Source organism: Amblyraja radiata, chromosome 10 (genome assembly GCF_010909765.2).
Source record: "Amblyraja radiata isolate CabotCenter1 chromosome 10, sAmbRad1.1.pri, whole genome shotgun sequence".
Classification (NCBI taxonomy): Eukaryota; Metazoa; Chordata; class Chondrichthyes; order Rajiformes; family Rajidae; genus Amblyraja; species Amblyraja radiata.
The window spans coordinates 42,721,668-43,007,496 of NC_045965.1; the positions used below are offsets into that span (position 1 = coordinate 42,721,668).

Genomic DNA, 285,829 nt, shown 5'->3' on the forward strand with positions numbered 1-285,829 from the left:
AGTGAGTGCAACAGTGCAATATTTTGTCATATTATTAAATTAAGTATTATATGTTTTATTGTACTAATCATACAATGGGATGTAATGATCGGCTATAATCTTGTTTGAGCTGCTCAGGAGACTAGCTTGTGTCCCCCCCCCCCTCAAGCAAAACCTGAAATGACGCCCCTGTTTGACAGCTCCGGCACCTAAAAAATTAGCACTGCAACACTGTTCACCCCCTCCCAATGTTGTTCTTCCCACCGAGTCCCTTGCCCCCGAGTTCCTTGTTTCTCCTTTCACCCATCGTTAAGTTCATTTGTGTGTAGGATCTGCAGATGCTGGTTTACACAAAGTGATGGAGTAACCCAGTGGTACAAGCAGCATCTCTGGAGAGAAAGAATGGGTGCCACCCTTCTTCAGTCGGGGGGCGGGGAGACACAGAGATAAGAAAGGGTAAGGTGTGAAAATGAGACATCAAAGGTGATTGAGTTCAAGGAAAATGTAGAACAGGTCATTGTTAACTTGGAAAAGGTGACAACAAAGTAGGTATGTTGCAAAACCTACCTTAAGCGTTGCTGCAGATCTGTCCAAGCCCGTGTGCGTGATTTTGGCGCCGTTGAGAGGGGGGCGGGTTTAAAACGCGATTTTCCCTAGGCTATTCAAATCGAGCTTGTTCAGCCTACTTAGTTGCTGACGAAAAATCGCTGGGAGATTCTTTCGCTGGAGCTATTTTTAAATTTAAATGGTTAATTTAATTGTTATAGTAGGTTAAAAATTATCCTCTATACCCGCGACCGCCGACAACGGGACGGATCTCATACAGGGGACAACGGAAGGTAGGTTGTTTATTTTTATATTAAAAAGGGCTTCTTAAGATCCCTTTATACAAAGTTTTATGTTGCGAGTGGCCCCATTAAAATCCCACAGTATTTTTCTGGGCATTTGGGGTACAAATTCACTGCAATGGGAACGTTCTAAACCAGCGCATTCCACAGGATCCCACTCGAAAGCTGATTTAAATGGCCATTAATTTACAGCAATTGAACACTAAATTCCTTCCATTTGGCCTATAAATTAATGTAAATGAGATTTAATAATCATGTTTTATTGTGAATTCTTTGTGAATGTTATTTGGACACTTAGGCTATTTAAAAATATTAATCTTTTCTTAAGAAATGGATAGATGTTTAGATCTAGTAATTGAAGTTTGGAATTAGCTACAATTGGGTAACTAACTAATTATATGCTTTAATTTCAGGTCATCCAAGTAAGATTGTTTCATATTTGTTTCAGAATGCTTCAATCTATAATAACTGAACATTTCTTTCAGTTCGCTTAATTTTTAATGAAGTTATGGCCATTTCAATGTCCTCGATCACAGCTTTTGTGTTAAGTCAATGGAAAATCAATAGGGAACAAGATGCTAATTTCCGAGTATGAAAATGGTCATAACTTTTTTATACTGAAGATATGAAAGTGAATTAGGTGTCAAATTAAACTTATTTTTGTGCTTTATCTGATGGGATAAATTGCAGACTTGATTTTTAAAATCTCAAAATTTTGTAACATTGCTAAACAAAGCATGCAGAGATGACATTTAATCAGGGGGACAGTCAGAGATCACTTTATTTCGCAGGGGCCGCGGAATGTTTTTGAAAGTGGGGGGGTTGAGGGATCACTGATCACCGGCCTCGGGAGCTGATTACACTGCGGGTTACTGAAATGGACGAAGAAATGCCCCACGTTCCGCCCCGTTGCGTTACGTTGCGTTACGTTGCGTACTACACGTCAGCCCATTGCATTTAGCAGGAGTGGACTATTTTGCTCCTTATAGGATCTCTGGTGTTTATCAGCCGCAGCGCCCCCTGCTGTGCCGGAGGACTCAGCGATCGCTCGGTTGCTCGGCCTGCAGGGAAGGCGAGTTGATGGTTGGCAGGCAACGAGACTGACCGGCGTCCGTGGAAGAAGAAGCAGCAGCAGCGGGCCCAGGGGTGGCGGGCATCATGGCTCACTGCGTGTACCCGAGGCCGGGCTCAGGGTCGGGGTCGATCCCGGTGTTGGAGCAGGTTGGCTGGGCCAGCGACAGACACGCACGGATCCTGCTGGCCCAGATCAACCGCATGAGGGCCCGCGACGACTTCTGCGACGTGCGGCTGCAGGTGGAGAGCCAGGTCTTCAGCGTCCACAGGCTGGTGCTGGCCGCCAGCAGCCCCTACTTCGCCGTGCTCTTCGCAGGGGGCTTGCAGGAAACCGGCCAGAGCCTCGTCCACATCCACGGCATGGAGGCAGAAATCTTCACGCTGCTGCTTGACTTTATTTACACCGGTGAGAGGATGGATCAATGTTCTCCTGTCGCGTTAGATAAACACAAAATGCTGGAGTAATTCAGCGGGACAGGCAGGCAGCGTCTCTGAAGAAGGAATGGGTGATGTTTCGGGTCGAGACCCTTCTTCGGACTGTGTGAGGAAGGGTGTCGACCCAAAACATCACCCATCTCTTCTCGCTAGAGATGTTGCCTATCCCGCTGAGTTACTCCAGCATTTTGTGTCTATCATCGGTGTGAACCAGCCTCTGCAGTTTCTTCCTATATATTTATTTTGTCGCTTCACAGACCCAGTTGAAAATCATCGAGAATAAAGTCATTGCGCTGGGGGAGAAAAAAATGGATCACAGATCAAAGGAAGAATTCCACTTTAAAACTTAAAACCATTCTCTTTGATCAAACTATTGGCCACTCTCGTGTGGCTTCACCTCTTTTTATTTGGTTAATGTGTGTGAAGGCCCCTGTCATTTTATTCTGCACTTAAAGGTGTTATGCAGATTGTTGTGACAGGAAGCCCTTCGACATCATTGCACACAGTGAGGTGCCCACCTAATAAAGTCACAACACGGGACTATTTGAATGTTAAACATTAGCCAACATGATCAAAATAAAGCTTTCTGTGTTGTATACTATTGAATGATGCTGGTACGCAACCAGGTGACTGAAAGGCTGAAGGGAATTATCGTGGATTGCAGTATATAAATTGAAAAGATACGTATGAATTAGTTACAAGATTCTTCAGCTTTAAGAGTGAGTGTCAATCAACTTTAGTAAGCAAACTGGGACATTTCAGCGAGATCAGGTAGTTCTCGGGGCCTGTGCTGGTATTATCAGTACACAGTGGCGCAGTGGTAGAGTTGCTGACTTACAGCTCCAGAGATCCGGGTTTGATCCTGACTGTGGGTGCTGTCAGTACGAAGTTTGTATGTTCTCCCTGTGACCGCATGGGTTTTCTTCCTGTGCTCTGGCTTTCTCCCACACAGCATGGCGTACAGGTTTGTAGGTTAATTGTTTCGGTAAAAATTGTAAATTGTCCCTGGTATGTAGGATAGTGCATATGTACGGGGTGATCGCTGGTCGGCGTGGAGTACGTGGGCCGAAGGGCCTGTTTCCGCACTGTAGCTCTAAAGTTTAAAGTCTAAAGCCAGTGTGCTGCTTCACTTTCCTGTAATCTTACCAAGAGCAGAAGTATCAGCAGTGCTATCTCCAGGTCACCATGCAAATTGGATGTTTTGAATTAATTGTCATTGGGTTTTAATCCAAGAATTCCCACTCTTTATATCATGTCGGAATCCACCATCACTACTTCAGTTAGATAAAGAATAATTGGACATTTGCCCAACAATGCATACAATAAAAATTTAGACAGTTCTACTGAACAGAAAGAAAGCTAATAGTTTTGGACCATTTATTGTGAGGGTTGAATCAACTAGATAAGCAAATGAATGTGGGTAAAATTAGTATATACTGATGACTGTGCATTCAAAATATTTGAAGTATTCAATATTGACATCAGAACTCTTCTCACAATTGAATATAGTGAGTTTCAAATGTAGGATTTTAATTGGCACTTTCTTCTATTTTGTCCACAGGTGTCATCAGTGTCAGCATAAAAAATGTACAAGAGGTGATCCTTGCTGCAGACATGTTGCAGTTAACTGAGATTGTGAACATGTGCAGTGGATTTTTGAAAGGGCAAATTGACCCCTCAAACTGTGTTGGAATTTATCAATTTGCTGAGCAAATTGCCTGCCATGATCTTGCCGAATTCAGTGAAAGTTATATTTATGTCCACTTTCTGGAGGTCTGTAAAACTGAGGAGTTCATGGGATTAGCCAAAGATCAATTGGTTAAAATTTTAAAAAGTGAAGAACTCCAGATTGAAGACGAATATCAAGTTTTCACAGCTGCTATGGAATGGGTTCTTCACGACATGGTCAAAAGGAAAAAATATGTGATTGAAATTCTGGATCCTGTTCGGTTCCCTTTGCTCTCTTCACGGAGATTATTCAAGTATATCGAAGGTATTGTACAGTTTTTAGTATTCTATACTCCCTAGGTGATGTTGCTGCTCCTTAGGAAATAGCACTGAAAACATTTGTATACAAATGAACTTGCAGTACAAAATTGTCTGCTGTCGTCCTCTACAACATTATTAACCCATGTGAATTACATGTTACCTGTGGATTCCTCCAATATAAATAGACACAAGCTCATAATGAGATGGGGCCTCGTTATTTAAGGGGCTCTTCATAGTCAGCTCCTTTGAAACTTACTATAAATTTACTTTACGTTGCTGTCTAAGAGCTGTCAATTACATGACATAGCTGTCTAGATTAGAAGGATTCAGCTAAATGGAGAGGTTGGATACACTAGGATTGTTTTCTCTAGAATGTTGGAAATCGAGGGAGACTTGATAGAAGCATACAAAATCATGAGAGGCTTAGATAGGGTAGTCAGCCAGAAAGATCTTCAGTCTGAAGAAAGGTCTCGACCTGAGATATTACTCATTTCTTCTCTCCAGAGATGCTGCCTGTCCCACTGAATTACTCCAGTATTTTGTGTCCATAGACAGAACACTTTTTTAGGGTGGAAATGGTCAACACTGGAGGGTATAGCTATCAAGTGAGAGAGGATGGTTTGATGGAGATGTGCGGGGCACGTTTTTTACACATAGGGTGTTGGGGTCCTGGAACGCATTGCCAGGGATTGTGGGAGGGGCAAATACGATAGTGACGTTTAAGAGGCTTTTGGATAGGCACATGGAAGTGCAGGGAATAAAGGGATATGGATCATGTACAGATAAAATCAGTTTAGCTAGGCATCATGTTCGGCACTGCATTGTAGGACGAAGGGCCTGTTCCTGCCTTGTTTTATGTTCTATAACAATTGTAAAATAAGTAATTGTTGTAAAGCAACCATTATTGTTATAGTCAATAGTACATTTTACTTCTGATTTTGTTCTGATAAATGTTACATATTTTATTGGCCACCAGTTCACTTAATTTCTGTGATCTTCTCACTGGTGTAGTGTCACTTACACTGAGCTTACAAGTTCCCCAGATGTTGTCGGAATGTTGTTCAACTCCCGATTCGTGATGTTGCCTCATCGCAGCTGTTGTCTCATCACCGCTGTTGTCAACAATATGTCAGGTTGCATTCTTTTAATGCATCAATTGTCTTTGCAATACCTCTGGGAAAAGGCCACTGTGCACCAAGCAGAATCTATTATCAATTTGTACTAAGTAATTCTCAGTCCCAGATACTTTTCACCAGAGCCGCAAAATCCCACATCTGGATCCCTTCCTTGTTGGGAGGTACTTGTAATCCTGAAGAAGGGTCTCAACCCGAAACGTCACCCATTCCTTCTCTGCAGAGATGCTGCCTGTCATGCTGTTACTCCAACTTTTTGTGTCTATCTTCGGTTTAAAGCTGCATCTGCAGTTCCTTCTTACACATGTATGCAAATTCAGTTCTTCCTGTGGTTGAGTTATGACTCCTGTTTCTATTTTCTCTTCACATTTTCCCTCAAATTTATATTGGACAGAACTACATCTCATCCTGACTCTACCATTCATTAACAATTCAGAAGAAATATATCCAGTTGTAGATTGTATGATTTGAATGCTCCAAGATGTTTCATGTTCAGGATCAACAAATTCTCCATCACCTGTTTCTTCAATTCCACATTTACCATCAGCAAAGTCTCTTTTCCCATTGGGAGCTGGATGGTCAGGGGAAATGAATCTGAATTTTGGACTATTGTCAAACATACGTTTCTCAGGCAAATCATGATTATCAAAGAGAGATCTTAATTCTTCAATTGTACAGTCTACTGCAATGCATGAGCCTACATATTTGACATCAAGCTATTTCAAATGCCTATCAATTAGCCCCAAAGTTCTATCTGGCTTTCTTACAATAGTTAATATGAATTTGTTGAAAAAGTTGTAATTGTTATTCACATTGCCTTTGATGCAATGGTTTTTTGCCTTCATGCAAATTTATATTTATACATTGTTACTTCTTCCTACGGTCATCTCGACAAGACATCTAATATAGCATTTTGTCTGGTGCTCGATACAAGCTATCAGAATGGCATTGATGGAGTAGTACAGTCCAGACACAAAATGCTGGAGTAACTCAGCAGAACAGGCAGCACCTCTGGAAAGAAGGAATGGGTGACGCTTCTTCAGACTCATTCCTTCTCTCCATAGATGCTGCCAGTCCCGCTGAGTTATTGCAGCATTTTGTGTCTATCTTCGGTTTAAAACAGCACCTGTAGCTCCTTCCTTCACGAGTAGTACACTTTATCTTTACATCACGAAGGGCCGAATGGCCTCATCCCGCACCTATATTCTATGTTTCTATCACAATAGAAATGACAGACTTTAGACCCAGTTAGGTTTGCAGAGTTTTATGGTCAGTAACTCATATTCACATATTTCCCTGCAAGAAATTGTGAAATCTTGTCGTTTTTACGCTTCTTTCTTGATTTATGCATGTCATTTCACTTAGAGCCATGAAACACGAAAACAGACTCTTTGGTCATCTCATCCATGCTGACCAAGATGCCCAATCTAAGCTAGTCCCACTTACCTGTGTGTTTTAATGTATATTGTCATGTGTACCAAGGTAAAGTGAAAAACCTTTTATTTGCAAGCCATCCAAACAAATCAGATATACCATGCATAAATACAATCAAATCAAACGCAAGTACAATAGATAGAGCAAAGGGAAAGATACAGAGTGCAGAATATAGTTCGCAGCATTGTAGAGCACCAGCTCCAAATACCATAAATAATAGAAGGACCATTCAGAAGCCTGATAACAGGGGAAGAAACTGTTCCTGAGTCTGGAGATACAGCTTTCAAGCTTGTACATCTCCTACCAGATAAGACCAGAGAAGAAGGAATGACTGGGAAGGAACAAGTTTTTGACTATGTTGGCTGCTTCTCTGAGGTAGAGTGAAGTGTAGATGGAGTCAATGTACAAGTCTGGTCACTGTGATAGACTGTGATATATCTATAACTCTTGGGCAGAGCTCTTCCAAAACCAAGCTGTGATGCAACCCGACGGTAGACTTTCTATAGTGCATCTGTAGAAGTTTGTAAGAGTCAATGGAGACATACCAATCTTCATCAGTCTCCTCAGGAAGTAGAGGTGTTCGTGTTCCTTCTTGGCTATCACATCAATAGTGGTTGGTTCACAACATATCACTGGCATTATTAATGCCAAGGAACCTGAAGCTCTCAACCATTTCCACTTCCTCACAAATGATGCTGATTAGGGCATGAACTCCATCATGCTTCTTGAGGTCTATAACTAGCTCCTTTGTCTTGCTGATGTTAAGGGAGAGGTTATTGTCCTGACTCCGTGCAACTAACTTCTTAATCATCTTCTTGTACTCCATCTCGTCAATAAAAAGAAGAGAAAAATTATCTGAAGTGTGAGAATTAATATTGAGTCATTTTATGTCTGGGCATGTTGCAGCCAGCCCAGATGAAAAATTAGTGTTGTGTTGTTCCTTGAGCTTACAGTGAACCTCATTTAACAGTGGAAGGGCAACTGAGACCGTGGGAGAGGGATGGTGAATTAAAAGGGCAGACAACCTGAAGCCATTCACCAGAAGGGTAAAAAATAAGGGATCATTAATTAAAGATTGACAAAAATATCTTTACCAATAATATGGTGGAATCCAAAACTGCCTGCAAGAGTGGTGGAGGCGAAACTGCCTGTGTTCTTTAACCATTATTGAGTTATTTAACTCATTATTGATCTGCAACGGTGCAATGGTCGAAATGTCCTTGCATCATAGAGTCTATTGTAAGAATTATTTTATTCCAATCAGGATTGTTGGAATGCACAATGATTCTGTCTAGCATTGATATAAAAGCTATGTGTCATTGCTTCTGAGGATTAAAGCATTTTGCAATTCTAAACCGAGAAACATGGCAGTGGATGCAGACTCTCCTGCGGTAACCATTTCTGGCACTACTTGTACACGCATGACTCAAAGTCAGTGTTAGAGCTCCTGCCACTTCCTGTGCCATTTTTCTACATACTGCATTAATGCTTGCATGTTGCGCTAGTCAAAACACTTCTATATTTTTGTAGGACAGAGGTGTATTTTGCATGGTTGTTTGAATATTAGATTTTGCATGTTTTCATCTTGGATTGGAAACATCCATAAGTCCACGTGTGAATCCTTTCGCCATCAAGTGATACAAGAGAGTTAGAGCTCTTAGGAGTGGCGGAATCAAGGGTTATGGGGAGAAGACAGGATCAGGGTACTGATTGTTGAACAGGATACTGATGGTGGATCAGCCATGATCACATTGAATGGCGGTGCTGGCTCGAAGGGCCAAATGGCCTACTTCTGCACCTAGTGTCAAAAAGAAATTGTGGTATGTTTTGTAATTAGTCATCTCCGCTGACCTTTGATCTTTGTTCCTAAACTTGCAATGCTTCACAATTTATGATGGATTGAGATGGTGATTTTGTAGCTTATCTATTTTATTCAATGAAACACCAAATGACCTAGCAGGTGCGGTTGGTTGATGTGCGTTGGTAAAGTATTTTGTTCTCTTTCTCAAACATAATTCACATTGTGTTCACCAATGGGCTTTGCCTTCAAATTCAGTAATGTTATTGGCCCAGAAAAAAGTCTCCATTATTTTAATATCTGAACTACAGAGCTCTTATGCTTTGTTGTAGGCTCAGAGACATTTAATTTTGCTGTTAGTGGTTGGTATGCTATTTTTTACTGTCAACTCCTTCAACAGTGAACAGGCAGGTTTTTTATGAGGGATCAATTTTGTGAGTGCTATCTTGTTTACGTCATGTACGCTTCAGCACCTCAACACATCACTTAGGAATTTGTAGACTCATTTAGACTGATCTTGTCATTAGGGATGGTTGTTCTCCTTCGTCATAAGATTCTCGTTACCAATGCACAACATTGTGGCTTCCTAACATCAAATTGTCAATTTTCAGAATTTACAGACAAATAAATAAAAGAGCTGATGGGGTCAAAACAAAGCATATGGTCTTCTTGAGCACCTCACCAACTTCCTTTCTGAAATATCCTATGATACATTGTCGCACTACGGAGTAGAATTCTTTATATAACCATATAACCATATAACAATTACAGCACGGAAACAGGCCATCTCGGCCCTACAAGTCCGTGCCGAACAACTTTTTTCCCTTAGTCCCACCTGCCTGCACTCATACCATAACCCTCCATTCCCTTCTCATCCATATGCCTATCCAATTTATTTTTAAATGATACCAACGAACCTGCCGCCACCACTTCCACTGGAAGCTCATTCCACACCGCTACCACTCTCTGAGTAAAGAAGTTCCCCCTCATGTTACCCCTAAACTTCTGTCCCTTAATTCTGAAGTCATGTCCTCTTGTTTGAATCTTCCCTATTCTCAAAGTGAAAAGCTTGATCACGTCAACTCTGTCTATCCCTCTCATCATTTTAAAGACCTCTATCAAGTCCCCCCTTAACCTTCTGCGCTCCAGAGAATAAAGACCTAACTTATTCAACCTATCTCTGTAACTTAGTTATTGAAACCCAGGCAACATTCTAGTAAATCTCCTCTGTACTCTCTCTATTTAGACACATTGTTTAAAAAAAACCCCCATCTCAAAGCAACAAGGCACAAGAGACTGCAGACGCTGGAGTCTGCCTCCTGCTTCCTGCAAATGAAAGATGTAGCCATGAACACTCGCATAGGCCCGAGCTATGCCTGCCTCTTTAATGGCTGCATGGAGCAGTCTTTGTTCCAATTTTTTTACAGCACCATTTCCCAACTCTCAATTTGCATTCCAGATGAAAGGCCTCTACTCAAAACTGTCCATTTCCCTGACTCACTCAGTTGCTCCAGCTGTGCTCCTTTTGTCACTCAAATCAACAATTATTGATCATAACATTACAGGTTCTAGAGACATTTGTGATTTGCTTAAGTTGTAAAAAATTGCCCTGAACATGAAAATTATCAACTTCAAGAAGCATGGTGGAGTACATGCCCTAATCAGTACCAATGGTGCCGAAGTGGAAATGTGTGAGAGATTCAAGTTCCTTGGTGTGAATTTTACCAATCACATGTCATGGACTAACCACATTGATGCAACAACAAAGAAGGCATATCAATGCCTTTAATTATTGAAGAGACTGATGAAATTCAGCTTATCTCCAATGAGATCTACAGATGCATCATAGAAAGCATGCTCTTAGATTGCATCTCAGTTTGAGAAAAGTTGTATGCAAGACCACAAGAAATTCAGAGGGTTGATGTAGCCCATTCCATCACACGGATCAGACTTCCCACTGTTGACTTCATCTGCTCTCCATACTGCCTCTGAAAAGCAGCCAACATAATCACAGACAAAGTGCTGGAGTAACTCAGAGAGTCAGGCACAACTGAAGAACATGGATAGGTGACGTTTCAGGTCGGGACCTATATGTGACAATAATAAACCTAAACCCAAACTATTTCTTCATTGTGCACAGGCAGCAGTGCTAAAACTCTCCGATCTCATCTCAAATGGAAGTACTAACTAACTTTTATGATAAATAAAATGATCGCAGTTCTATTAGATATTTTAATCGGGTACAATTATTAATGCATTTAGGTTGCTTTTGTTTCACATTGCTCTGCTGGTGAGCTGGCAGTGAGCAATGATGGAGTTTTAGATCCAAGGTTTCTCGCAGCGCACCTTTCCCACTCACCCACCTCCTCCCCTTCATTCTCAGCCTTGCTAACGTTAAACTGGAAATTGTTTGTCAAGAAGCTCTTTAGCTGTTGACAACATTACTAATTATTCTATGATCTTTGCACAATAGACCTCACCTTGTATTGTAATGTCCATGGAAAGGGATTCTGCCTAGCCAAGGAATGGCGAGTCCAATTTAAAAAATATTCCTGCCATACCAGAATCATCTCAGAATTTTCTCACAGGTGGGATGGGGATGGGATGAGCTATATTGTAAATAGGGCGACATAGTGGTGCAGTGGTAGAGCTGCTGCCTCACGTGCTAGAGACCCGGGTTCTGTCAGTGCTAAGTTTGTATGTTCTCCACATCATCACATGGATTTTTTTCCAGATGCTCTGGTTTCCTCCCACATTCCAAAGACGTGCAGGTTTGTAGGTTAATTGGCTTCTGTAAATGTCTCTAGTATGTAGGTAATTAGAACTACTGTATGGGGATCAATGGTTGATGTGGTGTCGATGGGCCGAAGAGCACGTTTGCACACTGTATCTTTCAGCTGAGCTAGCTTAACCAAATTGAAATTTAATGTAGTTCAATTTCAATTCCATATTTTAATTCTGCCTTCCTGTATACACAGCCACCTATTAGGAAGGCCAGAAACTTTTTTTTCCATTAAAGATTGCATGAGAAAGTAACGATCCACGTATAATTTGTATCGTCTTGGAATTGTGGTAACGCAACTTAATTTTAATCTATTCATTACTCCTACCTAATTTAATTTCTCAAGGTGAGTAATAACTTAAAAACCAAGAACCAAATGCCTTAAAGATCTGCATAAATGAATTAATTGAACTCATTGGCACTCATTTACCAGCTGGTTTTATCTATCTGAATTTACAAGTTGCAACATGCATGCCTACAGCAGTTTATTTTAAAATATTGAACATGTATTGTTGAATGCTTTGGTGTTGTATTTAATGCCATTTTTTTTACACACAGCTGCTTCTGATCTTATCTCCAGGTATTTCTGATTTTAGTTTACGAGTTGCCCTGCAGAAGTTGCTGGAGGAATACAGGGAAGTCAATAAACCTCAAAAAGAAATCAAGTTTAGTAAAATGCCACCTGCATCAAAGATTCGTCCTCGAAGGAAAGCCCGGAAGTACCTCTATGCCATAGGTTACTAGTTTTACTGTCATTTCTGTAATCAGATGTAATTATTTTTAAATGGACGGTGAGACGTGCTGCATCATGTTCGGGCTCAATTGATAGATTTTCACTGTCTATTTCTCAGAGTAATAGTGATGGCCATCAGGGATCAGGCCAGAAAGTATTAGTGCATAATACTTATGTCAGAAAGTGAAAAAGCCAGTCGCCCCATCATATCCATAGTGGCCCATTGATTGTAAAATATGATAACTGAAATCGTAATAGCACAAAGCTGAATAAAGTAACCCTTCACCTGAACTTTATTGAACAAGCCAGGCTGCATCTGCTGGAAGGAAAACAGAGTCAACATTTCAGGTCAAAGAATCATACAGCATGGAAACAGGCCCAATGCTACAACTTGTTCATGCCAACCAAAATGCCCCATTCAAGCTTGTCCCATATGTCAGTGTTTGTCCCATATCCCTCTCAACCTTTCCTTTCTTTCCAGATACCTGTCCAAGTGATTTTTAAATGCTCTTTTCGTATCTGCTTCACCTACCTCCTCTGGCAGCTCGTTCCTTTACCCACCACACTGAGTGAAAAAGTTGTCTCTCAGGTTGGTATTAAACCATGCCCCTCGCACCTCAAACGGGGTTTTTGATACCCTTACCCTGAATAAAAGACTGTGTATTTATCTTATCTATTCTCCTCATAATTTTATACTCCTCAATAAAATCACCCTCAGCCTCCTGCGCTCCAGGTAATAAAGTCCTAGCCTGCCCAAGCTCTTCCTATAGCCTAGTCCCTCAAGTCCTGGCAACATCCTTGCATATCTTCTAGTCCTGGACCATTGACTCTGTTCCTCGACCCAGAGATATGGCCTGATCTGCTGGGTATTTCCGGCATTTTTTTGTTTTTGTTTTAGATTAAATGCAGTTATTTCTTTGTTTTAGAACATAGGTCGCAGAATATCATAGGAAAGGAACAGTCCCTTTGCCCACAATTACTGTGCTGAATATGATGCTAACACGTCGCAGCGGCCTCTGCAGTCCGTTTGTCTTTTTGTTATTTTTGTCCCGTTTTAATGTAGTTTTTATTATTTTTTTGATGGGGTATGTGTGTGTGTGTGGGGGGGGGGGGGGGGCAGGGGGTGGGGGGGGAAACTTTAAAAAAATTTCCCCTGCACGGAGAACCCGACCTTTTCCCTGTCGGGTCTCCGTTGTCGTTGGGGCTGCAACGTGGAGCGGCCTCCAGCATGAAAGCATGAACGACCTGGGGCTCCAGTCACGGAGCTGCAGAGCTACTCACCATCATGGAGCTGGCCGAGTCCGGAGCGGGTGGAGCGGTGGTGGCGCGCTGCTGTGACCCGACCACCGGAGATTCGGAGGCTTACCGCAGGTCTGGCAGACAGTAATATCGGGAGCCCGCGGGTCCCTGGTGGGAGACCGCTTTTCGAGGCTTCTGCAACGGCGACTTCTCCCGCCCGAGTAGCGGGGTCGAGGATGACCTGGAGCGGGGCCTTACATCACCGCCCGGCGTGGCTTCAACGGCTGCGGGACTTTGCTAGCGCCCGCCGGGGGCTCCAACAACAAGACCCGGAGCGTGGCCTTGCATCGCCCGGCATGGCTTTAATGGCCGCGGGACAATTGCCATCGCCCACCGGGGGCTTTGACTCTGACATCGGGAGGGGAATGGGGGGTGCAGGGGAGAGATAAGTTTTTTTGCCTTCCATCACAGCGAGGAGGAGATGCGCTGTGATGGATGTCTGTGTAAATTGTGTTGTGTCTTGGGTCTTTTTTTTCATGTGTGTATGACTGCAGAAACAACATTTCATTTGAGCCTCTATGAGGTTCAAGTGACAAATAAATTGTATTGTGTATTGTGTTATCTGCCTACACATAATCCATATCCCTCCATTCCCCGCAAATCCATGTGCCCATCCAAAAGTCTCTTAAATGCCACTATCATAACTGCGTCAATCAGCACCCTCAGCAGCAAGTTGCAGACAAACATGTCCTTTAAACTTTGCCCCTGTCACCTTAAAGCTATGTTGTATTTGATAGTTATATCCTGGAAAAAAGCTTCCAACTGTGTATTCTGTCTATGTCTCTTCTAATTTTACATACTAGTAGCAGGTCTTCCCTCAATGTGGATGTAGTGTACCTGGACTTTCAGAAAGCATTTGATAAGGTCCCACATAGGAGATTAGTTGGCAAAATTAGGGCACATGGTATTGGGGGTAGAGTGCTGACATGGATAGGGAAGTGGTTGGCAGACAGGAAACAAAGAGTAGGGATTAACGGGTTCCTTTCAGAATGGCAGGCAGTGACTAGTGGGGTACTGCAAGGCTCAGTGCTGGGACCGTAGCTATTTACAATATACATCAATGATTTGGATGAAGGGATTCAAAGTAACATTAGCAAATTTGCATATGACACAAAGCTGGGTGGCAGTGTGAACTGAGGAGGATGCTATGAGAATGCAGAGTGACTTGGACAGGTTGGGGGAGTGGGCAGATGCATGGCAGATGAAGTTGAATGTGGATAAATGTGAAAACAGGAAGACAGATTACTATCTAAATGGCGTCAAGTTGGGAAAAGCGGAAGTACAACGGGATCTGGGGGTCCTTGTACATCAGTCTATGAAAGTACATCCAAGTACAGCAGGCAGAGAAGAAAGTGAATGGCATGTTGGCCGTTATAACAAGAGGAATCGAATATAGGGGCAAAGAGGTCCTTCTGCAGTTGTACAGAGCCCTAGTGAGACCACACCTGGAGTATTGTGTGCAGTTTTGGTCCCCTAATTTGAGGAAGGACATTCTTGCTGTTGAGGGAGTGCAGCGTAGGTTTACAAGGTTAATTCCCGGGTTGGCGGGACTCATGTGCTGAGCGAATGGAGCGGCTGGGCTTGTACACTCTGGAGTTTAGAAGGATGAGATGGGATCTCATTGAAACATATAAGATTGTAAAGGGTTTGGACACGCTAGAGGCAGGAAACATGTTCCCGATGTTGGGGGAGTCCAGAACCAGGGGCCACAGTTTAAGAATAAGGAGTAAGACATTTAGAACGGAGCTGAGGAAACACTTTTTCTCACAGAGAGTTGTGAGTCTGTGGAATTCTCTGCCTCAGAGGGCGGTGGAGGCAGGTTCTCTGGATGCTTTCAAGAGTGAGCTAGATAGGGCTCTTAAAAATAGCGGAGTCGGGATATGGTGAGAAGGCAGGGATGGGGTACTGATTGGGGAGATCAGCTATGATCACATTGAATGGCGGTGCTCGCTCGAAGGGCAGAATGGCCTGCTCCTGCACCTATTGTCTATTGTCAACTGGCATTCCAGTTAAAACAATCCAAGTTTTTCCAAACTCTCCTTGTAGCTAATCAAGACATGGTTCTGGTAAAACTCGTCTGTACCCTTTCCAAAGCTTCCACATCCTTCCTGTATCGGGGTGACCAGAACTGAAATTGGATTTCTAAGTTGTGGTGCATTCATCATTAAACACAACCAAATATTATTTCCTGGAACTTATATTGTGTGAATTTTTTTTCCAAATTCTGGAAGCAACATTTCCCACAACAGTTACTTTTTTATGAATATTTAGAAGATCGAAAAGGGAAATAGCTTCATAGTTGAAAAAAATCAGGTATACAAATGATTTCTCACTCCCAGCTAACTGTTCCTGCTTATCTTGCTTGAGTGACCAACCTCTGCTTCTTTCCCCCCCCCCCACAGTGCTAACAGAATATTTGCTTGTAAGTCGCCATGTAGAGGACTTCATCATCATATGACATTCACATCATACTATCATAATTGGAGAGCAATCGTGCAAAAATTCCCATGGACTTAAAAAATACATTTTCTTTTTTGTTTCCTTCAAGGGCTGATTTTAACATATCAATTATCATCTCGGTTTTGCAAATCACTTGGTACAAACCAGACATCAAACTGGGCACTTTCAAATTTGCATCTAATTGAGCTTAAGGTAGAGAGAAATATGAATTAATTGTCAGTAGATCCATATTGTTTGGTCTTTATTTTTTGGGGAAAAGCAAAAGTACAGTAACTTTTTGTTTGGAATATTATTTGTCCTGCCATTTCATTCTTAATTTTTTTTCGTAATGTTTGAAGAATGTAAATGATAATCAAGAACATTTTCTTTTGCCCAGAGTCGGGAAATCGAGAACCAGAGGACATAGGTTTATGGTGTGGGGGAGAAAGATTGAATAGGAATCTAACTTTTTCACACAGGTGTATGGAACGAGCTCCTGGAGGAAGTAGTTGAGGCAGCTACTATTCCAACGTTTAAGAAACATTTAGAAAGGTACATGGATAGGATGTGTTTACAGAGATGTGGGCCAAACGCAAACAGGTGGGATTATTGTAGATGAGGCATGTTGGTCAGCATGGACAAGTTGCGCCGAGGGGCTTTTTTCTACGCTGTCTGACTCTAAATCATGTAAAATATGAAAACAAAATCAGTTTTTGCTTCTCTTTTAATTCATTGCATGAGTGTTTTAGTTTTTCATTTATTTTTGGAAAATGGTCCTGTCATGAAACCTAATTGAATACAGGAATGTTTCATTTCAAAATCCTTCCGAAAATTAATCAATCCCAGGCTCAGTCTAAATTTCTAAGACATTGCCTTTGGCAATTTCTAAACGAGCCATGATCAACACACCTTGTCATATCCCAATCATTGGTTTTCATTCCAGACATTCTAAACCTGTCCATGCATAATTGATGGTAACATTTTCAAAGATTTATTTAATTAAAATCATTTAAAAAGTATTAAATGTATTGTATCTGGTTCCTGAAAATGTCAAAGTCCTATTGTCTCAAGGTATAATTTTCACTGTTTCTGTACTATTGACAAGGTGGTTACACACGTCTTCAAGGAGGTCGATGGAGTGATAGCAGAACTCTTAGTTGTGTGGAACGTTTTGATTCATTCAGTCAATACTGGACAACTGTATCCTCTCTCCACCAGGCTAGAAGTGGGTTGGGTGTTGCAGTGCTCGAGGGGATGATCTATGTAATTGGTGGTAAGTACCATATTGTCTATGTAGTCGGTGGTATGTACCATTGAGTTTGCCTTTGATTTTAGTTCCTACTACTATGCAGACATTTATTTTGTCTGAAACAGCATAAAATGGTTTCATATCTCGGACATGGCATCAATATCGCTTCTTTCTGAAGTTCCCCAAGACCTGAGGAATGTATTTCTCCTTTTCTCAGTTTTGTTTTATTTTGACTGATGTGTTGTAAGGAAACCAAATAATGTTTATCGGTTTAATAAGGAATAGAATTCAATTAGGAACAGGACTTCAGAGTAAACACTTTGAGACAATGGGAATATTTTAATTATAGTTAAGCTGTTCATTTTTACATTTCAAGGTTTCAAGGTCAGTTTATTGTCACATGTACCAATTAAGGCACAGTGAAATTTGAGTTACCATACAGCCATACTAAGTGAAAAGCAACAAGACACACAACCACATAAAAGTTAACATAAACATCCATCACAGTGGATTCCACATTCCTCACTATGATGGAAGGCGATAAAGTACAATCCTCTTCCTCTTTGTTCGTCCGCGGTCAGAGCAGTCAAACCAACCGCAGTTGGGGCCATCAAAGCCCCCACAGCCGATGATCAAAGCCCCTGTCGGGGGGGTTGAAATTCTCTCCGCAGCATGGAGCTCCCGAGTCGGCCTCTTCTTACCAGAGACCGCGGGCTTCACGATGTATAAGTCCACAGGCCCCGCGGTTGGAGCTACGATCCCCAGCAAACGGATCACAAGCTCCCCGATGTTAAAGTCCCGCAGACTCCTGCGGCTTGGAGCACCCATCAGTATCCAGGAAAGGCCGCCAACTCCACGATGTTAGGCCACAGTGGGGACGGAGATACGATACGGGAAAAAATTGCATATCCGTCTATGCAAGAGATTGGAAAAAAAAGTTACCTCCATCCCCCCACATAAAACAAACCAAGGAACACTAAAAGAGAGGACTGAAGAAGGGTCTCGACCCGAAACGTTGCCAATTTCCTTTGCTCCATAGTTGCTGCCTCACCCGCTGAGTTTCTCCAGCATTTTTGTCTACCAAGGAACACGAAAAGATACTTTTTAACATACTGAAAATAACAAAAAAGAAAAAAGGACAGACTGACTGTTGGCGAGGCAGCCACTGCTGGTGGCGCCACCAGGTGGAAAAACTAACCTCGTAACTCAAATCTGATGATAAAATATATTAAATATAGAAACTGCAGAAGTACTCAGCAGGACTTCATTATTCTTGTAAACAATTTATTTTTGTCACTGATTCCAAGTCTCACAACTTTCCAGTTCAGTTCTTCCTACATTATTTTGTTTCCATGTTATAGTTATCAGGATTCACGGCTCATGGTTACGTGGCATGAGTACAACATTTGTATTTCATTATTCATCAGCTTTTAACGCAAGACTGATTACTTCACCTGGCTCCAGAGATGCTGCCTGTCCCACTGAATTACTCCAGCTTTTTGTATCTATCTTCAACTATCTGAAGTTTTGCCATACCTTGTTCATCCTTAATCTCATTATGCTTGTGTTTGCCAAGGCTGATGTTTTAATAAATTTGAACAGACAGTACCTCAGAATTTTGTAATCCTTCACAAACATTGACCTCAGTTTTTGTATAGGGTCAGTTATTTTTCAGCTAGGATGATTTTTTGTTTCTGATAAGTAACACACGCTGATGAAGTAACTTGGTCTTTTAGAACATTTCCCATAAGCTACCAGATCCTTAGAAAACCTTTAACTCAGTAAATGAGCCAGCAATTGGATAGTTGGGAAAATTTAAGGTGCTGTGGGCAAGAAAACAGTTAAATTGGTATTTTTATAGCTTCCATTAAAAATGAATAACAATTTAGTATATTTGATTTTGAGTGATTGTGGAGGGGGGGGGGGGGGGGGGGGGGTGGGGGTGTTAAGTTCTTTCACAAAAATCACAAATTTTAAGATTTATTAAATTTACCAAGATAATAAAGTCAAAAGAAATGGGTTACATTTTAAATTGTTTTGAAGATGATAGGTTATAAAAAAAACAATAGAATTGGCTGTACAAGTAGGTATGTTCATAATGCCTTAATTTTTTGCAAGGTGAAAGTGATTCCATGATTTTTGACTGTGCTGAGCGATATGATCCAGTTACTAAGCAATGGGCAGCCGTGGCCTCCATGAATTCTCCTCGATGTGGACTTGCTGTATGTGCCTGTCATGCTGCTATATATGCTCTAGGTGAGAGTGTAAAATATGATTACTCTTGGTTTTATAACCAGCTCCTTAAAACTGCAAGGGAGGCAGTTTTAATAATGCAATACTAGAGCTAATATGTATCATTTTATTGTGGTAACAATAATCTCATTCAATTTTGTATACTGACATAATTTACAGCATAGCATAACAATGTTAACCGTATAAATTGCACAGATTAGCAGGTAATTGGGTTGGCAATTATTATCTTGTATATAGGTAATAGCAGTCTTGTTGTACGTGCCCCCTTGGGCAAGAGTGACCATAATATGGTTGAGTTCTTCATTAGGATGGAGAGTGACATTGTTAATTCAGAAACAATGGTTCTGAACTTAAAGAAAGGTAACTTTGAGGGTATGAGACGTGAATTGGCCAAGATTGACTGGCAATTAATTCTAAAAGGGTTGACGGTGGATATGCAATGGAAGACATTTAAAGACTGCATGGATGAACTACAAAAATTGTTCATCCCAGTTTGGCAAAATAATAAATCAGGGAAGGTAGTACATCGTGGATAACAAGGGAAATCAGGGATAGTATCAAAGCGAAGGATGATGCGTACAAATTAGCCAGAAAAAGCAGCATACCAGAGGACTGGGAGAAATTCAGAGACCAGCAGAGGAGGACAAAGGGCTTAATTAGGAAAGGGAAAATAGATTATGAAAGAAAACTGGCAGGGAACATAAAAACTGACTGCAAAAGTTTTTATAGATATGTGAAAAGAAAGAGATTAGTTAAAACAAATGTAGGTCCCTTGCAGTCAGAAACAGGTGAGTTGATCATGGGGAACAAGGATATGGCGGACCAATTGAATAACTACTTTGGTTCCGTCTTCACTAAGGAAGACATAAATAATCTGCCGGAAATAGCAGGGGACCGCGGGTCAAAGGAGTTGGAGGAATTGAGTGAAATCCAGGTTAGCTGGGAAGTGGTGTTGGGTAAATTGAATGGATTAAAGGCCGATAAATCCCCAGGGCCAGATAGGCTGCATCCCAGAGTACTTAAGGAAGTAGCTCCAGAAATAGTGGATGCATTAGTAATAATCTTTCAAAACTCTTTAGATTCTGGAGTAGTTCCTGAGGATTGGCGGGTAGCAAACGTAACCCCACTTTTTAAGAAGGGAGGGAGAGAGAAAATGGGGAATTATAGACCAGTTAGTCTAACATCGGTAGTGGGGAAACTACTAGAGTCAGTTATTAAAGATGGGATAGCAGCACATTTGGAAAGTGGTGAAATCATTGGACAAAGTCAGCATGGATTTACAAAAGGTAAATCATGTCTGACGAATCTTATAGAATTTTTCGAGGATGTAACTAGTAGCGTGGATAGGGGAGAACCAGTGGATGTGGTGTATCTGGACTTCCAGAAGGCTTTCGACAAGGTCCCACATAAGAGATTAGTATACAAACTTAAAGCACACGGCATTGGGGGTTCAGTATTGATGTGGATAGAGAACTGGCTGGCAAACAGGAAGCAAAGAGTAGGAGTAAACGGGTCCTTTTCACAATGGCAGGCAGTGACTAGTGGGGTACCGCAAGGCTCAGTGCTGGGACCCCAGCTATTTACAATATATATTAATGATCTGGATGAGGGAATTGAAGGCAATATCTCCAAGTTTGCGGATGACACTAAGCTGGGGGGCAGTGTTAGCTGTGAGGAGGATGCTAGGAGACTGCAAGGTGACTTGGATAGGCTGGGTGAGTGGGCAAATGTTTGGCAGATGCAGTATAATGTGGATAAATGTGAGGTTATCCATTTTGGTGGCAAAAACAGGAAAGCAGACTATTATCTAAATGGTGGCCGACTAGGAAAAGGGGAGATGCAGCGAGACCTGGGTGTCATGGTACACCAGTCATTGAAAGTAGGCATGCAGGTGCAGCAGGCAGTGAAGAAAGTGAATGGTATGTTAGCTTTCATAGCAAAAGGATTTGAGTATAGGAGCAGGGAGGTTCTACTGCAGTTGTACAGGGTCTTGGTGAGACCACACCTGGAGTATTGCGTACAGTTTTGGTCTCCAAATCTGAGGAAGGACATTATTGCCCTAGAGGGAGTGCAGAGAAGGTTCACCAGACTGATTCCTGGGATGTCAGGACTGTCTTATGAAGAAAGACTGGATAGACTTGGTTTATACTCTCTAGAATTTAGGAGATTGAGAGGGGATCTTATAGAAACTTATAAAATTCTTAAGGGGTTGGACAGGCTAGATGCAGGAAGATTGCTCCCGATGTTGGGGAAGTCCAGGACAAGGGGTCACAGCTTAAGGATAAGGGGGAAATCCTTTAAAACCGAGATGAGAAGAACTTTTTTCACACAGAGAGTGGTGAATCTCTGGAACTCTCTGCCACAGAGGGTAGTCGAGGCCAGTTCATTGGCTATATTTAAGAGGGAGTTAGATGTGGCCCTTGTGGTTAAGGGGATCAGAGGGTATGGAGAGAAGGCAGGTACGGGATACTGAGTTGGATGATCAGCCATGATCATATTGAATGGCGGTGCAGGCTCGAAGGGCCGAATGGCTTACTCCTGCACCTAATTTCTATGTTTCTATGTAATTGTCAACTTTTGAATAACAAAACATGGGATCTTCACTGGTAACTCCCTTCATATTTTCAACTACTCAACCACAACCACAGATGGCCCCAAGGCAAATGTTCCAATAAACTAAATGACATGATTTTTTTTCCATTATAAATATTTGCTGTTTTAACTGTTTTAATGTGTAATTTGACACTGTTTGATATTGTGAGCCAAACTTAATTAAAAAAATAGTAGAGATGTCAGATGAACAGTTACGTACAAGACCATTTGGACCTCAAGGATGATATTGTCAGGAGAGGTGCAGGTTCCTTACAGGAAACAATGAAGATTGCAAGTAGAAAACATTAAAAATTAACGTGGGAACGTTATTTTTTTTAAATCAAGCAAATGTAAACTTTCCTGCGAAATAAAGTGAGAAAGATAGGTAAAGTTATTTAATTTTTTTTTAAAGTAAAGTCTCCAACTCTCTTCACACAGTGTGCATCTTTTGAATATTTCCAGGAGGCTGGGTTGGAGCAGATATTGGGAAGACGATGGAAAGATTTGACCCTTCGGACAATAAATGGGAAGTTGTTGGTGACATGATAGTCCCTCGATACTTCTTTGGTTGCTGTGAAATGCAAGGTAGGGATTGCCAACCAAAATATAGTTCCTTGTTGAAGATAAGCAAGCGAGTGTTAATGGCACTTTCTGCTTTTGTATCATTTCTCGTGCCAACTCAATTTTATCGTGCTTTATGGTTATTATGGTTGAGTAAGTTTCATTATTGTAGATGGATATGTAAATACGCATACCTGGACATTGACTTTATTATACTGTTTACAAAATGTTGCATTGAGCAATAACTAAGGCATATAAATCCTTGCTGGTCTTTCTCTATTTTCTCCTTTCTGCCCTGATGTAAAATAATTGCTGCAATCTAAACCTAAACATGCAAACAGCAGGGCACCAGTAGCCCCCTATCATATTTTGCTCGAGTGGCCAGGTTTCAGGCATGTACCCTGATAAGGATTTTGGGAGTTTAAGGACAGTAGTGTTTAAAAATTTAGATTTACAGTTAGCATGGGAGGCAGGGACTCTTATTTTGGATTATTGTATATCCCAAGTGATTTTGGCAACAAGACGATGCCCTGCATTCACGAGCTGGGAAATCATGTACTGGGATCTGGCAGCACATCAGCAGGTAGATTGAATCTTGACGGTTATATCAGCAGCACTAGGCGGGCAGCTAAACGTTGTTCTCTCCAGGTTTTCTGGAATGTTTGGAGAATCATTGTGGTCGGTGCACTTGCTGCCGTTAGGAAGGGTGATTGGTAATCAGGAGCAGCCCTGATTTTTAAAAAAAAAGCAAATGGTGGTGTTCATAAGAATACTTCGCTCTGGAAGAGAGCAAGCCACCATCAGTTGGTGAGGTTGGATTGGTATTGGAGAGACCAGGGTGTTGGAGTGATCAGAATGAGGATTGGTCAGGGCAATGAAGTAATCGAGAGGCAAAGCAATATGGAAGTATGTAAAGGGGAAAGGCACAATTGAAGGGAGATGACTGATGGGAACCAAGAAAATAAAGAAACTAAGGCAAGCAATTGGGAGGGGAGGGGAAACAGAGGTAAGGAGATGGGAGAAAGTGGTAGGTCTGAAGGGGGGAGATGACATGGGTATGAGACCTGAGATAGGAACCAAGATTATGTCAATCAGATGATCAGAATGCAACTGTTCATGTGGGAAAAATGGATCTCCAATCGGCCTGGACCTCTTGTCATAGGACAAAGACCTTTCTGAGTCCAGTTTGTGTGGTAATGTCAGCCTCCCCATGTTAAAGGAATTCATGCTCAATAATCGTTTGTCATGAACTGGCAAAAAGGCAGGTCCTTGTTGACTCTGAAGGATTGCCTTGCAAGAAAGGTTAAAGCTCATTCAAATGTAAATGTAATTTCGGCAATCCAAGCCTAATCTAATGTTTGCATTTTGACAAATTTTCTAACTTTCATTCAGGATGCCCACATTTTATGAATACAAAGCTTATGTAAAGTAATGAGGATTGATGATTAATTTCATAAAAAGAAGTCAACATGCAAGAAATCTGTAATTGTTCCACAGGCTTAATTTATATTGTTGGAGGTTTAAGTGACTCGGGGTCTGAGCTCTGTTCAGCTGAAATGTTCGATCCCATTGCAAAACGTTGGATGACATTGGAGAGTATGAAAACAAAACGAGCATATGTTGGAGTAGCAGCTCTGAATGACTGTGTTTATGCCGTCGGAGGATGGAATGAGACCCAAAATGCTCTACGGACAGTAGAGAAGTACTCCCTTCAGGAGGTAGGTGTGGTTTGCCTATTGTTCATTATGATTATATCGTGTTCCCAGAAAAACAGAAAGATAAAATTAAGCTTCATATTGTTTGGTAAGTGTGCAGTGCGTAAATATAATAGGTTACTATTAAAATTCATTAAGATTGCCTTTTGTCTCTACCCGCATTCTTGGAGTTTAGTTGTGGAGTAACAGGCCTAAATACGAGAAGTAAGAATCCCCAATCCAAAATATCCGTTGGGGTTAGTGGGTACTTTCAAATTGTGCTTCATATATTTTTATACTAAGTTTTATAACTTCCCTCAAGACGACTAAAAACTGCAATGTCCTTCGAGGACTTGTGTCAAGTAAAGCAGGGAACCATGAAAACTCCCTTTTGTATCCATGGTATATCTACTCGAAGGTTAAACCACTTTCCTTTCATTACAAAGATCTGCAGAGAACCCTTTGCTGGTCCAGAATCTCTGCTTTGGCTTTGGTAGTTTTTTCCCCATATGATGGATGGGGTTAGATGTTCCATGGCCTTGTAAATGAGGGTACTCGAATACCCAAACAAACCTAATCTGGGGCTCCATCATACTGAATGCAATGGACTTGGAATGTTGAACAGTCTGGCTCTCTCTGCAGTAAGCACACTGTGCCACTGTTTATCGTCCATCCCTTTTGCCATCCAGTTGGCATCAGGATGTCTGGGAAAGATGTGCACCTTGATTTGGTCAGAATATTCCATAATTAAAATCTAATTTCAAAAATAGAAAAAAAAAAAATCAATATAATTGAAAAGAAGTAAAATAAACCATTCAAAATGTTGATGTATGGCATTACTGAGGTAAGTTTCTAAAGTAACACTGAGGTGATCTGATGAATTACAGATGTATAGGAAACTTGCATTATAAATTCAGATTTTTCTTTTTTGTTCTCTTTTCCCATTCTGTTTCAGGAGAAGTGGTTTGAGGTTTCATCAATGAATGTGGCAAGGGCAGGTGTTTCCGTCATTGCTGTAAATGGGCTCCTTTATGCAGCAGGAGGTCGAACCTCAGGTCGAGATTCTTCAGCTCCTGTTACTCTAGACTCTGTGGAAGCCTATGATCCTCACACCGATACATGGATGGAAATCGGGAACATGATAACGAGCCGCTGTGATGGAGGTGTAGCCGTACTTTGATTGTTGATGACTGTATCTCAGATATTAACTAAGAGATAATCTCCCATCATGTATTTCCGTTGTAATGAAGGAAATTTTCATGATTTAAACAGCTGTTTTTGGGTTCCAACTTGGCTCAGCATAGATTCACTGTCACAAAACGTAAATAGAAAGTACAGGCCATTTGCACTTCAAGCAAGCTCCTCTATTTGATGATTTGTGGTAGATCTCAATTCTTTCCTCACTAGCCCTCTATTCCCAATGACTTCAGTTTAAGAATATTTTCTGTTTTCAATATTGTCAATCAATGAGCATCCACAGCTCACTAGAGGTAGAGAATGGCAAATATTTAAAACTATGTGGAAAAAAATTATCTTCTTCATATTTAAATATGTAAAATAAAACGATGTACCACCCAATTTGTGCACAACACACTTGCACAAATGATCGTGAGACACTGACGTACTAATCTGTTGTAGTGAAATTGAATGAGAGATGAATATTAGCCAGGAATCTTTTTTGAAACAATGTCATTAAACATGGAACATCAGCCAAGATTTACGTACTACGGTGTATGGAGTGAGATTTCAATACCTCTCTTCTGAATTAGTAGCAGATTCGTACCAACTAACTCATAGGTGACACTAATCAAACTGACTGAGCATACAAATATTTCAATACTGTACATTGAAGTTCAGGAAAAAAACTTGAAGCATTATCCAGCATTTTGTATAAGCCTTTAATTTATTGCATATTGGTGTGTGGATGTTTTGAATGACATTTTCAGGAAGTCATAAAGTGATGGAACACGGACAGGCCCTTCAGCCCATGAAGTTCGTGCCGACTACCAACCACCCACTAACATTAATCGTATATTAATCCCCATTTTCCATGAATGCAGCCAGTGAAAGTTTACAATGGGAGTGTTCAATAATACCAGTGCCTTTTTTTAGTGCTCTCCAGTGTCCCTATTGTCTTTGGAGACAATTTTAATCATTATTACAACATCTAACAGCACACAATATTGTGAATTTAATGGGTATTGGTATTAATTGTAATTACTTTTTGTAACTATTTTCTTAATAAATATGTTGAACTATGTTGAATTGATTTTGCATATGTCAAAAAATACAAACTAGTGCATTTTGATTTTATTTAGAACTATAGAATTTCGATCATTTAAATAATTGGAACAGTATTTCATCTTTGATTTTAATTCTCCTATAAGGTTAACTCTTCTTGTATCCTTGAACTCCTGTACTTTTGCAAACACTCAAAGTACTTAACATTTGAATTTACCGTCATCGATCACCCTAATAAATATGCATTCCTCACAAACAGACCCTTCAGCCCACCTTGTCTGCACCGATCTTGATGCCAATCTAAATCAATGCCATTTGTCTTCAGAAGGTCCATATATCTGCCTACCATGTGCCTGTCGAAATGCTTCTTCAAGATTGCTATAATTTCAGATTCTACCAGTTTCCCTGGCTGTGCATTTCACACACTCTGCTTGTAAATATTAACTTGCCTTGTATTAAAAATATTTAAAACCTCCTTTAAATATATTCCCTCACCTTAAATCTATTCACCCTAGCATTTGGTATTTCCATCCAGGGAAAAATACTGACCATCTATCTAGCTGTATCCTCAAAACCTGGACCAACTGGCTATAATATTCATGGACATCTTCAACCTTTATTACAGTCTGAGATCGCCACCTGCTTTAAAAGGATGCCCATAATACTAGTGCCCAGGAAGAGCAAGGTGACATGCCTCGGCGACTGCCAACTGGTGGCACTTAAGTCCATAATGATGGAAGTGCTCCAAGAGATTTTAATGCAAATCAATTCCTGCCTCGGTAATGACTTGAATCCACTGCCACAACAAATCACTAGAGGGTGCAATCTTCCTGGCTTTCCACTCTGCGGTGGACCACTTGAACAAATGAACACCAATAACAGCTCGGCGCTCATTACCATCATCCTTCCCAAACTCATTGTCAAACTCAGGGAATTGAGTCTCTGCTTCTCCCTATGCAACTGGTCCTCAACTTCTTCATCGGCAGATCTGTCAGCATGGATTAGCAATATCTTCTTTTCATTGACCATTAGCTGAGGGGTACCTTAGCACTGCCAGCACAGTCTCCTGCTCTGCTCTCTCTATATCCAGGGCAGTATAACCAGTAACAGTTCCACACCATCTTTAAATTAGTTGACAATTCCGTCGAATAATGGATAATGATAAGTCAGAAAACAGGAGGGAGATAAATCATCTGGTTTAATATACCAGAATAACAATCATGCTCTCAATGTAAACAAACAAAGACCCTCACCACTGTGGCCATGCTCTCATCTGCCTGCTACCATCAGGAAGAAGGTACAGGTGCCGGAGAACTATTGCCTCTAGGTTTGAGAACAGCTTCCTCCAACCGTCAGGTTCTTGAACCATTCCGCAAAACCCTAAATATAATCTTATCTCAGCACCAAACCATTACACACTTTTGGGCAAAGTGCTGGGGTAACTCAGCAGGTCAGGCAGTATCTCTGTATGTTTTGATGTTTTGAGTCGTGACCCTCTTCTACGTTACATACTTTTCTCTGCATGCTTTGTTTTTTGCTGTATCATAGTCTAGTTTACTTAGAATAACTGATCATTTATTGTATATTTATTTTTGTTATTGCTACATCTAATGTGGCTGTAAAGCTGCAGCAAGTAAGGATGTCATTGTTCTAGTTCATATCCAGTACATTTACCATATAAACACTCCTGAATCTTAAATGTGATATTATTCCACCACTCTCCATCTTCAATCGGTGGATTTTAATAAAATTACTAGACTAAGGCTCAGACTAAATCAAAACACAAATCTGGATAGCAATAAACTATTAACAAATAGGTTTGTGAACAAAATTATTTGGAATAATTACAAGTTTTGAAATGCTAAACTTTTTTTTTATCCACCATACTCTGCTAAAACTTTCAGATTCATCCTTAGAGTACCCACTCATCTAATGGATTGTCAAAGTTTTAGCTCAGTATTTAGACTAACTTCAGTCTCTGAGTTGATATGGAAAAATAGCTCCATGAATATAGAATTGTCTAATAAATAAACTTGAACAAATCATACCACCGTCCCCACACGGGAAGTCCCAAATAAGGTTGACCATTGTCAATCACTGATGAAATCCAGAATTAAGTGAAACTCTTCAGTTTATTGATCTCTACTAGTGACACAGCTTCTGGTCCAGATCTCCAGATCCTTTCTTGTTCCTTCACCTCTTTGAACGCCTGGGTTAAGAATGAATTGCTGCTGCACTATTTGTGGCGTGAGAGATGCTGGTGCATTACTTTTTTAAATGGGGTGGCATATCAGCTACCACGCAGACTTAACAAACCAAGGGCTTAGTCCAATACCCAGGACGATTGGAGACCAAGTTCTCTGGCACAGATTTGGCACATTTATGTTTTCATGTCCACATGTGATCTTGCCTGCACCCATCATTTTTCCTCTTCCACTGCTTCAGTCCCATCATCTCTGACCACCTCCACTCTTCCCCATCGCGCCCTCAGCAGCTGTACAGGCCTACCTCAGTCTATCAAACCTCTCCCAGAAAATGTCTGGGGAATGCTGCAACAACAGAATGGCACTACATGATATCAGCAGATTGCAGTCTCTGTGTGTTTTGCCGGTGGGATGGTGGTTCCTTATGCATGATTTCCCAGCTGATAGCCAGATTTATTTTGCAGAAGCAGGAACATCTTAAAACTCAAAAAGGATTACAAATGCTGATAAAACCAACTTTAGATTTCAGATTTTCATCCTGCCCTAAACATTATATAGGCATGAATTATTTGTTAATCCTCTCATCTGGATTTATTTTGTACATGATCGTTTATTTGAATTAAGAAGACAAATTCTCTACAGTTACCCAATTTGAAGAAACAATAATATTGACTTCACTTTAAATTTATTTTTCATTTGAAACTAACTTTTTCTCAGGATATGTATTTTTTACTATTATTAAAGCAACCAAAGAGAATGTTGCTACCACAGTCAGCACTGTTCGAAGTGCTCTAAACCAATTTGGATAACCTGGGAGTAAGTTTAAGTCATAATGTAACGCTATACCAAGACCCATGATAACCAAAATAGCTGCCTCTGTGAGATTGTCATGAAAGAGTAGGGCTATCCAGGCAAGTAAAGAAGGAACCAAACTGTTTCCCAGATTCAGCCAGTCAGGTTTTGCAGGGCTGTTTTCTGGAATTGAAAATCCCCACCGTACCCCTCCAAGAAAAGAGAGTATTGATGCTCCATATGCTATTTGGGCAAAAGCTACTTCAGGGAAATATGTTTCCGTAATGGCCATGATCAGAGGAGCCGAGACAAAAGGAATTAATCCACCACAACCAAGATAGAGGGCAGCTTTGGGACTGTTCTTCAGTTCTTTAAAGTCATATCTTATCAAGTCTAATTCACGTTTCTCTGGTTCCTGTACTTTCTTCATCTTGGATGCTTGAGAGGACACATGAAAAGAGCTCATCTGAATTCGGGAAGTTGCTGATCTTTCGAGGCACTTAATGTTTTGGTGCAAGGGAATTCTTTGCATATAAGGCATTAATAAATGATGGGTAGTGATTTTTCTCGATTCATTTGGAAACCATGATGTCAATTTCTCAATCTGGAATACACAGCAAAAATAATTATTAAAATTAATACATGTTATTCTGTTTGGCTGCAAAACATGAATCCAAAATTCATGATGAACTTTAAAAACAAATCTCAATCGTCCTCAAACTAGGTTTGCAGAAAAAAACATTGTTTTCTGAATTAAATATAGAACACATTTTTCAGAATTAAAAACTATAAATAATCAGTTTCACACATGGAATTGTTCAATACTGTTTCTGCGGACGACTGAAAGTTCAACGGACTGAATTAACAAATTTATCGACTTTTGGTTCGGTTTGCTGGGTAATTATTAAATAACAAAAATCATTAATCAAATATACAAGCACTAGAAGTGTTTCCATACACATCAAAACTGTACCATTGGAAGCTAAAGGAAGAACTAAAATAGACTGTTTCATGTTTCCCCACAATTGGTCACGTACAGCTTGAACTCATGCAAGTTCCCAAGGTTACACCTTTCATCTGGGGGGGGGGGGGGGGGGGGGGGGGGAGCGAGTGGCGCCATGGTAGAGTTGCTGCCCTACAGCGCCAAATGTGCAGGTTTGTAGAATAATTGGCTTCTGTAAATTGCCCCTAATGTGTAGGATGCAAAACTGGAATAGCATAGAACTAGTGTAAGGGTGGTTGTTGGTTGGTGCGGACTCGGTGGGCTGCAGTGCCTGTTTCCATGCTGTATCTCCAAATGAAAGTGAATGGAATTGAAGGCACAGTGGCGCAGTGGTAGAGTTGCTGCCTTACACCACTAGAGACCCGTGTTCGACCCTGACTACAGGTGCTGTCCAAACAGAGTTTGTATATTCTCCCTGTATATGTTTCCACGCTCCAAAGATGTAAAGATTTGCAGGTTAATTGGCTTTGGTAAAAAATTGTAAATTGTCCCTAGTGTGTAGGATAGCGCTAGTGTACTGGGTGATCACTGTTAGCACGGACTTGGTGGGACGAAGGGCCTGTTTTTATGCTGTATCTCATTGTGACCATAAGTTGCTCATTGTGAAAACATGTTCAGCAAGGTGAATGAATGTGTTAATGGAGAGGAACTGGTCGTCCTCTGTTCAAGGAAGAAGCTGATTTCCATTATATATTTCTTGTATGTGATGGAGGTTTTGAGGAATAAAACATCCAGGGCAAAGATGAAGCAGATGGACTAGCAAAAGGATGGAGCTCAAATAGGTATCATGGGTGTAAGTGGGAAGGGACACGACTCGGGGAAAAAAATTATTTGAGTCCAGGTCGGAAGAAATAGGTTTCATTACAGGGTGCGTGCAAGCTGAAACAATATATTTGTCTGCACAGCTCTGGCTAAGCATCTGCAATATTTCCACGAATAGTAGTTCTACTCAATGATCAAAAATCTGTAGCCTCCTTTTTGCTCTGGTATTTTATTTAAATCAATAATGTTTAATGTTTTATGTATCATTCCTAACTGTCACTGTATGTCGTTGTCACTTGCAGGCAGAGCACCAAGGCAAATTCCTTGTATGTGAATACTTGGCCAATAAACTTATTCATTCATTCATTCATTCATTTTCTCTCTTAACTAACCACCTCATCATTTGGCTATTTCCCCACCGCTCTGACCCACTTTTCATAGCTTTTACAATTTTTTTAGTTCTCGCAGACGAACTGAGCCTATCAACCAGGTGGTTTCAACAAGTTTATCTTCATGGCACCCCTGACTCTCAACCCCATCAGTGGTCTGAAGAAGGGTTTCGGCCCGAAACGTCGCCTATTTCCTTCGCTCCATAGATGCTGCTGCACCCGCTAAGTTTCCCCAGCAATTTTGTGTCCCATCAGTGATAGTCTGTTTGCCTAATCTATGCCTCCACAATTCTCTCTGCAACTTAAAGCTAATTGGCTTTCTCACTTTCCCGTTCTGACAAAGGGTTTATGACCTGTAACTGTTTCTTTCTCCACAGATGTTGCCCGAGTATTTTCCCTTAGGAAGAAACCTATGCCATATGTTTTCATTTCCTAGTCCAGGGGGAAGATGCTACTTCAATTGCTAAATTAATCCTGAACAACAATCACAGGTCCTAATCTTCAAATATTTTATTCCTTAATCAGCCAAATGCTGTGCACACTCTGAAGATGATAGTGAATTTCATCATTGATGCCTGCTTTCATTGAGAGATGACCCACAAGATATGGGAAGCGATTCTGATTTTGCAGCCCTTCGCTGGTCAGAGAGCAGTTTGTGTTTACCAACCGGGAGCAGGTTGGTAAAGATCCTTACAGATGTCAAATCCATCTTCGCCTGCCTCAGTGAAGAGGTTGACAATAACATGGTGCTTGGCCTCTGAGCATGCGCAAATGGAAGATTGTCCACATGCTGCACTTAGTCAAATAGCTTCCTGTTAGCTCTGCAGTTAACTTCATTCAGGTGGCGACGAGGTACAGTACTGCAGCAAGTAAGATTTTTAAAATGGACACTATTTTAAAAATGGCTGGGTGATAACACAACCTTGTTTGACACTGGTCTACGTTGAGATTCCCTCCGCTGTAGACCCACTGGTAACAACCATGTCATACATACCATCATGAAGCAAAATTAAGATTTAAATTAATTTCTGTGGGCAGCCAAAACGAAGCCATTCCAAATGATGGAGTAAAAGGCTTTATTAAGATCTAAATAATCAATATATAGTAATTTGTGTCATTCCCTCTATATCTCTTGTATTTCTAATGCAGTGAGGATCATATTCATGTGCCTCTGGATGGACAGAATCCATAACTATTTATGGAGCACATCTCATAATGCATGGAAATTTACTATTGATCATGAGATGATAATCATATAGAAACTTGTTCTAACTGTCTTCCTTCCCTAGCCCAGGGGTCAGTCATCCCCAATTACTGAAGCAGTTCTGATCAGCAATCTTCATCAGACCAGACATAGAACCAGAGTACCCCATGGGCTTTCTGACTGTTCCACACTAGGCTGTTCATTTGCAACTGAACAAATGAATCAGCATTGATTACATAGTTCTCTGCTGCTCCAGACAATCTAAATCTTGGAATCAGCTTCCATAATTAAATTACTGGTGGTCTGCACTTAATCACACCTAAAGCCGTAGAATTTCTTCCAATCTATGGACATAAACTTCTGTTAAGCAAGATTTTCATTGTCCTATCTGGGACACATGACAATAAATTCTCTTGACTTGACTTGTCTGTGATAGAACTAACATTACAATGGTGAAGTATGCTCTTCAGCTACCATTTAAAAACTTTGCATCCTGATTATTTCAACTGGACCTACACTTAGATACATAGACAATAGGTGCAGGAGTAGGCCATTCGGCCCTTCGAGCCAGCACCGCCATTCAATGTGATCATGGCTGATCATCCACAATCAGTGTCTCGTTCCTGCCTTCTCCCCATACCCCTTGATTCCACTAGCCCTAAGAGCTCTATCCAACTCTTTTGAATGCATCCAGTGTATCGGCCTCCACTGCCTTCTGAGGCAGAGAATTCCACAAATTCACAACTCCCTTATTCTTAAACTGTGGCCCCTGGTTCTGGACTCCCCCAACATCGGGAACATGGTTCCTTCATCTAACGTGTCCAATCCCTTAATAATTTTATATTTTTATAAGAACCCCTCTCATCCTTCTAAATTCCAGTGAATACAAGCCCAATCATTCCATTGTTTCATCATATGACAGTCCTGCCATCCCAGGAATTAACCTTGTGAACCTACGCTGCACTCCCTGAATAGAAAACATGTCCTTCCTCAAATTAGGAGATCAAAACTGTAAAGGAGTTAAGTCTGACACACTGTAACTTTACTGAGTCTTTAATAAAGGCACATGTCAAACACGTCCCAGTACTGACTGCATCTAGTCTTCAGGCGTACTGGAACCAAGGGAGGAGCAAGGGGAAGATATCACAGTTATACTGAGATGACTGGGCGTGGTTAGTGGTATTGAGGTAGCTACATTATAGGTTGCATGCATAAACCATCTACAAAAACTGCACGCAATATTCTAGGTGTGGTCTCACCAGGGTCATGTGGAACTTCAGAAGGACTTCTTTGCTCCTATACTCTACTCCTCTCATTATTGGCTTTCTTTACTGCCTGTTCTAAAATGCTTGCAATACTTTTTTTCTGTTTTTATTTCAACATAACTCTGTAATCAGTTTCATACCTATTGCTAAAATATTATATAAAGAATTGCATCCATTGTAGATGGGAACTCTGCAGCTCTTTCTCTAAATGCCTGTTAAACCAAAGGTTCCCATCACCTTTAGTTTTGAAACTCCCTTCTACCTTTTACCAATCTAGATTAAGTAGTTTGTTACATTAAAAAATATCGTGTTGATTTCTTTGTTGTCTAGAGACAAGAAATACTTTTCTTCAGGAAGCAAGAGAGCAAATCATAATCTAAAACTCTGACAAATCATACTTATATGCTGTGTTACTGCTAAGTTTTATCCCATCTGCTTTATTTTGAAATTGACTATTTCCCAGTATATGTTTATTCTGCAACTTAAAGGTTCTGCAGTTTCAGTTTGGTTGATTTGTTAATATCTTTTTAATTCAATTTTTCGCACATTTATGAGAATATTATACCTGTATTCTGCTGCATTGTCATTGAAAAAGTTGCATATTTTAACATAACTCTGAAATCCAATCTGTGTTGTGCTGACAGTTCTGCTCTTGAAACTTTTTAACACTTACTTTCTTGGTTGTTTGGAAACATCTCTGCATCAAAGAAACAAACATGTTGAGTCCTGGACACCTGCAGAAATGAAATGAAATCTTAATGTGTCTCTCCAATTAGACAATAGACAATGGGTGCAGTAGGCCTTTTGGCCATTCAATATAATCATGGCTGATCATCCACAATCAGTACCCCGTTCCTACCTTCTCGCCGACTCCGCTATCTTTAAGAGCTCACTATAACTCTCTCTTGAAATCATCCAGAGAATTGGCCTCCACTGCCTTCTGAGGCAGAGAATTCCCACAGATTCTGGATCTGGTTCTGGATTCCTCTAACATCAGGAACATGTTTCCTGTCCCTAGTTTAAAGATTATTATTCTATAGATGAAAGAATTAAGATTTTTATAAATTGATATTGACAATTTCATAATCATTGATAATAAGCTTCAACTTACTTAACTTTTATCGTTCTAAACGCTTTGATTTTGGATACATATTCCCATTACTGATTATCAAAGAGGAAGCAGATCCTCTATTGCTGTTTAATTATAATATTTAATTAGTTTCCTTTGGTCAAATGGCCCAATCCTGTTCATGTTTTTTTTTTTGTTCTTACATTGGAATCAGTAACTTTTTGTTTCTATTTCACATTTTGTGCTCATGACTGTATTTTGGGTGCAGGGATGGAATTTCTCTTGTATTGAATTCATCATGTGGGAAAAATCACAACCAATGATTACAAATATAGCTGCAAGCCATAACTCAACAAAATTATTATATTTAAAAGTAAACAGTCATAGAATTACAGAGCATAAATATAGGCTCTTCATCCCTACTCATCCATGCCGACCAAGTTGTCTCAGTGACCTAGTGCCAATTGCCTGCATTTGGCCCATATCCCTCTTAACTGAGATGCAGTCGAGAATGCATCTCAGTGCTGGGCACTTCTTTACTATCTGCTTCGGCTGCCTGGACCTTATCAAATCACGATCTGGCCAGAAAATCAGGGGTTTCAGTTGGATGGCTAGGAATTTAATCCAAGTATTAAATATTTTAGAACATGTACTCCCACTGAGTTCAAACAGAGTCGCAAGAAACAACATCGACAGCCCAAGGCGCAGCTTCATCATTTCATTCTTTTTGCTGAGTTTTGGTCTGGGTCCAAACTTCTTTGGCGTTCATTTAAATTATCTTGGTACTTTAGTACTGATTACTTTTTCTTCCCTTCCCAATATCGCATTTTCTTTGCTTTATGCTTCACATGCTCGCATAGGTTGGCTGTCTTCCTTTGAAGAAAGCCCTGTCAATCTTTTCACATTTTTGTCGGTCTTGATATTGCTACAAAAAAAGCTTTTTAACTGAAGCATTCTTCAGTTTTAGTTTCAATTCTTCTACCTTTCCTTCCAACTTTGTCTGTCAGTTTGTTTTTGTCATTCTGTTTTTGGATGCATCCCGTGCAATAAGAGTTCTCTTGACAGCTGCATTTGTACACATAAGCATGATCTACAGCAGGGGTGGGGAACCTTTTCATGTTGGAATGCCGCATTAAGTTAGCTGTAATCTAACAAGGCCGCATCCAAGAAGCTTCAATTAGATATTCTTCAAAATGTACAATATTTTGTAAAAATCTAACTACTATGCAGCAACTGTGGAGGGAATTGGACAGTGGACATTTTGGATCAGGATCTTTATTCGGATTCATGGAGTAGAGTAGTGAGAGCTGGTAGGAGAGGTGAGGAGAAGGGGCAGATCAAGAACTAGCAAATGATAAGTGGATCCAGATTACAATTGGTTGATTTGCAGCAGTAGCCATTCCACCCCTTGTGCCTACATGGACTGTGTCAAGCCACTTTAGAATGCTATACACTCAGCAGGTCAGGAAGCCTTTGTGGAAGATGAAACACAGTTAACATTTCAGACCAAAAAACTGAATATTAAGATGAAGCAAGGTTTTGGCTTTCTGCTTCATGGGAGGTTTGTAACCTTCCCGAGCTCACCTTACAACATCTGTATTATGGCCCAGCTGTTAATAGGTAACTGAATCATCCTATCACAACCAGAGAGCAGTGCTGAACTACTATGTACCTCATTGGTGACCCTTGGACTATCCTTGATCGAACTTTGCTGGCTATACATTGCACAAAACGTTATTCCCTTATCTATCTTAACTGTAAATGGCTCAACTGTAATCATGTTTTGTCTTTCTGCTGACTGATTAGCATACAAAAGCTTTTTACTGTATCTCGGTACACAAGACAATAAACTAAACTAAATGTGTACCACACCAGTCAAACTCCCCATCTATCACTCTCTCAGTATTTTGTCTTTTTTTTCAGCTAATAAAATACAGCGATACAATCAAGCCAAACACAAATATAATAGGTAGAGTAAAAGAACAAAGGAAAAGTTTGCCTGATCATGTTCTATATCCCTCCATTCCCTGACTGTTCACTGTCTGTCAAAGCACCATGAATCGTCTCATCTGGTGAGTGCAACTGATCTCATCAGTGTGGCCGAGATTGATCTTTCCCAGGGCATAATGCATTATTTCAATGGGTGTTACAAATCGCTCTCTGGGCATACTCTATGGATGTGTTAGATCATAAGTGATAGAAATAGAATTAGGCCAATTGGCCCATCAAGTCTACTCTGCCATTCAATCATGGCTGATCTATCTTTCCCTGCTAACCCCATTCTCCTGCCTTCTTCCTATAACCTCTGACAACTGTACTAATCAAGAATCTATCTCCGCCTTAAATATATCCACTGACTTGGCCTCCACCGCCTTCTGTAGCAAATAATTCCACAGATTCACCACCCCGTGAGTAAATAAATTCCTCATCTCCTTCCTAAAATAACGTCCTTTAATTCTGAGGTTTTGACCTCTAGTCCTAGACTCCCACTAGTGGAATCGTCCATTCTATCCAAGTTTTCCAGAGCTATCCCAAACCAGGGACTGTGCTCACCCAGTGAGGATGACTGTTTTTCCTGTGGCCACAAATGCGCTCGCCCAGTGAGCGTAACTGATCTCCCGGGTCACCCAGTGCCTGTAATGGTTCCCTCCTTGGTCATGAGTATCACTGGCCCTTCATTGGGCGTGAACCTTTATCACCGGGTTGGTGTCAGGGATCATTCCATGATCGTGAACGAGACGAACGTAAAACACAAATCCTTACCTCCGCCGATAAAAAAGCCACTTTCAATTTGCCAAAGAACAAAAGAATATTGCATACACTATTAAAACTCCATCCCCCCCCACACACACACACATGTGGAACTCAGAGCAACCTTGGAAGCAACACATTCACCGATGCATACTGCCGCCCGGGTAAACGCACCGGCCGGGAACATCAGAATCAGAGATCGGTTCCGGGCATGGCATTGAGCTGTTGAATTTGCAAGAAATTGTTCAGAAATTGAATTATTGGTAATTTGAATTCTCTTCCCTCGTGATAAATTTAGTTGTGAGCCACAAAGGAAAAACAAAGATTCCTGGGCAGTGATTAGGTTGAGCAGCAGGAGCATTGATAATTTGGGAGATTTGCGTCTTCTGTTTTACTTTGAGCTTTTTTGTTCTCTCATAAATGGACTCAAGATTCTCAATGCCACCTTGAATGTTACTTCTATATTTTAAACTGTCGAGCAAGCCATCCTTGATGCCTAAGAAAACGTTATTTTTCTGGACATTGCTGTAAGATGTTTTTTTCATTTTGTTATGTCCTGTTTTAGATTGTCTGTGAAGCAGATACTTAACCAAGAAGCCTCCAAAGAAGTGTCTTTGATTATTGTTGATGAGTGCATGAAGCTGTTTGAATAGTACTCGAATGGAACCGAACTTCCTTCAACTAATCAACTTGGAAAAAAAAATTGAAAACAAGAAAAGCATATGAACAATTTGCTTCATTATACTTTATAAAAATATGGATTTTGTTTTCCCACACCAATTTCCACAAAATTTGAGATGGTTCATTCACTCTTTCCACATGTTGTAAGTAGCAGTAAACAGGGATCTCCAAAGTGATTGCATTGGAACCAGGTTACATTTCAGATCAAACCAGGGAAAATATTTCCTATTAACTTGACTGCATGTTAATATGAAAAGCCCATCTTATAAGAGGCACCGCACTTTCATAACCTTAACATAATAATCGTAACTTATAACCGTTTCCCGACAACAAATAAACAGAGGGAGCACGACAACATCGAGAAATGCCGATCCCTAATGCATTGGTAGTTTAAAAAAAATATTATTTTGTTTTGCCTTCTCCTTTCAGGTGAGAAAGGCAAGTCACAACTGGGGGGGAGTGGGGCAATTGCACTCAAAGATGATTGCAATCAAAGATCTTATAGCGGAGCTTCGCTATAAGATCTTTGATTACAATACTCTTGCACGGGAGGCCACCTCCCTTCCTTCAGAGTTCCAATCGCTTGTGACGCCGGAGGGCCAAACGGAGCACGTGACCCTGCTGCGAATGCTCCCTTCCTTCCTTCCGCCCCCCCCCCCCCCCCCCCGTACGCGTGCACGAAGAGCGTCTGAGGGGAGAACGAGCGCAGGCACGAGCACGCGGAGCGTCTGTGGGGAGAACGAGCGCAGGCACGAGCACGCGGAGCGTCTGTGGGGAGAACGAGCGCAGGCACGAGCACGCGGAGCGTCTGAGGGGAGAACGAGCGCAGGCACGAGCACGCGGAGCGTCTGTGGGGAGAACGAGCGCAGGCACGAGCACGCAGAGCGTCTGTGGGGAGAACGAGCGCAAGCACGAGCACGCAGAGCGTCTGTGGGGAGAACGAGTGCGAGCAGCGAAGGGGGGCGGGGGAGAGAGGAAAAAAAACTGCAGCGCAGAGCTGTGGGCAGCAGCAGCAGCGAGAGAGAGAGAGAGAGAGAGAGTGGATAGCAGTAGGAGTCGATGATTATAAACCAAAAAAAAACAAACACCTCGAAAATACCTTGGTTAGGGAGACGGAGAAAAGACAAAAGCTCCAGGCCCTGAAGTAAGGGACCGACGCTGACCCATTGCCTCCTTCCCCGTGTAGGTAGGCAGCCAATGTTATTACCCTGCAGCTGCTTTGTCGCCATTTTGGCCCAGTGTTTGTTGTTATTATCATCGTGGGCTTCACCAGCCGCCTTACGCCGTCCTCTGCCTTTTATTGTCGTTGCATTTTATAACCAAATGTGCACTTAATGTTATATGTTTCTCCATTGTGCCGTGCAACCTGTGCTAAATGTAACGGAAGGTTTCTCCAGCGTCAGTTTATTCGTGTTTGTGACATTTGTTTTGTGGCCTAAACTTCCACCTTATATTTGTTAGTCCACAGTTCCTATTTGTGCACCGCAAAGTGGATTGTTGGAAATCTACTTTTGAATAATGTTTTCTTTTGACGTGGGGTATGGTAGCAGCTTGTCTATTAGGACTGAGCTAGAATTATTACTGTGGAAGTTGGAACCTTTTGATTTGGGTTTCTTTTGCTCATAAACATGACCCCCTCCCCCTCCCCCCCCGCAAATTATATGTTCAATACGGTCCTGTTTATTCCCGTCTGTGGACTTTGCCAGAAATGGCAGCCGTAGATGGCTATGTGGGATATTATCTCTCCCCTCGCGTGAAGGATCCTAAACCATTTACATTTTTAGGTCATATATTTAATTTAATATTTATATGATGGTATGATAATTCATTTCCATTGCAGTCCCTTGCATTTGTTTACATCGACTTCTAATTATATTCACAACTCTTAAATTCTTTATGGAAGTTTTATTCTACTTTTATCTACTTTTATCATTGACATGTTAATTTCAGTGGAACCCCAAAACTGTAATAATTTCAAAATGTAATTTGTGTTTTTTACCTATTTGGATTAATGAGAGTTGTAGATAGCAAGCTTACAAAATTGTACACTTTAAATGTGACTAGAATAGTCTTTTGGAATGTTGACCTATTTATTACCTCAGCATCACAATAAAATTGTGGAGAAAGCTCCCAATATTTATTTATGCATAGGCAACACATTATACTTAAAACTATCTTGGTAGTTTGTTTCATTAAGATGCATTTTAACCTTGCATAATAATTAATGGACCAAAACATTAATGGAGTATTTTTTTCCGTTTTAGCCACATTGTCAGGAGTGAAGATTTTATTAATTCCCTTGTTAGTATGCAGTACTATTATTAATCATCTGTTTCTAACTGTTCTATCTTCTACCTGTTGCCATGAATTTGGATCAAGTATTGTGAGAGAATCCCAATGTATTCTTTGTCTAGTAGCGATCGGGATATAGCAATATTATCTTGAAGCAGATTAGTTGCTGTTTTTTTTTGTCAGATCCTTCTCGGGTGTATATGGCTATATACTGTGATTATATACCTTTGGCGAGGTTTCTAATTACCAGAGAACCACCAACCCTGGAGAGTGAAAGCAAAAGGGAATGGCTGAGAGATAATTCCAGAATGCAAGGTTCATATTTTGATCAAAAGCTTGTTCCATCCATGTTGAAATTGACATGATAGAAAAATACTGATTCTCAATCGGGTGGATGATTATATATTACCATATGAACATAAATACTGTCATTTGGCCCTTGAAATTTATGGCAAATTAGATCAAAGTCATTTCCACAATTCCTAGTTATCTATTCTTTCCCATGTCCATTAACTGCCCCTGTTTCTCTCATCGGGCACATGTGTAAGGATAACTTGCAGTCACCAATTACCCAAACAATCAGCAAATCGGGGGGCTATGGAGGAAACGGGAGTATTTGGGCAAAATTTATCTGATCCAAAGAGAATGCGCCAGACAGTACCCACGGTCAGAATCACGCCATGTTGTTGGAGATGCAAGAGGTGACCAATTTTGCATGGGATAGATCCATACAGTAATTTGTAAATGACCATTTTGATTTGCTAGCCAAGACACCATTGGAAGATTGCAGCAGTTAAAATGACAGAGAATGAAAGTGGGGTCTAGTGTGAGAATGGCAGTTTGGAATAAGTTATCATATTTACTACAATGTTGAAGGTTGGTTTATGTTTTGAAAATAAATCATAGGTAGGTGGATTTTAGTACATTGTGGTTATTTTTGAAGTAGGTGGCATTTGCAATTTAATGCAAAGTTTGCTAGAGTGTTTAAATTATTTATAATATATACACACACATGTATATACATATATGTGTATACACACACACACACACACACACACACACACACACGTGTGTAATGTGTGTGAGATTTATATATATATTTGAAATTCTTAAGGGATTGGATCGGTTAGATGCAAGAAAGATTTTCCCGATGTTGGGGGAGTCCAGAACCAGGGGTCACAGTTTAAGAATAAGGGGTAGGCTGTTTAGGACAGATGAGGAAAAACTTTTTCACCCAGAGAGTTGGAAATCTGTGGAATTCTCTGCCACAGAAGGCAGTGGAGGACAATTCACTGGCTGTTTTCAAGAGAGAGTTAGATATAGCTCTTGGGGCTAACGTAATCTAGGGATATGGGGAGAAAGCAGGGACGGGATACTGTTTTTGCAATGTCAGCCATGATATATTGAATGGATCGAGGGGCCGAATGGCCCACTTATGCATCTATTTTCTATGTTTCTATTATAGGTTGATGTAACGTTAAGAAATATTTGGACAGGTACATGGATAGGAAAGGTTTGGAGGGATGTGGGTCAAACACAGATAGGTCGGACTAGTGTAGATGGTGCAGTTTGGTCGACATGGGAAAGTTGGTCCGAAGAGCCTGTTTCCCTGCTGTATTACTATTTAATTACAGTCACTTTGAGCAGAGGAAATTTTGGTGACAATAAAAATGGTGACTTTGGTGAGCTCAGACGCATGTCACTTGATTTGCATCCCATCTATTATTGTAGAAATAAGGAACTGCAGGTGCTGGTTGATAAAAAATATATATACAAAGTGCTGGAGTAACTCATCAGATCAGACAGCATCTCTGAAGAACATGGCTGGGTGAAAGATCCTGACCCAAAACTTAACCTATCCATATTCTCCAGAGATGCCGCCTGACTCGCTGAGTTACTCCAGCACTTTTTGTCTTTTTTTTTCTCCTATCATTTACCTCCACCTTGAGCATACTCAACTGCTGATCATCCACAGTCCTTTGTTGTAGAGAATTTCAGTCAAAAAATTTCTCATCAGGATTTAAATAGTATATGATCTTGACCGTACCCCTGATCTCTTGAATCTTTTCCGTGTTTTCAAACCAGATATTTTCTTTATATGTTATTGGTATTAACATCAGTTTATTATTGTCATGTGTATTAATATACAGTGAAAAACACTGTTTTGCATGTAATCCAGGCAAATAATGCCATATATGAGTACATCAATTAATGCAGAATAGTGTTCCAGGTAAAGTTCAAATTAAAAAAATTCAAATGCCGCAATGAGGCAGAGTGAAAGACAGTAGACAATAGGTGCAGGAGCAGGCCATTTGGCCCTTCGAGCCAGCACCGCCATTCAATGTGATCATGGCTGATCATCCCCAATCAATACCCCGTTCCTGCCTTCTCCCCATATCCTCTGACTCCGCTATTTTTAAGAGCCCTATCTAGCTCTCTCTTGAAAGCATCCAGAGAACCTGCCTCCACCGCCCTCTGAGGCAGAGAATTCCACAGACTCGCCACTCTCTGTGGTGTAAGATCAGAAATTCATCACTGGCATGAGGTCTGTCCAAGATTCTTAACAGTGGGGAAGAAGTTTTTTGCTCATTTCACAGATACAGAATAACCGACGAACTCAATGCCGATTAAAGATCACCTGTACACTAGTTCTATGTTTCCCAGTTACGCATCCAGCACACAAGGGGCAATTTACAAAAGCCAATTAACCTACAAACCCGCACATCTTTGGAATGTGTGAGGAAACCGGTGCATCCTGAGAAAATCCACGGAGAATGTGCAAACTCCACACAGACAGCACCCGTAGTCAGGATCGAACCTGGGCCTCTAACACTGTAAGATAGGAACTCTACCGCTACCCCACTGTACCTGTTCCTGCCACTGTTCCTGAATCTTGTGGTACATGCCTTCAAATATTGTATCTGGAAAGGCCATGCAGTATGGAGATGTGTTCTCTCATATCATTGTATGTAGCCACAAGACTTTTTTAAATCTTGCACTCCAAACCCTTGCAGTGAAGGACAGCATACCACTTTGCCTAACTAATTGTATTCTGTGCTTGCGTGATACCTTTTTGAATCATGCGAATCTACGTATTGTGTTCATTTTGCCAATATTTTTGGTTTTTCATTCTTAAAATGTTTTCTAATATTTATCTACTTTGGTGAATAATTGTACATTTTCTATATTATTCTGACTATGTTACTGCCCACTTATTTCAAATGTCCATAGACTTTGCGAAATCCGTGTTCCTCTTAACTTACTTTCTTTTCTTCTTTTCGAGATAAGAAAAGATGGGTACATTGTTGATTTTAGACAAAAAGGCAACTTATAGTATCTTGTGTATATGTGGGAGGGGTGGAGGGAAGTGATGGGGGGGGGCATATGTGGGGTGGGAGGGGCATATGTGGGGTGGGAGGGGTGTGTATGTGTGGACGGGGAGGTGTAGGAGGGGGGGAAAGAGGGATGGGGGAGAGAGGTGTGTATGTGGGAGGTGGGGCGGAGGAATGTGGGTGAGGGTGTATGTGTGGGAGGGGGGCTGGGGGTGTGTGCGGGCGGAGGTGTTGTGGGGAAAGGGGTGGGGGTTGTGCGGGGAGGGGTGTGAGCTCTGAGAAAAGACAGTGGAAGAGCCATGGGGGAGTGGGGGGCATCACGGGGGAGGGGGGAGGAGCCAGCGAGGGGGACCAGAGGGGTAGTGGCTGGAATTGGCGGTGCGATAGAGACTCACAGCGGGTGCTGGTCGCTGGTTGTTCTCCGCCGGGATCAATGTCTGTACTGTCTGTTTGGCCACGTCGGCAACTCCGGGCAGGGCTGGGTCTCCGACGCTGGGCTGCTTCGGGGCCTCCGAAAGTCCGGTTGGAAACCTCCGCCAGCCACCCACAGCTCCAGTAAAGACATGATGGCGCAGGAAGGGGCGGGCCGTCCCAGGGAGTGACAGGGGAAGAGACTAATCCGTGTGGCACTGACTGGCAGGGGAAGAGATCGATCTGCGCATGAGCGTTTTTAAGGTTTTTAAACCTTGCTAACTTCTAACTAACGTTCAACCGATTGGAACGAAATGGTGCACTCGCAGCACAGGAGAACGGTGAGTGAACTGGCGTAAAATCGTAGCGCTATCGCAAACCGTTTTTGCGCAAATAGAAAACCGCTGAAACGGAAGATAGCAAGATCAGAGTTTTAGTTATGTATAGACAGACAGACAGACAGACAGACAGACAGACAGACAGATACAAACAAACATATTTTGTACTCTTTCTCATTGATTCCGCTGTTACGAACTAAAGTGATGCTCAACAGACCTCACCAGTGGTTGATCTGAAATTGGTTACTGCATTTTAGTAAATGGGATTTGATCAGGTTCAGAATTTCCAGTCATAATTCTGTCGCTGAAATATGATTTCAATTTTATCAAAATTAATCAAGAACAAAGGAAATTGTAAAATATCTTACAAATTGGACAAGGCTGTCAGCATGAACAAAACATAAGAGGTTCACTTTCAGTTATGAGCAGGTTCAAACTGAAAAGTCTAAGTCTTGTGGGTGTCACAGTAATCTGTTTCGAGCAATTTTATGTAAACAGTTATAAAAAACATTCCTACAATAAAAACAGATCAGTGGTAATTGCAGTTACATCATATCTGTAATGTTTCCAGTTAAAACAGTAACATGTTTATTTCACATAACAGCTTGAAGATGCTTTCAATATTGGATGTCTGATTGTATGCTTAGGAGTGGGTTGGACCTTTACTATTCTAATAACAAGGTTGGCTACTGTTAAAAAATAACATGTATTTTCATTTTGTCAGAGCAAAAGAAATCAAAAACTGCCGATGCTGGAAATTTGAAACCCAAACGAAACGCGAGAAACACCCAGCAGGTCAGGCAGCATCGACAGAAAGAAAATTAAAATCTCAGCTGCTTTTTTCTCTCCTAGTTCTACCTGCCTTGCTGCATCTATCCAACATTTTCTGTTTTTGTTTCATTTTGTCACATATGGTTGGAAAAAAATTGTGATTTCCTAATTTCAATATTTTTCAGTAAGACTTAAAACCACAATTAACTGGTTTATTTAATTATGGCAATAATTTCTTACCACATTAACTACGAGGTCTTTATAATCTTTCATAAGTGATAGGAGCAGAATTAGGCCATTCGGCCCATCGTCTACTCCACCATTCAATCATGTCTGATATATCTCTCTTAATCCCATTCTCCTTCCTTCTCCCCATAACCCCTGATACCCGTACTAATTAAGAATCTATCTCAGCCGTAAAGATATCCATTGACTTGGCCTCCACAGCCTTCTGTGGCAAAGAATTCCACAGATTCACGACCCTCTGACTAAAGAAATTCCTCCTCATCTCCTTCCTAAAGGACCATCCTTTAATTCTGATGCTATGACCTCCAGTCGTAGACTCTCCCACTAGTGGAAACATCCTCTCCACACCCACTTTGTCCTCATTCCCACTTTGTCCTTTGCTCCCTTATTCTTCTATACTCCAGCGAGTACTTTCCACAGAGTGAATTTTAATGCTATCGATTTTCGTTAGTGTGTTGTGAATTCTGAGGACAACGTTTTGTAACTAAATGGCCATGACAAGGGGCTCATCTGCATGCTATTAACAGGTGTATTTGCATTAGATTTTATTCTTTTTGTAATATTACTGCAGCTTGTCTGCAATGGGGTGACTTTCTTGGGATTAATGTTTTCTGGTTGCATAAATCTTAACTTAATTGTGTCTTGGTAGGTTACATTAGAAAATTAAACTTTGCTTGTATCGCAACACAGAAGGAAGCTGTTTGATCCATAGAGCCATTGTTGGTCCAGCAAAGTAATCCCACCCATTTCAGTCCCTTCTCTTATTTCCTTATAACCTACACATCTGCAGACTCCACACAGACAAAGTGGAGTTCAGGATTGAGCCCAGGTTCCTGGAGGTGTAAAACAAGTTGTCATCTACTGAACAAAAAGCTTCCATGTTTCTGTATCTGGGTGCAATCAACACAGATTTAAAAAGAACAAAACAGAAAATAATTGAAATAGTTGTCCGAAAAGTTATAGCCACAGCTGACAAAGAGTTATGTAATGGAACTAATGAATGATAATTTCTTAGATTATATAGCTATTACTTGCCAAAATTTATTAGCTGACAAAGCTGGAAAATATTTAAAAGAAAGTTGCCTTATTGTGAGAGCCATAGCTATTGAAACTAAGGGGATTGAGTTGATTGCTCCAAGTCTCTTGTCAAAGTTAGTTTCTTAAGAAGCAGATAGCAACACACGTTAAAGACAGACCATGGCAATCTTTAATTGATTCGTCAGGTGGGAGTGGCAAAGATCTACAATGAGCACAAACGTTGCTCAGTGCTTCTCGGGCTCCACTCACAGAACAAAGGAGAGTTAGCACAATTATACATTTTTCTTATGTAAAACACTCCTACCAAGTCTGAATATGGCATGACTGAAAGATTATGTGGGCTTTCACAATATAGGAAAGCTGGATCCAAATCAAGCTCATCCAATAACAAGTTATTACTTATCTCTGGAGCATCAGCTATTTTTTTTTCAATGTTGGCTTTTTTATGGCCTTGAATGAAGCACACGTTATTACTGCAGGTTGCCATCTTAATGTCTTTATGGAAATGACAACCTGTCCTCCATATTGTGTTCCATATAATTTACAAAGTCATTCAGACGTGGCACCGAACCATTCCATTGTTCTACTAGTCCATGCTTTTGTAGAAGAACGACTCCTTTTTAGATTTGACTATTAGCTCTTTCACTCTTCATGATGTACTGTTGTAATCACTATTATTACAAATTTGGTCATCAGTAAACTTGAATGCGGTGATTCAAAGGTCTTTTATTGTCACATGTACAAATTAAGGTACAGTGATATGCAAATTACCATGCAGCCATACAAGAAAAAAGCACCAAGACACACACATACATTAAAGTTATCATAAACATCCACCACAGCGGATTCCTCACTGTGATGGAAGGCAAAAAAGTCCAATCTTTTTCCTCTTTAATTCTCCCGCGGTCGGGGCAGTCGAGCCATCTGTCGGGGCGGTTGAAACTCCAGCGGCTTGGAGCTCCCAGTCGGTCTCTAACCAACGACCGCAGGCTCCTGCAATTGGAGCACCAAGGTCGATCACTGACAAAGGGATCGTAAGCTCCATGATGGTAAGTCTGCAGACTCCCACAGTGGAGCTCTCAAAAGTTGGTCTCCAGCAAAGGCCGTCAATTGCTCAATGTTAGACCGCAGTGTGGACTGAGATACAATATGGGAAAAAAATTGCATCTCCGTCAAGGTAAGAGATTAGAAAAAGGTTTCCCCAAACCCCCCACCCCCCACATAAAACAAGCTAAAGAACACAAAACTATACCCTTAATACTTATTATTTAAACACAAAGATGGAAACAGTGTTGACGAGGCAGCCATTGCTGGCACCACCCGGTGGTTAATGTGTTCATTGGATTTAATAGACAATAGGTGCAGGAGTAGGCCATTTGGCCCTTCGAGCCAGCACTGTCATTCGATGTGATCATGGCTGATCATCCCCAATCAGTACCCCGTTCCTGCCTTCTCCCCATATCCCCTGACTCCGCTATTTTCAAGAGCCCTATCTAATGCCCCTGTCCCACTTAGGAAACCTGAACGGAAACCCCTGGAGACTTTGCGCCCCACCCAAGGTTTCCGTGCGGTTCCCGGAGGTTTTTGTCAGTCTCCCTACCTGCAACCTCCGGGAACCGCACTGAAACCTTGGGAGGGGCGCAAAGTCTCCAGAGGTTTCCGTTCGGGTTTCCTAAGTGGGATGGGCATTATTCTCTCTTGAAAGCATCCAGAGAACCTGCCTCCACCACCTTCTGAGGCAGAGAATTCCACAGACTCACCACTCTCCATGAGACAAAGTGTTTCCTCGTCTCCGTTCTAAATGGCTTACTCATTCTTAAACTGTGACCCCTGGTTCTGGACTCCCCCAACATCGGAAGCATGTTTCCTGCCTCTAGCGTGTCCAAGCCCTTAACAATCTCCTTTAAGTAGTGTCCCCATTTTGAATAAACTTGGGAGCCGTATGTACCTTAAGAATATAGATACAGGGGAACATAAAGTATAGGTGATGACATGCTAAGTAGTTGTTTAATGTTGGTCTACCCAGAAGTACCATAGTTTGACCAGCTATAAGTAAAAGTCAGCTATTTTCTTTTTCTTAAAAGTAGAGAGCCCGTCCAAAGTAAAGACGGTCAAACTGGTTCTTGACTTGGACAGCGATTACATTATATAATTGTAGCACGAAGAAGCAGTCTAGTCCATCAGGCCTATCCGGCCACTTTAAAACAGTGAACCATTTAGGCCCATTGTCCTACCTTTATTCATGACGCTTCAGCTTTATTTCTTTTTATGTACACTTTTTGTTTTGTTTTGAGAATGTAGCATTAAATCTGTTTCTATTATCTTATTAAGTAGTATCGGCTAGACGGATAATTTATTGTAAAGGAAAATCCCACAACTATCCTCTGGATTTTCGAGTGAACTAATATCTAGCTTTTGGTTTTTACCCTTCCTGGCAGTAAAAAGTATAATTCCATTATAACTTTATAATAATAAATACTCTTGATAGAGTTGAATATCTCTAAATCTCTTCAGAAGCTTAACTGCAACCTCTTCAGTCTCTACAAAAATAAAAAAAATTATGGAAAATATAATTTATGGTAAATATCTGTTGCCACCATGACGGGTTTAAATATCCTTTTTTTTAATCAATTCCCAGATTTGAACCCATATCCTAACTGGAGTAACAACCAATTTATAAATTGTTAGCATAACTGCTGTTTTTTTGTAAATTAATGCCGTAAGCCAAAAATAACACTTTGCTTTTATTTTTAGCAGCTGCTTATCTTGTTTAGCCACTTCATCAAATCTGAATATATAAATAAGTGTTCTTGTCACCCTTGAATATATTGCTTTTATTTAAACATTTCGTCCAAATTCTTTCCTCAAACCATTTCGCATTAAGTTGTTTGCTTATATAAAGCAAATCTTTGTTATGTACTACTGTACTCACTGACCATTGTTACAAACTTTATCATCTATGAACTTGATTGCAGTGACTCTAATGTGACCACTGGTTTTGACCGCTGAGTATCATCCACCAGTTTGAATGATAACCGTACATCACAATACTCTGATTTGCATCTTAGCCAATCATATATGCACACAGCTTCTGCTACTTAAATTCTATAAAATTCAAGACTGTGACAAATTTACTCTGCAAAATCCAAACAGTAACCATAGGCAATCCCACATTTTTTCCAAAGGAATCTCACAAGGTACTGGCAGTGATTCATTGTCTTGACTATTTAGAAGTATTTCCCATTGGTTTTGAGGGAAATCAATTTAATCAAAGTGAACATTGAGATATTCGCAATGTTATCTTGTAACTACTCCTGAAAATGTTAGGCTTTGATCCATGAAATCAAAATGAGCTTGTACGTGGTGTGCTTAGCAAAATATCTGGTCTGGAAAAATGTATGCAGCATAGTTCCCTCTGATATACACAATCTAATTAAGTATAAATAATCAAATGGGTATGTCCCAGTATTTTACTGCCAGGTAAAAACTGAAAAGCATTTGATTTTGTTGAGAATGTTTCAGTTTGTTTGAGTGTTCAACCTCTGTGGTGACAGCAGAGATGCTGGGTGCCAGCTATCGTCTTGTATTGAAAACTGACAGGAACTAATTGCAGAAGTGAGTAAATCCACACCACCAATGACTAGAGCTTTGTGGGCAGCTTTCTTTGAGATTATTTGCAAGTTGTTCTTTTCTCACCAATCACAAAGTCAAAATTGTCAATGTCTTCAACCCCATCTGTTATGAAGTGCATTGGTTAAGATTGTCAGATATGTTTTCTTTCATAAAATGCATGTTAATTGTCATATTTGCTCAAATAACAATTAATTGTCTCCTTTTCACAGACGAGTTTGAATTAGCTGGAATTTTATCGATTTTTATTTCGTCTGCAGTCCTGTTTTCTTGGGGATTTCTGTGTAGCAGAAGATGTATAAAAGGGAGTTTAGGGACATTTTTGTCATGATGCCTTGATTGGTGAATATGTTTAGTTTGTGATTTTATTTGAAGCAGAAATAATATGTGAATGCTTCAATGAGCATAATTCCGACTGGTAACTACGCACTTCGTCCGAGCACATTATCGCACGCGTCATGCAAGCCGTCTTAAATGACCACCTAAACTGTAATTTGGCAACCTAAAAAGCTGCCTACATTGCCTGGCTGGAAACAGAGAAAAAAAGTTAAGTGAGAGCCCTGTATATAGATGCCATCTTTTCCTTGCCCCCTTCATTCCATTTCCTTATTCTTTCTGTATAATCTCATTGAATCTTTTCCTTCTTTCAAGCTCCCCATCTCTACCCTTTATCCTCAGTCCCCTTAATAGTTTTGCCTGTCCTCTGCTTTCACCACTCCTCTTTATTTGCCTTTAATATCTTCATTCACTCTCACTGATACTGTTCTCCAGGTGCTTGCTCAGATCAGGGAGCCCCTACATACACGTTATTGTTGCATCTTGATTGCTGACGGTCTGCCCGCTACATTCCAGGTCCCTGTATCTGTACTGCTCTAAGTTTGCACCCAGGCTAGAACTCTCAAACTTCCACAGAATACCTCGGGAGGGATTAGGGCAACTGTGCGCCCTGCACCTCTCCCCCCCCACCCCCCCCCCCCTGTTTTCCTGTACTGTTTTTAAATACGCCAGACTTTGGCCCTGTCCTTCTGAAGCAGAGCATGATTTTGTGGGTCTGCAGATGTCTGCCGAGGCCCATCCTGCAAACCACACACCTTGGTGCAACGTGGGCATTGGAGACTGGCAGTGTTTGGTAGTCGTAGGGCATGATTTGGCAAAAATTAAATCAACATGATTCCTGTAAATTAATTTATGGTGTTTAACTTCACTGAGTGATCAAAATAAATGTTTTTGACTTTTAAGAGTGGCAAGATGAAAAGAAAGCAGCTAATTGTGCTTGGTGATTTAAATGCCCAATTACATGCCCAATTACAGTGCACACACCTTGTATATTCCAAAAAAGTGGGAAGACTAAACCAAATGGAATATCGTCTTGCATCAGTAAGTGAGATAACATCAAGAACAGTTTGAAGAAATTCCGCATCACATCAAGCAACTGGGAGCAAATTTCGCTGGATAGGCGTTCCTGGAGGAAATCCATGCAGGAAGGAGCTGCACATCATGAAACGGAGCTACGCCGTGTCGCAGAGACAAAGCGACAGCACCGTAAGGAGAGAGAGAAGGGGACCCGACGACTGCGAACTACCGCCAGTCTCCTCTGCCCACGCGCTAAGGTTGGTGGATCGCGGATCGGCCTCGATAGACATCTGCAGACCCACAAGTAGACTATCCTATGGAGAGGAGAGGACAGTCATACTCGTTTCGAGTGACCGCCGATGATGATGATGTAAGGAAGGGACTTGAAGGAAGATTAATTGTGTTTTTGTCACGTACATGAAGTACAATGAAATTCCTTCACATGAAGCTCTGAGTAAACATTCACACAGTAATAATAAAAACAAGTACAAAACAGCAGAATGATGCAAGATTATTGGGGGAAATCCTAGTAGTGCAAAAGAATAGTAAAGTACAATAATGATATAACCAAATGAGGTAGAGTTAAGAAAACCTGCAGGAGGCACCTCCAGGAATGGGGTATGACATGTGGTTAGTTCAGGAATGCAATAGCATTGGGGGGGAGGGGGGGGGGGGGGGGAAGCTGTCCTTAAATCTCAATTCCATCATGGGTTTCCTAAGTCCATCACAGTTCCAGATCTCTCCACCATCTAAAGCGCTGTCTCAAAAAAGCAGCCAGCATCATCAAGAACCCACACCCCCATAGCCGTGACTCTGATTTCACTCCCAGCTATCAGGAAGAAGGTATAGGAGTCCAAAAACGGTAGCATCTGGGTTCAGGAACAGCATCTTCCCAACAACAATCAAGCTATTGAACAATACAAACTCGAGCTATACTATGAACGGTCTTACTTGTGCTAAAGACTTTGGGCCATGTTTCGTTTTTTACATTATATTGTTTTTATTCATTTAACTTTTTTTTGTTTGTTATATTATGTATTGAATAGTGTGTTTACAACCTGTTGTGCTGCTGCAAGTAAGAATTTCATTGTTCTGCATCAGTACACAGCAATAAAACATTTGTGACACTTTTAGATGTGAGCTTTCATGCTCTTCTATCTTTGCCCAGAAGGGAAAAGGAAACGGCCAGCGTGGCCGGCATCCTTGACAATGCTTCCAGCCTTTCTATTGCAATGCACTGTGAAGATGGATGGAAGGAAGTGCCAATCTTGTGGTGGATTTGGCAGTGTTCACCGCTGTCAAGAGCAGAACAGTTGCTACACAAATTGAGATGCTTCCTGAATCTTTGTGGACATGCCAAATGTTCTCAAATGCTTCAGAAAGTAAATATGCAAATGCACTTCCTTGATCATTGCATCAGGTTGGTTGGCTGTTGATACCTTAGAACATGAAGTTGAGTATTTCTACAGCAGCTCCATTGACAAGGGCACAGTTGTGTTCAACGCCCCAGTTCCCTAGATCACAGCCAACTTCTTTCATCTTACTAAGGGCTATTATTATTATTATTTTATTAAGAGCTAGGTTATTGTCCTGACATAATGACATGAGATTCTTGATCTCTTTCCTATACATATTGCTGGAATATATCAATGGTTTGGGTCGGGTTAAAAGGAATGTAATTTGAAATTTAGGACCAATGGTATTTTGGGGGAGTGCTGAAGGGAAATGTTCAACTTTTGAGGATGCTGGTCAGCTGGTAGAATGAACAGATGGCTGTTGGATTTCGCAAGATGTAATTGATCTTGAGAGAGAAACCAGGAATGGGAATATGCTGTCAGTGGAAAGACAGAAGTGTATGAAGGAACAGTATGCAAATCAAATATATAATCATGGAAGCCTGGAAATATTGCAACATGGATTACACTGGACCCAGGCCAGTGTCTGCACTAAACACCAGTACTGTTGCCTACAATTTTTTGCCGTTAATGCATTCCTCACTCCCACTCCCCACCTGCCGCCAAATAAACTGGGCTCAATTGGTGATGTGGAGAATGCTTCCATGGAACACAGGAGGCCCTGAACGTAGGAGGTCCCTGCAAGCTTTGACAGGTTACTGCCTGCAAAGGATTTAAAACAGTTTCCAATATTTGAAATATCTCCAATGGACATTATAGAGATGATGGTCATTATCTCTACAACTGCATTTAAAAACATGAGATATATTAAAGTTAAACAGTCAAAACAATTACTTTAATTACTTTATTTTAAACTAATATTAGTAATAGTTAGAAACAGCAGTTAACTGCACTCAGCTATTTCTTCACGGGCAAATTAATGGAAATATCATCCATGGACTAGCTTCTGCAGGATAAAGCTGAGGACTGGAAGTGAGGTAATTCTGGGCCACCTTCAACAAGTCACTGCTTTCATTGTTGGTTCAAGGAGAGTCCTGGTTCACTGGAATGATTAAAGAGGTGCAGAAGTCTGAGGTATCATGAGATGTGGTTAGCTGATAGTGGTTTAACTAGTTCATTGGGTATCATTATTTGGGCAAATAGCTATACAATTATAAAATAGGAACTATAAACAATATGCCTTGCACGAGAAACATCACAACGGCCAAATTTACCTATTGCCAGTTTGAATGTGTACTTAATTAACAAAGGAAGAGCTCCATATTCTAACATAAGCTTAAGGAAAAGATGTAAATGAATAGCAAAGAAGAGACCAGTTTACACTATGTATAGTATGATAGAGCACAGAACAGTACAGCACAGGAATGGGCCCTTCAGCCCACAATGTTTGTACCAAATATGATGCCTATCTGAACTGATCTCATCTGCCTGCAAGTGATCCATATCCCACCATTCCCTGCAAATCCGTGTGCCTTTCTAAAAGCTTCTTAAACACCATCATATCTGCCTCCACCGCCGCTGCCACCCTAGCAATACTTTCCAAGCCCCCACCACCTTCTGTGTAAAAAGAAAACTTGCCACGCATATCTGCATTATACATTTCCCATCTCACCTTACAGCTATGCCCTCTAGCTTACATTAATTTAGAAATACAGTGTGGAAACCAGCCCTTCGTCCCAACGAGTCCACAACGACCAATGATCCTAGCACATTAACACTACCCTGCACACACTAGGGACAATTTACAATTATACCAAGCCTATTAACCTACAAATCTGTACCTCCTTGGAATGTGGGAGGAAACCAAAGATCTCGGAGAAAACCCACGCAGGTCACGGGGAGAATGTACAAACTCCATGCAGACAAGCACCCGTAGTCAGGATCGAACCAGGGTCTCTTGTGCTGCAAAGCAGCAACTCTACTGCTGCGCCCCCGTGCCGTCTAGTGTTGGACATTTCCACCCTGGGGAAAAAATACTGACTATTTAACATAGAAACATAGAAAATCGGTGCAGAAGTAGGCAATTCGGCCCTTCGAGCCTGCAACGCCATTCAATATGATCATGGCTAATCATCCAACTCAGTATCCTGTACCTGCCTTCGCTCTATACCTCCTGATCCCTTTAGCCACAAGGGCAACATCTAACTCCATCTTAAATATAGCCAATGAACTGGCCTCAACTACTTTCTGTAGCAGAGAAAAAATGTGAGGCTAGAGAAAGGAATGTGGGTGGAAGGAGAGAAATGGGTACACATCCAGATGGGGGACAGTGGTGGGGGGGATAAGGGGTGGTGGGGGGGGGGGGGGGGTTGTTTACAGGTTTGTTACCTAAAATGTGAGAATTCAATGTCCATACCATTAGGTTGTAAGGTACCCAAGTGTTCCATTTGCAATTGGGCTCACTCTGGCAATGGAGGAGGCCTAGGACAAAAGGTTCAATGTAAAGAATTGTGCAATATTTACAGTCCATAAAATTTGTAGCAGTTACTTGTTTGGGCTACTTTCACATAGTACATATGTGTGCTTCATGCCATGGGATCCGCAAGTGCTAATCTTAGAAAATAATTGTTCATTTTTAGCACAGCTTCAAGAAATTGAATTTAATCTTTGGCGAGGTAACTCGGCAGATTAGAATAGAATGTACCAGTTAAACTATTGCCACAGCTGAGAGGAAGTCCAGTACTTTGATACAAGCCCTCTCTGGGCTACAAATGTCTGTAACGTATGAATACGCGTACATACAAATGAGCTGCAGCAATCAGGGTAGGGTTGAGCCAAACAAAGTTGAGAACACTGAGCAGACTTGCTTGTTCACTCACATAGTGTGCCCAGCTTGTGTCCACTTTCCTTGCGTTTGCTAACTATCCCGTCACAGCTGTTAGTATGATCCTGTCCAATACATTGTTTTTGTTCATTTCTGACTGACAAAATTCAGGCACTGAATAGTTCAGTGAAATGGAATGCTTTTGTAATCTGGTTATTGTCTGTATTCTACATACTAAACCATTTGTGACGACTGGATGCAATGGTTTAATCATGAATAACTGAAGAATTTTCATTCAGTTAAATAAAATATGTAATTAAAAATCTGATATCACTTAAGGTTCCCATGCTTCTTGATCATCTGGTTCACAATTTTTCCTTTATAATGAAATCAGCCAACCTCATTGTGTGGTAACTAAAGGGCCTGTCCCAATTGGCCGTCATTTACGCGTCATATGTAAAATAGGTCGATGCGTTGGGTGTGCGTGGTTGACGCACACATTGCGCATGGTGAGGCGTGGAATCGCATGCAGTGGCGCGCGGTATCGCACTGCGCTCCAGGATTTCGTAGTGTAACAAAATCCTCGCGCGCCACCTGTGTGACGTATCGCGTACGCACGCTGACGCATTGGCGTTGCACGCTGTATCGCGTGGTGACGCATGGTTACGTCACAGTGTATCAACGTCCGTAAACGCCACCCATACGCAGTTGGCCCGCCTTTTACACGTCATATAACCTCTAACCACGTCCACACAGACCTCTTTCTGGGTTTCTTGCTAGCCTTTCTTGTTGTACTCCTGCCTGGCTGATCTGTAAGTATGAGGGCTGCTCCTAACAGACGCCTCTGTTGTTGCTGTAGCAATAAAATCTGTAGTTCTTCCATGATGGTCATGATGCAGAATAGGGAAACGGTATTCTAATGACGTCACACGCACCAGACGGCTGTGCTGACGCGTGATTTGAGCTCGACATTGCACGTCACGACTCGTCAACCTGTTTTACATGTGACGCATAAATGAGGTGCAAATGACGGCCAAGTGGGACGCCCATAGATTCACGGTAGATTTACTACCCTCTCCAATGGCCTATCATAACTGTCAGCATGAGGGCAATGAAGTTGAAAAATAAACACTGGCCTCTTTCTGATGAATTGCTGTTAATTCTAACGTTGAATGAACTTGTAACATGCTCAGATGGCATCGTGGTTGTGTGTCAAAAACTGCAATTCTTTTGAATTGTTATGATATTTCAGTTGAAAATGAAGCTTTTTGAAGTAAAAGGTTCCAACAAAATCTGATGGGGTATTTAACGTCAGAAAGATTTAGCCTTGCTTCTCTTGATGCTTCACGCAAATGTTTTTGTCAGAATTTAATTGAAGCGTATGATCTGAAAAAATCCAACATTCAACAAATCCGTCATTCTGTTACTGCTTGCCATTGGATCATTTGCCCTCTGTTTAATGAACAAATACTGGGAGTTCTGCCTGTAACTTGGTTGTTACCCTCCTAAACTCCAGCAGGTTCAGGATTCCAATGTGAGATCTGAATCTGTTGATAAGTGTTTGCTAGGAAACCATTGAGACTAATAGCAGTATGTAAAATAGCAGCATATATCCACCATTTAGAGCAAAGAAAATCCACTTGAACAGCTTAAGCCGGGTTAAATCTGGTGTAAGAACAATTTAATTGAATGGATGCCATCCATCGACCGAGGGGTTATCTTAGTTTTGGTTAATAAAAAGGAAGACTTAAATGTTTTAAAGCAGTTTTGAAGACTATGTTGTTTTAAAATGAATATATTTTGGAGTCTTTTATATTTGTAAGTTTTGAACATGTGAAAGTTTGCCTGCATCAAAAATTATTATTTTTTGACAAACCTCTTCGTCATATCGAATATACAGTCTGCTAGATGAACACTGTGGGGTGTGTGCTGATGCAAGGTTTGGCACAAAATCAACAATTTATTTTGTTCCCACAGATGCTGTTTTACCCACTGATTTCCTCCAGTAGGTTATTTGTTGTCCGGATTCCAGTCCCTGTGTTTGTTTTAGTCATATGGCCTGGCTTAACTGTCTGTCAGGTTCTTCAGAAGATAGATACAAAAAGCTGGAGTAACTGAGCGGGTCAGACAGCATCTCTGGAGAAAAGGAATCGGTGACGTTTCGGGTCGACACCCTTCTCGAACGAGAGATATAGATGGTGATATAGAGAGATATAGAACAAATTAGTGGTTCTTCCGCTGACCCATGTGAACAAGAATTAAACACTATGACAGTGTATTTCGTGTATGTCCTCACTGCTGAGATAAGAGGTGGTGTCTTTCTGTAAAGGGCCTGTCCCACTTGGCCGTCATTTACGTGACAGGCCGGTAGTGACTGACGCGCGACAGTCGCGCGCGTCATCATGCGTCCGCACAGCCGTCTGGAGTGCGTGACGTCATTTTAATACACAGTTTATGACATTTACCCAGTTTATGATATTAATGGTGGTTTTCCAAAAGGTTCCAGTTTCATGAGTGGTGCTAGCAATTGGAAAAACTGCAGATGCCCCTATTCAAAAAAAGAGGTGAATGAAAAGTAGCAAGCTGCAGACCAAATTAATCTGTGGGAAGGAACTGCATATGCTGGTTTAAATTGAAGATAGACACAAAATGCAGGAGTAACTCAGCATCTCTGGAGAGAAGGAATGGATGATGTTTCAGTCTGAAGAAGGGTATCGACCCGAAACGTCACCCTTTCGAATCGAAACGTCATCCTGTCCCACTTGGCCGTCATTTAGGCGACAGGCCGGTGGCGCGTGAAGATTTCGACACCGCGCGCAACTCCACACTCCTCCATGCGCCCGTCCCGCGCTATCCACACGCTACCAGGTCGCGTAAATGGCGCGCAAATGACGGCCAAGTGGGACAGGCCCTTAAGTTGTCCTTTGATGAGCCACTCGGGGAAAGTACAGTTGGGGACGAGATTGGCAAGTTAACACTGTCAGCAAATCCAAAGCAATTATGGTGGCAGTTTTCTATCTGAAAAGTGGATATTCCATGATGCAACACTGAGCACGTTTGGATATAAATTGAGTGGTAACATAAATTATGTTTTAGGTTTTGTGTAAGGTTTGTTTTTCTCCAACATGTGTGGAAGGGATATTCAATTTTCTGTTGTAATGAAGGTGATAATTGAGAACCTATCTCTAGGTAATTATGTGCTGAAAGACAAGATCAAGCTTCATCTTGTGTACCTTATTAAACCAATTATAGGTGTAATATGTGTAGAAATAGACATTGGTGTAGTACATGCAAATATTTAAATCCTTTAGTGATGAAACCTCATTGTTTCAAAAATTCTTTATCTTTACATCAGACGGGTACTAATGTCAGATAAAGTGTTCAAATACAAATAACGTAAATGACCTTGAGCAAATTTGTATGCAGTACTATATGTCTGTTCTACAGCTGTATGGATTTCAAACATCTCCTTTGAATAATGTTTAAATGTGAAAGAAGATTTTTTTTCTATTGCAGAAGATTCCAGCTAATTTTAAGGGATGGGGGGGGGGGGTGAAAATTCTATCTTCATGTAATTGGTTTTGCTGACGGTTCACATCTTTTGGGAGGAGTTTCAAAAATTATGTTGTTGATTTGTCTTGCGGTTTTCTAAAGACAATTCTTTACCATAGTTATTTTCTTGTTTTCTTTGTTATAGGTATTACTGGAATTGCAAGTGCTTCACTGAAAGTGCCAAGGAAAGCATTTTTATTTATTTTTGCTGCAGAGGATGAAAAGAAACAGGAATATCAACTCGGCTTATATGTTTTACTATGGTCAGCTCTGATAAATGAATAGAGAAAGCTAATCTGGACAAGTGGGAAAAATAAATTGACCTACAATTTAAAAAATCTTTTGAAGTATTTTAAAATTTAGTTTTGTTTATCATTATCTTTGGATGTACTTGGGTAGATGTTAGATTTAGAATTATTGTTGAATGACATCCTTTAGGATACGCTTTTCAAATCAGAATAGGGACTTTCTAAACTGCCATGTTTTCAACAGCTATGTATAAAAAATGATGGAACTGCGAAGAGACGAAAGAATGATGAGACTAAATTTGTAAATGTGAGCATCTGGTGCATTCATAAAATAAAATCTGGACACACTGTGTTTTTTTAATTATGCTGTAATCAAATCATAAGCCGACAACCAGTTTATTTGTCCTTTTTTGTAATGTAAACTTTTTTTTTCTCTGTGGGACATTTCATTCAGAACATTAATGAGGTGAGCAAAGTTCTTCCTCTTCTCAGTTGAAAAAATAATAGCTGGGTAGGCCCTGGGGCTATTTTTATACTTGGAGAAAAGGGAAAATAAAATGAATAGCTGAGGTGGGATTGAGGTGCAGGCGAGCACGAAGTGCTGCTTCTGGTCCTAAGTGACCAAATCGCTCTACAAGCTCTTACCATCATTTGCAAACCTGCCTCGGCGAAAACGAGAAGCTTCAGTGCTGGAAACATCAAAGCCGAGGGCCCAAAGAGCGCTGCTTGGAGGTAATGTGTTGTTTCATGATCTTGTATTACTCTAAAATGGTCACTTCTGAGAGCAAACTCATTTTGCAGTTTTCAAATAATGTGCATGTTCTTTGATTCACAATAAATCTGTACATTTCTAGTTTTTGTTTTGCAGAATATAACATCTTAATGAAGTTTGTGCCTCCACAAATATATCTTTACTCATATACGCTTCATTAAAATTGTAATATCACTAATTATTTCTGTACCAAATCAGGTTATCTTTTTGACTGTTATAAATGTAACCTTTTAATTAGCTGAATGAAGGAGCATGCCTGTAAAATGGTAAGATATTTTAAAGTACCTTGTATTTCACAGTGAAATGACTGTCTCCAATAATTTGCCATTATACAAGATTCTAATAATGGAAACTAGTAGTTTGCAAGTTGGATCACTTAAATAAATTATCTCACTAATCTAATGTTCTTATAAAAATAATAGATACTGTTAATGAATAGATAACTCAGGAGGGCTGCAGTGAAAGATGGGAAATATTTTATTTATTGTTTTATTGAGGTTTGTCAACTGCAAAGAAAATGGGGAATCTAGAACTGGAGGGTACAGGTTTAAGGTGAAAGGGGAACAATTTAAAGGAGTTCTGATGGTAAGGTTTCAAAACATCGGGTGGTGAATATCTGGAAGGAGCTACCAAAGAACATAGTGAAAGCGGATACAATGACAATGTTTTAAAAACTTTCAGATAGGTACTTCAACACTAAATGAATTGAAGGAACCAGGTAATGCAAGCAGATGAGTTAAAAGCTCCTGTTTCTGTGTTGTACGTTTCTATGATTCTAATACCTGTATAGAGAATTTCAGGTAGACCTGGTTACTACTTCCAAAAAAATGTTCTTGCGTGGAAATGAAAAGCAGACAATTTCTAATATATAATAATGAATCTCATGGAACAATTGCAAGTAGATCCATTGTATCATAAAACATTTTCAATGCTATTAGTTCTTCCTTTCAGCTTAGGGCTCTTTATGCATGTCAAATAGTGAAGTTTTTGTTGAGGCAGTTTATTAATTGTTGAACTCAAGCTCTACAGGAAGGGTAACAAATGTAACTTTTTTCCAAATGTAGTGAACATTTGCAGAATTACCTTTGTGTTATTGGCTGTAGCAACGTGACTTTTTTTGTCAAAGATTTATGATGTGCGATGGCTTACACGCCGAGTTAACTGTAATGGCAAATAAATAACTTGATGAATCGATTTTTGACAATTAAATGTGTCTGTTATTTGACATATTCAGTTGTTTCATTCCTCTCTTAATCCATTTCATTTCTGCAGGATCTTGGCCATGAGGTTTCATACCTCACTTCGTTGACTGGAAGACACTGGACCTAAATGGCGCAGCATGACTTTGTACCTGCTTGGCTTAATTTTTCAACATCTCAGTCTTCAGCTAAGGTTTGATACAAAACATGAGCTATGACATTATAAATTTGTTTTCTTTCAAATGCATGATTGGTCAAAAGGTTGTTTCATTGCATTGAGAAAGCCTTAGTATAGTTTCAGTTGAAACCCGAGAACAAATAGTTATCGTATTATAATGCTCTAGGAATTGGTCCCAGTTGTAACTTCATTCCCTCACGGTAGTTTCTATTTATGGTATTAGACTGTTAATCCAGATAGCAACTTTTGGACAGAGCTATTCTCCTCATCAACACGATCTGATTCAACCTCTTATGCCTCCAATCCTGCCTTAGTTATCAGCTATTGAAAGCATTGCGCATGTGTTTGCAATCACACAGTCATACAGCTTGGAAACAGGCCACTCAGCCCACCATGTCCGTGCCAATCAGTGGGATCCATCAATATTAATCCCAACTTCCAGCACTTGGTCCATGGCCTGCTATGTTAACTAATTCTTCAAGACATTTCTTAAATGCTGTCAGCAGCTCTGGTTTCAACATTCTCCCAGGTAATGTGTTTAAGGTACCTGCAACTTTCAGGAAGAGAAAGATCCCCCTTGGATCCCCTCTTAATCTCTTCCCCATACCCTGAATCTGTCCTCTCATTCTATCTATCTCAGATTTGGAGGAAAAATTTACTGCCATCAAATTTAATTTTATCAAACTCAATCCTTTCCCCACTTAGTCTCAACCCCTCTCGGTAAAACAAACCTAGCCTCTCCAGTTTCTCCTCATAATGTAAACTCTCCAACCCAGGCAATACCTGTGCATTTTCTCGACACCTCTGCAGTAGTATCACATCCTCTACAGCGTGGTGACCAGAACTGCATGCTAATCAATATGTACTGCTGGCTTCTGTTCCTCAGTATATTCTTAACCCCATCGTTGTGTATATCCTAGTCTTGTTTGATCTGCCAAAATGCATCACCACACATTTTTGGGGATTACATTTCATATACCATTTCTCTGCTAACTCACCAGTATCATTCTGCAGCCAATAATTACTCCCCTCATTATCAACATCACCCATCATACCTTTTCCAAAATTACTAATCATAACACCTAAATTTACATCCAGATTGTAAATGTTTATAAAACTAGTATGCTGTAGTATTCTATAGGTTATAGGTTCCAACTGTAAAAATGAGCCTTAAGCCCCTGTCTCACTGAGGCGATTTTTCTGGTCGCCGCTGGATTTTGGAGTTCAAAACTGTGGACGTAGCTTGTCTTTTCCTGTCCTGGGTGCTGTCGTATGTTGTCGCCAGGTGACGTTGGTTGTCGCCGGGTGCTAACTTTGGTGAATTCCATTGGCGACTACTTATGTCAACCTACGTCAACCGGCGACAGGTACCGGCGATTGAGTTGTCGCCGACAGGGTCGTTGCTTGTCGTAGCTTGTCGCGGGTGGACGTAGGTTGACTTTGGTTGTCATAGGTTGTCGCCTGTGTGGTCATAGGTTGTTGTAGGTGTGGTCGTAGATGGACATCCTAATGGATCACCGGTTGTCGGTAGCTTGGCGTCGACTAGGTGGTAGATTGTCGTAGACTTTGTCGTAGGAGGGGGTCCAGTCACCTCTTTTTCAGCGACCTGCTACATCTGTGACAGTCGACGGCAGGCACCGAAAAAAATTGCCTAATGGGCATGTCCCGTTTAGGCGACTTTTTGGACAACTACAGACTATGCGGTCGCCATATGTTTGCGGGTGGTTGCCGGGGAGTCGCCTTCATGGTCGTGAACAGTGCCCTCAAACTTGCAGCAAGTCGTAATGGTATTCTGGTCGTCGCTAATTTTTCGACATTTTGAGAAATTAGTGACGCCCAGAATTTTGACACCATTGAGAGTAGTGAGAATTCTCGTGACGTAAGTGCGGTTATAGTGGGTTGCCAGGAGATCGTAGGTTGTTGCCGTTGGTGACTGGTGAATTTCATTGGCTCATTGGGGGGAAAAAACGTAAATAGTAGTTTTCAGAACCAAGGATAACCGACTGGTAATGGTGATGTCCGCCGAGCTTCACAGCCATGTATCTCTGGCTTCGTAAAAGTTGTCCCCACTCCTTCTACCCACCCCGTCCCCCCCTCTTTTAAAGGACTTAAGTGACCCTTCCCGTGCACTGTACTTTCACCGTCTTAATTACAGCACCAACCTTCCTGTTCATCGTGGTGTGTGTCTATATGACATAGGCTTTGCAACGTGTGAATTTCACTCAGACAGCGCTCCCCCTGCTTGCCCTGTCCCCCGCCTGCATAACTGGCTGGAGAAGGAAGTGATGTATGTGTGTGTGTTCCATTCTGACAGTCGCCGGTTTTTCAGCGACCTGCTACGACTTGACAGTCGCCGGCAGTTGCCTGAAAAATCGCCTAAGTGGGACAGGCCCTTTTGCCTGTATTCAACAAGGGCAGCAGGAGATTACAGCCCATTGTTCAGACGTTAATGAGGTTGTGACTGGAAAACATTCTGACAGACACTGCGCACTTATTTATTCCAATTTACCCTGGCCAACCATGTGTCTTCATTCCAGATTGAAGTTGTACCCATCCAAAACTCTGCTACCCATCTTTTGATGTGTTTTGATGAAGTTATTCACCTCAAATGTTAGTCTTGCCTTGCTGAGGGTTACCAGTAATTCCTGTTTTAATTTCACAGTCCTTGCATTATTTTATGTGGGGTGAATTTGCACTGTCTCATTTACTTGCGGTCTACAGTGGTTCCACCTCAATGTTAAAATAGGTTTTATATCAAATTGTTCTGTTGCATTAAAATTCTTTACATGTGATTTTGTCCTACTCTGCGGTTGACAAAAATGCTGGAGAAACTCAGCGGGTGAGGCAACATCTATGGAGCGAAGGAAATAGGTGGCGTTTTGGGTCGTGACCCTTCTCTGTGATCTTTTGCGATCATTGCATTCAGGCATCTGGAGAATACCTGATGTTAATAGCTCTAGATAGAGGCCAGAATTTCAGCCATCAGGATCCTAAATCCTGAAATTGCATCCCTAAAACTTTCCATCGCTTAATCCTTCATTCAAGACTATCCTTGAAACATAACATTTTTTTCTTGCTGGTTTGTGTTGTGATGTTCCGTTAACTGCCTGCACTTTGCTCACTTATTCAGTGCCGATTGGCTGTTTATTGCTAAATGCTTTTGTACCTTGTGACTTGAGGTAATATATACATCAGAACCTATAATGTGCCACATAATATAGTTTTTAGTACATTTTGTATCCATGCAGATTCACAATAGTAACCAAGTGGAGGACATTTGGTCTGACAAGTTTCAGAGGAGGTCCAGTTATTCTTTCTCCCCATTGCCTTGCAAATTCTTCTCTTTGAATGCAACAGCTGAATCTGCCATTACTGCTTTTTTGCCGTGCATGCATTCCAAGTCCTTCATTGTCAACATTAGTTTTGTATTATTCCAGGTACATTTAATTCCATGAATTTAGATTTAATTTAGGTTTTAACTCCAAATCAATCATCCAAGCAACTCCAAATTAATCAATCATGTCCAGTAACTTAATCGTTATGCTATCATCATAACACCTTTCAAATGAGCTTCTTTTATTCTCAAACTGGAGCAACCGTACCTCATATTCTGCTTGGGCAACATACAACCTAAAATGGTCCAGTGTCCTCTAGTTGTGGTCTTGACAACATACAATTATAACAAAGCTTCAATCCCTTTGCAAGGAAGACCAATGCCCACCTAACAACTTGCTTTACCTGCTAACTTTTTGTGATTTATAAATATTTACTGCTTTGTTTTGCTACATGTGATATTTGAAGTGCTATTAGAATTGTAATATGTTTTTATCAAAGGTGATGCACAGCAGTAATTATTATCATGCATATGGAAGCTAAATAAGGGAAGTAGTGGGGTTACCTTGTGAAGCATTTTTCAGTTGTGATTACACCTTTTTAAATTAAGACTTGTGAAAACATCTGTAATTAAACAATCACAATTATTTCATAATCTTACACTGCCACTAAGTATCTTATACCCAGTGGAGTATTTATTGTACTTGATCTCATCAGGAATTTACTGCTGCTGGTTGACATTGGCTGAGCAGGATACAGCTTGAGTTTTGCAGCAAACTAGTGAATTTACTGACCTTAGTTTTCCTTTTCGCAGCATTTACAATTGATAGAAGCAGTAATTGGTGAATATACACATGTAACAGACATCATCGATTTCACTTTTTGTATCTTTTTCCTAGTCTACCAGTGAGAAATATGGTGATCATTTTGCCCGGGGTGATGGTCGATTTGGTGTGAGTCGTAGAAGGCATAACTCTTCAGATGGTTTTTTTAGTAGTGGTGTACTCCGAGCTGCTGGAGGTAGGAAAGGTACAATTTAATTATTACACAATTCCAACTGCCAGATGAAAAATTTTAAATGTTGTTACAGTCGGTATTGCAAAACACCTTCAATTGACCTTTTTTTCTTCAGTCTTATCAGTACCCGAGTATAAAGCTTTGGTTTATTTTGAAATGTGATAATATTTATTAAAATAACTTGTTTCCTGGAGAAAAAAAATTCCGATATTCAGTTATAATGGATGAATACATCAAGCCCTGCAAAATCCACTGTTGTTGCATTGATCTCTCTAATTTCCCTGGCACCCACAACCCTGGGAGTTGCCTCCAGTGTGGGGACACTTTGGCATGTCCCAATACCAGTTTATGTTGGAATGACCCTTGATAAGTCGCCTGCCTCTCACAACCGTTTGTGGAATGTTGCAGGCAGAACCTCAACCATATACCTGCCGATAGCATTTGACATAGATGTATTATGGCCCTCCATTCCTTGCACTAGAGTTTGATCAAAGAGCTTCCAAAACTCAGTGATACAGAGTGGAACTTGGCAACACTGGCACTATTAGAACTGTAAAGCTAAGACCAAAGGATTGTTGTGTTGTTCTATCTAAGATTTTGCTCTTTGAACACAGCTTCCCGCCATGCAGGATGATAAAATTGTATTTTGCAAAGATGACTAAAACACACTAAAACTTAGTTTTTACATACTCTTTCACATTGTTCATGATGAGCTTCATTCTGTCAGTTGACCAAATAATTTTATTTTTTAAATGTATTGAATCCATATATTTTAATGAAAAGGAACTTTGGACTTAACAAAAACACAACCTAGTTAATTAACAAAATAGGTCATCAAAATCAGTAATAGAGGAGGTAAAGATTATGTTTTCATGTCCTTTAGTACCCACATAAAAGGTAATTCTGTCATCCTGTATTATACCAAGCTATGCTCGTGGAGCAATAACACCACTATGATCCTTGAATCTGCATTTGCTTCCAGCAGTTTAGAGTTTTCTAAGCTGTTGTTTAGTCTCTTTTGTTTCAAGTTCACAGAAATATAAGGCAACAATCTGCTGTTTGCCTGAAGATAGACTAAGTTTCAGAGCACTGTTGCATAAGGAAATCTAGTGGGTGAATTGTACTAAGGTAGAGTAAAATCTTTTGTTGCACGCTAACTAGTCACTGGAAAGACTATACACGCTTAGAATCGAGCCATCTGCAGTGTACAGATACATAATATGGGGAATAACATTTAGTGCAAGATAAAGTCCAGGAAAATCTGATTAAAGATAGTCTGAGGGTCTCCCAATGAGGTAGATCATAGCTTAGGACTGCTCTGTAGTTGTTGTTAGGATGATTCAAATGCCTGATAACCGCTGGAAAATAAACTCTCCCTGAATCTGGACGTGTGCGTTTTCACACCTCTGTACCTCTTGCCAAAGGGGAGAAGAGGAAGTGAACGAGGTGAGACTCGCCCTTGATTATGCAGGTGGACTTGCCGAGGCAGCATGAAGTGTAAATGGAGTCACTGGAAGGGAGGTTGGTTTGTGTGATGGACTGGGCCGTGTCCATGATTCTTTGCAATCTGCTATTGTGCTATAAACTCTTCAATTGTTGCATTTTTTCACATAAATGATGAGCACTACCCCTGTGGTTAGCTTTTTTTCTGGTGGTCTTGGATTCCAAGCAGGATTTCCTGATGCAACAGTGCTCTGAAACTTACTGAGTTAGTTCTGCCTTCAGGCAGATCCTTGTCTTATAGTTAATTGAGATTCCTGTTATCACCACAGGCAAGGACTACACTAAACAAATCAATTGCTGAAGCAAAATAACATTATTATAAAGGATACAGCATAGCAGAAATTTAACAATGTAGAGTTCTATGAAAACGAAACTTAATACTTCCTCTGCAGTGCCACCTATTTGAAGTAAAATCAAAACAAATTGCTTTTATTTTGGAATTTCACAAACATAGAGGTTTTTGTATTTATATTATGTGCTCTTCAGACATCCATTTTTGGTACAAGAGAAGTTAACTGAATTTGTATAACTGAAGCATATGTCGCCTATTGTTGGTGCGACTTGAAATGTTTTTTGATTCTTGATGTTGATAGAATTTGCTTTCATATGTGACAGCACAGATTTATTAAATCCATGTATATGTTAAATACGTTTACATGTTCACTGTTGTTTGGGAAATTCACAGAATACGATCTGTTATTTTAAGAAATTACAGTGCAAAATTAGATACGAATGTAAGACAATGCATTTTTCAGTCTTCTTTAATGAAGAGACTAATGACCTGCAATTTGTTTAATTTCTAGATGGTTGCTATCAGCCTTCATTGCTTCGTCATGATTCTGTCGATTCTGGGGTTTCTAAGAATGTTCACGTCAGCCTTTCAGGAAGTCAAGGTTGGAAAGAGAGTGCTGGTTGGCACAACGTAACTAGAGGTCATGATGCTATCAATCAGCGTGGGGGTGGTGGTGGCCATCGACACTGGAATGGCAACTTCCATAACCGGAAGAGCTCAGGATTCCAGGACAAACCACCTGTTGAGGTTAAGGAAGAGAAAAAGGAGGAAAAGGATAAAAATCTTCAATTTGAAGAGGAGGACTTTGTAAGTATTTTTGTTACTTACAAACAAACAACCATTTTGAAGTGAAATGTGTACTTGAAAGATGAATTTGATCAGAACTAGTAAGTTGACTAAAATCCTTGGATGAACTTTCTTTCAACAGCCATCTCTGAATCCTGATGCTGAAAAGCAGCTGAGCCAGAGCAGACCTCTGAGCACACCTGCAGGAGTATGGGGTAAGAAGGCAGTAGAAAATTGCATTCATCTGTTGAACGTTGTAATGAGTTCCATAATATCATTGGAATTCATGTAATTAAAAAAAATATTAGTGTGTTCAGTTGCTCTTCTTGGAAATCTCTCATATGCACTGAATTTCTATGTGAGGTACAGAATTGTTTGTGCAAAAAATACTTGACAGTTGGTTTGCCTGACAATTGAGGGCCACATATGGGGACAAAAAATGTCAAACTTTCATGAATTATTTTTTCCTACACCACCAGTATCCATAATCCATTACCCCACCTCACATTTCACCTGTTCGCTTTTATCAGATCCTATCCACAGTTAAAAGATCGTACTCATGTCATTGTAATAATTTCAGAAAATAAGAGATGGCGGGGTTGGGAGGCACACAGATGGTGCCATGATATTGTACTTTTCTTTTGTTGCCTCTGCTCTGCGCCAATTTCTTTGGCAAACTCTTTACCACCCCGTTGATGACCCTTTCTCCTACTTCACTCCTGAACATTCCCTTCCGGCCTTTTAAGCTCCCAACCTTACTTAGGAGTATAGGAGCAGGGAGGTTATATTGCAGTTGTACAGGGTCTTGGTGAGACCACACCTAGAGTATTGCGTACAGTTTTGGTCTCCAAATCTGAGGAAGGACATTATTGCCATAGAGGGAGTGCAGAGAAGGTTCACCAGACTGATTCCTGGGATGTCAGGACTTTCATATGAAGAAAGACTGGATAGACTCGGCTTATACTCGCTAGAATTTAGGAGATTGAGGGGGGATCTTATAGAAACTTACAAAATTCTTAAGGGGTTGGACAGGCTAGATGCAGGAAGATTGTTCCCGATGTTGGGGAAGTCCAGGACAAGGGGTCACAGCTTAGGGATAAGGGGGAAATCCTTTAAGACCGAGATGAGAAAAACATTTTTCACACAGTGGTGAATCTCTGGAACTCTCTGCCACAGAGGGTAGTTGAGGCCAGTTCATTGGCTATATTTAAGAGGGAGTTAGATGTGGCCCTTGTGGCTAAAGGGATCAGAGGGTATGGAGAAGAGGCAGGTACGAGATACTGAGTTGGATGATCAGCCATGATCATATTGAATGGCGGTGCAGGCTCGAAGGGCCGAATGGCCTACTCCTGCACCTATTTTCTATGTATCTACTTCTCTACTCCCCTCAACCACCATTGGCGTGTGGTAAAAGTTGGTAATATATCAGAGTTTCATTTTATTCACTTTTTGGATCTGAGCACACCTGCCAAGGCCACTGTTGATTGCCCACTTCTAATTGCCCAGGAATTGGATGCTTGCTTGGCTGTTTGTCAACCATACCGGATGGGTTTTGGGCATATTAGGATAATATTATTTCCTTCTCTGAAACATATAAATTAATCAGGTGAGTTTAAGCTGAATGGAAAAGTGAGCTGTGCTAGAATCTCGAAAAAGATGTAGGTAATTTAAGTGAACTTGTTAAAAGATGGCAGATGAAGATTGTGGGCAAATACACATTTATAGGAAGAATAGAAAAACAGATTATGTTAAACGGTGAGGAGTGAATAAAAGGTGTACCAAGTTATTTTACAAGCTGGCACATGGATATGCTCAAATAAACATACAGATAAAGCACATGGATGTGAATACAAGAATAAAAAAGCCCAGTGAGATTGCACAGGGGTTGGGAGGACATCTGGTCCTGTGCACAGTTCTGGAATTATCGGTGTCAAAACATCATGGGTTTTCAAGATGGATCCTGGGTTGTCTTGAGAAGATTTTGAGCAGAATTATTCTATTCACTGACTTTAGAATTAGAGGTAATCTCCTGTAACCACAAAAGCCTTCTCGATACTAAACACTGGTAAGCAGAGACACAACAAATTGCTGATGCTGGAATCTTGAGCAAAACACAGTGCTGGAGGAACTCAGTGGGTCAGCCAGCAACTGTGGGGGGAATGGACAAAAAATGTTTTGCGTCAGGACCCTTCTTATTTAGTGTTTTGAACACTAAATATTTATTTAGGGTTCCAGTCCCTAATGAATAATGTTTGGGAATACATCTGTCTCCACCTTCAGAATTGCTGCCAGTTGCTCATCCTGTTGTGACCAGCGTTAGTATGCTGGTCTTGTATTTGTATTTGTAAAACTTTGATTTGAGCTAGACTGATTATTGAATTTATCCGCCCTCCGACAATTCCCACGCAACGTTTAAGTACTTCTATAATATCAGAGCAAAATGACAGATGATTAGATTGGAAAAGGTCTCATGTGGTGAATTATGACAATGCCATTGCCCTCCAACTTTTGACTCCACATTTGCCCTCCCCTCTCCCTCTACATCCCCACACCTTCTCATTTATTGCTTTTACCTCTTGCCCACTTGCCTTTCTCCAAATCCAACCTTCCTCCTCTCCCACCTGATTCCATCTGCCCTTCACTCCTCACCACTATCCATCTATCAGTTTCTGACCCTTGTCTTGACTCTCCACTCATTCTTGATGAAGCGTCTTGACCAGAAACATCGACAATTCCTTTCCCTACACCTGATTCACTAATTCCTTCAGCATGTTATGACAACTGGAGAGGAAACAATGATGGCCGATTACACTGCTCAAAACAAAATTACAACTAAGGTTTGATTACTAATGAAGACTGCATTGTTTTCAATGGATGTCTCAGTGGTATATTGAACTTTATAGATTTAACCTGCCATGTTTTTTCAAAGCAATATACCAATGAAAATATTTTAATCTATTAGTTAATCAGGTGGATTTAAATGTTCACTGATCCTAATGTAATGATTTTTGCTGTGGGTGCTTGTGAGAGAATTATCCCAAATATTTGAAAAAACAAGAAAAATATCTGAACTTTTCTATTAATCGCAAACTTGATTTGAATCTGATTTGTTGATTAATGAGGTTGGTTGAAGGAATGATTGTTTCCTTTGGATTTTTTGCCGTTACCTTAAAATTGTGCACGGGTTTCTGAGATGTGCATGAATCTTGCTTCCTGCATTTAATGTTTGCTTAAACAGTGGAAAGTACTTTCTGAAATTAATCAATCTCCTGCTTTGAGGAAGCAGCAGATTTTGCATGAATGTTTGTTTCAATGAAATGTTTGTTTTAATGTTTGCAGTTAAGGAAAATTTAACAAGATTAACTAACTTATCAAAACTTTTTATCCTTTTTCAACCCAGAAAATCCTCCAAGTGCCAAGCAGCCGTTTTCTAAGATGCTGGTCATCAAAAAAGTTTTGAAAGAGGAACCAATATTCTCAACAAGCTTTTCTTCCTCAGGAAATCATCTTTCGAGCAGCAACAAAAACACTGCAAGTCCAAGTGTTTACAAAAATCTGATACCCAAACCTACAGCTCCACCCACAAAGGTAGAGCAACTCACTTTTTTATCTCAAATTTTTGATGTAATGTTTCAAAAGCATGTTGAAATGATTGGTAATTATGAAATTGAACAACGCAATTCAAAAATTAATAGAATAAGGAATTGGTAATTTATTGTGAATTCTGAATTTGAATTTGCTTCTTCCTGATATCTGAGTAACTTTGATTAAGATTGTCTCTAAAAATTGTACTCCGCGTAATAACGTTGTAAATAAAGTTGTACACGTAATAATAATATTGAACCCTGTGCCATAAAGTTTTTTAACGCATTGCAAGTAATTGTTTATGGTTTAATCTGCATAGCACAATTTATATCTGGCACGTACTTGGGATCAAATGTCCGATGTAAATAAATCTAATTCTGTTAATAACTAGAATCAGGTAACGTGATGTGATGGCTCATCGCCCATGTATGTATGATATGTATGTATGTGTGTTTATTTGTGTATATCCAATTTACAGGATGCTCTGATGGCTCATTTTATATACTCATCAGTCTGAAGAAGGGTCTCGACACGAAACGTCACCCATTCCTTCTCTCCAGGCTGCCTGTCCGCTGAGTTACAGTAGCATTTTGTGTCTATCTTATATACCCACCATCCTGTTTGTGAAAAAAATTGCCCATCAAGCCCCTTTTAAATGGCATCCGTGCCATCTATGTTTAGACTTGATACCTTGGGGAAAAACTGACCTTCCACCTTATCTATTCCCTACAAAATATTATGTATCTGTAATCAACTCTCAACTCTTGAGTTCCAGTGGGAAAAAAAGTCCCAGCCTTTCCTTATAACTCAAGCCCTCCAATGCCGGTAACAAACTTTTGGATCCTTACTGCACTCTTTCCTGCTTAGTGACATCCTCTTATAGCTGAGTGACCAGAATTGTGCTCTATGCTCTGTGTGGTCTTAGCCCATCTTGTACTGTTGTAACATGGCCTGTACTCAATTACTTGACTAATGAAGGCAAGTGTGTCAGATCCCCTTTCCACACCCTTAAGGGCCTGTCCCACTTGGGCGTTATTTGGGTGTCATTTACGCATCACGATGCATGCATTACGTGCGCATGGCGTCCGGTGAGACGTGGTGGCGTAGGTACTGACGCGTGGTAGTGGGCGGCGCCCCAGGATTTTGAGATTCTCAAAATCCTCGCGCAAGTGACGCCCAAGTGACGCCCACAGGCCCTTTAGATCTCTCTGTTCTTCAACACTTTCCAGGGCTCTACCATTTACCGTGTAAGTCCTGCCCGGTTTAACTTAAAGATGTAGCCAAGACTTTACATTATCTAGAGTAGATAAGACTGCACTGCTCAACTGCTTCTTCAATTACTTTTTTTGAGTGGGCTCCTAAATGTGGATAGAATAAAAATGTGATTATTGTTTGATTTATTTAGATGGGTATTTGATGGTTGGTATCAACATGTTGGACCAAAGTGTCTGTTTTGTGCACTGTGGCCTTAGGTTGAGAGTTGCAAGGAGTTGTGAAGCTGATGCCTTTTTTGGGTGAACACCAATGACTCTGAATCCAGCCACAAAGTATATGAACATGCATATATTGTTAGTGTGCAAAAAACAAACTGCTGGAGGAACTTAGCAGGGTCAAGCAGCATCAGTGGAGCCAAAAGTATATTTGATGTTTCAGGTCAAGACCCTGCATCAGGATGGACAGTGTCACGGGAAGATGGTCGTACAATGAAGAGAGATGGAGGGCTGAGATAGGGGCTGATAAATGTTAGGTGGAATTAGGTAAGGAAGGGAATGACAGGCAGATGGAACCCGAAGGGGAGGAGAGAGTTTTGATACAGAGGCTGGTGAAAACGTAAGGAGAAAAAAAAATGGACAAGAGGGGGAAGAATAGCAATAGAAGTATCTCTAAAGTCCAGAAAGTTAGGCCAAGGAAGAAGAAATACCAATGGATAGTTGTGGTTCCTTTTGTTCATCTTATCCATCCTCTCCCATCACTTTTACCTAGATTCATTACCTGGTTCAATCTACCCATCATCCCTCTGTTATCTACTTCCACTTATCTCTTCCAGCCTCTGTTTACGTCCATCCCCCACCCCTGACTTGGATCAATTTATTTCCTCCTTATCTGTTTTCACCCATTAACCTCCGTCCCTCTCCCCAACCTGGCTTCTTCTCATCATCATTCCCCATTAAACTGGTTCCACACATCACATGCCAGCTCCGGTCTCATCACTCCCTCGCTACTTTACACCAGCTATCTTCTCCCCACACTCAATCCACATACAGAGCTTCAACTGACGGTCTATTTGTTCCCGCAGATGGTGCTTGACCCACTGAGGTCCTCCACAATTTTTTTTATTTGCTCCAAGTTTTTGCACCTGCAGTCTCTTGTATTGTCTGTGTACTGCAAGCTGATGATTGAGGTAGAAGAGAACTTGGTTCTGGAATTAGGACAGTGAAAGTTGAATAGTTTCCTATTTCTCCCCGTAGAAGTGCTCCATTTCTGTGGGAAGCCCTTTGGAGGTGAGGTGCAATATGACAGTGACAAAGGTTGAAAAGGTGAGATGGCTTGGCTTGACTCTCAGTTTGCGCTTATGGCTTTTATACTTTGCTGTTTACTGTAGCCCACGTATCATTATTATTTTTTATAAGACAAAGCTTTTAATGTATTATTTTGCATACTGTCAACAGCACTCATTCTGGGTTGCATATTGAGAGAATGTATTGTAAGACAAATAATTCTGTACCTGTTGCAAAAAACAAACTGCTGAAGGAACTTAGCAGATCGAGCAACGTCTGGGCGGGGTGAAGGGAGAGGACTCAGAGTGCAGAGGGAAGGTAGCTGGAATAAAGAGAGGGGGGGAGGTGAGACAGGGGCGATGAACTATGATGGGCTTTGTGAGGTGGGGTTAGAGTGGTTGGAAGCTGGTCGGTGATATGTAAAAGCAGACAAGATAAAAGAAAGGATGCTGTTGGAGCCAGCTGGGGGAGAGGAGGGTGAGATAGAGATAGACTGGTGGATGATAAGTGAGGATGCAATGGTCACAAGTGCTGGAATCTTAAAAGTAAGGAAATGAATAATGGGAACCATTAAAGGAGAGATGAAGAGTAGATGGAACCAGATGGGAGAGAAGATGATGTGCGAGGGGTAATGGATGGATGGAACCATGTGACAGATGAAATTGGATGATGGGAGGCTGGGGATGGAGGGAGTGATGTGATATATGGGAATGGGGACAGAAATGGGAGAACCCGAGGTGGATTGGAAGGGAAGAGAGATGAAGAACACAGGAGTGGTTTAAATTTAGAATCGGATAAGTAAGAAAGGTGAAAATGGGGATCATTAAGGGAGAGAGGAGCAGCCCCCACCTCCCCCATGCAACTCAAACTGCTGAGTTCCTCCAACAGTTAGTTTTTTACTCCAGGCTACAGCATCTCTAGTTTCACCTTTTGCCTTCTGATTTCTTTAACATTTAGGTTGCTAATCTTCCTAGTTTTCAGGAAAGTTTACTTTGTCCTACTTACGTGTGACAAAACCAAAATATATCCTAACCTCCCTCCAAAGTAGTTGCGCAAGCCTTTCAATTGTATCAATTATAATACTGGATAGTGGTTAAAGAAGCCCATCAGCACCTCCTTGTGGTAATTTGGATCTGCAGCCTAATGACAATACACCCTGAAAATTATTTTTTAAAGTGATAAAACTTCTGATTTTGTAATATAGATATTTAAAACTTTTTGAAAGGACCTCACTCCTTTACAAAAGAAAATTATATTGAACGAGGGCGATACTATCTTTGATAAGGTATCACAAGAGAGTTAAGTATAAGATCAGGCAAGATAACAATGGATAAATTGAGCGAAACAGTGTTGAGTCGGTGGTAGAAACAATGATCTGATGCTGGAACAAACACAAAGTGCTGCAGTAACTTAGTGGGTCAGGCAGCATCCCTGAAGAACATGGATGTGATATTTGGGGTTTTTGGATATTTCGGGGGGAAACTAGACAATTGTCAGATATATTTATGCAGGTGAAGGGGGTTGATTAGCAGATGGATGGACAAAGGGCAGAGATGAAAAGGAGACAAAAAGGTGTGAGGTAAGGAGAGAAGAGATATGAATTGTGAGGCCAGAGGAAAGGATATAGATGGAAGGGGAAAGGGGGGCAGATTACTGGGAGAAATGGGCGTGCATCCAGGTAGGGTATGGGAGAAAGAAATGTGAGGAGGGGTTTGTTAATAGTTACCTAAAATTGGACAATAAAGGGAGCTTTCTCGATCTGACAAGTGGTAAGTAATTATGTAAAAGATTTGATGTTTGAAATTTAGAAATTGGTAAATGCCAATTGTGGGGAGGTGATTAATAATGTACGAATCTGCAACTTAATACAGGAATACCAGCACAGATCTGAAAACTATAGAAACAGATTTGATAACACAAATGCATAAATCATCAAAAAACACTGTACTAACTGGTTAGATCATAAAAACTCTAAGCAAGTGCTTGTCTTTATTTCTACACTAATAGACCCATGTCATGTTTAACATTCGCTTGGTCATATTTGAAGTACTTGTCTTATCTATAAGCAATAAAATGATGTTGAACTGCTAGGCAAAATAAAGATATGCAGAATTATTATCAAAATTAAGGAGATGAACAAATCAGACAAGATGTTATGGGTCAAAGGGCCTGTACCTGTGTGGTATTGTTCTGTGGTCTAAAGGGCTAGCTAAAGGAGATCTTCTGGAGCTTATTAAAATTGTAACCAGGTTTCGTAGACTAGAAACTGTTTTCAGTGATTGAATTAAGAGTATGACCAGATAACAATGAAGAGACATTTCTTTACATTAGAATGTAGTTCTTGAAGAAAGGTATGGCTGAAATGAAGTGTAAAGAGGAGAATGGAGTGATACAAAAGCAGGGTGGAAGAGTGAATTTAAAATGAAAGGGCATAGACCATTTGGCCCAAATGTTTGAGTCTGTGTGTATTTCTGTTATGCTGCTATATTTGTTGTTAACTATATCATGTTTTTAAATGTGATTTTTAGTTTTTGTTTTAATTACCTGGTTCAATCTACCCATCATCCCTCTCGTGGAAATGATTATTGTCTTTTTATCGCATTCCCTTTGCACATTCTCTTCCTAAAGAAACAGTTGTTAACAATCTGATTGAAGATTGATCATTTTAAATTGTTCACTAATTTCATTCGAGTTCTGGATCTAAGAGTTCCTATGTAGCAGATGAACATACCTATATGACTAAGATCATTCAACATTCTGGATGCATATTATCAGAATCTGCTTCAGCTTCTGAGTTCTGTTAAATTTCCAGATGCAAATTTTTTAGTTCTCTACACACATCTTCCTCCTTTGAAAATTGTATTTACTTTGTGATTTGTAAATCCTGAGTATGTCTACCATGTATCCACTCTGACGTTCTTAGGAACAAATTAAGCTATTTTGTGCTGCTTTCAAATATTTCATGTATTTAGCATTGTTATTTCTTTATTCTTTTCGACTATTTTCTTTTTCCAGATTTATTTTGAGCTCTGCTACATACTAGTTATAATTTATACCTTGTTTACTATTTTGTTTTGTAAGTGAGAGTTTTACATTGCATCATCTTGTATTTGCAAAATTCCTTATTAAATATTTTTAAATTGCACCACAATCCATTTCCTCTCAGTTGAGTACTGGTTCCAGCCACATGGCATTTGATGTCAGAAATACTGTTTATAAATCTTAGGGTATGAATGCAAAATGATCTTATACAGCACTCCCTTCAGGTGTATCTAACAATCATTTATTTAAAAGAGATAGGTTGAATAAGTTAGGTCTTTATTCTCTGGAGCGCAGAAGGTTAAGGGGGGACTTGATAGAGGTCTTTAAAATGATGAGAGGGATAGACAGAGTTGATGTGATCAAGCTTTTCCCTTTGAGAATAGGGAAGATTCAAACAAGAGGACATGACTTCAGAATTAAGGGACAGAAGTTTAGGGGTAACATGAGGGGGAACTTCTTTACTCAGAGAGTGGTAGCGGTGTGGAATGAGCTTCCAGTGGAAGTGGTGGCGGCAGGTTCGTTGGTATCATTTAAGAATAAATTGGATAGGCATATGGATGAGAAGGGAATGGAGGGTTATGGTATGAGTGCAGGCAGGTGGGACTAAGGGAAAAAAATTGTTCGGCACGGACTTGTAGGGCCGAGATGGCCTGTTTCCGTGCTGTAATTGTTATATGGTTATATGGTTAAAACAAGTGCATGATTATGCAATGAGCAAAGATAATTTGATTTGAATATTTTTTGTGATATGGTTTCAATAAATAAAAGTTGAATTATAAGTGTTGTAGTTTATTTATACTACGATAAATCTAATTCGAAGGCCCAAATGTTTCCTTCCTTATTTTTGCTTTGCACAGCAATTTGCTTGTGATTCTTTAAGACTTGCTGGTTCTCATGGAATGCTTTAAGACTTGTAATCTTACACTCTTAAACTAATAAGATTATTTATTTCCTATGTTTTCAAATATAGCAAGGTCCATGGAAATCCACTGGAAGGGAGAACAAACCTAGCTTGCATTTCTCTGGCCAGGATTCAGCATTTACAAGCCCTATTGCAATGATCAAACCTCCAGCGCAGTTCAGTAGCAGTTCTTGTCATATCTCTCCAAAAGAGGTATGATAAGTTTGGTGTCCAATTGGTTTGGACTGATATTATTATTTATTTATTTTGATTCACAATTGAGGTCTTCTGAAGGTTATTTTGGAAATTCCAATCTGTCTGAGATCCCAAATGACTCGAGTATGGAAAAAATAATCAATAGCGTTTAAGTTTTTTTAAATTATTCTCTTTTTACTCACTCCATTAGAGCAGTTTGTATGTGAAATGACGAGAGTTTGTCCTTTTATTGCTACGTGCAAATCATGGTGTTTTTTGTATTTTTAAAGATTTGCTTCATTTTGCTCTTTATCAATGGCTTCTTATTCATAAAAGGCAAACAAAAACAGAGTGGAGTTATGCATCAATTGAGTCATTCACTTAGATCATGGCTAATATCTAACTCAACTCTATTTCATATCCCTTGATATCTAAACCTACCAATAAAAATTTAAACAGTTGAGAATTTCAGTTGACGCTGGATTATAAAGAGTTCCAGATTTTGGCTAAGTAAGTGCTTCATAATACCGCCTCTCCAGAATAACCCGAAATGTCACCTGTCCATTTCTTCCCCAGAAGCTACCTGCCACGTTGCATTTGTGTTTTGAACAAGATTCCAGGTTCAGCAGTTTATTTTTTCTCTATCTCTGTTTACTGTTAGAATTCAGTTCATTTGAACGATTTTTAGATTGCCAGCTCCCGTCTATATTGGTTGTTTGTGGTATAATTTTTTTTGATTGAACTGTGACTAAATTAATCAGTTACCTATTTTTGTTAGAGGTTGTAATAATTTTTTACAGGAAAAATATTAATTCTGGCGTTAAATTTTGGTGTTTCTGAAAGCAGATGTACCTGCCCTAAAATGGCATTGGAAATTAAAGCCTTCAATCTCCCATGCTATGAATTCTGAACCCATTTAAAAATAATTTGTCAATTTATTTGTTGTACGTCTCAAATGTGTCGTTGATTTTTTTTTAAATGCATTGGGTCATGGGACAGAAATCTCTGAAAATAAATGTCATGTATATCTTCAACGTTGGATTATAATATTGAGAATGCATTTTAGTCATCTTAATAGCAAGAGAACTAATACCTTTTGAACAGAATATGGCTGTAACTTAACTCAACGGTTTTATTTCCAGACTCCTTCAAGCACCATCCCTCCATTCGAGATGAATACCAGTCGACTAATAAAAATGACTCGCGTGAAGACTGACAAGAAGAGTGAGTTTTTGAAGGGATTAAAAGATGGTGAAATTTCAGAACACCGGAATTTCAACAAATTAGAAGTTAGTGAAGTAACAGATTTTTATTTTAAATGTAATAATTTGTATATCTTCAATTCTCAAGGATTTATTTAAATAATGCTTTTAGATTGGTTGCAAGTAAACCACAAATTGAGAAATTGGAGTTGTGGTGTTGAGTTAGCATTTTTACATAACTTTGTCCATCAAATGGTTATGGTACATTGGAAAAATAGATCACGGATTCCAATGGATGATAAATAAATTTAATTACTCTTTGATCATATATTGTAAAACATCAAAAGAAAACTAGATGGCGAGATGTTGAGGCTTTGGTGCAGCGTTTCTCAACCTTTTGACCCTTGCGGAACCCTTGAAGTGATTTTAATGTCTCAGGGAACCCCTACATAAAAATTATTATATCTTTATTAATCTTTCTTTCTCTTTCATAAACTTAAAGTTCATAAGGCAAACATAATATATATTTCTGATAACTGGTTTAAACAAAAACTAACTTGCGTTTTTCTCAAGATTATTGACAATGCAAAAAAGAAAACTGAAATCAAACTGCTTGTTCAAGAGACTTCATAAGGAGGTTTTCATTCACACAAAAAAATCAACCGTATCTGTAAAAACAAAAAACCCCATAAATAACCAACATCATAAATAACACATATACAGACGGAAACAGATAATAACTACCACAATAACAATCGTTTATTGACAATGATGAAAAGGCAGAAGATAAATCAAGGCAATATGTAATATGAACAAATAACACAAACAAATAAAACAAGCAAATAAAGGAAAACAGAAGAACTAACCTTGGAGAGGAAGAATGAGAGAGAGAGAGAGAGAACAACGCACAAAGTTTTCATAAACTAACAGAAACATACATAAACTTTTGATAAACTAGCAAAAATAAACATAAATATAATTAAATTTTTTAAATTCATATAACATCCCTAAATGACGGGTAAAAATTACTAAATAAGGTGGGTGAATGAGGGACTGTACCTGCACGCCAGGAAGCCCGTGCTCGACCGCCAGAGCCCTTAATGACCGTCCAATAACCGTTGAAATCTTCCCCATCTACCAATACATCCAAAGTTCAAATAGTAATTGTACCCAGACAGTTTTAAGAAATGTTATTGAATTTTCTCAGCAACTGGACATGACCAACACATTTGTAGCTGCAGCATTCCATACTTTTGATTTGACAAAAGAGCAGACACATCAGCAAGAAGTGCTATTCTCCCATGAATTTTAGTCAAAGGATCGAGTCAATAATACTTGAAGGTCAAAACACAATTATATTTACTGAGGAATGCATATCGATGTATTGGTGACACATCATATAACAGTGTTAGCACAATGTTATCAGTGGCAGTTAACAAGCATTAACAGCGGCAGTTAACAAATCGTTTTCGTCTCAGAGGAATCAAATGATAAACGACTCCAATCGTTCTGCAGTACTCATTAAACACGAGAGCTTTTTACAAACGTAAAATTCCAAGACTGTTTTGCTGCAATCTGTTTTGTGTATTATATGTAGAATGGATGAGCGCCTTGCTACCGTTTATCATTACCAAAGGATGACATAAGCCCTGTTAACATCACTAGATTTTGTTAACACACAAATGACACAAAAATGCATTTGTATATGATTAGCCTATTTATCGCTATTTCTCTCGGAACCCCTAGCGACCTCTCGCGGAGCCCTAGTGTTCCGGGGGACCCCAGTTGAGAAATGCCACTCTAGTGAATAAGAAGGAGGCCTATGTCAGCTATAGGCAGCTGGGAGATAGGGGAGTATTAGAAATGTTGGAGTACATTTAAGAGGAAAATTGGGTGGCCATTAAGGGGACAGGAGGTGTCTTTGGCAGATAAGATAAAGGTGAATCCAAAGAGAATCTACAAATATATTAAGGGCAAAAGAGTAACCAGATAGGGTTCCTGAAAGATCAATTAGGTTGTCTGTGTGTGAAAGCTCAGGAAAAGGGAATGGTGATAAATGAAGATTTCTCACCTGTATTTACCGTGGAGAAAGACATGAATGCTACTGAATTCAGGAAGTAATAGTGATGTCTTGAAGAGAGTCCACCTTACAGAAGAAGTACTGGAGGTCTTAAAAAGTATATAAATCCCCAGGACCTAATCGTGTGGATCCTCGGACATTATCAAGGGGATTAATTGCAAGACCACAGACAGATGATAGCCACGGTTGAGGTGCCAGAAGACTGCGGATGCTTTATGTATTTTTAATAACTATTTGGATGTGAAGGAACGGTTAGTAACGTGGGGAAGTGACTTCTAAATTAGTAATATAGTGGAGAATGAAGAAGGTCAATGACTAAAATGTGATGTGGATCAACTGGGCCAAAGTATGGCAGATGGCATTGAATTCAGATAAATGCGAGCTGTTGTGTTTTCTTAAGACTAGACTTGCACAATTTGCACAGTGAATGGTAGGGGTCTGGGGAGTGTTATCGTACAGAGAGACCGTGGTTTACTGCTATATAGTTCCATGAAGGTGGAGATACAGATGATCAGGTTTGAAGACGGCATCATGAAGATGGTATTTGGCACATTTACCTTCACGAGTCAGGATATTGTATACAGAGGTTGGGATATCATGTTACAGTTGTGCAAGATGTTGGCATGACCACATTTAGAGGACTGTGTACAGTTCTGGTTGCTCTGCAAAAGGAAAGATGCCATTAAAGGGCCAAATGGCCTACTCCTGCACCTATTGTCTATTAAACTGAAAAGGGCGGGGGGAAAAATCAGCAAATATGTTATCGGTACCAGAGTTTTTGAGATGCAATGGGAGGCTAGTTAGTCTGTGTATTTTTCCGTGGACCATAAGAAGCTAAGATTCATAAAGTTATGAGGGCCAGTGATAAGGTGAATAGGCACATTCTTGGCTGAATGTAATGTCAGAGAGATGGCGTCCTCCATACATTTTTTTTCTGTACGGAAGACTGGCACAAATGTCATTACAAATCTTTTAAAGCATTTTATTATCGTCATATTCAGAGCCATTGGGTGCTAGTTCATGAGACAGATCACTTTTTTTCTTCGGGAGAGAAATTATGTAGATTTCCTTGAAGCAGATGGGGACAGTAGACTTGATGTGAGAGGTTGATGTGAGACTGTGGCCAGATGGTTGGTACACAATTTCAGAACCTGTCCAAGGACTCTATGTGGGCTGGTCTCATTCCAAGAATTTACCCTCATGCAAACAGATTTGACTTCTGCTACCATGAAATATAGGACCGGAATGACAGGGCAGGGCTTTGTTTGCCTGTTCCAAACTAGCATAGAAAGTATTAAGCTCATCCAGTAGAGATTTTTCTTTGCCGGAAATTGCCCCTGACTTTGACGTAACCCAATATGGTATTCTGGCCTTAGTATATTTGGCTGACATCCACTTTATTAAATTGTGCCTCCAACTTATTTTGGAAGTCTCTCGGCATCTCTGATGGTCTTGCAGATGATCATTCAGGCTGAAATGAGAGTGAGGGATGGAGTACTAGGCAACCTTGTTAATGATGTAGCCGTAAGATTGGGGCAGGAGACATGCTGGTGGTATTTGCCGATGATAGTGAAAAAAGCATCATGGTTTGCTTTCTCAAGAGGGGTCATTTTCTGTTTCTCGCAACCAAATTTTTCACTTGCCCAGTGACAGACTGCTGGGAAATCTCCCATGGAGGCAAATGGGGAAATTCTGATAACTTGAGGCCAAGTACATCATGAGAGATTTGTTAAGTCACAAAAATGTTTGTGACGATCACTTTCTCATTAAGGACTTGTTACAAAACTATCAATACTGAAATTGGCGTTGATAATTTTTCGTAGAACGTAGAACAGTATAGCACAGGAACAGGGCCTTTGCAGGAATTTGCAGTTACAATCATCTTGACAGAAATCGTCGACCGCTGTTTCAAATGTTATGTTTATGCCTGAATTTGTTATACCAAGCATGTTTTGCTTTTTTGATGTGAAATAAAACTTTCATTGCAGCTCCCATTTCTAACAGTCATATCTTTCATGTTTTTTAATAGTGCTTTCTAAGCAATTAGTATAATTATATTTTCTGGTACTCCTTTCAAATCAAAACCAAAAATACCATGGTTACCATAAATATGGTTTGTAATCAAAATGCTGGAAATACTGTACAATTTAGACAACATATGTAGAGAGAAAAAAGCAGAATTAATAGCAATCCTGTGATTCTCTCTACGCAGATGCTTTGCAAAGATGGGAACATTTCCATTTTCTATTTACTCACTAAAATGTTCCATAGTTTGAAATGGGTTTGAAATGAAATAGTGACTTTGTAAAATCCATATTCCTAAACTATCCTAACCACTTTCTGATTATGCAATTATGCATTTGTTTATTTGAACTTTTTCCCCCAATAGGACTGTGTCCATAATATTCCAGAAAGGAAGGGAAATGGGAAAGCGAATGGTCATCAGCATAACATTTCCTCCTTTGGTCCAGAAAAAAACTACCTTTCCAGTTCTCTTGAGGCAGAACATAGGTATGCATATTTGGATGTTTGCGAGATCTATGATAAAATTCTTTAAATTACAGCATAAGGCTTGACAATTATTTGACATTAAGATTTGGAGCAGACTAATTAAGCTTCTAAAGTTGAAAGAGAGAGATTCCACAAATTTGAATTCTAAGTTTTGTTGAGTGTGGTTTCACAGTAGAATATCGTTTTTAATTTTAAATTACCTCAAAATATTATTTCAGAAAGGATAGTGATGATCCATATGAATAAACTAAGAAGCAGGAGAGGTGTTCTTACTCAAGTTCTTGCTACTTTGGCTGGGTGAAATATCATTCAGAAGATAGACACAAAATGCTGGAGAAAGTAGCGGCCGGGTAGCATCTCTGGAGAAAAGAAAAGGTGACATTTCAGGCTGGAACCCCTCTGCAGACCGAATGTAGAGGTGAGGGGTAGGGAGTTGGAATAAACTGGAAGCGAGGAAAGGCCAGAACATCAGGCCAGCAACAGATGACCTTGGGAAAGGTGGACACCATAATGGCCCATTTGTTGGCTGGGGAAGGTGTATTAACAAGAGGGGTACAAGGATGCGAACAGTGGAACTGGTAGGACGGCAAGGGTAGTGGAAGGGGAGAGAGCGGGGAGGGAATGCAGGAGCACCTTGAAATTAGAGAAATATAAGCTGCCGAAGCAAAATATGAGGTGCTCTTACTCCAATTTGCAATATCTGCCAAACATTGACAAGACTTTTTGATGTAGAATGAGATCAACTCATTCCTATCGTTATTAATTTCTGTCTTTGTGGGAAGTGGTCTATTTTTTCCAGGGTTTCATCATGATTGTTTGTTGTTGTAAAGCACTATGGTTGAGGACATTTGTTTTGTGGATGTTGTGTGTAAAGCCCATCCTTTCATTTGCATCAGTTAAAGTAGCAGCTTAATGCCCCTGTCCCACTTAGGAAACCTGAACGGAAACCTCTGGATACTTTGCGCCCCACCCAAGGTTTCCGTGCGGTTCCCAGAGGTTTTTGTCAGTCTCCCTACCTGCTTCCACTACCTGCAACCACCTGCAACCTCCGGGGACCGCACGGAAACCTTGGGTGGGACGCAAAGTCTCCAGAGGTTTCCGTTCAGGTTTCCTAAGTGGGACAGGGGCATAACTCTTTGTGGTCACAGGGAGAAGGAGAAAATTGCAAAAGAGATTCAAGGATATGGGAGAAACAGATATATGATATTTGGACAAAGGATCAGCTGTGATTGAATTGAATAGGAGAGCATATTTAAAGGGCGAATAGCCTTCTGATTTTTGTGTATCCATATTTCTCATTGCACAAAGTGAGATCTGAAATAACTAATTGTTTTCTTCATATACTGATCAAGAAAACCATCAAAAGACATTGCATCAATTTATCCACCACATTATTATGGCTTATTCGGGTTGCCCAGTGCTTACGTAGATCATTGTCTTCATGATTATTTTATTACCCTTTTTACGTGAACCTTTAATTTCCTGCTTTACACTGCTTTGGACGCAACAGGCAACTCCCAATACTGTTTTTTGTCCCTTGGTCTTTTTTAATTAAATCTGTCATATAACTACTTAATCTCTGAGGTAAGATTATTCATTTCTACTGACTTTCCACTGCTTATATCTAATTCTTTAATATTAGGCTGACTTGCCCGCTTTTCTATTTTACCTGCTTTATAAAGTTGTGTATTCTGACTATTTCCAGCCGTTCACTTTGGAACTATCTCTGCCATGTTCATATCATTTTCTAATTTGTTCCGGTCAATGATTTGCCTTGTTGAGAATGCTACATACATGCAAATACTATTGCTACGTTCCTACTCTTATGGAGCATATGGACAATACTCTTCTGAATAACACTTTATCAGTCCTTATTTTGTTACTCTGCTCTTCAATTTTGTACATGTGGTTTGAATTTCTGAATTTCCCACCTGGATTCCCTCCTCCCCTACACCAAAGCGCACGCACACAATTTATTGTAAAGTCTGATCAGTATTGTTTTCCTTTAAGTGCTGGAATCATGCTTGATTTTAGATAACTGTTATTGAAAGATATTTCACTTGGATGATAAATGAACATGTGGCTGACACCATCGAAGAGTTAAGTCAGATAGAGCCCATTTGAAGCGTGTAGTGTCTTCTTTGGAGGGGCTCATGCAAGTAAAGTCGATTTCAACTGTATGGCTGGCCACTGGCATTGGAGAACCCGGATTGCTGCTGAAGAGCAACATGTAGATGCTAGCAGCTGAAGATTCAGATCAGCGGAATGTTACTGCCCAATGATAATGATTATAATGTGGTCTCTCTGCAAACTTTGTGAAATAGCAATAACAGCAACATCAGCAGCGCTAACATTTGAATTTGTATTTTTGCACAGATTATTGAAAGTAATGGGTTGGCAAGAGTGCCCTGAGAGTGATGATAACTTCATGCCTCTGACTGAAGATGAGCTCAGGGAGTTTCAGGCTAAACTTGAGCTGGTAATATGTTATATCATTTTACTAAATTGCATATTTTTTTTAAACACAGCTTTGTTACAATATATGAACTAATTATGTGCTCTTGATCTTTACCCCTGATGAGTTTGACCTCAACAGTCCTATATTACTTTGATCTTCTCCATAGATTTTTTTTCTGCCCCTCAGATAAACACCATGTTTTCTCCTTTTCTAAGAATCATGCGGAGTTACTTTATTACATAGCATGTGTACAAGTTAATAATTAGACCAGTCTACAAATTTGATTATTGGTTGCATTTGACTCCTTTTAATGTAGAAAATTATCCAAAGGCATTGCATGGAATTCAAAGAAAATTGATGCGAACTCAAAAAAGAAAGATGGCATCGGAGGCGAAATTTAAACAAAGTTTTTGAGAGAATGGAAGAATTTTCAGAAAATCTGAAGATTGCAACATCATCCAAATAAAAGCTATTGTTGTCCACTTTGGTTCAGTGAAAGTACTCATATCCAACTTAGAAAGTCTTGAGCAAAGATCGATAAACTGCTGTAAGACTTCAGACAGCTTCTGTGGAGGGAAATGACAGTTTTAGGTTGGAACCTTTTTGAGGAATTCTGTTCAGAACTCGTCCTTTGATGCAGAGGGATATATTCTTAAAGTTGTCTTTTATCATGATATATATAAAGGAAGTTACATTGGTTAGGTGGATATGAAATACCAATAAGAGATTAACCCTTCATTCTTCGATTGTGCAGATTATGTGAAATTTGTATTTATATCAGTTAACATAGGATAGTACAGCACAGGAACAGGCCCTTCAGTCTACAATCTTTTTGCCAAACGTGATGCCAAGTTATCTGATCTCATCTGCCTACACATGATCCATTTCCTTCTATTCCCTGCACTTCCATGTACATATCAAAACGTTTCTTAAATCCCGCTGATAGTTAATATTAGATGTTTTTTTTAATTTGGGTACCAGTTGATCAAATTTGTTTATTAACCTTCATACAACAAGTATATAGAATTGCCACTTAATGGAAGTCTACAGACCAAGCGTTGGAAAATGGAATTAGTGTTATAACGATGGTTGGTATCTATAGAAACATAGAAAATAGGTGCAGGAGGAGGCCATTCGGCCTTACGAGCCAGCACCGCCATTCATTGTGATCATGGCTGGTCGTCCCAAATCAATAACCCGTGCTTGCCTTCTCCCCTTATCCCTTGATTCCACTAGCCCCTAGAGCTCTATCTAACTCTCTGTTAAATCCATCCAGTGATTTGGCCTCCACTGCCCTCTGTGGCAGGGAATTCCACAAATTGACAACTCTGGGTGAAAATGTTTTTTCTCACCTCTGTCTTAAATGGCCTCCCGTTTATTCTAAGACTGTGGCCCCTGGTTCTGGACTCGCCCGACATTGGGAACATTTTTACTGCATCTAGCTTGCCCAGTCCTTTTATCATTTTATATGTTTCTATAAAATATCCCCTCATCCTTCAACTCCAGTGAACACAAGCCTAGTCTTTTCAATCTTATGACAGTCCCGCCATCCCCGGGATCAATCTCGTAAACCTACGCTGCACTGCCTCAATCACAAGGATGTCCTTCCTCAAATTAGGAGACAAAACTGTACACAATACTCCAGATGTGGTCTTACCAGAGCCCTATACAACTGCAGAAGAACCTCTTTACCTATACTGAAATCCTCTTGTTATGAAGGCCAACATTCCATTAGCTTTCTTCACTGCCTGCTGTACCTGCACGCCAACTTTCAGTTACTGGTGTACAAGGACACCCAGGTCTCGCTGCACCTCCCCCTTACCTAACCTAACCCTAATCTGCCCCCTTGTTTTTGCAGCCAAAGTGGATAACCTCACATTTATCTATATTATACTGCATCTGCCACGCATCTGCCCACTCACTCAACCTGTCCAGGTCACCCTGCAACCTCCTAACATCCTCTTCACAGTTCACACTGCCAACCAGCTTTGTGTAATCCACAAACTTACTAGTGTTGCTCCTAATTCCCTCTTCCAAATCATTAATATATATGGTAAACAGTTGCGGCCCCAACACCGAGCGTTGCGGCACTCCACTAGCCGCTGCCTGCCATTTTAAAAATCACTCCTACTCTTTGCTTCCGGTCTGCCAACCAATTTTCTATCCATGTCAACACCCTTCCCCCAATACCATGTGCTCTAATTATAGTCACCAGTCTCCCGTGCGGGACCTTATCAAAGGCTTTCTGAAAGTCTAGATACACTACATCCACTGGCACCCCTTCATCCATTTTACTTATTACATCCTCAAAAAATTCCAGAAGATTAGTCAAGCATGATTTCCCTTGCATAAATCTATGTTGACTTTGACTAATCATTTTACTGCTATCCAAATGCCCCCTGTTTAATAATTGACTCCAGCAACTTTCCCACCACCGAAGTCAGGCTAACTGGTCTGTAATTACCCATTTTCTCTCTCGCTCCTTTCTTGAAAAGTGGGATATGTTATGCCAAACATGTTCTGTGTTGCATGACTGAGTCTTAAAATTGAATTTATTCCCATGAATTTTATTATCTGGAAATGTTTCAAGTCATATTTTTGTTTCAGTTAAATTCCCTTCAGATCATTTCTGTTGAATTCTTGTCATGTGCCAAATGATTTCTTCCAACTATTTCCAGAAATTGGACATGGAATGCAAAGCTGTTTAAAATCGTTTTTGACCCTGCGACTTACTTAGATTTGGCTATTGAAATTATATGTTTGTCCTTCCATCACATTTTTAATGCAGAATGTGTTGTGCATTCCACTGAAATTGATTGTGAATATTTTGAAAATGAAAGTTGTAGATTATTTTCAAATATTTTTTAAGTGTACAAATGCAATTAAGTTTAATTTGTTATCCCCCATCGCAAGAACCAAATGTTAGGCCACCAAATTGCAATTTCTCTCTTTAGCATTTAAGCAGACTCAAATCAAATTGGAAGTTGTTTCCATTTGTCACCTGCCATACATATATCATTATTGTTGAATCAGCTGTTCTAGGGATCTGATGTATCCAGGATATTTTTAAGCACTAATTCATCAGCCAACGCTAAGACCGTGACACCCCACTTTTGTGCTTGACTTTCGACATTAAAAAATATCTTCCATTCCTCATACAACTTACTTGCATGCAAATTGTATTATAGTTGGGCTTGTATGGATTGTGAAATGACCATCTTTTCCTTGAAAATTAGTGCACAAGAGTTGTTGCCTATGAACCTGTGAATATATTTTTTGTGTTTCTGATCATTTATCAGGATAAATGATTTCAATTCGTAATCTCTTTGAAATATGAAAGTACAATCCATTCCTTTGACAATCTAAAAGTTGACCATCAAAATTGGACAGAATAATTTAATTGCATTTTGCCAATAATTTCATTTGGGTTAAATGCTTTGTTTTGGGGACTGATTTCACTCATTAGGTGTAATACTCCATATGCTTTATGTGTTGCTATTATTATTCGTAGCTTTTGTTCTCTCATGGAAAGCCCTAGGTTTGTGAAACCGCGCTTGTCTATGCTACATAAATAATCTGTTTGTTGAAGTTAACCCAGGATGGGTTTAAATATTGATCCAGAATATGTATTGGTAACTGTTACAAAAGCAGGCAGTGCTGGAAACATTCTGCGTGTCATAAGATCATAAGTGATAGGAGCAGAATTAGGCCATTCGGCACATCAAGTCTACTCCATCATTCAATCATGGCTGATCTATCTCTCTCTCCAAACCCCATTCTCCTGCCTTCTCCCCATGACCCCTGATACCCGCACTAATCAAAGATATATGTCAGGCAGCATCTGTAGATAAGAATATGTTTTTGATCAGTGACCTCTCCTTAGTAGTGCAGTAGTGCTCCTTATCTGGCTCTTTATTCCTTTTAAGCAAAGCTATTCTATTATATCATGATATTCCTTTCATGAATTTAGTATTTCATTCCATTCAATATGATGTCATTCGGGATTCATGTCTGAGAAGAAAGAACTTGAGGTATGGGAAAGATTGACATCAAGTTATTTTGGTTCAATGTCAATTAAGAACTTTAAAAAAACAACATTATCTTCATATTAAAGTGCTGCCATAATAATTTGCCTACAAAATATTAATATTTATGTTAATGTTACAATCCCAGCTTTAGTCATGGCTGATTCAGAATCATGAATCTTGTTAGATTAATTTGAGATGTCCCAATTGTAAATCCTACTTTTATGACTGATGGGTTCTTATGTTGTCCTTCATTTATTGCTAAAAACTAAGTAAAGAGAGAAAAGGAATATGGGAGTAGCTGTTCTATTTACTAACTCCATTTCCTCAGTATAATTTGGATAGATGAGTGTGCTAACAGCCTATTTTAAACATCTCAATTGTAACAGTTTTATCAATAGACTTAGGTCACGCATCTGCTTTGCTTTATATCCCCTTTCGTACCCTCTTGTTTTCCTCATTTTCTACCTTCAATGTAGTTTTGAAGGTATAATGTTTTTGCTACTTTCAGTGGTGCTGTTTGTTTGATTGACTGAACTTCCTTTAAATCTGGGAGTAAACTTAAAGCAATTGCACTAATTTTCACAGGATAAGTATTTTAAGGTCATATTCCGATTACTTTATAGAACTGAATGTGCTTTCTTAAACATCTGTGTGTGAAGAAAAGCAATGGCTAATCCAAAATGTTTCAATTGTTCTTTGCAGCTGAAGAAAAATGGCTTTAGGAAAAATGGTTTTCAGCTGAAGAACCCATGTACAGCTTTACATTTCGCCCAATGGAGAGGCACTTTCAGTCCAGGGCTTCCTGAAGATTCAGATTCTGAAACTAGCAGTAGTACCAATTCTGATGATGATGCTTAAACTTGATACAAATGGAATTCACGTTATATGTTTTCTTATAGCTGAAGGACTAAACTTATTAAAGCTCTTTTGGCACAGAGTTATATTTTTCCATGCACAAAGGGAGATGATCATATCCCAAAGAAGAGAATTTGCTTGTCAAGCTTTTTTTCTTTTTTCTTTGACCAGCTGGTCCTGTTGAATGCTTCGTAGAATGAAATATGTCAATAAAGAAGAAAAGGGGCAAAGCACATAACGAGTAATCATTTGCAAGGAAAAATGGGTATTTTTTTCAAAAGCTTGGGGGAAAAAAATATTTGCAGACAATTAGTAGGGATAGCAATGTGATAGAACAAGCAGTATCAGAGACAAATTCATAATATTGATGATATTGTCAAAAATAATGTTAACTACATATGTTTTTCAATGTCGTGACCTTTTGAGAAGATGAAACAAACTTTGTCACCAGAGGTTTATCTCCATTTCTTTGGTACAGTTGTAAAATATTCACGATAGGAGCTTTTAAGTTCTTCAAACAGCCTTGATATTCAGGGTGGATTGTAAAATATGAATTTTGTGAAATTTCAAAGATTAAGATTATTTTGATAACATTATTTACAAATTTAAATAAGTGGCTATCACATATGAATATCTGTATGAGAAAAACTACTGCATTAAAATAACTTGGAATAAATATTTTGCATCAGTTTGCCAAAATGGTTTGTGTTTTAACACTTTTATTGAGGTTTTTCTTTAAGTTACTGTGTAACTAAATTGTTTGTTTCAGATTAAATATCTACCACAATGAAATTCAACCAAACGTATGCCGATATTCAGCCAACATGCATTACATGGACAAACATAAGGGTTCAGCACATATGTTCTAAAATTGTTGGTAGTTTTGATAAAATTCCACTGGCCTAGTTTTGTTTATTGGGGCTCGCATCCATTGAATGATACTTTGTAACTAGAAAATATCAACTTCATTTTTAAAAATAGTTACTTTATCTGTGGATAGTTATTTGATTATGTCATCTTAGGATTTGGTCAATGTTGGCAGAACAGCATTTGCAGCTCATCCCAAGAATATGGTTGCTCTTTGAGAATCAGTCCTTGTGACGATCATGTTCCTGGAGATGGGAGATTTGAGGTTATTAACGGCACAGCTATGCAAGTCAAACTCTGTGAGATTTCTGAAATTGTAAGTCATTTTCCTGTGTAGATGGTTTCATCCTCTCATTAATGACGATGCTTGTTAAGAAAGGATTACTGTCAAAGGAACTGAGTTGGTGTTTTTCATCCTGTAGATGGTGAATATTGCATCAGCAATAGTGAAGAATGGTTGAGATACTGCATTTTGAATGACATTAGTATGTTATTACATGTTCCAGTATTCAAAACTGCATTTAAAAAAAAAAGTTTTAATGATGATATGAACAAGGAATGAAAACCCAGTTCATATTGAGTGTCATAGCATCATTAAAGCAAAATTTGACATGTAACTTTGTTATATCTGAAGAAGCTCAGAAGAATGTCAAACTAAAATCAAGGTTGTCTTCTAATAACTGGATGTCAAAACTTATTTACTAAGATCATGATATCGTATTAAGAGACTAATGATAGACTCAATTTGTGTAACTATTGGGATAAGTACAGCGATAGCTGAAGTGCTTTGAATGCCATTTCTATGATAAATGCTATGAAATACTAATATGTATTTCTAAATGAGGTAATAAAGTGATTCATTTAATTACATTTTTGTTTTCTTGTTAATCTGATAATACCGTCGGCAATTCAGTAGGATCGCGACAATCATTCTTGCAAAGATTACTTTGCCAAGTTTAAGCTCCCAGCTCTCAGAGTATCCTAGCAACAATAATCGTTCAAGCCAAACAATACACTGCTCTGAAATGCAGTCCATCTTAGTGGAAATGCTTTTGAAGAAATGGTAAAACTGAATGTCTCAAAATACTGGAGTATCAGGTTTGTTACTGTGGGGTTGTGGGTGGGTAAGTAGTGAGTTGGAACACTTATGTTGAATAAGTAGTCTATGCATTTTGGTTGAGGTTTATACATTGTTGGTTGTTATGGGTTTTTGTTGATGTTGTCAAGGGAACAGAATGCAAATTATTGAAAACAACACCTCAGAACTTGATTTTAGAAGCAGTACCTATTTCTGTTGCTAATCATTGACACTGATTCTACTGCAGTTAATTGTTTTGATGGGAGAAGGAAAAACTACATGCAAATATTAATTTCAAGATAAGATCAGGTCTGTAGATCAAACATTACATTGAAGTGCTAGATTTTATAAAGAAAAATAAAAACCCTTGAATGGCTACTATTGGTAGTATATTCTGTTATTTGTTCAAAGTTTGAAAACGTATCTGATCGTGCAGGTTTACGAGTTTGGATCCCTCCAAACTTTTGTATTAAATAACTGAGGGAGACTTTGGACTTCAGAATGGTGGATTCAGGGAATTTCCATTGCCACAACTGCAGCATGAGCTTTAGGTCCTTTGGACTATTAGAGAAGCATAAGGATAAATTTTGTATAGGCAGTTGTTTTGGAGATTCTTCCTTGTTAAAAGAAAACCCAAGAAGCCGCCTGCCTAAAAATCATGGAATTCGAGTTAACAGAATAAATGAAGCAACAAAAATAAACACTCCAGATCATATGGTAAGGCAACTGTATATCTCCTGTATTTGCATTTTTAGGTACTTTACACTTTCAGACTATTTTACAGTGTTTGCTTTTTTTAATCTCCATGCATGCTCTCATTTTCTTTGTCTAAAATTCGCCTGTTATTGATTTTTGTTTAAAACACGTTTCTTTCCCATGCGGTGGTGTTACTTTCACCATATATTGGTGTACCATGGGATGAGAGATTCTTTATGGTTGAGGCTCCTGGTAATATTCATGATAAGGAATGTAAAGCGAGCCGTTTTGACCCTTTTAATTAATGCATTCAGAAAGTCATTTCTAAATTTTCCTTCAATGGACCACACCAATAAAGATGGGTTTTTTTTTAATTTACTCGCAGACAGTGAAATGTAGAACATTCTTGAAAAGTTAAAAGTAATGCTTGAAATAATAATCTTATTTTCGGAGATCCGCAGTGGGTCATGTGGTTTGAAGAAGGGTCTCGACCCGAAACGTCACCCATTCCTTCTCTCCAGAGATGCTGCCTGTCCCGCTGCTACAGCTTTTTGTGTCTAACTTCAGTTTAAACCAGCATCTGCATTTCCTTCTTACACATGTGTTTTAAATGTTTGATTAACATCAATTTGCAGTAAACTATATATATCATACCATGAAAGTCTATGGAACTTCCCTTTCTTTCACACTTCTACTTGTGAACATGTCTTTTTATTGTGCCATGAACCCTTCTATCCTGTTTGATTTTTCACACTTAATAACTAAACTCTTTATTTCCACTATGTTATTGGACATGTTGCACTGTGTGCCATGGATTAATTGTGTCATGGATTAATTGGATGTTGTTTCTCCTCAATATGGTGTTCATAAATTAGTTGAATTCAAATGGCGTGCATTTCTTTTATTTGTATACATTGTATAATACAATGTATTTGTATACATTGGGTATGCAGCAAAGAATTTCACTGTGCCTAGACACTTGTGACAATAAAGTATTCCATTCCATTCTAACCGATGAGATGCTATCCGTGATTCAATGAAGCATGGAATATAGTGGAATTGAGATTATGATGGAGCTATTTTCAATATTAGGTTGCAGCTTTCAGAACTGTTGGATGCCACCTGGGAGGATTTAAACTGGATTTGCAGGGAGATGGGATCAAAGCAGTAATGAGGTAGAAGATAAACAACACCAAACTTTGTTAATATTCGTTAATATTTGGAATATGAGAGCTTATGACTAAGTTGACAGCTGAGTCCACATCAGGAGATTATGGACTTGAGTCCCATTTACAAAAGATGTAAAAGTAGACATTTAAATTGATTTTACAATTGGGGGTATTGTCTTTCAAAAGAGGCATTGCAAGTGTCCTTGTGACTGTTGCTTGGTGAAGATCCTGCTGCATTATTTCGAAAAGAAGCAAGGAGATGATTCTTGGATGATACTTATCCCTGAATATTGCTACAACCAATTTTCTCATAATCAAAAGAGCTTTCTGAAAGAAATCTGCATGTGTAACACTTTAGAAGTATGTTATTTCTGTAAAGAACTTTGGTGCAATGCAATTGCAAATTTTTAGTAATATTGGCTCCTCTTTTGTTGACATCATCCATCAAATATCTTATTTCTGCTATACCGTGGAAATTTCAGCAGTCAGCCTCAGTTAATATAGTAAAAAAAAGTTTTTATTGGTGAAGATAAAACAGTTGTTATAGCTTAGAATTTATGTGGTCTAATATTTTGAAATTGGATGGGGAAATCATAGAAACTCATTCCTGAAGCATTGTAATCAGTCTAGGATTGCATGCTTCATGTCACATTCATTGGATGTATATGTGTTGTCAGTGAGAAAACCATCAAGACATCTAAATATGAAATATTTATAGAAAGGCCAATAGGTGAGGTAAATTTAGTGGCTTTTGTGTGGATTCAGCATGCAGCGTTGTAATCTCAGGAGTGGAGGAAAGGGGGAGGAATTGTGTTCTCACAGTTGATTTTTAACAAGGATCTAAAGGGGAAAATTATATTAAATGAATATATCAAGAATCTTCAAATCCCCTTTGCATTAATGCAGAAGAAAATCCTTTCTCAGCTGTCCTCGCTCCCAAATCTCATGCTGTCTGATTACCCTTGCTCTGCCCAATTTCCAATCACCCACTCTGTTTGAACCTTTCTCTTTCTGGACCATTTTAGTGGATAGTCTCTTTTGAATCTATGTAATGAGAGAGGGTAAAAAGCTATTTGCATGTTTTAAATGTGTGACCTTCAAATCGTTATTCCTCACTTCATAAACAAATGAATCCTCAAGGTAAATGACAACAAATTAGTTGTTTTTTTAAGATCTTATATTCATATCTAGAATAGGGTATTATAGTTAAAAGGATGCAAAGTGCTGGAGTAACTCAGCAAGTCAGGCAGCATCTCTTGAGAGCATGGATAGGTGAAGTCTTGAGGGTTGAGGCCTTTCTTCAGACTGGTAGTAGGGAGGAAGAAAAGAGCCCCCATAATTCTCCCTCCACCCTTACAATCAGTCCGAAGCTGCATTATTTAAGCTGTAGGCCTGACCTGCTGAGTTGCTCCAGCAATGTGTGTCCTTTTGTGTATTAACCAGTATCTGCAGTTCCTTGTTTCGAAGGTATTATAGTCGATGAGCACACCTCACTCAAATTGCTTTTAAATCCCATTTCTGCTGATTCTGAACTCTGAACAGGATAATATTACCCTACCATTAGTATGCTAGATCATCCTGCTGATGAGAGAACATTTCCTCACATTGCTGCAAATCCATTCTAATAAATTGGGCACCAAAATTTATACGGTGAAAGAATTTCTGCTGATTTCCAATTTCCATTAGATGCACATTTGTACTAAGTGTGCAATTCAATACCATCTCTGGTTGTCTGAGATTCTGTAGTAGAGGTTAATCCCTGGCTTTTCATTGAAGCACCTTTTGTATGTTACAAGGCTGAGTGACTTAAAAAATATATATATTTTCCAGACATTTGATCTCTCGTAAACCAATGGTCATTCATTTATTCAACTTGTGTTTTAACAATTTCTAAGAAAGAATATTTAATTATTTTCTCTCCCAATATGAATACTGTGCACCAGGAAAAGAAAAACAAGAGCAGAAGCTATCTACAGCAACAAGAGGAAAATAATTATCTTAGTATCAATTCACTCAATGAAGGGGAATTTAATCTTTTGCAGATACACCAACCTGAGGTCAGCTTGGCTGACAGTCGTGCCTTTAGAAGATTGACTGATGAGGTAAGGAGGGAACCATGTGAATAATTGTGATATTAATTACTGGAAAATTCCGAAGTAATGAAAGTAGTGAAGCAATCTGCACAAGATAGTGGAATAGTACAAAATCTTAAATACTGTATGGTTAATGTAATTCTGCTGTAATGATTATTTTGGCGCCTAGCCTTGCGAAATGGAAGTAGAAAAAGTGATTTTTTTTTCGATTCTTGATTTTCCAGATAGTCATAAGAGTCAGACAGCGTGGAAACAAACCCTTCGGCCCAACTTGCCCACGTTGACTAACATGCCCCATCTACACTAGTCCCACTTGCCTGCATTTGGCCCATATCCTTCTAAACCTATCCTATCCCTGTACCTGAATAAATGTGTTTTTATGTTGTGATAGTACACTCATCACCCTTTGTGTAAACAAAATATATGCCCCACAGGTTCCTATTAAATCTTACCTCCCTCACCTTAAAACGATGTCCTCTGGCTCTTAATTTCCCTGTTACGGATAAAAGACTCTGTGCATTTACCCTAACTATTCCATTCCATAGTATCTTGTAATTTCCACAAAAGTGGTCTTGGTCCTTGTTTGGTGAGTTTTGAGGTTAAATCTGTATCCCAATTCGGGTGAGGCATTCCAACACATGATTCTCATCTGTCTAAGTGCTCTTTATTTATCTTGCTACTTATTATCTTGCTACCTCAATCAAGATAAAAACATGTTTCTATTTCGCTGCTTTGGAGACACCACGTTTTGTGATCTTTTATTTGAAAGCACATTTCTGATGACCACTCAGAATCTCAAATTTGCTTTTAAATCTCATTCAAAGATTTAAATTGAGTCTCCAATATTCAAAAGTATCAATATTCAACTAAGCAATAATTGAAAAGTTGGAGAATATAAGTAAATGTTCAGAGGAGACGTAAAGGCAGAATTTGGTGCTATGATTATGGCATGGCACCATTAGTGAATCCAAATGAGTGACGTTGCAAATAATCACTAAAACTTGGATTTTTTTTTAATTTGGAATATGGGCATCTCCTGTCTGGAGCATATATTTCCCACTCTTAATTGCTCTTCAGTAGGTGATGGTCAGGCACATTACTGAGCAGCTGTAGTACTTCTGCTGAAGTTACTTCCAGTTGATTGATGGACAAATTCAAGAGTATGTATGCAACGTGGTGTTCTAAGTCAGTGGTTCTTAACCTTTTTGGCCCCACGACCCCATCAGACATTCTTGGTCAGTACCGTGACCCCCCAAAACAAAAATTTTAAAAACACAACAGCCCGATTTATTAAAACATGTCTGCCAAAACCAGTCAATAGGATGGTTGAAATTGCTTCACAGCCATCAAGCGATCAAAACGAAGATGAATGCTCGACAGGCAGCTTTGATCACAAGCCTATTGTGTGCCTTCATTTTCAGAATTATCATGGTTGAGAATCCAGCCTCATAGCGATAGGTTGAGGGGGACTGGACCAATAGGGCCAGAGCCCTCTTCGAAAGAACAGGACAGTCCTTCACTTTCAGCCAAAATATGGCGAGCTCTTGTTCCATGAAGTCACTCTTGAGCTGCGCTTCTTCATGAATTCAACCTTCGCAGCCACGTCAATATTGCTGATAGCACTGTCTTCAACGGAAAAGGGTTGGACGATCCACTCATAACGAGAGCGGTCGTCCAGTCCGGGGAAGTACCATTCGATGGCTTCACTAATTGCCAGAAGGTGCGTTGAGATCTCCTCGTGGAAGTGGCATTCAGCATCTGGCGTAGCATCCAGAAGAGTCGTAATCTCAGGGAAGATAGTCGTGTCACCGTCCTGGACTCTTCTCTGGTAAAGGTGAATCTTCCTCCTGAACGCTGCCACTTTGTCACGAGCCGTGTGTAGCATTGCGAGGTTTCCTTGAAGTGACAGGTTCAAGGAATTCACCTCGGCCAAAAAGTCAGCCAAGTAAGCAACCTTCATCACGAACAGTTCATCCTGCACCTTTTCATGAAGCTGATTCTCCTTCTCGGTACACCCTCTCTCCAAGAACAGTGCTATTTCCTCTCGAAGTTGAATCACACAATTGAGAACTTTACCACACGAAAGCCAGCGCACCTCTGTGTGGAATATCAGAACAGTGAAATCGGCGCCCATTTCTTCACACATCGCTCTGAAGATTCTTGAGTTTGTTGCGCTCCCTCGGATGTGGTTCACAATCTTCACCACATCTGAAAGCACTTCTGGAAGACCAGGAGGGAGAGTCTTCATCGCTAAAGCATGGTGATGTATCATGCAGTGGGTAAAGGGGACATGGGGAGTGACATCCTTCACGAAGGCTTTGAGGCCGGATCTGTTTCCGACCATGGAAGGTGCCCCATCTGTAAACACCCCGACAAATCGTTCCCAGCCAAGCTCATGTTTGATGAGGGCTTCCAGCATTCTGAACACATCTCCCCGAGTGGTGGCTCCGAGAACAGGTGCTCCTCCCACATGGCTTCTCCGTCGAGGTAACGAATGTAGACTGGCAGTTGGGACATGAGGCAACATCTGTTGACTTGTCCAGTTGCAGTGAATACACTGGACTGCTCTTCACAGCGCTCACTACTTGCAGCAGAATATCATTACTCATATACGAGATTCGACTTTTGACTGTGTCATTCGAAAGGGAAATCTGCCTGAACTTGTTTGACTGCTGTTCCCCCAGCACCAACTTCGCTGCTTCGAGAAGGCATGGCTTGATAAGCTCTTCACCGATGGTGTGAGGTTTCTTAGTCTGTGCGATTCGATAAGCAATCTGGTATGAAGCCTCCAGCGTTGCTTCATTTTGACGAGCGCAGTGACCCGTCGAATCGATGCGGAAACCCTTGAGTGAGGCTTCTGTTTGTTTTTCCACGCCCTTCCCCGCCAGGTCGCTGTGACAAGACTCCAAATGGATCTTCAGTTTGCTGGGATTCATGCACTCGTGGCTCAAAACTTTGGCACAGATAACACATTGTGGCTTGACCATGGATTTTTGAACAATGCTTGTGAAGCCGAACTTGAGAAATTCTTCACTATACGTGCACTTCTTGGCAGACATGGTTCGCAACGCACAGTTTGTGTGCGTATACGTACACGCATACGCGAACAAAATACTGTGTGTGGTATGTACCTTTGTTAGGTTCCTAAAAATGGGCTCAACAAATTGATATGTTATGTATAACCCCTTCATGACCCTCGGAAAAACCCCAAATGACCCCCATGGGGGTCACGACCCCCCGGGTTAAGAACCGCTGTTCTAAGTCAACGTGTTGAGGAAACCAGGGGAATAGGCTATTTTCAATCTTGTTTATGCAATGTGAAAACAGAAACTATGAAACTATTGAGAGAAAACGTGCCAGATATAGCAACAAACTTTAGAATTGGGAACGTTTTGGTAACTCAGCAAACTAGGTAACTAAACAAGAATATGGTTAAAAAATAAGCCAAGGTCAAGTGTGAGAGCAGATTGACTAGGAACATAAAAACAAACAGAATGACCAGGAACATAAAAACCAATAAGCCTCCCAATAGTTAGCGGTAATTAGAGGAACAGATATATTAGTAAATCATGGAAAGGTGGCAGAACAATGAAGTTGCAGAAGTGGGGGATTTTAATTTTCCTGGGATTGCCTTGGTTGCAAGTGGGTTCGATGGAGTGTAGTTTAAGTGCATCCAAGGAAATTTTGAGGCAATATGTACATAGTCCTCCAAGAGACAGGCAGTATTTGACCATATCTAAGAAAGTGAAATTGGGAATGTGGAACAGTCACCATAATTCTTTTAAGTTTCAAGGCAGTTAAGGAAAGGGATGAAGTTGGTCCTGCAGTGAAGGTTTTGAATTGGGAGTAGGTTGCAGACCCACTTGCATTGAAATGTTACTGTACATATTAAAAACATTTTTTAATATGCTTAGGAACACGATGTGTGTGCCAAACATGATGAGGATGAGGGTTTTAGATGCGAGTTGAGAATATTTTCTGCACAGTAGTTAATAATTGGATTCGTAGCTGGAGGAGGTGAGGCATTTAAATAGGCAAGACATAGATGATGCAGATCTAGAGGGGTTAAATGCAATTAATGTAGATGGGTAAAAATGGTCAGCGTGGATGAAGTGGGCAGAAGGGCCTGTTTCTGTGTTCCGATTCTTCTACAGCTCCGACTCTATGACTGGCAGTCAAATTCAAGATGGAAAAGGTGGAATTTATAATAGAGAATAAGAAAATGGCAGAATTAAAACTAATGTTTCGTGATACATTAGAAGATACAAAAACTGCAAGAAATATTAGAGAATAAAAAGGTTGGCTAAAATAGGAATTGACATAATTCAGTATCACCGGAGAAGTTGCTGAGCTTAAAATGCAATAAAATTCATTAATTCTAAAAGACCTTGTGTTGTACATCCAGAATTTTGTAAAGAACAGCCCTTGTGATGGTGAGTTATTTGGTTATTATCTTTTTAAATTCTATAGATTCTGGATTTGTTTCTGTGAGAATGGAGAGCAGAAATTGTGAGGCCACTGTATAAAAAAGGGAAAGAGAGAGAGCAGGGAATGGCCTGTTAGTCTGATATCAGCAGCAGGTAATTTCCTAAAGTTTCTGATGCAGAATAGATCACAAAGTGTATGGGGCTGAGCAGAGTTGGCATTCTTCTATAGAAACATAGAAACATAGAAAGTAGGTGCGAGAGTAGACCACCAGGTCCGTCGAGCCCGCACCGCCATTCGCTCATGGCTGAACACTAAACAGACACACTTACCCACAAACAGTAGACACAAGACACAGAACACAAGACACTACCCTCCCCTTTATACCGCTATCACCCCTCTCTACCCCAAGAACCTCGTGATCTCCTGGGGGAGGCAAAAAACCGGATAAAAACCCAGGTCCAATTCGGGAAAAAAATCCGGGAAATTCCTCTCCGACCCCAATCCAGGCGATCGACACTTGTCCAGGAGATCACTCAGGTCTTACTATACTAACCATACCTAGGTCCATATCCCTGCCCTCTCCCCGTAGCCCCTTATCCCCTTGGCAGCTAAAAAACCATCTATTTTAGTCTTAAATATATTTAACGTTTCTGCTTCCACTGCTCCCTGGGGCAGTGAATTCCATAAATTAACCACCCTCTGGGTGAAGAAGTTCTTCCTCATCTCAGTTTTAAAAGAGCCCCCCCTTATTCTGCAACTATGTCCCCTAGTTCTAGTTTCCCCAATCATTGGGAACATCCTCGGTGCATCCACCCGATCAAGGCCCCTCACGATCTTATATGTTTCAATGAGATCGCCTCTCATTCTTCTAAACTCCAAAGAGTAGAGTTCCAGCCTACTTAACCTTTCCTCATATGTCAATCCCCTCATTGCAGGAATTAATCTTGTAAACCTTCGCTGCACTGCCTCCAGGGCTAGTACATCCTTTCTTAAGTATGGACCCCAGAACTGTAGACAGTATTCCAAATGTGGTCTCACTAATACTGTGTACAGCTGCAGCAAGACCTCCGTGTTTTTATACTCAATCCCCCTAGCAATAAAGGCCAAAACTCCATTGGCCTTCCTGATTGCTTGCTGCACCTGCATACTAACTTTTAGTGATTCATGTACTAATACCCCTAGATCCCTTTGCGTTGCATTACAACGCAGCTCCTCATTTAGAAAATAACTTGCCCTATCATTTTTTTTCCCAAAGTGAATGACTTCACATTTATTAGTATTAAATTTCATCTGCCAAGTTGTTGCCCACTCACCTAGCTTATCTATATCCTTTTGCAGACTCTTCCTATCCTCCTCATCCCCTACTTTTCCTCCCATTTTTGTATCGTCCGCAAATTTTGATATATTCTATGAAAGGAAAATCATGTTCTACAAATGACTGGGTTCTTTGAGGCTGTGACTGGTACAGTTGATAAGGGGGAAACCAGTGGATGTGGCGTATGTCTGAAGACATGGAGCAGGATGTATGCTGACTGATTGAGAAGTGGTCATTGGACAGAAAGCAAAGAATCAGAATAAATGGATCCTTTTCTGGTTGGCAACCTGTGAATCATTAGGTACAAATAGGACCCCAGATATTTACTGTCTATTTTAGCAATTTTGCTGAGTGAACCGAATATTCAATTTCTAAGTTTGCTGATGATGTAAAACTGGAAGGAATTGTGGAATTGCAGGGAAAGATGTAAAGCAGCTTCAGGGTTTTAGATAAGGTGCATGAGTGGGCGAGAGCATGGCAATGCAATATAATGTGGAAGGATCTACTTTGGTACCCAGCTGAGGAAAGCAGAGTATTTTTTAAATAATGGGTAATTTTGACGTTCAGAGCAACCTAAATGTGCTAGTGTGAAAGTCACTGAAGGCCAACAAACAAGTGAAAAGAGCCATTAGGGTGGCAAATGATGCATTTGCCTTTATTACAAAAGTACTTGAATGCAAGAACAGTGACCTATTGCAATCTCACAATTCTTAAGGGTTGTGTGAATCTGCACATGGATTCTTCTGCTCTCACGGGCTCATTTCAGAGTTGCTGTATGATGCAAGATTGAGTGGACTGGGACTGAATTCTTTAGAGTTTAGAAAAATAAGAGAATTTATTAAAACTTGTTAAATTCTTACAGGGCTTGACAGGTTGGAAGCAGGGAGGATGTTTCGCCTAGCTGTGGAGAAAGGAATCGACTCAGAGTAAATGGTAGACCATTTAGAATTGCAGTAGATGAGAAATTCTTCACTGAAAGGGTGATGAATCATTGAAATTAATTGCACTGGAGAACAGTAGAGGCTCAATCGCAGAGTTTATTTCACTCAAGGATTGATAGATTTTTTGATATAAAGGAAATCAAGACATATGGAGAAGGTTCAGGAAAACAGCTGAGATACATTCAGCTTTAATATCTTGATTAATAATGGAGCAGGCTCTATATCCACATGGACTACTTGCTTGCATTCTTGTGATGTTGGAAGGGCGCTAGCATAGTTTGCAATATTTTATCACCAAATGACCGATTTGACTCCACAGCAGTCTAGAGTGAATCAAGGATATCCAGGACAACTCATTTTTGGTAAGTATATAATTCAAATTTCAAATACAGTTGAAGGTGTTTAAGGCTTTATTACTGCTTCCAAAACGCCTGCAATCCTGTCAATCTATTTGCAAAAATTGCTGTTCATTGCACGTTTTTGAGGAACCACGTTGAATTATAAAATGAAATGTTAAGACATAAACATGTAATAAGTTGATAAATTTCAAGCTTGGATCAGAAATTATAATTAAAAGTCTACTCCTGAGATGTTAATTTGCAAATTCTCCCCACAGGGTGCTTATGATGCTCAAACGTTTTGGTCTATTTGTTTTCTTTCAGCAATGTCTGGCAGTTAATTTTGAACAATGGAACACAACATTTTATTTTTCTTGTTTTCATATCAATTTAGTTTCACAAACTACGGATGTCAATTGAAGAAAGCTTGCCCATGTATGGGTCCTGGCAAGAAGAGGTATGTGAAACCTTATGGTTTCATTGGCTGGTTGATTGCTACATGCAGGATACATCAACATAATCATCTCAATGAAATTTCAATTTGCAGCTCTTTTTGGCTTCAACTAGCACAGAGTTTAAAGATATTTTGAGTTATTCATTGCATGTCCCAAATAAATTTTTATCAAAGGAAGCCACTGTGCCCATCACTGACCTTTCAGTTCAGCAACCAACGTGAAGTTAATCCAACTCCATCTCTTCCCATATTCCCATACTTCAAATATTTAAGGCCATTTCCTTTAAAAGTACATATTTTCCGTGCGTTATTCTCTCCATGTCAGACCAATTATAAATGTTTAATAATGCGTCACTTATCGTTTGAAGTATTTATTGCAAATACCAAAATGCTGCTTGAGAATTCCAAGGGTACTCACTATAAATGTAGCATGAACTGCCACCATGATGTGATAGTCTCAAACGGTCCACTCAATAATCCCTATGTTGCTATTTAATTTGCAATTGAAATTTTGTGACCATGGCAATCTGTTGAACAAATAATGGTACTAATTAGACCTGAAGCATACCGAGAGAAATCACATCAGGATGGAAAGCTGGACGCAAAGCATTTTAATAAGATTGGAGTCAATTGATTTTGTACTAAATTTGATCATGGAGAAGGGAAAGATAGACAGAAGTTCAGGATAAGGTATTAGGACTGGATCAGTCAAATCTGGTAGTGGGTAAAGCAGTTTCATGGTATTTAAGAAGAGAGAATTGGTTAAAAAAAGTATCCCCATCATATTGACTAATGGCTTGAGCTACCTTAGATTTGCCTGAAGTAAAGTTGAAGGGGATGGAAATAGATATTTAAGGAGCCAGTCTAGCAAAATATTGTTTCATGTATTTTTTATTTCTCTTTTTATCTCTGCCTTCTGATTATATTCACTTCATGAGCATCAATCCCTCTTTTTAAAAAGCAGAAGGAATGATATTAGACATGCCCATTAATGTATGAAAAATATAAAAATCAATTATTTAAATTATCACTAATGTTTAAAAGTGGATGTTGTGATCGATCACTCTTCATCAGATGACGTGGTTAATTCCAGCATTCATCTCTGGAAGATTGAATTCAAAGATTCAGTGCTGCACCAAAATTGTCTTTACGATGACATTTTGGAGTATTTTAGTTACTTTTTCTAATTTTTGTAAAATAATAGGCTTTCACGGAGACTTTTAAAGCTACGGTATGTGGTTACATTGATTGATGATCTTAGCAAGAATATCATTCTAGGATTGCCCCAATGTTCTACATCCTCCACTTGAGAAGCTTAGGGGGATCTGGGCTTTGCTTACGTAGCATTTATAAATGAATGGCTTTGTCACAATTGCATTGTCAAATTGGTTTAATGCTCATATTGGTGAAATTAGCAAAATAAAATTATGTACCAAATTGTGTGAATCCAAGGAAAATTGTTCTGTTCAAAAAAAAAGTTCCTCTAAAGAAAGCTTAATTTTAATATATCTACATTGAATAGCATGAGGCGAGTCCCAGAATCCAGAGGGACTTGGAACACCAGGAACGCGTACGAGAAATAGCAGAAGTGCACGGACGATATCTCGCAGATATTCAGACTCGTAACAGGGAATTGGAGGGGCAAAGAGATGGTAAGTAACTTCAAGCTAAGAAACTTTATTTTTTACTTATAGTAGACTAAAATGGACTTTGCTTTCAGTTAAAACATATATTCTTTAGTTACAATACTTTTTTTCACAATGTTAGTTTGATTATCTATAATCTCTTGGTATCAGACTGAACCAATGTTGATGAGTGAGTCACCTCCAGCATCTCATAAGTATCTCATAGTTTGTAATCTATCGGTGTCCGACTAATATTATTGATGACTGAGTCGCTTCTGACTCGAGAAAGTCTTACCATCTGTAAGGCCACTAGCAAGAGTGCAATGGAATTCACTCCAATTATCTGGTTGTGGAACTAAATTGAAGAAACTTGACAGTCCAGGATAAAACTATCCTCTGGATGGACACTCCATATACTGCGTTAAACATTTGCTCATTTTGCTACCAGTCCACCTTCCACTGTGTGAGATGTACTATAAGAATTTACCAAGTTATCAGCAGCAGCAGCAGCAGTTCCCAACCTTGTAGTCTTTAACATCCTGAAAGTTGAGATTGAATCAACAAAAACACCATGTTCCTTTATACATCACCCTGACTTGAAAATATGTTGGCATTCATCCATTATTGATGGGTCAAAATCCCAATGAAACAGTGGTGTTTGAACCTTAAATTGCTGGCTGCAGCAGTTGGAGATCGAGGCCTCTTACCATTCTGAAATGGCATTGCATCTCCTTAATGTACAATGACAATAATGTAGACTGTTCACTATGAACTGTCAATTCGTTTTTGTTTAGAAATCCGTCATCGGTTAGAAGAGCTCTCATCTAAAGAGAATTTCGCAATGCATGTTGAACAGATGTTGCTGGAACTCAAGGCACAGGAGGAGAAGAATCAGCATGCTTTGGATTCACTGCGAGAGCAGATTGAACTCCTTCAGATGGACACTGTGTACGTATAAATACAAACTAGAGCAACATGAACATTTGTAATTGTAATTAGTACATTTTCCTTTTGACCTTCATTTCTTATTTTACATTCATTGCAAACTAGTCCAAATATACTAGTTTGGATCTTGGTGGTAAATGGAAGCGAGTTAGGAATTTCCATGCATGCAAAACTAAACTGTGACAGATTTGGGATCCTAAATCATTGTTTGTTCCACAAGAGTCCAGATGGTAGAGCTCTACCTGACTAAGGTTCTACATCGAGTCGTTTCTTGGATTCTGTGCCAAGTTAGGTCTAGCTAAGTTTCACAATCTGATTAACTTACTTAGGGATGTTAGGATAATGAATTCATGGATATGAAGCAAAAAGCTCATTTAAAAAAAAAAAATTTAAATTTGGTTTTATATTTCCGATTATATTTATTTAAACCATAATTTAATTTTTTTTTTAACTTTTAAATGTTTCAAAGACATTTTGAAATGGTTAAATTACCTTAATAGTTTTTATAACCAGTGAAGGTAATGCCAAGACTATGCTAGCTCTCAAATCTTTCAGGCTTTGGGATGCTGTTGGGGGTCCCCCTTAGCTCCGGCTTTGCTGCTTCACCATCCAAATCTGCTGATGGAATTCTATGTATTCTCCCTATATTCTGGTGCAAACCATCTGCCTGTTTATATAATGTTTAAAGTAGTACTGGACTGTTTGCTAACAACTTTAAAAATCTCATTCCTGGAAATCAAATCCACTGTTGATGTTTGCAAATCAATTTATTAGCTAAATAATCATGGTATCCAGGATAATTAATAACACTGTTTTCCCCTCCTAATGCTTGCATATTACCCCACCATTTGACTACTATTGTGGTCTCATGCACAGGTTCAATAGTAACATTCATTGTAATTATTAACTGATTTTTTTCTGGTGGAATATTTTGTTCAATGGCTTTAATACAAACAATTTGTAAACTCAGCATGATGCACAATTTTGGTCTTAAATTAGTGAAAAATGTTACATTTAAATATTTTCCTTAAAATCAAATTTTACGAGCAGAATTTGTTCCATTTTAGAACAATAGTGAAATGCAAAAGTATTGCAGATGCTGGAAATTTCAAATAAAAACCTATAATACTATAAAATACTCAACTACGTCTGTCCTGATGATCGTTGATCTGAAACACATCTTTCTCTACAGATCTTGTTTGACCTGTAGTTCAAAACTGGGTTAGAAAGTCAGCATGATTTAAGGATGTTCCAATACTCATAAATAATCCTGTACGACAGCCACATACATAATCATATCAGAAAGAAAGAATAAGGAAAAGGCATATATATATATATATATATATATATATATATGTGTATGTATATATGTGTATATATATATATACACACATATATATATATATATATATATACGTAAGGTCATGTGATAGGAGCAGAATTGGGCTATTTGGCCCATCAATACTCCGCCATTCAATCATGACTGATCTATCACTCCCTCCTAACCTCATTCTTCTGCCTTCTCTCCATAACTCCTGACACCCGTACTAATCAAACCCGTACGTTCCCATATAAGGGCTTTTATGAAACTTAATAAGGAAATGTTTCTCTCCCAGGCACTCACTTTGGGATTGATTCACTTAAAAATCATTATGAATGTTGTTGATTTGACAAGAAAATAGCTATTCTGTAATTTACTGATTTGTAACTGTCCTTGTCATAGTGTCAAGCAAAGTTCAGTCAATGTTGCGGAGAGCTCTTCAATGGAGAAAAAGGAACATAAAGTGACTCTTCCTTTTATATCATTTCCCAGTTTTGACAGCCTATCTACTGAAATAGGGTGAGTTGAAAACCTGTTTGAAATGTTGCTAGAATACCAAAATTTACCCCTGGTGAAATTGACCATTTTTCCACACTGGAGCTGTATTATTCAGAATGTTATGATTTCCATGTGTGTTGAGTCAACTGTTTCAGCCAATACTTTATCATGATTTAAAATGACATCTGATGCAATAAGATTTAACCAGTAATTCCTCAAACTTCTCAGCTTGTTGTAAGGGGGCAGTGTATTGTTTCCTATTATTACCCATTCCATGTCTTTGTAAGGCAACTCAGCCAATGCCACCCTCCTGCCCTTTGCATGTATTTTCTTCTTCTGCTAATCACCATTCCTTGTCTTGACCCTTCTGCCAAGAAGAATAGTTTATGTCCACAGAGATATTCTGTGATTTTAAATATCTAGATCACATGTCTTCCTAATGCCTTCTGTTCTTAGTAGAAAAAACACCAATTGAGAGGGAGAGTTTGGGTTGGCTAGGACAGTATTCTTTGGAGCAAAGGAGGTTGAGGAATGATCTTAATGAAGGGTATAAAATCAAGAGGGGAATAAATAGGGTGAAAGCATGGTGTTTTTCCAAGGGTCGGGGAATTAAGAACTAGAGCACATAGGTTTAGGGTTAGAGGGGAAATATTTAATAGGAACCTGAGGAGCAACTTTTCACACAGTGGTTTGTATACGGAACAAGCTGTTAGAGTAAGTAGTTGCAGCGGGTTCAATAACAACATTTGACATACATCAGGGCAGGTACATGGATAAGAAGGTTCAGAGGAATATGGGCCAAATGCAGAAAATGGGACTTGCGTCATTGGACATTTAGTCGGAATGGAAACGTTGGGGCAAACTGTCTGTTTCTATGCTGAATGACTAGAACTCTAAGACTTGATACTCATGTTACAGTTGAACCAGCCCTAAAGGTTCATCATGACCTCCATGTACTCTGTGCCTGTTTATATAGCACAGGATTTCATATGCTTTTCAAATCACTTTCGCTACCTACAATATGCTGCCAATTTCAACTATTTCTGTGCACTTATTCCCATTTCTCTTTTATTAGTGTCCTTGTATTTTACTTTAGACTTTAGAGATACAGCGCGAAAACAGGCCTTTCTGCCCGTTGAGTCTGTGCCGACCAGCGATCACCCTGTATACTAACACTATTCTACACACTTTGGAGTGGGAGGAAACTGGAACACTCAGAGAAAATCCACGAGGTCACAGGGAGAACGTATGAATGTACAGATAGCACCCGTAGTCAGGATCGAACTCGGGTCTCTAGTACTGCAAGGCAGAAACTCTACCACTATGCCATTGTGCCGCCCCACATATTGCACCCCCTTGAATTGCTTGTAGAAGGTCCATTTCTATCAAAGTGTACGATTTTGCACTTTAAATATTTTCTGCTTACCTTTTCTCCAGCCTAATTCCTCTTGAAATCTATTAAGATCTTCCTAGACTTCACTACATGTTCAAACTTTGTCAACTGCATGTTTGGAAATTGTGTTCTGAAGTATTGGTTATTATATGAAGAACAGTCTTGGTACCGTCCCCGAGGAAGTAAAGCCATGCACCTCCTTCCAGACTGACAGACAACTGTTCACTGCCACTCTTATATTCTGTCACATGATCTTTTTCCTACCTATGTTGCCACTGCCTCTTATTCATGAGTTTATTAAATGTTTTTCCTAATTCCATATACACCACCATATTTGCATTTCTCTTATCAGCCCTTATCAAGAACCAGAATCAAGAACCAGAAGACTTAGAAACCTCAAGGGAAACCTTTTCACACGGAGTGTGGTGGGTTTATGGAACAAGCTGCTGAGATAGCTGATGTTGCTATAACAACATTTAAAAGACTTTTTGACAGGTGCATGGATAGGAAAGGTTTAGAGGGTTATGGGCGAAACACTGGCAGGTGGGACTTCTGTGAATGCGGCACCTTGGTCGGCATGGGCAAGTTGGGCTGAAGGGCTTGTTGCTGTGCTGTATGGCTATGTGACTCCGTTACCTTGTCGAAGGAACACGCTATCAAAAAAGCAAAAGGAGGCCAATACTGAAAGTAACATGTGTCCTATTGAGAACTTGGTACATCTTAATTTACCATCTGTGGAATTAACCTCCGTGACACAAATGGTTAAACAGAGAAATAAAAATTCTAACTATAATACAGCTGTGGAAGATTCATAAGCAAGAACCTTGGATTGTTTGGTCTTGTACTGTATCAAAAACTACTCCTGTCTGGGAAAGGGCAGTTTAGACTGATAAGCCCGGGCCAATAGAATTATCGAAGCCAAAACTTTTCTTTGGAGCCAATGCGCTGGACAAATATACAAGTATAAAATGAAGAAAACATGGTAAGAATGGTGCACCTGGTAATCAATGTATGACAAGGGCATGACCTTGCAAGCCAATGAAGAATCAATCATGTAGATTATTACATGCCCACAGCAGTTGGCAATGAGGATAAAAAGTGGGAGGGATGAACATTGGTATTACTTTAGAATGGGGAAACAGCATGCAAAATAAGCCCTTTGGCCCACCAAGCCCATGCCGATCATCGATCACTTGCACAGTTCACTAGTTCTATATTTTATCCCACTTTCTCTTCCACTCTCTACTCTCTACACATTAGGCACAATTTTATGGAGGCCAATTTTAAAGCGATTTTTAAGACATTTGGATAGATGGGAAGTGTTTAGATTGATATGGGCCAAATGTAGGCAAGTGGGACGGACTAGCCCAGAATGCCAACATGATAGGCATGGACAAGGTGGACCATACTGTTTCCATGCGGTACAGTTCTAACTCCTAGTAATTGCAAAAGACACTTATATTTAATTTTTTTTTTAATAAATTGTACAGTGAACCTCGTTGGTTTAAATAGTGCAGAAAATAAACAAGTACTCTGGACCCCTTGCTCCAGTCACAAACCTACTCGTGTTCCTAGCCCCTGGAGAACTGGACCTCAACCCTGGCTGCACTCCAGACCACAGCTCTGGGCACCTGCACTGCCTGCACTCCAATTTCCCAGCTCACATTCAGCATTGAGTAAGCCAGGTGCCAGAGTACCAGATGTTTCAACTGTTTGGATGTTGGATTATTGGACTTTTACTGTAAAATGGATGACTATTCAAAGGGATAGACAATTGGAGGACCACATCTCATATTTTGCTTGGGCAGCTTACAGCCCAGTGGTATGAATATTGATTTCTCTCACTCCAGGTAGCCCCGGCATTCCCTCTCTCTCTATCCCTCCCCCACCCAAGTCGCACTAGCTTCTCGTTTTCATCCTACAAACAGCTAACAATGGCCTTTTTCCTTTATCATCGTTACTTTTTTGCATATCTTTCATTCGTTGTTCTTTATCCCTCCACATCACCGCCTATATCTCTCGTTTCTCTGATCCCTAACCAGTCTGAAGAAGGGTCTCGACCCGAAACGTGACCCATTCCTTCTCTCCCGCTGAGTTACTCCAGCTTTTTTGTGTTTATCTTCGGTTTAAACCAGCATCTACAGTTCCTTCTTACACACTATTCAAAGGGAAATTGAATAACATATGGGCAGTTAGGTAAATGGAGCAAAATAGGTGGTGCTTCATTGAGTTCAGGGTTTGAAGGATTCAATAGCTATCTTGTGAAATGTTATGATCCACTTAATTTGAATTTGACTCTCAACATTAAAAAATTAAAAAATGAAGTGCTGAATGACGGCTGATCGTTCAGTTTCTGTGGCAAGAGAAAATTAGATGTTTAGTGTGTGTCTTCATATATACTTTTCATTAGGTTTTATATTTACTTGGTGACCAAGTATTCAGAGGCTGATATTCCTGTGGACTTCAGTACAAATGAAGATATCTTAGTGGAGGGTTAAAAGTGGAGACTTAGCAAATGCCCGAATCATAGTTTCTTTCTTTTTCAGAGCACTGAAACTAATCTACATTCAGAATGGTGGGAATGATCCTGCTATCCTTGCCCAGATGAGTGGTCTTCAGGCAGAGGCTCAACATCTGGAGAAGTCCATTCGTCAACCAAAAGAGAGAAAGAAAAGTCTGTAAAGATACACCAAATTTATAGAAATCTAAAACAACATTTTATTTTTGGAATAATTCATGTTGCAGTAGAAATTATTATTGTCCTGCTGCCTAACAGTAACTGTTGCATTCTTCAATACAGAACACGAGCCACCTCATAAATCACTGGATGCTGAGCTCCTGGCTGTGGAACTTGAGAACCAGCTCCTGGAAGATGAAATACTGAAACTAAAGTTCCAAAGGGAAAGGAGGAAGCCTGTTGATGGTAGGTCTTGGACTGTCAGAAATGGGCTTATGCATACTACATGAATAACTTAATGTACTTGAGTAACAGTGGAGGAACAATCTGCTATTTTGAAATAAAGCAATTATGAGTAAAATTCCTATTAAATTTCCAATCTTCATTAAAATTAATTTGATATGATTGATGACATTTGTTAAAAAGATTAATTGTAAAATCAAAGATTAATTGTAAAATCTTTCTAGTTGGAAGGGTCCTGCTGAAATAATTTGAGTTTGACACTAATTCTGGATCGTCAGGGTGACAGAAGTTAAAGGACTCGGAGTCGAAGGTGATTGCAGCTTGGGATTTTAATTTGTTGACACTACCTGCGAGTGATATAGAGATATTCTTTGCTGTCTGCCACCACAATGAATGATGCATGTAGATGTGCAGGAAATCCATCCGTTTCAAGTTTTGAGAAGGATACTTAAAGGTCACAGGTATCTTAAGGGAGAACAGAGAATGTAGCACACGAACAGTCCCTTTGGCCCAGGGTATCGTTGCCAAATAAAATGCCAAATTAAAATAACCACTTCTGCCTGCATTCGCTCTATATCCCTTCATTCTCTGCATATCTATGTGCCTATCCAAAAGCTTCTTAAATACCTCTCTTGAATCAGCTTCCAACACCAATCATGGCAGAGGATTGACCTTATCCTTGACCTTATAGTTGTGCCGTCTAATATTTAGCATTTTCACCTGAGAAAAAGGTTTTAACTGTCTATCCCGTCTAAACTTATCATACTTTTAGAAACTTCTATTAGGTTTCCAGTCAGCCTCTGACGGCCCAGAGAAAACAATTCAAGTTTGTCCAACCTTTCCATATAACTAATACCTTCTAATCCAGACAGCATCCAGGTAAACCTCTTCTGCACCCACTCCAAAGCCTCCACTTCCTTCCTGAAATGGGGTGAACAGCACTGCACCACATTATTCCAAATGCAGCCAAACCCAAAGTTTTATAAAGCTACAGCATGACTTCCTGACTCTATACACAATACCTCAACCAAACATATCATACACTGTCTTAAAACACAGAATTATATCATCATAATGCTGTACAGTATGGAAACCGGCATTTTGGCACAGCTTATCCATCCAGGTTTGCAAGCTGGGCTAGTCGCATTTGGCCCATATCCCTCTAAACCTTTCCCATCCATATATTTGTCCAAATGTCTCTTAAAAAACGTAATTGTATCTGCTTAGATTACTTCTTCTGGCAGTTCATTCCAGAGACGGACTGCCGTCTGAGTGAAATATTTGCCCCTGATGTCCCTCTTAAATATTCCCTTCTCATCTCAAGCCTATCCCCTCTAGTTGTAGAATCATCTACCCAAGAACAAAAGTGAGCATTTACTTTACCCATGCCCTTGCGGGTGAAATAACAGGTTGTGCATCTGTTGTGGTTGTGGTAGAGTGGGTGAAAGCTGGTAGGCTGAAGGATGAATAGAAGTGAACCAAAGGAGAAGCAAAATAAAAGCCAGGTGTTTTTAAAGATGGGACATAGAAAAAATTGCAAATGAAGGTCTGTTGCTGTGCCTTCAAAGGTATACAGTATATCTGAAGATAAATGTTAGCTGAAAAAATGTCAGATTATTATAGAAGCTTTTAATGGCCAGTATTAGCAATTTTTGACAAAGATTAATTATGATATAATCATAGTACCCGAATGCACTGTACTCGTTGAAAATGTATTTTAAGTAAATGTAAGTATATTGTATACATATGTTTGCTAGATTTATTATATACATGCATCTCAATATATTTTTGGAAAATCTATTTTGCATTACTGAAATATAATTGCACCCGAGTCCTTCAAAGAATTGAATATTCTTGCTTGTTCCTGCTTGTTGGTCTGTGCATGTGCTGTGCATTGAGTTGTAGCTATTGTAAAATGTTTTATAATTACAATATTTTTCAGTGCTTAAATATCAAAATGAATCTAATTTAAACCAATAAGAAATATATCCATATTATCATTTGTGTTTGTGTGAGTGAAAAAATTGTAATAATCGATTCATCTCCTGTTAATTGTAATTCTTAGAAATATTTAATAAAGTATTTTGGAATAGGATAAATTGTCTGTTGTTAATAAGTCAATATTCAATAGAAAAATTTAAAAATGACCTAAGAAAGAATGGAATGAGAAAAGACCAATCATTCCATAAATCCATTTCTCACAAAAGAGCCAAGCAATCACCTCAAACAACTGTAACCATCTATTTAATATATCGTTCTGAAACGGGTCTTCCTCTTCGCTCACTGAACGTAAATTACGTCCTATGTAATTTTATTTGATGTCATTACGGGATGAGATTTTCATGCTCTGAAACAAGCAAGCTGTAAATAAGTATATGACACAGTCTGGAGTTTAAAGTCATCTTTAATTGATACACTTAATATAGCGGTACAGCAGGTTGTTAGTTGCTAGTTCATCATTACCGCTTGTGTAGGAAGTGGGTGTTAATATAAAGCATACAGTAAGGTGGGGTTAGTGATGCTATTTCTACTATGATTGGTTCATATGCAATAACCAATCTACATCCTTCCCCGTAAAGAGCGAATATAGTTAAACACATATGCGATTCTCGAATTTAAACATACTTGCCGTGTCTGTCAGGCGGTCTACTAATGCGGCCCGAATGCGTACGGACCAACCCCTCTCCCGCCGCGCCAGAAAAGTTAGTGGGGGAGGGAGGCAGTGAACCCAGAAGTGAGAAAGCTGCTGGGGACACTTGAGGCGACCGATAGGGAAAGTATGCGGGGAGAGGTAGTGTTGTTGTTACACAGAGCCGCCGGTCGCGGCGGAGAACAGGACATGCAGGGACTAGTGGTGGCAGCATCAGCAGACAGCTGGAACAATAAAGGTGGAGCAAAGGGATCGGCTGGTGGAGGACGTGGTTCCTTTACAGACAGCAAGTGTTGGTGGCTCCGTCGTACAGGGCAGGTGCGGGGTTGCTTAGACAGGCCAACAACGCAACCTAGACGGGACTGTCCCAAAGTAGTTTGCAAGCAGACGACATGGCCCCGCAGCAGCAGTTTCAGCAGTTTGCTGGACGTCATATGATCGTTTCTGGATGTTGTGTTTCTCCTGGATGCGCTTCTGGACCGCGGCTGGCTTCAGCACCTGTGGCACCAGCTTCTGCTGGGCGATTGGTATCGGTGGTCTCGTTGTTCTGGACATCAGGCATTGGGCTTGTGAGCCCAGGACCCCGTCTCTAGCGATGTTTCTGAGGTTTAAGAGGTCTTGATACACATCGGACTTGGCCAGGTGGGCGCGTTCCATTAGTTGTTTTGCGCTCCTTGACGGCCCGTTCAGCGAGCCCATTACTTTGAAGGTATTCGGGGCTGCTTGTGACATGGTGGAAGTTCCATCGGTTGGCAAAGTGTTTGAATGCGTGGCTGTTAAATTGTCTTCTGTTGTCAGTTTGCAGACGGACAGGTGTGCCGAATGTGGAAAAGTGGCTCTGTAGCTTTTGAATGACAATAGACAATAGGTGCAGGAGTAGGCCATTCGGCCCTTCGAGCCAGCATCGCCATTCAATGTGATCATGGCTGATCATCCCCAATCAATATCCCATTCCTGCCTTTTCTCCATATCCCCTGACTCTGCTATATTTAAGAGCCCTATCCAGCTCTCTCTTGAAAGCATCCAGAGAACCTGCCTCCACCGCCCTCTGAGGCAGAGAATTCCACACACTCACAACTCTCTGTGAGAAAAAGTGTTTCCTCGTCTCCGTTCTAAATGGCTTATCACTTATTCTTTAACTGTGGCCCCTGGTTCTGGACTCACCCAACATCGGGAACATGTTTCCTGCCTCCAGCGTATCCAAACCCTTAACAATCTTATATGTTTCAATAAGATATCCTCTCATCCTTCTAAACTCCAGAGTGTACAAGCCCAGCTGCTCCATTCTCTCAGCATATGACAGTCCCGCCATCCCTGGAATTAACCTTGTAAACCTACGCTGCACTCCCTCAATAGCAAGAATGTCCTTCCTCAAATTACGGGAACCAAAACTGCACACAATACTCCAGGTGTGGTCTCACTAGGGCTCTGTACAACTGCAGTAGGACCTCTTGGCTCCTATACTCGACTCCTCTTATTATAAAGGCCAACATGCCATTCGCTTTCTTCACTGCCTGCTGTACCTGCATGCTTACATTCATAGACTGATGAACAAGGACCCCCAGATCCCGCTGTACTTCCCCTTTTCCCAACTTGACACCATTTAGATAGTAATCTGCTTTCCTGTTTTTGCTACCACCAAGTGGATAACCTCACATTTCTCCACATTAAACGTCGTCTGCCATGCATCCGCCCACTCCCCCAACCTGTCCAAGTCACCCTGCATTCTCATAGCATCCTCCTCACAGTTCACACTGCCACCCAGCTTTGTGTCATCTGCAAATTTGCTAATGTTACTTTGAATCCCATTTCTGATGTGATAGAGGGCAGTGAATCAAGTTCGAACGAGTTCGAGTAGGAGTCGACCAGGACTAGATAATGTTTACCGTGACATTCGAAAATGTCTGCCGCCACCGACGTCCAAGGCAGTGCTGGTGGGGGTTGTTGTAGCAGAGGCTGTTTCTGTTGGTGTGGCGCCAAACTGTTGCAGGTGGGACAGGAAGCTGTCTTGTCCCGTATGAACTTGGCCATGCCAGGCCAGTAGAACATGTTCTGTGCGTGGGCCAATGTGGCATCGGTACCTGGGTGACCATTGTGTGCCTCTTTGTAATATTCGTCTTGTAAGGATGAAAGGATCACGACATTGTGGGCCTTAACTATGACACCGTCCTGTATTACCAGCTCATCGTGGAAGAACGGCTGCACCTCCAGTGGTGTGCTGGATTGACTGTCTGGCCGGTCTCTTGTGATTAGGCTAGGCGGCGCAAGCGTTCCGTGGGAATGAAGTCGATCATGAGAAACGTAAACTCGTCCCGTTCATAGGGGTGTCGTTCACTGGATGCACGTGGTGCGCGAGACAGAGTGTCAGCAACGAGCATGTCTTTACCTTTCTTGTAAACGATTTTGAAGTTGAACCGTTGGAGCTGCATCATCATATGCTGCAGTCGTGCCGGAGCTGCTTGAATAGGTTTATTAAGGATGGTTTCAAGTGGTTGGTGCTCTGTTTCCACTGTGAAAGTATTCCCAAAGATGAAGTCCTTGAATTATGAACAAGCGAAGACTACGGCTAGCAGCTCTTTCTCGATCAGCACATAGCGCTGTTCGGTGTCCGTCATGGTGCGGGAGGCATAAGATACAGGTAGAACAGTCCCATCGGCAGACGTTTGAAGGCAGGCTGCGCCCAGCCCGTATCGTGAGGCATCGCAGGTTACTGTGACAGGATGCTTCAGGTCGAAGAACGTCAAGGTGGGAGCGCTGGCCAGCTTGGACTTTAAAGAGTCAAATGCTTGTTGATGCTGCTGGAACCAGGTCCAGGCAGTGTCCTTCCGAGTGAGTTGTCTCAGTGGCGAACTTAGTTCGCTGAGGTTCGGTATAAACTTTCCCAGATAGTTCACCATAACCAGGAAGCGTTGTAGGCTTAACACGTCGGTGGGGGCTGGCATTTCTGTGATGGCAGCAGTCTTCTTCGGGTCGAGCTTAAGGCCATCAGAAGTGAAAACGTGTCCAACATATGTGACCTCTGGAACCCTGAACTTGCATTTATTAGGGTTGAATTTCAGGTTGATCTCACATGCCCGGTCCATAACAAGCTTTAGGTTGTTGTCATGCTCTGCTGTGTCTTTGCCATAAACCAGGATGTCATCCACGATGACGCACACGGGAGTCCTTGGAACAGCTGTTCCATGTTTCTTTGAAAGACTTCGCTTCGAGTTGATGCCGAATGGCATCCTGAGAAATTTAAATCTGCCAAACGGTGTGGCAAAATATGGTCAGGTTTGATGACTCGTCATCTAGTGGTATCTGCCAAAACAAACTTTTTGCGTCAAGGACAGAAAATATTGTTGCGCGCCCAATCTGTGCAGCGACGTCCTCGACAGTTCTCATCGGATAATGCGTCTTGACGCCGTAAGCAGCGTCTTGACGGCGTCGCCTAGCCCATGGTGTTGCGCAATGACGTCACCACCCGGCGTGGCTTTGCGTGATGACGTCACCGTCCGATGCCGTGCGACACCCAAATTCAGTCGGCCCGCCTCCTGCCCAGCTGATTGGTAAGTATGACGCAAATTACGTCACGCGTGAACTTAGCGCGAACTCCGCTTCCGTTTGGTCGCGCCAAACGCATGCAATCGCATGCAAGTGGGACAGGCCCTTTACGCGACTGTTTGGGATGAAATGTGACATAGGCCTTTGCATCCTTCTCCAGACCCTCTCCACAAATCTATGCTCTGCAAAGCAGTGGACAATCATCTCTCCATAGCAGCCCTCAAGATGGCAACATGCATTGTAGGCTCTGGCAACAGATACTTCTTAGCTTATTCACACTATCCAAATGTAGGCACCCTTTTCCTTTGCTCAACTTTAGTCCTTCTTTGGACTGCTGCACTGTTGACAAAGAGCAGCTAATGCCTTGCAACTTTTCACCCATGTAGCCTTCAACATGAGCAAGTGAGAGGAAGGAAATAAACTTATAAATAAAGGTAATAGTTATTGTATATCTGGCCATTGTATGTCTTTTGTAGAACTGTTCTGGAATTTTTTATACCAAATTAAATTATGCCCAATTGCTGCTTAATGCAGAGGGGTCTGATCTCTCAGGAAAAACTCCACATTTAACATCCATGTGCACATTAAAAATTTTCATTAACATTCTTCTCACATAAATTGTCATTTGTAGTTCAGAATATCTAACATCAGTTCCTGCAGCTCATTGCATAAACATTTTTTTTTGGAGGGGAAATGGCAAATATACTTCCAAATAAATGTCATTTGAGGCCAAATTCAACATTTTCTAACCCCTTCAAACTCCCCTGCTGCTCAAAATGTGAGCAGCTGTCAGAATTGCAGTAATTTTTTTCATTGCAGCACTCATCTTTATTTCAGCCTTGTTTACATTCTGTTATTTTTTTTAAAGCAGCAAATTTGTCACTCTGATTTCTTGGTTTCGTAGCATTCTCTAAACCCATTTCAAGGACAGATAATCTGTCTAGCAAATCAGCTAGGTGGGGGAATGAGTCATAACATCAACAAGACTTCCAATTAGATTAGTCACCAGCTGTTTAACCCTGATCTCCTCGGTGCTATTTTTATCTTCTGAAACCCATTTTAAGGAGTGTTTTAAGACAAACTTTCTGTTTCCAAAATGTATTGACCCTTGCTTTCACTAGTAATTGCTTTCTACCAGTGACTAAAATATATTCCTGATAACTTTCCAGCATTGGTTTAAAAATAAAATGATCACCAAATCAGTTTGGTGATTGCATCAGAGAATTTGAATTATTTGATGCCATTCTGATTGTTGTACAATTTTCATGTATAAAATGATTACAAAGCAGAAAATGGTCTAATAAAAAAATGACAGACCTATTTGGAGGAGGTATTGATCAATCTACAAATACGGTTTTATTAAGAGTCTTGGAGTACTGTGCACAGTTCTGTTCACCCAGCTAGAGGAAAGATGTCATTAAACTGGAAAGTGTGCAAAAAAGATTTATGAGGCTGTTATGATTCTGGAGGGTTTGAGTGATAAGAAGTGATTGGAAAAGCTGGTTAGTTTGTCCTCTGGAGCGTAGGAGACTGAGAGGAGACCATGTAGGGGTTTATAAAATCATGTGAGGCATAGATAAGGTAAACACCCACAATCTTTTTTCCAGTGTTAGCAAGTTTAAAGCGAGAGGGCATAGGTTTAAGGTGAGAGGGGAAAGCATTCAAGAGGAAGTGAGAGGCGATTTATGACATATAAAAGACACTTGGATACGTACATGGTTAGGAAGGGTTTAGAGCCATAGTCATAGAGTGATCCAGTGTGGAAACAGGCCCTTCGGCCCACACCGCCCAACAATGTCCCAGCTACATTAGTCCCACTTGCCTGTGCTTGGTCCATATCCCTCCAAACCTGTCCTATCCATGTACCTGTCTAACTGTTTCTTAAGCGATGGGATAGTCTCAGTCCCAACTACCTCCTCTGGCAGTTTGTTCCATACACCCACAACCATTTGTGTGAAAAAGTTACCCCTCAGTTTCCTAGTAAATCCTTTCTGTTTCACCTTGAACCTATGTCCTCTGGTCCTCAATTCCCCTACTCTGGGCAAGAGACGCTATACATCTACCCGATCTATTCCTCTCATGATTTTGTACATGTATTTGGAGCAATTATAGGCCACGTGAGGCAAGTGAGACAAGCTTGGTTAGGCATCTTGGACTACATGGATGAGCTGGGCTGAAGGGCCTGTTTCCATATTGTATCGCTCCATGGCTGAATGAAAAGGAAGCTCAGGGGTGGAAATGCAAACCATGGGCATGAACCGAGAGAGTGGGATGTGTGAAGGTGGAATCAGATTGGGGAGAGTACAGGAGAACCCATCCCCTCTCGACATCAACAGTGGCAAGGTCAGGAAAGATCGTGCTCAGTAAAGCCTTTGCAGACCTATAAAACTAATTAGAATTAGTATTAGAATTTCTTTATTTGTCATTCAAAACAAGTTTGAACAAAATTTCATTACCATGCAGTCATAACAGTTAAAAAAGCAACAAAACACACAATTAACACCACTTAACATGAACATCCATCACAGCGACTCTCCACCAGGCACCTCCTAGCTGTGATGTTAGTTGGATGATCAGCCATGATCATATTGAATGGCGGTGCAGGCTCGAAGGGCCGAATGACCAACTCCTGCACCTATTTTCTATGTTTCTATGATGGAAGGTTAAAAAGTCTTATCTCTTCCTAGCCTCTGTATGAGACCCAGTATAGCAGGTCACCGCTCAAACAGGGAATAATTCAATCTGAGGATTGTAATGCTAAGGAGCAGTGATGTGTTAGAAAAAGAATTACGATGATTAAATACCCGAGAGAGAAAATTAAAGGAGTAGTCAGGTAATGAGAGAGGTCAGAGATGCTGGAAAGAAAATAAGCCGACTTCCAAATTTGAATGTGGTCTTTCCTCAGTAAAGTATGCATGTGTCGTGACTAATTAGATGAGATGAATGTGACGAATGAGATGTCTGATTACTTGCATTGTCAAATGAATAAATGCTGGACGGTTAACACAAACTGACCACGAGAAATACTGGAAATAATAATGCAAACACACTTCCCAAATCCATCCAGTCCAGAAGCAAAGAGTTGGTTTATGGAGCTGGAGTTTTAATTATTTCACTTCACCGATGCTGTCTGACCTGCTAAATATTTCCAGCATTTATTCTTATTTCTGTCGTCCAAATCTGAATTTGGACGACATAAAGTATTATATAAAACAAAGGTAGACACAAAATGCTGCAGTAACTCAGCGGGACAGGCAGCATCACTGGAGCGAAGGAATGTGTGGCTTTTCGCGTCGAGACAAGTTCAGGGATACATTTATAATCTAATGTTGCTGCATCCTTATGCCCTTCAGCATTTATTCATGGCTTTTATCAATGGCAAAACTGCTCTTGGACTTGAACTCCTGTGGTATTGCACATATAAGATTAGCACTGAATTATTAATTTAACATTAAATTAGTTGAAAGTGTAAAATTTACACTGCACCACCGAAATGAAAGCCACAAACTGACACAGTCCATTAATACTTGGCAACGGTGTAATTATAAAATTGATTCTCACAAAAGGGGGCCAATTTCACACCGTACCTTTTGCCGTCCTTTAAAAGAGGTTTACAGTTAATTGTACTCTGGCTGGACGTTCTTTGTAGAGCATCACATCTTGCCAGTTATGCCTGAATAAGCTTCTTAATTGAAAGGTACTGCATGGAAACAGGCCCTTCGACCCACTGAGTGATGGGCGAATGGGTAATTCGGCTGACCATTAATCATCCATTCATACTAGTTCTGATCTCCCACTTTTGCATCCGATCCGCACACACTAAGGGCATTTTACATTGGCCAATTAATCTACAAATCCACATATCTTTGAGATGTGGGAGGAAACTGGAGCACCCGGAGGAATCCCATGCAGTTTTCGGGGGAACATACAAACCACACACGCCACCTGAGGTCAGGATTCAAAGCGGGTCTCTGACGGTGTGAAGTAGCTGTTCTACCATCTGCTGCACTGTGCTGCCCTGAATGTCTCTCACAACTAGTTCCGCTCATCCCTGCAATTGCAAAAATGGGCTAACTTCAATAAAATGTTTAAATCTTTTTTTTTTTCTGATGGGATGAACTGTATTTCTGAGGCTCATTTCTGGGCAGTGGCAGATATTATGGTAAAACTTGCAAGTAATTTTGATCTTCATCCACCGCTGCATGAAACTATTTTCAGAGGTATCCATTCTCCAATAATTAGTTTTCTCTCCTTTGTATTGCTGTTGACTTGTTTACCCATCACAAATGGATAATAGTAACATATGAAAAAAAAAAAAAAATCACAGTGGTGCTCTAAGTGGTAGTTTAGAGTGAAGGTTCTCAATCCTATCAAACCAGTCCTAAAATTGACATGCAGAATGTTGATGCTGGTATTGGATATCCAAAGTGAATATATACTTGTGGAGATTATTTTCACTATAAATAGATAATATCCGAAAATCTCAGAAGCTAAGAAATGGCCATATTCCTTTTGTCTCTGATGGGGCATGGTTGTAATCCAATATTGTGTAAAGTGCTACAAAGTGTTTGCACATGAGCGAAACAATTGAAATAGGTCGACACAGTGAGGCCGCGGTTTACTTGCTGCCCTATAGAGACCCAGATTCAATCCTCACTATGGGTGCTGTCTGTACAGATTTTGTACATTCTTCCTGTGACCGAGTGGGTTTTCTCCGAGTGTTCAGTTTCCCTCCCAGGCTCCAAAGACGTACAGGTTTGTAGGGTTATCCCTTGTGTGTATAGTGTTAATGTATGGGATAATCATAGGTCAGCCCGGACTCGGTTGGCCTGTTTCCACATCTGTATCTCTAAAGTCTAAATGCAAGTTTGAATTATAGAAAATTCACTGCAGATAATGGCATTCTGCGTGATTATAAAAGTGAAGGAATCTTCTGATTTTATTTTATATAGATTTGGAAAAGGAAATACAGGAGATGCAGCGTGAGCACGTAAACAAGATGAGTGACCTGCAAGGAGAAATTGAGATGCTAAAAAGTGAAACGCACAAAATGCGAAGAGGTTTGAGCTCACCTCAGCCACAGCCTGCTCGCTTGCCTCGTCCCCCTCCCCCACCCCCACCCCCTCCCCCACCTCCACAACTTGGTCTGAACCAACACACTTGGTTGCCTCACGTGGTAAGTACATTTTTTTTCTGTGCCAGTTATAAAACTAGTTATTTTTGCAGTAAAAGATTTAAGGTTTCACCTTTTAGTTTAAAGATTCAGTGTGAAAACAGGCCATTCGGCTCATCAACTACAAACCGACCACCGATCGTTCTAGTTCTATGTTATCCTACTGTCTCATCCACTCCCTACACATTAAGGGCAGTTTACAAAGACCACTTTACCTACAAACCTGCACATCTTTGGAATGTGGTGGGCGGGGAGGGGGAACAATAGCTCCTGGAGAAAACCTACGTGGTCTCAGAAGGAACGTACAAACTCCACACAGACAGCACCCAAGCTGAGGATTGAACCCGGGTCTCTAGCGTTGCGAGGCAGCAATTCTATCAGGTGCACTATCCACTATGCCTTGGGTGATATTTCTGATAGAATCAGTAGATGTGTGTAAAAGGGTAGCTGTAGTTTAAATACATTTATTTATTTAGGAATTGCTTAATGGGGATCAAATATTCGCTTTATACTCCATTTATTGCAATTGTGTATGTTGATTTTTTTTAACAGTTCCTCATCAATTGCACATTGATTTAATTTATTATTTTACCTTATTATAAAAGCTGATGTAACCTTGTAAACATGTTTATTCACTGTTGAGCTTCTGCTGTTGGAATAACCAAATTCACACACCGTGATTAAGATCCAAAGACTTTATTAACGTTACAGCATAGGTAACTTCATCTTAGCACGTTACTCTAAAAAGTGAGAGAGAAAGGCAGGGAGGCTTTCTGTTAAACTAGTAGGCGTAGCTACGAAGTATGACTCATAACATGAGTCACTGATCTACATCCTCCCTCTTAAATAATTAAATGTCAGTACAAAACCATTGACTAAATAAGGCATGCATAGCAATTGATAATAAGCTGTAGGAAAGTCAAACATAGCCCGGGTACTTCACGGTGGGCTTGCAAACACGACCAGCACGTGTGCTATAAAGACCATCTCCGTTTTTCCCCACTGGGGACAGAGTGGGTGGCTTCACAGGTGAGGGAGACTGAACCAGCATTCCCGGTGATGAAACAGGAGACTAGTGCAGGCAGAGGGGGCGTCGCCACTGGCAAAGCAGCCGTTGCAGAAGTGGGTTGTTGTGCTGGTGTAGGCGGATTAATGCCGGTGGACACGGATGGAAGTACACTTGTACGATTGGATTAGTATGGTGGTGGACCTGACTCATTCACAGGCAGGATTTGTTGTCTGTTACGTCTGTAGGTGCCGCCATAGGCACTGACCAGATATGAGCTTGGCTCAGAACCAGGTCCTGATATTACACTGATACTGTCATGGCATTTATCAGTCTGCAAACGAACCACCTGCCCCTTGGTCAATGGTGGCAGTGGCCTACTTGTTTTGTCATACCACTGTTTTTGAATGTCACGCATTTGTTGTAACCTGGACTGGACTTCCGATGGTGGAACCACCTGTGGGATCAATGCCTGATCCGCCACAGGCACCGTGGATCGGGTCTGCCTTGACAATAAACGTTGAGCGGGTGAACCCAAAATGGGGTCGCGGGAGATGTAGCGTAAGTTGAGTAGATCCAGGAACACGTCGGAATTAGCTCTGTACGAACGTTACATCAGCTGTTTGGCACTCTTGACAGCCTGCTCAGCTAGTCCATTTGACTGTGGATATTCAGGGCTGCTGGTAATGTGGCGAAAATTCCAGCGTGTAGCAAATTCCTTGAAGTGTTGGCTGGTAAATTGACTGCCGTTATCAGATAACAGTATGCCCGGAGCTCCGTGGACTGAAAAATGGTGTGCAAGCTTCGAAACCACCCCGCAAAAAGTGGGGCTGCTAAGAAAATCAATGTCAAACCATCCTGAATACGAATCGACGAGTACCAGGTACTGCTTGCCATGCCACTCAAATATGTCAGTTGCCACTGTAGACCACAGGAGTGCAGGAACCAGATGTGAAAGATGTGGTTGCTTTTGTTGATGTGGTGCCAAGCTGTTGCACATGGCACAGGACGGCGATGCATTCGGCATTTTACTGCCAGGCCAATAAAACATGTTTCTTGCCTGTAGGACGGGTAGCTTCAGCGCCTGGGGGCCCTGCAGGACAGCGTTAAAATACTTGCTGTGCAGCGAAGCAGGGACCACAGCCTTGTGTCCTTTTAAAATAATGCCATCCAGCAGCACTAGCACATCACGGACGGCAAAGAAAGGCCGAACTGGCAGCGGAACATCGTAGTGTTTGTCTGGCCAGCTGCGCTTAATGACGGAGGCGAGCGACCGTAAAGTACTGTCAGCAACAGTGTGGGCAACCAAATCCTCCATACAGGACGAGGGAATAAAAGACACAGTCATTACGCCAATGTCATTATCCGACATGGGCAGACCTTCGCAGGTCTTCCACGGTGCACGTGAGAGAGTGTCAGCCAGGTGCATTTCCTCACCACATTTGTAGATCAGAACAATGTCATATTTTTGAAGTTGCAGCAACATCCGCTGTAGGCGCCCTGGAGAGGCATGAATCGGTTTGTTAAAGATGCTGATCAGAGGTTGGTGGTCAGTTTCAATTGTGACCGTTTGTCCAAAGATAAAGTCGTTAAATTTCTTGCAGGCGAAAACAACCGCCAACAGCTCTTTCTCAATTTGGGCATATCCTCGTTCTGTGTCAGTCATAGTGGGTGAGGCATAGGCAACAGGCTTATTGCCTCTACCGTCATTTTGAAGACATGCTGCGCCTAGTCCGTGTTGTGAAGCGTCACAAGTCTGATTGGAGGCGTGGGTTCACATCCCACTTCTGACACCATGTTGAGCTTCTGCTGTTGGCAGTGGCGGACTGGCCAGGGTGTCAACTTGCCCGATGGCAAGTGGGCCCCAGATGAAGTGGGCACCCTTTGTCTCCTGGCAACCAATATTATTAGACCCAGTCCGCCACTGGCTGTTGGAATAACCAAAGTCACACACCGTGATTCAGATCTAAAGACTTTATTTATGTTTCAGCATAGGTGACTTCATCTTAGTACGTTACTCTAAAAAGTGAGAGAGAAAGGTAGGGAGGCTTTCTGTTAAACTAGTATGTTTAGCTACAAAGTATGACTCATGTTATGAGTCACTGATCTACAACACATAGAAGGGCAATTTTGTCATGATCCTGTGTCTCATCGCCAGCATATGCATTTTGTTCTTGAAATGTACCTTGTATCTGGGCTCCACTGGATTTGGTACCACAAATCAGTTCAAATTCAATCCAGATGGGTGGCAGGAAACACCCCATTTTAAAACAATATTGAAATATACATCCCAAGTATTCTTTGAATGAAGATAATAGTTTTCCTTGTCAGTAGCGGTTATCCTTTTCCACCACCAGTCAAAGCTACTTCAAAATGTATCCCTTCTCCTCTGGCATGTATTTTCCTCTTTACATTTTAGTGGACTTGATAATTTTCCTCCACAGATAGGACATAGAAACATACGTTAAAATAAGTCACAATGGTACACTAATTGGTAAATTTGGGATTACGGCTGATTTCATCATGGGACACGATCAAATCGGTCTTCAACCAATTCAATCAATCTTCAAGTTTACATGATAAAATGTTGATACTGGTGTTTGATGTCCAAAAGTGAGAATGTGCTTGTGCTTCGGTGTGGGTGTTCCACACTTTGAACATTCCTGAATCATTAATAGCATTCCCAAAAGCCTTAATATTTGCTGGTTAACTATTTTACAGGGCAATGCAAGACCTCAGACACCACTGATTGCCAAACATTTACTGGAGCCCCCAGATGCATTGGGGCCTGCACCCTATGATCCAGTGTAAGTACTTATAGATTATAAGCAACTGAATGTGTTTGTCAGCTATAGAATAGAATAGAATAGAATAGAATAGAATTGAATATGTTTATTGTCATTGCACAAAACTGAGCAACGAAATTCCATTTGCTTCTCCTCCGTTAAAAGAAATACAACACAACAACCAATACACATATGTACAGTTAATAGTAAAATAATAGATACATTTTTAAAAGAGTTTAAAAGAATTTAGCGGTATTCCTCGAAGTTACTTCTTGCTTCCCAGTGTTCACTGTTGGAGTTAAGCTCTTTTACTGCACATGGGTAGAAACTATTTTTTAGTCTACCGGTGCGAGCCTGCAGAGACCTGAGTCGCCTCCCCGAGGGTAGCAGAGTAAAAAGGTGGTTGGCAGGGTGGGATGTGTCCTTCTTGATATTTATGGCCCTGCGCAAGCATCGGGCCTTGTATATGTCATCCAAGGAGGGCAGGTTAGCGTTTGTAATGCGCTGCGCAGTTTTTATAATTCCCTGCAGCGCCCTCCTCTCAGCCACAGTACAGCTGGCAAACCACACCAGGATTCCATAGGTGAGGATACTTTCCACGGCGCATCGATAGAAGGACAGCAGCAGCGGCTGTGAGACGTTAGCTCTCCGTAGAGACCTCAGGAAATACAGCCGCTGATGAGACTTCTTCAAGATAGTGACGGTGTTCATTTGCCATTTGAGGTCCTGGGAGATGTTTATTCCCAGGAACCTAAAGTCGTTGACTCTCTCCACCATGTCTCCTTTGATGTATAAGGGAGCAGGTTCCTCTCTCCTCTTCCTCCTGAAGTCAACGACAAGTTCTTTTGTCTTTGATGGGTTTAGTACCAGGTTGTTTTTGGTACACCAGACGGTCAGTTTTTGGACTTCATCCCTGTAGGCAGACTCTATGACTTATTTACTGCAAACTCTTCAAGCATAATGGCCCATCGAGCTTCCATCTTCCAGTTCCTATTCTCCACTTACTTAACAGTCAATTTTTAACCTTGCCATATGGTATGGTACTCCACAATTGCAAATTCTAAATCTCCCTGTGAATAATTAATACGATTGTTTGCCGACACACTAAGCTATTTTAAGAAGCAATCGTTTCCCTATGTTGTATCTTCTTCTCTGCATTGTTGTGGACTTGATGTTTCACCTCTACAACTCCTCATGATGCCACCCTGAAATCTATCATGTTGCAAGATTCAAGCCTGCTCACTTTCAGCCTTGGTTTTACTTTTCAGGAAAGAGTCCATTGTTTCTCAACGGTGTCACTGAATGTTTATATGCAAGTACTGAATGATCTTAAAGGGAAGCAAATAACTTTGGATGTTTACTATGAATCTTTAAATTAACAACAAAAACTAAGGATTTAGTCAATCTTCTTGGCCAAGGATTCATTTTGGATGAACTTATTGAAAGTGCACTTGTACAGTTCATGGTTTTATTCAAAATATGTTTTGTATTGCACAAAAAATGTAGAATATCGGTGAGACCGCAGTTTCAAAATTATTTAAATCCTAATTGGCTACTTCTTACGGACTCCTTACTGTTGTAATGAGGATTTTCTTGTGTTTGCTTCAACATGAAACCCAAACAATAAGATTGTTAATTACCTTTCATATTAGATGTCGAGGAAAAAATAATGATGTTATTCATATCACAGGGTGCATATTTCCAAATTCCAACATCCCAGCTCAAATGCATATTCCAAACAGAACCTTATGATTACTTTTCACCGCTTTGTTATTGTAGGTAGTCTTGTAAGGCAGAGTGCTTGGTTTCTCCTGTATTCAGGTTCCATTTTAGCTTGGTGACTGGTCCTTAATGTGATTTTAACTAATACAATGTTTTTGATTGCAGGGCAGGCTTTGTTGTCTTCTATGATTTTCTTCTTGGCCTTGATCCAACATACCGTCTCATCCGCCTTGTTACTGGTTTGTACAGTAATGGACAGGAAATGGGGAAGCCATCAGCCTTGCCTCCTGTGTGCTGTGAAATGGGAAGTGGGCCTTACTACATGTCTGAAGGGCTCAAGGGCAACCTTGCAATTTTATCTGCAAGGCAACCGGTGCCAAGGTAATAGAGATTTGATGAGAATATCTTGTGTCCAAGGCAGTTCTGTTTAAACTGTGTGTGGCCTGCCCTAAAGAAATAGTGAAATGTGGTCCAAATTGTGACTAGAATCACCAAAACTTCCTTATGATGTATCTGGTTAACATTAACTATCGACATATTTATTTTCTGTTCACTTTGTTTCTAGACATAGCCTAAAGAATAAATATTTGTACGTGAAGTGAAGAATATTAGTGCTGGTGAATGACATTTTTCTTGTATTGACCTTGTACCATTTAGATACAGAGTAATTTTCTTTCCCTGAGACAGATAAAGTTAACCATTAACTTGGGTGAACATTGAGAATATTTTTCCTTCTATCTTTTTAATGTCCTCTGATTTTATTGATTTGATTCAAAACAAGACACATTGGAAATGAACCATAGTTTAGTTTGCGCTTCGATGACTGGATTTGTGGGTTTCTGCTCTTCCAGAAGCCACAAATACAAATGTGAGATGATGCATTTTAGGACACTATTGAGGCTAGTATATACACCATAATTGGATAACGTCTTGATGCACAGAGGGACTTTGGATTACAGTCCGTGGATTCTTGAAGATGGCAACGCAGGCAGGCAACGTAATTAGCAAGGCAGATGGGATATTGCCCTTCATTATTCAGGCCATTGAATACAAAACTAGGAAGGTTATGCTCCAACTTTATTAAATGTTGTTCACATCTCAGCTGGAGTACCATGTGCAGTCCTGCTCACCAAAGGATGGGATGGATATGTTAGTGCTGGAGTGGATGCAGAGGAGTTACCAGCATGCGGCCTGAGATGGAGCAGGTCTGTGATGAGGAGGGTCTAGTGAATCTAAGTTTGTTCTCTCTGGAGGAGAAGAGCTTTAGAGAGGCTGTGTTGAGATATATAAAATGATGAGTGGTATAGGTGGAGTAGACTGCAGGACACATTCCCCATATCAGAGGCAGATAAATCAAGAGGGCATGGGCTTAGGCTCTATGGAAGAGATTCAGAAGGGGACCTCCCTCACTTTTGAGTGGTAAGAATCTGGAATGCACTGTCTGATGGTGTGGTTGAAGGTGGGCAGCTGACAACATTAAAGAAGGGCCAAAATGAGCACCAAGTGATTTTGTCTATAGAGGACTATGGAGCTGGTGTTTGGCGGTGGGGTTAATACAGAAGGCATGCAGTTGGCATGAACAAATTTTGCCAAATGGACTGTTTCCATGCTGTATGATTTATTCATCCAGCGAAAGGTTTTGAAGATCTCAGGTGAGCATAGATAGAATTGGAGCAAAAACACTGCAGGTTTGGAGTCCGATACTAAACAGATAACTCTGAAACCAATGAACATATCAGGCTCCATCTGAGGGGAGAAAAACAAAATTGCCAATTCAGATCAAAGATCCTTCATCAAAACTGTAGAATACACAAGACAAGCAATGTGTTAAGTTGCAGAGTAGGGGAGGGATGGAGAGGGCAGATGAGTTCATGGCTGTGATCAAATTGCAGAGCAAAGTTTTTAAAATAACAATTACTTCATAATCTGGCACTTAGCCACAGTAGAGAGAGACACAGAGAGTGGAATAATTGAAATGGAGAGGAACAGCCATCTGTGGTGGGAGAGGAGGAAAAGAACTTGGAACGGCTGAATTTGGTATCACATGCTGAAGGTTGCAATGTTCCCAGCTGGAAGTTGAGGTGATGTTCATGAAGTTAAGTTAGTTCTTAATGGAACCATGTAGGAGGTTGAAGACAGCGTGGTCAATGCTCCAAAGATGCACAATCTCAACTCAAGGAACAGCAACTTATCCTTATCTGTGATACTTTGCAGCCCTCAGGACTTGATATTGAATTCCCTCTGTTTTCTTCACCTTTCCACTTTGTTAAACTTAAAATAAACTTGGTTCCCACTTTTCCAGTTCTGAAGAAGGGTGCTTGACTGAAAATGCCAATTCTCTGTCTCCCGGTCACCACTAATTCTGGCTGACCTGCTGGGAGCTTCCAGCATTTTCTGTTTGTTTAGAAAAAGATCAAAAGTCCTTTATCTTATTATTCTTTTTTTTGTATTTGTTGTCAGAGTTCGCCCTGCCCTTGGAATTTCTTTAGTAATTGAGCTCCAAGCAGCTGGAGGCTTTGATCCATATGGACAGGAAATTCAGCGGCTGGTTTCCAGAGGCTGGGCAAAGATAGACATATTTGATCATCACAACCAAGTTATCAGTGGCCGGTGGAAAGTTCCAGTGCGATCTCTGCCAGTAAACCCATCCCTCTCAACTGGCCAGCTCAATGGAATTCCTCAGGTACGTGGAAATGGAGTATAGATTCATCATTTAGATGTACTGGACAAACAGAATCAACAGGCTATTTAGCCATTCCTTTCAAAATTCTTGCATCTGCAGGTTTAAGGTTGGTGATTTCAAAATACATTTAGGTGTGCAATGTCTTTCAGTACATCCTTGCAATGCATCATTCCCTCGACCTTCCACCCTGTACATCTTCCCACTTGAGTAATCTACACGAGTTAAAGTATTTTCCATAAAATTCTACCTAAATGTAATTTTTCTAATTTTGTACATCTTCATGTTCCAAATTTTGGTAATAAAGTAGTAACTTTGTTGAGGGCCACATGAAGACATTACTGTCTGTTCCACAGGGATGTACTAGCCGGGGTAAGCCATTGAAATGTCTGCGTCTGCGGTCTATGTACATGTATCACTGAACAATGAGGTTTATGAGCTACAGATTGATGGATGATGCTACATACAGGGCAAGATCAGCAAGTTTGCTGAGTGATGATACAAAGTGGGTGGTTTTGCAGATATTGAAGATGGTTATGAAAGATTGCAGAAGGATCGGGATCGATTGGCCAGGTGGGCTGAGGAATGGTTGATAGAATTTAATACAGAGAAATGTGGCATTTTGGGACGTCTAAGAAGGGAGAACCTACACAGTAAATGGTAGGCCTCTGGAGAGTGTTGTATAGCAGAGGGATCTAGGATTGCAGGTGCATGGTTCCTTGAAGATTGAGTTGCAGGTAAATAAGGTGGTCAAAAAGTATTTTGGCACAATGGCCTTCATCAGTCAGAGTATTGAGCATAGAAGTTGGAAGGTCATGTTGCAGTTGTATAAGACATTGGTAAGACCACTTTTAGAGTATTGTGTTCAGTTCTGGCACCATGTTATAGGAAAGATATTGTCAAGCTTGAAAGGGTTCAGAGAAGATTTACGAGAATGTTGCCAGGCCTAGAGGGTGTGAGCTATAGAGAGAGGTTGAGTTGGCTGGGTCTCTATTGCTTCCAGTGCAGGAGGAAGAGGGTGATCTTATAGAGGTGTTTAAAATTATGAGAGGAATAGATCGGATAGATGCACAGAATCTCTTGCCCACAGTAGGGGAATCGAGGACCAGAGGACAAAGGTTCAAGGTGAATGGGAAAAGATTTAATAGAAATCTGAGGGGTACCTTTTTCACACAGAGGGTGATGGATGTATGGATCAAGCTGCCAGAGGAGGTAGTTGAGGCTGGGACTATCCCAATGTTTAAGAAACAGTTAGACAGGTGCATGGATAGGACAGGTTAGGAGGGATATGGACCAAGCACAGGCAGATGGGACTAGCTGGGACATGTTGGCCGGTGTGGGCAAGTTGGGCAGAAGGGCCTATTTCCACATTGTATCACTCTATGGAGATCTATATCCATACATGACCCTCCCCAGGTAACACCAATATTCTATTCGTGAGAACTGAACGTAACCCGAACAGTTCACAAACTGGAACTGGGGCCGCCCGGCAGTATATTTAAATTAATACATGGCCACCAGAAGCAACATATGGTTAAACCAGGGCGTTTAACTCAACCATTCAATTTTCTATGCAATGATATTGTCGTAAACCAAGTCCCACATGGCAGAAGATGCCTGCAGTCCCATAGCAGTCGGCATATCCTTCCCACCGGTCTCTCAAACACTTGTTTGTATGTATGTATGGGTTGTACATACGTTGGGCATTCTTCACCTTGGAAGGACCTGTACTCAGTTGCTGGACTCAACATGGTATCTGGCAGTGGGGCCCAATCTTGCTGAGATTTCACAGCATCACCTCTCTAATCTAATCTACTCCAGGTCAGTTCTTTTCCAGCTTTCCAGCTTTGCATTCAGTTTTCTATGCAATTTTATCCTACCGCAAACTAAGTTCCACATGAGGAAGATACGTGTAGTCCCATAGCAGTCAGCAAATCCTACCCACCGGTCTCCCAAACACTTGTTCGTATGTACGGGCTGTACATAAGTCAGGCGTTCGAAACATGGGGAGAACCTGTAGTTTAGTTTAGAGGTACAGCACAGAAACAGGCCCTTCGGCCCGAGTCCACACCGACCAACGATTCCCCGCACACTAGCAATATCCTGCAAACTAGGAACAATTTACAAAACCAATTAACTACAAATCTTTGGAGTATGAGAGGAAACCGGAGCACCTGGAGCAAACCCACGTGGTCATAAGGAGAACATACAAATTCCATACAGACAGCACCCGTGGTCAGGATTGAACCCGGGTCCTTGGCACTGTAAGGCAGCAGCTCTACCACTGCGCCTTCGTACTCTGTGTTGACCCCAGATGTTAACATTTCCATGGCTTACCCAGCTCTGTAAAATACCTGTTACAAATAGTTTTAGTTGAATGTTTTAAATTATTTCTTGTTTTCTAACAAGCTGTTTAATCATTTGTTAGAAAGTGTTGGAGACATTAGCAAATTTCTATAATACCTCGCAGCTTTGACATCGGCTGAATTAGAAATGAAGGTTTATAAGGGTGTTCTGGGGGTTGGGCCTCAGCACCATTCCACGTGAGGCCCATCACTCCCTGAGACCTTGAGGGTGCAGAGGGCCAGCACGGTCAGCTCCACATCTGGACCAAGAGTGAGTGAAGCAGCTGCTCAGTTGGCAACTCCAGGCAGAGAGCCAAATCCAGCATGTGTTTATTTTCAAAGCATCTTTATTCTTAGTTTAAAGTCACTTTGGGGATCATTCATATTTCTCAAAGTTCCTTGTTATCAGATGTGATTGAGATGCTTGTTGTAGTGAAGCGAAGTAGCGTATTGCTTCGTGTTGTAAAACAATGCAGCAGCAAAATATTGACAGTCTTCAACATATGGTTGCTTTATACATTTACTTAGGTTGGCAGCGCTGAACTCCATGTGAGAGTGTTAAATGCACGAGATGCTGAACTGCAGTCAATGGCTGGTATTGATCCACACAATGCATCCATGTATCAGTATCCACCTTTGGTAAGTCTTGATGCAACACAGACTTGATCTTCCCAGGCACTAGTCGAGGTGTTGCTTGGCATCTTGCTATGCGTGAATAACAAATACAACCCTCAAACTGAGTTGGAATCATGTTCAAGTTGAGTTGTAGCCAAAGATTTATACACAAGTCACTCAATGTTTTCAATGATGAAGCTTTATTAGATAACCATTAGTGTATTTTAAGTGACATGAGCACTTAATTAACAAATTGATGTATTGAAAAATATTGTATGTCTGTAGCAAAAATTGAAACAGGCAGTGTAACCAGAACTGTACACTTCATGAAGATGAGATTAACGCTTGGTTTTTATTTACAGGTGGCAGGCCGCTCTGTTCCTCCAGCTGAAACTCTGCCTCCTCCACAATACCTCCCTTATCATTCTCGTGCTCATTATCACCCTCTCTCTTCCCATACTGGTCATGTTGACCTTCCTCCTAACGATGGCCACAGTGACTACCACAAAACCAATCAAAGGTGAGAGAGAGAAAGAGGATGGCCTCTTGATGGCCTGTCGCGATCTGAACTCATGACATTGTTAAGCATTAAAAGACGCGTCAATGAAGAAAAAAATGACTTGCAGAAAGAGATCATTTCCATGAATATGACAAATAAATCGTTCTCATGTGAGACTATCTGGTTCAAATGTTTCATAGGTTGTGTGGGATGTTTCCAGTGGGAGAATGTAATGTGGTACCTTTTTGTAGAATCTCACTGCATTTTATTTAACAAACTGTTATAAGGGCGACTTCTCAGAAAATACTTTACTCTGTTTTTGAAATTCAGTTCAGTTAAATAATTGTGAAAGATCACATCTTATTTGTTATTGATTTATTGCTCTGATTATGGCATTAATAAAAAATGTTTCTTAAAAAAGCTTGCATTAACATTTTTGTTTAATTGAATCCAAGGAATTTTGGAAGTATGAAATTAAAATAAAGACAGCTGTAGATACCTAGGACAGTCAATCAATGACCTTTTAACAGTTTTCTCCAGCTAACAACCTAAAATGATTAACATTGCTGTTTTCTTAATAATGCTGCTTGATCTGCTCAAGATTTGCATCTTACTGTTTTAATTTGATCTTTCCCACTGCACATTTACTAAAATGTTATCACCATATTTGGATCCATTTGGCAGCAAATTAAATGCCTTTCATTATGCTTAATGCTTATGTTATAAGTATATAGGGAGACCAGACCTAATCTGTAAGAACCCTTTCCTCTACTCATCAAAAACTCATGCTATTCCCAAATGTTAACATCGAAATATATGAATACAAAGACACCCAGATTCCTCTGAATGCCAACATTTTATAGTTTATTACCATTAAAATAAAAAATTGTTTTTTTAATACCAAAGTGGATGTCGTTAATTTTTTTGCAGGACAGAGTTCTATCTACCATGTCCTTACCCATTCATTTACCTGCCTTTATCTCCTAAAAGCCTCTCGCTATTCTCCGCTCAGCTTGAACGAGCAACCCGTTTTATGTCTTCAGAAAACATAGATTTTCATTGGAACACTCTTTCAAATCATTGATTGAGATAGTGCCCCCTTTTGCCCTTTGTCCCAGCAGTTCCTTGAGGCACTGCTTTAGGTTACAGTCTTAACAACATGGAAGTGAATGCAGGAGCTATGATTATGGATGACATGGAAATTGTTGGTGTTGTGGATAGTGAGGAAGGTTGTCCAAGGCTATGACATGATGATGATCAGATGGAAAGTTGAGCTGTACATTGCCAGATGAAATTTAATACCAGTAAGTACAAGGTGATACATTTTGGGAAGTCGGTTAGCAGTAGGACACATATAATGGTAAATGGTAGGGCACTAAGGAAGGTTGATGAATACTGAGACTTTGAGATTAAGCCCATAGTTCCATGAAAGTGGCAACACCGATAGATAGGGTGCTGAAGAAGGCACGTGGCATGCTGAATATTCTAGGTCAGGGAATGGGATATAAAAGTTGGGATGTTACTTTACTAAAAACTGATTAGACTGCACTGGGAGTGTTGTGTGCAGTTCTGATTCCAAATTATGGGAAGGATATAATTGTGCTGAAGAGAGTGTAGAAGAGATTAGAAACATAGAAAATAGGTGCTATCGGCCCTTCAAGCCAGCACCGTCATCCAAAAACTGTACCCTGTTCCTGCTTTACCCCCATATCCCTTGATTCTGTGAGCCCTAAGAGCTATATCTAACTCCTAAATATATCCAGTGAATTGGCCTCCACTGCCTTCTGTGGCAGAGAATTCCACAGATTCACAACTCTCTGGATGAAAAAGTTTTTCCTCATCTCAGTCTTAAATAGCCTTCCCCTTATTCTTAAACTGTGACCCCCTAGTTCTGAACTCCCCCAACATCGGGAACAGATTCACCAGGATTGAAGGTCTTCACTTATAGGGTGGGCTGTGTTTGTTTTCCCTGGGGTGAAGGAGGTTAAGGAATAACCTGAGAGAGGTATTACAAGAGGCATACATTAAATTATTTAGTTCTTTATTCAGAATCTTTTTCTCATGGTAGGAGAATCAATAAGGAGAAGTTTTTAAAGAGGATTTCTTTATGTTTAAGTTTATTATTGTTACATACACTAATGTACAGTGAAAAACTTTGTTTTGCACTCTATCTAAACAGATCCAGATATTCCACACAGGAATAAAATCAAGTCAAACTCCACTACAATTGATAGAGCAAAGGGGAAGATACAGTGTGCTGAATATAGTTCTCAGCCTTGTAGCACATCAGTTCTATAGACCACAAGTCCAATGTCCACAATAGGGTAGAGGTGAATGAGAGGACCATTCAGAAGCCTGATAGCAGAGGGGAAAAAGCTGTCCCTATGACAGGCAGTGCGCGCATTCAAGCTTTTGTACCATCTGCCGGACGGGAGCAGGGAGAAGAAGGAATGACCGGGTAGGACAAGCCTTTGATTGTGATGCTGCTTTTCTGAGGCTGCTTGAAGTGTAGATGGAGTCAATGTTGGGGAGACTGGTCTGTGTGCTGGACTGGGTTACATCTACAGCTCACTGTAATTTCTTGTGGTTTTGGGCAGAGCTGATCCCAAACCAAGCTGTGATGCAACCCAACTGTATACTTTCTGTGTGTGTGGAAGTTTGGAAGAGTCTTTGGATACATGTCAAATTTCCTCAGTCTCTTCAGCAAGTAGAGGTGTTAGTGTGCCTTTCTGGCTGCCGCATCAATGTGGTTAGTCCACAACAGATCATTTGTAATATTAACATCAAGGAAACGTTTCCACTTCAACACCATTGCAATTGATTGGGACATGAACTCCACAATGCTTCCTGTAAGAGGGAAACGTTTCTTTACACAAAAAAATTTGATTTGATTTTATGCTTTTTATTTATTGGTTTATTAAATTAGAAGTTGATTGGTCACAAAATTAAAACAGAAGATGGGTGTATATTGATGGAAACATTTGTTATTGATTTTTATTAATATAAAATATTGCAGCTATGTAAGACATTTGTTAGGCTGCATTGAAATATGGGGTACAGTTCTGGTCACTCCATTACAGGAAAGATATGGAGAAGGTACAGAGGAGGTTTACTAGAATGCTGCCGACTAAAGAAAGGATTAGAAGGTTTCAGCAACAAGGAGAGATTGGATAAACTGGGAATGTTTTCTTTGGAATGGTGGAGGTTGAGGAGAGATGATAGAATGATGAGACTTAGATGGGGTAGACCAAGAGTTCCCAACCTGGGATGGGTAAATTTCGCCAACCCAGGGGGTATATTTGTTGATTCAGGATTTATACATATTTCTTCTCATTGACTGACTGTGTTTGGTTCTGGTATACCGGTATCTGTTCATCATTAGTTGTCCATTTAAATAAGTTAAATAAAATTGTCATGTGCTATTAAAGTTGCCTGGGGTAAATGGGACGAAAAAGGTTGGGAACCCCTGGGGTAGACAGTCAGAACCTTTTTTTCCCAGGGTGGTAATGTCGAACACTCGAGGGCAGAGCTGCTTTATAAGGTGAGAGAGGGAAAGATTAATGGTGTGTTGGACAGTTTTTTTACACAAGACATTAGTGGGGAGCTGAAACAAATTGCCAGGAGGTGGGGCAGAGGCAGACGTGGTAGTGGCATTGAAGAGGTCATTAGATAGGCACATGGAAGTGCAAGGAACAGGGGGACATAGAAACATAGAAAATAGGTGCAGGAGTAGGCCATTCGGCCCTTCGAGCCTGCACCGCCATTCAATATGATCATGGCTGATCATCCAACCCAATATCCTGTACCTGCCTTCTCTCCATATCCCCTGATCCCTTTAGCCACAAGGGCCACATCTAACTCCCTCTTAAATATAGCCAAATGAACTGGCCTCAACTACCTTCTGTGGCAGAGAGTTCCAGAGATTCACCACTTTCTGTGTGAAAAATGTTTTTCTCATCTCGGTCCTAAAGGATTTCCCCTTTATCCTTAAACTGTGACCTCTTGTTCTGGACTTCCCCAACATCGGGAACAATCTTCCTGCATCTAGCCTGTCCAACCCCTTAAGAAATTTGTAAGTTTAGACCATGTACATGCAGATGAGATCATCTTAACGTGGCATCATGTTCAGCCAAACATTGTGGGCCAAAGGACCCATTCCTGTGATGTGCTGTTCTATGTTTAATTGATATGTGTCTCAGCACCTTTGTGCCCACAAAAAAACCACTGCATTAATCAAATCTCAATCCACATCTGGTTTCTATTCCTGTTCCTATTCCTCAAATTGGTAACTCTTACATTAGACATCAGAAAGGAGTTTACTTGATTCGCACCCATGTCTACTGGCCAGGACATTTACTCTCTTCACTATTAGTGTGTAAATATACAGAATGTTCAGCAGTGCCAACCGACTGTGCTCTAACATCTCCTCCCCCAAACACTTGACCTTTGCCACCAAGGAGGACAAGGCAGTGGACACATGGAAATGTTATCAGTTGCTGCTTCCTGTTCATCATCATCTTGATTTAGAAATCTATTGTTATTCCTTCATTGATGAGCCTTAACCCCGGAACTCGCTGCTCAAAAGTGCCAAGAGAAACTCTCGCAGAAGGACGGCAGCAGTGCAGAAGACAGCTCACCACAAACAAAGGGGCCACAAGGGCCAGAACTGCTGGCAACACTTACATCACATGCTAATTGGGAGGTATTGTTAAAATATAATTCATCCTGCAATTGGAAGGCAAATCCAACACTCGCATTCAGCATCCAGCTTAACAGTAACTTAGTAGACGGATTTCCAAGTGGATTGGCAGATCCCTTAATGTGACTCTTTATCATAATGATGTGATATCCAACCATGCAGAAGATTTGACCTTGCAGCTGCTAGTATTTCCCAAGGAGTGCAAACTTTGCAAGTTGAAATGCTGTCCCAAATTTTAGATTCCAGCTGGCAATTTTCTTGTTCTTCATCGTTCCAGGCTCTGATGTTTCAGGGCTACTTTGTCTCAATGATGGGTGTGGAGCGCTTCAGAAGGTTGAATCCTGCCACGATGGCCTTGGTTATTAGTAGAAAGTGTATGCTCTAGTCTTGGTGTTTTATTTTAATTTCTTCCACTGCTTTGATTTTAATAAACGCAGACTAGTAATCTCCCCATTAAATTCTGAGGCCGATGTTGCAGAAATTTTCTTGATCCTTGTGCAGGGCTGAGAATTCTGGTACCACTTTATTTTATTTGAATCTTTATTGCAATGATGTTTCCTCTTGCATTTACTGTACAGTGCAACAGTGAGTTTCTCAGCAGGAATCCAATGCCAGATTTCTAAGGCAGCGTCAACATCAAGAGGATGATTAAATCCAAGGCCAATTCCACTGGTAGCTTTACCAATGGCTCAAGAGAGAGAAGGGAAAATAATCCCAGTGCACAAAACACAATCTGCAGGCAAGTGAGAGTTGTCCAATGCCTGATTTCCTAGTTTACAGCTCTAGAGCTGTGTCAATAGGAATCTCCTTTACTTCTAGCACCACAAACTGAGTCCCACTCAACCTCTCAAGATAATTCTTTATGCATGGCAAATAAGCCCAATTGTACCTGCATCAACAGGATTAAAGCTCCAGTTAGAGGCTGATGGTACAAAGTATAATAAGGGTTTGATCTAATGCTGGACAAGTTTTCAGAATGCCCCCTAAGTTTTAGTAACGTTCTTGAATGCAAGTATCTAGAGCTTTAAAAAGGCAATCTAAAGGGCCTATCCGACTTGACTGTCATTTGCACGTCACGCAGATGGCGCGCGAAGATTTTGTACATCACAAAATCCTGCGATGCTGTGCGAGGCCGCGCGTCACTGCCTATGTCATCGCACACCATGCGTGCGTAATGCGCACCATGCGCGCGTCACGACGTGTGCGTTGTGACGCGTAAATGATGTCGCGTAAGTTACACGCAAATGACGGCCAAGTGGGACAGGCCCTTTAATCTTTGTTCTGTTTTATACATTAAATAATGTATATAAATATAAGCAAGAGGTTGGTTAAACTTTAATTGAAGCATCTTCTGCAGGATTGGGTCTACTATTATAGGAAAGGTATTTGATCCGTTCACATTGCAGCAAATATTAAGTGGGTTAATCGGAGGTGGGTAAGATATGGGAACAACATAAACCAGTTTGTACAAAGGAACAAAGAGTGATCATTGACATTTTAAAATTATGAAACATTTTGGAAGAGCAGACTGTAGTCAGAGGACTCAATATTGGCTAGAGGTTATGACACTTGAATAGTAACAATGTTCAAACTCCCAATAGCTTTAGTGAACCATGAGGTCAAATTAGGATGGACAATAAATATGCCCCTTCCAGTGTTTACTACAAAAATAAAAGAATATAGTATACATCTGTTTCCATTAGTTGAGGAACTACTACTGGGGTCCATAAGAATATTTCTTTTCTTAAATCTAAAAATGAAGGGAGAAATTGAAACATGTAATTTTGGCTTGTGTTTCTAATATAGTAGGTAAAGTGATGCAGTGATATACAATGGAAAATAAACGGAATTGCAGCAGATTGCTTCATTTTGCAATTAAATCACATTTTTAAAGATACTCCACTGAATTTTTAATACTTGCAAATATTTCCTTGCTTGTTTTTTGTTCTCTACAAAATACAAAAATTACTGCTTTGAGTTCTGCTTGTGGTTTGTGGATGCTGCAGAGGGGCAAGGATGTTAAATGACTAGTCCTCAGTGTCCTGCAATGCTACAGTGTGGATCACCATTAGGACGGGTGCACAAGTTCCACAGCCATTGCTTTCAACCCTCCCCGAAGAATTATGTCCTAGGAAGTTTATATTTTGTGAGCATTGCAACAGTTGACAACAATTATTGACTGTTCACCCCACCCCCCTCCTCACTGTGCATGGGCAATTTAACCGAGCAATGTAGGTTTTCAGAGATCAGAGCCTGGGCTTTGGTGGTGAGGTGGGATGGTATTGGTTTGGAGGGGCTTATGGATTGAAGGTGGTAGATCTGGGAATCAGCGGCTCTGCCTGAGGGACCGTGGAATTGATTGAGATCAAAGCCTTGGAAGACGTCTGGGTGGGGAGATGGCAAATTGGTTAGACTTGTGTTGTGGGAAGGGAGATTGAGATTTTGTGCAAGGATATGGATGGGATAGGTGCAAAGTGGTGGCCTCTCCAAGAATAGTTCCCTGCAATGCTGCAAAATACACTGCAGTACTCCAAGAGGAGCATTGAACAGGGGATGAGAACATCCCATACACCCCTGGCATGACAATTGCATGTGGGGCACAAGCGTAATTCACTCTGTGAAGTGCCTAGTCAAATTTCAGGAGTGATGAGAAATCACCTGGCACTGTTCGTGATCCTGTTTCCCTTTGCAGAAAAATGTATCCATTTTTTTACAATTGCAATGAAATTACATTTCTAGGCATGTTCCTTCACTTAACTATCCTTTGCACCACATGATCAAAATTCATAGTCCATATAATATATATTTATATACAGTTGATCATTTCTAAAACTAAGGGCTACTTTCTGAGAGATTGTGCACATTTTACATATAAAATTATGTGGTGATATGTTCGTTAAGAGATCATACACCAGGCTCTTATCCACAAAATGTCTGAGGTTGCTCTGTGGCATTGGAACATCAAATCCATGTTTGTTAGACCATAGACCATTGAAAAGTACAGCACAGGAACAGGTTCTTTGACCAAAAATGTCTGTGCTGAGGTAATGCCGTTAAAGTAATCTCATCTGTGTGCACATGAACCACTGCATTTCCATTTCTGACATATCCATATGCCTCTTAAATGCCCCTATCATACCTGCCTCCACCACCACATCTGGCAGTGCGTTCCAGGCACCTGCCCCACTCTGTGGCAGAACTTATCCTGCACAGGATAAACATTGCCCCTCTCACCTTAAGCAAAGCTCACCAGTCTTTGACATTTCCACCATGGGGAAAAATGTTCTGACTGTCCACTTTCTACACTTCTTGTAATTTTATAAACTTCTGTCAGTTCTTCCCTCAGTTTCCAATGTTGAAGGGAACATAATACATTTGTAGCTAATAGACCCTAATCCAGGAGCATTCCTGTAAACGTCCCCTGCCCCCTCTCCAAAGGCTCATGCTAGACGATGATGGGGGTAGAAAACTATGTTAACTATGTAATGCTGTTCTATATTTTTTGCAATAATCGTCTTTGGAAGACTACATGCACACTCGTGGATTTTCCTCGTCACAAAAATTTAAATGATAATATAAGGCTAAGGACTAAGGGAGTATTTGTTGTGGTACAATAAGCTGTATTTCCAATGGCTGTGCATTAGTGTAAATGTAAAGCCAAAGCACTATTGCCATAAAGAAGGGGTGAAGAGATTAAACAGCCACTTTAGATGACTGCTATGCAGTAGCATCAGGGAGACCCGGGTGCAGATCTTCAGCCCATTATGTGGATTGATGATGATAGTGCCAGTTGTACGAAATTGCCAGAGGAGAAGGAGAAAAGAATGTTACATAAGAATTTAGGAATTTTTCTCCAATATTATCAGACTTTATTTTGATTGTAATTTAGTACTTCAAATAAAATAAGTTTCAAGTCATGGTGACTGACTACATTTTGATATTTGTTTTTTTTCCTTCCAGACTTGATGAAGAAAGCAACTTAATTGCACAAACATCCAGGGAAGAGGACAACAAAAATGTACAGGAAGAAGCTCTTGTGTTTATTGTGGATCGTGTAAGAGGGGCCCCAAATGGCGATGGTAGCTTGAGATTCGCTGGATACCATCAGAGAACAGGAAAAGTAAATATGTGTATTTCGTGAACTTTTAATTAGCCTACTGGGGATTATACTCAAATGAGTAGTAAAATAGTGGGAAGGATGGTTAAGAAATTTAGATCTATGGTTAATTCAATAATGTGCCACACGGTAGCAACGATTGGAACTTTTCATCGAAAAGTGATCTACTTGAAGCAGAGCAAGATGTCCCAGTGGATTCACTTTTGAACTTCTCCAGCAACAACTCAATGCAAATATAGTGGGATGAACAATAAAGCACCCATGAAAACATAAGCTGCATGGTAAAATTCTATTTCTTGAGGAATTACTCTGCTGAAGGAGGATCATTCCGCACAGCAAATATCCTTTATATCCAGATCTTGTAACTTCTAAACCAGCAAATTATTATTTTTTTTTTAGCATAACCACTCAATGTTTGGCTTGTACATATAATAAATGCATTGTAATGTATTTGTGAAACTATCCTCCTGAAATAAATCTTTCATTGCCAGGTGATTAATATGAGAAATTCTGGCTTGGTTTGGAGCAATACTCCTGTGAAGTCTAATATCAAACAAGGATACTTCATCTTTGGAGAGCAGGAGGTAGGGGTCCCGATAAAAGTATTAACAAAAGAAAATACTGCTAATGTGTAAACAAGTGTTCTTATTATTGAAAATTGTTACTTTGGTCAACGTTTTATATTATGTTTGAATGAATTCTTAAGATGTGGAGATTGTTCATAAATGCAGTATTTATTTACTGTCCTCTGTTGTGCTATGTGACACAATGGATGCCTGGAGTCGGTATGGAGCTACATATTGGCCATATTGGCTTCGGAAATAAGATGGTCATTTTCATGATCGTTAATATTTATTCACAGATCTATTTTTAAAAACTAAATTGTAATCCCCAATTTTACCAAAGTGTATGAGTGTTTGATTCTGGATTATTGGTTCAATTTTAGGGTTTCTAGTTCAGTAATATAAACCTGTTACCATATTCCATTAATTTGTGCAAACAGCCATAATTTGTGTAACATCGTAATCAGTTAAAATATTAAACTTTTAGATAATGTTGTGTTCATTACTTTCATGGAAAAATTCTGGAGGGTGTAGTTCAAGAATATAAAGGTGAAAATAAAATAAAAACCCTGCAAGTTCAAAAAATCGCAAATAAAAACAGAAAATGCTTGAAATACTCAGCAAGTCGAGCCACATTGTAGCAATTTTGTGTTTAACATAGCCTCATGCTGGGCCCAGTTACCCTTTTAATTATGGTTCAGATAGGAACAGACACTTTCTCAAGAGTTGGTTTATTCAAGGCCTTAACAGTGCACTCTGTGAAACACTCGGAGATAACCCAAAGTGTTTAATTCCATCACCTACAGCATTTTTATATCCCCAGCACACAATGGTTACCTGTGGATTTTACACATTTGAAGCAATTCACCATTAACCTCCTGTTCCTGTTATAGGCAGAATTCACACCTTTGAAACAATTCAGCATTGATCAACTGTTAACCTCCTGTTTCCCATTATGTGAGAAATTTATACCTAAGAAATCTATTTATCACATCTCCACCATCCGTAATTGTTGGCCTCTATCCCATTGTGCTTTCCCAGTACATAAACTCTTGGATTAAACATATTGCATACTACTCATCTTTCTTATAATTTTCAGAATTTCCAACATCAGGCCTGCTGAGTGTTTCTGGTATTTTTGTCAGAAATCTAAAGGGTCTGCTCTCAACAGTCGGTGAAGAGCATAGAGATTGCACAAGACACTGACCATCCAGACTGCGGCACAGTGGTGCAACTGGTAATGCTACTGCCTCACAGCACCAAAGGCCCGGGTTTGATCCTGATCATGGGTGCTCTGTTTTCCTCCCACATCTCAAAGACATATGATTCAGAATCTGAAACTCATCAAAATCAGAAAGGATTCTGAGTGCAGATAGCTAACTCCAGGCCGATGAACCAGCTGTGATTATCAATATGTGAATATGAATCTATCATATCTTCATAGAGAAAAATATAACATTATGTCTCTAGGGACTATTGTTTCAATCTGTAACCCCCCCCCCCCCCACTATAAAATCTAATCCCTGATTGGGCATCTCTGTTTGCTGCAACTAGGTTGTTACCACTTCTTTCATGATGATGTCTTGGTGTGATACAACAAGGTTATACATAGAACAATATACCTCTCAGCTCTCAGTAGATATGACACTTCCCACCACAGATCCATGACACTCTAGATGGTTCCCACTTGAAATGTATGCTCCTAACTGCAGTACTTGCCTCACTTGCAGCATCGGATGAGAAACTGATGACTGACCTGGCTAGGTTAGTATGTTCTCTCCGTTCAGGCAGTGACTGTGTTCTAGCAGCGTGCCCTACGGTCACTGTAGAGCTGCATTACGTTGAGGTGTGATCTGCAGTAGCTGCTCTGATCCTTCAGCATGAAGCTACAGTAGAGGTTTAACTCTTCCAATAAAATAATTTGTGTGAGGCTGCAAAACATTTTATGCACAATGTCAAATTTTCTGTCTTCACTTTTGGATTTAAGATTGATTTTTTTTAAATTGTGAAAGTGGTAAAGAAATTGGATAAATTGTGGAGGATCCCATCAACGTTGAACATGCAGCAGATGGAGATGAAATCAATGTTGCACTTGCAAGTGAACCTCTTCATTGATATAAACGCCCTTAATTATAACACAGCAACAATAAACGGTGAACAAGAAAATATGCAGGACAATGAATATGAAGCCAAGTGAAATGTGGCTTTCACTGCATCCCACTGGTCAAAGTAACATTAGCAAATTTGCAGATGACACAAAGCTGGGTGGCAGTGTGAACTGTGAGGAGGATGCTATGAGAATGCAGGGTGACCTGGACAGGTTGGGTGAGTGGGCAGATGCAGTTTAATGTGGATGAATGTTATCCACTTTGGTAGCAAAAAACAGGAAGGCAGATTATTATCTAAATGGCGTAAAGTTGGGAAAAGGGGTACAACGGGATCTGGGGGTCCTTGTTCATCAGTCAATGAAAGTAAGCATGCAGGTACAGCAGGCAGTGAAGAAACCGAATGGCATGTTGGCCTTCAAAACAAGAGTTGAGGATAGGAGCAAAGAGGTCCTTCTGCAGTTGTACAGTGCCCTAGTGAGACCACACCTGGAGTATTGTGTGCAGTTTTGGTCCCCTAATTTGAGGAAGGACATTCTTGCTATTGAGGGAGTGCAGCGTAGGTTCCGAAGGTTAATTCCCGGGATGGCGGGACTGTCATATGCTGAGAGAATGGAGCGGCTGGGCTTGTGTACTCTGGAATTTAGGATGAGAGGGGATCTTATTGAACCATATAAGATTATTAATGGTTTGGACATGCTAGAGGCAGGAAACATGTTCCCAATGCTGGGGGAGCCCAGTACCAGGGGCCACAGTTTAAGAATAAGACGTAAGCCATTTAGCACGGAGATGAGGAAACACTTTTTCATACAGAGAGTTGTGTCGGTGGAATTCTCTGCCTCAGAGGGTGGTGGAGGCCGGTTCTCTGGATACTTTCAAGAGAGAGGCATATAGGGCTCTTAAAGATAGCGGAGTCAGGGGATATGGGGAGAAGGCAGGAACGGGGTACTGATTGGGGATGATCAGCCATGATCACATTGAATGGCGGTGCTGGCTCGAAGGGCCGAATGGCTATTATCTTTTATCTATTATCTATTGCCTATTGTCATATGTTGCTGGGCGAAATTATATTGGTACCTGAGAAATTAATGTTTTCAGGTGGAAAATGGTACCAAATGTCTTACTTACCGCAGGAAAGTGATTAATGATGACAATATCTTAACAAATTTGGCAATAGATTGTTTGCTAATCGAGTCAAAAGTCATAATGCTGATTTTGTTTTCTTCAAGATGTCATTCTACGATGTGATGCCTGAAGAGGATATGATTTTAATAATCCGTTTCTATCACTGGCCAAATGGAAACATAACAACTACGCCATGGGACATCAACCCGAGCATGGAAAAGTTAATGGAAAGTGAGGAGTGGTTAGCAGCATGGGGAGTGCTAAGATTATCCAGACCTGCAGATTCCCGTAAGTTGCTGGTGATAGACAGGAGTTGCGACATCGCAAATTCACAGCTATGTACAAAACACAGTTGAGAAACCAATGGGTCAATTTCAACATTCTCATTGGATCATCTGTGGATGAAATTGGGCAAAGTTTAAAGGAGATGTATGGGGCAAGTGTTTTATACATTGAGTAGTGGGTACCTAAAACACGCTGCAAGATGTGGTGGTGGAAGCAGTTACAATTGTGGCATTTAAGACGGTTTGGATCGGCACATGGATGTGCAAGGTATGGAGGGATATACAGTAGATCACATCCAGGCAGAAGATATTAATTTAACTTGGCATCATGTTGAGTGCAGCCATTGTGAGGCGAAGGGCCTGTTCCAGTGCTGCACTGTTCTATGTTCTATCTCTTGGCCTGATGTACTGAAAGCGTCTTATTACATTCCATACAATTCTTTAATATTACTTATTCCGAACCTGTTTTGGCAATCTATCTTGAGTGAAGAAGTGATGTTTGCCAAAAATGAGTATTGTGGGATTGAATTACCTTATTTTCTTTTATAATCTCTTTTTTTGTGGATTCTTTGAAACCTGCGTTAGACTTGAAAATCAGACATGGGATAAATAATTAATCTCTGTTTAAAAATGTTATTTTTGAAGACAGAGAAATGTTAAACTGTGTATTTACTGTGTATTTCACAGATACCTTGAGGACTCAGAGCCATGCTGTGACATGGAACACTGGGACACACACTGTGGCATTGTTTCATGGACCTGTTCCTTCTCCTCATAATTTTTCAGTGCTGGTATGGAAGAAGTACCTCTTTAACATTTTCTCCAGCATTGTTTAAAATCAAATTTCCTCTCTCAAAATATTTGTACTACGTGTTATATTAATGAAAGGGAAGCAACTCAAATGGGTTCATAACTTCAAAACTCAATGATGGTTTTATACTTGTGGATGTACTTTGTCAACAAAATAGAGAGAGTACAGAGGAGATTTACTAGAATGTTGCCTGGGTTTCAGCAACTAAGTTACAGAGAAAGGTTGAACAAGTTAGGGCTTTATTCTTTGGAGCGCAGAAGGTTAAGGGGGGACTTGATAGAGGTCTTTAAAATGATGAGAGGGATAGACAGAGTTGACGTGAATAAGCTTTTCCCACTGAGAGTAGGGAAGATTCAAACAAGGGGACATGACTTGAGAATTAAGGGACTGAAGTTTAGGGGTAACATGAGGGGGAACTTCTTTACTCAGAGAGTGGTAGCTGTGTGGAATGAGCTTCCAGTGAAGGTGGTGGAGGCAGGTTCGTTTTTATAATTTAAAAATAAATTGGATAGTTATATGGACGGGAAAGGAATGGAGGGTTATGGTCTGAGCGCAGGTATATGGGACTAGGGGAGAATACGTGTTCGGCACGGACTAGAAGGGTCGAGATGGCCTGTTTCCGTGCTGTAATTGTTATATGGTTATATGGTTATATGATGTCTTCATTTGTCTCCAATGCATTCCCTAATTAAATGAATGAAGGTGAGAAAGAGAACAATTTTTCCCAATTTGTTTAAGCTTATGGGTATACTTTGATTATCTAATCTCTAAATAGACATTTAAAAAAAACACCCTCTTTGTCTTCTTGCGTATGGCGTGCACAGCCTAAAGTTGTAGGAAAACTTGTTCTATTTGATTGTACACGCCAGGTTGATTGCATTCATCGAAACAGGGCGGACCACGTGAAGGTTGCAATCTTCCACCCCAAAACACCCTCTAATACCTCAACATTCCATGTCTTTCATGAGAACTGTTTCACTGGAGTTAAATAATTCAATTTGCTTCTTGATGGCCTGATCAATGGTATTATAACGGTGAGAATCATTGAATTATTTAAGGTCATATTATCTGATGACAAGTTGTACTCAACCTGTTAACAGTTGTCCATGTCCAGGCTGAGCGAGATATATAATTTCAATTCTATATGTTTGAGATGTAGAGAGACTTTGTCATTATTGAGCATATAATTTGGTAATTTATCTGTACTTGATTTCATTTATTTTTAATCCATTGGTTAATTAACAAGGGCTCACTTTCCTGTTTACAATTGGCTTACCTGTTCTTCAAAGTACCTCCCCTCTTCCTGAACCATGGCTTCCACTTTACCAGGTGACTAATCTCGTTTTGTCCTCCCACCTCTTGGACAAAACGAGATTAGAATTCCCCTGGTTTCAGTTTCTACCCCACAGGCATCTGCATTTAACAGGTCATCTTCTGCACTTTTGGCTACCTTTGGTGAGATCCCACCATCAGACCCATCTTCCCATCCTGTCCTCTTTGGCATTTTGTAAGGATGGTTTCTTTCACGACTCCCTGGTGTGTTGTGTTCTTCTATCCCCACTATCTTCAGCACTTTCTCTTGCAGTTACAGGAACACAACACCAGTCCTATTAACACTTCATTTTCCACTGTCTGAAGACCCAATGAGTCCTTCCAAGTTGAGCAGTATTCACTTGCACTTCTTCCAATCTTGTGCAATGGATTACGTGTTCACCATATGACCTCCTCGCCAATGAAGAAATCAAACACAGATCGAGAACACCTGCATTCAGTCCAGAGGGGCATCTCGGAACACTCTACGCCATGCTACTGTAATTCTCCATCCCTCTCTGACTAATGCGCCTATGATTTCTTGCACTGTTATAACGAGGCCGTAGGAAAGCTTGAGATATTGCACCTCATCTTCCATCCAGGATGTTGCAACCATCTAAACTCAATATTAACTTCTAGAAATGATAACTAACTTTCTCTGTCAGTATCAGAACTGGCCTCAGTATAAACATTTGGTTAGGCTGTTTTTAAAGTATAGTGCATAGTTCTGGTCATCCCATTACAGGAAGATGTTGACAGTGTGTAAGTGAGGTTCACCAGGATGCTGTCTGGACTAGATAGTATTAGCTAAAAGGATTGTTTTCTCTTGAGTGTTGGAGGCTGGAAGGGCAACCTGATAGAAGCTTAAAAAATATGAGGCTTAGATAGGATAGATAGTCATATTTTCCTAGGATGGAAATGTCAAATACTAGAATGCACAGCTCTTTGGTCAGGGAGGGAAACTTTAAAGGAAATTTACAAGGCAAGCTCTTTTTATACAGAGAGCATTGGGTGCCTGAAACGCACAGCCCAGAGAGCCAGTGAAAGAAGATATGATTGCAAAGTTTAAGAAGCATTTAGATAGGCACAACAACAGCCAGGGAATGGAGGGATATGGACCATTAGTTTCATTTGGCAGCATGGTCGGCACAGACACCACCTGAACTTTTTTTAAATTTCCATCTGAACCACCAGCAAAAGCAAAGTACAAATATATTGATTATTATTTGTAATTTAACATTTAATTGTTATCTCTTTAAAATAGATCATAACGATTGAAAACAGATAGATTATCTTGCAAATAAACTTTAATAGCTTGAAATATTATATCCACTCAGGATTAACTAACATTCAAATGTCAAGTTTATTATCAGATATTGGCAAAAACAGAAATCAGCTTTGGTTTTGAAATAATGTCACAAGTTGTCAAATTGTCATGTGATCGTCTTATTTTTCAAGTATATTCATCGTTGGCTTGTTCTGAAGAGAAAAGTGTAAAGTTTTCATGTGCATCTTGTTCATAAAAGGGGTTGCAATAGATATTGAGGCAGATAATGTAAAACCTTATTCTCTCTGATGTAAACATGCCTTTCTTGAAGCCTGGAGAACACCTGTATGATATATGGGAGCCTTACGGAAAAGCCACAGTGAGACTCCATCTATTTACTGGCAGCAGGCCCAGCGTTCTTAACGTTCCAGATTCACCCGCTGTCATGGATACGATTAAAGAATGGCCGGCCGTAAGTAATTATGAACTTGCTTTCAAATGTCCTTTACAGCTCAGACATTTTAATTACAGGTATTGCAGCGCTAACTCCATGACTCTGGGCTGGTGTCCAGGCAGGGCTGTAGGTTAACCCGGTGAGACAGGCAGAGTTGAGCTGGACTTAGCGCTGCTTCTCCGCGTTGGCTGTAAGCCTGGGCCCTCATTCCCGCAAGTCCAAGTTGGGCTGGTAGGTTAACAGGCAGAGTTGAGCTGGATTTAGCGCTGCTTCTATGTGCCTGCTATGGGCCCGGGGACGCCGCTCCCGTCTGACTCCCGATGTCTCTGGTCGCCCCCGGACGGGCACTCTGGAGGGGACGGGGATGATCCAGTGGCGGTTCGTCAGCGCCGGAGACCCGGGATCGATCCTGGATGCAGATGAAGCGCAGGTCTATGTCCATGCCGCAACACGGCTTTCGAGAGTTTTTATCACTCGTAACCTTTGAGAAATCCCATGATTCCTTGCGTTTTTCGGAATACCTAACTTGCTGCACTAGGCATTGCTGGGGGGGGGGGGGCACATACTGGGCTGGGTGTGAATCACATTAGGCCTTTAAATGATTTAAAAGAAGAAATTAACCTGTGCCAGACACTCTGGAAGTGTTTATGCTCCTCACTAGCTGCAGCTCATTGTCCAGGGAAACAAATTTCTTCACCTTATGTTGAAAGGTTCCCGAGTGAACATTTTTGCTGCATTTATGGGTGTTTTTTGTTGCATTTTTGTTCATTGTGGCCTCCACCTGTCATGGGAGTTTCATTTTGAATTGCAAGTAAACTTATTAGGATGGGTATTTGCTCAGAACTCTTCCTGTTCCTTGGATCTGGATGACAAGGAGGTTGCCCAGAGTATTTCCCACATAGAATCCCACAATTGCCTGAGGCAAGTGCCGCAAGCCTATTTTTTGCCAATCTGCACCATCGGTGCAGCATTATTTATCCTTTGGTGATATTTCCTCCCCTTTGTTATTTTTTACAAGTGTGAGTTGTTGCATTTTGGGATGTCAGTGGATGGGGTAATGAAGAAGGCAAACGGCATGCTTGCCTTCATCGGTCAGAGCAGTACGTAGAAAAGTTAAGATTTCATGTTATAGCAGTATAAACATGACTTCACCAAAAGCATAAACATCACCGGAAGGAAAGATTGGATAAATTTGGATCGTTTTCACTGATGAATCAGTCTAAGGAGCAACCTGATGGAAGTACATAATATATAGTATATATATATAGTATATAAAATTATGAAAGGCATAGATAGGGGCGACAGGCTTTTTCCCAGAGTGGAAAAGTCAAAGACTAGAGAGCATAATTTATGATGAGGTGGGAAGTTTAACAATGAAGTGCGGGGCATGTTCATTACAGAGTGCTGGTGCATCCATGCACTGCCAGTGGAAATGGTTGAAGCAGATTTGATAGTGACAGCTAAGAGTTAAGGGGCCTTTCGACAGACATACAACCCAGCAGGGAATAGATGATTATGGATAGGATTAGTTTAATTTGGAATCATGTTGGCGCAGTGTGAGAAAGTGCTTATTCCTGTGCTGCATTGTTCTATGTTGTTCATGAACTCCTTTGAGGCTGTGAGTCTGGGTTGGACAGAAAAGAACAAGTCAGGGATTGCGGAGTCAAGTAAGTGGGGTCTTAGCCAAAATGTCGACAATTCTTTCCCCTCCTGCTGAGCTCCATCCAGCAGGTTATTTGTTCATGTAGGTAGAGATATGGAAAAGGAAATGGACACAATGTAGGGTAGTGTATGGTGGAGCAGAAGGACAAGGAATGCTAGCCTAGAGATTGAGTAGACATAATAAAGCAGAGATGTGCGCCAGGTTTCCAGGGAATGTGGCACTGGTGAACATCAGGAACAGTATCAATGATTGGGGGCCAGGAATGAAAGGCAAAGATCAAGATCCAGGAAAAGAAGGGCTGGAGCTTGGGGGATAGGGAAGGCAAAATCAGGGATGCAAGCAGCAAAAACATCTGGGTATAGAGGTTTCATTCTTCACATAGTGCACTGAAAGCCAAAAACTATGTTCATCTTTTCTGGGATCTGGGTATCACTGACAAAGACAGCAGTTATTACCCATAACTAACTCTCTTTGAGAAAATGCTTTTGGGGAGGGGTTGTTCCAGGATTTGACCCGAGTAAACATGAAGGGACAATGATACGTTTCCAAGTCACAGTGACGTGCGACTTGTAGCGGGTGACATTCCTGTGTGTCTGCTGCCCTCGTCTTTCTTTGTGGTAGTCAGGGAGTTTCAGGACCAGGACACATGCCCACACAGAACATCGTCAAAACACTCAATAAGGAAGATATTCACCAGGGAAAAGAAAAGCAACTTTAGGTCATTAATGATGAACATTACCAAAGGAAAAGCAAATGAAATTTTCTTTTTGTCTTTTATAACCTTTATTTATGCACAACATCACTTAGCTTGTCTACGTACATCATGCAAGAGAATCGCCACCATCTTCGCCGTTCAGTGCAGGTGACGGATTTGACTTGTACATCGACGGGGCTCGATTCCTCCCAGATGCAGTCACCATCAGCAGAGTTACAGGCCGTATGTTTGACCGGAACTATAACCAGTGAGTACAGATTGTTTTGTGCAAGAGCAGAAGCGTATAAGTTTAGACAATAGACAATAGGTGCAGGAGTAGGCCATTCGGCCCTTCGAGCCAGCACCGCCATTCAATGTGATCATGGCTGATCATCCCCAATCAGTACCCCATTCGTCTTCCCCCCATATCCCCTGACTCTGCTATCTTTAGAGCCCTATCTAGCTCTCTCTTTAGATTAGAATATGACACAGATTTTTATTTTTGTAAATATTTTCTTTTAATTGTGTTTATTTATGATCAGACATGTGGTTCCTTTGAACGTTTCACTTCCTTTGGATGTTGTGTTTTGCGGGACTCGACAGCTCTGGTATTTTCATATTTCACTGGGACCTCTAGTGGCAATATAAATCAGTTTCCTTTGGGCATTTTGCAGCAATGAATAGATCTCGATCCTATTTAACTGAGAACAAAATTCTGCACTCTGTATCTTCCCCTTTGCTCTATCTACTGTACTTGAGTTTGACCATTGTATTTATGCACAGTATTATCTAATCTAGAAACAAAGAACTGCTGATGCTAGTTAATACACAAATCGACACAAAGTGCTGGAGTAACTCAGCAGTTCAGGCAGCATCTCTGGAGAACATGGATAGGTTATAAGGTATAGGAGTAGAATTAGGCCATTGTCCATTGTCTACACCATTCAATCATGGCAGATCTATCTCTCTGTCCTAACCCCATTTTCCCCATAACCTCTGACACCTGTACTAATCAAAAATCTATCTATCTCTGCCTTAAAAATATCCACTGACTTGGACTCTACAGCCTTCTGTGGCAAAGAATTCCAGATTCACCACCCTCCGACTAAAGAAATTTCTCCTCATCTCTTCCTAAAAGAATGTCCTTTAAACTGAGGCTATGATCTCTAGTCCTAGACTTTCCCACTGGTGGAAACATCCTCTCCACATCCACTGGAGATGATTCTTCTAAACTCCAGCAAGTACAGGCCCAGTGCCAACAAATGCTCATCAGAGTTTAACCTACTTATTCCTGGGATCATTGTTGTAAACCTCCTCTGGACCCTCACCAGAGCCAGCACATCCTTCCTCAGATAGGTGACATTTTGGGTTGAGACCCTTCTGATCTGATTGGATAGCATACACAACTAGGCTTCTCACTCAATACAGAAATAAATAATACATCTAAACATAAACTTGAACAACACTGGCAATGCCCAGATGTAACTATACCTTCGCTGAGGAGTTGTTCTCTAATTTCAAGTCACCCCACTATAATTATGGATCACGTGGCTGTGCAGGGAATGGAGGGATATGGATTATGTGCCGGCAGACAAGATTAGTTTATCTTGGCATCATGTTCGGCACAGACATTGTGAGCTGAAAAGCCAGTTCCTGTGCTGGACCTGTCTATGTTTTATTTTTTAATTCAAGAAAAACAATCTACAGATTGGTTTTATTGCAATCCTTTCATTTGCTGCATGAACCAGAAAAGAAAGCCCAGTTATCCAAATTTAAAATTATGCAATATGTATCTATTTACATCTATATATGGGCTACATGGATTTATTCAGCTCTGATTTTTGGGCCACTAATTAGGTTGTGCAACTGTGGTAAAGGAAGAGGAATAGTTCAACTGGAATTTCCTCTTAAAATAAGCTTGTGAATTATTCACTGACTGCCTTATTCAAAAAAAGTGATCAGTTTGACAAGGTACTGGATGAACTTCAAACTGATTGTCACCTAATGTTAGGAGGAGAGGAAAAGAAACTGGAGTAAAAACATTCTTTAAGAAAAAGATAGACACAAGTTGCTGAAGTAACTCAGCGGGTCAGGCATCATCTCTGCAGAAAAGGAATAGGTGACATTTGGGGTCGAAATCCTTCTTCTGACTGAGTCAGTGGGGAGGGAAAATAGAGGCTTGAGAAAGTTCAAAACAAATCAGAGCCGGCACTGATGACCAAGGAAATGTGGTGCCTACAATGGTTCATTGTTGGCTGTGGAAGAGGTGATAACAAAGGCATACATGGACGCGATCAGTAGAACTTGCAGGATGACTAGGGTGGGGAAGGGGCGGAGAGAGAGGGAATGTGGGGGTTACTTGAAATTAGAGAAATCAATGTTCATAATACCGTCTGATTGTAAATAAGAGAAATCAACATTCTTGCGTTGTAAATTAGAGAAAGGATGTTGAAAAAGGATGTTTGATTTTTAGCAAACCTTAATAATGATTCTAATGCCCCTGTCCCACTTAGGAAACCTCTGGAGACTTTGCACCCCACCCGAGGTTTCCGTGCGGTTCCCGGAGGTTGCAGGTGGTTGCCGGAGGTTGCAGGTAGTGGAAGCAGGTAGGGAGACTGACAAAAACCTCCGGGAACCGCACGGAAACCTTGGGTGGGGCCCAAAGTCTCCAGAGGTTTCCGTTCAGGTTTCCTAAGTGGGACAGGGGCATTATATTCTTGTTTCCTTTTGTCCTTGAGAAAGGCACTGGGCACTACTCGCATATCTTTTTGTATTGATATGATGGAAGACAAAATTCAGAGATAATTTGTAAATTGCTGTTTTACAAATAGTATATATAAAAATGGTTACTCATTGGTTGGTGGTGTGAAGCCAATGTATTTTTGAACATTGACAGTAAATTATGGTGAAACGTGCATTTATCAGTTAACATACAACTTAACGTGAGACACATCTTGACTCATTTTTGTCCTTCCATTTTGTTAAAGAATTGGTCCAGGTATATCTTCAGGGATTGATTTGAACAGCAACATATTTGAGCCTTTTTACAATCACCGTGTAGAATTCAGGAACCCCCGAATGCCACCATCAGCCACGTTGTTACTGAAGGTAACTGCAAATTCATAGACATTTATTACATCTTGACTGAAAAATAATGTGTGTGCAATGGAATATGCAGAAATCAATTATATAATGTGGCAGGCATTAATCAAAGCAGAACAAGTTCAGGAAAAGTTCAGGAAATGGAACCCAGATTCAATTTGACAAAACATGTCAAGTTAATATGGAACACCAAGTAAAATCATAATAATATTGCTTACAAAACAATAGAACTGCAGAAAAAAAATGAATGGCATGCTAAACATTATTGCTAGATACAACCTTAAAAATTATGTTCAATAATGTAAGCGGGTAGAGCTGCTGCCTCAGGGCGACAGAGAACTGGGTTTGATCCTGACTATGGGTGCTGTCTGTGTGGAGTTTGCACGTTCTCTCTGTGACCACATGGGTTTTCTTTGGGTGTTCCAGTTGCCTCCCACATTCCAGACATGCAGATGTGTAAGTTAATTGGCCCTCTATATTTTGTCCCTCGTGTGTTGGATAGAACTAATGTAGGGGATGATCAATGGTTGGTGTGGACTTGGTGGGCCAAAGGGCCTGTTTCTATGCCATATCACTAAATTAAACAAAAAAATATATATTCCCAAGTCAGAATTGTGTGTGACTAGGAGGGGCACCTACAGGTGATGACCTTTCTGTGTGCCAGCTGTCCTTTTGCATTTTGGTAATGGAGATCTTAAGTTTGGGAGGTGTTGTCGGGATGGTCTAGGTGAGTAACAGCAGCGTTTTTTTGTAGATGATATACCTGAAATCATGGCTCGCTAATCCTGTTTGACTATAGCAGGGTCCATACAATATGATTTTTAAAATGTGCTTTTTTCATTTACCATCTTATTTTCAACTGGATTCTCCTAAATCTGGTGTGTTAGTGTGAAAAGTTAATAGTAACTCCCAGTTCCGGAAGGTGCTGTTCGTGTAATCTTGTAATTTATCATAGTAATTGTGAGTTTCATTTCAAATATAAAATTATTCTTGGCAAATTAAAGAAAAAATAAAACGGATTTGGTCACCAACATGTTCCAAATTGTTGATTGAATGTTTTAGTGATTAGTGAGTTAGTTGATTGGGCATGTTTTAGTGATTAAATATATTATTGCTTCAGCCATGGGTTTATATTATGGCAATTCATGTTATAGGAGCAGAGTCAGGCCATTCGGCCCATCAAGTCTACTCCGCCATTCAATCATGGTGGTGATCCACACATGTCAATACTGAGAGCAGTTTACAAAGGAAATATAAAGAAATCAATGTTAAAGTAGATGGGAATGGTGGTGATTGTTTGAACAATGGCACCACAAGCATCACATCTGCCCATATGCTGACTGGAACATCTGCACTTAATAAAACTGCAAATATACACTAAGAACAGGCACAAAATTGTTTGTTTTCAGATTGCCAGTGCCAACATAACCATTTTAAATTAAGACTGGGTCTGAGTAGGGTCTTGACCCAAAATGTCACCGATTCCTTCGCTCCATAAATGCTGAGTTTCTCCAGCATTTTTATCTACCTTCGATTTTTCCAGCATCTGCAGTTCCTTCCTAAACAAGGGAATATGAGGATTATTTTTGTACCCATAAAGTAATAATCTGGAATTCACTGCTCCTAAGGCTTGTTGATGCAGACTCGATCAGTGCCTTCAAAATAGGAATTGGATCGGCACTTGAGAGAAGAGAATTTGCAGGACTTTGAGGAAGAGCAGGTGAATAGGACTGATGGGAGTACTCTGGTTGGAGCTGGCATAGAGTCAGAGGGTCATTTTTGTGTTCTAAATGTTTTCTGATGTTTCTAAATAGCATCTTTCAGAAACATCGCATGTACTTCATGCATTAACATTTAAAGTGTAGTCCATAGAATTTGATGTTCCCCAGGTCTACGCCATCGATAGATTCAGTCTGACGTTGGTTTTGATTGGCTGGGCCGCTCTGAACGTCTTTGTTGAGTCAGGCATTGGAACAGCACCAACTGTGGATTCTGGAGTAGTTCAGGTAAATAATACTCAACATGCTGAATTAGGTATGAGTTTCCAAAATAAAATATTATTGTATGACCATGCAATCATTATTAATAGAAATCGAACCGTTGGCCAATATGCCTTGATGGGAAGGCAAGATTGACTCCATCTATGTATGTTACTTTTAATACTAAAAAAATAGTTTCATGTTCAATCTTTTCCAAAATAATCTTGCATTGTCTAAAATTATTCCCCAATTTCTTTATTTAATCTCCCCCCCCCCCCTTCCTTTCTTCCCTTTCTCCCATTTCTTCTAGCTTGTGAAGTTGTGCATTGGGTATTCAATAAGAAACAGCTGGTGCATACTCCAATACTTGAGCACTAATAGTATACTGCAAAACAAATTCCACTATGACATTGATGACCAGTAATCAATATTTGCAGTGCTACTGCATTAATGTTTGCATGTTCCATTTAGTTTTACTTTTTTCACCGAATGAAGTTTCTTTGTTTTCTTTTGTATTCTTAGCTTGCACAAATATTATTGTACTAATTTTATTCTGTTATCGTGTACTATGCGTGTATTGGCTGAATAAAACTGAGGCATTCAAATCACATAGCTTTGAACATGAAATATGAATGGGATATTCTAAATAAATCCATAAGATATAGGAGCAGAATTAAGCCATTCGGCCCATCGAATCTGCTCTGTAATTCAATAATGGCTGATTTTTTTTCCCCCCTCTCAATCCCAATCTTCTCCCCATGACCTTTGCTGTCCTCCCAAATTAACTGACAATGTACCAATGTACCATTTTTATTCTCTCGTACTCATCATTGGTGTTCCTGGTCACACTCAGTGTCTGTTCCTGAGCAAGGTCTACAGAATCATAGCTCTGATTAGATGATATGAAATTCAAGTATACAGTTTTCTGCTGGGAGTATGAATTCTCAGAAGCCATATTCAACCTATTATTTTTGTAGATGGTGAACACTATAATTTATATTTTCAAGCAGCGAAAACATAGCTAATCTTGCTAACATGGGAAAAAAAACATTAGATTATGCATTGAATATTATTTTATTCATTCTTTTAGCCAAAGGTTACACCAAAGTACAAATTGTTTGCAGTATTATTTGATTGTTTATTATTAAATTATCCTTCGCATTTAATGGATTTCATAAACATAAATGTCTTTAATTGAATTGGAGTAAATTAATAGAACAATAGTCAGCTTTGATGGGAACAGATCTCGTCTCTTCACCGTTCTGAGATTGAGTTGATATTGCAGAAGGGGAAGATAACATTACCCTGAATACAAGAATTGCTTGACCTTCCTGTGAGAGATGGCAGTAGTCAGAATTGTATATTTACTTAGATTTGTGTGAACACCAATTGAACATATGAATACAGGATTGTATATAGACACAAAAAGCTGGAGTAACTTGGCAAGACAGGCAGCATCTCAGGAGAGATGGAATGTGTGACGTTTTGGGTCGAGACCTTTCTTGACCCGAAAAGTCACCCATTCCTTCTCTAGAGATGCTGCCTGTCCTGCTGAGCTACTTCAGCTTTTTATGTCTAACTTCAGGTTTAATCCAGTATCTGCAGTTCCTTCCTAGACAAGTCAAGTCACGTTTATTCGTCGCATACACATACGAGATGTGCAGTGAAATGAAAAGTGGCAATTCTCGCAGATTGTGCAAAAAAAAAAACTACAAAACAGAATGGAACAGAAACACATATTCACATATTACGTATTTGTGGGAGGAAAAAACCCAGCAATTTAAAAAAGACACCACACAACAGTAAAAAGGTACAGTAAAGTTAGTCCCTGGAGAGATAGGAGTTTACAGTCCTAATGGCCTCTGGGAAGAAACTCCTTCTCATCCTCTCCGTTCTCATAGCATGGCAACGGAGGTGTTTGCCTGACCGTAGCAGCTGGAACAGTCCGTTGCTGGGGTGGAAGGTGTCTCCCATGATCTTGTTGGCTCTGGAGTTGCACCTCCTGATGTATAGTTCCTGCAGGGGGGCGAGTGTAGTTCCCATAGTGCGTTCGGCCAAACGCACTACTCTCTGCAGAGCCTTCTTGTCCTGGGCAGAGCAGTTCCCAAACCAAATTGTGATGTTTCCGGACAAGATGCTTTCCACAGCCACTGAGTAGAAGCACTGGAGGATCCTCAGAGACACTCTGAATTTCCTCAATTACCTGAGGTGGTGAAAGATTGTAGATATGTGTTCAAGTGCTTTTCATACAATTTAAATTAAATAGGCAATTCTGCCTTTCCTGTCATCTCACAAAGGAAACAGTCAGTCAGGACCTCGATAGATTAAAAGGTCAAGAGTGTTTAATTGTCATAAGTACTGACAATGGAACAATTACATTCTTTCTTCAGAGTTAGATAGAAAACTGACACGGAGGAAATTTAGAATAACAAACATTGCTCTACATAAGTGCATTAGTTCCCAAGGTTCATTTATATATTTCATTTTTGTCACCTCACAGATCATATATTTTATTTCATCTTTTTACTAATATCTTTGTTTGGAAATCCAGCTTATATTTACCAAATGTTACATAGTGCTTTGTTTGTCAGATCTCACTGAACGAAGGCGCTCACCAACTACGGTTGTACTACGATGGGCCTGACCCAGATAAGCCATTATCAGTCAATGCTGTGACAGTCGGAGGAAGGTAAGTTTCATTTTAAAGCTTCAAAATGTTGAAACATATAAGTAAGAAATAAATATAATCATGGGTTTGCAGATTTGGAACATGGAAGCACATTACAGGAATCCTATGGGAATGAAAACTGCTAAAAATGTACAAGTGTCGTTGAAACTTGGTTGTCTCGATTATTTTGAATCCTATCAATTTACATGAGCACTTCAAGTGTGCAAAGCTAAAAGCTTTCTGTTGGTAGGTGTAGGAGGGTGACCACGGTAAGGGCTGCATACTTTGATTAAGGCCAATGATAGAACCCCCCAAATTAATGGCACAGCTGGAGAGATGGCTGAAAAATAGAAATGGGAAACTATAAACTTTATGGGCGGCATGGTGGCGCTGCGCCAGAGACCCGGGTTCGATCCCGACTTCGGGTGCTGTCTGTACGGAGTTTGTACGATCTGCCCGTGACCGCGCATGGGTTTCCTCCGAGATCTTCGGTTTCCTCCTGCACTCCAAAGACGTACAGGTCAGTAGGTTATTTGGCTTGGTGTATGTAAACTTGTCCCTAGTGTGTGGAGAATGGTGTTAATGCGTTGGGATCGCTGGTCAACGTGGATTCGGTGGGCCAAAGGACCTGTTTCTGCACCGTATCTCTAAACTAAACTAGAAGTACTGGGATCGTCAGGATGCAGCAAGAAGTATGCTGAAAGAAACCATGCATGTAAAATAAATGCGTAGGAAGGAACTGCAAATGCTGGTTTAAACCAAAGCCTCTCCTGCTGAGTTACTCCAGCATTTCATGTCTATCTATGAATGTAAAAGAGCTGCAGATAGCCATCGATGTCAATACTTCTGATGAACCATGTGGGTTGAAGAAAGGTGAGAATATGTTAGAACATTGGATATGAGGAAATGTTGAATGGCATATCTTGGGAACTGCAGAATGTGAATGTGACCTTAAACTTTATAACTCTCTGTGGAATAGAATGACAGAAATTCAAGCTTACATGGATTTTTTTGAAGCAGTTAACAAACTAATTAAAAGGATTAAAATAATTAATTACCAGATTTGTACATTGGGACAGTTTAATACAAAAGCAGAGAGGGGTGGTGAATATATACAAAGAAATTAGTTACTTTTGGACAGCGTATTTTAAAACGAATGATAGGCTCATTAAAAAAAAACATATTTACTGGCCCCTGGAGACAGCGTTTTGTTCAGGCCGCCGCCACGGACAGGATGCGCTCGGTCACCGTAGGGCTACTCCCCGCTCACCAGCTGCCACTTCTTCCTTTGCTTTGTCCGCTTGACCTCCACCGCCTCCTCCATCTCCCGTTGCTCTGTCCACTCGGCCTAAACCAAGGGTTTACTGTACATACTTAGCATGTGAGAAATTCGTTCAGGAGTGGGATGACAGCAAGAAGATGATGTTCTTCAAGCTGGTAAGATGTGTTTTCAAGCATTTGTACTTTCTGCCCAATGGGAGAAGGGGAGAAAGGCTGACCAGGATGTGAATTGTCTTTGATTATGTAATATAAGATGTCAATATGGATTATGCAGTAGGCTTGAGAAGTTATTTTCCTCAGAGAGGAGGTGTTAAGAGATTTTAAACTGGCATTTTCATAGTGATTTTTGAAGAGTAAATAAAACTCTTCCAGTGGCAGAAAGGTATGATCAGGGAATAAAGTGTTGGAAGAAACTGCAGATGCTGGTTTAAACCAAAGATAGACACAAAAAGCTGCAATAACTCAGCGGGACAGACAGCATCTCTGGAGAGAAGGAATGGGTGACGTTTTGGGTTGAGACCCTTCTTCAGAGAATAAATATGGGGTGATTGGAATGTAGTGACATTGAGAAATGTCATTTAATCTGAAATGCACTATTTCAAAAGGAGTTGGAAGAGGGATCAACTGTAACCTCCAGAAATGAATTGGGTTTGAAAGTATTTATTCTTCTGTGGAAACAGCACATGGGAGCATAAGTAATTGGATAGATTTTAGTTCCAAAATGTAGCACATGCACGAAAGCTACTGTATCACCATCAGCACCATATTATTCCAACTTGTCCCCTCTAGAAGGTCACATCCAACCATATTTCCTTCCTTTGTAGATTTATTCCATGTGCTACATTACTGGTGAGATTAGTGAAGATACAAGCTGACAAGAACCTCCAACATATTGAGACGGACAAGGTGCCCAAAATTGAATGGACTAAACTTGGCCTTTTTCAGCCGAGGCCAAACTATGAAGATAAAGTATACTATTCGGACAAGGCCAGTCCAACCACAGGTGAAAATGATCTTTACCATGCCATGGTTAACAGGTGAGTTGACTGAAAGCTATTAACCGATGTATTACAAAGAAAACCTTCTTACTAAACATGTCAGCACATTTTCTGATAGGTGACATTAGCATCAATAAAGCAGATTTTCAGGTTAATCTTCAGAGATTTATCTTATTATTTCTCTAAGTATAGTGACGCTCATTTTATTGTTTGTTTGCCATATGAAATACATACAGCGCCCTCCATAATGTTTGGGACAAAGACTCATCATTTATTTATTTACCTCTGTACTCCACAATTTGAGATTTGTAATAGAATAAAAATCACACGTGGTTAAAGTGCACATTGTCAGATTTTAATAAAGGCAAATTTTATATGTTTTGGTTTCACCATGTGGTAATTACAGCAGTGTTTATACATAGTCCCCCCCTGTCCCCCCCCCCCCCCCCCCCCACATTTCAGGGCACCATAATGTTTGGGACACAGCAATGTTATGTAAATGAAAGTAGAAACATAGAAAATAGGTGCTGGAGTAGGCCATTCAATATGATCATGGCTGATCATTCAACTCAGTATCCTGTACCTGCCTTCTCTCCATACCCCCTGATCCCTTTAGCCACAAGGACCACATCTAACTCCCTCTTAAATATAGCCAATGAACTGGCCTCAACTACCTTCTGTGGCAGAGAATTCCAGAGATTCACCACTCTCTGTGTGAAAAATGTTTTTCTCATCTCGGTCCTAAACGATTTCCCCCTTATCCTTAAACTGTGACCACTTGTTCTGGACTTCCCCAACATCGGGAACAATCTTCCTGCATCTAGCCTGTCCAACCCCTTAAGAATTTTGTAAGTTTCTATAAGATCCCCCCTCAATCTTCTAAATTCTAGCGAATACAAGGCGAGTCTATCCAGTCTTTCTTCATATGAAAGTCCTGACATCCCAGGAATCAGTCTGGTGAACCTTCTCTGTACTCCCTCTATGGCAAGTAGTCATATTTAGTATTTTGTTGCATATTCTTTGCATGCAATGACTGCTTGAAGTCTGCGATTCATGGACATCACCAGTTGCTGGGTGTCTTCTTTGGTGATGCTCTGCCAGGCCTGTATTGCAGCCATCTTTAGTTTATGCTTGTTTTGGGGGCTACTCTCCTTCAGTTTTCTCTTCAGTATATAAAAGGCATGCTCAATTGGGTGCAGATCGGTTGATTGACTTCGCCACTCAAGAATTTACCATTTTTTAGCTTTGAAAAACTCCTTTGTTGCTTCAGCAGTATGTTTGGGATCATTGTCTTGCTGTAGAATGAACCACCGCCAATGAGTTTTGAGGCATTTGAGCAGATAGGATGTGTCTATACACTTCAAAATCCATAATGCTACTACCATCAGCAATTGTATCATCAATGAAGAAAAGTGAGCCAGTACCTTCAGCAGCCATACATGCCCAGGCCATAACATCCACACCACCGTGTTTCACAGATGTGGTGGTATGCTTTGGATCTAGGGGAATTCCTTCGCTCTTGCAATCACTCTGATATATGTTAATCTGCGTCTCATGTCCACAAGACCTTTTTCCAGAACTGTGGTTGCTCTTAAGTACTTCTTGGCAAACTGTAACCTGGCCATCCTATTTTAGCAACTAACCAGTGGTTTGCATCTTGCAGTGTAGCCTCTGTATTACTGATCATGAAGTCTTCTGTCAAGTCAAGAGTCAAGAGAGTTTATTGTCATGTGTCCCAGATAGGGCAATAAAATTCTTGCTTGCTGCAGCACAACAGAATATTGTAGGCATAAATACAGATCAGATCAGTGTGCCCATATACCATACAATATATATATATATACACACATAAATAAACAGATAAAGTGCAATAGGCTGTTATAGTTCAGAGTTTGTTTGAAGTTGTGTTTAATAGTCTAATGGCTTTGGAGAAGAAGCTGATCCTGAACCTGGATGTTGCAGATTTCAGGCTCCTGTATCTTCTACCTGATGGCAGCGGAGAGATGAGTGTGTGGCCAAGATGGTGTGCGTCCTTGATGATGCTGGCAGCCTTTTTGAGGCAGCGACTGCGATAGATCCCCTCGATGGAAGGGAGGTCAGAGCCGATGATGGACTGGGCAGTGTTTACAACTTTTTGCAACCTCAGGGAGTGATGCTTTGCTGACATTTGAGGTGCCTCCTGATTTCGCCTTGTAGGAGGTGATTGCATTCAAGCCCCGCCACAGTTGCCGAATATCCGTCTCATCCTCCAGCTTGGAGCACCTTTTTGGTGGCTATACCAAGATCGTATCTGGACTTCTTGTAGACCTCTGGGATCTCCAGACCTGAATGCCCGGGATCATTGTCAAATAATCCCAGGCACAGTGGTCATTGGCAAATCCACACCTGACTCCTGAAGAATGTTTCAGATCTGTCAGTCAGTTGTTTGGGGATTTTTCTTTATTATAGAGAGAATTCTGTCATCAGCTGTGGAGATCTTCCTTGGCCTGCCAGTCCCTTTGTGATTAGTGAACTCACCAGTGCTTTCTTTCTTCTTAATGATGTTCCAAACAGTTGATTTTGGTCAGCCTAAGGTTTGGCTGATGTCTCTTACAGTTTTATTCTTGTTTCTCACTCATAATGGCTTCTTTGACTTTCATTGGCTCAACTTTCATCCTCACGTTGATAAACAGCAATAAAAGTTTCCAAAGGTGATAGGAAGACTAGTTGCTGAGAGTTCTCTTATACCTGCATTAAGGAAGCATTTAAACATACCTGAGCAATTACAAATATCTGAAAAGCCATGTGTCCCAAACATTATGGTGCGCTGAAATGGGGGGGGGGGGGGGGGGGGGGGGGGGGTACTCCACAATCTCAAATTGTGGAGTACTTTGTTCCAAACATTATGGAGGGCACTGTGATTGTCTAATTTGAAAAAAAAATGATGGAATAGACATTTTCTCATATGCACTTAAACTATACAATTTGGAACATTCATTGTTGTGGTCTAATTTCAAAATTGAGTTCTATTCACTTCAATGTGTTTGAAAAGTACCACAGCTGGTACAAATAACAATGTGACCAAGGATAATTTATATTCCATTATGCCTTTTATCAAAAAAAGGATTAAATACCAAGATATAATTATTTTTCTGTTGCCTTTCTAACATTTCTAACTCAGCCAAGCTCACTTCTGGCTTCAGTAACAGTATATTATATTATTTGCCCTTCGCAATTAAGTAATATTGATTTCAAAAATCCTACGGCTTGTGACTGCAGCGATCTTTACGTTGTCGTGAGAAGTTATAAAGTTTGGTTGGGAAAATATATCTTTCAGTTTTCAGTTCTGATAGAAGATCCATATCCAAGTATTAATCAGCTCGGATTTCAGATTTTTTAAATCATATTTTTAAATCTAGATTTCTATGTTGATCATTGATGTACATTTTAAGGTATCATGTCATAAGTGATGAGGGCAGAATTAGGCCATTCAATCATGGCTGATCTATCTCTCCCTCCTAACCCCATTCTCCTGCCTTCTCCCCATAACCCCTGACACCCATACTAATCACTTATTTATTTATCACTGTTTCAAACTCCCGCTTCCTTTGCCCCTGAAAAGATTGTTTCTTGAATGGTCTATTCTCAAAGTATTGAATAAGATTAATTAACCCTCAAAAGAGTTTTCTTTGTGACACACTTGTTGGGTCTTTTTCAAAGATCTTTTGTTTCAGTTCGAGAAATTGCTCCAATGATAGCTGGCACCAAAGTACAAGACTTTAGGACAGATACAGAACTTGAAAACTGGATATACATGAAACTTTCAAAACTGGTGGATGATAAACCAGTGACTTTCAACTTGACCTATATAAGCAGATACCTCACCACATTTGGCATCAAGGTATGGTAAGATTAACAGTTATTGATCTATCAATTGAAAGCAGTAAAACCATTATAGGAGTTTTGGAGAAAAATATATAAAAATTGGACTGCCACGAGGCTGCTCTATCTGATGCCAAGCATTTGATGGTCCAATGTTCAAGTATATCTGACTTTCCATAAGGACTGGGGTAGATTTGCCAGGTCATGTGCTTGTACCATTGGGGTTCTTGGGATCTACTTACTCACAAGTGTCCCAAGCAGTAACACTGTGCTTGAGATATTTACACTCTCTTTTGGTCTCCAATTCTGGCACAATAGTTTTGTTTATTGCACTGTCACACATGGTCCAGTGCTAATCTATTTAATTTGCTTAGGCCTGAATAGTATGGTCATTGTAGCATACTCTAATATCTCATCACCTAAACACTGCATCTCATGTTGCCTCCTTTTCATGGCTCCATTTATTTTGTTCAAAGGGAAACAAAATGCTTTAATCTTCAACTTGATTATTTAGTCCTTCAGTATGGAAATAAACCTATTGGCCCAGAGTTTGTGCTAGGTATCAAGCATCTATTTACATTAATCCTATGATAATCCCGTTCTATTGTCTCTGCATTCACATATAATTCCCCCTTTACTCCTCCCACCAACAGATTCTACCCTCATCTACACATAAAGGTTAATTTACTGTGGCTGATTAACCTTCAAGCCCCATTCAGAGAATGCATGCCATGAGAAAATATGCAGAGTTCACACTGACAGAAAAATTAAATTGGTCTACTGTACTGGTGATTTTGAACTTTAACTTTGAAATCTATCTTTATTTATTTTCTTGCATAGCGATTTTTTCCTTATTTACTTTGCAGGTATCTGTGGACAGAGCCAGAAATGTACCTTGGAGTAACTTTACGTTAGCTCTTGCTTCATTCAATCCACCAGGCGCTTACTATTATGGTAGCCCTTGGGCTAAATATGATCACCCAGTTTTCATAGAAAACATAGATTTCAACAGTCTGCAAAAATGCCCAATGTGGTTGGATAATTTTAAGGTAATATACATTAAGGTTTTAGTGCATGCATTGTAGACTATTTTTCAACCTAGAACTATTACCGGAGTCACATTAGGAACTTACAAGTGGTGTTGTTCCTAAGTGCTTGTTGCCGTTGATCCCTCCCACTAAGAAACACATGTAATTGGGAGGTGCTATTGGAGCAGCCTCGGAGCATAACTGCAGTGTATCAACTCACTGTGGATAGTTTGCATTGCTGGTCGAGGGAATATATGCTTAGGGTGGTGGATTTAACATAGGGATACCTCGTTCTGGCTTTGCTGTATAGCTGGTTCTTGGTCAATGGTGACTTGCAGGATAGGGTGAGATCTGGCTGAGAGCAATGTTAATGAATGTCAAAGATGGCAAGATATTCACCTGGCTGAGGAGCTACAAATGGTATTGGACATTGCACAATCAAAACATCCCCACTTCTGACCTGGACGTTCACTGCCAGACATTTGATTGTGCAGGTTGAAGGAAGGCAGGAATTGATTTCAAGGGCGGATTTCAGAAACAATTGGTTCTAGGATGCTTCTCTATGCTGCCAAAAGTTTTCCAATAAAATGTCTTATATCTGCAGTCATTTCCAAGACGAGTTTACAACAAGTACCTCACCTTGATTGTTCATCTTTATGAAGTTGCTGTCTCCCCATCCCCAGTGGAGGCTGAGGCACTTAAGTATGAAATTAAGGACCAGGTCTGGACTGCCTTCCAGGTGTTTTCTAAAGGTTACTGTCACACAGCAATTTATCAACTACCACTGTATCAAGGAGCTCCCACTCAGGTATGAATATGTATATATTTGGTGACATACACAAGCTTGTATTCGGTGTTACATTTCCTAGCCGTATTCATGTTTGACCCCCTGGAACCAACCTCACTCCCAAAGCGAGGGATATTATAGGATTAGTATAATAGACCTATATTTTCCTCTTGCAATCAACTTGAAATGAGTGCTAATTATACAAGTTTGGGGGAATCAGTCCAGCTTCAATCTAACACTGAAGAAATTCATCTTAGGTTTACAATTTAACAGCAATAATTGATGTGTGGTCCAATATTCAATTCCTTTGCCTGGAATGGATCAGAACACCAAGGGCTTATAATAGATGGCCAAAGTAATACCATTAACAACATAAGGGGAATTTCTTCCATTCAAAATCTAAAAAAACCTAACTCTTTCTTTCACGCAGGATGCCTTGGCTGCTTTAGCAAGGGGAGAATGCCCAAGTGTTCTGGATGATCTTGTTCAGAAGAATACTGTAAGTGACAATGGAAAAAATAAGGAATACTTTGTTTGAAATGCAACCCTCTTAAATATGTTTTCTTGTGTAGATTTTTCAGATGAAAGGTGCATCAGTGCTAGTCAGTATTGCAGATGGAAGGAGGGATGAAGAGCTGGCAAGATATTCTGAACAAGTAAGCATTATGCAGAGCAACATCTCCCTTCACTACTCCTCCCCAGCAATAGAGCATTTAAAAGATTACCGTTCTTATGCAGATAATGTACAATGGTTATTACTTGACCTCCAGTCAGTAACGTGCAGAAAAATTCTATTGTATTACTATTTTAAAACGAGGCTCGTAATGCTAATGTAGATATTAAGTATTAATCTTTTGCTTTATAAAGTTAACATAAACAGGACATTCATCTGTCAGCTTATTGCCATTTAAATGATGGATCATAAATCCATCTAGCACCTAATCATAATTTCTAATTTGGAAATAATCAGTGCATCTCCTATCATTCATGACATGAGTTATACACAAGAACAATGTTTGTTCTAATTTTTTTTCTTAAAGCATATTAATAGGTCATATTTGTCATCTGAACTCTTGGAACCGTATGAGCCAGAACCTAGCAATATGTTCCTGAGGCAGCTGATTCCTGCTGGCCTGTCTGTGGAAGACTTTAAAAGACAATTATCACAGAGATTCAGAGAGGTATGTACATTAAAATTAGAAATCTTATTTATATGAAAGTTGGAGATGTTCCATTCATTTATGTTCTGCCATTACTGAACAGGCATGATGTCCAAACATGTCAAATCTGGGTTGTATTTGACAGACAGAATCAAAGCATCAAGCACACAAAACGTGTATCATTCCCAACTGAATGTTGCTGATTCAGATCCATAATGGGCAAAGCCAACGTATTTAAACATTTCTCAGGAGTTCAGAAATAAGATGTATTGAATCAAGTTTATCTCAAATCTAGTTACGCAAGAAATCGCCACACTTGCTATGTTGCCAAGACACTGTTCTTATAGCTGATGTTAGTGGTGTGCCAGACTGACCAAGCCTGAACAATTCTCTTGGCAATTTTTGCACCTCTAACTCATGCCACAAGACCATCACCTAATTTATTGCTCACTTTCACAATTGCCATCTGCACATTTGAAAAAAAATCACTTTATAACAATTGTACCCACACATTCATTCCAGAGGATGTCTAGGTTAAAGCTTCCAACCAAAATAGGTGATGTATTGTCATTTCCATATGTGATGGAAATGAAACAACTGACTCTAGTTAAATCTGAACTGAGATGATTAAGAGCCACTCATTATTATACAATTCCTTGGTGGTGAACTACCCCATTCATAGGGGGACCTAGAACTAAACACCATTCCAATATTTCCAACTCAATTTGAACTCCCATTCTAAAATCTCAATCATGAGTATTGATTATGTGGAGTACTCTCACCTGCAGTATCCAGCTCAATGGCTGGTCAACTATCTACCAGATTATTTTCCTGACCAATATCAGTTTAAGAGTGTCATGTATCACTTCACGGTGGGTATAAAACAGTAGTGTCTACTTTAAAACCTTTAAGTTGTTGTTTTTGTCAACTGTCTTAAGCCTAGCTGGGCTGTCATTACTCAGATCACAAATCTACTCAGTCTTTGCAACATTGTCACCCACAAGAAACCTATTATCTATTATTCTGCTCATTTTGCATCCTTCAAACTTGAAAACATTTAGTATCACTACCCTACAATCAACAATTACACCGACCTTTGCAGAGGTCCCCTGGTGAGCAATTGTTAACAGAACCAGGTGCCACACGGGGCAAAACCAAGTCATACCTCATCCACAACCTCCAAGTTAGAGTATGAAACAAGGCCCTGCAAGTCAATGACCATTGAGAGAATCTAATAAATGACCTTGTTATTCCAAAAGGTATACCAGAGTCCCCACCATCTCAAGGTGGGTGGGGGGGTGCTATTGCAGAGTCCCTGCTTAATATACCACAATTCCAGTGTACAACCTTCCAACATCTAAAAGAATTTCCACCATCTACACAGCAGGAGTCATCTGTGGAACTGTCCCCACTTGCCCTCAGGAATGCAGCCTGCTTGTTTGACTAGCCATTTTGAACACATTTCCTCCTTCACCAGTGCAGTGGCTGAAGAATACAACATCTGCAAACTGCATTGTCATTTCTCAGCCTTTTCTTGCAATCTCTATCATCAGATGTTGAAGGGTATGCATAGCTTCACTAGATCTGAAGTGGTTTAAAGTAGTTCACCTCCTTCAGGAGCATTTGGTGATGGTTATTGCTGGTGTATTTCATGATAATCATTGCTGTCAAGACCAGCATGTAAGTCCATCTCAAATACATTTTATGCTCTGGGATAGAAAATCAAAATTTGCAACCATAAATGATGAAACTAATTTCTATTTTAAACTAACTTTTTTGAACAATGCCACCTAATTTGAGATTAGAAGGGAAACGTTCAATGTTTAGTTAGCTGTGAAAGCAGTAGTTTATTTTTTTAAATTCTGACATTCACAAACATCTAGTAGATAATTCCACAGTTATAATCAAGTAAATGGAGACATTGTCCCTGTGGCAGTTCAATTATTATTTCCCTACTGCAAGTGGAGAATCCAATCTGTTGTGATTTAATACACCAGATTCTAATGGCACACTTATGGAATAAACAGAACAGTTAACAATAACCTTGGAACTTTCCAATTCCCACACTTCCAAAAGCTGCTTTTAATTAGTTCACAGACATGAGAACAGAGTAGCTGCTGCTAATTTCCCACTGTAGTGAAATGGACAGTATTGTTTGACATCAATATCCGATGTACGAAGGTTCCCAACCCAAAATGTCACTTATCCATGTTAATCAATGATGCTGCCTGACTTGAGTTACTTCAGCAGTTTTTGGAAACTGAAACCTGTAATTCCTTGTTTTTCATTCAACAAAATTCATTCTGCAAGTCAAAAATTATTTTGTGCTTTAATTTTAACATCTCAAATGTCAAGTGTGCTATCATTTCTCACCCATCATATCAACTACCCTAAAAATTCTATTCCATCCCAAAAATGGTGAGGGGAAATTAAGCAATCTGCTTGCCTAACAGATGGAGCTGCCAAGTGCAAGCAGGTTTATTTGCCATTTTCATCCTTGAGTAATAGTCACCCATTATGTCCATGCAAGTGTCCCAAATTCAAGAACCATTCAAATATTCTTTATGCAACTACTATTAGCAAGTTGACAAGAGGAAAAGGGAGTAAATGAATGACAAGTACACTGGAGGGATCCAATAGCCAACTAATAGTCTCAAAAACCTTAGTACCAGGAAGTTTTAAATTATGCAGTTCCACAACTGTTGGGATTAGCCATAAGTATTTTCCCTCCTGACATGAGAAACAAAAATCAGATCATTGAATGATTCATACCCAATTAAGCTGGCTGCCCAGGGTTAGTTTACTTTAGGAAATTGTAGTTTTATCAACATGGCAAGCTATTATATTCTTCCTAACAGATTTGAATTTTACAGCTCGTGTCAAGTTGAAGACAAAGTCCCTGGTTCATATCCAAGAACAAGTGACAAAATCCTTTCTGCACAAGTCAGCAAGAAACCAATCCGATAGTATTGCACAATTTATGCTGCTTTCAACTAACTACAATGCAAGGGGTTTCAAGACAAATCCTCCAACTATTCATAAACTGAAGCGAAAGGTAAAACTGCAGTCAAAACCTGTCTGCAAAATATAACCAAAGGTGGATTTAAATTACAAGGCTAAATAAACCTGAAGATTAAAGATTTGAACATATTACTTTTAATCCTTTGGAAAATGAGGCAGTTGTACTGGAATCTTATAGGCATTTGGGTTGAGCAGGTTCGGACAGTTCAAATTCTATTACAATGATTGGAGTAGAGACTGGTGAATCAGGGGCTCTATGATAGCCAGTAAGCAAGTGGATGCAGTTATGCAGAAGATCTAGCTTTAAAAATCACAACTGTACACCTCCCTGTTCAATCAAAGGAGCAGAATAAACAGTGCTTAAGAATAAGCAACTTGGAGTTTTATCAACTCAAAATTAAAACACCTGGCATGCACAATAGGCTACCATACACTGAGAAATGAAACTACAAGCACAACTTTTGGAATTTGTAACTGCTAAAAATTTTGGCTGTGACATTTTGTCTGTACAATGAAAATAATACACAAAATGTCAGCTCTAATTTAAAGGTAGTAATTTCAATTTTGTAAAAATCATTAAATAAAAACCAAGCCATACTGGTTTTCCTTTGTAATTTGTTTGCAGCCTTAATGTTAGAATTCAACCGCAAGATTTACATTAAATAGCTTGTTGGTATTTTGAAACATTTGATCGCAAACTGAAATTCAGGTGCATGATAATGCCATTATCCTCTACCAATTTTAGAATTAAGTATTGGTTTGCCTGGACCTTTTTACTGGATTTCCACAACCCAATATATCACTGGACAAATGCAGTTGCAACTACCTGTAGCATCACTGATTTACTAAAATCAGAAAAGATACTGTGCCAGTAGATGTTCTGCACTCATATTATGGGCCATGGCAGCAAAACAAAAGTTTGTACCCAAAAACCACGAGACCTAAAATTTGCAAATGACATCTTTATTGAATATTTCCACAATGTTACAAAAAGTTCCAAAAGCCAATCAAAAAATACATTATATACAAAAACAGTCATGTGGTAGAGTATGACAGCCATCTAAATATTAACTAGTACTCTGAGCTTCTGGATCAGATTTCTTTGGGGAAGTAATTTCTTCAGACTGAAAAAGGGAGAGAAAAAGCAGTTAACTATTTTGCACTAGATTGAGATCGCACAAGCTTCACATGTTTTATCAGTTTACAAACTATTGCTAATCTAACTGTAATTGCCGATTACATATCCCATTTTCCACTTTAAAATAAAAAGTTTGTACTTGCCATGACATTGATTAATCGAGAATCAAAGGCAAAATTCCCCTTTTGGTGTACACAAGTGACTCACGTGGAAAGAAAAATGCTATGGGGTGCAAGGATCTTTTCCATTTAGAATACATGCACCTTGCAGATCCATTTTAGTAAAGGGCACTATCAATTCTCCAGCAGAATTCCAGGAACTTAAATTAAAAGACCCATTTCTTGGTAAATATACGATGGTTCAATATTTTATGTAGCTTGTAGGAGTAGCAGTTGTGCTTTTGATTAACATTCCTGCTACAAATTCTGCCACTGTAGTACTGAGTCAGATACAAGCACCTCACATTTTATGTTTTTTTGTGCTTTTGAAATAATGGATTTGTTCTTTTAATACCAAAGCCTGATTTATGTGCCTGGATTTTCAGAATAATGCATTCAAATTTGCTGATGACAGCATTGTCATGTATATGTTTAATTGCCGTTTTAAGCACGTAACCCCCCCCCCCCCCAAGTAAAACACATTGTGACTGTACCATCTTTGAGATAAAGACTTAAATTTAAGACCCAGTGCATCATTGTTTCACACGAGTAAAGTTGTTTTGTCTTGGCCAATATTTGTTTTGAAAATGGTTGATTTTCAGATTAGATCTTAATCACAAAACGAAAGAATTTGCAAGGCAATCAATTTATGGACAGCAAACATCATTTCAATTACATTCAGTGGATTTTATGAGAAAGGGAAGATAGGGAAGATAGTTTGGAAACCAAATGGATACAAAATAACTCACTTCCATTTTCTCAGGAACTCCATTCCTATTGTGGGCTGCATCACCACATCCACCATTCACAGAAGACTCCTCTTGCTTGGCTTTTTTAGGGTCCTTATTGTCCCTCTCATTGTCTTCTGGTTTCCTCTGTAATGAGGACTTTAAAATTTTAAATACTTTTTACTTAAACATGCTATGCACATCAATAATACAAAATGTGATTGAAGATTTCAAGAGTTAGATTTAGCTCTTAGCGCTAAAGGAATCAAGGGAAATGGGGAAGCAGCAGGAACGGGGTAGTGATTTCAGATGATCAGCCATAATCATATTGAATGGTCATCGAAGGACCGAATAGTCCTTCAATCTACACCTATTTTTCTGTTTTTCTAAGATGAATAAAAGAAAAACTTTTTTTTTGCATTTGTCAGTACCATGGCTTTCCAAATTTTATACACAACAAAGAAAAGGTCTACAATTTCAAAAGTTAACCATGCTACCATTCAGTTAGCTTCTGTCAAATATTTATTTTGAGCAATTTCATACACTATTTGTGATAGTATGGAGAATGTTAAATTGGGCAGAACACCAGGTGGCGCCAACAATCTGTCTGTCCTTTCTTTGTTATTTTTAGTACGTGTTAAAAGTATGTTTTATTGTTCCTTGGTTTGTTTGATGTGGGGGCTTGGAGGAAACATTTTTTCAATCTCTTACCTTGACGGAGGTGTGATTTTTTCCCCAAATCTCTGTCCCCACTGCGGCCTAACATTGTGGAGTTGGCGGCCTCTGCTGGAGACAGACCCGGCGCTCCGGGCGCGGGAGTTTGTGAACTTTAACATCGCGGACCTTGTGATCCCTTTGCCGGGGATCGAAGCTCCAACCACGGGGCCTGTGGACTTTAACATCGTGAAGCTCGCAATCTCTGGTAAGAAGAGGCCGATTCGGCAGCTCTATGCCACGGAGAGTTTCAACTGCCCCGAAGCAAGAGTTTCGATCACCCCGACGGGGCTTCGATCGTCGGCTGCGGAGGCATTGATCGCCCCGACTGCGGAAGGTTTGACTGCCCCGACCGCGGGAGAACAAAGAGGAAGAAGATTGAACTTTATTGCCTTCCATCATAGTGAGGAATGTGGATAACCCTGTAGTGGATGTTTATGTTAACTTTATGTGTTAGTGTGTCTTGTTGCTTTTCACTTAGTATGGCTGCATGGTAAATCAAATTTCACTGCACCTTAATTGGTACATGCAACAATAATCTGACCTTGAAACCTTAAGGTATAAAAAGTTGTGAATTTATGGAAATCACTGCCACAGAAGGCAGTGGAGGCCGATTCACTGGATGCATTCAAAAGAAAGTTAGATAGAGCTCTTAGGGCTAGCAGAATGAAGGGATATGGGCCGAAGGCAGGAACAGGGCACTGATTGTGGATAATCAGCCATGATCACATTGAATGGCAGTGCTTGCTCGAGGAGCCAAATGGCCTACTCCTGCTCCTATTGTCCATGTATATCTATATAAATCAGAACCATCCAATCATTTAAGTACTAGTAACAATTCCATTTCATCCTACTAACCAGTTGAGCTCAGACAGAAAAATCAATACTTCAAAGCCACCTTTATGGAACTGAAAGAACTCTTGGCTTACCTCAGCAGGAATGAATCTTCCCTGCCAAACGTTGAGCAATGATCCCGACTTGATAACAGTTCAAATGTAATCAGAATCTTAAACTTATTAGCACAATTTGCACTCACATAAAATGAACAAATGTATTATAAAGGTTAAAGAACTGCTTTTATTTTTTTTAAATGGCAAGAAACTGCACTCCTCCCCCATACTCACTGACAAACCCTCCTGAAGAACCTTTGAAAACTAATTAGTGAATATTTAACTGATCAAACTGGCTGACCCAGCTCTAATTCTCAGATAACTTAGTGTTAGTTTCCACAGTTCATATAACACAAACCAAGGCACAGCAAAGTCACCACAAATCCAAACAGACTAGTTCAAAGAATAAACTTACCTTTTTCCTTACTAAATGAGAGATGTTAGATACAGAACTTGAGCTTGAGGCAGGAGTTTCATCAGTTTTTCCAGTCAGTACCTACAAAAAAATTCAGGCAATTAATAACAGAACCCAACCTAAAGCATTGCACATTTCCAGTGACGATCAGTTATAACATTTAGATGCTATAGCACTGTTAGTCATGTTCTGTCTTCAAAAAGCAGGTGTCAGAGGTTAAGGGGAGAAGGCAGCAGAATGGGGTTAGGAGGGAGAGATAGACCAGCCATGATGGAATGACAGAGTAGACTTGATGGTCCGAATGGTCTAATTCTACTCCCATCTCTTATCTTATGAAAGCAAGTGTTCTGAACTAAAATAGTGAACCAAGGTATGGTTCAAGAGAAAATGCAATATCTACAATTTATGAGCAAATGGTATTAAAAAAATACACTAGAAACAAAAAGCAGAGTATGAAGTCAAAGTACTATTGGGACATAGGCAAAATGGTTAAAAAATGTACATGATATTGCAAGGATTACCTGGCAAAGGTCTAAATAAAGTTGTTTAAATGTTGAGCAAAACAGGCCCTGCAGTCCATATCAGTGCCAACTATGCCTAAACTGTACATTATCCAGATCTCTATACCCTATTAACATGTCTAGATGCCTGTTGAATGTTATGTTGATGATGGATTGCATCCCCTAGCAGCACATTCCAGGCAACTAACACTGAAAATACTTGTCTTTCAAACTTTCCTTCTCGCCTTAAAGCTATGACCTCCAGCATTTGGCATTTCCACCTTAGGGGAAAAAATGGATCGCCTACAGTAGCCAAATCCCAATTTTATACATTTAGTTGCCCCCAAGCCTCCGGCATCCATAAAAACTAAAGTTTGTCCATCCTCATTTAAGTCAATGCCCTCTAATCCAGGAAACATCCAGATTAACCTCCACAGCACCCTCTCCAATGCTTCCTATAATGTGGTAACCAAAACTGTATACATATTCTAAATGCAGCCTAATCAAGGTTTTGTACAGCTACAACATGACTTCCTGACTTTTGTACTCAATGCCCTAAATTAAAGCTTGCTGCATCAATCCACTTGTCTTGTCCCTTTATGGAGTCTGCAGGATTCTTATGCAGAGAACACATCCAAGAACCATGTAGAGTTTGGTCGCCAACCATAAAGATGGCAGCAATGTTCCTTGAACAAAATAAGATCCTGCAGATTGTTCCGTGTCCTTACAGATTGTTCAAACACAAAGGTAGAAAATGAACACATTTTTAATTTGAGAGAATCCAGGTTGTAACACCAGAGTACCATATACAATGATGGAAAATGTATTTAGAATTATTTTAATTTGAGAGAATCCAGGTTGTAACACCAGAGTACCATATACAATGATGGAAAATGTATTTAGAATTCCAGTGAGCGAAACAAATAGTTCAGATGCTTACATGCATAGTTAAGTACAAGTTGTTCAAGAAAAGCAAGATTTGCTTTAGGAAGAAAACAGAATGAGAGAAGATTGAAGTGCAAAGATCACAGACCAATTGGAATACAAGCAGTCTCTACACTCTGGATAATCTTGTTACCAAATATGCTCATCTTTGAATCAAAAATTAATTGGCTTGTGACACTTGCAACACCCACCCTCACTCTCACTGGAACATTTAATCTGAAGAACGAGCCTTTGAAAAGCTTCAAATCATCAAACTCTCAATCTTGAAGGCCCTACTAGTTAATTAACATACACTGACCAAAGTTTCCTGAAAAGCTTTGGTTGCTTTTCCATCCTTGGATTCTTCTGCATCCTCAATTTTTGCCTTTATTTCTGGCAATAGTTCTTTAAGTTCTTCAATTTCTTGTTTATCTTCAGAAACTGCATCATTATCTTTTGCTGGAGATTTGCCCTTCTCTTCTGCTTTTTCAATCCTTTCCATTAACATAGCTGCAGACAGAGTAAAAAATCTTATCAATAGAACTTCTCAATTTTGAATGATTGATAGCTATAAATTAATCATTCGAAATACACCAATATTAAGCTCCTAAACTTATTAGGCCAAAACTTTACACCAACTCAACTTTTCTGTCCCAAATGATACAAAGTGCTGGAATAACTCAGGTCAGGCAGTATCTCTGCTATTCAGCCTGTTGCTATCTGCCTCAGTGCATCTCCCCTATCAGAAATCTCAACACCCGCCATCCACAATACTCTCATCAGGGGCACCGAACAATTGGCAGCCCCGCCAAAAGTCTGTATGCTTTTCCGTCTTTTTTTAAAAAGTTTTTAATGTGTTTTAAAAGTCTGTGTAAATGTTCTCTGGCTTGTTTTATGTGGGGGGAGGGGGTTGGGGGAAACTTTTCAGTTTCTTACCTTGCCGGAGATGCGATTATTTTCCGGATCGCATTCTCCGGTCGCTCAGCGGCCAAACATCGATCGAGCTGGAGGCCTCCTCGGACTGTTCTCTCAACAGGGCAATTTCATCCCTAAACATCCAATGTACCCATCTTGCATCCAGAACCAAAACTGTATATACTCGTTCTAGCAGAGTCTGCGTGGAGTTTACAAATTCCTTGCGACATGTGATTTACCTCCAAGTTTCCTCATCCCAAAGATGTGCTTTGTAGGTTAATTAGCTTCTAAAATTGCCATAAATGTAGAGAGCCTGACAATAAACTCTTGAATCTTGAGCATATGAGAAAGTGTGATAACAATTAATGTGAACAGGTGATCAATGGTCAGTGTGGATTAAAGAGTCCGTTTTATTTGCTACATCTCCAAACCAAACCGAAACTGACACATAAAATTTGCCTAATCTTTTATTTTACTATTTGCCTTTCCCCAATCATAATGTAGAACTTTAACTTGTATGCAAAGGTATCAAGATATCTACAATTTGTCTCACTTTTAAATCGTTCAGATTTTCCATTCCTACCCTTTATCTATTTTATATTCAGTGAACTTGGAACACTATTCCAAACCAGACTACAACAGGCAACCAAGCATGATTTTCATGCAAATTACACCCAGACTTCCTGTCAAACACTATGCATGCCTATATTGTTCAAAGCTGAAGGCTCCAGAATCTTCCTGGATCAAACTTCAAATATCCCTTGTCTATTGCCCACTCTATTGTCCTTAATACTTTCTCTTCATATTTTCTTTCACGGTAACTAAGCTTCAAATTTGAACAATCTCAGTCAAGTTTGGATTCATACCAAAAAAATCTTTAAAAGAGCAAGTCAAGCCCATTTCCCACAATATAAATTTCAAAACAACAACTCAAATTCAAATTATAGAACAATTGAATCATAATCTAATTTTAGTTTCTTATCTTTCCACACAATTCCTTCATTCCTATTATTCTGATATATCAAAATGTCAACAGTGTTCAAACAGTCAAGCTCATTCCAAACAAGTGGCAGCCAGTACATTGCATTCACCTCACCAAGGTAGCAACACAGTTATCCATACAGGATGGCATTCAAATCTCGCCTGCCTTTGACAACAGGATTAGTTTCAAAAAAATGGTATTTTACTCACACAATCTTTTCTCTATAACACTGAAAGACTCTTTGAAGTGTTTGAGAGAAGAATCATGTTGATCATCAAAACTGTATGCCAGCCCCAGTTGGTAATGGGTCTCTGCTAGTAGTCGGTTATGTGGACCAAGGTGCTTTTGCTGAATGTTCAGACATTCATTAAAATCCTCAATGGCCTGTATATAGTTCTCTGAAATAGAAAAAGATCCGTTACTTATTTTATCCAAAACCATACACAATCAGAAAAGTTGTATTTGACATTTAACAACTTACCAGATTCTATTCCCACTTCACCCAGTTTGAGATAAGCCTGTGCTGCGCAGAGTTGTATTTCTTTGGCTTCTTGTCTATAAATGTGAACAAACCTAGATCCAGTCATGTAGATTACAAGATAGTACTGACTTGACCAACTCAAGTATTCAATTCCCATTTAAAATAAGAAATTTAACATTTCAATATTGTGCCAAATACTGAAAATTTACCTTTTGAAGATGACTTTTGCCAATTCAAGCATTTCCCAGGCCAACTGTAAGTTATCAACCTCTTCACTTTCGCCATCCTGCAATAAACAGTTGGCTTACCAGAAAAATACTAGATTAAAATCTTAGTTGGTGTTTGAAGGAAGGGCATCAAACTTACCTTTTCCGCACTGTCTACATTATCATCTTCAGCTTCACAAGTATCTGCTGCACAGGTACCTGGAATTTAACAGAGTTAGGATGTAGATTTAAAATGTTGTTGCTAATAGGAATTGGTACTTTGTATTGCTGGTTAGACACAAGTCCCCTCACTGTGCACATTAAATGTAATAACCAGACTTTGTTTACCACCCATAATTTTTGTCCAAGTTTGAAGTGCCAAATACCATGTTGTTAGTGCCCTGTACCACACCAGTCACTGGAAATATTACTGACCAATCCTGAATCCACTCCAGTTTTGTAAAATTGTGATACTTAACTATGTAACTATGTGCAGCAGGCAGTGAAGAAAGTGAATGGTATGTTAGCATTCATAGCAAAAGGATTTGAGTATAGGTGCAGGGAGGTTCTACTGCAGCTGTACAGGGTCTTGGTGAGACCACACCTGGAGTATTGCATAGTTTTGGTCTCCTAATCTGAGGAAGGACATTCTTGCCATAGAGGGAGTACAGAGAAGGTTCACCAGACTGATTCCTGGGATGGCAGGACTTTCATATGAAGAAAGACTGGATAGACTCGGCTTGTACTCGCTAGAATTTAGAAGATTGAGGGGGGATCTTATAGAAACTTACAAAATTCTTAAGGGGTTGGACAGGCTAGATGCAAGAAGATTGTTCCTGATGTTGGGGAAGACCAGAAAAAGGGGTCACAGTTTAAGGATAAAGGGGAAATCTTTTAGGACTGAGATGAGAAAAACATTTTTTTACAGAGTGGTGAATCTCTGGAATTCTCTGCCACAGAATGTAGTTGAGGCCAGTTCATTGGCTATATTTAAGAGGGAGTTAGATGTGGCCCTTGTGGCTAAAGGGATCAGGAGGTATGGAGAGAAAGCAGGTACAGGATACTGAGTTGGATGATCAGCCATGATCATATTGAATGGCGGTGCAGGCTCGAAGGGCCGAATGGCCTACTCCTGCACTTATTTTCTATGTTTCTATGTAACCCATTCAGCAAATGTCCCCTGAAATTTAAATCTTTCATTACTTCACAAATGATCTTTAGTCTTTAATCAATTTAAAATGTGCATTAATGTTCAGTTGAAGCTACTTGTTATAGCCCTTTTCCATCATGATTCAATGCATTACACAAAATGTTTTTTAAATGGAAAAAATAATAATACCTGCGGTAATATTACCAGTGATTGGTGCCAAAGTTTGCAACTCCCATGAAACCAGTTTTATACCAAGTGAATAGTAAAAGTTTAAAAACACTTTCAGGCATGCTTTTCATAGTGTAGTGCAAGTGGACAATGTACCAAATGCTTAGAGCATTTGGATACCTGCACCCATTAAGTGGCTACCAAGACAGGCATTTATGAAGTTCTATGCCAATTTAACTGCCAATTGTTAATCAGACCTTGTCCTCTAGATTATACCTTCACCCTCTTCTATTGGTTCCTCACAGCCTGGGTTTCCACCTTGTTCACCATCAATCTTCTCAACCGAGACTTTTTCTTCACTGTCAGCATATATCAGATTTGCTTGTGCTGGTTTCTCAGCTTTGTCCTGATCATCCTCAATGTCTTTTTGCAAGGGAAGAGATATTTTTCCTTCTTGTTCAATTTTGCCAACACTTTCCAGTGATGCATCAGCAGTTGCATTCTCACCCTCCTCTGGTACAGTAACCTCTTCACCAGTAATGGTTTTATCCTCCAGGATTTTCTTCACATCCTCCTTGGCACCATCACCACTCTTCTGATGGGAATCTTCTACATCCATTGGTTCATTTTTATCATCTTCATCACAATCACCTAATATTTCAGTTTCCATCCCCTTTTCACTTACAGCTGTACAGGAATCTACTGCAGGATAGTTGACTTTAGTTTTCTCTGGACTCGTTGGTTCTTCATGGACTACATCCTGATCACTAGACACATTTTCAGTTGGTATCTTGGTTTCTGTTGGCTTATCCTCTTCTTCAGCCAATGCTGCATACACCTGTTCCCTCAATTCCTCCCTCTCTTTTTCTATACACATTAAGGGAAAAATACAAAATTGGAGTTCCCAATGCTGGTATCAATGATGCAGTCATTTTGATTTTAAAAAAAATATTGCTACAATTGAAAAGTTGCATAATAGGGAAAAACTATGTAGAATGAAAGGTTTAAAGATGTGTCAAATTAAGGGAGACGTAGGTAATCAATCTTGGCAATTCCATCTCCATTTTTGCACGGGTTCATCTAACAGAAATTAAGTCAAAACTTTAATTCTAAATCCAAATCAATGCAACATTAAACTTATCATACCAAGTGACTAAATTCCAAATGCAATTTGGCAAGGATAGGAAAAAGAACAAAGATATGGAATTCTACATTATCACTAGTAAAAATCTGAAAATATTCCCATAATTCCATTACCATTTTAATGGCCAATTGTCCCATTGTTTCAGTTTAAACCAAACTGACCACAAATTTGGAGTGTGTCTCGTCTGAAGAAGGGTCTCGACCCGAAACATCGCCCGTTCTTTCTCTCCAGAGATGCTGCCTGTCCCCGAGTTACTCCAGTTTGTGTCCATCCTCAGTTTAAACTAGCATCTGCAGTTCCCTCCAACACACTCTTTTTAAAAACTGAATTTTACGTCAAAAGCCATAGAAATAGAAATAGCTCTTCCGGTGGCTGCTATGAAGCAGTGAAGGCAGCTGCACTGAGCTCTCCTCCAGACAAATCGTGTTTAAAGTCAACTCCCATGCCAGGATCGGGTTAAAAAATCTTATCAGGTTTGCTGAACGTCGAGGGTACTGACTCCATCAAACAGTACCGGTGGATTTGGGATTTAAAACGATCTTATCGTAAAAACTGGATGAGAAAGAGAAGAGGTCAGAGAGGACCCAAGAAGACTACAATCAGTTTCCAGCTCCAAAAAGCTCTGGATGAGCTTGAAACCACCCCGGAACTCACTTTTGAAAGTCTGGAAGAGGAGCTGGAACCTCAACAACCTACAAGCGATATGGCTGCGAGAAGTGATACAAAGGAGAAAGAAATGAAAAGCTGGGAAGAAACGGTAAGAGCTAATATTCTTAAAGACATTACTAAAGTTCTTCAGAAGCAATTTGCCAAAATGAATTCTACAATTCAGAACAACTTCTCCACTATGGAGGGCAATCTTTCTAAGAAAATTGATAATAGCTGCGGAGAAGTAAAAGAGCTTTATGTAGCCCTGAACCAGCAGTTTAAAGATTTGGAGTCCAGGACTGCGAAGGAATTGGAAAGTATGCAGAAAGATTATAACAATAAACATGACACCCTGCTGAAGCAATTAACAGACTCGGAAAAATTGATGGAAGAGATGGATGGTGAAATGGAACAGATGAGCCAAGAAATACAAGGGCTGAAAAAACAACACGATACGAATTGGGAGCTAACGAATAAACTGAATGAGAAATGTCAAGATTTAGAGGCCAGGTCAAGGAGGCAAAATTTGAGAATAGTAGGAGTTAAAGAGGGTGCTGAACACGGCCTTCAAATGCGTGATTTTATTACTAATCTACTTAAAGATGTTTTCAAACTTCCAGAAAAACCAAAGATAGATCTGGCTCATCGAGTGGGTCGCTTCCAAAAACATGATAATGCTAAACCAAGGCAAATTATTGTAAAGTTCCTGGATATTTCAACTTTGGAAACTCTATTAAAGAAGATAACCTATGGAGAAAATCTTACATTTACTGATAATATCGTAAGATTCTACAGGGATTATCCTCTGGAAATTTTGGCAAAAAGACGCGAGTTTAAAAGGGCAAGCAGTATTTTATATGGACATTCTGAAGTTCGTTATGGCGTGATCTATCCAGTGAAAATGCTAATTACGTTTAATGCCAAGCAACGCTCATTCACGGACCCGGACTCTGCTTGCAAATACGCCCAGGAGATTTTAAACAAAATTCAAGGAGGAACATAGACATTTTATCTGTGGAACTTTGTTTTTTCTGTTTCAATTAAGACACTAGAACGCTTCAGATGGTTACCAGACAGGCTTCTCTGGCAACAATGTGTTGTTCAATAACAGAGGCCGAATTAAACTTCTGAACTGAAAGCACAGATGGAAGCTCAAGGTCGCAAGCTCGTCACCAAACCCCTCAGCACGGAGAACTATGAGACCGTCTCCTTTTGAAATGGCCATGATATGAGGCATCTGTTCCACACTATATGACCTATTATTTATATATATAACTAACTAACTAATTAACCACTTACGCGCAATAAACTCAACTAACTATACTATACTAACACGACTAACTATATAGCAGGAAGGATGGGGGAGGTTAGACATATATCATCTTTTTTTATTTATTTATTTATTTATTTATTTATTAGAAGTAGACATATTATAAAATGTAGTTACATATTATAGTAAAAAAAACTTTTCATATACATCAGTCATACATTATTAAAATTTTCCATTATCAATTACTTCTGCTTCTAGTGTTTTTATTTTTTATAGAAAGAGAGAAAAAGAGAGGGTAGAAAGTTACAAATAAAAAAGAAAGCAAAAAAAAAACACAACAGAAAAACAGGGGAGGTGGAATGGGTTACCTGTAATACATCAATGGAGATAGGTTCGTAGGTTATAAAGTATAGTTTTTCATCTATTCCTGAGTTCAAGTTTCAGCTGGGTCCTCGTGCTGTGCCAATCTATCCCTTCAGATAGTTAATGAATGGAGCCCAAATTTTATGGAAAAGATCTTGTTTGTCCATTAAGACAAGTCTAATTCTTTCTAAGTATAGGGTCTCCGACATTTCCGTAATCCACATTTTAATTGTGGGGGTTGTAGGGCCTTTCCAAAATTTTAATATTAATTTTTTTCCAGTTATTATACTGTAATTGAGGAAGTTTCTTTGGTTTGTTGTGAATGTTAAGCTTTGTTCTGATATTCCAAGTATTATTAACTTTGTGTCTGGGTCCAGTTTTGTATTAATAACTTCTGAAGTTATTTCAAAAATATCAGTCCAGAAATGTTTAAGTTTTATACAGTTTGCAAACGTATGTGTTAAATTAGCCTCTAAATGTAGACATTTATCACAAATAGGAGAGATTTGTGGGAAGATTCTATTTAGTTTTATTTTAGAGAAGTGTAGTCTATGTAAGACCTTGAATTGTATTAAAGTATGTCTGGCATTTAATGAACATTGATGTATTTGTTGTAAACTTTCGTCCCACATATCTTTCGTGATAGGATGACCTATTTCATTTTCCCATTTGTATCTATATGGTTCGGTCGGTGGTACCTCGTTATTTAGTAGGGTGTTATAAATATAAGCTATTAGTTTTTCAGTATTAGGATGGTTGTTCAGACATTCATCAAGAATTTCTGATTCCCTATTCCTGTAAACTTGTGTATTAGATTTAACATAATCTCTAATTTGTAGATATCTGAAGAAATTATTTGAGTGCAGTCCATAATTCTGTTGTAACTCATGAAATGAAAGAAAAGTACCTTTCCCATAAAGATGTCCTATATTTTTGATTCCATAATTTTTCCATTGTGTGAAACCTTTGTCCATAAAGGATGATTTGAATAAAGGATTATTTACAATGGGAAGGCAGAGTGGTATATTATTAAATTTTAAATCTTTTTTTATTTGTTTCCAAATTCGTATTCCACTATGTATTATGGGGTTTTCTTTATAGGTTTTTTTGTGCAGTTTTGTGGGGGCAAATATGATCGGTCCAATTTCAAAAGGTAGACAGTCTTCCTTTTCCATCCTTAGCCAATCTGGTTGTTGATCCATTTCTTCCAGCCAGAAATTCATGTTTTTAATATGGACTGCCCAAAAATAAAATAAGAAATTTGGCAAAGCCAGACCTCCATTTATCTTTGATTTACATAAATGTTTTTTACTTATTCTATGATTCTTATAATCCCAGACAAAACTTGTAACAATGGAATCGACTTTTTTGAAAAAAGTTTTTGGGATATATATCGGAATTAATTGAAGTAGGTACAGCAGTTGCGGTAAAAAAATCATTTTTATAGCATTAATTCTCCCAAGCATAGAAATGGGGAGTGTTTTCCAGTATTGAATATTCTTATGTAGTTTATTCAGTAAGGGTGGGAAATTTAGTTTAAATAAAGAGGTATGTCTTAGTTACATAGATTCCTAAGTATTTAAATTTATCTTTAACTATTTTAAAAGTGGATTGTTGTATTGTATGTAAATTGAATTTTGTTATTGGCATGATTTTTGCTTTTATTCCAATTGATTCTATATCCTGAAAACTGACCAAATTGAGTTATTAGATTTAATAGGTTTGGAATACTAGTTTCTAATTTTGTAATATATATTAGTATATCATCTGCATATAAGGAGATTTTATTCCTTGTGTCTCTAGTATTGTATCCAAATATTCCTGGATGGTTTCTAACGCTTTCTGCTAGGGGTTCGATTGCAAGAGCAAATAATAGTGGGGATAGTGAGCATCCTTGTCTACAGCCTCTAGAGAGATTAAATTTAGTTGATAACATTTTGTTTGTTAATATTCTAGCTGTTGGATTAGAATATAACAATTTAACCCATGTACAGTACTTCTCTCCTAGTTGAAATTTTTCCATCACCGAAAATAAATATGGCCATTCTACCTGGTCAAATGCTTTTTCAGCATCTAACGAGATAATTGCTAGCTCTGCGTTAGGGATTCTATTGGAGTATATAATATTAAATAATCTTCTCAGATTATAAAATGAATACCGTTTGGGGATAAACCCTGTTTGGTCGGGATGTATTAATTTGCTGATCACTAAGCTCAATCTATTAGATAGAATCTTAGTTAATATTTTCTGATCAGTATTTAATAGGGCTATAGCTCTGTATGAACCTGGGTCTTCAAGATCCTTGTCCGTTTTTGGTATAAGTATGATTGTAGATTCATTTAGAGTTTCTGGGAGTTTCTGTTGAGTATAAGCGTATTTGTACATTGTCTGTAGGCGTGGGGAAAGCAAATCATAATTTTTTTAATAAAATTCCGAATTTAGACCATCGGGTCCTGCCGACTTTCCGTTTTTTAAGGACTTTATTGATTCTTCAATGTCTTTTATCGTAATTTCAGCCCCTATCAATTCTCTCTCTTTCTGATCTAGACCCGCAAACTTACAATTCTGTAAAAATGTTTCCATTCCAGTTGATTGTTCTGTTATTTTAGATGAATACAATTTTTGGTAGTATTGTAGAAATCTATCATTAATATCTTTAGGCAGTGTTAATGTTTCTCCCTTATCTGTTCTAATTTTGTATATTGTTTTTTCCCCGTCCAATTTGCGAAGTTGACGCGCTAATAGTTTTTGTGGTTTGTCACCAAATTCAAAATTTAATTGTTTTGTATGTTGATAAAGTTTTATAACTTGGTCTGAATAAATCTTGTTTAATTTATATTTCAATACTGCAATTTTATTGTGTTTTATCGTGGATGGTGCTGCTGCATTTTCTGTGTCTAATTGCTTTATTTCCATTTCCAGTTTCTGTTGTTTGGCCCTATTCTCTTTATTAAAAAATGATTGGGAAGAAATTAATGCTCCTCGTACAAATGCTTTAAATGTTTCCCAAAGAAGGGAGGCAGAGATTTCAGGGCTATCGTTAGCCTCAAAAAACATTTTAATCTGTTTTACTAGATATTCATTACATGACTTATCTTTTAAGATTTGGGGATTAAATCTCCATTGTGACTGTGTCTCTGCCATTCCGTTTACTTTGATCATAAATGTTAATGGGGCGTGGTCTGAGATTATGATGTTATGATATTGTGAGTTATAGGTAAATGGGATAAGTTTTGAATCTACTAAAAAATAGTCTATCCTTGAGTAAGTTTTATGTACTGGTGAGTAAAATGAATATTCTCGGCCCGATGGATTTTCAATTCTCCAAACGTCCTTAATATTAGTAGTATTAATGTATGAATTTAAAAATTCACTTGATCGAAATTTTAGTTTTCTTTGAGTTGATGATCTATCCAAACAAGCATCCAAAGTACAATTTAAATCTCCACCGATTATTAAGTTTTGTTGTGTACCTTCCGGGATATTGTTAAGAATTCTCTTAAAAAACAGAGGGCTATCAAAATTTGGTCATACACATTGAGGAGAGTCACCTTTTTTAAGTATAACTCCCCTATTATTACAATATATCTGCCTTCAATGTCTTCTATCGTTGATATATGTTTAAAGGGTATACCTTTACGAATTAATATTGCAACACCTCTTGATTTATGTGAGAATGAAGAGTGGTACGCTTTAGCAATCCATTTTGCTTTCAATCTGTGTTGTGCTTCCTTTTTAAGATGTGTCTCCTGGAGAAATATTATATCTGTTTTCAATGATTTTAAATGAGCTAACACTTTGCCTCTCTTGATAGGTTCATTAATTCCCTTAACATTCCAACTACAGAATTTAATTCCCTCACCCCCAATTTTTATATTCATGTCTTGCATCTTGTGATTAAGTGGTAGAGCAGATGATTCAGCACACTCAACCCTACCTTATACTTGAACTTCAGGTAGATGAATTTTAGGTCACGTCTGTTTTCCATCCGAACATATCTCCTTAAATAAAATATGCAATTCCATTCCAAATACAAAATATAATATGATATAAGATAAAAAAGGTGATAGCAAATAGGGTTAGTAAAGTGTGGAAAGTAAAAAAGAAAAGCAACTACAACTACAATTAGTGCAGTTAGTGATAGCCACCCTAATGTGGCTAAGCATCTATGGACTTCCTTAGCTTTTGGTTTATAAAAATACTAGCTCCGTACTTTCCTTGAAAGGAAAGTTTCCAATTCGATGCATACAATTTGTGGGGGGAAAGAAATATTAATTATATTCCATTAATGGTATAATTAGTAGTCTCAAATTGAAATGTTAGTTTTGTATAATATAAACATTTATCAAAGAATAATCAAAAACGAAAACATCAGAGAGAGAGCCATCAAACATTTCTCATTATAAAATACCTGAATCATACTTTACTTATATTTCATACTTTTAATTAATTCTTAAATAATCTAAATAATCTTATTATCATTAGTTAGTGTTAGTTAATATTCTTGATTATTAATAGTTGTTAGAGGTTAGTACTAGAATGTTAGTATTATATATCCGTTGCAGGAAATATACCCAATTCTTATTGCGAATTTTAGGCAACTCTTAAATATAATAGTTTAAAGTTTAGAGTTCCATATCTTCTCTGCGAGATAGGTAGGTGTTAAGAGTTGAATATTTTTCAATCTTCGATCTTGTCCTCGACGTTCTTGGCAAATTCAAATGCTTCCGTGTGCTTGATGAAGAAGTATTCCTTCTTCTCGTAACTGACTCTCAGTGTTGCGGGGTATAACAGTCCATATCTCAGATTCTTTATGTTCTTCAGTATTCTTCTTGTTTCTGTGAACAACGCTCTTTTCTTAGCAACTTCCACAGGGTAATCTCTGAATACGCTAATCTTGTCTCCTTCATATACAAGATTTCTGCTTTTGCCAATTTTCCTCATCATGTCATCCAATACATGGTCATATTGGACCTTTACTATCATTATTCTTGGTCGGTCGCCCACCTTTGGGGGACGTCCCGGCACTCTGTGCGCTCGGGCAAGTAATGGCGCCTGATCCAGGTTCAAAATTGTTTTCAGTACTTCTGCAGCAAATTCACGGGGGTCACGAGTCCCCTCTCTGCCTTCCTGGATGCCCACGATTCTTAAGTTCTGACGCCTCTGTCGTCCCTCCAAATCTGTACATTTTTCAGTTATTTGATACAATAACTTTGATAGGCGTTGGTTCTCAGTGATGAGTTGTTTTGTAGTTGCGGTGCTTGTCTCAGCAAGTTCCTCAAGTTCTTTTACAATCTTGTAGTGTTGGTTTAATGTCAGGAGAATAGGTTCAAGTTTAGAATCAAATCTGGATTCCATCTTATTCAGTTTTTCATTTACTTCTTCAGCATTTTGAGTCATATTTCTTTCCATTTCTAATTTCCAGTCTTCAAGGACTTCGTGTACAATCTCTGTAACATCTTCTTTAATTTGTTCTATCATTTCTTTTTTAAAAGATGCTAGCTCCTCTTTAACCTCTTGAAAGTTCTGTCTAAGATTTTTAAGTTCCTCCTTAAGGAACGTTTTTAATTCTTCCATCTCAGTCTTTTTCTTCTTCTTTGAGATGTCTTCTCGGGATGCTGTTAAACCTGAGGCCGAGGCTTCAGTTGGGCCTACCTCTTTAGTCTTGCCGTTTTTTGCCTTGTGGGGGGGGGAGTATGTTGAGTCGACATACTGCCGGTGTCGCGCGCCTGATGACGTCACGGGCTTAGTGCAAAACAATCGGTCCCGTTTTCTGCAGGTAGGATCTGTCTTTTCCTCCCGTTTTTTCCACGGAGCTAGTTGGCGCGAGTCTCTCCTACTCCATAGCGCCACCGGAAGTCCGGTTAGACATATATTTCAAATACTAAATACTAATTATGAATTAACAGGTAAATGAAAAGTGTAATTATTGACGAGGTACTTTAACCCATAATTTATTTTATTTTAATCCAAATCTTCTACCTTCCCTTTTATTTTATTTTATTTTATTTTAAACTGTTCAGCGATTAACTGACCTGATATGATAATTTTGGTAACAATTAGAGGGAACCGACTAACGTTGGGTCAAATTCTAATAGGGGGATAAGGCCCAGTGCATAATCTCATCGACGGAGGTCAATTTAAAAACAAACCTAGCTACCTTAGGTGGCTTTTTTGTAATTTATCGCTTTTTTGATAAATTACATTCACTTTTTTTGTTTATTCACAATTATGTGTTGTATGACTTAATAATTTTTATGTACACTTTATTTTATGTTTTTCTCTTTCCCTTAATTATGTTTAATAGTGTCAGGAGATGTAAAACTACTGTAGAAATTATGAAGGACAACTCTGGATTCGGGATTCCGAGGTACTTGGCTGCATCACATGAATCATACAGTCTGGTAATAATAGCCAATGCAAGATAATAGTCGAATAAATATCGGAGGTCTCACCTTCTGTAGTTGGAACATCAGAGGTGCGAATGAGCGAATTAAGAGGGGTAAAATTCTGGCACAATTAAAATCATTAAATATGGATATTGCTTTCCTACAAGAGACACATCTGAAACAGCAAACTCAGATCAGATTAAGAGCAAATTGGATAGGTCAAACCTATTACTCCTCATTCACCTCTAAAGCAAGAGGCACGGCTATTATAATTCGGAAGGGTATACCTTTTAAATTAAAGAAATCTATATCTGATAAAGAGGGAAGATATGTTATAGTCACGGGAGAAATTTACAATACACCATTAACTATGATAAATATTTACGCGCCTAATTTTGATAACCCACAATTTTTTAGGAAAATAATAGATTTAATCGCAGAGCATAATTATCAAAATATAATAATGGGGGGAGATTTTAACTGTGTTATAGATCCATACTTAGATAAATCAATAAAGCTAGGGAAGCTTCTTGTTAAAACTAAGACCTGTGAATTTTTAAATACTTATATAAAAAATAATAACATAGCTGATATTTGGAGAATAGCAAATCCAAGTGGTAGGGAATACTCATTTTATTCATCAGTTCACAAAACTTATTCACGAATTGACTATTTTTTATTGGACACAAAATTAATCCCGTATACGAATAAACCATCATATCATAATAGTATTATTTCTGATCATTCACCATTGACTTTTATACTTAAAATTGAGGGAATGCCGAGTATAAAACCTTTTTGGAGATTCAATGTACATATATTAAATAACCCGCAGGGTTATGAGTATATAAAAGAACAAATAAAACTTTTTTTCGAAATAAATGACACGCCGGGTATTTCTGCACCGCTATTATGGGAAACCTTCAAGGCATATATTCGCGGTGTCATAATTTCATACCAAAGTTTTCAAAATAAGGAAAATAAAAGAGAACCTCAGCGGATAGAACAGAAAATAAAACTACTAGAACTGGACAATGCAACTGACCCAACCATAAATAAACATAATAAGATAACTTTATTGAAATATAAAGTGAATAGAATACTATCGGCTAGAGTAATAAGATTATTCCAAATTACAAAACAAGCACACTTCGAATTTGGGGATAAGCCACATAAACTACTTGCGAGGCAACTGAAGCAACGAGAAAAGGAAAAAACTATTACTAAAATTAAATCGGATAAGGGTGAGTTTTTAACACTGCCTAAGGATATTAATAAGAGGTTTGCCCAATTTTATCACAGTTTATATACATCTAAAATAAATACAGATGTAAGTAAAATCACTAATTTTTTAGATAATTGCAAGCTCCCAAAATTGGATAGTTTAGAACAAGAGTAATTAGGAGCACGGATTACTAATGAAGAAATAAAACAAATAATAAACTCACTGAAAAATGGGAAGACCCCAGGACCAGACGGTTTTAGTAATGAATTTTATAAAAGATTTCAGGAGTCAATTGTACCAAGATTATTCAATTTATACACGCAGGCCTATACTGAAAATAAACTACCAGAAACCCTAGCAGAAGCAACAATAACACTTATACCAAAAAAAAAAAAGATTTAGATGAACCGGGTTCTTATAGAGCCATTTCACTACTAAATACGGATCAGAAAATTTTAGCAAAGATTCTAGCTAGAAGGCTAAATAATTATATTAACAATTTAATAAATACGGATCAAACGAGATTTATACCCAAAAGACAATCATTTAATAATTTGAGAAGGCTTTTCAATATAATGTACTCTCATAATGAGGACAATGAAGATATTTCAGTTGTCACGCTGGATGCAGAGAAGGCATTTGATCAAGTAGGATGGCAGTATTTATACAAGGTACTCCAAAAATTCAATATGGGAGAGAATTTTATTAGATGGGTTAAACTACTTTACGATAGACCTACGGCAAGAATACTAACTAACAATACGCTATCTCCAAAATTTTACTTATAGAAACATAGAAACATAGAAATTAGGTGCAGGAGTAGGCCATTCGGCCCTTCGCGCCTGTACCGCCATTCAATATGATCATGGCTGATCATCCAACTCAGTATCCCGTACCTGCCTTCTCTCCATACCCTCTGATCCCCTTAGCCACAAGGGCCACATCTAACTCCCTCTTAAATATAGCCAATGAACTGGCCACGACTACCCTCTGTGGCAGGGAGTTCCAGAGATTCACCACTCTCTGTGTGAAAAAAGTTCTTCTCATCTCGGTTTTAAAGGATTTCCCCCTTATCCTTAAGCTGTGACCCCTTGTCCTGGACTTCCCCAACATCAGGAGCAATCTTCCTGCATCTAGCCTGTCCAACCCCTTAAGAATTTTGTAAGTTTCTATAAGATCCCCTCTCAATCTCCTAAATTCTAGAGAGTATAAACCAAGTCTATCCAGTCTTTCTTCATAAGACAGTCCTGACATCCCAGGAATCAGTCTGGTGAACCTTCTCTGCACTCCCTCTATGGCAATAATGTCCTTCCTCAGATTTGGAGACCAAAACTGTACGCAATACTCCAGGTGTGGTCTCACCAAGACCCTGTACAACTGCAGTAGAACCTCCCTGCTCCTATACTCAAATCCTTTTGCTATGAAAGCTAACATACCATTCGCTTTCTTCACTGCCTGCTGCACCTGCATGCCCACTTTCAATGACTGGTGTACCATGACACCCAGGTCTCGCTGCATCTCCCCTTTTCCTAGTCGGCCACCATTTAGATAATAGTCTGCTTTCCTGTTTTTGCCACCAAAATGGATAACCTCGCATTTATCCACATTATACTGCATCTGCCAAACATTTGCCCACTCACCCAGCCTATCCAAGTCACCTTGCAATCTCCTAGCATCCTCCTCACAGCTAACACTACCCCCCAGCTTAGTGTCATCCGCAAACTTGGAGATATTGCCTTCAATTCCCTCATCCAGATCATTAATATATATTGTAAATAGCTGGGGTCCCAGCTATTGCGGTACCCCACTAGTCACTGCCTGCCATTGTGAAAAGGACCCGTTTACTCCTACTCTTTGCTTCCTGTTTGCCAGCCAGTTCTCTATCCACATCAATACTGAACCCCCAATGCCGTGTGCTTTAAGTTTGTAAACTAATCTCTTATGTGGGACCTTGTCGAAAGCCTTCTGGAAGTCCAGATACACCACATCCACTGGTTCTCCCCTATCCACGCTACTAGTTACATCCTCGAAAAATTCTATAAGATTCGTCAGACATGATTTACCTTTCGTAAATCCATGCTGACTTTGTCCAATGATTTCACCACTTTCCAAATGTGCTGCTATCCCATCTTTAATAACTGACTCTAGCAGTTTCCCCACTACCGATGTTAGACTAACTGGTCTGTAATTCCCCGTTTTCTCTCTCCCTCCCTTCTTAAAAAGTGGGGTTACGTTTGCTACCCGCCAATCCTCAGGAACTACTCCAGAATCTAAAGAGTTTTGAAAGATTATTACTAATGCATCCACTATTTCTGGAGCTACTTCCTTAAGTACTCTGGGATGCAGCCTATCTGGCCCTGGGGATTTATCGGCCTTTAATCCATTTAATTTACCCAACACCACTTCCCGGCTAACCTGGATTTCACTCAATTCCTCCAACTCCTTTGACCCGCGGTCCCCTGCTATTTCCGGCAGATTATTTATGTCTTCCTTAGTGAAGACGGAACCAAAGTAGTTATTCAATTGGTCCGCCATATCCTTGTTCCCCATGATCAACTCACCCGTTTCTGACTGCAAGGGACCTACATTTGTTTTAACTAATCTCTTTCTTTTCACATATCTATAAAAACTTTTGCAGTCAGTTTTTATGATCCCTGCCAGTTTTCTTTCATAATCTATTTTCCCTTTCCTAATTAAGCCCTTTGTCCTCCTCTGCTGGTCTCTGAATTTCTCCCAGTCCTCCGGTATGCTGCTTTTTCTAGCTAATTTGTACGCATCATCCTTCGCTTTGATACTATCCCTGATTTCCCTTGTTATCCACGGATGCACTACCTTCCCTGATTTATTCTTTTGCCAAACTGGGATGAACAATTTTTGCAGTTCATCCATGCAGTCTTTAAATGTCTTCCATTGCATATCCACCGTCAACCCTTTTAGAATTAATTGCCAGTCAATCTTGGCCAATTCACGTCTCATACCCTCAAAGTTACCTTTCTTTAAGTTCAGAACCATTGTTTCTGAATTAACAATGTCACTCTCCATCCCAATGAAGAACTCAACCATATTATGGTCACTCTTGCCCAAGGGGGCACGTACAACAAGACTGCTAACTAACCCTTCCTCATTACTCAATACCCAGTCTAAAATAGCCTGCTCTCTCGTTGGTTCCTCTACATGTTGATTTAGATAACTATCCCGCATACATTCCAAAAAATCCTCTTCCTCAGCACCCCTGCCAATTTGATTCACCCAATCTATATGTAGATTGAAGTCACCCATTATAACGGTTTTGCCTTTGTCGCACGCATTTCTAATTTCCTGTTTGATACCATCTTCAACTTCACTACTACTGTTAGGTGGCCTGTACACAACACCCACCAGCGTTTTCTGCCCCTTAGTGTTTCGCAGCTCTACCCATACCGATTCCACATCCTGCAAACTAATGTCCTTCCTTTCCATTGCGTTAATCTCCTCTCTAATCAGCAACGCTACCCCACCTCCTTTTCCTTTCTCTCTATCCCTCCTGAATATTGAATATCCCTGGATGTTCAGCTCCCAGCCTTGGTCACCCTGGAGCCATGTCTCCGTGATCCCAACTATATCATAGTCATTAATAGCTATCTGCACATTCAACTCATCCACCTTATTACGAATGAGGGGTAATAGGCAAGGGTGTGCCTTATCACCATTGCTATTTGCCCTTATGATAGAACCATTGGCCGAAAGGATTAGAAATCACCCGAATATTCACGGATATAACACTAAGGACTCAAAGAATAAAATTTCACTATATGCTGATGATATCCTTTTATATATTACTAATACACAAACGAGTATACCCACCTTATTAACACTAATTGAGGAATTCGGCTCTTTTTCAGGATATAGAATAAATTGGAATAAAAGCGAAATTATGTCTTTAAAACCACAGGATTCGAGACACTTACTAAAATTCCCCATCAAAATTGCAACAGAAAAATTCAAGTATCTGGGTATTCATATTACGAGAGGACACAAATCATTATTTAGTGCCAATTTTATACCACTATTAAATAAACTGAATGATATGATTAAATTTTGGAAAACGCTTCCGCTCTCATTGATAGGTAGAATTAACACTATAAAAATGACTTTCTTACCACAATTAATATATTTGTTTCAAGTGATCCCAATATATATTCCAAAATATTTTTTCAAAAAACTAGATTCCACTATCACTAATTTTATATGGGATTACAGAACACATAGAATTCAACGAAAGCATTTGTGCAAATCTAAAGAAGTTGGGGGTTTATCATTACCTAACTTTATGTATTACTACTGGGCAGTGCATATTAAGAACATAATGTACTGGCTGGATAGTTCCACTCAGCAGTTGGAGTGGATAAGAATGGAGAAAGAGGAGTGCTATCCGCACGATATAGGAACGATCCTGCTCTCACCGATAAAATTGAATAGTATAATAATAATAATAATATCTTTTATTGTCATTGCACGTCAGTGCAACGAGATTTAGTGTGCAGCTCCACTGATGTACAAGAAAGGTAAATAAATACAATACATAATAAACACAATACAATATATAAGAAGAACCCAATTATTCACAATATAATAAGAATTTGGAAACAAATAAAAGTATCCTTGAAATTAAATAATTTATCAGTACTAACCCCACTATTGAACAACCCCGCATTCAAACCTTCTCTCATCGACAACACATATCAACAATGGGATAGACTGGGGATTAGGAAAGTAGGGGATATGTATGAATTGGGCAAACTGTTATCATTTCAACAATTAAAATTAAAATTAAAATTGAAGGATAATCAATATTTTAAATATATACAGGTATGTGACTTTATGAAGAAATATACACATAGATGTCAAACTATATTTTTAGACCCTTTAGAAGAAGCAATGAATATTAAGGCTGATTCAAAAAAATTAATATCATACTTTTATAATAATATATTATATAGAGAATCACCCTCAATAGAAGCACTAAGGGAAGATTGGGAACATGAGCTAATGATAAAGATCTCGAAGGATAGATGGAAAAAGTATTTGATGAATACACATAACTGTTCTATTAATGCAAGACATAATTTAATTCAATTCAAATTATTACATAGACTATATTATTCAAAAACGAGGTTGAATACATTTTATCCAAACGTCTCTCCCAGATGCGATAAATGTTTGTTTCAAAACGCTAATATAACACATTCATTTGTAGGATGTACAAAGTTGAATACATTTTGGAGTGATATATTTACAAAGCTCTTCAAGTCAAGAATAGAACCCAAAATGGAATGGATTATATTTGGAATAATAGGAGAAGATACCAATTTAAATAAAGACCAAAATGTTTTTTTTAATTATGGATTAATAATTGGAAAGAAATTGATACTTAAATTTTGGAAAAATACAACCATACCAACTGTTAAAATGTGGATTAGGAATATGATGGACATAGCACGCCTTGAAGAAATGAGACTCCGACTAATAGATAAATATGACCAATTCTTAAGGAGTTGGTCTCCTTTCATCGACTTTTTGGAATCATGTGATGCAGCGGTACTATAAGGATTGGTGATTTCAGTTCATGACGTGGATAGATTTACATCTCCGAATATAGATTTAAAAATTCTCTTTTAAGGGGCCTTCTCTTCTATTTCTACTTTCCACCTTTTTCTTTTTTCTTTTCTTTTTTTCTTTTTTATATACACACTTCACGTTTTTCTACTCTCTACCATCTATTTTTCCACTTTTTCCCCTTTCTATTGTTTTCTTTTTCTTGTCTTGCTTACTTCCTTCTCATAACATAAAACTAGAGGTTGTACATAGAATGGATTACGGTATGACATAGTTGGCACCTAAAATTAGGTGCCACTGTATTGTTTTGTACTGTATTAACTTCTAATAAAATAAACAAAAAAAACAGCCATAGAAATATAATTGGATCATACATAAACAAGTACAGAAAATTGATAGTATGTGGGTTAATCTATGTTTGATAAGGTGAATAGCCACAGGAAATTGTTTTTTGTCTAAACTATACCAGTCATTCAATATTTAATTGAAAAAATTATGCCTCTCATTATCATAATTAAGCTGTTCCAAAGGAAACAAAAACATTGCAACTCCAAAATTGTGCCGTGTCAACTATCTGGAGGTCTCAATAGAATGAGCAGAGAAAACTAGGTCAAGTACCAATCTGAAGCTACCTCTAAGCAACCTAATTTGTTACAAAAGTGGCAGTTACTCACCATCCATGTTTGCCGTACTTTCTATTTTGGGGTCTTCAGCTGTTGCCGTTTCTTCTTCATCATTGTCGTCGTCGTCATCATCATCATCATCATCATCTGCATCAGGAACCCCTTGAAGGGCATTGCCAAGCACACCCCTCTCCATTCTGCAAGAGATCATCAAATCCTTTCATAGCAAGCTTTATGGACCAAATTACAACACTACAATTTCCTACTGTAACAATCATGCTTCCAAATTAGAGGAATCCAAAGAGTTGCTCCTGTTTTCAACAAGCAAATAATTTAGAGTGCCCTCCATAATGTTTGGGACAAAGACCCTTCATTTATTTATTTGCCTCTGTACTCCACAATTTGAGATTTACAATAGAAAAATATCACACGTGGTTAAAGTGTACATTGTCAGATTTTATTAAAGGCCATTTTTATACATTTTGGTTTCACCATGTAGAAATGACAGCTGTGTTTATACGTAGTTCCCCCATTTCAGGGCACCATAATGTTTGGGACACATGGCTTCACAGGTATTTGTAATTGCTCAGGCGTGTTTAATTGCCTCCTTGATGCAGGTATAAGAGAGCTCTCAGCACCAAGTCTTTCATCCAGTCTTCCCATCACCTTTGCAAACTTTTATTGCTGCTTATCAACCAAAGTTGTGCCAATGAAAGTCAAAGAAGCCATTATGAGACTGAGAAACAAGAATAAAACTGTTAGAGACATCAGTCAAACCTTAGGCTTACCAAAATCAACTGTTTGGAACATCATTAAGAAGAAAAAGAGCACTGGTGAGCTTACTAATCGCAAAGGGACTGGCAGGCCAAGGAAGATCTCCACAGCTGATGACAGAATTCTCTCTATAATAAAGAAAAATCCCCAAACATCTGTCCAACGGATCAGAAACACTGTTCAGGTGTGGATTTGTCAATGACCACTGTCCGCAGAAGACTCCATGAACAGAAATACAGAGGCTACACTGCAAGATGCAAACCGCTGGTTAGCCGCAAAAATAGGATGGCCAGGTTACAGTTTGCCAAGAAGTACTTAAAAGAGCAACCATAGTTCTGGAAAAAGGTCTTGTGGACAGATGAGACAAAGATTAACTTATATCAGAGTAATGGCAAGAGCAAAGTATGGAGGAGAGAAGGAACATGCCCAAGATCCAAAGCATACCACCTCATCTGTGAATCACAGTGGTGGGGATGTTATAGCCTGGGCTGTATGGCTTACTTATCTTCATGGGTGATACAACTGCTGATGGTAGTAGCATAATGAATTCTGAAGTGTATATACACATCCTATCTGTTCAAGTTCAAACAAATGCCTCAAAAATCATTGGCCGGCGGTTCATTCTACAGCAAGACAATGATCTCAAATATGCTGCTAAAGCAACAAGGGAGTTTTTCAAAGCTAAAAAATTGTCAATCAGTGGCCAAGTCAATCACCCGATCTGAACCCAATTGTGCATGCCTTTTATATGCTGAAGAGAAAACTGTTAGGTACAAGCCCCCAAAACAAGCATAAGCTAAAGATGACTGCAATACAGGCCTGGCAGAGCATCACCAGAGAAGACACCCAACAACTGGTGATGTTCATGAATCGCAGACTTCAAGCAGTCATTCCATGTAAAGGATATGCACCAAAATACTAAAAATGACTACTTTCATTTACATGTGTCCCAAACCTTAAAATTGAAATTGGGGGGGTGGGAGAGAAATATGTTTTATGAGAAACTGGTGTAATTTCTACATGTTGAAACCAAAATGTATAAAAATGGCCTTCATTAAAATCTGACAATGTACACTTTAACCGCATGCGATTTTTTCTATTACAAATCTCAAATTGAGGAGTACAGAGGCAAATAAATAAATGATAGGTCTTTGTCCCAAACATTATGGAGGGCACTGTGGTTCAGATCCAAACTTTCTCATAATTGTCTTCAGGTAGTCAGCTCTTTGAAATGGAAAAGTAGACCATGTCTAACCTGGAAAGGATAGATGGACAAAAGACAGGACTAGATTGTACAAATTAATATCGGAAAAAACAGGTGAAAATTTTAAACAGGCAAAACATGGAGTGAAGACAGTATATTTTAATTGGCTATAAGTTTTATGAGAATTGAAATGAACCCTTTTTTGGTTAAATCTACTTGATACTTAGCAATGATCACATTTGTCAACCAACCTTGCTAACTCCAGAAGAGCTTTTCCATAACAAAAGTAGGCTTCTCCACATTGATCAGCTATTTCTCCATGTGCTGCACTCCTATTTTTGTATTTATATAAAAGAAAAAACAATATCACTTTCATCACAAATTGAACAGAAGTCCAAATTATAATTTTAATGAGAAAAAAATACGCTTGTGCTTGTAGGTCATAACATTAATTATCTTTTGAAATCAAACCTATTTTAAACAAACCTGTTCTGCAAATACTCAAAAACATCTTTCAAACACTGTTCAAAAGAAAAACAATATACAATAATCCAGAAAATTGCTAGTCTGGAGGCAAACCACCACATTAAGTCTTCAGGAACACCAATCAAACATTTCATTTAAACTTCACAATATCTGCGAAATGCCACAATATACTTACAATAGCCTGCATGCATCTTGAAAGGCATTGACAGCTGCTGCAAAGTCTTCCATTACCATGTGTCTTTTGCCAACTCCAAGTAACTTCATAGGTTCCACACCAACATCAGTTCTATAAAATCAGAGGTATTACTTTAGCAAACAGTTTTTGCCAGAGTTTTGCTACTTGATAGATTGAAAGATACAGCATGGTAACAGGCCCTTCAGCCAACTGAATCTATACTGACCATTCATTCACAGTAGTTCTATGTTATCCCACTTTTTGCATTCACTCCCTATACACTAGGGACAATTTGCAGAGGTCAGTTAACCCAGAAATCTGCAGGTATTTGGCAGGAAACATGCCATCACAAAGAGAACTTGTAAATTCAGTCAGCCGAGGTCAGGGTGGAATCTGGGTCTCTGACATGGTGAGGCACCAAGTGCTGTATTTGCTGCAGAAATTAGACATTTGCCATTAGATCTTCTTCTTCTGTATGGGGTGCACAGCCTAAAGTTGTAGGACAACTTGTTCTATTTGATCTTATTTGATTGACCATTCGATGACTCTGCCCAACATCAAAACAAAATGGATTTATATTTAGAGCAACTTGATTTGAACAGAATTTGTTATCAGCAGTAGCACAACAATGGACAAACCAATTCCAATTCAATGCCTTTGTTCAGAGTCTTGCCATATATTTGTGTTAATATACAACCCAAGTTCAGATATGATATTGTGCATTGGTTTGATGTAATTTTGACTGAATCAGACTCTACACAAGGGAAATCAAGAGGGAAAAAAGAGGACATGGGACAGTTTGGGCAGATAAAGCAAAAAATAATCCAAAGAGATTCTACAAGTAAATCATGAGCAAACGCATAACAAGGGAGACAATAGGGGGCTCTTAAAGACCAACAAGGTAGGCTACATATAAAAGTACAGAGTTGGAAGAGGTTTAAATGAATGTTTCTCATCTGTATTCAAGGAAGAAAAAAGTGGTTGCTAGGGAATTTGGGAAAGTTAAGTGATATGCTGGAAAGTTCACATTACAGAAGAGATGCTTGAAGTCTTAAAACTCAGCAAGATGGATACATCTCCAGGACCTGATCAAGTGCATCCCAGGACAGTGTGGGCAACTAGGGAAGAAATCAGTGCCCCAGCAGATGCATCGTCATCATTGATAACTCTGGGTGAGGTGTTGGAGGATTAGAGGATGGCTAATGTCTCATTGCTACCATAGGGAATATGATACATGAGCCCGAGAACTAGGTTCACAAACTTTCCATCAACCATCTGCAGAAACCTACCTCAGCACCAAATTGTTATGGACTTTGTGGGGTAAACTACATACTCTTTGGCTTGCACCATTGTGTTCTGATGACCTCATAACTGATTTATTGTATTGTTCTTCATACATTTGTGTTGCATTAATGTGTCAATGCAGCAGCAGGAACATTTTATTGTTCCTGATGCACACAATAAGAGCACAACATAGGATAGGCTGCAAGGAAGAGCCTGGGAACTGTAGATGTGAACAAGTCATTGGAGGAGATTGAGAGACAGGATCTACATATTTGGAAATGCAAGGACTGATTAGTGATCGTTAGCATGGTTTTGTGCTCAGGAAATAGTCTCTTAAATTGTATTTAATTTTGAAGAAATTACTAAGACTGATGACGGCAGTGTAACAATCATTGTTTCCATGGGGTTTAATAAGTCCTTTGACCAGCTAGTCTGGAAGGTTAGATCACACGGGATTTGGGATGAACATGCCAACTGGATAGAAAATGTGTTTAATGTAGAAGACTATGGGCCTAGTATAGTGTTGCTGTTCAGAGCGAGGCCTGTAACAAGTGGTATACCACAGGACTGGGTGCTGGGTCCACCATTGTTCATTATAAATATTTACAATTTACTGTAGATATGCATGCGACATGGTTAGTAAGTTTGCAAAGGTCATTAAAGTTGGTGGCATCGTGATCAATGAAAGTTATACTATTATAACAAGATATTTATCAACTGGGCCAAGGATTGGCAGAGGGAGCTTAACTCAGATAAATGCAAGGTATTACATTTTGTCAGGACAAACCAGGGCAAGCTTGCACTAGAGCCTTGGAGAGTGTTGATGCAGAGTTTTATGAAGGTAACATAGGTGGACAGGGGAAGGCACACATGCTCTGAAGATATTGAGTAAAGGAGATGGGACATTTTACAACTGTATAGGTTAGTGAGGTCACATTTACAGTACTGTATACAATTCTGGTTGACCTGCCAAAGGAGGGATGACATTAAACTGCAAACAGTGCAGAGGAGATTTGAAGATGTTTGCAATTCTGAAGGGTTTGAGCAGGAGAGACTGGGTCACTTCTTTCAACCAAGGGATAACCTTGGAGGTTTCTAAAATCATGAGGGACACAAGGGGAATTGCCAGCATCTTCCCCCAGGATAGGAAAATCTAAAACTACTGGGCACAAGGTTAAGGAAAGAGGGGAAAGATTTAAAAGGGATCTACGAGACGACTTTTCCCAAAGGGTGGTGGGTATATGGAACAAGCCGCCAGAGAAAATGGTAGAGGCGGGTACGACACTCAAAACAAATTGGACAGATGCATGGATACGAAAGGTTTGGAGGGATATGGGATAGATAGGCACAAGCAAGTGGAACCTGCTCATTTGGCAACCATGTCCGCATAGACAGTCAAGCTAAAAGGCCAGATTCCTATCTTCATAGCTCTATGACTTTAGATGGAAAAAAGGTCAGCATTGAATTCTCTACCCTTTCTTGATCTGCATCTCAATGTCAGGAGGCAAACTGTGCACTTGCGATTACTACAAACCCACCAATTCCCACAGCTACCTAGACAACACCGTTTCCCATCCTGTCTCTTGAAAGCACACCATCAGTTTCTCTCAGATTTTCCATCTCTGCTGTATCTGTTGCAGAGTAGGTCTTCCAATCCAGGACAGATGTCCTTTTTAGTAAACAGCTTTCTTCTCAGTCCCACCTTTCCTCCACTGTGGTCAATGGTGCCTCCACATCTGCCCTCACCCTGCCTCTTCCACCAGCCTTCACATCATTCAACGTTTCTACTAACCAAAACATTCCCATCTTCCCCCCTCTCCAACCCTTGCTGCAGGGACCACTGACTCCCTGGATTGCTTAATGGCCCTGTCCCACTGTACGAGTTCATTCAAGAGCTCTCCCGATTTAAAAAAAAAAAATCAAGCTCGTGGTAAGCACGGAGAATGAGCGTGGTGGGTATGTCGGAGCTCGGGGATGTCTCTTAGCGGCTCGTAACGTTAAAGACAGGTACTCGGGAAATGCGGTAAGCTCGGGAAGACTCTAAGATTTTTCAACATGTTAAAATGTTCACAAGAGCCCCGAGTACCGACGAGCAGCCATTACCGTAAATCTCCGAGTTCGAATCAGGGCAAACTCAGGAGAACTCTTTGAATGAACTCGTACAGTGGGACAGGGCTTTAACCCTCCCTGGGCACTTTCCCCTGCAACCAGAAGAGGTGCAACACCAGTTCCTACATCTGTTCTCAATCACCATCCACGGACCTAAATAACTCTACCAGATGAGGCAGATTCTCACACACCTCCTGTAAGTCATAAGTGATAGGAACAGAATTAGGCCATTCAGCATATGAAGTCTACTCCGATATTCAATCATGGCTGATCTAACTCTCCCCCTCAATCCCATTATCCAGCCTTCTCCCCATAACCCTGACACCCGTACTAATCAAGAATCTATCACTGCCTTAAAAAATATCCATTGACTTGGCCTCCATAACTTTTGAGGCCTGGTGTTAGTGCATGAGGTACTCTCTGTACATCAACAAGACAAATGAAGAGCAGACAACTGCTTGACAGAGCACACGTTCTGTCTCCAATATGGCCACCTTGAGCTCCTGATTGCAAGCCGTTTAAACCCCCTTCCCAGCCCAACCAGTCGGTCCTTTGCCTCCACACTGCTAGGGCAATCCCAAACAAACCAGAGGGACAGCACCTTATATTCAACTTTGGTAGTCTACAACCCAACAGCATGAGCATTCATTTCTAATTTCAGGAACCCTGGTCCCCCTATCCAGCTTCTTTCCCACCCACTACATCTACCCATCACTCACATACACCTCCCGATGAGTCCCCTCTTCCATTGCCCATCCACCTCCTTTATTGGTTCCACACTCCACTTTCCCTTCCCATCAGAATCCATCATACACAGCCCCTTCTGCAAATCCTCATAACAAGGCCAACATACTATTTGCCTTCATAACTGTTTGCTGCAGCAGGCTTTCTACAATGTGTTAGGTCACTCGTGTCTCTGAATAGCAACATTACCCACTTAATATAGAAAATACTCTACTTCTGTTTTATGCACCCAAGTGAACAATGTTGCATTGTTTTCTGCTCGTCCAGCTTGACTTGCCTTGAAAGTCCCTACTCTGAGTTTCGTACCAGCAGCAAACTAGAATATCACATTTCATCCCCTGCCAAATCAGCGATATACATTGTAAACACCTGGGGCCCTAAGCACCTGTAGTAACTCAACTAATACCAGACTGCCTACCTGGAGATATATTTATTCTTACTATGCTTTGTCCAATAACCAATTACCAATCCACATCAGTAAATTGGCCTCAACTGCATGGCTTGTTGACTGTCCTGTATCAGTTGTTATAAAATGCATATGAAAATCTAAATACACCAATCAACTGATTTCTCCTTATCTTTTCTACTAGACAACACAAAGGAACTTTGATTAATCAATCACGATTTTCCTTTCAAATCCTGGTACATATTCTGGTCAATCTTATCAAGGTGCTTTGTTATGACATTGTTCATGATAGTTTTAGCATTTTCCCTCTAACAATAAGGCCAACAGGTTCTTAATTTTATCATTCCTTTTCACATAGGTCACATTTGAAACTTTATAGACTACAGAAAACAGATAATTCATCACCCATTCACTCCAGTTCTATGTTACTGCATTCTCATCCACTCCCTACACACTCTTGGCAATTTACAAAGTCCAATTAACTACCAACCCACATGTCTTTATGATAGTGAAGGAAATCAGATCACCCGAAAGAAACGCAGTGACAGGGAGAACATGCAAACTCCACTGATCGCTCCCACGGCCAGGACCATACCTGCGTTTCCAGTGCTGATAGACAGCAACACTACCAGCTGCACCACTGTGCTGCCTTTAGAGCACTGGTTCAAAAGAGCTCTTTCTTCTCTGGCCCAAATACTCATGTCCGTACCCCTACACTTTAGTGGACATCTCACCAGGCTGCATACTGCTGTGCCAAGGACCTGACACAGGACTCAGAAATGCATAGGGAACTACAGATGCTGGTTTAAACCTAAGATAGACACAAAGAGCTAGAGTAACTCAGTGGGTCAGACATCACCTCTGGAGAAAATGATTAGGTGACATTTCGGGTCGAGACCTTTCTTCAGACTCATTATGGCCAGCAAGATGAATGCAGACCACGGATGGGAAATGACAGCAGCTGCTCCATGTTTTGACTAAGTGCTCAAATGTCATAGTTCACCATTACCTCTGGCTATACCTGATGGAAGCTGCATAACTCCCCCCTCTTGGAGATTTTTTTCCTATGGTAACAACTGCTGCATACAGTTCTAGCCACACAATCGAAAAAATGACATCAAAAAAGATGCAAAGATTGGGATATCACCAGGTTTAGAAAATTATAGTCATGAAACCATGGCTGGAATTTTTCCTTTGGAAAGGGGGATTCTCAGGGGATAATATAAATGCGTAGAACATTATAAAGGCCTAGTTCCCTTTGCAAAGAAATCCTGTTCAATAAATGTTGACTAGGACAGTTTGCCCACTGACCCACACAAAGATTCATGGAATGGGAGGCAATATTCTGAAAGCAGACCTTTATCTAGGCTTCTTGATACTGTACTTCAAAAAAGTCACCTTGCAGTTATCAAGTACCAATGGGATTCAGTTATTTTGTTCATCTTTGGACCAAGACTATGACAAGTGAAGCAAAATGCTACTGACAAGGTCAGAGCCAGTCGAAGACAATGAACAGACCTTTCCATTTGGCACAGACATGTTTGGCCTCCCTTTAGGCCATTAATGTCTATGATTCAGGTCATTTAGTTTTCCATTTGGCCATCACTTTCTGAGGACAATCCAGAACAGAGTAGAAATTAGTGCCTCAATGCCCAACACTACTACTGCTATTTGTCTGGCTTAAAACCAAGTGAAAGCAAAAGCTGGCATTCATATATCCAAGCCATATCCCATGAATTACATTGTTTGCCCTTGCATTAAACAGCAGTTGACCCCAATTAAAATGTTGTAAACACCCTAAATTATAATTCTTCATCAACAGTGAAGCAGGAAGCATAAGATGCGTTTGCATGTCAGGTTCCAAAATTCATGTGGTCCTTAAACCACTAACCTAGGGAATATACACACACACATATTACATATATGTCCAGCAAACATAACCCAATACAACCTCAAGTATCAAAGCTGCAATAATGTGAAAACATTTCCAGGCAACTATATTCTGGTTTAAGTACAATGATATTTGGACATTGTGATCAAAAGTATAATCTCTACCCAATCCCATTGTAGCAGCAATGACAAAACTGCAAAGCCACAAATCCTTGTGAATATACGAGGGTGCTGTTCAAAGCTTAATTGAATTCCACGATGTGACAGGTCAGAAACGACAATACTGTCACTCACTCAGAGGCAACCAACCAGACTTACAGCGTGCTCAGCTGCCATTTTCCCGGCAAGCTGTACAAAAGCAAACTTTTAAACCCGAATTCTAACAATTCTTTCGATCAAGATTAGTGTTTGGAAGATTCAACATAGATTGCCCGAAACAAACTTCTGCAAAGCCAATACACATCTTGATTCAAGAAATCAGACAGGAAGTGTTTTGTAAACACCATAGCCTAAAGTAGCAAGAAGAGGGACAGGCACAGTAAAGTGGGGACGTTCAATGCGGCAAAAGAGCAATGTGTTGGAAGGAACTGCAGACGTTGTTTTACACCGATGACAGACACAAAATACTGGAGTAACTCAGCGGGACAGGCAGCTGAAGAAGGGTCTCGACCCGAAACGTCACCCATTCCTTCTCTCCCAGAGATGCTTGCTGCCTGCCCCGCTGTGTTACTCCAGCATTTTTATGTCTTTATCTAGAGAGCAGAAGCGTTACATTCGCGGTAGTTGCAGTTGTTACTCCGGGCTCGTGATCCGGGCTCGTTCTAAATTGTAACAAGAGACAAGGGATTGGAAGGCGGCGGCGGCGGCGGGCGCGCGGGAAGAAGTGTGGGGAGCGCGCGCACATGCACGGAGCAGCGGCTACTTGCTGCTCCCCCTCCCCGCATCACTCACCCCTCGCCGCTGCCTGCTATGCTCGACGTGGAAGCGCTCGGTTCCTGATCCGCCATTTCAAGCGCTCCTTTCAGGATCGTATTTACTTTCCAGCTACAAATTAGAAATAAATTGTCCGCAGAGGCCGAGCGGGAGAAATTAAAACGCGGAGCCGACAAACGACTCCTAATACCTGCACTAGTTTCCTAACCAGCTCGGTTTAAAATATGGCAGCGAAAAACAGGGTTCTTGTTCCCGCTTTTTATTTACCCCCACTACGCATCACTTCCGTCAACCTTTAACCTCGGCGCAACTGGCGGGAAATTTAACCTAAACCGATTGGCGTTTATTTGGGCAAAGTAAATTGTTGGTATAACGTGTAGTCGAAAGCAAGGGTGATCGGCCTCTGCGTAACACGTTGCTTTCGTTTAATAGGGTTGCTGTAATGATGGCGAGACTCCATGAAAATGACAATTAGATGGTTACGTGTAGATCTATCTATGTGCTTAGAAGTGGGTGAGGGAGAAATCAATTACTGGCTCGTAAAATAAAACACGACTAGAAATGTTTCATACATAATGTTTCATGCGTGGCAGATGCAGGAAAAATGTGAGGTTATCCACTTTGGTGGCAAAAACAGGAAGCCAGATTATTATCTAAATGGTGTCAAATTGGGACAAGGGGAAGTACAACGGATCTGGGGGGGTGTCCTTGTTTATCATTCACTGAAAGTAAGCATGCAGGTACAGCAGGCAGTGAAGAAAGCGAATGGCATGTTGGCTTTCATAACAAGATAAGTTGAGTATAGCAGCAAAGAGGTCCTTCTCCAGTTGTACAGGGCCCTAGTGAGACCACCCCTGGAGTATTATATGCAGTTTTGGTCTCCAAATTTGAGGATGGACATTCTAGCTATAGGGAGGTTGCAAGAAAGGTCACTGGGTCATAGGGCTCGACGCACGGAGCTGCTAAATCCAACTGGAAGACATCCGTCACTTCCGGTATATGTTATTAATGCTAGAAACGCGTACTTTCCTACCTGATAAAAACTGCCAAAATGTTGAATTTTTGCGCTGAAAACAATTGTGGAAGTCGGGGTAAGTGTGAGAGACATGTACCCAACTTTAGAATTCCAAACGTGAAGCGAAATGAAGGTATAGAGAAGCGAGAACTGAAGGGACTACAGCAGCTAAAGTGCTTGGTAAACATTGAAAATATTGGGAATTATCATGTTTGCTCACTGCATTTCATCAAGAAAGGCATTATTTGTGTTTTTTCTTGATTCCTTTGGTATCAAAAAATTCTCAGAAGTGATCAATCTGGCTGTAAATTTTTCTTCAGATGCGTTTTCATTTTGTATGTAAAAACCCACGAGAACCATGGGCGATTTAAAAAAAATTACAGCCAGATTTATCACTTCTGAAACTTTTTAGATGCCAAAGGAATCAAGAAAAAACACAAATAATGCCTTACTGTTGATGAAATGCAGTGAGCAAAGGCCAATGTTCGCCAAGCACTCTGGCTGTTGTTGTCCCCTTCAGCTATCGCTTCTTCTATCTGCCGTCATTTCTCCTCACTTTTGGAATTCTGAAGTATGCTAAATGTCTCACACGCTTATCCCGATTAACATAATTATTTACAGCGCAAAAATTGACATTTTCGGCTGGTTTTAACGGGCCCGCTACGCTGGAAACATGGGAGGTTTCACGGCAGTCGGGTCACGACCCATGACCCGTACTGTTGCTAGGCTACTCCAAATGGATTACACGCGATGAACTGCAGGTTGGCACTTACCATTGTTTCCAGCGTAGTGGGCCCGTTAAAACCAGCCGAAAATGTCAATTTTTGCGCTGTAAATAATTATGTTAATCGGGATAAGCGTGTGAGACATTTAGCCTACTTCAGAATTCCAATGACGGTAGATAGAAGCGAGAGCTGAAGGGGCAACAACAGCCAGAGTGCTTGGCGAACATTGGCCGTTTGCTCACTGCATTTCATCAACTAAGGCATTATTTGTGTTTTTTCTTGATTCCTTTGGCATCTAAAAAGTTTCCGAAGTGATAAACTGGCTGTAAATTTTTTAAAGCGCCCATGGTTCTCAAGTGGGTTTTTACATACAAAATGAAAACGCTTCTGAAGAAAGATTTACTGCCAGATTTATCACTTCTGAGACTTTTTAGATACCAAAGGAATCAAGAAAAAACACAAATAATGCCTTACCGTTGATGAAATGCAGTGAGCAAACACGATAATTCCCAATATTTTCAATTCTGATATCTGCACAGCCAATGTTCGCCAAACAATTTAGCTGCTGTTGTCCCTTCAGCTCTCGCTTCTCTTTACCTTCATTTCGCTTCACTTTTGGAATTCTGAAGTTGGGTACATGTCTCTCACACTTACCCCGACTTCCACAATTTTTTACAGCGCAAAAATTCAACATTTTGGCGGTTTTTAACAGGTAGGAAAGTACGCGTTTCTTGCATTAATAACATATACCGGAAGTTACGGATGTCCTCCAGATGGATTGAGCGGCTCCGTGCGTCAAGCCCTATGACCCAGTGACCTTACGTGCAACCCCCCTATTGAGGGAGTGCAGCGTAGGCTCACAAGGTTGATTGGCAGGACTGTCATATGTTGATAGAATGGATCGGCTGGGCTTGTATATTTTGGAATTTAGAAGGATGAGGGGATCTTATTGAAACATAAGATTATTAAGGGTTTGCACATGCAAGAGGCAGGAAACATGTTTCCGATGTTAGGGGAGTCCAGAACCAGGGGCCACAGTTTAAGAATAAGGGGTAAGCCATTTAGAACGGAGATGAGGAAATATTTTTAGACAGAGTTGTGAGTCTGTGGAATTCTCTGCCTCAGAGGGTGGTGGAGGCCGGTTCTCTGGATGCTTTCAAGAGTTAGATAGAGCTCTTAACGATAGCAGAGTCAATGGACATGGGGAGAAGGCAGGAACGGATTACTGATTGTGGGTGATTAGCCATGATCACATTGAATGGCGGTGCTGGCTCGAAGGGCCAAATGGCCTGCTCCCGCACCTTTTGTCTATTGTCTATTGAATAAGTAGAAACAAGTTAAAGAAAGTAAAGCTGATGAGCAAAGTAAAATTGCAGACACAGGAAATACAAATCAAAAACAAAAGAAATATATATCCTTTAGATTGCCAGTTGAAGACATAAATTGAAATTTTTTAAATGCTGGAAATATTCAGGAGCAGCATCTACCACTGATAGGAGCAGTCACAGTCTTGAAAAGTTGAAAACATTTTTCCTTCTAGTTGCCTAATCTGGATATTTTCAGATTTGAGTACTTTTACAATATTTTGTTGTTGCACTAATTTGTACATGGTGGTGGAAGATGTGGATAGAGACTGCTCTTAAGATATGAGTATATCATGTAATTTTAATGGAAGGAAGAAAACAGAATCCAATAAATTTTAATAAAGAATGTAAATGGGACCTTGATGGGTTTAAAGGGAGTGCAGGAACTAAGATTCTGGTTCATTGAGTGGAATGTGGCAACCCTGTTTTATGTGGGTATGTTCATAGTCGTAGAAACATACATCACAGGAATAGGCCCTTGCAGCTCATCATCCATACTAACCGTGATTAACTAATACTAATCCAATTTTCCTGTGTTAGGCCTATAAACCTACATGTCACATGTAGCGACATATAGTGAAAAGATTTATTTTGCAAGCTATTCAAACAAATCAAATTATTACAATCAATCTAAACTCAGGTACAATAGGTAGAGTGAAGAGAAGGAAAAAGAGTTCAGAATATAGTAGCGATGTTACAAAACTTACCTTCAGCGGCGCTGCAGTTCTGCGTGACTTTGGCGCCTTTGAGGGGGGGGGGGGGATTTAAATCCAGTTTTTTACCGCCTGTTCGAGGCAGGTTTCCTCGGGCTGCTAGCTGCTGCAGAAAAATCGTTCCGACTTCCATTCCCGATTTTTTTTTAAATCGCGAGACAATTTAATCATATTAAAATAAAAAGTGACTTCTAACGCCGTCAACGCCTACAACGTGACGGATCTTAAGTATGGGACAAAACATGGTGTAAGTCGTTTATTTTACATATTTAATTTGCTTCTTGGGATGACTTTAATCAATCCTCTATAAGCAAAAATGTGATTTGGGCTGTTTCTAGGCATGGGGTACTTAATTGGGGATTGTTGTTATGTATGGCAATAATTGCACTGACATATATATATATAAAATGTATTTCATTGTACCTTTGGTACAAGTGACAATAAAAGAACCATTGACCATTGAAAGGTACCATTGTCCAGTTGAAAAATCAGACCACCAAGTCCAATTAACTTTGTCAGACTGGCATTGAAGATACCCTTTGAAATAAAGTGATTCCTCTTAGCCTTGTCAGTATTTATCCACCATTCAACACAAATGACTGATAATTTGCACTGAAATGCTACACTTGTCGCTTTACCCTCCCCCCTCCATTCAAGGACGTAAGCATTCCTTCCAGGTGCGGCAGAGGTTCACCTGCACCTCCTCCAACCTCACCGTAGGCTTGGCGATCGCTTCGCCCAACACCTCCGCTCGGTTCGCAATAACCAACCGGATCTCCCGGTGGCTCAGCACTTCAACTCCCCCTCCCATTCCGAATCCGACCTTTCTGTCCTGGGCCTTCTCCATGGCCAGAGTGAGGCCCACCGTAAAATGGTGGAGCAGCACCTCATATTTCACTTGGGCAGTTTACATCCCAGCGGTATAAACATTGACCTCTAATTTCTGGTAGTCTCTGCTTTCTCCTCCCCTTAGCCCACTGTCTCCGCCTCTTCATTTCCTCTTCCCGCCCCCCACCCACACCTCACATCAGTCTGAAGAAGGGTCTCGACCTGAAACATTGCCTATTTCCTTCGCTCCATAGACGCTGCCTCACCTGCTGAGTTTCTCCAGCATTTTTGTCTACCTTCGATAATTTGTATATTGTTTGTGGAAATTGGTGCACAAATTATGTACTGAATATCCTGAATTGAGATTCCAACTCAAAGCACTTTGTTGGCTAGAAAGTGGTTTTGCTGTGCCTAAAAATTGCTGTCTTCTCCCATAAAACCAGATTCATAATAGTCTGAACTGAAGTAGGCATTAAACATGCAGCACCTGAACTCTGCATTTCTGATGGTTGAATGCCATTATGATTGCGTAGTAAATAAAAGATACATTTATTTATAAATTTATCTTGTATTTAAAGCTGAAGACATCAAAATATTTTGTAAAAAGTGTAACATTGCCACAAGATACTAATTCATTTATGAACTGAATAGAAAAGGGTTTCATTTGCTATTTATACTGTAATTGGATTGCAGTAATAAGCATGAAATTATTTTCTGATTAATTCAGAAACCTGCACATTTGAATTAATTAGTACATTTATGCTTGTATTTCATTAGCCTTTTTTAATTCATCTTATCAATTTTAGATATAGTGATATTTTTTCATTGAGCACAATTTTCAGAGTTCCCCATCCCTGGTGGGATGATTAGTAAAGTATTAAATTCTCAGATGAAGGAGTTCATATAAATTCCCGACTGAAGCATGTTTACTGTTTTAAATGCAAATATTACTTTCAATTTATTCATATCTGGAATCAAAAGACCAATCAGCTGAATTAACTTTCTCCTAAATCAGAATTGAGCCAATAGCTTATGAAAATGTTTTCTTGATTAGATGACCATTTTCAAGCAAATTTTGTATGTTTAAAGTTGGTTCATGTACACAAATGTCTTACATGACCCAGGGTAATTATTCTATTATTGACAAAAAATAATTCTTCAAATCTAGAAAATACATATTTTGAAGTTATATATTTTATTGCAGATTATATGTACATTTTCACTCCTCAAAGCTACAGATAGAAAAACACATACACTGTGTTGGGCTGGGTGAATACCGAACTAAACAAGACAAATCAAGGAGAATGAGAAAAGGATGATCTGAACTAAGGTTAATCTTCTGCAAGAGTTAATTTTATTTGCCATCAAATATTAGCATTTTTAATGGAGTCATTTAACAGAGCAACCCAATACTGTTTCTAAATGATGAGAAGTATTCAATATCATCAGCAAAATCGATTTATACAACAATAAAACCACTAAGGCAGCAATGGCTCATCCCACTGTCACTAGTATGGATCGTTGAAAGGATAATGAGGATGCAGCGCGTCTCTGAATACAGATTTGTTGTCAACCTGTTAACAAAAAAAGTAAAATTTTGGCAAATTCTCCACACAAATATGAAACACAAGTTGATCTACACTTCATGCTGCCTTGGCAAGGCAACCAGCATAACGAAGGACTAGTCTCACCGCAGTCACTCCTCCCTTATCCCACCAGGGAAGAGGTACAGTAGTTTGAAAACACACACCTCCAGATTCAGGGAGTTTCTTCCCAGCTGTTATCAAGCACTATATCGTCCCTTTACCTGTTAGAGTGTGGTCCTGACCTAACATTTACCTAATTAATCAAGAGTTTATCTTGCACTAAATACCTTTATCCTGCTTCTGTACACTGTGGACAGCTTAATTGTAATCATGTAGTCTCGTTGACTAGATAGACGCAACAAAAAGCTTTTCACTGTACTTTAATACATGTGACAATAATAAACTAAACTATGAAATTGTTGAAAGTACATTGGAGAAAGCTATGAACACTTACCACTATCTTAGGAACAATATACCGCCAGTTTCTATTGAGATTTCCAACTGTTTTCATCTCGTCTTCAGTTAGTGCAAAATCAAACACCTGAGGGTGGAAGGGGAATAAAAATGGCAAAACAGTGTCTTGAATGTTATTTAAAGTTATTCCTAAAGAAATAACAATGTGATAAAACAGCAATTCCACTTTTTATAAATAAATTGGACAAAGAGTGTGGGGTGGGGGAAGAAAGGGAACTAGTATGTTATACATAACCCAAGCAGAATTTTGGTTAATTATCTCCATTATCCAGAATATAAAGCATAGGTAGAACTGACAGCTTTAAAGATCGTGTAGTTTCTGCCTGGGACAACAATGTCTACTAGGAAATTTTGGTATATATATTTTCCACTAAGGCAATAAGCATGAGGGGGTAATAATATCTGCACATTAATCATCATCTGAAATTCAGTTACATTGATTTGAATGAATAACTACAAATGTTACTTCATTGCAAAACATGGCGTGGGGAGACCGCCATGAGGGGAGAGAGGAAGAACAATGGACAATGAGGGGGGGACAAAGGACAATGGGGACCTGTTGTGGGCGAACCGCTGTGGTGGTGGTGCTGGTGGGGAGGGGGAACAAAAGGGGGAGCTGGCGTGCTTTGTAACTTTGTCAACACTGTAGGTGGCTGCTATTTGTACACATTGTGTATGCAAGCAAAGAATCTCACTGTGCCTCATCACATGTGACAATAAAGTATTCCTATTCTTAAAAGGAGAATGCAAGACCATGCAAATACAGACTGATGTACGAAAAGCTGCAAATCTCAAAGAATGGATAACTAACCTTTTGGACAAGCTGATAAAAGAACACAGTGCCGTTTATTCCACAAGCTCCACATGAATAAGGAATTTCATTATTAGCTGGTGTATATGATAACTAATTTGAATCTGAAGTGCAGTGTAACTAGTGTTTTGCAAGTCACAATATGTCATCTTAACTCTTATACTCAATGGTTTGGGCAATGAAAACATGCATATCAAATGACTTTTTCACTGCTTTATCTACCTGCATTAATTTCATATGACAAATCTTCTGTGGTACATAGCGATTGACACAATAATACACGATTTGGGATAGTAGAATGAGCAGACAGGTGGCAGATGAAATTCAAAGAAAACTGAATGATGCATTTTGGCAGAAGCATCACTGACACAATATAGACCAAGTATCTGATGGGTGGAAGACAGGAGAGATTCCAATATCTATATTCATAAATATTGATAATGGAAGCATATGTTGAGAGCATTGTTAAAAACTTAAAAGAATCTTGGGCTTCCTGTGGAGGTACGCATTATGAACAAAGAGAAGCTATTTAGAAACTACAAAATATCAATTGGGCTACCAGTAGACACTGCATCCAGTTTTTGTAATACCATCTTGTAAATTCCAGGAATGAGCAGCTACATCTACATAATTAGTTTGGAGGAAGTAAATTCTTCTTAGAGATAGAAATAGGAAGTTTGAAATAAGGAAATAATTATATGGATGGTTCAGGACCAGGAGGCACAGATAGAGTGATTAAAAAAAAAAGGAAAACAAGAAATTTTCTTTAAAATGGAGAAATAGCAAGGGATAATAACAGGGATTATGGCTGCTAGAAATAGGTGGTAAGAGCTTTCAGAAGGCAACTGTATAACTACTCTGAGGAAAGTAATTTTAAGGTGTTCTCGATCTAAATGGATTGATTTGAGATGCATGCATGGACATAATGAGCTGAAAGATCATTGTCTGTTATTAATATTATTTTACGAATCTACAAAAAATACACTTTACACAAGGCCATTCAATAATACTACTATAGAGGGGGAATATCTTTAAAAATATATATGCAGAATAACCAGCATAAAACACTTTCCAAAAATTAAGCAAATTCAAAAGAAACCACGTACATTGCTGAATGAATTAATAAAAATAAATCCTCTGGGAGACCGAAGACTTTATGACTCCAAAAAGAAAAAAAAAGATTGAAACAGTAGAGACTTGTTGCAAACCAATATTTTGTTTAGATAACCTACAAATCTGCATGTCTGGGATGTGGGAGGAAACTCAAGTACGTAAAGGAAACCCACCCGAACATAGGGAGGTGGAAACTCCACACAGACAGCACCCGAGGTCAGGATCGAACATGGGTCTTGAATGAGAAACAGCAGTTCTACCAGATGCACCATAGTGCACCCTAAATTAAATTGAAATGAAGTATAATTATTTAATATGCAGGCAGAGGACAGAATCGATCAGCAGGGAATAACTAATGTGTATTGAATTATTTTCAAATTAAATTAAAGTAGGGATCATTCTGCACCCATGAAAAAAGTGCTAAAACAGTGAAAATAGAGAAAACTAAGATACCAGTGCAGTTAGTGGTTTATAGAAAAAAATTGGATACACTTCACTCACCAACACTGGAAAAACTATAGGATCATTCAAGGAACAGTTAGTTGCTACAAGAGAGAAAAAAATTAATTCCTCCCCGCATGGATAAATTAACGAGCAGAATGTGGGAACTCGCATCGATAATCAATGTGAAAAATGGGGATTATTGCATTAAAAACAAAGCTTTCTACAACCAATTAATTTTCAATCTTAATATTCATTTGCTACACATGGAACAATAGGAGACACTCAGTATAAACACCTGAAAAATATCAAGTTACCTGCAGGTTCTGTGCAATTCGTGCCGCATTGACACTCTTGGGAATGGCTACAACTCCACGCTGTACCTGCCACCTGCAGGATACATAGAAATAAATGGAGTGAAAACGACAACTCTTATTCAGGAATTAAAACATTAACAAACTACAAAGCAAGGTGGCAGGTATCCAAGTTTTAAAGAGATTGCAAAGGGTCTATTGTATACAACTTTTTGTTAAATATTACTTCAGAAGCCTTTTTGAAATAAACCTCAAATTCAAAAAGGTAATCTCTTATAGTAAAATATCAAATACAAAGTAGATCAATGTTCTAGTGCCAAGAATTTATCAATGCCTATTCACCCCCAACTAATAAGAGTCCAACATGAAAGGACAATGCCAGTCACGAATCTCAAAAGGAAGATGCAATTTAAATTCTTGATAAACTACAAACTGAGAAACAGACTAGAAGTGTAGGAAAGAACTGCTAGTTTAAATCGAAGGTAGACACAAAATGCTGGAGTAACCCAGCGGGTCAGGCAGCATGTTGTTCAAAAGGGAACTGCAGATGCTGGAATATCGAAGGTACACAAAATTGCCGGGGAAACTCAGCGGGTGCAGCAGCATCTATGGAGCGAAGGAAATAGGCGACGTTTCGGGCCGAAACCCTTCTTCAGACTGATGGGGGGTGGGAAAGAAAGAAGGAAAAGGGGAGGAGGAGGAGGAGCCCGAGGGCGGGCGGATGGGAGGGTGGGAGGAGACAGCTAGAGGGTTAAGGAAGGGGAGGAGACAGCAAGGGCTAGCCAAATTGAGAGAATTCAATGTTAAAATGTTGATTCAGGAATTAAACATTAATCCTGCATTAATTAAATGCATTAATTAAGGTCAGGCAGCATATCTGGAGAGAAGGAATTGGTGACGTTTCGGGTCGATACCCTTCTTCAACCATACTAGAAGGCTGGATGTACTCAAGTGGATAGATTACATGGTACAGATGAGGTGTACACGTGTCTTTTAATGGTGGCAAAAGAAGAAATGGCAAAGACCCTGGTCCTCAGCACTTGTTTGCACCGTCATCCACCACTTTGCGCAACAGTTCTCCCTCCGTGTCCTACACAACCCTGGGGTGGATGTGCTTTGAATGTAAGGAGTGCAGCAAAAAGTTTACCAGATTGATTCTAGGATGGTAGGACTGATATTTGAAGAAAGATTTTGGGGCTTATATTCACAAGAGTTTAGAAGAATGAGAACATTGGAACTTATAAAATTCTGACACGACAGGACAGACTAATTTCAAAAGTCAAGAGAGTCAAGAGTGTTTTATTGTCATATGTCCCAGATAGAACAATGAAATTCTTACTTGCTGCAGCACAACTGAATACGTAAACATAGAACACTGTAAACAATATGATAAACGAGAGAAAGAAAAAGTTCAGTATGTATGCAGGAACGATGGTTCTAATTGTTGGGGTCGGTCTGGTAGTCCTGCCGGGATAGCAGCGCCATCGATCCGAACCAACCCGCATCAAGACTTCCGTGGACAACTCCTTAACTGGTGCCCAAGAAATGCAAGATTTGTTGTAAACATGCATTTTTAATTATAATTGGCATTTAATATTCATTTAATTTAGCAGTCCATGGTGCTTGTGAGACACAGGTGGGTCAGAGACGTATTGTGTCATTATTACGTAACCTCTGTTGGTCCGGTGAAACAGTTAATATGGGAAAGCTCTGGAACCAAGGGTGTCGGAAAATTGGTTTTCGACCTGTATGCACTTTTGCAAGATGGGGGGGGGGGAAACAAAATAGAAGAAAAATGAGCATTAAAAATGTTTTTAAATTACAATTGGAGGGCAAATTTCTCTAATGGATAGGCCATACAAGCAGCAGATGCACGTCTAGTGAATCGATACATCTGTCCCAGTCTATTTGATATCTGATTACTGTGCAAATCTTCTGAAAATATAGATTTTCCCCAGAAAATATATGGTTGTGTTGTTTTCAAAATAAACTTTTAAAACAAATTAACATGCTATTTATTTCCTATGTGTTATTGAAGTTTGAAGTATCGATTTAAGTTGTTTTAAATCTTATGCTAATTTAAAAATGTGGTTTTGAAATCTTGTACCTGAGCAACACTTGAGCAGGTGATTTCCCATGTTCATTAGCAATAGTTTTAATATTAGCATCTTCTAGTAAAACTGGTTCATCTGCGGCTTTCCACATGCGATCAGAGGAACCAAGCGGACTATAGGCTGTAACTATTATTCCATATTTCTGGCAATGTCCGATCAGCTCATTTTGTGCTAAGTACGGATGGCATTCTACCTGGAAATAACAAAGAAAGAAAGGTCATGGGTAATATAATCAGGACTTGAGATAATGGATCTAAAAAAACTTTTGATTTAAATACAAGATAATTTATTGGAAGCCTTTAGAAAGAATTTGCTAAGTTTATTGGAATTCTTTCCCCAAATACCCATAAATCATTCAGATATGTTGGCTATGGCAATTATTTAGTTGTGGACATCTTTTGTGAACATTATGCAATATCAGTATATAAACCTTTATCACAAATTGTGAATGTACCTATACATTTAGTTCAAACAGTTGCTTTGCTCAATATATTTTGGAATACAAATGGCACATATAAATTATTTATCAATCTTACAAGTCCAAAGAAATTAGTATCTATTTTAGGAAAAGTGATAAGCATTATATACAACTGATTCACTGGATAGGATTCCAATTAAAATAACATTTCTAACCTGCAACGCTGCAGGCTTAATAGTAGCTGCAGCGATAACATCATTAATCTGTTGTCTGTTGAAATTCGAGAGTCCAATAGCTTTTACCAAGCCCTTTTCTACTAATCTCTCCATGGCTTTCCAAGTTTCCTTATAATCAATATTATCATATTGCATTGTGCCATCAGGATTCTTTGGAAAGCAGCTGTCACCTTTTCTGCAAACCACACAAAATTGATAATTGAAAACATCAATAACATACAACATAGATACATATTAGGTATGTTGCAAAGCCTACCTGAAGCGTCTTTGAAAATCTGCCGCTACGGGTGTGCGCGATTTTGGCGCCGTTTAGAGGGGGTGGGTTTAAAACGCGATTTTCTCTAGGCTGTTCAAATCGAAGATGTTCAGCCTAGTTAATTATTAACGAAAAATCGCTGGAAGACCCCGTCGCAAAAGCTATTATTAGGTTTAAAGGCCTTGAATAATAGTTATAGTAGTTTAAAAATCAATCTCTAAACCCGCGACCGCCAGCAACCGCATGGTCTCATAAAGCAGACAGCTGAAGGAAGGTTGTATATTTTTACATTAAAAAGGGCTTCTAAAGATCCCGTTATACAAAGTTTAATATTGCGAGTAGCTCATTTTGGGCCCATTATATCGCGCAGTATTTTTCTGGGCATTTGAGGGCACAAATCTACCGCAATGTGAACGTTCTAAACCAGCGCGTTCACAGGATCCCACTAGAAAGCTGATTTAAATGGGCATTTATTTACAGCAATTGAACACTGAATTCCTTCCATTTGGCCTATAAATTAATGTAAATGAGATTTAAAAATCATGTTTTATTGTGAATTATTTGTGAATATTATTTGGACATTTAGGCTATTTAAAAATGTTAATCATTTATTAACAAATGGATAGATGTTTAGATCTAGTAATTGAAGTCTGAAATTAGCTACAATTAGGTAACTAACTAATTATATGCTTTAATTTCAGATCATCCAAGTAAGATTATTTTATATTTGTTTCAGAATGCTTCAATCTATGATAACTGAAAATTTCATTCAGTTATCTTAATTTTTAAGAAAGTTATGGGCTTTTGACTGTTCACGATCACAACTTTTTTGTTATGTCCATAGAAAATCAATAGGGAACAAGATGCTCATTTCCGAGTATGAAAATGGCCATAACTTTTTAAATACTTGAGATATGAAAGTGAATTAGGTGTCAAATTAAACTTATTTTTATGCTTTATCTGATGGGATAAATTACAGACTTGATTTTTAAAATCTCAAAATTTTGTAACATTGCTATACATATGAATAGAAAATGTGCATCTTATAACTATTATGTTATATAACCTATACAAGTTATATATATAACTAACTATTATATTTATATAAACTGTTCACAAACTCACATTGCTGCAGATATCAATGAATGCAAATCCAATTTTGTGATATAATTCTCTTCAAGACTTTTAGCAGGCAAGGAGCCTGCTACAATGGGTATTTTTTAAATACATATGCAGTCCATTTACAAAACTAAAAGCACTTTATTGCAAGGTCATAAATAACCATCCAAACCACACAAGAAAAATAGATATAAATTATACTTTACTTAAAGGCATAAGGCCAGTGCATGAGGTACAAATCCAGATAAGTAAGCTTCAGGTCTTCCAGAGATTTACGACAGGCAGGTTCCACATCTTCAGGATGATGCTTGGTATTCCACAACTTGGAGGTTACAAAAAGTTCTTCACGTTTTACCATCTGCAAGAGAAACAATATGATACAGAAGTTAAATCTGTTAGTTAGCTTGGATGTTCAATCAACTCTGTTACCCAATTGCTGAATGCTAGGTGTCAAAAAGTCCAATCATTCAAATTTTTATTTCCAAATCTGAATCACTGCCATCCAATTTTTTAAAAATCTTTTTGATTTATTGGTGCAGTATGATTTTTACCAGTAAACATGAAAACAATAGTTAACATGGGACAATTTATTTTGGAATGTTAACACAAATGATACAATGAATTTCATTATTGAGGGTAATCCAACAGCGCAACAAACTGATCACATGAACCAAGTAGAACGGTTAATCAATATTATGCTGCATGATTATTATAAAAGTCAAAAAACTTCAGGATGTTGGCCAGCAGACAGAAAAATTAGGTTTACATGGCATTCTCCAGCAGTATGATCAATCATACGTTCATAAGTTCTAGGAGCAGAATTAGGCCATTGGGCCAATCAGGTCAACCCCGCCATTCAAATGTATCTTTCCCTCTCAACCCCATTCTCCTGCCCTCACCCCATAATCCCCGATATCCTTACTAATCAAGAATCTGTTAATCTCTGGCGCAAAAATATCCATTGACTTGGCCTCCACAGCCATCTGTGGCTATGAATTCCTGGATTCATCATTCATTGTCCTGCAGTCGGTAAACTTTTCAATGCAGCAGTCAAATTTACACTTATCAAAAGCTGCATTTATTTATAGACAATAGGTGCAGGAGTAGGCCATTCGGCCCTTTGAGCCAACACCGCCATTCAATGTGATCATGGCTGATCATCCCCAATGAGTACCCCTTTCCTGCAGTCAACATAGGCAACTCATTCTACTCCACAGCTAATCTCTGCTGTGGGGTTCCACAAGGTTCCATCCTTGGCCCCATTCTCTTCTCCCTGTATATGCTCCCCTTAGGCCAAGTCATTGAAAGGCACGGCATTTCCTTCCAGTGCTCCGCAGACGATACCCAACTCTATCTCCCCCTGAAGCCCAAAACCAATCAAATCTGTTTAACTTTACCCACTGCCTCGAGGATATAAAGTGTTGGATGGCCCAGAACTTCCTCCAACTAAACGAGAGTAAGTCTGAGGTCATCCTTCTCGGCCCCTCGGACTCAATCAAAATGATAGCAGGCAGCCTTGGAAGCCTTACCCTACTACTCAAACCTCACGTCACAAAACCTTTGGCGTGATATTTGACTCAGCACTGAAATTTGACAAACAAGCCAATGCCGTGGTAAAAGCTAGCTTCTTTCAGCTTCGGACGAAAGCTAAAATAAAAAAATTCCTCCAGTTTGATGACCTGGAAAAGATCATCCACACATTCATCTCCTCCCGCCTAGATTACTGCAACTCCCTTTACACTGGCATCAGCCAATCTTCCCTGTCCCGCCTGCAACTGGTCCAAAACGCCGCAGCGAGACTCCTGACGGGCACCCGAAAAAGGGACCACATCACCCCGATCCTGGCCTCTCTCCACTGGCTCCCTGTGCGGTTCCGTATAAACTTCAAGATTCTCCTCCATGTCTACAAAGCCCTCAATGGGCTTGCCCCCACCTACATAAAAAGTCTTCTCACCCACCACTCCACCTCCAGGCCCCTCAGATCGGCCGACTTGGGGTTGCTGAATATCCCACGGTCTAGGCATAAGCTCAGGGGCGACCGCGCCTTTGCGGTTGCAGCCCCTAGACTGTGGAACAGCATCCCCTTTCCCATCAGAACTGCCCCCTCCATTGACTCTTTTAAGTCAAGACTAAAGACTTATCTATACTCCCAAGCCTTTCCTGATGTCCTCTGAGTGAGGGCTACATGTATATATGTATGTAGTTTGTTTTGTTGTGCTATTCTTATAACAAATGTAAAGCACTTTGGCCAATGAGAGTTGTTTTTTAAATGTGCTATATAAATAAATGTGTCTTAAGTCAAGCCACATTTATTTATATAGCACATTTAAAAAAGAAGACTTTCCTGCCTTCTCCCCATATCCCCCGACTCCGCTATCTTTAAGAGCCTTATCTCGCTCTCTCTTGAAAGTATCCAGAGAACCGGCCTCCACTGCCCTCTGAGGCAGAGAATTCCACAGACTCACAACTCTCTGTGTGAAAAAGTGTTTCCTCATCTCCATTCTAAATGGCTTACCCCTTATTCTTAAACTGTGGCCCCTGGTTCTGGACTCCCCCAACATCGGGAACATGTTTCCTGCCTCTAGCCTGTCCAAACCCTTGATAATCTTATATGTTTTGATAAGATCTCCTCTCATCCTTCTAAATTCCAGAGTATACAAGCCTAGCTGCTCCATTCTCTCAGCATATGACAGTCCCGCCATCCCGGGAATTAACCTTGTAAACCTACGCTGCACTCCCTCAATAGCTAGAATGTCCTTCCTCAAATTAGGGGACCAAAACTGCACACAATACTCCACGTGTGATCTCACTAGGACCCTGTACAACTGCAGAAGGATCTCTTTGCTCCTATACTCAACTGCTCTTGTTATGAAGGCCAACATACCATTCGCTTTCTTCGCTGCCTGCTGTACCTGCATGCTTACTTTCATTGACTGATGAACAAGGACCCCCAGATCCCATTGTACTACGCCTTTTCCCAACTTGACACCATTTAGATAATAATCTGCCTTCTTGTTTTTGCTACCAAAGTGGATAACCTCACATTTATCCACATTTAACTGCATCTGCCCACTCCCCCAACCTGTCCAAGTCACCCTGCATTCTCATAGCATCCTCCTCAGTTCACACTGCCACCCAGCTTTGTGTCATCTGCAAATTTGCTAATGTTACTTTGAATCCCTTTGTCTAAATCATTGATATATATTGTAAATAGCTGCGGTCCCAGCACCGAGCCTTGCGGTACCCCACTAGTCACTGCCTGCCATTCTGAAAGGGACCCGTTAATCCCTACTCTCTGTTGCCAACAAATTTTCTATCCATGTCAGCACTTTACCCCCAATACCTTGTGCCCTAATTTTGCCCACTGATCTCCTATTTGGTAAAAATATTTTATCAGTAAAATATTCTAAGATTACCTTTAAACAAGTTTAATAATTTTTGATTAAACTGAAAAGGATCAAAAACATGCAGAAAACCGACATTATATAGTCCAGTCATTTGAAGATGGCCCACCATATTTCATTTCATTTTATGAAAGATACTTCCAAACAAACACATATCTGATTCTTATCCATGCAACAATTTTTAGATCATACCTTGTCAACACCAATTATCTCTTTAAAAAGGTCTCCTATTTCATCCTCATTATTGTACACTGTAGCACAGTCCACATGACGATAACCAATCTTTAAAGCATTCTCAACAGCTGTTTTTACCTTGGCAAAAAGAGCAAATGTAATCACTACTGACAGTTAAAGCTTATTTTTTGCAGAAATATTAAGGATGAATTGCTATTTCAAACATTGTTAATCTCAACCACCCCATAATACAATATTTCTTGGCAGAGTGATAGAGCATACTGAGCAAAGATGATATAAGAAGCTATATGTAATTCACAGCAATTTTCACACCTTAGTGAGTAAATTCAATACAAAATAACAGCCTGGCAATACTTCAATCTGTTATCTCAAAAGTATATAGCAGGACAAAGTAAAGGTTTCAGAATTCCTATCAATTGGTATTGTGCGTAGCTACAATTTGTAGCTGTTAAACATGACCCTACTGATGCACAGCTTTGCAAAGAAGTACTAATGTACAATTCTGGGCAAAAGAAATCTACTATTCTAGTAAATTCAGAGAACACGAAATCATTTAGGGACTGAATGTTCAAAGTCAAATCCAGAAAATTATAGGACGGTGAGCCTCACGTCCGGTTGGAAAGTTATGGAGGATTCTTCGGGATAGGGTTTACTCCCATTTGGAAGAGAATGGGTTATTTAAGGACAGTCAGCGTGACTTTGTACACAGCAAGTCGTGTCTTACTAATTTGATTTGAGTTTTGTTTTGAGGCGGTGAAAGGTGATTGATGAACAAAGGTTGAGAAAACTTTCCAGGATGATTAGCATTAGCTGACATTGAATCTTTCTTCACAACTGATTTATTTATAAAGTATGTATACTGACGGGTCCTAAAAGAATATTTACCATTAAGCATTTTTTCAAAAAAAAGTTTTCGTTTTCTAATGCAAGGTCATCTTGCTGTCTATCAGAGGCAGAGCGTACAGGACATTAAAGGCCCTGTCCACTTTCCTGAGTTACTCACGTATTCTCCCGAGTTTCCCCCTTGATTCAAACTCGGAGAATGTCCGTAGCGAGTCCGTAGATATTTCGTAGCGGATCGTAATGCCAGCCGTAGGTACTTGGGGCATCAGGTAAGTCGGGATGTTTTTTCAGCATGTTGAAAAATGTCCACGAGTAAAAAATATAGCCCCAAGTACCTACGGCTGGCATCTCCGAGTTTGAATCAAGGGGAAAACTCGGGAGAATTTGTGAGCAGCTCGGGAAAGTGGGACAGGGCCTTAAGAGGCACAGTTTGTTGATTTATCAATGTTATTTATGCTGCTATTCAAAAGAAAATAATTTCTCCCTCACAGCAAAGCTTTATTTTGTCATTTTGGTTGCACAACGAAATTCCCAAATCCTTAAGGGTGCCATCCCTCTTGAATAGTGGACAGTTGTAATACAAAATGAATGCCAAATAAGATTTATGTGGGTTGTAATGAGAGACAAAGTAAAGAAACTGGAGAACAGAACTGTTTACCGCAGATTAATATCCATGCCACGCAGCCAATGTTAATTTCAGCACTCAAGCATACATTTTTTCTTTAAAAACAGAATCAATGTAAAATTTAAGGTAAGTAATTGGCTGGATTAGACAAATTTTTTTTTAGCTTTAGCAAATTTAAATTCAGATGATATTGACAATCAAATTATTCTTTGTAGTTAGGTTTGGGCAGTTTCCATTAAGTTAAAATGAGCAGATTTGAAAGTGAATGTACCTTAGGGCGACATGTGGAAAATGGAAAATTCCAACTGATGAATGGATGGCGTTTTGACAAGGATTGGATTGAAGCGAAGCACTTTGCAGCACTTACTCTGCGTATCTGATCTGCAAGCATTCTTGAAAGGTAAAATGTTAACAAGGCAGGAGAGAGGAAACGGGACATTTTGCACTCAATTATACCATTTAATTAGCAAGTTTTTTTAAGGATCAGCTGCAGATATAAAAAGTGCAAACACCAGCAAACTGCAAAAACAAGGAAAACAGAAGCTTGCCAGTTTCCTGTTTTCAACAGTATGTTATTTTGCCAGTTAGCTTTTTGGTACTTTGCCAGCCAGCTTTCTGACATTTCCAACATTCTCTGGCTTTTCTAACATTCTGTGGTATTATAAAAGCAGTGATATAGAAGAGTGTTCATAATACCTACTGATGACTACCTTCCAATAAATTTAGGAAAATAGGAAGAGATAATGACAACATTGCAAGTTTTGGTATTGGCTTTGTAGGAAACAAACCATAAAAGTCCTGTACAGTGGGATAACCTTTCACACTTAATATTCCTAGTTTATCACATCACAAATAAGAATGGTCATTTTGATGTATCAAATAAACAACTATTTTATTTTTTAGAAGACTTAAATATATCAGGAAGACCTGCTTTGTTCTTCAGACTATAAACATTCACTTCATGGCAAGTCAATAATGTAATCCATCCTGTGACAATTAGATGATGTCCACAGAGGATAAAAAAACAAGGATGGATTGCGAAGATAAAAGAATGAGCAGCTTCCTGTTAATTTTTGTATGAATACCAAAGACAATGAAAGCACATTCTCATTATGTTTCTGTTAATTGGTAAATGTGCAAATTTTGTTGAATTTACTACTTATACCCACCCACATTATGAACACATGGCTCATGGACCCCGCTATATATGATCAAGCCCCTATATAATATTAAATTCATAAATCCCAAATACATACATTAGTTCGTTCCTACGAATAATAGCACTTGCCTCCTCTCTCTCCACCTATAGTTATTGTTATTTATTTTCATTCTTATGTGCTTTGGATGTAATTCATTACATTGTACTAAGTGACTTTTGTGTATTTTTTTAAAACGTAGACAAAATTGACTTACGGCCGACTATAAAAATTTCCTGGGAATGACCTGTAGATCAATGCATATGAACTTAAAACTATTTTATAACTTGAGATTACATTAATATTTCTGTCTTTCAAAATGGTTGGGATTGAAGACCCATGATGCTTCCGAATCCTCAAGCTACAACAATCTGTGGACGAGGACATCCAAAAGGAAGAGTTCACTGAAGGAGAGTATAATAAACTAGGAAAATCCTTTGAAACACTCTAAACCTATGGCCACGTTTTTGAAAAGAACATTTCTATTCATCAGAAACAGATTTGCTGGAAGTATGCTTCTGTCCATCTCAGCCGAGGGTACAGTTCAGTCAAAGCTGTTACACAACGGAGGCGCCTGCCAATATTCACCCTGAAGACTAACATGATATATACCTGTACACTCAATAAAATTAGAAAAAAGCAAAGAGGAAAATAAACTATAATAGGATGGCTACACAACATTACACTCCAAATTCAATTGATGCTTCTCAAAGATAAAGTTGATCATATTTTGCCAGATGGATTACCTCACCAGGCGCACTCTTCCATGTCCCCAGCCCAATGAGAGGCATCTTCTGTCCAGTATTGAGCACAGCATAATTAGCAGTAGACATTTTCGCCCTAAACAAGAAGAAATTGCATAAATCAGTGCACTCTACTTTTGGTAGTTCACACATTAGTACCAAGAGAAAACCATATAAATTAAGTTGGCAAAAGAGAACAGATAGTGCAGTATTCAGCACACACCTTGCGTTCACGTCCTAATGCACCTTGTCCACCTCCACAGTGACCACACAATTCAGAATAATTAAAGTAATAATAAAAATGAAAATCACATTTGACATTTTTAAATTAGACAGTAAAAGTAGAAAACATTTTCACATAAATTAGCAATTCCACTCAAATGCAATAGGTATGCCAGCCATGGCTGATGAGGGACCAAATATTTTAAACAAAAGCCAAAAGAAAATTGCAAATGCTTAAAATCTGAATTTCAATGAGAAAATGGAAGGTTCAGCAGGTTAGACATCACCTGTGAAAAAAGAAACAGAGAATGTTTCTCTGTCTTGAATCTTGAACAAAACAATATGCTGAGGTAACTTAGCGGGACAGGCAGCATCTGTGGAGGGAATGGATAGGCAATGCTTTGGTTTGGCCCCTCCTCAGACAATATAATTCATGCATTTCTTTATGCACCAAATACCAAAGTTCAAAGATGTACATTCCTACTTTTTACCTTACAGTAGTTTCTGAAGATTTGGTTTGGCCATAAACATTGGATAAAAATCTTTTGCATGCTGGCCCTTAAAAATTGAAACGAAGCACTCATGAATGAACGACATTTCCAACCTCCAAATTATCTCTTCTACAGGATAAACAATATTCGGGAGAGATTTCAAAGATGTGCAGATTTTAGATTTTTTGTCTTCATTTGTTTCTTATTGGCAAATTATTTTTGTAACGATTACCGATCCAATTACTGTACAGCTTCAAATAGCTACCATCCTTTGGAAATAAAGTACACAAATCAATATATTTGCGAATGTTCATAAATATGCTGCTAATATCAGAAATTATCCAAACATATTCCCAGAATTTAATATGATGGGAGGGAAACTGCTTTAGTAAAGAGTAATACTGTTGATCAAATTTGGATTATCTTAAAAGGGGAAAAGGGTGTTCATTATTACAATTGGTTTTGTCAAAATAATGATATTGTCTAAAATATTGTCTAAAATATTAGATATTGCCTAAAACCCATTTCTGTGATGCATATCTGAGCATTTAGTTACATTAAACATTCTCAACAAACGACCAATTGCAATATGCTGCCTACTGCCTCAAGTAAAAAAATCATTTCAGGACATACCACGTTTGACTTGATCTAACAATATTTGTATATTTTCTTTAACTTATTGGCAGTTATAAAACATTACTAGATATTACAATACAGACACGAGAAACTGCAGGTGCTGGTTTACCAAAATAGACTCAGGACTTTTCGACTCAGGACTATTCAGTCTAAAGAAGGATCCCGATCCGAAACGTCACTTGTCCATGTTATACTGTCCAACCCGTTGAGCTACTCCAGCACTCTCTGCCTTTTCTGGATATTATATTATGTTAGCAAATTAAAGATAATACAAAAATAATAAATGCTGGAAGTACACATATCAAGCAATATCTGAGGGTTCTTTGACCTAAAATGTTGTCTATTTTTGTCCCCACTGACATTGCTTTCCTTGCTAAGTGATTCTGTGGTTGTTTTTGTTTTGGATTTCTAGCACCTGCAACTTTAAAGGTAGTTGAAAGCTACAGCATGAAAACAGGCCCTTCGGCCCACCCAATCTATGCCAATCATCGCTCACCTTTCACACTAGATCTCTGGTATCCTACTTTCTCTCCCTACACAGTGGCCAATTAACCTAAAACCTGCACATCTTTTGGACGTGGGAGGACACCCGAACACCCAGAGGATACCCACACAATCACAGGGAGAACATGCCAACTCCACAGACAGCAAGGTTAGGCTTGCAGGCAGCCTACTCTTTCTTCCGTTAAATCAGGACTCGTTTCCTCTCTAAGCGCGGACTCCAGGTTCCCATGCCCTTCATCACGTTGAAGTCACGTACCTTCCGAGTCGTTGGGGATGTTGCACTTTTTATGAAGGTAGTTCTAAGAACATCCTAGTGTCCGCCTGGTTGTTCCTTTCCCGTGGCACAGGTCGAAATTGAATGTATGTAATATAATGATTAGGTGCAGGAGTAGGCCATTCGGCCCTTCCAGCCAGCACTGCCATTCACTGTGATCATGGCTGATCATCCACAATCATGGCTCCCCATATCCCTCGACTCCGCTATCTTTAAGAGCTCTATCTAACTCTCTCTTGAAAGCATCCAGAGAATTGGCCTCCACTGCCTTCCGAGGCAGAGAATTCCACAGATTCACAACTCTCTGGGTGAAAAAGATTTTCCTCATCTCTGTTCTAAATGGCATACCCCTTATTATTAAACTGTGCCCCTGGTTCTGGACTCCCCCAACATCCGGAACATGTTTCCTTCCTCTATCATGTCCAGTCCCTTAATAACCTTATATGTTTCAATAAGACCCCTTCTCATCCTAAATTCCAGTGTATAGGGTGATTCACCATTTAAATAATCGTAAACTCTCAATGCGTTTGGAAATCAATTTTACTCAGATGCAAGCTTACGATTATTTAAATGGTGAATGTAGCTTCAGAAGCGTGTTCATTTTGCATGTTAAAACCCACCCGAGAACCATGGGCGATTTTGCAATTTTACTGACGGGTTTCTAACTTTTAATACTTTTCATCTAACAAATGAATAAAGATAACAAAGCCAATAATGCCACTTTTGATGAAATGCAGCGAGCAAACGCGATAATTCCCGATATTTTGGATCTTTAAATCTCCACGAAAAATGTCCGCTATCAACTTCCGCCTTTTTGGCCCCTTCAGCTCCCTCTTGTATTTACCTTAGTTTCTATCTTTTTTTTGGACTGTAAATTTAGGTAGCTGTTCCTCACGGTCACCCCGACTGGTACAGTAAATTGCAGCTCAAAAACGGGCCGTTTTCGATGTTTTTAACGGGTGTGAAAGTGCGTGTTTTCCCATTCACTAACATGTACCGGAAGTGACGCTTGTCCCCCAGTTAAAATTTTCGGTCACGTGGGTGCGGATCTACGCTCGTGACCTTTCGTGAAATCACCCTATACAAGCCCAGTCGCTCCATTCTTGCAACATATGACGGTCCCGCCATCCTGGGAATTAACATAGTGACCATACGCTGCATTCCCTCCATAGGGTGATTTCACGAAAGGTCACTGGAGCATAGATCCTCACCCACGTGACCGCAAAATCCAACTGGGGTACAAGCGTCACTTCCGGTACATGTTAGTGATGCTGAAAACGCGCACTTTCACACCCGTTAAAAACCACGAAAACGGCCCGTTTTTGAGCTGTAAATAACTGTGCCAGACGGGGTGACCGTGAGACACAGTTATCTAACTTTACAGTCCAGTAGATAAAAACGAAGGTAAATACAAGAGGGAGCTGAAGGGGCAAAAACAGCGGAAGTGGTTAGCGGACATTCGCCGTGGAGATATAAAGATAAAAAATATCGGGAATTATTGCGTTTGCTCGCTGCATTTCATCAAAAGTAAGGCATTATTGACGTTTTATCTTTATTCATTTGTTATATGAAAAGTTTTAAAAGTGAAAAATCCGTCAATAAAATTGCAAAATCGCCCATGGTTCTCAGGTGGGGTTTAACATGCAAAATGAAAACGCTTCTGAAGCTACATTTACCATTTAAATAATCGTAAACTATCAATGAGTTTTGAAATAAATCTTACTCAGATTTATTTACTTGATCTAACAATATTTGTATATTTTCTTTAACTTATTGGCAGTTATAAAACATTACTAGATATTACAATACAGACACGAGAAACTGCATCCTAAGGAATGGGATAATTGTCAGTTTTCATTTTGCATGTTAAAACCCACCTGAGAACCATGGGCGATTTTGCAATTTTACTGACGGATTTTTCACTTTTAAAACTTTTCATATAACAAATTAATAAAGATAAAACGTCAATAATGCATTACTTTTGATGAAATGCAGCGAGCAAACGCGATAATTCCCGATATTTTCGATCTTTATATCTCCACGGCCAATGTCCGCTAACCACTGCCGCTGTTTTTGCCCCTTGTATTTACCTTCGTTTTTATCTATCTTCTGGACTGTAAAGTTAGATAACTGTGCCTCACGGTCTCCCCGACTGGCACAGTTATTTACAGCTCAAAAACGGGCCGTTTTCGCGGTTTTTAACGGGTGTGAAAGTGCGCGTTTTCAGCATCACTAACATGTACCGGAAGTGACGCTTGTACCCCAGTTGGATTTTGCGGTCACGTGGGTGAGGATCTATGCTCCAGTGACCTTTCGTGAAATCACCCTATAGCTAGAATCAAAGATGCTCCTCTAGTATCTTTGGCTAGAATGTCCTTCCTCAAATTTAGAGACCAAAATTGTCCAAGGTGGTCTCAATGGGGCCCTGTACTACTACAGAAGGACCTCTTTGCTCCTATTTGCGCCTTACTCCCACACCAAATAGAAAGTAGGTATGTTGCAAAGTCTACCTGAAGCATCGCTGAAGATCTGCCGCTGAGGTTGTGCGCGATTTTGGCGCCGTTTAGAGGGGGCGGGTTTAAAACGCGATTTTCTCTAAGCTGTTCCAATCGAAAATGTTCAGCCTAGTTAATTATTAACGAAAAATCGCTGATAGACCCCGTCGCAAAAGCTATTATTAGGTTTAAAGGCCTTGAATAATAGTTATAGTAGTTTAAAAATCAATCTTTAAACCCGCGACCGTCAGCAACCGCAGGGTCTCATAAAGAAAATAGCAGAAGGTAGGTTGTATATTTTTACATTCAAAAGGGCTTCTAAAGATCCTTTTATACAAAATTTAATATTGCGAGTAGCTCAATTTGGGCCCACTATATCGCGCAGTATTTTTCTCGGCATTTGAGGCACAAATCTACCGCAATGTGAACGTTCTAAACCAGCGCGTTCCACAGGGACCCACTGGAAAGCTGATTTAAATGGGCATTTATTTACAGCAATTGAACACTGAATTCCTTCCATTTGGCCTATAAATTAATGTAAATGAGATTTAAAAATCATGTTTTATTGTGAATTATTTGTGAATATTATTTGGACATTTAGGCTATTTAAAAATGTTAATCATTTATTAAGAAATGGATAGATGTTTAGATCTAGTAATTGAAGTCTGAAATTAGCTACAATTAGGTAACTAACTAATTATATGCTTTAATTTCAGGTCATCCAAGTAAGATTATTTTATATTTGTTTCAGAATGCTTCAATCTATGATAACTGAAAATTTCATTCAGTTCTCTTAATTTTTAAGAAAGTTATGGGCTTTTGACTGTTCACGATCACAACTTTTTTGTTATGTCCATAGAAAATCAATAGGGAACAAGATGCTCATTTCCGAGTATGAAAATGGCCATAACTTTTTAAATACTTGAGATATGAAAGTGAATTAGATGTCAAATTAAACTTATTTTTATGCTTTATCTGATGGGATAAATTACAGACTTGATTTTTAAAATCTCAAAATTTTGTAACATTGCTATAGAAAGGCGAATGATTAATAAGAACATAATAAAACGCATGCAAAAAAAAAAATCTGCTTTAAGAACTCGGAGCTCCAACATTTTGTGTCTCTCGCCGGATGTCAGCCGGTCAGACTATCTGCGGAGGGAAATGGACTGACGACTTTTCGAGTCGGGATCCTTCACAAACAGAAACCTCGTCTGCGTATTCCCTTGCACGTTTCGGGTCGAGACCCTTCTTCAGACTGACCCATTCCTTCTCTCCAGAGATGCTGCGTGACCAGCTGAGTTACTCCAACATTTTGTGTCCATCTTCGGTGTAAACCAGCGTCTGCAGTTCCACCCTGCACATGAGTACATCCGACTGTTTGGTTTTTTTTTCTCTCAAGGTTCCAGTTTTTTGCTGTATCTACAATAAAACTTCCAGAATGCAAACTTACAAATGTTGAAAGCACACAAAAAGAGTCTTCGCTGCGATGATGGAACTGCCGTGTGTCTGCCGGTGGCGATCGCTTCCTTGCTCCACGCAACCTCCTCACGCAGGCAGTCAAATGGTTTCCGGTTGCGCTTCGTCAACAGCTCGCCGAGTATGCGCAAATAATGCTTTTATTTATTCTTTTTAGTGAGGTGGAAGGCAAAAAAATATATAATTTATCAAACACCTCCGGTTCACTGTCTCGGGTCAGAATAGCTGGGCTCGGGGACGCGCTGAGGCTTTCTGCGACTGCGCGCGAGGGGGGCGGGCTCTGAGCACGCGGAGTGGGTAGGCGGTTGCTGGGATTTTGTGCGGCGTCGACGCGCAGAGGTGGAGTGGCCGTTTAGGCGTTACAGGGACAATGGTTGTTTGCGGGCGGAGAGTCATGGGCTGGGGCCGTCGGAGTTTCGGAGCGTGGATGGGCAGAGGTTGTCGTCGGGGAGGGGGGGGTTGGTTGGTTTGTATCGGCGCGCAGAGGAGCAGGTGTTGTGGTGGAGCATCGACGAACTGAGGGTCTGCGCGGGGCATCGACGAACTGAGGGTCTGCGCGGGGCATCGACGCACCGAGGGACAAGGGTTCTGGCGGATGCGTCGGAGCATTGAGGCTGTGGCGGGGCGTCGGCGCACCGAGGGCTTTGGGGGGGGAGTTGGGCGCGCGGAGGGGTACGGTGGCCTGTGGCGGGGCGCGGGCGCGCGGAGGGACAGGGCTTGAGGCGGGCGGGCGGGCGCGCGCTCCGCACGTGTCTAACGGTTTCCAACGAAAAAAAAAGGCGCCGAAGAGGTGGTTGAGAACGGCAAGTAATGTTCAGTCTTTCGGGTCAAAGTAGAGAAAATCATTGTTTCTGACAATAGCAAAGGAAGGATCACTCTACCAAAAAAAAAAAAAAGAAAGATTGTAAACCTTGACGCGTTTGATTCCGATATTTTCAAAACACGTAATTGTGTACGCTTTGGCCAATTTTTATCTAGCCAACCGCTCTTAACTGACAGAAAATGTGGAGCGAGAGCAGCACTTTTATAGTGTTTCTTATTTCGTGACGACCATGATGTAAGCAAAACACAAAGTGCTGGATTAACTCAATGGGCCAGGCAGCATTTGTGGATGGATGGGTATTTGTTGTAGGAGAGCAAACATTGATGCCCGCCTCCAACTCCAAACATTCGCCATTATCTTCATCATTTCCCTTCCTCCTCAAACAAAATAGATTTATTACTCCCACATACCCTCCAACCAGTTGCCAGTCAATGGAATGGACCACCATCTATTTCAGCCTCCTTCAAGTTGGCTATTGCCTAAGATGTAGATGTCTAAGAGTTTTAATACATTGAGCATCAAAGTTGGACGTCTGAATGCTTGCTCCATGCTGTAAATAATTGCAGTCTTGTCTTTTTGAGAGGTGCATCTCTAGAAGATGGATTGATTTCTCACTGGATTTTAATTAACCGACTGTCAAAATTGTTGCATTAGAGATGGAACAAAAAGTAAACCCCTATTGCTTTGTTAAGATATAATATGAATAAAACTAGACCATCAATTGGAAATCAACTCAAGTACTGAATTGAGATGTACAAAGTTGCTCCCAACCTGCTTGACTTCAGGTTCTCATTTTGAACATTTGGAGACCTATGTCTAAATCTGGTGACTCGTTCCACAGATTAATCGACACTAGCCTGACATAGTGGCTCTCGCAGAATCTTGCCTCACAGCCAAAAGGCCAGACTCGTCCACATTTCTAAGACATCCTGCTTTGTCAGTAGAATCCACCAGAAGTGATGGTATCAAGGATTATAAGTGGGAGGTATTTTCCCTGATAATTGACTCTGGAATTGATGAAGTCAAATGGTAACTAGTCAAACATGGGCAAGTAATTCATCTCCATGATTATTATAATTTATCAACCTTCAGCCGATGAATCGGTATTTCCCACAAATAGAAAGTTAGATATAGCTCTTAGGGCTAACGGAATCAAGGGATGAATGAATGAATAAATTTATTAGCCAAGTATTCACATACAAGGTATTTGCTTTGGTGCTCTGCCCGCAAGTGACAACATGACATACAGTGACAGTTAGGATTGACACATAACACATTAAGGGATATGGGAAGAAAGCAGGAACGGGGTACGGATGTTTGGATGATCAGCCATGATCATATTGAATGGCGGTGCTGACTTAAAGGGTCAAATGGCCTACTCATGCACCTATTTTCTATGTTTCTATATGTTAGAAGTGGCATAGGTGGAATACTTAAAAATGAGATGCCAATCTGCATTGCTGTAGCATGGAATAGAGCAGATGTGCAGAGGATGTTTCCACTAGTCGGAGAGTTCAAGACTAGGTGGCACAGCCTCAGAGTAAAAGGACGTACACGTTAAAGAAGATGAGTAATTCCTTTAGTCAGAAGGTGGTGAATGTGTGGAATTCATTGCCACAAATGTCTGTGGCCAAGTCATTAGATATTTTTAAAGCGGAGATTGACAGGTTTTTGATTAGTAAGGGTATCAAAGGTTACTGGGAGAAGGCAGGAGAGGGGTTGAGAGGGAAAGATTGATTAGCCTCAATTGAATGGTGGAGTACACTTGATGGGCCAAATGGCCTAATTTTACTCTAATGACTTATGAAACGAAAGAGCCGTAATCAATAAATAGGAGTCTGATGTAGATGTAGGTGTTCCAGAGATGAGTGTATGTCATTAGGGTAAATAGTTTATGCCTTTATTCCTACTACCAAATTGCATGACTGCACACTTTGCTATGCTGTATTCCATCTGCCACTTTGCTCACTCTCCCAACCTGTCTGTAGACTCCCTGCTTCCTCCACATTGTACATCTCCCTCCACCTATCTTCGTATCATTTGCAAACTTGGCCACAAAACCATCAATTCCCTTTCATTTGATTTCATCCAAATCATTGATGAACAACTTGAAGATTAGCAGCCCCAGCACCGATCCCTGCGGAACTCTGTCTGGCAGCCAACCAGAAAAAGCCCCCTTTATTGCCACTCTTTGCCTTCTGCCATTCAGCCAACCTGCTATCTGCGCTAGTATCTTCCCTTTGACACCATGGGCTCTCATCTTCTTTAACAGCCTCACATGTGGTAGCTTACCAAAGGCTTTCTGAAATTCTAGGTAAACAACATTCACTTTATCTATCCTGCTATTTACTTTCTCAAAGTATTCACATAGAAAATAGGTGCAGGAGTAGGCCATTTGGCCCTCCAAGCCAGCACTGCCATTCATAGAAACATAGAAAATAGGTGCAGGAGTAGGCCATTCGGCCCTTCGAGCCTGCACCGCCGATTCAATGTGATCATGGCTGATCATCCAAAATCAGTCCCCGTTCCATCTTTTTCCCCATATCCCTTGATTCCCTTAGCCCTTAGAGCTAAACCTAACTATCTCATGAAAACATCCAGTGAATTGGCCTCCACTACCTTCTGTGGCAGAGAATTCCACAGACTCACAACTCTGAGTGAAAAAGATTTTCCTCATCTCAGTCCTTATTCTTAAACTGTGACCTTTGGTTCTGGACTCCCCCAACATCGGGAACATTTTTCCTGCATCTACCCTGTCCAATCCTCTAAGAATTTAATATGTTTCTATAAGATGCCCTCTCATCCTAAATTCCAGCGAAACAAGCCCAGTCGATCCATTCAATACAATACAATTGTATCTCACACGTGCCAACTAAGGTACAGTGAAATGAATTTGCCATGCAGCGAGACAGCCGAATAAAGAACACACAATAAACAATAGAATGCAACATAAACATCCACCTCAGCATTCATCACTGTGGTGGAAGGCAACAAAGTTCAGTCAGTCCTCTTCCTTTGTTCACTGTTTCTCAGAACACATGACAATAATAAACCTAAACCTTAATGAGAATTTTGAAAGAAGGCAGCTTCAAGAATGGGTAACTCTTGGAACTGGAATCCAATGTTATCTTAAGTGGAATGCTTAAGCATGACAAAAAATTGTTTCCAGGATGAACCACTTTTAAAATATAATCTCAATACCGTTTCAGAAGTGTCCTGTGTCTGATATTTTCCTGCTTTTTCATTCTGAAGTTTTTAACTTAGCCTTAAAGTATTATTCAGTCTAATGAATGCTCCCTGTACTGTTCACTCTCCCAGTTGACTGTGCCTGATCCCCTCTGTCAGTGGATCATCAACTTCCTGACAGACAGGAAGCAGCATGTGAGGCTGGGAAAGATCATCTCAGACCCTCAGCATAGGAGTACCGCAAGGCTGCGTACTCGCCCCTCTCCTTTACTCTCAACACCAACTACTGCACCTTCGCAGACTCCTCTGTCAAGCTTCTCAAGTTTGCAGACGACATAACGACTGATCCAGTATGGGGAGGAATCTGCCTACAGACAGGAAGTGACACAGCTGGCGTCCTGTTGCCATTGCAACAACCTGGAGCTCAATGCTCTTAAGACAGTGGAATTGATTGTAGACTTTAGGAGAGCTCCCCCCTCCCCGCCACTCACCATCAACAACACCACAGTCACATCTGTGGAGTAATTTAAGTTCCTTGGAACCATTATCTCCAGGGACCTTAAATGGGAAGCCACCATCGACTCCACAATCAAAAAGGCCCAGCAAAGGATGTACTGTATTTCCTGCGTCCGCTGAGAAAACACAATCTGCCACAGGCAACGATGATCCAGTTTTATACCGCCATCATAGAGTCTAACCTCACCTTCTCCATCATGGTCTGGTTTGGCTCAGCCACCAAGCATAACATTCGGAGGCTGCAGCGCATCATTCGATCAGCCGAGAAGGTTGTTGGCTGCAACCTTCCACCCCCCCCCCCCCCCCCATCGACGAACTGTACACTGCAAGGGCCAGGAAGAAAGCGGGTAGGATCACCTCTGACCTCTCTCACCCTGGCCACGAACTCTTTGAAGCACTTCCCTCTGGAAGGAGACTCCAGACCGTCAAAGCCGCCACAGCCAGGCATAAAAACAGCTTTTTTCCCCACGAGCAGTAGCTCTACTCAACAGCCAAAAGTCTGTAGCCTCTTTGTGCTCTGGTATTTTATTTCATTCTTCACATGTTTAAATTATAATGTTTTATTTTTAATTGTCTACTGTATATCGTGTTGTTACTTGCGAGCAAAGCTCCAAGGCAAATTCCTTGTATGTATACATATTTGGTTAATAAAATTTATTCAATTCAATTCAATTGAAAAACAACATTATGCAACTTTCATTGGGATATTTTGCCCTTTCGCTTCTCATCTGTTTCTACTCATCACCCACCTTCCTTCTCTAAGTCTCCCCACCCCAATCTAGTTCCACCTACACATCATCTCACTTTTTAAAAAGGGAGGGAGAGAGAAAACAGGGAATTACAGACCAGTTAGTCTAACGGTGGTGGGGTAAATTCTGGAGTCAGTTATTAAAGATGGGATAGCAGCACATTTGGAAAGTGGTGAATTCATTGGACAAAGTCAGCATAGATTTATGAAAGGTAAATCATGTCTGACGAATCTTATAGAATTTTTCGAGGATGTAACTAGTAGAGTGGATAAGGGAGAACCAGTGGATATGTTATATCTGGACTTTCAGAAGGCTTTCGACAAGGTCACACATAAGAGATTAGTATGCAAACTTAAAGCAGACGGTATTAGGGGTTCAGGATTGATGTGGATAGAGAACTGGCTTGCAGACAGGAAGCAAAGAGTAGGAGTAAACGGGTCCTTTTCAGAATGGCAGGCAGTGACTAGTGGGGTACCGCAAGGCTCAGTGCTGGGACCCCAGCTATTTACAATATAAATGATCTGGATGAGGGAATTGAATGCAACATCTCCAAGTTTGCGGATGACACGAAGCTGGGGGGCAGTGTTAGCTGTGAGGAGGATGCTAGGAGGCTGCAAGGTGATTTGGATAGGTTAGGGGAGTGGGCAAATGCATGGCAGATGCAGTATAATGTGGATAAATGTGAGGTTATCCACTTTGGTGGCAAAAACAGGAAAGTAGACTATTATCTGAATGGTGGCCGATTAGGAAAAGGGGAGATGCAACGAGACCTGGGTGGCATGGTACACCAGTCATTGAATGTAGGCATGCAGGTGTAGCAGGCAGTGAAGAAAGCAAATGGTATGTTAGCATTCATAGCAAAAGGATTTGAGTATAAGAGCAGGGAGGTTCTACTGCAGTTGTACAGGGTTTTGGTGAGACCACACCTGGAGTATTGCGTACAGTTTTGGTCTCCTAATCTGAGGAAGGACATTCTTGCCATAGAGGGAGTACAGAGAAGGTTCACCAGACTGATTCCTGGGATGGCAGGACTTTCATATGAAAAAAGACTGGATAGACTCGGCTTGTACACGTTAGAATTTAGAAGATTGAGGGGGGATCTTATAGAAACTTACAAAATTATTAAGGGGTTGGACAGGCTAGATGCAGGAAGATTATTCCCGATGTTGGGGAAGTCCAGAACTAGGGGTCACAGTTTAAAGATAAGAGGGAAGTCTTTTAGGACCGAGATGAGAAAATCATTTTTTACACAGAGAGTGGTGAATCTGTGGAATTCTCTGCCACAGAAGGTAGCTGAGGCCAGTTCATTGGCTATATTTAAGAGGGAGTTAGATGTGGCCCTTGTGGCTAAAGGGATCAGGGGGTATGGAGAAAAGGCAGGGATGGGATACTGAGTTGGATGATCAGCCATGATCATATTGAATGGTGGTGCAGGCTCGAAGGGCCGAATGGCCTACTCCTGCACCTATTTTCTATGTTTCTATCCCCGACCTCATCTGATTCCACATCTCCCATCAGCCTCATCTTATCCTTCTCTCTCACCTTTTTATCTTCCTCCACTCTCAGTCCTCAGTTATAAACAAAACATCAACCTTCCCTTTGCCCACTTATGCTGCTTGTGTTCATCCAGCAGATTTTGTTTACTCTGGATTCATATTGGTAGAAACAAAAATACTTTAAAATATATCTTGTGATGAGACAGTAGTTTACATGGGTTCACACTTAAACTGCATTGTATTAATTTGAATTTAATTAAATGTTATTCTAATATGTTTAATTTCTTATTTGAACATATCACCCATAATTCACTCAATATATTTACACTTCTGTACTCTCAACTGTACATCATTATACAAATTAATTGAATCAAGTATACACTCAGACAGAACATGTCAATGTATATGTCCTGGACTACCTTTTATTCATTGGACATAATGGGTTTGTAGCAGGAAGATCTGGTCCATATTTTCTGCACAACAAGACTAAACGTCCCAGGGTTTGAGATTCTATTGCATAGCGCTGCTACAGTATTTTAATCCATGCCTTTATGTGTAAAGGAAATTGTTGGCTAAAGTCCACATATGAGATAAAGGTGTCAAAAATCTGGCAGAATATAGGACAATCTACGTATGTATTCAATTATTTTTTAGATTGATTCAGAATGACTGCTGGAAAAGCTGTAATTGGAAAATTGGCTCCTGATTTTGATGCCACTGCTGTGATGCCTAATGGACAATTTGAACAACTTAAGCTATCTAAATACAGAGGTAAGAACAATGATAGAGTTTACTGAAAGTATATTTTAGAGAATGACAGAATATCATCTTGGCAATATGTTGAATTTATTTAAGAGAAACTATCTTGCATTGAATTTCACACATTTAGTAATATCACGCCCATATTGAAAAGAATTGAGCATTTGCTGAGTAAGTGTGGTCTTTTTGCATCTTAAATTGCTTGTTTTTCATATTCATATTCAGATTCAATTTTAATTGTCATTGTCAGTGTACAGTACAGAGACAACAAAATGCATTTAGCATCTCCCTGGAAGAGCGACATAGCAAATGATTTGAATAAATAATAATAAGTGGGGGGGGGGGGGGGGTGATTGGCAGTCACCGAGGTACGTTGTTGAGTAGAGTGACAGCCGCCGGGAAGAAGCTGTTCCTGGACCTGCTGGTTCGGCAACGGAGAGACCTGTAGCGCCTCCCGGATGGTAGGAGGGTAAACAGTCCATGGTTGGGGTGAGAGCAGTCCTTGGCGATGCTGAGCGCCCTCCGCAGGCAACGCTTGCTTTGGACAGACTCAATGGAGGGGAGCGAGGAACCGGTGATGCGTTGGGCAATTTTCACCACCCTCTGCAATGCCTTCCGGTCGGAGACAGAGCAGTTGTCATACCATACTGTGATGCAGTTGGTAAGGATGCTCTCGATGGTAAATATATTGTGATTCATTTTACGTATATTGCTATAGGTGTAACTTTATATTTGTTGGGCATTATTTATTCTTTAATATATATATTTTTTTTTGCTAAAGCCTTAATTTTTCTGCATGTTAGTCTGTGTACTGCCTCATCATCCTAAAACAAGGAAGGATGCCCCTCATTTTGTATGTTAGGTGATGCTGCTGTTGAAGACTACTTCATAAAGTCACAACATTTTCAAGAACGGACTTATTTGAGGTGCTATGTTTATTCTAGCCACCATCCTAGATATGTCTTTGCGTATGTGAAAGCATTCCCAAAGTTTTCAGTATAAACAAATTGATAGCTGATATTATCCAATCCTCAGGTTCATATGACAACCTGCCCTGACTTATCATGGCATTCCCTCCTGAATTTAATTAGCTACAGGAAATACTAAATTTATGTTTCAGCACATCTAAGAGTTGGATGCTCTATTCAAAAAAATGCACTAAAGGTTTGTGCCCTTTTTAATTAACAGGTCCTGTAATTGCATTGGTGAAATGTGCATCAATGATGATTATTTGATTTGATTTGATTTGATTCATTTATTGTCATTCAGACCTTTCGGTCTGAACGAAATTTCGTTGCCTGCAGTCATACACAATAATAATAAATAACAAAACATACAATAAACACAAATTAACATCCACCACAGTGAGTTCACCAAGCACCTCCTCACTGTGATGGAGGCAAAAGTCTTAGTCTCTGTCTCTTCCCTCCTTGTTCTCACTCTGCGCTGAGGCGATCCAGGCCGAAGATGCCGCCCTCCAGTCCAGCGGACCTCCGTAGTGATGTCGCCTCTACCGAAAGCCGGAACGCCGTCTCCGCTCCGAGTCGGCCCGTCACAGCCTCAGCTCCGAGTCGGCCCGCCACAGCCTCAGCTCCGAGTCGGGCCGCTGCCGAAAGCTGGAACGCCGCCTCAGCGAGTCGGGCCACTGCTGCCTCAGCTCCGAGTACCGCCGCCTCAGCTCCGAGTCCCGCAGCCTCAGTTCCGAGTCGGGCCGCTGCCGAAAGCTGGAACGCCGCCTCAGCGAGTCGGGCCACTGCTGCCTCAGCTCCGAGTACCGCAGCATCAGTTCCGAGTCGGGCCGCTGCCGAAAGCTGGAACGCCGCATCAGTGAGTCGGGCTGCCGCCGCCTCAGCCCCGAATTCGGCCAGCCTCGCGTTGTAAGTCCTGGCTGGCTCTGCCTCCGGAGCCTCGAGGTTGGTCGCAGTTGGAGACCGCCAGCTCCGCCATTAGGCCTCAGCGCAGACGGAGGCAGAGAAGGGGGATACGACAAGAAAAAGTCGCATTCCCCCCAAAGGAAGAGACATAAAAAAATGTTTCACCCCCCCCCCCCCACCCATAACACAACCTAATACACTAAAATTTAACTAAAACAAGACAAAAAAACAACAACAAAAAGTAAAAACAGACGGACTGCAGGCGAGCCGCAGCTGTTCAACAGCGCCACCACTTCCGGTTGGCTCGCTGCCATTTGGCTATAACTGAATAAGAATCCAGCACTTAGGGTTGCACACAATTTTGTGCAGATGATACTGTACTAACTTAGAAATTGTAATTCTGCTGGAGGGTATTATTTCAGGCATTGCGTGCAACAATTACTGGTATGGAAATTATTTTATTCAACCAAATCTTCATGGCTAACATCAAAGGAGATTTGGACTAGCACATGCTTATGTAATCTCAGGTCATCCTAAAATGCTTAACGGTCATTTAAATGCTACAAAAGTTTGTTCACTGTAGTAATGTCAAAAATATGGGGGGGGGGGGGGGGGGGGTTTGTACAAAATTGGGTATTACAAACAATATGACCAGATTTAATTTTCAGTGTTGCTGGTTGCTTGTGCAGTGCTGCTTTCTTTTATACAAAAATGCTGGAGAAACTCAGTGGGTGCAGCAGCATCTATGGAGGGAAGGAAATAGGCAGTTTCGGGCCGAAACCCTTCTTCAGACTGAAAAGGAGAAGAGAGACGGAGAAGAAAGGAAAAAGGAGGAGGAGCCCGAGGGCTGAGGGAGAGATAGGAAGGGGAGGAGACAGCAAGGTCTAACAAAATTGGGAGAACCCTCCTTTTTCCTTTCTTCTCCCCGCCTCCTCCTCCTCCCCTTCCTATCTCTCCCTCAGCCCTCGGGCTCGTCCTCCTTTTTCCTTTCTTCTCCCCGCCCCCACCCCCACCCCCCATCACTCTGAAGAAGGGTTTCGGCCCGAAACGTTGCCTATTTCCTTCGCTCCATAGATGCTGCTGCACTCGCCAGTTTCTCTAGCATTTTTGTATACCGTCGATTTTCCAGCATCTGCAGTTCCTTCTTAAACAACTGCTTTCTTTTATGTCTGCTAAACAGAGAACGAACACTGCTTTGGTCTAAATTATACAGTAGCTAAGTGTCCGGTTTCTGGACATAGACCACAACCTTTTATTACTCTATCTCTCTATCACTTCTCTTTCTTTCTCTACTACTACCTTTTTCCTGAATGTGCAGATAGCATACTATGCTGCATATAATAGTCTGTTGATGTACTACAATTGATGATTCTTGTTGGGTATTTCTGCAAAATTAACGAATAACCTTATGGGTTAAGTTATTGTTTGAAGACTCAAGATGTCCATAAAAATGCCATCTACATAACCTTGTACTCAAGTCTAATACCCTATTAATGGATTCTTTTGAACTTCTTAATACATCCCTATAGACTTGGAGAATGCAATAGCTCCCTATAGGTCATGGATAAAAAGGGTTAGCATAAAAAAAAATTAAAACACAAAAAGAGAAAATACAAGTAATAGAAATAGGAGTAGTCCAACTAGCTCTTCATACCTGCTCCGTTATTCAATAGGATGGGTGATCTTTTATTTTGGTAATTTTCTTGCACTGACCCCACAATTGTCAGAAATCTATTTGATCTCAGGAAAATCAACTAAAACATGAGACAAATGCAGGAACGTGTTCAAGATGGTTATGGTGCTGGAGGAAATTCATTAACCTTATCAAGAATTGAAATGGAAGCCAGTGCATGCAATACACAACACTTCTTGTTTGCCTAATAGCATCTTACGAACCAAGCTCACCATAGACCAAGTGTTTTCAGGGCATTTTGAACTTTTTTCCATGAACCAATTACTGTGTTAGACCATTGCTATATAATTTAAACCTGAACAGAATGCCCCAAAAATTAGGCAAGTTGAGCACATTAAGAGAAATTGATTCTGGGATCTTCCCCTTTACGTGCAGTTTTTTAAAGAAAATACATTAAATGGAGCATGTTGATGGAACATATTTTTAGAAACTAAATGGAATATACTGAAGCCTTTGCTTTAGTACCAGTCTGCCTGAACAATAACAAAATCTTTGACTGCAGGCCAGGGTATTTATGAATTAATTTGTTCATTTTCTCCACAGGCAAATATGTAGTCTTCTTTTTCTACCCACTTGATTTCTCCTATGTGTGTCCAACTGAGATTATTGCTTTTAGCGATCGTGTGGACGATTTCAACAAGGTTAACTGTGAAATAATTGCTGCTTCTACAGATTCTCATTTTGCTCATTTAGCTTGGTATGTAATGCTACTTCTATCCTTTTTTTGACCAATTTTCTAGTGTTTAAATTGCCATTTTCAAAATAACCTAGAAATATAAATTTGTGTTATTTTTCCATCTGGGTTTGTTCATAATGTAATGATTGTAGATGAATGAAAATAGAAATGAAAACCACAATCTCAATTTTCTAAAAAAAACCAGCAGCATAAAAAATTGATTTTATTACAATGTAAGATAGTGTAAGTTATTGACATAAAGAAAATGTTTACAATCATTATTATTGTACATAATCATAAATGACAAAACATACAATGTTGGCCCAGTTAATAGGCAAGCAAGAAGCGCATTGTTGCTTGGTTTAATTCTTGGTTTAATTCTAGGAGCAGGGCAGAAAGCTAAAACTTAAAGTACACTTTCCACTTTTTCAGTTCTCATGAAGAGTCCTTGACCTAAAATGTTGCCTCTAGTTCTTTCTCCCACTGAAGCAGCTGGGCCTGCTGAATGCTTCCAGTTTTTTTTACTGCAACTACTATTGAAATCACTGTCAGTTCTCACAGGAATGCACATGTTGACAAAATTTTTGTTTCTTTCTCTGGAAGGATTTTCATCTGTCTTTTTTTTAATGCGTTCACTCTTGATGATTTCTATTTCCCTTCCGTCGATTGTTAAACTGTTGACCAAAATTCATTTCTACAGCTCTATCACTACTCTGCAAATGTTTTCAGCTTTAACATATTCAATTTGGATTCCAACATTTCAGATTCACCAGGATCATAGGTATATTCAAATGGTACTGCGTTCCTCATCATTTTTGCATCTTCTGTAGACAGTTGCTTGGTACTGAGATCATTTGTGTTCACTCCATTTTGTGGGTTCTGTGGTGGCTAGTGAGGCCGGTATAGAAACTACACTCTTTTACACACGAGACAGGACTTGGCCGAAGGGATGGCTGCATGGGTATTTTATGAAGTGAAGCACAGCTTGTGCAGGATTTCTGTGTGCTCCCAATTAATGGCATTGAGGTTCTCTCTGCCATCCACAAAGTTTCTTCAGCACAAAGCAATCATGGCTCCATAGAAATTCCATGGAGTCTGTGGGAATGTTGCTCTTCTTCAAGGAAGTCTTGACCACATCATTAAATCTTTTTCTTTGTCTGCCTGGGAATTTCTTGTGACAGCAGAGGTTGCAATAGAATGTCTGCTTCACAAGTCTGGTGTCCGGCATGTGAACGACGAGGCCGCTCCAACTTAAAGCGATAACATGTCTCACTCAGTGTGGCTATATTGATGTAAACCCATTTGAGTTATTTAGCTATGAAAGCTGTGATCATGTTTGTTGCTTATGACATTATCCATGAGGGTCATGTCATTCTAAGTGGTAGGCTTCATATTACAGTGGGAGTTATTCATGGTTTCCTTAAATGTGCATTTAAAGTTGCACTCCAGCTATAACACGGGCATCACTGAGTGAGATCTTGGTCTAATAGCAAAGATGACCAGGCATTGTTGTGTGATCATAGTGAGTTGCCATCTAGGATGTGCGCACTTTTTATAACAGGCATGCACGTATGCGTGGGGCTCAAGTACAACTGTCCCTTGTCACCGCTTCCCTCTGCGCTTCTTTTCAGTCACTTATTCTGATCCTAGCTGCATATGTGCCTCATTCCTACTCTCCAGTTCCAGCTACATCCATCCCCATGCTCTGAAAACCCTGCAACAGCCGCACACCTGGTGAGATGGGCCTGTTGGCATACTTAATGCAAACGTGTTCTCTCACTACAACAACACCAATTCACTTATTCTCAAAGATGTGAGAAAGGCCTGGATAGAATGGATGTGGAGAACGTTTCCACTAGTGGGAGAGTCTCGGACCAGAGGTCATAGCCTCAGAATAAAGGACGTTCCTTTAGGGAGGAAGAATTTATTTAGTCAGAGGGTGGTAAATCTGTGGAATTCTTTGCCACAGAAGGCTGTGGAGGCCAAGCCAATTGATATTTTTAAGGCAGAGATAGATAGATTGCTGATTGGTATGGGTTTCAAAGGTTATGAGATGAAGGTGGGAAAATGGAGTGAGGAAATGGGGTGAGGAGGAAGAGATCGAGCAGCATGTTTGAATGGCGGATTAGCTTGATGGGCCGAATGACCTAATTCTGCTCCTATTCCCTGACGACCTTATGTCCTGTTCCACATTTATAACGTTATTCTTTAATGTATTCAATGTCAACAAAACCCCCATTAATGAACTAAAATGTTGTTAGTCCATTTCCTTTCACAGAAGATAGACACAAAATGCTGGAGTAACTGAGCGGGTCAGGCAGCTTCAATGGAGAAAAGGAATAGGTGACATTTTGGGTCAGAACCCTTCTTTAGACTGAAGGATGGAGGTGGAGGGGAGGAGGAAGCTGCAGGCGAGAAAAGGCCAGAACAAATCAAGGCCGGTATCAGATGACCTCTGGAAGGGTGATAATGGCCCACTGTTGGCTGGGGAAGATGTGCTAACAAGGGGGATACAAGGATGCGAACAGTGGGACTAGTAGGATGACTAGCGTGGGGGATGGAATGCAGGAGTTAAATGAGAGAAATCAACAATCATACTGTACGTTCACAGATATCACTTCATCTTCTGAGTTCTTCCCGCACTTTGTACTTTGCTCAAGATACCAGCACCTATGGTCTCTGTCCTCATGACTAAAATCCTTGATCCCTCAAGACATTCTGGTAAATTTCTTTGGCACCCTTTAATTAAGTGATCATTAAAATAGAGATGAAGAATAAATATTTTTAACCAAATAAATCTCCCTCAAAATTGTTTATGTGCTTTTAAGATCATTTTACATAGTGTTTTTAAATATAATTAAATTTGTTTTGTATTTTATAGGATCAACACCCCAAGAAAGCAAGGAGGACTTGGTCCAACAAAAATCCCTTTAGTATCAGATCTTCGTCACACAATCTGCATAGATTATGGTATCTTAAAGGAGGATGAAGGAATTGCTTTCAGGTCAGTAGCTGGGTATGGGAATACAAGATGAATAAATATTGGGTAAAACTGAAGAATTAATAATGTATAATAATGCATAAATTAAAAGCTAAAAGCTATAAACTTGTTCATCTCAAAAATAGCTCTGCAAAATTAATTGATATTTGCCTTTCCTGGTGGTGTTGAAGAATAGTTTTGTAGTGGAATTTTTGTTTAAGAATCACTGTATATTTAAAACATGTGCCTAGATTACTCCATTAATGCACATTTGCTTGAGTCAAGGTAATTGAAGTCAGAGCTTTTTGTATAGGTAAATACACAGCCTTATATGAAAGGAAGCAGGATTGGTTTCAGCAGAATTTCTGGGCTATGAGAGCTTGTCTGAAAAGGCATTTTTTGACACGGTCAGCTATCCTCCTCTTTCCTTCACATGGTGCAGATTAGTGGGAACAAAAGGCATTTACCAGATTTACAGTGGTGCAGCAGTAGAGTTACTTCCTTATAGCTCCAGAGACCCGGGTTTGATCCTGACTACAAGTGCTGTCCATACGGAGTTTTTACGTTCTGCCTATGAATGCATGGGTTTACTCCAAGTGCCTCAGTTTCCTCCCACACTCCAAAGATGTGCAGGTTTGTAGGTTAATTGGCTTAGGTTAAAATTGTCCCTAACCTGTAGGATAGAACATCCTCAGTGGGCCAAAGGGTCTGTTTCCGTGCTTTACAGTATCTCTAGTCTAAAAGTAAATTGGCAAATATGCTGAGAAAGCTGGTTGCTGAAACTACATCCAATTAAATCTGGCTTGTGTTAATTGTTCAGTCATATTGCAAAAGTAATGAAATGTGACCTTTTTCTCAGAGGGTAATATCGTTCCTTGATTTCTGCTGTTTATGTCTTTTGAACATCTGTACTCTAGTATTGAATTTTCTTTTATATTTTAAGCATTGCAGTTTATTCTAGCATCTGTGATCTCCAGGAAATTTATTCAAATGTAAGATATAAGTAAATGTATAATCTCTCGTCATTCTATTAACTCTTTATTAAAAATTGTGCTATAGAAAATTTTAGGTTTGTTTGTAAAAGCATTTTCTGAACTGGTAAACTAAAATTTTGTAAAGTCCGTTTCCAGCTTTTAGGATTTGATTGTACTTATATTGGTTGTTCCTTAAGAATGGGAAATCTTGTTCCCCCCCAGAGGTTTGTTCATCATTGATGGTGCTGGTATATTGCGTCAGATCATGATCAATGATTTGCCTGTTGGACGTTCAGTGGATGAAGTTATGAGGTTGGTTCAAGCATTCCAATTTACAGATGAACATGGAGAAGGTAATGCATGTTTACCATATATGAATATTGTAAAAGATAGACTAATGTTTCGATGTGCTATTTGCTAGAATTTTATTGGTAAAATTAGTTCTTAAAATCATCTGGATTTAAAAAAAAATGTAATGTAAGGTTTGTGATTTGCTTGCAGGTTCTCTGAGTGTAGAAAGACTTTACATGGCACTAACGTGTATATTGTGTGACACGGGCCACTCATGCAGGAGCCTCTGAACTTTAGAGGTCCTTGACCTGCCAGTTAAGTGCACAGTACCTTTCTATTGAACACAATGTATTTTGTTTTGTGTACAATAGAATTTTGCTGCTGCAGATCCTTGCATACAACATATAAGTTTGCCATGCACTGCAAGTTCATGCGCCTTTCTAATGGAGAAGACATTTTAGGCCAGAATTTGTTTTGTTTTTTAAAGGCTTATGTTTGTGTGCATGCTTCAATTCTGCTGTATTATCAGAATCTTTTAGCAGTATGCTGACATTTTAATGATGGGACTACAGTTCCTCTGATAGAAACAAAATGCTGGAGTAACTCAGCGGGACAGGCAGCATCTCTGGCAAGAAGGAATGGGTGATGTTTCGAGTCGAGACCCCCTTCTGATGGCCTGGCTTATGCTACAGCGACATGGGGTTTAAAATTATTCTGTGTTCAAGTCTGGAAATGGTACACTGATACCATGCTTGTCATGGGTTAAAATTTGGTTTCAAATATTGACTGTTGTATTAAAAGCAGTCCAGTAATTGGTGAACCTTGCTATTGATAGAGATTATTTGGAGACTTCCAAAAGATCCATTGGTTCTGAAGAGCTTTAAATCAGTCTATTGCTGCTGCGCCTGGATCACATCAAGTAATTAACAATGTTTGTTTAGTTATAATTTCCAGTTCATTGTCACGTAACATTATTATTTTTTTAATCCTTGTGCCGCCTTCTCCGTTAATGTCATTTTCCAATTGTTGCTGAATGCAATTAATTAGTTTACAATTACTTTGCAATTAGGTGCATAACCAAAATTGACAATTTCACATTCCATCTTCCTCTTTCTTTCGATCCCATCTTCTCAACGTGGCCAACTCGGCTGCAAAATTACAACACCATGTATTTCTCTCATTTTCATTTCAATATAGTGGATTGCATTGTTGAAGGCAATTATAAGGCACTGGTCAGACCGCATTTAGAGCATTGTGAGCAGTTTTGCACCCATATCTGAGGAAGGTTGTGCTGGCATTGAAGAGGGATGTGCTGGCATAGGATGAGCGTTTACAGGCACTGAGACTGTACTCGCTGGAGTTTAGAAGGATGAAGGGGGAAATCATTGAAACTTATCGAATAGTGTAAGGCCTGCATAGAGTGAATGTGGAGAGGATGTTTACACTCAAGGTAGACACAGAATGCTGAATGTTTACACTGAAGGGAGGCACAAAAAGCATTTCTGGAGAGAAGGAATGGGTGACGTTTCGGGTCGAGAACCTTCTTCAGGCTAGTGGGAGAGTGACTAGTGGGAGATAATCAAATCCATCGGCCATTGCCGCAGAATAAAAGGACGTACCTTTAGAAAGGAGATGAGGATGAATTTCTTTAGTCAGAGGGTACTGAATCTGGAATTCATTATCACTGACGGCTGTGGAGGCAAAGTCAATGGATATTTTTAAGGCGGAGATTGACACATTCTTAGTATGAGTGTCGGATTATGGGGAGAAGGCGTAAGAATGGGGTTGAGAGGAAAATATAGATCAGCCATGATTGAATGGCGGGTAGACCTCATATGCCAAATGGCCTCATTCTGTTCCTGGAACTTACGAACAATGAATTTATGATTTTTTTTGCTGGTTCCCTTCCCCAATCACATCTCTTGAGATTTCTGTCTTCCATATTACACAGATATCCTAGTAAAAGTAGTGCAGGAAATTTGGGGCTCAAATATCCAATGTCTGTGTCCTCTTAACATGACTAGTGACAGAGAGTGGTGAGTCTGTCACAGAGAGTGGTGAGTCTGTGGAATTCTCTGCCTCAGAGGGCAGTGGAGGCAGGTTCCCTGGATGCTTTCAAGAGAGAGCTAGATAGGGCTCTTAAAAATAGCGGAATCGGGATATGGGGAGAAGGCAGGAACGGGATACTGATTGGGGATGATTAGCCATGAACACATTGAATGGCAGTGCTGGCTTGAATGGCCAAATGGCCTGCTCCTGCACCTATTGTCTATTGTCTATTGACTAGCTAGTTAAATGCGGCCAGCTACTTGTTATTAATTAAAATTGGTGCAGACAGTAATTTAAGTTGTTAGAAATTTTTTATCGTTCCTATTTAATCAGATTTTTATTTTTAAATGCATGTGTTGAAAATGAATTGGTTGTGTACAATCACTTATGAATACTGATAAGTTAATTATGGATTGTACAGTTTTACAGTATATTCAGTCAGAGTACAGAAACACCTGGGAATAACTGCTTTAGTTATCCGGAGAAGGCGCTGTCCTGAACGGCTGCCTGTCCTGCAGCTGTCCGTTTTTTTTCCCCTTCTTTTTTATTGTTTTTAGTACGTTGAGTGTGCAGTCAGGGGGCCTAATCTTTTTATGTGTGGTGGGGGGGAAGGGGGAAACTGCTTTTCGAGTCCCTACCTGGTCGGAGGGGTTGCCTTCCTCCGAGCAGCGACTTCGACCTGTCCTTGCGGCCTACCAGCGGGTCCTGGAGTGACGTTTCCCTGAGGGGACCTGGCCAGAACATCGGCTTTGGCGGCGGCGCAGAACATCGGCTTTGGCGGCGGCGCAGAACATCGGCTTTGGCGGCGGTGCAGCGCTGGAGCGCTATTGCGGAGCGGGCGATGCCTTTCCTGGGTCGCCGCGCTGGAACTCCAGTATGCTGGGACCGCCGATAAGAACATTGTGGAGCGGCGGTTCTGTGGAGCGGCCAGCTGCGACGCTGAACGTTACATCTCGGAGCCTGGGATCTCTCGTTGAGATCGCCAGTGTGTGGAGCTCCGACCGGCGCGGTCTGTTGGCTTGGAAGCCGCGGTCTCCGGTGGGAAGGCGGTCGTTCCTGGCACCCCAAGCCGCTGGGGTTCTCCCGACGCCGGTGTACCATCACCCGGCGAGAACATCGGGCACCGTGGCGGCGACTGTGGAGGCTTCAATAGGCCCGACTGGGTGGACAAGAGGATGGGGACTGGACTTTGTGCCTTCTCCCACAGTGGGAACCACTGTGGGGGGATGTTTTTGTGTTGAACTTCTTTTTGAATACTATGTTGTATTTTTATTAGTGTGCTGCAAGGACATCTGAATTTCCCCTGAATAAGGGGATTAATAAAGTTTAATCTAATCTAATCTAATTTAATAAAAGGCAAAATATACATAATTTTAGAAATTAATTTATTGACGATAAAAACATCATTTATTGCCAATTACGTAATAGGCATTTGCCATTGCTGTTGAAATTGGTTACAAAGTCATCATTAGTGCTAAATTAAGAAAACTATATCTGCGTAGCAGCAGATTTTTGGTTATGACTTGTAATATTTAAACATGTGGCCAGAGATAGGCGTGGAAGAAAGAAATGTTTACATCTTAACTTTCACAAGTTGACACTAGTTAGCAGGGCGATGCTACCATCTTTGTATTATTCCTGCATATTTTGGAGGCAAAAACATCATACCAGTGTTTTCGGTCCAACAAATAGGATTTGTATCAATTTTGATACACTGTGTAATAGTGATTAAGTTAGAGATTGGTGGTTATGTGGAATGCTGCCAAAGGAAGTGATTAAGGTGGGTGCAATTATAAGATTTGGACAGGTACATGGTTTAGAGCAGGGGTCTGCAACCTTGTTCTGCATAGGGCGCATGTCTGTGAGCAGATGGCGGGCCGATCACGTGTACACATGGATCCCGCCCCGGATGGCAGGCATCAAATCACGTGTTCACATAGATCCCGCCCCTTCGAGGACACTATGCAGTATTTGCACTATGCAAAATATGCGGTATCAAAAGCTGAGAGGAGATTTGGTTCAAAATCATCGCGGGCAAAGGGATTAAGGTGGAACGGATTGCACTGGAGTTTGGGCTGTTTGATCTAATGTTTTGATTTCATTCCACAGTACGTTTCTTTTCACTGTCTTGTACAATTTATGTATAATTTATGTAGAAGGAGCTTTAATCGTGTTTTTTATATGTGATTTGGTAAGATACATAAACAATGGCAGTAAACGACTGCTCTTACAGAAAGCATATGGACAGCAGACACTTCACCTCTCCCATCCCACCATCAGTCCAAACCAGTTATATGATTCCATACAATGCCTCCACGGGGTCTATATTCCACAAAAATACAAAGAGACCTTGTGAATAAACGCAAAATGCTGCAGACAGGCAACGACTCTGGAGAGAAGAAATGGGTGACGTTTCTGTCAGCGCTAGGCTCCGCCATTGTGGCCACCAGCACAGGCCTCCTCGGGCCCAGGAAGTACCGGAGATGAAGAAAGTCTCTGGGCCGGATTATTTCGAGTTAGGTTGCCGATCCCTGGTTTAGAGGGATGTGGGCCAAATGCAGGTAAATGGGACTACCTCTGGTAGGCAACTTGGTTGGCAAGGATGAGTAGGGTCAAAGGGCTTGTTTCTGAGCTGTTTAACTCTATGAATCTAGAGACAAACCAGGACATTTTAGACGATGAGCCTTACATCAATGGTCGAAAATTATTAGAGAAGATTCTTGGGGAAAGGATCTACTCTCATCTGGAAAATCATAGACTTTTTCAGGATAGACAGCATGGCTTTGTGCAGCGAGGTCATGTATTACGAACTTGATTGGGTACTTTGAGGAACTGACAAAGACGAGGTTAGAGCAGTGGATGTTATTTATATGCACTTTAGTAAAGGTTTTGGCAACATCCTTCCTGATAGGCAGATCCAGAAAATTAAGGCACGTGGGGTCCGTAGATACTTGGTAGATTCACAATTGGCTTGGCCAGTGGTGTGGGTGGAGTATTATTTTGACTGCAGGTGGATTACCAATGATGTTCGGCAAGAGCAATACTGGCACCTCTGTTTGTATAATGATTCAATCAAAAATATAGATGGGCTCATTGGTAAGTTTCCAGACAAAGCAAAAATTGGTGAAATAATGGATAGTGGGGAAGGTTGTCAAAATGTTCAGCAAGATATAGACCAGTTGGAAATGTGGGCAGAGAGATGGCAGATGGAGTTTAATCCGGACAAGTTTGAGATGTGGCATTAGGGACATCAAATTTAAGAGGAAAGTATTTAGTAAATTACAGTACTCTGAGAACCATTAATGCAGAGAGAGCAACCTGGAGTACAAGTTCAGAGCTCCCTGAAAGTGGCAACAAAAGTAAAGAGGCTGGTAAAGAAGGGAAATGGCATGCTTACTTTCATCAGTCAGTGTTTTAAGTATGAAAGTTTGGAAGTCATGTTACAGCTGTATGAAGTTCCAGCTGCTACATTACAAGAAGCATGTGGGGGCTTTGGAAAGCATTCAGAAGAGGTTCAAAGGATGTTATCTAGATTGGAAAGTTAGTTATGAAGAGAGATTGGATAAACCTGGGTTGTTTTCTCTGCAGCATTGGAGGCTGAAGGGCGACTTAATAGTAGGTAAAATTAATAGTAGGTAAAATAAAAAAGGTGTAGACAGAGGCTATTTCCCAGAATGGAAAAGTAAAATATCAGTGAGCATAGCTGTAAGATGAGAGGCAGACGTTAAAAGTCTTGCGAGGCAGGTTTTTTTACCACAGAATGTAGATATCTGGAATGTGCTACCAAAGGAGGTGGTGGAAGTAGATACAATAGCAATGTTTAAAAGGCATTTAGGCAGACTCAGGTGCAGGTAGAGACCTCTGAAATATAGACCACCTGCAGATGTTCTGTTTCAATTGGCATCATGCTTGTTGCAGACATTGTGGTTCATGGGGTCTGTTTCGTTAATGTTTAAAGGAGATTCACCGGGCTAATTTCTGGGATGAGAGAGTTGACCTATCAATAGGGGATAGATCGTTTGTGTCTATATTCCTTGAACTTTAGTAGCATAAGGAGTGACCTTATTCAGAGATAAGGGGACTTGATAGAGTAGATGTTACAATGTTTTCCCTCGTCTGAAAGTTCCAAACAAGGGTATATGATTGTAATATCCCCGGTTTGTAATATGTTTGTAATACCCTCGAGGAGCCGTACGGGCCCGATCCACCCGCCGAACAACCGCGTCGCCGACGACCAAAGACAGGAACGTGCCCCGGTTGTCCCGACTCACCCCACAGGCCTCCTAGGAAACTGCAGTGAAGCCGGGTGGCGAGGCCTGGGTGGGCCGAAGGAGCGTGATCAGCGACGGTAATGGGAGCCTCGGCGGCGGCAGCGGAAACTCAACAGCGGTGGGGCCTCGCGGTTGATGAACGTGACGGGGGAGGGGAAGACAATGGGGACCCGACATGGGGGGGCCACCATGAAGAACAATGGAGGACTCAGCGTGGAGGGGACCGCCGTGAAGGACGGTGGAAGAACAAAGGGGGTCCTGGAGGGAGGGGGGGGGGGGCACTATAGTTTAGAATCCTCTGCCCAGGGAATAAGTCTGTGTTTATTCATTTGTTCCGGTGAAGGCGCAGTGTACACGGCAGCCAGCCAACAGCTGCTTGGCTTTTACTTTTGTTTTCACTTTTAATTTTTTTGTGTGTTGTGACTGTCGCAGACCAATTTCCCTCCGGGGATGAATCGTTTATCGTATATGGTTAAAGATAAGGGGCCAGTTATTTTAAATTGAGGTGCGCAGAAATTTAATTTCTGACGTCAGCGAATGTCTGGAATTCTCTGTTCCAGAATATGGTGAAGGCTAAATCAGAAGAAATATTTAAGATTGAGATTGATAAATATTTGAAAGATTGAGGAATTGAGAGCTTTAGGATCTGGCACAGAAGGGATGTAGAAAACTGCAGGAATGGGACAGGCCTGTGGCCTTTACCAACTATTTTCTTATGTTCCTTCAATAATACATTGAATAAAATGATTTGTTTTCTGATCCTTTTACTGGGGGTGTATGTAACTTTGAGTGCAGAAGGGGTAGAGAAATAGAGGCTGTAAGTTGAACTTAAGCTTTATGTAAATTTTGCAATGGGTCTGACTTGTAGGAGCAAGTGTAAGCCATATTGGCAGCTTTGCTCTTGCAAATTCCAATACAGGTGGTTCTGCTTTAATGCTCGTTTTCATCACATGAATGGATATAAAGTGATTGATGAATTTGGGAACGATGTGATTTTGATTGAGAACTAGGAAACCACTTAAAAATTACTTTGGAAATAGATAGCAGAAAATAAATGTTTTGGTTTTGTTATATTCCGGACGGCAGAATGAATAACAACTTACATGTAGGTTGCCTGGATCACGAGAGAGAATGGCGGACTGCAGGAGTGGGGCGCCATTGTGTATGGCTGCTTTGCCCGCAGTCCGCCCTTTCACTCTTTTTTATTTTTGGTCCTGTTAAAAAAAACAAATGTTAGTTGGAGGTCTTTTATGTGGTGGGTGGGGGGAGGGGAAGGAGGAAACTTTATTTCCTAATCCCTGCCTGGTCGGAGAGGCGGCTTCCCTCCAAGCTGCTTCTTCCGCGGCCTACCATCGAGACTGGAGTGGCGTTTCCTGCCGTGACCGGCCAGGACTACAGCTTCGGCGGCGGTGCAGCGCTGGGACACCATCACGGGCCGACTTCGGGGCTGTGGTTGCGGTGCGGCACAACTTCCGACCCGACTTTGGAGGCTCGGCCGCGGGCCAGTGGGCCAGTGGACGACATCATCGGGAGCTCGAGTTCTGTTTTCCAGAGCTCCCGCAACTACAGCTGCGTCCGCTGGACTGGAGGACGGCAGCTTCGACCGCCCCGGGCCGCGGAGTTTGAACCGGCCCGTTTGCGGAGCTCGGATTCAGCCTGCGGGACTTACCTACCATCACCCGGCGGGGTCATAACATCGGAGGCTTGGATTGCCTCAGCGCAGAGGGAAAGCAAGGAGGGAAGAGACAATTACTTTGGGACTTTAAACTGTGTTGAGTGTTTGTTATTTATTCTATGTTATGACTGCAGGCTAAACCATATTGTTTGTTTTGTTTTTGTTTTTGTCTTTTGTTTTTACCTTGTTTGGGATGTGTTTATCTTGTGTGGGACTAAAGATGGAAATTAGCTACTGGCTACAATCTTGCATATTACATGCAAATGTTTATTAATATGCACTGTCCCTAATAAATTCAATTCAATTCAAGCAAGTTTCATATCGCGTGTCGTATCGTAGTGAACAAGGAATATCAGTAGGTCATCCTCTGTGAATGTCAGTAGGTCATCCTGGTTGCACGCACAGTGCGGTATGCCTTGTAACATTTTGACCATGACTGGAAAATTTTCGGGAAGAATTTCACACCATAGGACAGCTTTGTATATGAATATAAGCCCTTATGTGTGTTGATAGTCAAGTACTGCTGACTTTCCTTGTCGACATTGAGTTGGGCTTAAGCGTGAGACAAATTCAGTTTGGTGAAGACTTGCCCCGCTAAGTTCTGCGTACAGATCTTGCGAGGTTGGTAACGGATATTGTTCGTCATCAACGGCTTGGGTGATTGTGACTTTGTAGTCACCACATAGTCGAACAGTTTTGTCGGCTTTGGGTAAGGCCACAATTGGTGTTGCCCAGTTACTCTGGCCTGTCTTCACGAGTACTCCATTCCGCTCTAACCTGTCGTGTTCGTCCTCCACTTGTTGCTTTAGTGCATATGGTACCGGTCTCACATCTTGCTTAAGTCGAATGTGTGCAGAGTACCCTGTTATTCCCGTGTAACTGTCAGCAAAAATGTTTGCATGTTTGCTTATGACGTTTTCAAGACGTGATTTGCACAAATCGACGCTGAAAATTTTCTTCCAGTCTAACTCTGTTCTCCTCAGCCAATCCTATCCAAGGAGGGTTGGTTTATTTCTGTAGCTGGCCACTATGATTGCTGTGTTACTGACTGACCATTATGCTGAACTTTACACTTCATTTGTCCACATGTCTCCAAAACTTCACCCGAGTAGGTTCTCAGCTTGACCTTACTCTCAAACAATGGTATCTGTGGGAACTTTGTTTCGGACAGGTCTTTGCTCATGACCGAACAATCTGCTGCCGTGTCAATACACATATCGATTAACTGTTAATTTATCAATATTTTAATTCGAAAACCCTTCCCTTGGCTGGTTGTAGGCTTATCGATGTTGGTTGCATAAATGGTGTACAACCCAAGTTCATTCCCATCTGGCTTCAAGTTGTGAACTCCTCTCTGGTGTTGTCGCTTGATTCCCGCAGATTGTTGGTTTCCTGTTTTAAGCTTGGCCCGACATGTTGAGGCGATATGGCCTTTCTTCTGGCAATTGTAGCACTTGGCCATTTTGAATTGGGATGAGTGATTATCATTGCAACGATAACAACTGGCTGAACTCAGCTCTCCTCCATACTTTGGTTTTGTTTTAGCGCCTCTTGGTTTGGTTATAGGCACTGCCTTGTGACTAAACGGCCACTGCAGTTCGTGGTGGACTAAACTCGCGAGCATTCTTTGATGCCATCTCCATTGTGGTAGCAATCATGCATGCTTTCTCAAATGTAAAATCTGGAGTGTTCATGAGTTTGGACTGAATTTGTTCATCATAGAATCATAGAATCATAGAAAGTAGGTGCGAGAGTAGACCACCAGGTCCGTCGAGCCCGCACCGCCATTCACTCATGGCTGAACACTAAACAGACACACTTACCCACAAACAGTAGACACAAGACACAGAACACAAGACACTACCCTCCCCTTTATACCGCTATCACCCCTCTCCACCCCAAGAACCGCGTGATCTCCTGGGGGAGGCAAAAAACCGGATAAAAACCCAGGTCCAATTCGGGAAAAAAATCCGGGAAATTCCTCTCCGACCCCAATCCAGGCGATCGACACTTGTCCAGGAGATCACTCAGGTCTACTATACTAACCATACCTAGGTCCATATCCCTGCCCTCTCCCCGTAGCCCCTTATCCCCTTGGCAGCTAAAAAAACATCTATTTTTGACTTAAATATATTTAACGTTTCTGCTTCCACTGCTCCCTGGGGCAGTGAATTCCACAAACTAACCACCCTCTGGGTGAAGAAGTTCTTCCTCATCTCAGTTTTAAAAGAGCCCCCCCTCACTCTGCAACTATGTCCCCTAGTTCTAGCCTCCCCGATCATTGGGAACATCTTCGGTGCATCCACCCGATCAAGGCCCCTTACGATCTTATACGTTTCAATGAGATCGCCTCTCATTCTTCTAAACTCCAAAGAGTAGAGTCCCAGCTTACTTAACCTTTCCTCATATGTCAATCCCCTCATTGCAGGAATTAATCTTGTAAACCTTCGCTGCACTGCCTCCAGGGCTAGTACATCCTTTCTTAAGTATGGACCCCAGAACTGTACACAGTATTCCAAATGTGGTCTCACTAATACCGTGTACAGCTGCAGCAAGACCTCCGTGTTTTTATACTCAATCCCCCTAGCAATAAAGGCCAAAACTCCATTGGCCTTCCTGATTGCTTGCTGCACCTGCATACTGACTTTTAGTGATTCATGTACTAATACCCCTAGATCCCTTTGCGTTGCATTACAACGCAGCTCCTCCTCATTTAGAAAATAACTTGCCCTATCATTTTTTCCCCAAAGTGAATGACTTCACATTTATTAGTATTAAATTTCATCTGCCAAGTTGTTGCCCACTCACCTAGCTTATCTATATCCTTTTGCAGACTCTTCCTATCCTCCTCATCCCCTACTTTCCCTCCCATTTTCGTATCGTCCGCAAATTTTGATATATTACACTTGGTTCCCTCCTCCAAATCATTTATATAAATTGTGAACAACTGGGGTCCCAGCACCGACCCTTGCGGAACCCCGCTAGTTACCGGTTGCCATCCCGAGTATGAACCATTTATCCCCACTCTCTGCTTCCTATTCGTTAGCCAATCCTCTACCCATGCTAATATATTACCCCCAATCCCACAATTTTTTATTTTTAGCAATAGTCTCTTATGTGGCACCTTGTCAAAAGCCTTTTGGAAGTCCAAGTATACCACATCCACCGGACCACAAACAAATCTGTCGCGTAGTTGGGTTCAAAGTGACATTGCAAAGTTAAGTTTTTCAAGGCAACAATGTCATTTATTGTCTCATTGTGCTTCTGGTTTCTAGGGCCGAATTTATAAAATTCTGCAATTTCCAGAGGCTTTGGGTTGAAGTGCTCCTCCAACTTCTTCATAATGTCATTGAATGGCACGTCTTTTGCCTTTATGGGCGCAAGGAGATTCACAAGTGTGCTGTACAATTCAGGACCGATCTCCGTTCTTGCGTTCGCAAACGGCCTTAGTTGTTTCAGTCACTATCTCTCCTTCACCACTAATCTCCATTATGTTGTTTGCCGTGAAAAACATGTTCGCTCTCTCCATATAGGAGCTGAACGGCTCTCTACTCTTGTCAAAAGTGCCAAGGTTTCCGATGTAGCCCGTGGACTCCGCCATCTTGTCGCTCATTTTTTAAAGTGTGTTCAAAAACCCGATTTGTTGTCTGTTCTGATATACCAATTCACCTAAAATTTAGCTGTACAAAGGCTATTCAGCTTGAGGAACTCGACAAAAAAAAAATCTTATACAATCCCAAGGACGGTATCTTGCCACGTAAACACAACAATTTGTCCAGTTGCTGTTTTTAACTATAGTCCCCTGTATAGAAGGATCTGCGGCCTATTGTGTCCAGTTCACAAACAATTGCGACACAACTCCGTATTTACTGTTTAAAATGTTAAACAATACTGCATGTTGCAAAACAGTCCTGCACTGTATTTAATGGATAAGTTCACAAACTATCCCATCCTCGTCGCCAATTTTGTCTGTTCAAAATGGCCAAGTGCTATAACTGCCAGAAGAAGGGCCATATCGCCTCAGCATGTCCGGGCCAAGCTTAAAACAGGAAACCAACAATCTGCGGGAATCAAGCGACAACTTGGAGGTGAACCCAGATGGGAATGAACTTGGATTGTACACCATTTATGCAACCAACATCAATAAGCCTACAACCAGCCAAGGCAAGGATTTTCGAACTAAACTATTGATAAATGAACAGTCAATTTTGTTATATTCCGGACGGCAGAATGAATAATAACTTACACGCAGGTTGCCTGAATCACGAGAGGTTTATTACCCAACATTCCCTGCTTATATTGAACACCAACTCATTAATATATACATGAATATGTATGAATACATTAGAGGTTTAAAAAAACTTTCCATGTAACTTCCTCATAGTAATCAGACCGTCTCTTAAGAACAAAGCTGCTGTTTTTTTACAATGGATTGCAATTGAAATAGACAAGCAATTGCTTCTGTTGACATTTGCAGGGACATTATTAAATAGTGCCATATAGAGCCTTTAGTATTTTTAGCCTGCAGTTATATAAAAAAAATACTGATAGAACCAATAGAAAGACATTTTATTTTTGAAAATTCTGCCTGGAAATTAACTTTGCTATTACGACTCTGAAACTCTCATGCCCCTAACTCTCTTTTCTCCTTTGAAACAGTTTTTATAACGTGATTTTCTAAAATGCAAGATTTAATCTCCTCACTGCGAAGTTTGTACCACTGCTTTGTAACCACAGAAGAAACTTAAAGTTTCTAAGCATTGTTTGTTTCTTTGGAATTTTTTGTTCATGTTAGTTTGGATTAATCTTTAGTTTGTTCATTTTCTCTCATGAAGGCGTTTTGGGAGGATTTTGGATGGGCATGTGGATCTGGGGGATGTGGCTGACATGCAGGTGGAGATTGCTTTGATTTGATATCATGTTTGGCACTGACATTGTGGGCTGATGCGCTGTGCTGTTCTTGTTCTTTGTCCAGATCATTCAATTGTCTTGAGTCATAAGAAGTGACATTTGAAAATTTCTTTGTCTTTGGAGAAGTGGAGAAAATGGAAATTCTTGAATCAGGAGCACAGGCAGATAAACCTGTGTTCAAAAAGGACTTGGGAATCATGTATTGACCACAGATCACATTGACATAAATATGTAGATGGGTTCCATTGCTTAATATTAGACCAATGTAGGACATGAAAAATTGACCAAATTGATGTAGTCGAGACTTCACCCAATTTTGCTTTACTGCTTTCTCTCACAGTGAAAATTAATTTACATTGTGATTTCCTATTATTTTTGTGTGATTATGTATTTCCAGCAGTTGCTTAACAATGTAAAATTCTTAATGTAGTAATGTTTTAACAGTTGTAAAGATTGATTTAGATAGTTAATTATGTACTTCCTTTCTTACAGTTTGCCCTGCTAATTGGAAACCTGGTGGCGAAACCATAACACCTGATGTAGAAAAGAGCAAGAATTACTTTTCAAAGCAGAAATAGTCTCTCTTCCTTTTGATGTTGAATGTAACATGTGGCACATTAGTTAGTTATATATGTGTCTGAAAAAGGTTGCTTTTAGTGAGGATATTTTGGTGATTTTTGCTGAGACTAATACTGATTGAAGAGAGGGTATGCTATAAGCATCAAAATAATCTGCGTAGAATCTTGCTTGAAGAGAACATTGTTGGGGATAAGTAAGCATGGAGTCAATGTAATCAATTTACCCACCACCCATTTTCTATTGTTTTATTTCAATTCACAGAAAATTGTGAGGTTCTGAGTTTATGTAGCTAATCTCCATGCCTGATTTTCAATTGTTACTCGTGTTGAGAGATGCTATGCATCAGAATCATCTTGCAAAAGTTATCCTGTCTTAACAAAACAGTTTTACACATTTGTGTATTCTTCTGGAGCTGAAATGCTTCAATGTTTTATGAATTAATTACGTGTCAGGGTATAGTAATGTTTTTCAGTAAACCTGTGTTGAGCAGAATTTATTACATATTTTGTGCATTTATACGTACAAAAATAAATGTTTGGAAAAAAACACTGGTTCGTTTTGATCTGTTGCAGAAGTTTTTATTTCCTTATATTCATGTGTTCATGCCATTCCAGTCTACTACTGAAGTTGGGGCAGAAAATATTGTTTTTAAATCGGAGTTTTTATATAACGTTTAATTTTATTTTCTATTTATTTCAATGATCTAGGTTCTTTGTACATCCTTAAACTCTTTCTTCATCTATCAAGGTTTCGTCCAAATCTATCTCTTTCAGAGTTTTGCTTTAGTTTTTCATATTTCATTCTGTAAAATAACTTGCAGTCTCCTAATTCATCTCAAATTCATTACTGAGGCATGAACCTGCTCATTCACCACAAATCGCCCACTAATCTGTAATTTGAAAATTCTTATCCTTTTGTTCAAATCCTCATATGACCTCATCATATGATCGGTAGGGGGCGCTGCACTGGCAGCGCCTGTCGGCAGCGTGTCCGTCTTTTTTCAACTTTTTTTATTTTTTTAGTATGTTTAAAAGTGTGTTTTTAATGTTTCTTTGTGTGTTATGTGTGGGGGGTGGTGTGGGGGGGTAAGGGGGAAACCGTTTCGGCCGCCTCTTCCATGGAGAGGCGACTTTTTCAGGCCGCCTCCCCCGTGGCCTAACAGCATGGATCGGCGCCGACTTTCCCGGAGACGCGCCTGGAGCTTCAGCGGCGGGCACAGTGTGGACTCTCGGCGCGGAGCGGGTGAGACCTCGCTGGAGGGGAGCGCTCCGTTACGCTGGCCCGCGGCAGCCGGCAGCCTGAAGCAGCGGTCTGCAGAACTCCAGCTGGTGCGGCGTCTACAGCCCGGGATCTCACGTTGGGGACCCGGGTGGAAGAAGCTTCCACCGCCGGTCCGCGGCCATCTTCTACCGCGGGCGTGGTATGGACTTAACATCAACCCAGGAGGGGAGCTTCGACCGCCGGCCTTGCAGACTGTGGTGCTTCAGGCTGCGGCACGGCAGGTACTTTAAAACTTTGACCGCCGGCCTGCGGCCTACACCAGCCTGAAGCCGCGGTCTCTGGTTGGGAAGAGCCGATCCTGGACTCACCTTGACTTTGACTTTGTCCCTTACCATCTGGACGCCCGCAGCAACGGCTGTGGAGGGTGGAGGTCCCGACCACGGGGGAAAATGGAGGAGGACTGGCCAAGCTCTGTGCCTTCCACCACAGTGATGAATGTTGTGGTGGATGTTTGTGTAAAATTTTAATGTGGTTGTGTTCTTTATTATTGTACCGCTGCTGGCAACCCAAATACCACCGACCTTGGTTGTGTGGCAATTAAATTATTTCTATTCTATTCTATTCTATCTATCTCTCCCTGTAAGACCTTAAAGCTTCCAAGAATAGTTTACTCCATCCAGTCTCCAGCACATTCCTCAATTATTTTGCTTTTCTTTTGCAGCTGCCTCTAATCTGTAATGTAGCCTAAGATCTGCAGTTCCCTCTATGATGTCCTTTCGCCCAAAGACATTCCTTAAAGCGGAGGTTCATCATGCGATAACTGCATCAAATATTTACAACATTGAAATGATATTAATAAAATATGTTTATTTCCATTGGCTTGGTGTTTGAATTTCCTTTTAATACCCTCTCTTTTCTTATCTCCGTCAAACACCAGATGTGAACCGATCGATGGATATCATGCCATTTCTATAATATTCATCGGGAAAATTAACTAGAGCTCACTACATTTGATAATGACCCACAACCATGATTGGTCACTGATGAAGGGGTGAAGGAAATCGAGAAAACATAGTTCTATATTTTTACGCTATGATATTTTTCACTGATACTAGACCAAGTGCAGACCCGTTGGGTCTGTTCCCCCAACGTGCGGTTGAGGGGGGGTGTGGCGGCATGCGGCATCACACACATTAACCACCCCCCCCACACACACTAGCTACCCCCCCCGCTCACACGCTAGCTACCCCCCTTGTTAATATATTAATATTATTAATTTGCTCCTTTTACCCCATAATCGGCCTATCTACTGACTACTACAGGCGCGTCTAGAGAGGAAGGGAGGGAGGGATGGGGAGGGGGGGGATAGGGAGGGGGGGAACGGCCTCGCGGGGCTGGTCCCGACATCGCGCGGGGCTCCAAATATCTTGCACTGTCCGAAAATCCCACGCGCCAACGGCCTGTCGGCCCGCAGGCGCATTGAGGGCGTACGCAGCGCCTTGATGTCGTATGCAGCGTCTTGACGGCGTACGCCTAGCGCGTGGCGTTGCGCGATGACGGCACCACCCGGCGTGCCGTTGCGTGATGACGTCACCGCCCGACGCCGTGCGACGTCCAAATTCAGTCGGCCCGCCTCCCGCCCAGCTGATTGGTGAGTATCATGTCGGGACCATACGCCTCCGCGGTGCGAATTGGGACCGGTTCCGCGCGGCCGTACGCCTCAAGCGAGGCTCTGAGCGAGCGGGCGGGCGGGCATGGGAGCTGCGGGGGGGGGGGGGGGGGAGTGGATGGGAATGGGCTGCCAAATGAAGAGAGAGAGAGAAGCGGCTTGGATTGGTCGGCATGTCGGCATTGTGACGTCAGCAGCTGGTAAGAGCCGCTTTAGATTTTAAAAATTGAGTCTTGTTTGAGTTTTGTGATCAATTTAACTCAAAATCTGGGGAAATAATTGACCAAGGAGTGGATATGTGAGTGTAAAAGTAAAATCGCTAGCGAAATGGTAAAAATCTCTGCGTTTTTGGGTCTGGTTTTGGCAGAGTAACGAATCAAAGACAAAAAACACGCAAAACTTTCCCTTTTGCCATACACCCACACACACAGAGTTTTAATAGATACTAGACCACCCCCCAAACACATTAACCACCCCCCAAACACACAGGTGGGGGGAGGGGGGATGTGAAGAGGGGAGGGAGGGGAGAGGAGGTGGAGGAAACGGGACAGATTTGGGAGGGAAAGGAGAGCGGGGTAGGGGGTGAGAGAGGGGGATGGGGAGAGAGATGTGGGGAGGGGGAGGTAGGGGAGGAGGGGGAGAGGGGTGGGGGAGAGAGGGGAAAGAGTGGGTAGGGAGAGTGGAGGGGGAAGGGGGAGAGGTGGAAGAGTGGGGAGGGAGGTGGAGAGGGGTAGGGGGAGTGATGGAAGAGGGACAGGGGTAGGAGGAAGGGGGCGGGTGGAAAGAGGGAAGGGGGTGGCGTAGAGAGGGAAGGGGTGGGGGTGAGGGATGGGTGGGAGAGGGGTGAGGAGAGGGAAACATAGAACCATTGAAATTAAGTGCAGGAATAGGCCATTCGGCCCTTCGAACCTGCACCACCATTCAATATGATCGTGGCTGATCATCCAACTCAGTATCCTGTACCTGCCTTCTCTCCATACCCCCTGATCCCTTTAGCCACAAGGGCCACATCTAACTCCCTCTTAAATACAGCCAATGAACAGGCCTCAACTACCTTCTGTGCCAGTAAATTCCAGAGATTCACCACTCTCTGTGTGAAAAATGTTTTTCTCATCTCGGTCCTAAAAGATTTACCCCTTATCCTTAAACTGTGATCCCTTGTTCTGGACTTCCCCAACATCTGGAACAATCTTCCTGCATCTAGCCTGTCCAACCCCTTAAGAATGTTGTACGTTTCTATAAGATACCCCCTCAATCTTCTAAATTCTAGCATGTACAAGCCGAGTCTATCCAGTCTTTCGTCATATGAAAGTCCTGACATCCCAGGAATCAGTCTGGTGAACCTTCTCTGTACTCCCTCTATGGCAACAATGTATTTGAACATTGGGCATTGTGACATCACACAATGGAACGTTCACCAAGTGCTTGTGCTCCTGCAAAGGCATATGTAAATGAATCCATTCTGATTGGACATCTGTGAGCATTGGGCATTGTGACATCACACGATGGAACGTTCACCATGGGCTGGGGCTGGTGCTGATTCTATGGGTGAGAAGCCAGTTTATTTTTGAAATATTGGGGGGGGGGGGGGGGGGGAGGGAGGGAGAGGGGGAGAAGGATTTGATTAAAAACGTGCACTTAAACACGACGAAATGTAATGAGGAGCGGATACTTAGAAAGAAAAGTGAAATCTCTACCGAAATGGAAAAGATGTCGGTGATTCTGCTTTCCCCCTTATCCTTAAACGTTGACCCCTTGTTCTAGTCTTCCCCAACATCCGGAACAATTTTTTTTGCATCTAGCCCGTCCAACCCCTTAAGAATTTTATACGTTTCTATAAGATACCCCCTCAATCTTCTAAAATCTAGCGAGTACAAGGCGAGTCTATCCAGTCTTTCTTCATATGAAAATCCTGACATTCCAGGAATCAGTCTGGTGAACCTTCTCTGTATTGTCACTATGGCAACGATGTCTTTGAGCATTGGGCATTGTGACATCACACAATGGAACGTTCACCATGGGCTGGGGCTCCTGCATAGGCATATGTAAATGAATCCATTCCGATTGGACATCCGTGAGCATTGGGCATTGGGCATTGTGACATCACACGATGGAACGTTCAGCAGGGGCTGGGGCTGGTGCAGCTTCTGTGGGTGAGAAGCCAGTTTAGTTTTGAAATTTTGGGGGGGGGAAGGATTTGATTAAAAACATGTATGTAAACACGACGAAATGTAATGAGGTGCGGATACTTAGAAAGAAAAGTGAAATCTCTACCGAAATGGAAAAGATGTCGGCGATTCTGCGTCTGGTTTCGGAGTTGCAGGGAATCAAAGGAAGAAATGCGGCCGGAAGCCGTACATGTAAATGGATCCATTCCGATTGGACGTCTGCGAGCGTCGGGCATTGCGATTGGACATCTGCGAGCATCGGGCATTGTGACATCGCATGGCGGGAACAAATCGAAAGGCAGAAAGGCAGCCGGACGGATGTCAGACGGATGGGCGAGAGTTTTATATATTAACTAGACCAAGTGCAGACCCGTTGGGTCTGTTTCCCCAACGGCGTTTTGCGGGGGGGGGGAGGGGGGGCTGCGGCATCAAACTCACATTAACCACCCCACCAAACACACAGGTGGGGGGAGGGGGGATGTGAAGAGGGGAGGGAGGGGAGAGGAGGTGGAGGAAACAGGACAGATTTGGGAGGGAAAGGAGAGCGGGGTAGGGGGTGAGAGAGGGGGATGGGGAGAGAGATGTGGGGGAGGGGGAGGTAGGGGAGGAGGGAGGGAGGGGGAGAGGGGTGGGGGAGAGGGGAAAGAGTGGGGAGGGAGAGGAGGGGGAAGGGGGAGAGGTGGAAGAGTGGGGAAGGAGGAGGAGAGGGGTAGGGGGAGTGATGGAAGAGGGACAGAGGGGTAGGAGGAAGGGGGCGGGTGGAGAGAGGGAAGGTGGTGGGGTAGAGAGGGAATGGGGGTGGGGGAGAGAGGGATGGGTGGGAGAGGGAGAGGGGTGAAGAGAGGGAAATATAGAAACATAGAAATTAAGTGCAGAAGTAGGCCATTCGGCCCTTCGAGCCTGCACCACCATTCAATATGATCATGGCTGATCATCCAACTCAGTATCCTGTACCTGCCTTCTCTCCATACCCCCTGATCCCTTTAGCCACAAGGGCCACATCTAACTCCCTCTTATGTATAGTCAATGAACTGGCCTCAACTACCTTCTGTGCCAGTGAATTCCAGAGATGTGAAAAATGTTTTTCTCATCTCGGTCCTAAAAGATTTACCCCTTATCCTTAAACTGTGACCCCTTGTTCTGGACTTCCCCAACATCTGGAACAATCTTCCTGCATCTAGCCTGTCCAACCCCTTAAGAATTTTGTACGTTTCTATAAGATACCCCCTCAATCTTCTAAATTCTAGCATGTACAAGCCGAGTCTATCCAGTCCTTCGTCATATGAAAGTCCTGACATCCCAGGAATCAGTCTGGTGAACCTTCTCTGTACTCCCTCTATGGCAACAATGTATTTGAACATTGGGCATTGTGACATCACACAATGGAACGTTCACCATTGGCTGGGGCTCCTGCATAGGCATATGTAAATGAATCCATTCCGATTGGACATATGTGAACATTGTGCATTGTGACATCACACGATGGAACGTTCAGCAGGGGCTGGGGCTGGTGCTGATTCTATGGGCGAGAAGCCAGTTTAGTTTTGAAATATTGGGGGGGGGGGAAGGATTTGATTAAAAACGTGTACTTAAACACGACGAAATGTAATGAGGTGCGGATACTTAGAAAGAAAAGTGAAATCTCTACCGAAATTGAAAAGACGTCGGCGAATCTGCGTCTGGTTTCGGAGTTGCAGGGAATCAAAGGAAGAAATGCGGCCGGAAGCCGTACATGTAAATGGATCCATTCCGATTGGACGTCTGCGAGCGTCGGGCATCGCGATTGGACGTCTGCGAGCATCGGGCATTGTGACATCGCACGGCGGGAACGAATCGAAAGGCAGAAAGGCAGCCGGACGGATGTCGGACGGATGGGGCGAGAGTTTTATATAATAATAGATAGATAGATAGATATGATGTTTTAAAACTTGTTTATTCAGATTCAAGTTTCTTAAGGGTTGAAAGCATTGAACATTAATTTGATAGAGGTGAAAATTGTGTTTTGTCTAATAGTATAGTTCTAGCTTGAATTGTGTTAGAAAAGATTGAGAACATTGTTGATCTTGCTGCCAGTGGCAACTTGAGCAAAAGCTACAAGTTGGCTCAATACATCAAACACCAAGTACTGTGAACATTTTCATAGTCCAAAAACAAGTGCTGGTATTTGTCCTGCTTCATTGTCAGAGTTGCTATAATGAGATTTCCACATTTTGTTGGTGGCATAATGACAGGGTGTGCAGGAAGATTTTGATGCCTTGCACCCTGCTTTATTTAACATTTCAGAATGCGATGAAAGATGTCATTTGTGACAAATTACCACTACAGGTAACAGTACCCTAAAACTTGATAATCCAGCATCCAGTCGGTCGCATATACTGATAATCTGGTACCTTGCTCACTTATTAATTTCAGGTAGGCAACTAATTCCATTTTATTCATTGCCAACAACATATGCATAGAGAATAATTCTTAAAATGACATATGTTCAATATTACGTTATTAAAGGATGAAATGTTTGTGGTTAATGAAAAACAGCACACAAAAAATCCAAAATAACTATCCAGTCTCTTTAAACTTGCACAAAGCCCTTCACATAATAGGATTGATGGGACGTCATTACAGATCTGGCACTGTATCCCAGTTGGTGAGTAGGCCAATGTCCCTATTCTACCCTGTGCTAACTTCACCACTGATACACTAATGAAAACTGGCACGTGGTCCCCTGATGTCCCCTTTCTGAAGTCAACGATTAGTTTTGTGGATGTTCAGCTAGTGGTTGTTGTGCCGCCACTCGACCAGGTGTTACATCTTTCTCCTGCGCACTGAGTTATCAGCTGTGATTTGGCCAACCAAAGTGATGTCATGGAGGGGTTTATAGATGACTTTGTAGCTGTGTTTAACCAATCATGGGTGCAAAGAGTTCAGAAGAAGGCTAAACATTCAGCCTTGCGATGCACCTGGTATTGATGGTCAGCAAGGAGGAGTTACCAGTCTACACTGATTTGAGTTCTGCCGATGAGAATGTCAGCAATCCAGTTGCAAAGAGAGGTACAGAGGACCAGAGCTTGGTGAGTCTGAGGGGGATGATGGAATTCAGAAGTTTGAGGGGGGATCTTATAGAAATTTACAAAAATTCTTAAGGGGTTGGACAGGTTAGATGCAGGAAGATTATTCCCGATGTTGGGGAAGTCCAGAACTAGGGGTCACAGTTTAAGGATAAGAGGGAAGTCTTTTAGGACCGAGATGAGAAAATCATTTTTTACACAGAGAGTGGTGAATCTGTGGAATTTTCTGCCACAGAAGGTAGTTGAGGCCAGTTCATTGGCTATATTTAAGAGGGAGTTAGATGTGGCCCTTGTGGCTAAAGGGATCAGGGGGTATGGAGAGAAGGCAGGGATGGGATACTGAGTTGGATGATCAGCCATGATCATATCGAATGGTGGTGCAGGCTCGAAGGGCCGAATGGCCTACTCCTGCACCTATTTTCTATGTTTCTATGATAGTTGCTCACTAAGCTCTAGTTGATGAACAACAGTCTTATATATGTATTTCTCTTGTTCAAGTGGTCCAGAGTGAGTGGAGAACCAGTGCAATAGCATCTGCTCTTGACCTGCTGTGGCAATATGCATATTAGTCAATCTAGGTCATTTCTGAGGTAGGAGTTGATTTGCACCATATCAACCTCTTGGAACACTTCGTTGCAGTGATTGCAAGTCACTACTCTTCACTACTCTTCTTGGGTTTATTATGGTAGATGCACTTTTGAAGCAGGTGGAAACCCTTCCTCTGGCTTCACAATTCACATCTCTTCTACTCCAGCACTTTGTGTCTTTTCTTGTAAACCAGCATCTGCAGTTTCTCATGTCTCATTTACACATCTCATTCTTCCCTCTTGCTGGATCTTTCTGTCTCCTTCGCAAGGGATAGAATAGTGACCAAAATCCATTACGTTCAGGCTCCCATAATTTTCTAATATTTCTTGCTACTCTGCCTCTTGTAAAAACTGTATTCCATTCTCCTAGTTAATCTATCTTCATTGTATCTTCTCTGCCGATGAGGCTTTCCAGCAATGTTTCTCTGAAATGTCACACTTTTCCCTTAAATTTGGCTTTCTTTCAACCACAGTTGATAGTCCTTGACTGTTTTGCATCTATTTTCTTCACTTGTGCACTCATCCTCTCTCCTTTCAGACAGAGCAAGGATATTGTTCCGCTGGTCCTCACCTTTCACCGCATTAGCCTTGGTGTTCAATGGATCATCCTTGTTTTTTATACAATTATTATTATTATTATACAATTGTTTATTGTCATTTGAACCTCAAATGAGGTTCAAACGAAATTTGGTTTCTGCAGCCATACAACAAAAAGAAACAATTTTACAAGACACACAATCAATTCAATTCACACAAACATCCATCACAGTGAATCTCCTCCTCACTGTGATGGAAGGCAAAGTCATGTCTTTCCCCTGCTCACCATCCTCTCCCGATGTTAAAGCCCCCGGTGGGCGATAGCAAGTCCCGCGGCCGTTAAAGCCGCGCCGGGCGATGTAAGGCCCTGCTCCGGGTCTTAATATTGGAGCCCCCGTCGAGCGATGGCAAGTCGCGCGGCCGTTAATGCCGCGCCGGGCGATGTAAGGCCCCTCTCCAGATCGTTTTCAACCCCGCAACTCGGGCGGGAGAAGTTGCCGTTGCGGGAGCTCCGAAAAGCGGTCTCCCACCAGGTCTCCCACCCGTGAGCTCCCGATGTCACCGTCCACTGGACCTGCGGCTGGAGCCTCCAAGCTCCGGAGTCGGGCTGCAGCAGCGCGCCACCACAGCTCTCCACGCTCCGCAGCCGGCCAGCCCCACGATGGTAAGTCCACAGGCTCCGCGACTGGAGACCCAGGTCGTTCTGGCTGGAGGCCGCTCCATGGTGCTAGGCCCCAACGACAACGGAGACCGACGGGGAAAGGTCGGGTCCCCCCGTCCTGGGAAGAGACCCAAAATCCCCCCCCCCCCCACATATACACAGCTAAAAACAATATAAAAACCACAACAAACTACACATTCATGGGACATTTGCAGATTTCACTAACTTCAGTAACATTTCACCACCAGATCCACTTTATCCTTCAATCCCTCTTTCAGCACTGCTCGGGAACAACCCCATTGAGACTCCCTGGTCCATCCTTCCATCTCTATCAACCATTTACCTTCCTATTACATTTTCTCATGCAACTGCAGGAGATACAAACATCTGCTCCTTGATCTTGCCTATTGCCATTCTCCAGGGTATCAAACAGTATTTCCAAGTGAAGCTTGTACTTTAAATGTATTGCATTACATTCAGTAAACTCCCTTACGTCACAGAAATCAAACGCAGATTGGGGGATAAGCATTTTCCAGTGCACCTCCATTCAGATTGCAGGAACGATCTTGAACCTTTGGTTGCCTGTCACTTTAATTCTCTGACCTGCTCCCCCTTTATCCTATTGGTGGACTCCTGTACAGTTCCAATGAGGCACAAGATAAAGATTGATTGAGCATCATGGTTTTGATATCCATTGTAATACTTCTTAAAGGGCCTGTCCCACTTTCACGACCTAATTCACGACCTCGGCCAAGTTTGCCCTTGACTCACACTCGCAGCATGGTCGTCACGAGGTCGTAGGTAGGTCGTTATGCTAGTCGTAGGTACTCGTGGCATCAAGTAGGTTGTGGTGTTTTTCTAGCATGATGAAAAATGTCCACGAGTAATAAAGGTCGTGAATTAGGTCGTGAAAGTGGGACAGGCCCTTTACTTCAAGCATGAAATAAGTGATTATACACCCCTTTTAAAGTGTATTTTGGTTGACATTATTGCATGTTATTGTGGCGTCAGCTGATTGTCAGACCACTTACAGTCGAACCTTCGTCAGTGGTTACGAGGACTGTCAGTGACGTCATGGGTTAAGGGGAGTGTCCTAGTACTTAAGCAAATCTCACCTGGAGATCATGAGTCGACAGGTAGCTGAGCTCGAGACAACACCCTCGCTCAGCTGCAGCAGCAATGACAATATGTTAGAGGACCAAACGTGTCTGTATTTCGAACCTATTATGTCTGAATTAAGCAACTGTTTATTCACCACGTTTGGTGCCGCTACATTGGTGACCAGCGACGATCCAAATTGGGATTTTGGATTTCTCCCGACACATGCCTCGGGAGACCTGATGTCTGCAGTCGACAGCCCAGCCCTGCTGAACGACGCTGCCGCCAACCCGGCCCTACCGTAAGGTCAATGGGCACGGTCCCTGGTGGAATAAAATTGGGTGCAAAAAAGGTCTTACCTTCCACTACCTCCAACCTCCGGCAACCACCTTCAACTAGCATCGCAACCGTCTTCGACTAAAAAATTACCGATTTTTAAAACGGCAACATATTTTTAGTCGCGGCTGGTTTTGAATTTTTTGAAATAATCGCCGGACCATAGAAGAAGCAGAAACCACTTTCGACCATTCGGGAGAGTGACAAAAACCTCCGGGAACCGCACGGAAACCTTGGGTGGGGCGCAAAGTCTCCAGAGGTTTCCGTTCAGATTTCCTAAGTGGGACAGGGGCATAAGTCTGTTGCTCTTCTAACAATGTCCTGATTTTAGGGAGGTTAAAAAAGGTGAAATTCAATTTTGAGCCAATAATTCCAAAGATATATCATTATTGAGTGAACATAGTATTAGAACTGATGCTTAATCAAGGTCTTACACAAACCTACATCATATGCCCATTATATTGGAAATTGTACTGCCAATGTTCTCTTATAGCTATAGTTTCAACCACTGAATATGAAACGCAAATTTTTAGAATCATTTCTATATGGTTACATGATTGTAAGTTCTTATCATGTTAAATTCATTTAATGTTTTAGAAACATAGAAACATAGAAAATAGGTGCAGGAGGAGGCCATTCGGCCCTTTGAGCCGCACCGCCATTCATTGTGATCATGGCTGATCGTCCCCTATCAATAACCCGTGCCTGCCTTCTCCCCATATCCCTTGACACCACTAGCCCCTATCTAACTCTCTCTTAAATCCATCCAGTGATTTGGCCTCCACTGCCCTCTGTGGCAGGGTATTTCACAAATTCACAACTCTCTGGTTGAAAAGGTTTTTTCTCACCGCAGTCTTAAATGACCTCCCCTTTATTCTAAGACTGTGGCCCCTGGTTCTGGACTCGCCCAACATTGGGAACATTTTTCCTGCATCTAGCTTGTCCAGTCCTTTTATAATTTTATATGTTTCTATAAGATCCCCCTCATCCTTCTAAACTCCAGTGAATACAAGCCTAGTCTTTTCAATCTTTCCTCATATGACAGTTCCGCCATCCCAGGGATCAATCTCGTGAAGCTCCGCTGCACTGCCTCAATCACAAGGATGTCCTTCCTCAAATTAGGAGACCAAAACTGTACACAGTACTCCAGATGTGGTCTCACCAGAGCCCTATACAACTGCAGAAGAACCTCTTTACTCCTATACTGAAATCCTCTTGTTATGAAGGCCAACATTCCATTAGCTTTCTTCACTGCCTGCTTTACCTGTAAGCCAACTTTCAGTGATCAACTTTCAGTACAAGGACACCCAGGTCTCGCTGCACCTCCCCCTTACCTAACCTAACCCCATTGAGATAATAATCTGCCCCCTTGTTTTTACAAGGATACAAGGATACAAAGGACATTTATTATCACATGCACTAATTGGTGTAGTGAAATTTGACTTGCCATTGCAGCACACAAATAAAGATAAGACACAACATCAAGAATTTAACAGTAAACATAAAAACATCCCCCCACAATGGTTCCCACTGTGAGGGAAGGCATCAAAAGTCCAGTCCCGACCCCTGTTCACTCATAGTCGGGCCCATTGAGGCCTCCGCAGTCGCCGCTACGGCAGCCCGATGCTTTAGGCCCACTCGCCGGATGATGAAGCTCTGGCGTCGGGTGAACACTCCTCAGCGGCTTGGAGTGTCCGGAGTGGCCGCTTCCTCCCCGGAGACCGCGGCTCCCAAAGTCCACGGGCCACGCTGGTCGGAGCTCCGACTCTGGCGACCTGGTCGTGAGATCCCAGGCTCCGCTGTGTTTAAAGCTCAGCGCCGCCCGCGGCTGGAAGCTCCGCAGACCGCAGCTCCGCGATGTTGGAGTCGGCGGTCACAGCACTCCGGAGCCTATCGCACGGCGACCCGGGTAAGGCATCGCCCGCTCCACCATGGTGCCTCAGGGCTGAGCTGTCGCCGAAGCTGAAGTCCTGGCCGGTCCCAGCAGGAAACGCCGCTCCAGACTGTTGGTAGGCCGCGAGAAAGGGACGAGAACACGACTCGGAGAAAAGCCGCATCTCCGACCAGGTAGAGACTGAGAAAAATAGTTTCCCCCTTTCCCCCCTCACCCCCCACATAAAAAGACTAAAAGACCTCCAAAACAAACACTTTTAACGCACTAAAAATAATAAAAAGACTAACAGCTGCTGGCAGGGCAGCCATACTCGACGGCGCCCCCTACCACCAAAGTGCCGCCAAAGTGGATAACCTCACATTTATCTATATTATACTGCATCTGTCACGCATCTGCCCATTCACTCAACCTGTCCAGGTCACCCTGCAACCTCCTAACATCCTCTTCACAGTTCACACTGCCACCCAGCTTTGTGTCATCCGCAAACTTGCTGGTGTTGCTCCTAATTCCCACTTCCAAATCATTAATAAATATGGTAAACAGTTGCGGCCCCAACACCGAGCCTTGCGGCACTCCACTCGCCACTGCCTGCCATTCTAAAAAGGACCCGTTCACTCCTACTCTTTGCTTCCGGTCTGCCAACCAATTTTCTATCCATGTCAACACCCTACCCCCAATACCATGTGCTCTAATTTTAGTCACCAGTCTCCCGTGCGGGACCTTATCAAAGGCTTTCTGAAAGTCTAGATACACTACATCCACTGGCACCCCTTCATCCATTTTACTTGTCACATCCTCAAAAAATTCCAGAAGTTTAGTCAAGCATGATTTCCCTTTCATAAATCCATGTTGACATCGACTAATCCTTTTACTGCTATCCAAATGCCCCATTATTACCTCTTTAATAATTGACTCCAGCATCTTTCCCACCACCGAAGTCAGGCTAACTGGTCTGTAATTCCCCGTTTTCTCTCGCTCCTTTCTTGAAAAGTGGGATAACATTAGCTATCCTCCAATCCACAGGAACTGATCCTGAATCTATTGAACATTGGAAAATGATCACCAATGCGTCCACTATTTCTAGAGCCACCTCCCTGAGGACCCTGGGATGCAGACCATCAAGTCCAGGGGATTTATCATCCTTCAGTCCCATTAGCCTACCCAATACTATTTCTCGCTTAATGAAAATTTCTTTCAGTTCCTCTACCTCCTTAGATCCTCTGTCCTCCAGTACATCTGGGAGATTGTTTGTGTCTTCCTTAGTGAAGACAGATCCGAAGTACCTATTCAACTCTTCTGCCATTTCCTTGTTGCGCATAATAATTTCACCCGTGTCTGCCTTCAAGGGACCCACATTTGACTTTGCTACTCTTTTTCCCTTAACATATCTAAAGAGGCTTTTACTGTCCTTCTTTATATTCCTGGCCAACTTCCCTTCGTACTGCATCTTTTCAGCCCGTATTGCCCGTTTTGTTTCCTTCTGTTGTCCTATGAAAGTTTCCCAATCCTCTGGCTTTCGGCTATTCTTTGCTGTGTTATACATCTTTTCTTTTAGTTTTATTCTATCCCTAACTTCTCTTGTCAGCTACGGTTGCCTCCTACTCCCCTTAGAATCTTTCTTCCTTTTTGGAATGAAATGATCCTGCGTCTTCCGGATTATGCCCAGAAATTCCTGCCATTGCTGTTCCACCGTCATTCCTGCTAGGATCCCTTTCCAGTCTACCTTGGCCAGCTCCCCTCTCACGCCTTCATAGTCCCCTTTGTTCAACTGCATCGCCCGCACTTCCGATTTAACCTTCTCCTTCTCAAATTGCAGATTTTTTTAGTTTTAGTTTTAGTTTTACATAATTCAGAACTATTCATTCCATTGTTTATTAGATCATAGCACTATCGTGAAATAACTACTGAGTGATTCCTTTCAAATGAAATGATTTGAACTGTTTCCAACAAGACAAGATGATAGATAATTCCAATTTTCTGAGGTTATATAGGGATATTTTTTATTTACCTCAAACTGGCTTCAGTAATTTTGGATTCTTTAACATAAATATTTACCCCATCAATATTTAAACTAATCAAAAATAAAATAATTTAAAAAATGGTTTAACTGACTACACATTTTTGCAAATACATAAAAAAGAATGCTAAATGAATGAGAATTTGGTTAGATGTAGTTTTGATGTTATCCCCTTTTTCACCAGTTGAGGGTGCTGCTGAATTGCTGTAAAATGATAACTGAACTGTAATAGCAGTCAATATTAACTTCAGGGTGAAGGCAGGACATGTTTTACTTTGTTGATGAGATTTGGTTGCATAATAATGTTACCATTGGCAGATGTAGTAGAACAAACAAAACAAAAGTCATTTATCTTACGATAATACTTTTTTGAAGCTCTGCGAAATGTCAATGTGTATTTTCTTCGGCAGCCCCTCAGGATCAGGAATGACTGATTCCAATTCTGTGTTATGAGGTGACTGATGAAGATAACGTGGGATTAACAAGTGGGGCATGACTTGCCTGTCAGGGTAGGTGGTGGGTGGGCTTTTGTGTGTAACTGATGCATGGACTCGAGGTTAGTGCCAGCCTGAATCTCCTCCAATTTGACTGGCTATAAGCCAGAGGTTACCAGGAGCATTAGGGATACTATACTTTTTCAAGCAGGTTTGAAAACATCTTTGATTTCTTTTCTCGTTACACCTTTTAATCTCTTCCAGGGACAGAACTTGGAATAGAATATTTGTTTGGGGCATTTAAGTGACTTGGCCTGCCGAGTGGAGCTGGTTGAGGTTAGCTACAAGGAACTTGGCCTTGGACAGGATATTGACGTTGGTTTATTCATACTTCCAGTGGATTTAGATGATTTTGCAGAGGTGGTATTAATGGTATCTCTTCAGTGTTTTGAGGTGAATGCTCAAGATAACTCAAATCTTAGATGGAAGGAGAAGGTCTGGGGTAATGTTGCCTGGTAGACCACAGGTTTTGTGGTGAGTGCGAGGTCTTGGTCTTCAAACACCCTTTTCTTCAGATGGCCAGAGGATGTGCGTGTGAATTTTATCATCTTTTTCAGCGTTGTTGCCCCAACACTTCTTTCAATATTTCGTACCACAGTAATGCACCTCAACCCCAACAAACATTTTGCCTCGTGTTGAACTATGCCACGGAACTAATGGTAAACTGCTCAAACTATGTTGCCTCTATTCCACCACAACCAAGGCCATGCCAGCCTCAATAGTTGTGATGCAGCCTGCACACAATGTTTGCTTATGTA

The 285,829-nt window shown here is 40.4% G+C and overlaps 8 protein-coding genes across 19 annotated transcripts; 5 read left to right on the forward strand and 3 right to left on the reverse strand.

Moving 5' to 3' along the window:
- Positions 1-1,855: 1,855 nt before the first annotated feature.
- Positions 1,856-27,814, forward strand: LOC116977846 (intracisternal A particle-promoted polypeptide). Its single transcript, XM_033028668.1, has 8 exons — positions 1,856-2,307; positions 3,898-4,329; positions 12,053-12,208; positions 17,049-17,216; positions 19,311-19,448; positions 22,500-22,622; positions 24,096-24,316; positions 25,248-27,814. The coding sequence occupies exons 1-8, from the start codon at positions 1,986-1,988 to the stop codon at positions 25,470-25,472; spliced, it is 1,785 nt and encodes a 594-aa protein (XP_032884559.1). The 5' UTR covers positions 1,856-1,985; the 3' UTR covers positions 25,473-27,814.
- Positions 27,815-29,302: 1,488 nt separating this feature from the next.
- tmem69 (transmembrane protein 69) lies at positions 29,303-38,140 on the reverse strand. 2 transcript variants are annotated; one of them, XM_033028669.1, is made up of 3 exons: positions 37,985-38,140; positions 34,826-34,886; positions 29,303-30,133 (listed from the first exon to the last, which is right to left on the reverse strand). In XM_033028669.1, exons 2-3 carry the CDS (start codon positions 34,868-34,870, stop codon positions 29,423-29,425), a joined length of 756 nt encoding a protein of 251 aa, XP_032884560.1. In that variant the 5' UTR covers positions 34,871-34,886; positions 37,985-38,140; the 3' UTR covers positions 29,303-29,422. The 2 variants fall into 2 exon arrangements, with proteins under 2 accessions (XP_032884560.1, XP_032884561.1); XM_033028670.1 differs by lacking the exon at positions 37,985-38,140 and having other exon boundaries at positions 34,718-34,828.
- A 1,441-nt stretch (positions 38,141-39,581) lies between these two features.
- gpbp1l1 (GC-rich promoter binding protein 1 like 1) lies at positions 39,582-93,878 on the forward strand. Of its 9 annotated transcripts, none has more exons than XM_033028678.1 (13): positions 39,582-39,839; positions 59,941-60,775; positions 62,088-62,207; positions 66,425-66,545; positions 68,849-69,144; positions 69,266-69,338; positions 72,524-72,711; positions 75,177-75,245; positions 79,219-79,362; positions 80,487-80,633; positions 85,016-85,137; positions 87,514-87,616; positions 92,326-93,177. In XM_033028678.1, exons 3-13 carry the CDS (start codon positions 62,145-62,147, stop codon positions 92,479-92,481), a joined length of 1,482 nt encoding a protein of 493 aa, XP_032884569.1. In that variant the 5' UTR covers positions 39,582-39,839; positions 59,941-60,775; positions 62,088-62,144; the 3' UTR covers positions 92,482-93,177. The 9 variants fall into 9 exon arrangements, with proteins under 9 accessions (XP_032884569.1, XP_032884564.1, XP_032884568.1 ...); XM_033028673.1 differs by having other exon boundaries at positions 39,603-39,839; positions 66,425-66,554; positions 80,481-80,633; positions 92,326-93,878; XM_033028677.1 differs by having other exon boundaries at positions 39,603-39,839; positions 80,481-80,633; positions 92,326-93,878.
- Positions 93,879-94,339: 461 nt separating this feature from the next.
- ccdc17 (coiled-coil domain containing 17) lies at positions 94,340-146,418 on the forward strand. The gene is made up of 15 exons (XM_033027818.1): positions 94,340-95,140; positions 98,232-98,390; positions 105,798-105,860; positions 107,380-107,509; positions 108,277-108,430; positions 110,151-110,267; positions 114,186-114,313; positions 114,440-114,562; positions 125,705-125,928; positions 129,653-129,738; positions 131,605-131,820; positions 133,900-134,122; positions 136,993-137,103; positions 137,442-137,599; positions 146,238-146,418. Exons 1-15 carry the CDS (start codon positions 94,925-94,927, stop codon positions 146,416-146,418), a joined length of 2,289 nt encoding a protein of 762 aa, XP_032883709.1. The 5' UTR covers positions 94,340-94,924.
- A 24,051-nt stretch (positions 146,419-170,469) lies between these two features.
- LOC116977850 lies at positions 170,470-177,267 on the forward strand. Of its 2 annotated transcripts, XM_033028686.1 has the most exons (7): positions 170,470-170,579; positions 171,427-171,609; positions 172,193-172,396; positions 172,806-172,874; positions 172,948-173,031; positions 173,416-173,556; positions 176,409-177,267. In XM_033028686.1, the coding sequence occupies exons 1-7, from the start codon at positions 170,493-170,495 to the stop codon at positions 176,421-176,423; spliced, it is 783 nt and encodes a 260-aa protein (XP_032884577.1). In that variant the 5' UTR covers positions 170,470-170,492; the 3' UTR covers positions 176,424-177,267. The 2 variants fall into 2 exon arrangements, with proteins under 2 accessions (XP_032884577.1, XP_032884576.1); XM_033028685.1 differs by lacking the exon at positions 176,409-177,267 and having other exon boundaries at positions 173,416-173,618.
- Positions 177,268-177,501: 234 nt separating this feature from the next.
- LOC116977849 (nuclear autoantigenic sperm protein) lies at positions 177,502-213,475 on the reverse strand. 2 transcript variants are annotated; one of them, XM_033028684.1, is made up of 13 exons: positions 213,207-213,475; positions 205,823-205,933; positions 205,413-205,493; positions 203,235-203,380; positions 186,202-186,792; positions 184,768-184,826; positions 184,611-184,687; positions 184,402-184,475; positions 184,130-184,318; positions 182,343-182,533; positions 180,600-180,680; positions 178,602-178,727; positions 177,502-177,680 (listed from the first exon to the last, which is right to left on the reverse strand). In XM_033028684.1, the coding sequence occupies exons 1-13, from the start codon at positions 213,260-213,262 to the stop codon at positions 177,624-177,626; spliced, it is 1,839 nt and encodes a 612-aa protein (XP_032884575.1). In that variant the 5' UTR covers positions 213,263-213,475; the 3' UTR covers positions 177,502-177,623. The 2 variants fall into 2 exon arrangements, with proteins under 2 accessions (XP_032884575.1, XP_032884574.1); XM_033028683.1 differs by having other exon boundaries at positions 178,602-178,739.
- A 5,534-nt stretch (positions 213,476-219,009) lies between these two features.
- On the reverse strand, positions 219,010-240,403 carry akr1a1 (aldo-keto reductase family 1 member A1). The gene is made up of 10 exons (XM_033028687.1): positions 239,797-240,403; positions 234,435-234,703; positions 233,725-233,818; positions 230,312-230,431; positions 226,922-227,073; positions 225,320-225,515; positions 224,680-224,879; positions 222,576-222,648; positions 219,874-219,960; positions 219,010-219,407 (listed from the first exon to the last, which is right to left on the reverse strand). The coding sequence occupies exons 3-10, from the start codon at positions 233,809-233,811 to the stop codon at positions 219,342-219,344; spliced, it is 981 nt and encodes a 326-aa protein (XP_032884578.1). The 5' UTR covers positions 233,812-233,818; positions 234,435-234,703; positions 239,797-240,403; the 3' UTR covers positions 219,010-219,341.
- prdx1 (peroxiredoxin 1) lies at positions 240,080-269,852 on the forward strand. Its single transcript, XM_033028688.1, has 6 exons — positions 240,080-240,161; positions 247,247-247,363; positions 251,462-251,615; positions 254,476-254,598; positions 255,771-255,901; positions 269,238-269,852. Exons 2-6 carry the CDS (start codon positions 247,258-247,260, stop codon positions 269,321-269,323), a joined length of 600 nt encoding a protein of 199 aa, XP_032884579.1. The 5' UTR covers positions 240,080-240,161; positions 247,247-247,257; the 3' UTR covers positions 269,324-269,852.
- The last annotated feature ends 15,977 nt before the right edge of the window (positions 269,853-285,829 follow it).

What these genes read in the sequence shown, in the direction of transcription:
- gpbp1l1 (XM_033028673.1), top strand. Translation starts at nt 62,145, where the DNA reads ATGGCGCAGCATGACTTTGTACCTGCTTGGCTTAATTTTTCAACATCT. An exon ending in CACACCTGCAGGAGTATGGG is followed by an intron (nt 69,339 to 72,523) that starts GTAAGAAGGCAG and finishes TTTTCAACCCAG; the next exon opens with AAAATCCTCCAAGTGCCAAG. An exon ending in GTCATATCTCTCCAAAAGAG is followed by an intron (nt 79,363 to 80,480) that starts GTATGATAAGTT and finishes CAACGGTTTTAT; the next exon opens with TTCCAGACTCCTTCAAGCAC.
- LOC116977846 (XM_033028668.1), top strand. Translation starts at nt 1,986, where the DNA reads ATGGCTCACTGCGTGTACCCGAGGCCGGGCTCAGGGTCGGGGTCGATC. An exon ending in GCTTGACTTTATTTACACCG is followed by an intron (nt 2,308 to 3,897) that starts GTGAGAGGATGG and finishes TTTTGTCCACAG; the next exon opens with GTGTCATCAGTGTCAGCATA. An exon ending in GAAGTACCTCTATGCCATAG is followed by an intron (nt 12,209 to 17,048) that starts GTTACTAGTTTT and finishes ACTATTGACAAG; the next exon opens with GTGGTTACACACGTCTTCAA.
- prdx1 (XM_033028688.1), top strand. Translation starts at nt 247,258, where the DNA reads ATGACTGCTGGAAAAGCTGTAATTGGAAAATTGGCTCCTGATTTTGAT. An exon ending in TAAGCTATCTAAATACAGAG is followed by an intron (nt 247,364 to 251,461) that starts GTAAGAACAATG and finishes TTTTCTCCACAG; the next exon opens with GCAAATATGTAGTCTTCTTT. An exon ending in GATGAAGGAATTGCTTTCAG is followed by an intron (nt 254,599 to 255,770) that starts GTCAGTAGCTGG and finishes GTTCCCCCCCAG; the next exon opens with AGGTTTGTTCATCATTGATG.
- LOC116977850 (XM_033028685.1), top strand. Translation starts at nt 170,493, where the DNA reads ATGAAACTTTCAAAACTGGTGGATGATAAACCAGTGACTTTCAACTTG. An exon ending in TGTGGTTGGATAATTTTAAG is followed by an intron (nt 171,610 to 172,192) that starts GTAATATACATT and finishes TTATATCTGCAG; the next exon opens with TCATTTCCAAGACGAGTTTA. An exon ending in TGGCAAGATATTCTGAACAA is followed by an intron (nt 173,032 to 173,415) that starts GTAAGCATTATG and finishes TTTTTCTTAAAG; the next exon opens with CATATTAATAGGTCATATTT.
- akr1a1 (XM_033028687.1), bottom strand. Translation starts at nt 233,811, where the DNA reads ATGTCTACTGCTAATTATGCTGTGCTCAATACTGGACAGAAGATGCCT. An exon ending in TTAAGCCTGCAGCGTTGCAG is followed by an intron (nt 224,880 to 225,319) that starts GTTAGAAATGTT and finishes TGTTATTTCCAG; the next exon opens with GTAGAATGCCATCCGTACTT. An exon ending in ATATTGTTCCTAAGATAGTG is followed by an intron (nt 219,408 to 219,873) that starts GTAAGTGTTCAT and finishes TTTTGTTAACAG; the next exon opens with GTTGACAACAAATCTGTATT.
- ccdc17 (XM_033027818.1), top strand. Translation starts at nt 94,925, where the DNA reads ATGGTGGATTCAGGGAATTTCCATTGCCACAACTGCAGCATGAGCTTT. An exon ending in AAGGAGGAAGCCTGTTGATG is followed by an intron (nt 114,563 to 125,704) that starts GTAGGTCTTGGA and finishes TATTTTATATAG; the next exon opens with ATTTGGAAAAGGAAATACAG. An exon ending in TACCACAAAACCAATCAAAG is followed by an intron (nt 137,600 to 146,237) that starts GTGAGAGAGAGA and finishes TTTTCCTTCCAG; the next exon opens with ACTTGATGAAGAAAGCAACT.
- LOC116977849 (XM_033028683.1), bottom strand. Translation starts at nt 213,262, where the DNA reads ATGGCGGATCAGGAACCGAGCGCTTCCACGTCGAGCATAGCAGGCAGC. An exon ending in ATAGCAGGCAGCGGCGAGGG is followed by an intron (nt 205,934 to 213,206) that starts GTGAGTGATGCG and finishes CTGATTTTATAG; the next exon opens with AACTGATGTTGGTGTGGAAC. An exon ending in GCTCTTCTGGAGTTAGCAAG is followed by an intron (nt 203,381 to 205,412) that starts GTTGGTTGACAA and finishes GATCTCTTGCAG; the next exon opens with AATGGAGAGGGGTGTGCTTG.
- tmem69 (XM_033028669.1), bottom strand. Translation starts at nt 34,870, where the DNA reads ATGTTTGTTTCTTTGATGCAGAGATGTTTCCAAACAACCAAGAAA. An exon ending in GTTTCCAAACAACCAAGAAA is followed by an intron (nt 30,134 to 34,825) that starts GTAAGTGTTAAA and finishes TGTGTATTCCAG; the next exon opens with ATTGAGAAATTGACATCATG.